General features: G+C 41.9%; 2 protein-coding genes across 4 annotated transcripts; one reads left to right on the top strand and one right to left on the bottom strand.

The window, feature by feature from the left end:
* The first annotated feature begins 10,263 nt into the window (after positions 1-10,263).
* On the top strand, positions 10,264-132,147 carry gosr1 (golgi SNAP receptor complex member 1). Of its 3 annotated transcripts, none has more exons than XM_078548016.1 (9): positions 10,264-10,397; positions 28,011-28,125; positions 38,273-38,360; positions 41,218-41,325; positions 51,037-51,128; positions 53,629-53,703; positions 106,603-106,632; positions 128,049-128,131; positions 129,811-132,147. In XM_078548016.1, the coding sequence occupies exons 1-9, from the start codon at positions 10,367-10,369 to the stop codon at positions 129,933-129,935; spliced, it is 747 nt and encodes a 248-aa protein (XP_078404142.1). In that variant the 5' UTR covers positions 10,264-10,366; the 3' UTR covers positions 129,936-132,147. The 3 variants fall into 3 exon arrangements, with proteins under 3 accessions (XP_078404142.1, XP_078404141.1, XP_078404143.1); XM_078548015.1 differs by having other exon boundaries at positions 28,011-28,131; XM_078548017.1 differs by lacking the exon at positions 10,264-10,397 and adding an exon at positions 10,815-10,934 and having other exon boundaries at positions 28,011-28,131.
* Positions 132,148-173,634: 41,487 nt separating this feature from the next.
* On the bottom strand, positions 173,635-200,348 carry LOC144684153 (trafficking regulator of GLUT4 1-like). Its single transcript, XM_078547814.1, has 3 exons — positions 199,917-200,348; positions 193,219-193,351; positions 173,635-175,012 (listed from the first exon to the last, which is right to left on the bottom strand). The coding sequence occupies exons 1-3, from the start codon at positions 200,346-200,348 to the stop codon at positions 175,002-175,004; spliced, it is 576 nt and encodes a 191-aa protein (XP_078403940.1). The 3' UTR covers positions 173,635-175,001.
* Positions 200,349-239,915: the final 39,567 nt, after the last annotated feature.

Below are 239,915 nucleotides of genomic sequence, written 5' to 3'. Positions count from 1 at the left end.
AAGCACCATAAATCACAGTATCTGGAGCAGATCTTTGAAGCCAAGATATAGAACTGTCCTTTGTCTCTAAGGTATGTTTGATCTACATGGCATTCCTTTTCATGTAGATATATTAATTTTTAAAACACCCTTACGTTTCACAACTGTAAGGTAAAGCAACATTTTGATCAAAAGCCAGGAAAAATCTAAATTAATCAATTGGCAAATTAAACACAATTCTTCAACGTAAGCATAAACATTCAGAAATAGAAATAATAGGTTTGTTTGTTTTATTAACATTGGGAGACTGATACAATGTATCCTCCAATACATTTATTTAAGTTAATTTTGCTTTTTATTGGTGAGCAGTTATTTTAAAAAAATATGCCAGAAACAATACTGAAATCTATCACATGCCGTCCTTATTAGGTGATTCATGATCAGCTGTATACTGAAGCGACCATGGAGAAACAAGTTGGCACTATTATAAAATTCTTGAAATTAACCTTTGGAGCGCAACATATATATATAGGTGAAAAAGGAAAATCAGGTGACGTGCCTAATGGGTGATCAATTTGTTATTACCCCCCCCATCAAATTTGAACTTTGACCCCTTTATCTAGTTTAAACAATGTCAAGCTGTCAATTCTGTATTGAGCTTTAAAAAATTTGTTGAAATATCTCACTGACGCTTCAGTACAATACTGAAGGTGTGCTGTCTTTTGGATGAGATGGTGAAACCAATTATCCCATTTCCTGTCTCAAGTGGATGTAAACAGACCTATGGCACTGCTTCAAAGAACGGCAGAATAAATCTCCCTGGTTTCCTGGCCTGTATCACAACTAATATCATTAAGCAGCTGATTTAATTTTACCCCTTCTACACTATTGCCCAAAGTCAAAATTATCCACCTGAAATGAAATCATGCTGCCAGAAATGAGATTGAATACTATTTCTCTGTGCAACGGGGGCAAACATTTATCTTAGTTAAAGATAATGGCTTAAATAAATGTGATAATATACACATTGAATTGTATCAACCTCGTGCTGTCTAATGCTTTAATTTTCAATTTATTACTAAGGTAATAAATGGCTTCACCACAGCTCTGAAAACCAATCATTTCTCCAATTGCATGTTAAAGAAATAGACTTCAGACAGCATATTGAGAGTTCAAGTGCTGTTTTTTTTGGTCCATTTTAAGCTTCTCCAGGTTGACAATATAAATGCTGACAATTTCCAGGGACCTAATGGCCTCATCAAGAATTCCCTGGTCAACACACTGCATCTTTAGATTCACAGTAAAGTTCCCTTTACTCATGTCTCAATAATAGATCCCATTTCTGATATTAGAATAGCACCCCCTTCTGTTTCCCATATGTGTCCTTGCTGAATAAGAGTGCAAATTCAAGAGCAGTATGCTGTGTGGACATGCATAGAGTCATAGAGGTCTACAGTACAGAAAAACGCCCTTCATATCTGTGCCAGTCAAACAAGTACCTAACTATTCTAATCCCATTTTCCAGCATGAGGCCTATAACCTTGTGTGCCATGGCATTGCAAGTGCACATCCAAATACTTCTTAAATGTTATGAGGGTTTCTGCCTCTACCACCCTTTCAGGCAGAAAGTTCCAGATTCCCACCACCCTCTGGGTGAAAAAATTCTTCCTCTCATCCCCTCTAAACCTCCTGCCCCTTACCTTAAATCTATGCCCCCTGGTTATTGATCCCTCCACCAAGGGGAAAAGTTCCTTTCTGTCTACCCTACCTATGCCCCTCATAATTTTATACACCTCAATCATGTCCCCCTCAAAATTCTCTGCTTTAGGGAAAATAACCCCAGTCTATCTCTCCTCATAACTAAAACTCCCCAGCCCAGGCAACATCCTGGTAAATCTCCTCTGCACACTCTAGTGCAATCACATCCTTCCAATAATACTGATTCCAGAACTGCATGCAATACTCTAGCTGTGGCCTAATCAGTTATACAGTTCCAGCATAATCTCCCTGCTCTTATATTCTATGCCTCGGCTAATAAAGGCAAGTATCCCATATGCCTTCTTAACCACCTTATCTACCTGTCCCACTACCTTAGGGGGCTGGTGGACATGCTCACCAAGGTCCCTCTGATCCCCAGTACTTCCCAGGGTCCTACCATTCATTGTGTATTTCCATGCCCTGTTTGTCCTGCCCAAGTGCATCACCTCATACTTATCTGGATTAAATTCCATTTGCCACTGATCAGCCCATCTGACCAGCCCGTCTATATCCTCCTGTAATCTAAGGCTATCCTCTTTTCTATTTTCCACCCCACCAATTTTTGTGTCATATATGTGTGTATATATATATATATATATATATATACCACAAACAGCAAGGGACCCAACACCGATCCCTGTGGAACCCTACTGGATACAGGCATCCAGTCACAAAAACACCCCTCGACCATCACCCTCTGCTTCCTGCCACTCATCCAATTCTGGATCCAAATTGCCTTGGATCCCATGGGCTCTTACCTTTGTTATCAGTCTCCCATGCGGGACCTTATCAAAAGCCTTGCTGAAGTCCAAGTAGAGTACGTCAAATGCAGCGCCCTCATCTATACTCCTGGTCACCTCTTCGAAGAATTCAATCAAATTGGTCAGACATGACCTCCCCTTAACAAAACCATGCTGACTGTCCTTGATTAATCCCTGCACCTCCAAGTGTAGATTAATTCTGTCCCTCAGAATTGCTTCCAATAGTTTCCCCACCACTGAGGTTAGACTGACTGACCTGTAGTTCCCTGGTTTACCCCTTCCTCCCTTCTTGAACAACGGTACCATATTGGCTGTCCTCCAGTCCTCTGGCACATCTCCTGTGGCCAGCGAGGTATTAAAAATTATTGCCAGCGCCCCTGCTATCTCCTCCTTTGCCTCACTCAACAGCCTGGGATACGTTTCATCCGGGCCTGGAGATTTTTCTACTTTTAAGCCTGCCAGACTACTTAGAACCAACTCCCCTTTCTATGCTAATTTCTTTAATTATATCACAGTCCTGCCTGATTTCCATACCCACGTCGTCCCTCTCACTTGTGAACACTGACACAAAGTATTCATTTAGAACCCTACCTACGTCTTCTGGCTCCACACACAAATTACCACTATGGTTCTTAATGGGCCCTACTCTTTCCCTAGTTATCCTCTTACTCTCAATGTACTTGTAAAATAACTTTGGATTTTCCTTTATTTTACCTGCCAATGTTATTTCATGCCTCCTTTTTGCTCTCCTAATTTCCTTTTTAAATTCCCCCCTACACATTCTATACTCCTCTAGGGCTTCCGCTGTTTTGAGCCCTCGGTATCTGCCATAAGCCTCCCTTTTTCTCTTTATCCAATCCTGTATATCCCTCGACATCCAGGGTTCCCTGGGTTTGTTGGTCCCACCCTTCGTCTTTACTGGAATATGTTGGCCCTGTACACTCCCTATTTCCTTCTTGAATGATTCCCACTGCTCTGATGCAGATTTACCGAAAAGTAGCTGCTCCCAGTCCACTATGGCCAAATCATATCTGATCCTATTAAAATCGTCCTTCCTCCATTCAGAACTCTCATTTTTGGCCCATCCTTGTCCTTTTCCATAACAACTTTGAATCTAACGGAGTTATGATCACTATCTGCAAAATGCTCCCCCACTGATACCTCTACCACTTGCCCGGCTTCCTCCCTTAAAATTAAGTCCAGGACCGCCCCATCTCTTGTAGGACCTTCTAGGTACTGGCTTAAAAAGCTCTCCTGGATGCATTTTAAGAATTCTGTTCCCTCTAAACCTGTCACATTATGACTAACCCTGTTAATATTGGGGAAGTTGAAATCCCCCACTATTACTACCCTATTATTTTTACACTTCTCTGAAATTTGCCTACATATCTGCTCTTCTATTTCTCTCTGACTGTTTGGGAGCCTGTAGTACAATAGTACTACAATGTGCAATGTGATTGTTCCCTTTTTGTTTTTAAGTTCTACTCAAATGGCTTCATTTGAGGAGCCTTCTAAGATGTCATCCCTCCTTACTGCTGTAATTGATTCCTTGATCAATATTGTGATACCCCCTCCTATTTTACCTCCTTTCCTGTCTCGCCTCAAGACCCTATATCCTGGAATATTGAGCTGCCAATCCTGCTCCTCTCTCAACCATGTCTCTGTGACAGCAATGACATCATACCTCCATGTGTCAATTTGTGCCCTCAACTCATCTGCCTTATTCATCAGACTCCTTGCATTAAAATAAATACCATCCAACCTTGCCAAACTCCCTTGTGCCTTAACAGGCCTATAATTTCTATGCCTTCCAGATTCACTTGCTCCTTCTTCTAATTTTGGCTGTGCGTCTCCCACTGCTGAACCTCCTCTCAGCATCCCATCCCCCTGCTAAGTTAGTTTATACCCTCCCCAACAGCACTAGGAAACCTCCCTGCAAGAATGTTGGTCCCATTCCGGTTCAGGTGCAACCTGTCTGCCTTGTACAGGTCCCACTGCCCCCAGAAATGGCCCCAATGTCCCAGAAATCTAAAGCCCTCCCTCCTGCACCATCTCTCCAGCCATGCATTCATCTGGACTAACCTATTTCGATATTCACCAGCGTGTGGAATCCAGAGATTACCACCTTTGAGGTCCTGTTATTTAATCTGCTTCCTAGCTCCCTAAATTCTGCTTGCAGGACCTCATCTCTGTTAGGAAATGAATTTCCACACAGACCCTAGAGGCAGCGGACAAAATAGGAGTCCTATAGGTTTAAGCCGGATATGCACCTAATTCCCAGTGGTTAAAAGTAAGTGAAACTCACTGGAGAACCCCGTCCGTACTCAGGCTGCCTTAGGTGAAATGTAAATGATGCAGGATATTCTTTGCGTTATTCATCCTGATTTTCACCATGTTTTCTTATCCATATCCCTGGTTCACTGTACAGCATCTTCTATGCCTTATTGCCTACTTCTGCCAGAATTTATAACAAAGTGATAATCCTGTTGTCATAATTATTTTTATGCTTCTTTGGTACAGTCACATCTTACTGGTTCTTTTCCAATCTGTCAGTTTGCATTTGAGCAAGAATATGTTTTTTCAAAACTGACAGTGTGGGCTGGATTTTGGCTACCGAGGCTGACAGCTCCAGCTGGGAAACTACCCAACTTGCCAGATCCGCCTCGATATAAAGGGCCCCATGGCATGCAATTTTAGCATAGGGGTGGGGACAGCATGAACGAGTTGGGCCTTCCGCCTCCGCAGGCAGTTCGGAGGTGGCCGTGCAGGTGAGCGAGTGCCAAGGAGGGCTGGTTAGATGGTCCACCATGGTTCTCTTGAGTCTTCAGCCCAGTTTCAGGGGTAAGGAATTTCTGCCATTTGGCAGGATTGCCAACATTTTGGATTTTGAAATTCTGCTATCCTAAATATGTCTGTAACCTCTGCCTCCTTTGTAGTCCAAACGGGCCTGAACAATTGAAAGGCACACATCAGAGAGTGTAGGAAAATCATGCAGAGCTGTGACTGGAGAAGTCATGAGCATGGGAGACAGAACCTGTGAGAAGCTGCTCCTCCAATCAGATTCTGTCTCTCTAACGCTTGCAGCTCCAGCTCCTCCAATCACAGGTTCCCTCCTTTCCACTCTTGCTGCTCCTCCAATCTATTCACGGCAAAGGTGGGAGGGAGGGAACCTGTGATTGGAGGAGCTGGAGCAGTTATTCTGGTAGGTACCGCTGCCACCATACAAAAGACTTTTGGCTGTACCATCACCAAACCCTTTGACCAGCTAAAAACAAAAAGCTAAAAGCTACTGCGGATGCTGGAAATCCAAAACAAAAACAGAATTACCTGGAAAAACTCAGCAGGTCTGGCAGCATCGGCGGAGAAGAAATCAGTTAACGTTTCGAGCCTTCATGGCCCTTCGGCAGGACTGAAGCATAGTTAGAAGGGAGAAATATAAATTGGTTTAAGGTGGGTGGGGGGGGGGGTGGGTGGGGGGAGAGAGAGACATTGAGGGTGTGGTGATTGTGGAGATGAGCAGATAATCAAAAGATGTCACAGACAAAAGGGTCAAAGAGGTGGTTTGTCTGAGAAAAGTGCTAATTAAGAATGGAAGACAGGATATTCAAAGTACAGCTCTAGTGGGGGTGGGGTGGAAAGGCTAACAAGGTTTTAGTTTTAGATTTAAAAATAATGGAAATAGGTGGGGAAAGAAGAATCAATATAAATTATTGAAAACCACCCCCACTAGAGCTGTACTTTGAATATCCTGTCTTCCATTCTTAATTAGCACTTTTCTCAGACAAAACACCTCTTTGACCCTTTTGTCTGTGACATCTTTTGATTATCTGCTCATCTCCACAATCACCACACCCTCAATGTCTCTCTCTCCCCCCCCCCCCACCCCCCACCCACCTTAAACCAATTTATATTTCTCCCTTCTTCTAACTATGCTTCAGTTCTGCCGAAGGGCCATGAAGGCTCGAAACGTTAACTGATTTCTTCTCCGCCGATGCTGCCAGACCTGCTGAGTTTTTCCAGGTAATTCTGTTTTTGTTTCCTTTGACCAGCTGCTTGATGACCAGTCCAACATCCTAAATAACGCTGAAGACAAGAGGAGGTAAGTGACTTCCTAGTGCGAAGGTCACGAATGGGGCCTCCAGCAGCTCCTTGGACATCAATGAGGCCAGAAGCAGGCCTGCGGGAGCCACCTGTACTGAGAATTTCTGGACAGGCAGCAGCAGCTGGGAGAAGATCCATCCCCCTGGCTTGCGATTCCACAGTATTGGGGCAGGGGAGGGATTTATAAAAATCCCAGTTAATGTTTAATATACCACCTGGGTTGTGGGGGTGATTGTATGCTCAGCTTCACCCTAAACCTGGGGTTGTGGAGTGGAGCAGGCAGATAGCGGACTGGTAAGTGAAACTTTATTCTGTTTTCAAAATTGGCTTACACTCGAATGTGTTGATTCTTGGTGAATTTGACGCTGAATCTGTCTAGATCAGTTAATTCCACACAGATAAACAATTGAACCTGGGAACTTCCTGACTTGAGAATAGTGGATAGGTTGCTAGATCTTCGGGATCTCAACTGCTACCTTCTAGTAAGTAAATCTGTGGTGGTTACAAATGAGTAGAGAAATGACCAACCATGCAGAAATTCATTCTTAGTTTAGAATCCAATCTTAGTTTATTTTCATATTTTGAATCCAAAGTTGTACGGAAATACCAAGGAACTAAGGAAGAATGGTATCCTAAACTCCGTATGTAAACCTCCTGTTTTGAATGACCAGGGACTGAATCATCTTGTCTTCATAGGTGGTGAAGAGACTTTCCAGATGGCAACCTTAGCTCGTGGGTGGTGACACTTTGCCCCCTTACTTAAGCTTCCCTTCCTATGATGTATATAATGCAGCAAGGTCATGTTCTGTTGTTAGTATGGACTTCACCCTGTATTACATGTACAAACTGCACAAAAAGTTGAAATGCTGGGATCACTTGGTTGATTTTATACAAAAGCATTGATGGAAATAGAAGGTAAACCAAAGGAAAAACTAATGTTTCTACCCACTTGAAGTCTAATAATTTGACATGGCTTGTAAGTATTTGCATTTCACTACAGATCAGCTAAAGTACTATAATTTTCCAGCCCCTCACACTGTAGTTGCTTTGTGCTTTAATATGCACATGATTCATTGTCACAAAAATTTTTCAGACCTTTTTGTCTTTGGCCACTAATGTTCAGGCTTTTATGTCTTCAGTCACTTTTATCCCTGTAGTTTTATAAAAGGCTATTAGGGCCTCAGACCCTCACTCCTCCTTCTTCCACCCACCTCCATTGCCACTCACCCTGTACCGACTATGGGCAGACTTCAGGAGCCACATGGAGATGAAAAAATTATACTTCTAACAACCCAACAGATGCCTCATACACACTTGAAAAAGGGGAAAAAAAACTCATTCATGAAACCCATTCAAAGATTTTAAATCCCCTAAAGTGGTCAATCTACTATAAAAACAAACAAGCTTCTAATCAGGAACCATATCAAAGACAACAAAAGTGTCAATCAAAATGTAAACTCAGACCTCACCCCCAATCAGATAAGTGCTTTTGAAACTCAACCAAGCGTTCATAATGGCCTCGACTGTAATAGCAGCCCTTTGGAAATGTCAACAATGATGTCTATTGAAGCTGCAGGAATGGATGGTAATGTCTTATTCTGAGCTACACCAGATGGCCTGTCAATCGATTCACTCCAGCAATTTGTTTCCTTTTACTCTAATTGACAGCTGCAGCCTAGTTTTGTTTTGAAAGGGTGATGCATTTAAATAACTTAAGATCATGACACTTAAAACACTTTTGAAGGACGGATAAGTTCTGTTTATGTCATCTCCATAAATTCATGACTCCAACACTGTGGCTTAAGGCCCTTGGACTTTGAAAATGAACTCAGTGCTAATTTCAAATTGCCCTTCTGTGTTCAGTTTCCTTCCTGTGTGATTCATGCCCTGCCCCCATTCCCCTGGCAACAAGAATGGGATCTAATAGAAATGGAGGCAGGGCTTCCACATCTAGGTCCCGCCTGCCATTTTTAAAAGGTCTTTGGAGTCAGCCTGACTCTGAAAATCCGGCACTACGTTTCCTTATTTTAAAGTATAAAACACACATGACAATAGCCAGGATTTTCCAGTACCACCACAGGTGATGTGGCGAGCCAACCAAGAGTCCCTGATCCCACTGGCAGGCAAGGCTGAAAAATCCCAGCCAATGTCTTCACACCTGCAGACATGTTTCGTCATCAGGATAATACTTTTAAAGTGTTTGTGGAAGTGGAATGAATAATTTGTGCCCAACCAACTTACGGGTAACAAAAAAAATCAGGGTTATAAACATACGAATTAGGTGCAGAAGTAGTCGGCCCCTCAAGCCTGCTCCACCATTCATTAAGATCATGGCTGGACTGATTGTAACCTCAATCCCACATTCCTGCCTACCCCCGATAATCTTTCACCCCCGTGTTAATCAAGAATCTATCTGGCTCTGCCTTAAAAATATTCAGACTCTGCTTCCACTGCCTTTTGAGGAAGAGAGTTCCAAAGGCTCTCAAACATCAGAGAAAAAAATTTCTCCTCACCTCTTGTCTTAAATGAGCGACCCCTTATTTTTAAACAGTGACGACCCCTAGTTCTAGATTCTCCCACAAGAGGAAACACCCTCTCCGCACACATCCTCAGGATCTTAAAGGTTTCAATTAAGTCGCCTCTTACTCTTCTAAATTCCAGCGGACACAAGCCGAACCTGTCCAGCCTTTCCTCATAGGTCAACCCACCCATTCCTGGACAAAAACAGAATTACCTGGAAAAACTCAGCAGGTCTGGCAGCATCGGCGGAGAAGAAAAGAGTTGACGTTTCGAGTCCTCATGACCCTTCAGCAGAACCGGTTCTGTTGAAGGGTCGTGAGGACTTGAAACGTCGACTCTTTTCTTCTCCGCCGATGCTGCCAGACCTGCTGAGTTTTTCCAGGTAATTCTGTTTTTGTTTTGGATTTCCAGCATCCGCAGTAGTTTTTTGTTTTTACCACCCATTCCTGGTGTTAAGTCTAGTAAGCCTTCTCTGAACTGCTTTTAACACATTTACACCTTTCTTTAAATAAGGAGACCAGTACTGTACACAACGCTCCAGGTGTGGTCTCACCTGTGCCCTGTTTCACTGAAGTATAACTATCCATCACATCGCTAACCTCTCTTCAGCTCTGAAATAATAAGTCCCACAGACTCGAAACGTTGACTCTGTTTCTCTCTCTCTCTCTCTCTCTCCACAGACGCTGCTGAGCTTTTCCCCAACCTCAGGTTTCCAACACATCCACATTATTTTGCTCTTATTTCAATTTTTTTTTGTTTTGTTTTGTTTTGCAATATTCTCTGTCGCGCTGCACACAAAGTGTCGACTCTCTTGCATCGTAGCTTTAGCCCAGGATCTGATCCCGGCCTTCCTGCCCTCCCCACCCCCGGATTGGCCCTGGGAAGGTGGCGGTGGCGTTGGCAGCAGCGAGCGACACATCACAAACCGGAAGCGCAAACCCTGACCCGGGCGCAGACGCCGGCGCAGTGGCCCCGCTCCTCAGCGGCCCCTTTAACAGCGCAGCATGCACCACAAACCTCAGAGGGGAGCGCAGTTAATGATAAAGTATCCCGTGTGAGACATAGACCAAGTTTCAAAGAACATCATCGACACAATCGTAATATTGTCCTTACACTCCCTCTGATGTTTTGTTAAAACTGTTTGTTTTAGTATTTGTTCTCCCCGCCTCCCCCCCAAGCTGGGAAGGATCTCCCTCGGAAATTGATGATAATGGGTTGTTCCGGGCGGGTGACGCTGGAAAACAAAGATGGCGGCGGGGAGCAGCAACTACTGGGAAGGTAAGGGAGCCGGAGCCCGAGCCCGAGCCCGGGCCGGGGGCCGTTGGGGGGTGTGGGCGGCTATCGGCGGGCGGCCGGCCGGCCCTTTCCGGACAACACTCCGTGAAGCCGGTCGGCTTGGCGTTCCTCCTCCCCTCGACAAGCGGCAGGGAAGGCCGGACACGTCGCCATTCCGGTTGCGCGTTGCCTGAAAGTTCAGCGCCGGCAGCAAGAGGGAGGGCGGGGGTAGTAACCCCGCCGCTGCCGCCAGAGGCTGCCCCGGGCTCCAGGAGCTCCTGTGCCCCCTTAACCCGGACTGTCCCGTCCCGTCCCCCCCCCCCCCCCACCCCCCCACCAGCAGTGACACTGCAGCTGTTTGAATGGGGAGAATCCTGTCCGGCCCCCTCAGCGCCGTTGGACACCCCAAAGGGTCCCAGCTTTTTGCAACAGCAAACTGGCTTTCACCCTCCCTCTCCTTCGCCTTGAGTAGAGATCGAGCCTGTGCTCCCGGTGCCTTTAGGATTTCGGGAACCCCAACAGCTTGTGCATCTTTACTTGGTATAGCTGCAACTTTAGCTTTTATTTTTTTGCATGAGTAAATTCAAGTCGATTTTACCTGATTTTAGCCTATTTTGATTAGCACTCCTGTATTCTCCAAGTTAGAATGTATTCTCTGCCCAACTGGCATTTGTTTTGAGTATGCAGGGAACATAAACATTTTGTAGCCCGTACATACATACATCGGCTGCTGTTGGTAAAAGATTTGCATTTCTACAGTATATTTCATTACTTTGGGGTGTTCCAACATGCTTCGCAGCCAATAAAGTACTTTTGAAGTGCGGTATTGTAGCAAATGTGGCGGCCGGTTTGCATACAGAAAAGTTCCACAAACAGCAATGTTATAATGTTCAGATAACTTGTCTTTATGATGTTGCTTGATGGATAAATATTGGCCAGGACGTTGGGAAGAGTTCCCCTTGCCCTTTTTTCAAAATAGTGTAATGGAATCTTTACATCCAGCAGCGAGGGCAAACGGGGCTTCGGTGTAACATCTCGTTAGATGGCTTATCTGCCTGTGTGGTGCTGCAGTGTCAGTCTAGATTATGTACTTTGGGTTGGGGCTTCGAGTAAGATTTATTTTCGAAGGGGAAGTTTTGGGAGTTTGCCCCCTGAAAAAGTTTACCATTTTTGACACTTCTTTGGTTCAGTTTTAAGCACATTGAAGTAGGATTTCGATTTGTACGTAAACATTGAGGTGCATTCTGTTTCGATGTTCTAAAACAAGTCAGTGTTAAAATACACAGAATGATTCCTAATGCCTCAGTGAGTTTATCTAGTAAGTTGTGAACCCATATAAATCAAGAAAGCCCAACAGCCTGTAGTTAGCTATCACCGGGAGTACCATCACAGCAGTCAGCCTTTCTTCAGAAGTGGGATAGGAGGTTGTTCTGCTATCCTGCTTATGGGAGCAGAGGAATCATGAAATGAGCTAGCAGGAGAGGAGTCGTCATCAAAGTGTTTTCTCAACAGGACATGCACTGTTGGGAAGAGGAGAGAAGTTCGCAGCAGGAATTGCTAAAAGAGGTAGCAGCTATATCTGCAGCTGAAGTGCTATAAAATTAGTTTTTACTGTAAAATTCTTAGTTTATATGAACATTTTGTGCTCCTGCAAGGTTTCGGTATAGGAAAACTGAAAACTTCACAATAAAAGCTGGCAGAAACTGGTGCATCTTTCTTACTCCCAATTGTTACTTCTTTCCTGCTCTTGACAGCCCAATAGGACTCAATTCAACTGCAGGTCTTTCCTGGTGGGGCTCAGACTGTAGCTTCTGTTGTTTTTGAGGTAGGGAATGAATTTTAGGTACCTGAGGTAAGCATAGGTTAGCATTCCTAGCAGCTGCTAAAATTTAAAGATGATATGCGCCATGTACCCATATATATCCTAGACTGTACCCTAAGTTTGATATCAGTTGACCCCCTTTTCATGTTATTGTCTATTGTAAACTCCTGCCAATATAAGTAATTTTTAAAAATGTATTCATTCACGGGATGTGGGCTTCACTGAGCCAATATTTCTTGTCCATCCCCAGTTGCCCTTGAGAAGGTGGTGGTGAGCTGCATTCTTGAACGGCTGGAGTCCATGTGGTGTAGGTACACCCACAGTGCTGTTAGGAGAAGGGAGTTCCAGGATTTTGACCCATTGAAGGAACAGTGATTATATTTCCAAGTCAGGATGGTGAATGACTTGGAGGGAACTTCCAGCTGGTGGTGTTCCCATCTATCTGTTGCCCTTGTCCTTCTGAATGGCAGTGGTTGTGTGTTTGGAAGGTGTTGTCGAAGGAGTCTTGGTGATTTCCTGCAGTGCATCTTGTAGGTAGTACACACTGCTGCTACTGTGCATCGTTGGTGGAGGGAGTGAATGTTTGTGGATTTGCTGCCAATCAGGTGGGCTGCTTTGTCCTGGACGGTGTCAAGCTTCTTGAGTGTTGTGGGAGCTGCTCTCATCCAGGCAAGTTGGGTGTATTCCATCACACTCCTGACTTGTGCCTTGTAGATTGTGGACAGGCTTTGGGGAGTCAGGAGGTGAGTTACTCGTAGCACGATTCCTAGTCTCTGACCCGCTTTTGTAGCCACAGTGTTTGTATGGCTAGTCCAGTTGAGTTCTGGTCAATGGTAACCCTCAGGATGTTGATAGTGGGGGATACAGTGACGATGATGCTATTGAACTTCTAGGGATGATAGTTGGATTTTCGCTTGTTGGAGATTATCATTGCCTGGCACTTGTGTGGCGCAAATGTTACTTGCCACTTGTGATCCCAAGCCTGGATATTGTCCAGGTCTTGCTGCATTTGGGCATGGACTGCTTCAGTATCTGAGGAGTCGTGAACGGTGCTGAACATTGTGCAGTCATCAGCGAACATCCCCACTTCTGACCTTATGTTGGAAGGAAGGTCATTGATGAAGGAGCTGAGGATGGTTGGGCTGAGGACACTACCCTGAGGAACGCCTGCTGTTCTGGAGCTGAGATGACTGAACTCCAACAACCACAACCATCATCCTTTGTGCTAGGCTTGACTCCAACCAACGGAGAGTTTTCCACCTGATTTCCATTGACTCCAGTTTTGCTAAGGCTCCTTGATGCCACACTAGGCAAAATGCTGATTTGATGTGAAGGGCAGTCACACTCACCTCTGGAGTTCAACTCTTTTGTCCATGTTTGAACCAAGGCTGTAATGAGGTCAGAAGCTGAGTGGCCCTGGCGGAACCCAAACTGAGTGTCAGTGAGCAGGTTATTGCTAAGCAAGCGCTGCTTGATAGCATTGTTGATAACCCCTTCCATCACTTTACTGATTGAGAGCAGAAAGATGGGATGGTAATTGGCCGGGTTGGATTTGTCCTGCTTTTTGTGAATATGACATGCCTGGGCAATTTTCCACATAGCCAGGTAGATGCCAGTGTTGTAACTGTACTGGAGAAGCTTGGCTAGGGACACAGCAAGTTCTGGAGCACAAGCCTTCAGTACTATTGCTAGGATATTGTCAGGGCCCAGAGGCTTTGCAGTATCCAGTGCCTTTAGCCGTTTCTTCATATCAAGTGGACTGATTTGAATTGGCTGAAGACTGGCATCTGTGATGCTGGGAACCTCCAGAGTAGGCCGAGATGGTTCATTCACTTGGCACTTATGGTTGAGGATTGTAGCGAATGCCTTACCTTTTGCACTGATGTGCTGGGCTCCTCCATCATTGAGGATGGAGATATTTGTGGAGCCGCCTCCTCCAGTGAGATGTTTTCTTGCCCACCACCATTCACGATTGGATGTGGCAGGACTGCCAAGCTTCGATCTGATCCGTAGTCTGTGGGATTACTTAGCCCTGCCTATCACTTGCTGCTTGGCACGCAAGTAGTCCTGTGTTATAGATTCGCCAGGTTGACACCTCATTTGTAGGTATGCTCCTGGCATGCCGCCTGCACCTCCTGCACTCTTGATCTCCTGGCTTGATGGTAGAATGGGGGATATGCTGGGACATGAGGCTACAGATTGTGTTCAAGTACAATTCTGCTGCAGCTGATGGTCCACAATGTTGAGTTGCTAAATCTGTTCAAAGCGTGGTTGCATGGTGGTAGTATCACACACAACAAGTATGTTTTTCCCTTACCACCTGCCACAGACCCAGTCTAGCTGCTAGACTTGGCTACCTTGGCCACCAAGGCCGGTCTTGGTGAAGGACATTTAAGTCTCCCACCCAGAGTACATTCTGCACCTAGTGCCTCCCATTCTGCACCTAGTGCCTCCAAGTGCTATTCAACATGGGAGGGCGGTACATGGTTTTTCAGCAGGAGGTTTCCTTGCCCATATTTTGGTGGTGTCAGGGGTAAGATATGATTCATGTGGGTTTTTACAACAATTGACAAATTAATTCCAGATTTTTATTGAATTCAAATTCCACCATCTGCCATGGTGGGATTTGAACCTGGGTCTCTGGATTACTAGTCCAGTGGCAATACCACTACGCCATTGCCTTCCCCTGTGGTAATGCTGGTAATATAAGATAGGTAAGGTAATATAATATCAGAAAAACAGTAGAGAAATAAAATTGGCGCATTGTTTTTCAAGTAACCAGTAGACCTCTGCTGCCATTGTTCATGGTGAATTGAGAGTGGTTGATGTCGTCACGATAGATAGCAGATTGAGTCAGGAGGAGAGTTTTCCTCTTTCATGGGATGTGTGTGTTGCTGGTCAGCATTTGTTACCCATCCCTAATTGCCCTTGAACTGTGTGGCTTGCTAGGCCATTTCAGAGGGCAGTTACATACGTATGAACATACATACGAACAAGGAGTAGGCCGTTTGACCCCTCGTGCCTGCTCCGCCATTCAATAAGATCATGACTGATCTGATAGTAACCTCAATCTGCATTCCGCCTACCCTAGATAACCTATCGCCCCCTTGCTTATCAAGAATCTATCCACCTCTGCCTTAAAAATATTCAAAGACTCTGCTTTCACCATCTTTTCAGGAAGAGAGTTCCATAGACTCATGACCCTCTGAGAGAAAAGATTTTGCCTCATCTCCACTTTAAATGGGTGACCCTTATTTTTAAACATTCAAGACTCAACCACATTGCTGAGGACCTGGAATCACATGTAGGCCAGACCAGGCAGCAGATTTCCTTCCCTAAAGGGAAGGGATGTGAGTGAATGAGATGAGTTTTCACAACAATTTTACGCTTAAGTTTATGTTCCAGATTCATTAATTGAATTAAAATTCCACCAGTTGCTGTGGTGGGACTTGAAACCATGTCCCCAGAACAGTATACTCGGCAAGTCTGATAGCATTTGTGGAGAGAGAAACAGAGTTAACATTTCAAGTCTGCAAGACTCTTCTTCAGCTCTGAAGAAGAGTCGTGTAGACTCAAAACATTAACTCTCTTTCTCCACAGATGCTGTCTGACCTGTTGAGTTTTTCCAGCATTTGCTGTTTTTATTTCATATTTCCAGCAACTGCAGTCTCTTGCTCTTATCTCCAGAACAGTAGCCTGGGCCTCTGGATTATTACTTCAGTGAGCATTACCGCTATGCAACCATCACCATGCTGACAAAGAAGAGCAAGGGTATGTAGTTGAGGGGATAGCAAGGAAAGGAGTACATGGAAAAGAGCGCTTGTGTGTAGGCAAGGAAGGAGTCACGAGTACTCAGTGGGAGGGGGAAGAGATCGTGATTTGGAGAGCTTCTGGGAATTGGGGGCCTTAGAAAATGGGTAGGGCTTTGGAGCTGGGTTCTGGGCCAAAAGACAACTGCAAGCTTCAGGCAGAATGTTCAGGAACTGAATGCCTGCATTGGTGGGGTGGCAGCTGCAAAAAGTCAGGAGTTGGAGTGTTGAATGGTGGGCGAAGAGGGAAGGGTCAGGAGCTGGATCCCTGGGGTAAAGAGTTCAGTACTTATACTTGATGAAGAAAAGACACAAAAAAATGAGCTGCTGCAACTACTGCATTATTGTTTACTGGCAGGAAAGAAGGTTGAGGAAATAGAAAGTGATTTCCAATTGTGAAAACAGCCTGATGTCTTAGCAGAAGTGACTTGTGGTTAAGAGGTGTACCAATTTCATTTCATGAAAATGTCAGAAGATTACTCTACTCGAGCTCGAAGACCAGCTGGCTGCCTCCTTTAACATACACAAGGGGGAACGGCTTCTAAAGAGATATTTCAATAGATGGTCATTGACAGATAAAGAACTGTAGTGAAGCAGATGAGAGGAAGCTGGTCACTGCTGACTAAAGACAGGCAGAGCCAGTACAGGAAAATCATGTGATTTTTGACTTGTATAGTTTGCATCACCATCACCTACAAGGAAGCCAATGATGCTGGCACAGAGAAGGCAAGATAAAATGTGTGAAGACCATACTCAAGTGGTTGTGGAGAGTCCAACCCAGAGGATTAGATAGCCTGTTTTTCAACCATGACTGCAAGTCCTGAATGGAAATACAAATAGGAAGAAAAACCTGAAAAATTGGGTCACTTCTGGAGAACAACATTGATTGTGGGGCAATGTAATAGAAGTGTTTAAAATTGTGAAAGGATGAGACAGGGTAGAGAAAAGTAGACTGTTTTAGGTAGTTGAGGGGTCAAGAGAAAGGAACCATAGCTATAGAGTTTTAAAGAAAGAAATTTAGAACAGAGGGCATAGTTGAGAGGGTTAGTGGTTATGGCGGATTAACCCATTCAAGCTTGGATAGGTGGCTGAAGGAGAAGGGCTTCATGGGATGTGGAAACAGGGTGGGTAAATTAAATTAGAATTGTTTGCTGATGTGGAGGAATGCTAACTTTGGCTGTTTCGGTGTTATAAGCTCTGTATAAAGGGACACCACCAGCTGAGGTTGGAAAGAACTGTTTCATGGCAAACCTACGGGAGCATTGAGCGAACAAACCAGTTGTCTTGCTGCTGCTCTAGAATTCAAAATCAACCAATTTGCAGTGAGCATACGGTGGTGTTTTCACCAAAAACAAGTGTGCACTTGCTTGTTAATAGAAGTCAAGTAAGCCTACAACATTAACTGCTGTGTGTTATATTGGTGGATTGGGCAGACAGCTGGCAGATGAAGTTCAGTGCAGAGAAGTTTGAGGTGATTTATTTTGGCAGGAAGAATGTGGAGAGACAGTATAAAATAAAGGGAGAAACTCTAAAGGAGGTGCAGGAATAAAGGAAGACAAAAACAGAAAATGCTGGAAAAACTCAGGTCTAGCAGCATCTGTGGAGAAAGAAACAGAATTAACATTTCAAGTCCGTATGACCTTTCTTCAGAGCTAAAGTAAAAATGTGATGAAGTTTATACTGTTTAAGGAGGATGGAGCAGGTGAAGCTGGATAGAAGGCCAGCAATAGTTGGGGACAAAGAGATTGACAAAGATGTCATGTACAAAAGGACAAAGGGAGTGTTAATGATAGTGGTATAGGGTAAAAAAGGTGCTGATAGTGGTATTAAGGTAAGAAGGCAGAATGTGATAATAGCAGAACAAGTATAAACAGTGTGTAAAGAACAAGATGGAACAATAGGAGGGAGCAGTGGTGGGGAAAATGGGATAAATAGGGGTGATTTTAAAAGAGATAAAACAATGAATAAATTAATGAAAATAAAAATAAGTGGATAAAAAATAAAAATGAATGTGGGGAAAAGGGATTTAAAAAGGGGTGAGGATAGTGGAGAGAATTCATGGTCTAAACACATCTTCACCTTACCACCCCCCTGTCAGCATTTCGTAGGGACCATTCCCTCCGGGGCACCCTGGTCCACTCCTCCATCATCCCCTATACCTCATCCCCCTCCCATGGAACTTTCCCATGCAACCGCAGAAAGTGCAACACCTGCCCCTTTACCTCCTCCCTCCTCACCGTCCAAAGACCCAAACACTCCTTTCAGGTGAAGCAGCACTTCACTTGCACTTCCATCCATTTGGTCTACTGCATTCGCTGCTCCCAATGCGGCCTCCTCTACATTGGGAAGACCAAACGCAGACTGGATGACCGCTTTGCAGACCACCTTCAGGCCGTCCGCAAGCATGACCCAGAGCTTCCTGTTGATTGCAATTTCAACATATCGTCCTGCTCTCATGCCCACATGTCCGTCCTTGGCCTGCTGCAGTGTTCCAGTGAAGCCCAACGCAAGCTGGAGGAACAGCACCTCATCTTCCGATTAGTCACTTTACAGCCTTCCGGACTTAACATTGTGTTCAACAACTTCAGACCATAAACTCTGTCCTCTCTCCTCACCCTTTTTTTAATCCCTTTTCTGTACGTTTGTTTTTATTTTTTATCCACTTATTTTTATATTCATTTTTTTTTTCTTTCATTCATTCATTCATTGTTTTATCCCCATTTTTAAATTACCCCCCCCTTTTTTATCCCATTTTCTATCCTTTTCCCCCCCCCCATCCCCAAAAGGGCCACCTGTTACTCGTTCCAAGTTGTTCTTTCACAGTACTTACCCTTGTTCTGCTATTATCACATTCTGCTTTCTTACCTTAATGCCACCATCAGCACCTTACTTTAGCCCTTACCAATACCATTAACACTTCTTTTGTCCTTTGGTTCATGACATCTTTGTCTTCTCTGTCCCCACCTATCGCTGGCCTTCTATCCAGCTTCACCTGCTCCACCCCTCTTAAACAGTATAAACCTCATCACATTTCTACATCTCTCCAGCTCTGAGGAAGGATCATACGGACTCGAGGCGTTGGCTCTGTTTCTGTCTCCACTGATGCTGCTAGACCTGCTGAGTTTTTCCAGCATTTTCTGCTTTTGTTTCAGATTTTCAGCATCTGCAGTATTTTACTTTTATCTTACGGGAACAAAGGGACCTTGGTGTATTTGTACATAAGTCATTGAAGGTGGTAGGGCATGTTGAGAGAGCAGTAAATAAAGCATGTGGTAGCCAAGGTTTTATTAATAGGGGCATTGAGTACAAGAGTAAGGAGGTCATGTTAAACTTGTATAAGACACTAGTTGGGCCTCACCTGGAGTATTGCCTCCAGTTCTAGGTGCCACACTTGAGGAAGGATGTGAAGGCATTGAAGAGAGTACAGAGGAGATTCACAGGGATGAAAAACTGTAGCTATGAGGATAGATTGGAGAGGTTGGGTCTGTTTTCCTTGGAGAAAAGAAGGCTGAGAGGAGACTTGATAGAGGTATTCAAGATCCTGAAGGGTATGGACAGGGTAAATAGTGAGAAACTCTTCCCACTCAAGGGACCATCAAGAACTAGAGGGCACAGATCAAAATAATGGGCAAAAGGAGTAGAAGTGATGTGAGGAAAATTTTTTTCACCCAGAAGGTGGTTGGAGTTTGGAATGAACTTCCTGGAAAGGTGATTCGATCGAGGCATTCAAAAGGGAATTGGATTGCTATCTGAAAAGAGAGAATGTGCAAGGCTACAGTGATAAAGCAGGAGAGTGGGATTAGGTAGATTGCTCTTTCAGCGAGCCAGTGCAGACTCAATGGGCTGAATGGCCTCCTTCTGCACTGTAAAAATACTGAGATTCTGTCTACCCTCGAATACACCCGTAGAAGTATTGGTACGCTAACATGCTGGCTTCTGTGATGCATTTTTTCTGTGTTGATTTCACAATGCTAAATAAGCCCAGTAACAGCACAGGAATGTGGGGAATCCGATACAAATTGCATTTTTATGGGGGCAATATTTCACGTGTCTGTGCTTTTTGCAGGAGGAACACTATCTGTACCCTTTCCACTGTGGAACGTATAATATTTTTTCACCTGGAGTATATTAATTTAATGCGAGCAAACCTTGTACTCTGTGATTATGTCATAAAATATTACAAAACAGTTGCAGCCAAAGTTAAGGTACTCCACTTTTGCTGTCTTTTTATTATATTCATATGTTCAACTGATTCATCAGGTAACTGTCAGTTTAATTTACTGGGTTTTATACTCAGTTTTACGTAGAAATTACAACAGAGAAACAGCCCATTTGGCTTGTGTCGATGTTTACCCTTCACAGCATAATATCATGGTCAAATATAATGCAACACTTTGTTTATCTGGCCCCGTGATTTTTTTGGAAATTGAATCATTTTGTGAATCATTTGTTTTTTAAAAACTTGGCTTGTACCATTTAACAGGAATCTCACCAAATTTCCACAAGGATTGCTGATAGGCACTGGTGTGTTTTTATATATAAATTAAGAATTTATCCACAAAGAGTGAATTGTCTCCTCAAAACGATATTAATCCTTTATCAATTCCCTGTGACCAGACAGTTTGTTTGCCTTTTATGAATTGCCACCTCGATAAGTGGTCTGTTGCATTATGAGCTTTCCATTTATCAGCCGCTTTCCATTTACCAGCCTGTGGATTGCTTTTGGAAATATGTCAGTAAACGTGTGCAGTGATATTTTGTAATAATAGTCAAACTCAGTTGTCAGTTCTTTCACGTTTTGAAATGCAATTTTCATCAGTCTCAATTCATTTTGAAAGTGAGCTGCCATCCCCAAGGAAAACTACAAATATTAATGTTATTTCTTTTTCAAGACTGTCAGATCTCAATTCCCCACCCACCGTTATATTTTAATATTAGCCACCTATGTGCTATTTTGCAAATAAGAGTAGATTGAACATGCTGTATCTACCCTTATATACGTTAGTCTGTACATAATAGCTCAGTAGGTCTTGCAGCATCTGTGGAGAGAGAAACAGAGTTAACATAGAGTCCGTATGACCCTTCTTCAGAGTCATCATATGGATTTGAAATGTTAACTCTGTTTCTGTCTCCACAGATGCTGCTAGACCTGCTGAGTTTTTTCAGCATTTTCTGTTTTTGTTTCATATTTCCAGCATACGGAACATTTTGCTTTTATATTTATGCACATAATAGCTGTTGGGTTGCTCAATGAAATACTGTACAAGTTAATGACTCAGTTGATTTCTGAAACTGGATGCACTTCAAGACTATGTATGACCACAATAACAGGGTGTTTATGAAGTCCTTGTGAAAATTTAAACTTTATTAACTTTAGGTGCATACATGATAGAAGCAAACTATAAATGACGTGAAAGCATAATTCATGAAACTTTGATACTTTAACATAGCACAGTTCAAGTTTCAGGGCTTCAACATAACTGCCATCTTGTGTGATACTTTGTTTAATCTACTTTTCGAAATGTTCACCTTCTAACGCAACTTTCAATCAATTTCAAGATCATTAATGCAATATTAATAACAAAAGCTGTCACGTTAAAAAACATTGAGCTATGCTTTCGTATGCTGTTAACAGTTTGCTTTATCATATGTGCATCCAAAGCTACTGAAGTTACACCAGGACTTCATAAACTCCCTGTATTTCAGTAGAAATACACAGCATGTCTTTACCACTGGCAAGACTGTCAATGGCCTTGTTGAGCTCTACTATAGTGAGCTCGTTGCCCAGCTCCTTCATGACAGGAAAGTCTGGACTGGTGCTGAGAGCTTCTTCACTGACAACGTTTTTTGTTGCATAGAGTTTGAGCTAGTGCCCCATCCACCTTTGCAGCTGCTTCCCAGTGGTAAAATCCCAGGAAATGATGGCAATCCACCTGAAATAATCAAAAGCGGAAAGCCAGCAACACTGCAATATCTCCATGAACATTTGTGTTTCTGCTGGAAGGAAAGATTTGTGCCCAAGATATGTATGCTGCAAAAACAGTCACCTTGCAGAAAAACAAAGGGGATCACAGTGACTATAATTTTACTGAGGCATCTACTTGTTAAGTATTGTAGGGAATGTCTTTGCTCGTGTTGCTCTGACCAGACTGCAGACCTGGTATCACGCATCCACCCTGAGTCCCAGTGAGGCTTCAGAGCCGGCAGACCAACAGTTGACATGATTTTCTCACTTCGGCAGTTATAGGAGAAGTGCCGAGAACAGCACACGCCACTCTGCATTGCCTTTGTAGACCTCACCAAGGCTTTCAACTTTGTCTGCAGAGATAGACTCTTTAAACTGCTGTAGAAAATAGGCTGCCCGCCTGGACGTCACCTTTTTTCTTTCCACGCAAATGTGAACAGTTTCGTCAGTTACAATGAAGCATCATCAGAGGTTTTCAAAATCAGCAGCAGCGTAAAGCAGGCCTGTGTCCTGGTGCCAACTCTCTTTGGTACATTTTTTTTCCATGCGACTATTTTACACTTTCAGCGACTCAAATGAGGATGTCTACCTGCTTGTCAGAGCTGACGGCAAGCTGTTCAACTTGGCAAGACTGTGCACCAAGACCAAAGCGCGTAATGTCCTAGTCTGAGAGTTGCTTATTGCTGATGACGATGTTCATTACAGAAGCGACGTATGCCCTCGGCATTGTCCATTATCTCCAAAAGATGGATAGATGCCATCAACACAGTATGTCTGTCAGCAACTGAAAGGACAGAGGATAGATTTCAACAGGTGATCCATCTAATGCATGCAAGTAGAATTTATGAAGATGTGTTTATGTTGATTTGTGCAAATTTCCTTGTTAAATGCCATGAATTGGTTGTCTTGGTCGATATTAGGAGGAGAGATTTCCGTGATTTCCAAAGAACTCTAACCTGAAACAATATCCTATCTCAAGTTACTGCGGCACCCGCTGTTTACATTCCTGCATTCTTTCTCTATAAAATAGTGCTGCAGTGTGTAGAAATCATTGTGGCTGTGAACTACATTGTCTGCCATAATAATTTTTTCAGGATTAGGATTCTGCTACATGCAAGAATGACTCTGATAAAAAAAGCTTTTGAATGCTTGAAGGGTGCACTGATAGAGGAATACTTTTCTATGTTATTGGGAAAACAAGCAGCCAGTAAAAAGGAGAAAACATAGGTTGGAATGGGTTTCAAGTTGTGAGTGAATTGACTATCACAGAATCTTAACGGCACAGAAGGAAGCCATTCAGCCCATCGTGTCTGCACCGGCTCTCCAAATGGGCATTATGACCTCGTGCTATTGCCCTGCCTTTTCCCCGTAACCCTCCACATTGTTTCTATTCAAATAATCATCTAATGCCCTCATGAATGCCTTAATTGAACCTGCCCTCCACTACACTTCCAGGCAGTGCATTCCAGACCCGAATCACTCACTGTGAAAAAGTTTTTTCTCATGTCACATTTGCTTCTTTTGCAAATCACTTTAAAACTGTGCCCTCTCGTTCTTGATCCTTTTACAAGCGGGAGCCGTTTCTCCCTATCTACTCTGTCCACCCCCCTCATGAATTTGAACATCTCTATCAAATCTCCTCTTAGCCGCTTTCTTTCCAGGGAGAACAGATCCAACCTCTCCAATCTATCTTCATAACTGAAGTTTCTCATCCCTGGAACCATTCCTTTAAACCACTTCTGCACTCTCTCCAGTGTGTCCACTTCCTTCCTATAATGTGGCACCCAGAACTGTACACAATACACCAGCTGAGGTCTAACGAGTGTCTTATATAAATTCGCATAATCTCTTTGCTCTTGTACTCTATGCCCCTATTAACAAAGCCCAGGATACTATATGTTTTGTTAACTGCTCTCTCCACCTGTCCTGCCATCTTCAATGACCTGTGCACATATACGCCCACGTCTTTCTGCTCCTGCACCCCCTTCAAAATTTCATTCCTTATTTTATATTGTCTGTCCATGTTCTTCCTACCAAAATGCTTCACCTCATGCTTCTCTACATTGAACTTCACCTGCCACCTATCTGTCCACTCCACAAACTTGTCTATGCCCTGCTGAAGCTCTACACTATCCTCCTCACAGTTAACAACATTCCCAAGCTTCGTATCACCCGCAAACTTTGAAATTGTTCCCTGCACACCAAGATCTAGATCATTAATATATATCAGGAAGAGCAAGGGTCCCAATACTGACCCCTGGGGAACTCCACTACAAGCCTTCCACCAGCCCGATAAATATCCATTGACCATTAGCCTCTGCTTCTTATTTTTCAGTCAATTTTGTATCCACGTTGCTACTGTCCCTTTTATTCCATGAGCAATAACTTTTCTCACAAGTCTGTATCATTGTATCAAATGCCTTTTGAAAGTCCACGTACATCACCTCCACAGCATTACCCTCACTGACCTTCTCTATTACCTCTTCAAAAAATTCCAAGTTAGTTAAACATGATTTCCCCTTTAGAAATCTATGCTGGCTCTTCCTTATCAACCCATATTTTTCCATGAGACTAATTCTATCCCGAATAATTGTTTCTAGAATCTTGCCCATCACTGAAGTTAAACTGACTGGCCTGTAATTGCTGGGCTTATCCTTATAACCTTTTTTGAATAAGGGCATAACGTTTGTAATTCTCCAGTCCTTTGGCACCTCCCCTGAATCTAGAGAAGACTGAAAAATTATGGCTAGTGCCCCTGTAATTTCTGCTCTCACTTCCTTCAGTATCCTTGGATATTTCTCATCCAGTCCCGGTCCCTTGTCAACTTTAAATACTGACAGTCTATTCAACAATTCCTCCTTTATCCTTCTCCTGACAGAGTATCCTCATCTGTCACCATGGCCTGGGTGGCATCTACCTCCTTGGTTAAAGACAGATGCAAAGTATTAATTTAATACCTCAGTCATGGCCCCTTCGTCCATGTGTAAATTCCCTTTTAGGTCCCTATTGGCCCACCATTTTTACTATTTATATGCCTATAGAAGACTTTGGGATTCTCATTTATGTTGGCTGCCAGTCTTTTTTCATAATCCCTCTTTGCTTCTCTAATATGCTTTTTCACCTCTCCTCTGAACCTTCTGTTTTCCTTTTGGTACGCAATTGTATTTTCTACCTGATACCTGTCATAACCACATTTTTTTCTTCATCTTAATTTCTATCTCCTTTTTCATCCAGGGAGCTCTGGATTTGTTTGCCCTACCTTCCCCTTTCAATGGGATATACCTTGACTGTACCCAAACCAGTTCTATTTTGAAGGCAGCCCATTTTTCAGCTACCGTTTATCCTGCCAATCTGCCATTCCAGCCTACCTTGCTCAGCTCTGTTCTTGCCCCATCGAAGCCAGCTCTCGCCCAGTTAATTATTCTTACTCTGGATTGCCTATCATCCTTTTCTATCATCATCCTAAAATGTACAATACAGTGATCACTGTCTCCTAAATGTTCCCCCACTGATACTTGAAAGAAAGTTCCCTGACAGTCAGAGAATGTGACTATGTCTAGAGAAGGAGCTTTGACATTAGTTTCTGGACCAAACTTTACTCTACCCCAGATGCGACATGAACCCACAATCCCTGGCTTAGGAAGCCAGTGCCTTATCTATTAGGCCACTAGGGTTGACTAGTTCAGGTGATGATTTGCGCTTTGAAAATATTGTCTTAAATCATGACTCACTTGGTTGAAACATGCTTCAACAGGTCAATGTAATGCATAGAGGTGGAGACCATGAATGAGTGTTTGTATTGATTTGTGCAGGTTTTCTTGTTTTAATGTCATGGAGTGGCTGCCTCTGGTACATATTAGTGGAGTCTAAATTTCACTGATTAGAACAGTGATAGAGTAGTTATTAGTTGTAGCTCACTATTAAGTCAGAAAGGGAAATTGAGAGCAGCCTGCTGTTTTGAATCTAAGAGTTAATTGTCAGAGGGGCTTTTTGTAATAATGTAATTTTAGAAATTTTTTAAAAAGCATTTCAAGTAGTGGTGCTCCAAGGTATCATTTAACTGTGAATGACAGGATTTGCATTTACAACCATGATCTCTCTCAGTAAATTACCAGTCTCATCCAAAGCATGAATGGAGAGGATATAAGGTATTTCTTTCGGCACAGGGAAAACTAACTCATGACCCACCTGTATTGCCCGCTCACCTAATATGTGTGGTATCAGCAGAGGTCAATCTGCATAGTTACCTTTCAGCTGCAATCTGGACACAAGAAAACAGAAATGAGCTGGAAAGTGGAAAGAAGGTAGCATGAGAAGCAAAGTCTTAATGCAGTATGAGGAGTTGTGCATAGAAGATATGAAAATGTAAGTTGGAAATTGTGAATCTATTGTAAGCTCCAACAAAAGTGTTTTATTCCACCTTCAGAATCATATTAACATGATCAGAAATCTGAATGAAGGTAGGATGAGAACCAGTAAGAGAAAGAAAATCTGTTGAGGATTTAGAGACAAGATGTGACTTTACCTCTCCTACTTATTGTCATCATCTTCATTCCTTTTCCTTAAAAGCTATGTAGCTATAACAATATGGCACTTAATCAGATGCAGTCAACCAATGTCCATAGTCATTAGAAGGGTGTTGATGCCAGATGAGCTTTTTAATTGTGTTTTTAATATGCAGCAATAAATATTCCATCATTTAGATCTTGATTGACAGTTTGGTGCTAAAATGGCTGTACCACCCTGATTGCATTCTGCCTTCCTAGGGCAGTGGCTTTCTGTGCTGGGGAGGAGTAGGGTGATGGATTCCCATTCAGTTCCCATCAATGTAAGAATTGAGGCAGGGGCAAAATATCAACAAACATGTACAAAATATATTTGCATGTTCATATTCTCTTAAAATGTCAGGTGTAATGGCATTTTCTGCACTACTTATTTCAGTGGCAAAAATGATCATACAGGTATATTGAAGTCATGACCAAATTGTATAGTTCTCTGGTCAGAACAGAACTTCAGTATTGTGTCCACTTCTGGTCGTCAAGATACAAAGGTGGGAGTACAATGAAGAGCCACAAGACTGACCTTGGGTCTTGGAGATTCAAGTTATGAGGAAAGACTATTTAGATTTGAAGGTCTCCAAATGGGGGTGACCTGAAAACTGGAAATAAGTGAAGGGGGCACAGGTTCAAACTAAAGTTAAATTTAGGGCTGCTATCAAGAAGTGTCAGCCTTGGCTTATTGGCAGCATTCTTGCCTCTGAGTCAGAAGTCTGTGGGTTTAAGCCTTAGTCCAGAGACTTGAGCACAAGTGTATGCTCACACTTCATTGTGATACTGAGGGAGTGCTACATGGTCAGAGATTTCATCTTTAGGATGAGATGTTAAACTGAGGCCCACTTATCCTCCCAAATGAGCGTAATATATACCGTAATGCTATTCAATGACCAGGTAAGCTTCCCAGTGTCCTGGAAACATTTAACCCTGAATGTCACGGGTTATCTGGTCATTTATCTCATTGCTATTTATGGGTCCTTACTGTGCACAAATTGGCTGCAGTCTTACCCTACATTGCAATAGAGACTGTATTTGAAAAGTATTTTCTTGATTATGTGCTGCTTTGGCAAAGGTGCTATATAAAATAAATTTCTTGATTCACACGAATGGAGTGCTGGATAGAGTAATGAAGGTAGATAAAACCCTGGAACCGGTTAGATGCTGCAGTGGGGTGGGGTACCTTCAGGGCATTCTGGAGGGATGAGTTGAGTTGGGTTGAATGTCTTTTCCCACCCACAGTTATTATGATTTTCAAGATTGATAGCCAACTGCAAATGAACGGGGATTGGAAAATTGGTTTCATTTAACACCATTCAGATTCCAGATATTGATTGGTTATACTACAATATTCTTGGAGAAAACGTACGCAGAATAATAAAATCTAAACCATTTTCTTTCTTGTCAATATGTATCTTTTTCCTCATTTAGATGAGAATCGCTGACCTTTTGCTTTGTTTGCTTGTACAGATCTGCGGAAGCAGGCTCGGCAACTGGAGAATGAACTTGATTTGAAACTGGTATCCTTCAGCAAACTCTGCACAAGTTATAGTGGTGCCACAACACGAGATGGGCGACGCGACAGGTATAGGTACTACACAGCAATTTTTTTCTTTGTTTTTACTACTCTGCCCTCAAAAAAAAACTTTGCTTCTCAAACTCTTAGAGATATTAATGAATTTTATGAGATCATGACTAACTTAATTTTAGAACTTTAGCAGTTATGCACTGATGTCTGGAACCTAATTTTAAGAATCTTCATTTCTGTTGATTGCCCCAAATCTTTGACTGAAAAGCAGCATTTGGGGAAAACATTCAGGAACATGGAAAAGTATTCTCCTTCCAGTCAGTATGTGTATTACCTCCTATTTTAACAAACTTGTTCCAGCTGCTGTTCAATTTCAAAATGTTCTCGGTTTATGATAGACTATTGTCATAATTTGGCCACAGATAGACCCCCAGAAAGGTTTGCAACTTTGAATTGGTTTGACCTTTTGGCTTAAGATTTACAGCATGAGGTGTCCAAGTTCAAATTCTATTGAAAATTTAACTTTGAATTATGTCTGGCAACTATTTGAGCATGCCTTCTATCACTGTGTAACTATCTTTTCCCAATGTTCATCTAAAGTGCTATGTTATGACAAATTATTTTTATACGTACTACATATTAGCACCTATTAAAATAATTAACAATTAATTTACCCTAAGAAAATAAAAGCACATTTTACTACTTCCCTTTTCAGCCAGTTGCTTTTCCTTCCCTCGGGAGTGGGAAATGTGCATTATTTTCCCCTCTTCTCTCTAACATTGAGAAATAAGCCAATTTTAGTGACCATACCACTGTCCTAGTTGACATTTGTTAGCTAACACAGACCTGGGAATGAATCTGGACCCTTCCTAGACATTGTTGTTCAGCTAGTCATTGCATTAACAAGCAAATCTACCCGGAAAGCATGCAAAGTGTTTCATTTTCAAATGGCACAGAGCCGGCTTCTTAGTTCTGCTTTCAGTGCTTAACTTGGCCTAATTATGTCTCAGCATTTAGGGAATACCATGAGTTTCTGGGTCAGAATGTTATTGGGAGAAAGATGGTCTTGGTATAATAACTTCATTCAGTGACCTTTTGATCCTGATTGTATGGGAGCACTGAACCTGTAGATTCACTGTGACCATTAGCTGGTCACATTGGCCCTTCTATCATTCAACTGCATCCAATTTTTACATCTTTATTTTCTGCAACAGGTATTGAACATATTTTCTATCACTTGAGACAGCCCTTTCTATTGTGTATATGAAACTAGTTAAAGGCTTTAAATTAGGAATGGGAATGTGAAGCTGCTGTCAGAAGTCATTAGTGATGCATTTGACAATGAAAGTGGTATTTGTGTAGTTTGTTACCATTGTATACTGCCAATTTTGGCCTGTTTCTTTAGTCAACTCACTTATGATTACAATGGCTGATAAGTCATTACAGTGCATTCTAGTTCATAGTACAGACCAGTGAACTTCAAAAGCAATCAGACGCAAGCAAGTTTGATGTGCAGACTGTCATTTCTGTGCAACAAATGTCCGATTTCTTTCCCCAGATGTAGTGATGCAAGGTAGCTTGGCAGCCTATGGATCTGATTCTTAACCATCATGGCATTATTCCCATTATTTAGTGATCATTTGGTCTTAATTGTATAGCTCAGATTGAATCAAATAACTTAAAGTTTAGCAAGAGAATTCCAGAGAGCAGCAGCATAATCATTAGAAGATTAGCCTCCAATGATAGAGTAGAAACAACATAAGCAGAATTCAGAGCCTGAAGAGATTAGGGGTAGAAATGGGATGGATGTTTGCAGAAGATTCCGAAGTTGAGTGGTAATTGTAATACATCCTGATTCCAGTAAAATGCTATATTGCAAAACCATAGCATTTTCTTACCCTGTGTCAGGAAGATATAACAACTTTCATAACGTTATTGGAATTTATTGGAGCGTAGTAGTGGAGTCTGTGTCTATAGGGGTGTGTGTGTGAGAGATTTAATTGAATTAGAGACAGCTGGTCTGAAGGCTTTGATGTATCAAGAAGAGAAGCTAGGCTTGAAATGGTAAATAGATAAACATGGCTAGAGTTGTAGAATGTGAGGTGTAAAGGGAACATTTGCATTTTAAGATAAATTAGAGTAGTGAATTTCAAAGAGGTGGTGAGGTGGTTACACCTAGTCAACAGAGGCTAAGCCAAACAGTGTTTATTTTTCCCAAAGCTTACTGATGAAATTAGCACTATGAAAGATTTTTATTATTAGAGAGGTAAAGTCTAAAGACAGTGAAACAATGTGAATTTGCATTCAAAGGGGAAAATATGTACAAAGGAGAGAAGGCTGTATATAAAGGCGGGAATTTTAAGATCTAACATAAGTGTGAAAAGCCTCCAATATCTAAGCTTCAAGCTGCTGTCTACAAGGAATGGAAGCTGAGAAAAACTTATTTTGAATTTGACTGTCCAAAGTCTGTGCTTTGCCTCGGTCCGTTTAAATTTGTGTGTTTTACTGTTGCCTTAACAGAGGTGTAATTGGGAGTTAGATTAATTAGGGGATTTAGAAGTTATCATTGTAGAGATTTGTAGACCTATGTGCTTAAAATCATTTCTTCTATTATTAAAGGTTTAATTTAGTTTTGTAAGAAACCTGTAAGACTCGGTGGTCTTATTACTACTGAATTCAAGGCCTGCATCTGGTAATATACAAATTGCAAAACAGTTGTGGCAGTTGTTTCAAGTTTCCCTTTGGGATTTGAGCAGTTTAGCATTTACCATCTGCTGTGCCATAACACCCTGCAAATGTTTTCTCCTATCCCCTACTCTTCTCTCAAAGGCAGTGACTCATTCATACTGAGGTACAGTTTCACAGGCACCACTAGTCCTATAAGACCATAAGACATAGGAGGTGAAATTAGGCCATTTGGCCCATCGAGTCTGCTCCGCCATTCAATCATGGCTCATAAGTTTTTCAACCCCATTCTCCCACCTTCTCCCTGTAACCTTTGATCCACTTATCAATCAAGAACCTATCTATCTCGGTCTTAAATACACTCAATGACCTGGCGTCCACAGCCTTCTGTGGCAATGAATTCCATAGATTCACCACTCTCTGGCTAAAGAAGTTTCTCCTCATCTCTGTTCTAAAAGGTCTTCCCTTTACTCTGAGGCTGTGCCCTCGGGTCCTAGTCTCTCCTATTAATGGAAACACCTTCCCTACGTCCACTCTATCCAGGCCTTTCAGTATTCTGTAAGTTTCAATCAGATCCCCCCCCACCTCATCCTTCTAAACTCCATCGAGTATAGACCCAGAGTCCTCAAACGTTCCTCATATGTTAAGCCTTTCATTCCTGGGATTGTTCTCGTGAACCTCCTCTGGACCCTCTCCAGGGTCAGCACATCCTTCCTGAGATATGGGGCCCAAAATTGCTCACAATATTCTAAATGTGGTCTGACCAGAGCCTTATAAAGCCTCAGCAGCACATCCCTGCTTTTATATTCTAGTCCTCTCGAAATAAATGCCAATATTGCATTTGCCTTCCTAACTACCAACTCAACCTGCAAGTTAACCTTAAGAGAATCCTGGACTAGGACTCCCAAGTCCCTTTGCACTCCAGATTTCTGAATTCTCTCCCCATTTAGAAAATAGTCTATGCCTCTATTCTTCCTACCAAAGTGCATGACCTCACACTTCCCCATGTTGTATTCCATCTGCCACTTCTTTGCCCATTCTCCTAACCTGTCCAAATCCTTCTGCAGCCGTCCCGCCTCCTCAATACTACCTGTCCCTCCACCTGTCTTTGTATCAGCTGCAAAATTAGCCAGGATGCCCTCAGTTCCTTCATCTAGATCATTAACGTATAAAGTGAAAAGTTGTGGTCCCAACACTGACCTCTGTGGAACTCCACTTGTCACCAGCCCGCCATCCTGAGAAGGACCCCCTTATCCCCACTCTCTGCCTCATGCCAGAGAGCCAATCTTCTATCCATGCTAGTACCTTACCTCTAACACCATGGGCTCTTATCTTACTGAGCAGCCTCCTGTGCGGCACCTTGTCAAAGGCCTTCTGGAAGTCCAAGTAGATAACATCCATTGGCTCTCCTTTGTCTAACCTACTCATTACCTCCTCAAAGAATTCTAACAGATTTGTCAGGCATGACCTCCCCTTGATGAAACCATGCTGACTTTGCCCTATTTTATCATGCACTTCCAAATATTCTGAAATCTCATCCTTAATAATGAACTCTAAAATCTTACCAACGACCGAGGTCAGGCTAATTGGCCTGTAATTTCCTGTCTTTTGCCTCAATCCCTTCTTAAACAGGGGAGTTACATTAGCGATTTTCCAGTCCTCTGGGACCCTCCCTGACTCGAGTGATTCCTGAAAGATCACCACTAACGCCTCCACTATCTCTTCAGCTATCTCCTTCAGAACTCTGGGGTGTAATCCATCTGGCCCACGTGATTAATCCACCTTCAGATCTTTCAGTTTTCCTAGCACCTTCTCCTTGGTAATGGCCACCATACTCACCTCTGCCCCCCCCCGACTCTCTTGAACTTTGGGGATGTTACTCGTGTCTTCCACCATGAAGACTGACGCTAAGTACCTATTCAGTTCCTCCACCATTTCTTTGTTCCCCACTACTACTTCTCCAGCGTCATTTTCCAGTGGCCCAATGTCCACTTTTGCCTCTCTCTTACCCTTTATATATCTAAAAAAAAACTCTTGCAATCTTCTTTTATATTACTGGCTAGTTTACCATCATATTTAATCTTCTCCCTTCTTATTTCTTTTTTTGGTTGTCCTCTGTTGGTCTTTGTAGGCTTCCCAATCCCCTGGTTTCCCACTGCTCTTCGCTGCATTGTATGCTTTCTCTTTAGCTTTTATGCTGTCCCTGACTTCCCTTATCAGCCATGGTTGCCTCGTCCTCCCTTTAGTATGCTTCTTCTTCCTAGGGATGAATTTTTGCTGTGTCTCCCAAATTACTCCCAGAAACTCCTGCCATTGCTGTTCCACTGTCTTTCCTGCTAGGCTCATCTCCCAGTCAATTCTGGCCAGCTCCTCCCTCATGCCTCTGTAGTTGCCTTTATTCAACTGTAATACCGTTACATCTGATTCCAGCTTTTTCCTCTCAAATTGCAGGGTAAATTCTATCATATTATGGTCACTTCCTCCTAAGGGTTCCTTCACCTTAAGCTCCCTTATCAAATCTGCCTCATTACACATCACTAAATCTAGAATTGCCTGTTCCCTAGTGGGCTCCACCACAAGCTGCTCCAAAAAGCCATCTCGTAGACATTCTACAAATTCCTTTTCTTGGGATCCACTACCAACCTGATTTTCCCAGTCTACCTGCATATTGAAATCCCCCATGATCACTGTAACCTTGCCTTTCTTACACGCCTTTTCTGTCTCCTGGTGTATCTTGTGCCCCACATCCTGACTACTGTTTGGAGGCCTGTACATAACTCCCATTATGGTTTTTTCAGCTTTGCGGTTCCTCAACTCTACCCACACAGATTCTACATCATTTGACCCTACGTCATTTCTTGCTATCGATTTAATTTCATTTCTTACTAACAAAACAACCCCACCCCCTCTGCCAACCTGCCTATCTTTTCGATAGGATGTATATCCTTGGATATTTAGCTCCCAGTCCTGATCCCCTTGCAGCCATGTCTCCGTGATGCCCACCACATCATACCTGCCAATTTCAATCTGCGCCACAAGCTCATTTACCTTATTTCGTATACTGTGTGCATTCAGATACAACACCTTCAGTCCTGTATTTCCCGTCCCCTTTCTCATTGTTGTCCCTTTATCTAATGTGTTTGAAGTTAGATTCCTAGCCCTTTCCAAACACTCTGTCCTATTTTGTGTTCTGGGGACTTTAAAAGCCTCTCCTGGGCTCTCTTTTCTTTTCAGTTTTTTCATAAGGGCCCTTCAGAGTAGCCAACAGTGGGTGTTAGGTATTTCAACCAGTTATGTCATCACACCCCCACCCACTCTTTCCCGGAAGGACTGTGACTTTGACTCCCAACTCCTAGCCAAGAACTCAGAGGCCAAATGTAGCACCATCTCAGTTTCCCTGGATATGCTAGTTCAACTCAAACCAAGGATCTTCCTGGTCTACATGGCATGGTACTGCTCTTGTTGCTGCATTTACTCACTCAGCTACTTCGTTTAAAAAAAAACTGTTGTATTTTAAAAGCGATAGATGGTTTGTAATATTCCATTCCAAAATTCATTTAAAACTGCTATTAATCATTTGGTAGTACAGAACTTGAGTATTGCATAATGGTAGTAATTGCGTATGGAGGATTATTTCGCAAATTTGCCCAATTGCTGAAACTGCAATGTCAATCTTTTGTGGAATACCCCCATTATACAGTTGGCTACTTTTACCTGTTACGCCTGTAGGTGACACAGTGATTGGGGTTTTCAGTTTTAAGTTTCGCTAAATTTAATAACATTATAACTCCTTATCTCAGACAAACCTGAGCAAAATGATGCCTGTTTAGAAATGAACAGTATAGGTAGATAGTTTACAAGTTTTTAAAATTACACCTTTTTCAGACTCTAAATAATGGAATCTCTTCATTGTTTGAAAGATATTGGCACCTATGTAGTTTTTAAATTCAATGTTTGAATAGTCAGGTCTCCTCATTAGTTGAAAAATCAGAGACTATATTTTTGGACAACCTCAGCACACTGAGGAACTTAGTCATTCCCTCCAACTGCCAAAGTAGCTTTGTATCTTAATCCAATTATCCCTCTGCCCTCCAACTTAAAACAGCAGTGCCGTGGGAGATCAGCTTTGTTGGTAAAGTTTAAAAATAAATTTTATCTTTTAATTTGAATTAATGAGTTTGGCTCAGCGACAATACATGTCTGAATAAGAAGATTTGCTACTCAGACTTAAGATGTTAAACCAGTGTCTTGTCTTCCTGTTCGGGAGGACATAAGAACAACCTGTGCCATCATTCAAACAAGAGTAGAGCATTTGCCTGGTGTCTTGGCCAACATTCTTTCCCGAACTTTCATCACCTAAACAGACTAAGTGATCATTTGTACCATTTGATGAATGTGGACCTTTGCCGTGTGCAAATCAACTCAGTTTTACAAACAATGGGACACACATAGGAAATAGGAGCAGAAGGAGACCATTCAGCCCCTTGAGCCTGCTCCTCCATTCAATAAGATTATGGCTGATCTGTTTGTGTTTTGAATTCCACATTCCTATCTACCTCATAGCCTATCAAGAATCTATCTGCCTCTGCCTTAAAAATATGCAATGACCCCGCCTCCACTGCCTTTGGAGCCAGAGAGTTCCAAAGTCTCATCAAAACAACAGTACCTACACTACAAAATTAATTTCTGGTTGCAAAACTGAGAATTTAATCAGTTTATTTATGTTTAATAGAATAGAAAAACAGAATATTTTGTCTTCTTTCTTCTTTCATGGGATTTGGGTGTTGATGGCAAGATCAGCATTTGTTGTCCATCCCTAATTGCCTTTGAATTAAATGGCTTGCTAATCAATTTCAGTGGACAGTTAAGAGGCAACCACATTACTGTGGATCTGGAGTCACATATAGGCTAGACCAGGTAAGGATGGCAAACTTCCCCCGAAAGGACATTACTGAAACAATTAGGTTTTTATAACATTCAATAATAGTTGTCATGGTCACCATTACTTTCAATCCCAGATTTATTAATTCAATTGAAATTCCACTAACTGTCATGGTGGGATTTGAGCCTATGCCCCCGGAGCATTAGCCTTGGCCTCTGGGTTACTAGTCCAGTAACATTACCATAGTGCCACCATCTCCCCCCCTCCCCCTCCCCATGAGCCTTTTTAAAAGGCAAGAGATTAGTAAATGTTGCTACGCAGAGGGATTTGATTGTCCTTATGCATGAATCACAAAGTTAGCATCGAGATACAACATGTTATTAGGAAGGCAAATGGTATGATAGCCTGTATTGTATGGGAGTATAAAAGTAAGGAAGTCTTGCTGCAAGAGTGCTGTGAAGAGTTTTGGTCACCTTATCTGAGGAAGGATATAATTGCCTTAGAGGGGATGCAGTGAAAGTTCAACAGCTTGATTCCTGATATGAGAAATCTGCCCTTTGAGGAGAGATTGAGTAGAATGAGCCTATGTTCTCTGGAGTTTAGAAGAACGAGGGGTGATCTCACAGAAATGAACACAATTCTTAGGGTTTGACAAGGTAGTCGCTGAAACTGTTGCCTCTGGCTGTGGAGAGTGTAAGACCTCCTCCTGCTCCTACTTCTTATGTTCATATATTTCGATCAAAATGAGAATTTTTTTTTGGGGGGAGTATTACAGTGCATTACCAGAACATTCAGTACTCAGAAAAGGTAGTCTGTCTTTAACTAAAATTTGGTCAATGCCATGTAAAACAGGTGTCGTTGGTTTTTTGATTGCCCTATTCAAAATATATGTTTGTACAGGTGACAATTGTGTTTTTCCCCTCCCTCCCAGAATTTCAGTGGAGTTAGGCATCCCCTGATACAGGTGTGAAAATATTTAATTATGCTTTTGCTTAATAGCATTATGGTTTTGATGTGAAAAATGTGCAGCAATATGTGGCATGTTGCCCACAACAGGAGATGATGCCTGTAATCTCCAGAAAATGCCAACATTTGCTACTGTACATCCGTCAGGTCCCATGGTTTCATTCCTGCTGGCCTGTGCAAATGTATGACTTTATAAAATCGGATTCTTGATCAACGTGTTTACATGTTCAAGATATTTTCCTTTGTGTAGCTTTTAACAAACATCAACATTCACGTACAAAATCTTAAAGCAAATAAGGGATCCTTTGTACGTATGCTGGCTCTCAGATAGCGATGTCCGTACAGTTCCATTCCTCTGCTCCTTCGCCCCCATTCTTTTTGTTTTTTATCTTTTGAAAAATGTTCATAACTTGATTTTTTTTTTGTAATTATTTTTCTTTTTGATGCAATTAAAATGACACACTATTCAAAGAAAATTGAGTGTAGCAAAAGAGTGAGAGATGAATGTTTTATGCTCCTTGGATAATTTGGCCCTTCCGCTAACTCTTTACTGCTGTCAGCAATGCATTGTCTGTGTGTGTTAAAGTTGCAGTAAGGTACTGTCATTCAATTTTTCTTTGCTCCAAGACTGTTTTGTTAAAGAAAAAATATTTGTTCTACCATTATTCCCCATTCTTAGCTGTCCTTGTGAAGATGATGGTGAACTATCTTTTAGAACCACTGCTGTGCTTGTTAGTTAAGGAGTTCTAAGATTTTGAACCTGTAAGAATAGATGTATGGGCCGTCAAGATCAGGGTAGTGTATGACTTGAGGGGACCTTTGAAGTGATGGTGTTCCCATGCCCCTAGTGCTTTTGTCCTCGGTGGTGGAGGCTGTAGGTTTGAGAGATGCTGCCAAAGATGCCTTTGTGAGCTGCTACATTGCAGTGTATGTATGTATACATCAATATGGCTTCATAAAATAGAACATGCAGTAGTTGCCTTTTCAGTGACACTTGAAGCTTAGTGCTTTAAAATTTCTGAGTGAAAGGATACCATTAAAATTAACCTATTCCAAGTTTATCTTGCAAAACATCAAACTATTTTACAAGCTGTTCAATTAGTGTGTATGGAAGTACCTGTATAAGTTGAAGCAATGATTGATTGTTCCTTGGGAAGCAGATGGTTCTTCACAGAATAAATTTGTACTGCTTCAGTATTTTGAAATTTAAGAGATTTTCCCCTAAAGGCGTATCCCTCCTTAACTGCTTTTGTTTCTTTTCACTGGTGGGAGAAAAGGCTAGGCTTATTTTTGCTTAACTTATTAAAAATGTACTTCTCATCATACATATAAAGTTAGGCAAAATTGTGCAGCTGGTTAATATTTTATAAAGCCAAGTTAGAGTGGGCTTAATCACCTTTTTGATCAAGTGAACACCATATTTTTTTTTCTGATAAATTGGTTTCATTAATATAAGTTAGATAAAATAATTATTTCATGTAAAAAGTCTTGATTCAAACTTCCACCTATATACATTTTCTGTGTCAGCAAAACAATTTTTCCTGTTCATATACTTAGATGAATTAACAAAGTTAGTACTTAAAAGGGCACTCACTGCAAAGCAAATTATATATGGTCCTACTATTTTCTTGTATTATTGTGCTAGTTTTATTTTTCTTACCATTTTTCCAGTTCTGACACAACACCTCTACTTAATGGATCGAGCCAAGACAGGATGTTTGAGACGATGGCTGTGGAAATAGAACAGCTGCTAGCCAAGGTGAACTTGAACCTCCAGTTAAATATTGCTATAATGAAATCTTGTTAAGAGTAGTTCTGGTCTCTAGATCATTGTAATGCTATTTTTTAATGGAATTATTTATTGGTACTGCTCCTCCCTTCACAAATTTCATCTCTGTTAAACTCTTATTTATCTCTCTTTCTCGTTTCCTCCTTCCCAACAAAATCTATGACTTCAAAGTTCTCATCCTCTTCAAGCATAGGAATTGTTAGATGAAGAAAGACCAAGGTCCATACTGGTAATCGCGGGATACAACATTAATGGAGCTGTCCACATCATCATCCTTGTATCCTAGGTCACACCCAAGTCTTTGAGTCTTGACTGCTGTGTGTGGGTCCATGTTACCCATCTCATTCTGACACCACCCAACACTGAAACAATTTTCCTAAACTGCTTTGCCTTATTTCATTTCTCTAAATTTTCAAAACTCTCTTCGAAACTTATGCTGTTCTTTGTCCACCACTCAACTTTTCTCCCAATTCCTGCTCACTGTTTTGATTTCTCTATCTCATTCCCTCCCCCTTATCAAACACTTTGGAATATTTTAGGGTGCTATACAGGTGGAAGTTTTTTTTTACAATTTTGGAAATGCTTGCAGCCCACATTGTCTCATTTACCTGTTACTGCATATGTCTTTAGCCCTCCCATCTCTGCCTGCTAACAGAAGTGCATAAATAATGAACTTTGGCAGAGATTTTCTGAAGTAACCTTATATTACTTAAGTTGCAGTATGTGACTTATTATACTGCTGCTGTACAGTCAAATTTCAGGTCTTAAAATGAAACTCAATAAAATGTTCCAGAAATACATCAATGGTTAAACTTCTGAGAATGTTATTTAGCAAAAGTAGCCCAAAAATGATGAAAAAAACATTATCTGAAAAATGTAATTCCTAGTGGTGCATGTATCGTTACAAAGCCTTTATGTGAAACGAGAATTAAACTAGCAACTAAATTACAGTGTAGGCTTTGCAGCTGTTTTTTTTTAACCAGGGCCTCTGCAGTGTTGAAGCACTCAAAAGATCTAAACCCAGTTGTGTCACTGTGCACAGTTGTGTTCCTCCTCTGATGCCCTCAAGGTTCACCTTGTTATCCTTTGTGTTAAACATAAGACCCACATACTATGCCATTTGTGTTAGGCACTTGAAGCCTTATTTGGGCTGCATGTATTGACACCACTATTCCCCACCTGATTGGAGATGATTGGATCATTTTTCCGTCAGCCACACCTGGAGACTGCACTGCTGTAAGTGACTGGGATTGATTTCACACGCACACGCACGGGTTTAGACTATGCAGCCATCCTCCACATTCTGCACTTTGGAGAAATAATCAATTTCTATTATGTAAAATAAGTACCATATGTTTAGGGTAGTGCGCTATCGGCTTTTCAAATTCCCTTTGAGTAACTGTACTTAACAAAATCTTTGAACCAGTTAACTTCTAAAATGAGAAGAAAGATCAAAGCTTGTCTGTGCTGTTGTAATGATTTGGGTGAATGATAGAAAGCAAACAGAAGCGTTTTTGATCATTTCTGAAGTTGCATAGCTGTGCATATTTTGGTCACATTCTTTTGCCTCACCAATCCCAATTCATCACCCAAAATGCTTTTATCCTTAATTGATTCCGTGTATCTTTATTCCAGCGTGAAGAGTTCCAAATCATCAATAGATCTGGCCTTTATTTCATCTGTTTCAGGTGCTGAGCTGAGACTAATATTTCACAGATGTAAAGAAAAATTAATACCCTCTTTAAAAATCAAACGTTAGAAAGAATTAGGGAAACAGAATTGGTATTTATATCGCACCTTATCACATCATTCAGGAAAAAAATGCACTTCTCAAAATGAAGTGCAAACATAACCATATTTGTGCTTAAATAATAACCTATAAAAAGTAAGATCAGTGACTGGTTAATCTGTTTTTGTTATACTGTCATGGGATATCATCCAATTTGCACATGAGCCTCAGTTTCACATCTTCGTCCTGCACTTCTGACAATAAAGAATTCTATGTATTGAAGTGTTAGCCTAGATTAGTGTGCTTAAGTTCTGGAATGGGACTTGAACCCATGATTCTGACACTTAAGAATGTTAACAAAGGAGACAACCTGACCTTTCATTGATTTGAAACATCAGCTCTTTTGTTTCTCTTTCCTCTGATGCTTCCAGGCCTGCTCAGTGTTTGTAACATTTTCTGTTCCTGTTTCAGATTTCCAGCATCCGTAGTATTTTGCATTTGTAATTCAAATATCTATCTGTTTGTGCCATCACCCTTATCATTGGGAGAGCCATTAGGAATTAGCTAGGAAAAGTTGTTCAATCTGTTTAGGAGTGAACTGGATTCATTTTCATACTGTGCTGTATGTTTTTGAGTTATTTGCTCCTGGTTTATGCAGTGATCATGGAAAGAAGGACTCACTACCGCTGACCTCAAGGAAGTATCAATGATATTTAGCCCAAGGTCATGATTACTCCATCATTAAGCTTCTTAAACCTCACTGAGTGGTGACGAGCTTTTCCTCTGCCCAACTCCACATTAGTGTGGCTGCAATAAGAATTCACCTTCACACACGTGTGTGTTGTTGAATATTCTATGTTAATGGGTATCTGTTTGCTGGCATTAACAGAGGACTAGGAAATTTTTTACTTGTCTGTATTCTTAGCAAGACGAATGCTGTACCAATTGCGGTGCTTAAAAAGGAGAGGGTAAAGGAGAGAGAAAATTGAAAATAAGGGTGTTCTGCTACCGAATTCTGAGTCAAAGCGTTAGTGCAACAAGCACTGGTGTTAATTTCGTTTATACATGTCTCAATATTTTATTTGTTTTTGTCTCCAGCTGACAGGAGTAAATGACAAAATGGCAGAGTACACTTCAACCCCTGGTGTTACATCATTGAATGCAGCACTTATGCACACATTACAACGGCACAGAGATATTTTGCAGGTACAAAGAATCTTCATTAAATTTCACTCTGGCCTTAATGTATAAGTACAAGTATTTCATTATTGGAGCAATCCAGGATTTGAGGAAATATAGTATGTCTGGTTTTTCCCTCCAATTTTCTCCTCTCCAAAGGCAGTGACTTGTTTTGGGGTCATTATGTGGGCATGGCTGCCCCCTAACCTTCGTATTTCTCTCAAGTAGCTGTTATCTATATGCTTCTTGACAGTCAGTATTGACAGCCGATTAATGTTGGAGTGAATTGCAGTTGAGTCTGCCAAATGTATATTTAAACCAGGCCCCTGCTAAACCTGGGGGCAGTTGTGCCAAGACATGTTCATGGCATGTTAACTAGATTGTTAAAATACATAGGTGAAGGACATTGTTTAATTGAGCACTTAGAACACTTATAATGGAAACTTGTTTTAGTGGTACTCAAAAAGAGTATAATGGGAGACTGTTGAGACACTGTGGATGATAGATAGGAAGCGTTCATATGTAATGCTGCATTCTGTGAATAAACCAATTATCAAGAAAAATATTAGTGTCTAGTTTGATACTTCAACTGATAATTTAACCCGGTAGCAGAGGATAGTTGCCTAAAATTTTTTTTCAGACATAAGATTGTAATCTGAGCTACTTTGTGGGAAAAAAATGGCTGAAGGCAATCATAAAGCTGTCAGGGTATGACCCACTGCTGTTTTTCAAATCCGAACCTTATAACTAATGGAAAAGTAGAATGCAATATAGATATGAGTCACAGCTTTAACAAAGAGAAATTAAGGTTTGGTTTGGCATTGTCACTTCCTGCCAAAAGTAAATCAGCAACAAAGTTTTATTGTGAACAAAGTGAACTGGATGCCCGTCCATTGGACACTGATGAAGGTTTGGAGATCTGGCAGGTGACAGGATTGGAGTAATAGTAATGGATGAATGAACCTCAGGAATGCCTGGGGAATTGTAACAGCTGTTTGTGATGTGATTTAATATATCATTATGTGGTAAATTGTCCAAAACGGAACAGTAGGGCTTTCAAGGTGAAGTGCCATACCAAAAGTTTGGAAGTGGAAGATGATGATGTTGATAAGTCTAAGGTAATTGTACTGGTCACAAGAAGCTTCAGTCGGGTAATAAGTGTTCTAGTCATGGATTCATTTAATTGTGCTGTGTTCGACAGTGGTAGCACATCGATAGTATGTGGAATGGATTTGTTGAAATGTTATTCAGATTTACTCAGTAGTAAGGATCGATGGGAGGTCAGGCAATATGAAAGTTCCACTTTCTTCAGGTTCGGGGATGACACCACGTTAAGGCCATTGAAAAGAGTGGTGATTCCATGCAGAATAGTTGAAAGAAGCAGCTTTTTTGTACAGATGTGGTATTTAGTGAGATACTCTTGCTGCTGAGCAAGTCTTCCATGAGAAAGGACACAAATGAAATTGGACATGGAGCATGATAAAGCGGTTGTCTTTGGAAAGTCAGTAGATTTAAGATTTACCCATTCAGGACCTTATTGCATCCCTTTAACAAAGCCTAACATCTCTAATCAGAATGTTAAAGTAGTGTTAAAGGTATCACATGAGAGGAGTTTGAGAGAAAAAAAGCAAATTGTCTTAAAGTTACACCAATAAGTTGCTCACCCCTCTTGCCACAGATTAAGAATCCTACTAAAGGATGCAGGGGTAGCTGATGATGAGTACACAAAGTTTATGGAAGAGATTTGTGAAGAATGTGATATATGCAAAAGATATCGAAGGACACTCTTGGCCTATTTTAAGTCTCCTATTAGCATGAGATTTTAATGAAGTAGTATCTATGGATTTAAAGGTGTGGGATAAGGACAGAAACATTTTCATCTTGCATTTCACAGACATGGCAACAAGGTTCAGTTTTTTTTTACAGTAATACATAGTAAAGACAAAAGGGTGATTGTAGATAAAATTATGGGAAATTGGATGGGTGCGCTGGCTCAATTTCTGACTGACAAATTCCCCCCCATTGTCAATGATGAGTTTAAAGATATGTGAAAGTATGAACATTGTAGACTTTCCAAAGACAATTGCTTTGTCATGTTCCTTGTCCTATTTCATTTGTGCCTTTTTACATGGAAGGCATGCTCAACAGCAAGGGAATCTCACTAAATATTGCATCTGTACTAATAAAGTGGCTTACTCCAACTATTCTGCATGGAATCGCCACTCTTTTCAGTGGCCTCAATGTGTTGTCACCCCCGAACCTGAAGCAAGTAGAACTTTCATATTCCTTGACTGTGGCTGAAAGTTCTTTCAGTAATGGACTCTGTGAAAGAAATCACATGATGAACAGTGAGATGCTCCATAAGATCTTAGTCAACCAACCAAATTTTAAGTTAACACCTGCCCTAGCGTGGGCAGTCCATGTGAAGATATTGCTTCAGATGGTCGGTGGCTATAGTCCAAGTCAGTTGGTCTATGGGAGAAATCCAGCCCTAGAATGGATTACAGTTAGTTCCACCTTTTCTGCACGCCTGAGTGCCCTACATGCAGGGAGAAGGGCATTCATCACTGCAGAAGTATCAGAAAAAATTCAGAGAGCTTTACAGCATCGCGTAAGACTGTTGAGATAAACTTTAATCCTGGGGATTTAACATACTATAAAAGAGAGGGTCAGCAAGAGTGGAAAGATCCAAGTAAAGTGATAGGGTGTGATGGAAAGACAGTGATTCTCCAGTATGGTAATTAAACTGTTAGGCTACATTCATCTAGGTTAACAGGAATTGATTATAAATTTTCAGGCTCTTGAGCAATTAGTAGAAGGTGATGAAGCACCCTGTATCTCTCTCACTCGTATGTTTGACAGTTATGAGGAACAAAATAATGTGGGTAAGGTGCCAGATGACGATAGACAAAGTGATACCGATGCACAAGATTAGGCTATTTTACCCAAAGGACAACTGCCTAAGGCCGATACTACGGTAACATACATAGCAGAAAGATCCAGCGAATGGAGGAATGTGACCATTGTACAGAGAGTAGGGAAAGGTGCCAGCAAATTCAAACATTGGCTAAGTGTCCAAGTTGATGGACAAAGCGATTTCATCTATGGACTTGCAAAATGAGGTGAAAAGGGGGAAAGCAAGAAAACGCAGTGCGAGTGCCCAAATTGGATCTGAAAGTGATTCTGGCACTAGGAAACAATCATGTACTGGCAACAGAACCTCTGATCAGGGGAGGGAGAGATCCTGTAGCAGCAGTCCAGAAAGAGATTGGAGGGCATGTAGAGGCCATAGTTTGAATAGGCTATGTGATAGAACAAGGACTGCAGAACAATCTAGGAACACTACCAGAAGTAGAAGCCCTTTTTAATTATAAAGTTTTGGTGGCTGCAAACAAATTAGAAGATAAATCAATGAGGGAGGCTAAACCAAAAAAGTTGGATAGCTGGAAGGAATTTGGTGTCTACTCTGAATTGCCAGATTGGAGACAGCCAGCCTTGTCCCACAGATGGATATGTGCAGAAAATACACTCCCAGATGGGACATTTAAGGCTAAAGCGAGACTAGTGGCTTGGGGTTTCAAAGAGACTTGGTGATCAAGATGTTAGAGTGGACTCCCCCATGACAGGAAAAGTGACCGTGAAAATTTTCTTAGCTCTTTTAGCCATATACTCATGGAACTGTGGTTTGATTGATATAAAAGCCACATTTTTGCAGGGTGAAACATTTCTAAGAGAAGTGTTTTTTTAAACCACCTAAAAAAGCGAGCAATGTAGAAGGGGAGCTGTGAAAACTAAACATGGGTTTGTGGATTAATGATGCATCATGCGTGTGGTATTTTTCAGTTGGGCCTGTCTTGCTGAAAGTAGGATGTATTCAGCTGAAAACAGATCCAGCATTTTTCCACTGGCATCACAAAAAGAAACTCTCAGGCATCTTTATGATGCGCATCAATGATTTTCCATGGGGAGGTTCTGTGGAATTTGTTATAAATGAGACCAAAGGGGATTTTAAGATTGGCAGTCAAATTTTGGGGGCCTTTAAATAGATAGGCTTAGACATTAATCAGAATGGACAGATGCATCTGTGGCAGGCAGGTTGGTGAGGATGAGGTCAAGTATGTTTTTCCCTCTGGTATGTTCCCTCATCATCTGCCGCAGACCCCGTCTAGCAGCTATGCCCTTTAGGACTCGGCCAGCTCGGTTTGTGGTGGTGCTACCAAGCCACTGTGAAGTCCCCCACCCATAGTTCATTCTGCACCCTTGGCACCCTCAGTGCTTTGTCCAAGTGGTGTTCAACATGGAGGGGTACTGATTCATCAGCTAGTGGGGTGGGGGGGAGAATGGTACATGGTAATCAACAGGTGATTTCCTCGCCCACATTTGACTTTATGCCATGAGACTTCATGGGGGCCGAAATCGATGTTGAACACTCCCAAGGTAACTCACTCCCGACTGTATACCACTGTGCCGCCACTTCTACTGGGCCTGTCCTGCTGGTGGGCTGACTTCATACTTCAACTGGGCTGGCTTGGAATCGATTTAACAAATCACTCTATCACACAAACTCAGCACATGCAGTTGGAGATACTCCTGGTGTGTATGCCTCAGCTACACGTTGGATAAATTAAATAAGACTTTAGGACAAAGGTTTGAGGAGGAAAAAGAACTGTTTTAAATTATGTAAATTTGAGCCGTGAAATAGAATAAATTTGGGGAAAATTGAATCTTTTGGACCTAAAATGAAATCTGGAGGCAGTAAATGAACAGAAAAGTGAATGCCAAAATTCAATTATGAGCAAAGTGGGGAGTTTAAAGAATGATGGTGCAACACAGGTAAATGGTAAGAGAGATTTTAAATCTGGGAAAACTGGTTAGAGCTTGAAAATGCATGCCTGGGTTGGGGGGTGTAGGCGGTGGGTGGCAAGAGGAGACGGATTTACAATTTATTAATAGAGGAATTAACTGATGTACATTAATCCTGTAGTGATTTTTTAAAAATTTTGTCTCGAAGCTGACATTTCTGTTACTGAGCATTATGTTCCAGTATGGTGACAAAAGAAGGGCAATCAAATGGCCACTTACTATACATTCATCAGCATTATGCTGCTGGAAATGATCCACTACTGAACAATATCCGCTTGCAAATGTCCACTACAGCCAGAAGAACTATTAATTTATAGGATAGGAAGAAGAGATACAGCTTTAAGGCATTCTTTGATTTAAAAGTATGAAAAGCATAGAGTCTTGTTGGATTCAGAGTAATTTCAGTATCTGAATGTTTTTACTCTTTTTCATTTTACCTACTTTGACAAAATATTGAATTATTTTATTATGGATCTGGGTTTCATCATAGTTTATTTTATGATACAGTTTTTGCATTTTGAGGGAAATTACAAACACAATATGCATATGCTGGCAGTGCAGCTTCTGAATATACTACCTCTGCAAATTAAAATCAAAATAATGGAAGAAACCATTAATTTTCATCTAAATATATTTGCTAAGTGACAGCTGAACTTGCATTTATAATGTGGAAAGATTAGATCATTGCTACATATAAATGAGGATACGTTTCTTAACATGAAGATTTAATGGAGCAGTCTATACTGTTAATTGAGTGATAAATATCCTCAGTTAAATGTTGGATGTACAGATGTCAACCTCAGCAAAAAGTGAAAGGTGACTGGAAGCTGTTGAATAATAGCTGTCCAAGAAAGAGACTTTTTGCATTTTAATTAGGCACTGTTGTGAGAATACACTGGTAGCCCATTAAAGGCTAGTTGAAAGTAATGTGTCATCCTTTATTAAAACTTTGCATCATCCATTCATGAAAATTAAATTTCACGAAATGGCAGTTTCACAATAAAACATCATAACTTTAGATAAATCTTTTCCCTTGGGCACCACATTAAAATTAACGAAGGTATCCCACATTTCTGTTAACTTAATAGTGGAAGGCATTTTTTTTTTGCATTTTCTATATGATAAAATTGAAGCAAACAAGTTAAAATATATTTTAATAAGCATGATTTATGAGGTGCCAAACAGATCAATATTTTTGCAAAAGTATTAAAGTTTCCTCATTTCAAAATATTTTGAAATATTAAAGAGAAATATTACTTTGAGCTGGGGGAACCACAGTACAAAAAAATCAATTGTTTGTTCTCATGTCTGTTAACTCCCTTTGGGAGTTCACTGGAGACCAGCTACATCTGCTCTTGCTGCCAGAAGGGAAGCAGTTTGCTGATGTGTGGTGTTTCATTTGCTAGCAAATATATCTGTGGCTGAATTTGTTAATTTTGGAGTTCTGGGACTTTGCATCCAGGATCCAGATGGGTAATCCTGTGAAAACAGTTACTGGACCCATCACACATATTTCACTGTCTTCAGACATGAGACCGGATGATATATAGCAAGCTGCCAGTGAGTTGCAATCTACTGATAAATCAGAGTTTTTTCTTCAGAAAATTGCTCAGTAATTACAATTTAGCACAGGAAAATGGCAATAATAGTACATTTAAAAAGAGTTGCCAGATAATTTGAATTTCTAAAATATTAAAATTTGAGACATTTTCTCACAGAATTAGGGATGGACACTCAAATGAGTTATATTTGGGCACATTGAATATGTTCACACCATCCATAACATTTACCACTTCAATATATCATAAACTTGTCATAAACTAATGTGATTATTTCAAGATTTTCCTTTCCAGCATGTAGTAATATTTGAACTGCTACATGCAACATATCATTAGTTCATACAAAAAGGAAATAATCATGTCAGGCAGTATCTGTGGAGAGAGAAAGGTTGCTCACCTTATTCTCAGCATATAAAATAATTTGTTGATTGATACTTAAGTTTTCATTTTCAAATTTATCTTAGATCTTTCTAAGTACCTGTTATGAATGTTTTATCTTGACCCTGCCCAAGTATTATTCTTATCAGTAATATGGTGGTTCAAGGCTTAACTATAGGCACTTCAGAAGGGAACAATTAATTTGTTGGCTCTTGGTTTGTAGAGCATGTTTTGCTGTAAAAAGAGAACAAGCAGCAGTGCTTTGTGCTGGAAGCCAACTAAGGACTGAACCAGTGGGTTTTCTCATTAATTGGACTGGAAAATGGAGAAGAAATGTGTAATTCATTGTGAATTTAACAACTTGCAAATCTTGATGGGTTGCATACAAACATTTGAGGCTTTATTCCAGTCATTGCTTTGTCCTTTCCAAGGCACCTGTTTGGTGGCTAGGATCATATTCCCAATGTGGCCTAGGTATTTTTAATTGGGAGAGTGAATAATAATTTTGGCCTATTTCATAAGACATTATTCTATTACATTTAATTATCCAATTTAAGCACGAAAGTGCAATAACACTTTTCTGTGAACACTTTCCCCCCCGCCCCCCCCAACAAACCAAAAAGTTGGTATCGTAGGGAGCCCCACAAAGAAACGGCTGCCCCACAGCCATTTTATGCTGCAAGCAGCGTTAATTGCCTAAGGTTGAGACTTCTGCCACCATCCAGGGAGTAGCCCCATCGTAGAGAGCTGCTGACCAAGCTTTGTTGTTGTAGCAGCGACGCGTAAAGCTGACAGGCTACCCACCTGGCATGGGCCTCCTCCCGCCATGGGTAAAATAGCAATGGAGGTGGAATGAGGCACTTAAAGTGGCCATTCATTGGTTGTTTAAGGGCCTCAATAGGCCCAAGGGCGGGCAGGTTGCCTGACACCCCCTACCCCACCGTAAAATGGGAGACCGGTCGGGAGCAGGCGAGAGCATGGGGTGGGAAGGCCATGGGCTGCATTTCATGAGTTCCCCGCCTACAAACATGCTAGTTGGGGGGGCGGTGGGGTGGGGGGGGGGGCTGTAAAATCCAGTCCATTGTTTCTGTTAACTTGAAGTTTGTGGTTCAAGTAATGTGCAGCTTCAGAAGTTGGACTATGTCAAGCAGAACTGAATCAGTTTGATTTAGGAATGTGTACCTGGTCTGCCTACTGTGTAGATGCCTCAGGAACAAAGAATCGTTTTGAGATGTTTTTATTTTTATTGCTAAATCACCAGAGCCAGTTGGTCTACACCCAAAGCTACTAAAGAATTGAGAGGAGATTTTTGAAAAAGGAATTGTACCAAAGCACTGGGCGATGGCAAACTAGATATAGGATAGCTCTTGCAGAATGTCAGCACAGGTGAAAGTGTTTGAGAGTAAATGGAAAAAGATTATTTCTACTGGTAGTTGAATTTCTAAAAAGGACATTAAACTAGTAAACATTGACTACAATTTTTGCATCTAATACAAATGCCTTTAAAAGGAGTATATCCTTTTCAATAAAGACTCAAATCAGAATTTTTTTCTTGAAAAGAGTTCCTCTGAGAATGGGCATGATTTGGATTTTTGATACAATTATATCCACTAGATGTGCCCAGGGCAAAAAATACTTCATTTTGGCTAAGGTTCTGCTCCTTGCATCAGGGTAATTTTTCAGTGCAGTTTGAGATTCTAATTTAAAGCCCACTTTCCATATTTATTACAGATTTCCTTTCAGATAGTCTTACTGTCGTAATTGATCATAATTGGCATTGTTTCGCCATACTGTCAAGGATCCATTTTGTCCTACCTCAGCTCCTGTTTCCAATATTGTGAAAAATGATTAATCAATTTTGTGCAGAGGCAGAATACTGCAAATTGAGCATATCCATTTTCCAAATGTTCTCCTCTCTGTGAAAATGACTTGTGGATGATCCATTTAGTGGGTTGGTTCTGAATTTATAAAATTCACTAGGCTATGACATCAATTGTTGCAAAAGAGGGCAGCTGCTCTGCTTTGTACGGCAAAGGAATAATAGCTGTTCTCTTTCTTATTACATGAAGCCAATATTAGCTGCAAATTAATTTTTGTGCCACTGCTGTCCCCTTGCAATTTTTTTTGTCAGTTTGGGAAACAAGGTCAGATGTTACAAGGAATAAGTTTAAGTAGGACTTATTTTTATACTCTCATTATATTAGTACAGTACAATTGCCAGTGCCATCTGTGATCTTGGCAGCAAGAGTTGTAATCAAAGGCATATGCTTCATCTGTATGAGCTAAGCAACCTTAAGGAATATCCTTCTGATACCCCTTCCCTTCTGGAGACTTCAGTATTGGCTGCCTTTTTTTTTCCAGCTGTGATATTGGCAGCCTGGCGAATGATCCACACCCTAAATTGATAGGTCCAATGTGCATTTGATACAGGGCTTTGGGTTTCATTAACATCAAGCTTATGAATGAGCCATGGACACCAAATGAGTATCCCCAGGCATTCATAATGAAGAGGAAAATAGCAGGCTAGCTGTTTTCAGGCCAACTAAATATGGCAAAATGAGCTTCAAACAGCTGTTAAGCCCTTAGTTTTAATATGAAAAGAGCCTGATAGCATTTTCAGATGTGGGCCATGGATGCCGATTTTCTTCTTTTTTTTGTTTTCTCGTTACCTAAACCAATACCTTGGGAGTGCACTTCCAGCTTTAATGAGTGTGCTCTTCCTGCCTGCCGTACTTGGGGCTTTAAAGGCTGTGTAGCAACTGAAAAACAGGAGGCGTGCAGCTGAATTTATAAGCCATGGAATGCGAGGCCCAGCAAGTCAAATTAACGATGGAGATTTTCCAATTCCTAATATATGCAAAGTGTCTTGCAGGAGGAAATGTAGTGACATGGATAGATGGTTCTCACTGTTTAATAGTTTTAATTTGCTTTTTGACAGGATTATACACATGAGTTTAATAAAACTAAAGCAAACTTTATTGCAATTCGAGAACGCGAAGACTTGTTGGGATCAGTTCGGAAAGATATTGAGTAAGTGATTATATATGACTGTGCTAAATAAAACATTTTCATGCTTTTTCCACTTAGAATTGAATGGAATAATTTACGGCAAAGAAAGAGACCATTCGGCCCTTCGGGTCCATACCAGCTCCCCGTGGAGCAATCCAGTCAGTCCCGTTTCCCCCACTCTACCTCCGCAGCCCTGCAAGTTTATTTCCTTCAAGTGCACGTCCAATTTCCTTTTGAAACCATTGATTGTTACTGCTTCCACCACTCTCGTGAGTAGTGTGTTCCAGGTCATTACCACTCACTGTGTAAAAAGGTTCTTCCTCACATTCCCTCTGCATCCCTTGCCCAAAATCTTAAATCTGTATCCTCTAGTCCTTATACCATCATCTAATGGGAAGCGATTTTCCTTGTCTACCTTATCTAAGCTTGTCATAGCCTTGTATGCCTCTATTAAATCTCCCCTTAATCTCCTTTGCTCCATGGAGAACAACATCAGCCTTTCCAGCTAAACTTCGTAACTAACCTTGCCCCCCGCAACCCAAAATCCCTGGAACCATTCGGCATCTTCTCGAGGACTTTCACATCTTTCCTAAAGTGTGGTGACCAGAACTGGATGCAGTATCCTAATTGGGGCCTAACCAGAATTTATTGAAGGTAGAGCATAACTCCCCTGCTCTTATACTCAATGTCTTTATTTATGAAGCCCAAGATCCCATAAGCTTTGCTAACCGCTCTCTCAATATGTCCAGCAACCTTCAAAAACTGCTGCACGTGCACCTTAAGGTTCCTCTGTTCCTACACACCTTTTAGAACTGAGCTATTACATCTGTATTGCCTCTCTCTATCCCTTCTTCCAAAATGCCTCACCTCAAACTTCTCATTTTTATGTCCAAATTCCTCCATGACCTCACCTCTCCCTATCTCTGTAATTTCCTCCAGAATTACAATCCTCCATGATCTCTGGATGCCTCCGATTCGTGCCTCTTGCGTGTCCCTGATTTTCTTTACTCAATAAACCTTTCCACTCTTTAAAACCTACCTCGTTCACCTGCCCTAATGTCCCCTTGTTGAGCTTCATAGATAGGTACCAAATTTTGTTTGAGAATATCCCTTGTGTCACGCCTCGGGTGCTTTACTATGCTAAAGGCACTATAAAAATGCATGGATTGCTGCTCTGTATACAGCATTTCATTTGTTTTTATATTTTTGATTTTAATTAAATTCAAGACTGGGTGCATCTGGTTTTCATGGAGCAAAACCCTTCAGATGTGCAGCAATTTTTTTTTTTAAGTGGTTTTGGACATTTGTAGCCGCAACACTTTTCAGCCATTCTTGGCCTAAGGTGCCTTTAAACTATCTTGATTCTCGCTTCCTGTTACATTTATTTTGTTTGTCCTTTTTAAAGTTTATAGTGAGCAATACATTGTTCCAATAAACTGAACATCTGGTAATGCACAGTTAACATCACCAGTTGCCAGCAAGTACAGTAAATCCTCACTTAAAGTTATCGTTTCTTTCATGAAAATCGCAACTTCAAGTGAAACAACCTTAAGCGAATCACATTTTCCCATTAAAACTACTGTAAAAGCTGTTAAGTTCTGTAAGACCTTCCTCATCAGGGAAAACAAAAATTAAAACATTATATCCTGAAAGTTGAGATACTTTACATCGTTAAATTCCTACATTGGTAAATGAAATAACTTTTAAAATAGAATAAATTTAAAAACATGAAAGAAATGTGGTAACTTCACAGTACCACCTGCTCGCCACACATCCCGCTCTCTGATCCTGCTGGTCGCTGCAGACCTTTCTTCTCGCTGACCCGCCGGCTTGCAGCCTCTCCTGCTCCCTGAACCCCCTGACTTGATGCCCATCCCACTTCCTGTTCTGCGACCCCACCCCACCCCAGCGCCCCTCACTTCATACAAACGTCATCAAATCATATCATGAGCAGAGACTTATTGGATCCAAAGTAAGAAATTGCTACAGTGAGTAATTTGAAATATATACTGACCAAAAAGATTCATCTTGAGTATATCTTATAATTGTCCTATAACTCCTTTCAGTAAGCATTAAACTCAAGCAACATTAAGTGACTTTGAAAATGAAACAGATGTGAATTATCAATGCTCAATTTATTTTCTATTTTGATTTAGTGAGTTAAAAATTAACATGTAATTTAGTAAAACAGCACTAATTACCCATCCTACAGAGACCTATCCACTCTAAATATATTAATTATAAAATTACTGACATAGAGCAGTAAGCCTAGATAAAAATATTAACCATGTTGAAATAGTTTTTGTAGCTTAGTTAAAGTACATTTAAATGCCATAAAACTAAATTTGCCTAATGATGTAAAAGGGATAATACTGAAGTCTGTTGGCCAAGTTGAAAATTAGAATTGAACTTGGTACATGAAAATTCAAGAACTGTGACAAATGTTTGTGTCTGTGAATGCAAAGTAATACTTTATCATTTGCCTTGACCTTTTAATAAAGTCTTCATGTTTTAACCTCAGATCTTACAAAAGTGGGTCAGGAGTGAACAACAGAAGAACAGAATTGTTCTTGAAGGAACATGAGCATCTTCGAAAGTAAGTTTATTTTATTGTGTTTTTCACTGCTTGCTGCACTCAGGCATTTTGATATGTAAGATGAAGCTGAAGATTAAAGGAGGGCACTATGAGAAGCAAAACATTGCAGAGAATTGCAATTACAATGCAGTAATCTAATCATGGGGTTCAGATGTTATCATAAACTACAAAAAGCTTGAATGCTTTGTGATCCCCAAAGTTAAAGGACAGCCTTTACGTATGTCACTCATCACTTAAACCTAGAGCCAATTCTGTTCACTTAAGGTGCTGTTAGTGACCATATGTATTGGGTCCTTTTGCAAGTAGGATGTGCATGCAATTGGATTAATGGTTGTCCTGTGAATGCAATGCATTGGTAAGCAAATTCTATATCCATATGTTAGACCCATTTGAAAGCAATGGATAGACTATTTGGGGTTTTCTTTAAATTATTTCAGTGTGTACAAGTCATCCCCTAACTGTAAGAAGTTTAGAGAACTACATGGAGAGTCTTTGATTCAGACATTCAATAACTACAGCGGTACTTGGATATATACCACTGTCACCTTTTTAAGAACTTTCAATGTTTTTAAGGGCTCTGTTATATTTAATACCGTTGGTGTTTCTTTATTTGATGCCTTTAATGTATTTTATCATGAGGTTCGGCAGTATTTTTTGTCATTATTTCCTTAAGTGGGCAGGTTGGATTTCTACTTGATTACATTTAAATGCTGTCATTTGGTGGAAAATTTTCAGCTGTCATTTTGAAATTGTACAGAAATGGGCAGTGACCTCTTCATTAATGAGCACTTGGCAATGAAGAAAAATAAAGTTACAGCACATTAGTCAATAGAATTACCCTTAAGAGAGTAAACCTTTAAAAAATTTTCAGATTGGAACAAAATTATAGTGATTTCCGGAACTTTGATAATTTTAGACCAACACTTTTATTTTACAGACAAAAGCTCGATAAGTAAGTTGTTTTAAATGTGAAGTGGAATATTATGCTCGATAGAAATGCTTTTCTACAGCTTTTTTGCTTATTCCTGAATTTGGGGAAAATATGTTGCAGTGCAACGGTTTGGAAGCATCTGGTGTAATATATTTGCAGTAAAAGCAGGCTGGTTGATTGCCAAGCTCCATTCAAGCTTATAACCTCCAGATTTGAGGCTGTGTGGGTGGCTTCTGTGTCGCGGCAAGATACTGTGCAGAATCTGAGTGGATGAAGGTGAAAATGCAGGGGAGACAGTTGTAGGGGTGATGAGAAAAGTTGTCTTATGTTGTCATGCATGGAGAAGGCTAACACTAAAAAGTGAGGCAGTGTAGTTTTTTTTCTGGGTATGGAACATGATAGTGGGATATTTAGGGCAGGAGAAAATGAGCCCCATCAGTGATAGAGACCACGAAGTTTTCATGAGCACACGATGAAATTGAGAGATGGCTTTGTATTGACATGTGAATACTTCAGGGGAGAAACATACAATTTTATTGTCTTTTAAGTCATAAAATGGAAATATACTTCCTAAGTTAGAAACAAACATACAACAGGCAATAATTGTTTTCAGAAACATGTAGAATCCTAGAAACTTACAGCACAAAAGGAAGCCATTTGACTCAGTGTGCCTGTGCCAGCTCTTTGAAACAACTATTCAATTTAGTCCCGTACCACAGCTTTTTCTTCATAACCCTACAAATTAGTTCTCAAGTGTTCGTTCCCCTTTGAAATGTTTTCTTTACTCGGGTGTATGATGATTGAGCTGTTGCTGATTTTTTTTCTATTTCTGGTAGTTTCAGTTCAGCTAAGCTTTGTGTTGACATGTGAATACTTGAGAGATATGAAACACACTCTCCTGCCAATGCAAGTTGGCTGCAAAGATGGCCAACTGATGCACGTCTGCGCATACACACTAGTCCATGCATGCGCAGAAAACCAGTGGGCCCCAGTGTGTGGCTTTGATTTATAGCCATAGTGCGGGAAATAGGAGCAGGAGGCACAGTGTTGATTTATTACATATTCTGAGTATTTGCACGTTCTGTACCAGGGTGATTAAAGCTGTGCTTTGCCACATATGCATGGAAACCAATCCAGCTCTCAAACCACCACATGTATTATGTCTTATTTTTCTTTCAAGCACTGAAGAAAAAGAAACTCTCAATGCATCTGCATATGTAGCACAAAGAGAGTAGTGCAGTGCCACACAAACCCCAGAGCACTGCTTCACAATCTAATTATGCCAGAGCTTCAACATTTTCTGGAATAATCCATTTTTCCCCATTACCACCAGCTTCGGACAGCTATGCAACCCTATATTATCAATTTTACCTTACTATCGCATTTAACAAGAAATAAAATGAGGTATTTTGGAGTTTGCAAGGGAAAATAACCCTGCCTTCTTTCTTTGCTTGCTTTTTATTTATCAGCCTCTTGTGATGCATAAGAGGGCAGCTTGCCACTGCATTGCTGTATGGAATCAGATAAAAATTAGAATCCCATAAGGAAATTATATGAACGTTTGAACCAAGATTAGACAACTTAAAGTTGAATGGCTCCAAGTACAGTAGGACCCGTCACTGAAAAACAGTGAAATCAGGAGTGTGGTGTACACAGACATCACCAGCAAATGGAACCTGTCACTGGCAATGACACCACGTCAGTACAACTGCGCATGCACCGCATTGGCAGCAAAGGCAGCCTTTATGAAACTTAAATGCTTTCCCTTCAGGCAGCCTGCTTATTACATGCAAATAGTCGTCATGTGCTTGCTGGTGTCATAGCCATTGCACTTCTACAAGCATGCACATTTTGTTCTACAGATTATCATTGATATCGGAACAAGACGGTACTATTTTACTTAAAGCTGTTATGCCAGCCGGCTCAGTTAATATGTTAGGTACTGCCTGAAAAACAGAAACCAAACAAATTAGGCTAGGTTGCGCATGTTACAATCCCCATTGAGGCTAACAACTTTTTAGAAGAGATTTGGCTTCCCAGTGACCAAAATTTCAAGTTTTAATACTTTTACAGTAACCCTCTGTAATCCTCGCTCTCCCTCTCCCCAGGGTTTTTGGCAAAACCAACTGCTCTGTCCTTTGCTTTCAGGTCTTAAACCTGGCACGTACGTTTCAATAGACTTGAACTAGGCCCCCTGACCAGGCCCCACAAGCTTATCGTCAGGCAGAACGAGTAGCAGGTCATGTTTGTTTTCGTTACACCGTTTTACCTTGAATTAAAGAGTTGAAAACATAACCATTTTATAAAATCTAGCAGTCATAACACACACACACACACACACACACACACACACACACAAGTGATTATAATTAGTATTTTACCCTTTTTATTAACAGAATCATCATTTGCTCCATGTAAATGTTCATTCTCCCACCTGTGAGGTTTGAGATGTAATTTACTTGGAGGAAAATAATGATTGTTTCATAGAAATAGTGTGCGTGCTCCTCACTTGGTTAACTAGGAAGTATAGTTGATTCCTGTTAGAATATACCACAATCTGTACACAAACTTGCTTCTCTACATGTTAATGAAAAGTTAAGCTGAACTACTGTAAAAGGGAGATATTCAGGTTTTCTGTCCTTCACTCATAATCTCATAACGGAACCTGGTATTTGCCTTGACCAGAATTTGCCCCTCAACAAATGTCACTAAAGACATGTTATCTGTATTTGTGAATTTATTATTTGCAGGGCCTTGCTGTGTGCAATTTGGCTGCAGCGTTTGACCACATTGAATTTCAAGAAATCTAATTCATAAGGTGCTTTGGAATATGCTGGGAACTTGAAAGGACATCATATAAATTTGATTTTTTTCACTTCTATAAGCATTTCAACTTAATTTCCTCCCAGGCCAGAAATTTGGCTCAAGTGGAATGTGACGTGGAATCCATTGCTATTGGAGCAACAACTTTTTGTCCTAATATTAGTTTTCCATATCTGATTTCCACCCTTTCAATTTGTTAGGGAATGCAGCTTTAAACAAAGTAGGTTAGCAACCGATAATATGCAGCGTTTGGGATCTGAAAGCTGTTGGAGTCCTCCAGAGTTTGGCGTATGTTAGTGATGTAGGTAATGTTGCATGTCATGATCACAAATTGAGAGTTAATTTGAATGTGGGCAGTACCAAGACAGATAGCTAAATATAAAGACAGAGAAAGGCAGTAAAACAAAATGCATATAAAAACAGAAAGTGCTGGAAAAACTCAGTAGGGTCTGGCCGCATCTGTGGAGAAAGAAACAGAGTTAGTGTTTCAAATCCAATGTGACTCCTCATCGGAGCTCAGAACAAAATGCATAAATTGCTGTTTTTGCAGTTTCTTTAAATCATGCATGTGGATGTAGTTTGCTTTTGCTTTTTGATGCTGAAGTAGCATAGTGAGCAGCTATTTTAGATGCAGTTGCTATAAACTTTGATGGATTTTAAACAATAACATAAACTGCATAGTACCTGTGCCAACCATCCGGAGTATTTTCTTGTTTTGTACATAAAGTTAAAAAGAGATGGTTTATTGTACTGCAATTATAAACCTCCCCAATTTGTCAAAGATTTGTTCATTTTTACCTTTGATATAGACCAAAATATCTCTCGAGATATAAGCTGAACAACAGCACTGTTAGGAGACATTTGTCTGGTTTCTATGAGCACTGCTGGAAGTAATGATTTCCGTGCAATGAAAGGAGTTTGCACCATGATATGAGGGACCAAGTTCCCTACAGTTAACTTGCCATTGAAAACCAAGTAAGCACTGATCTAACTACATGGGATGCTTCTGAAGATTATGCTTCACTGTGTTATTGGAACCACATAGTGTATTCCAGTAACTCCCACTCTTGACCCTAATTTTATGAGCTCAATTTCAAACCTTAGTAAATGAAATAAATTATAATTTATTAGCAAGTTTTGGAAGATACCATTGACCCTAATCTTGCAATAGCAATGACAGCGAAACTACCAACGTTCTCTGTCATTGCTTCACTGAAACTAACGGCAACTCCTGGAGTCTGCACAGAGTCATGTGGAAATCGAGATGTCGTCGGTGATTCCAAGCTTCACCAGAGGGTGCACTGTTGAGGCCCCCCCAGAATGGGCAAACCTGTGAATTAATGAAACTTCCCATTCTTGTACTGTTAGCCTCATTGTATAAAATCTCGGACAACTTCTACTTTGTTGAATGAGGTGTAACTGGGTTTTTAAGCAGCGTACTAACTTCATAATTACTGCTAAATACCCTCACTCGCCATGGAAATCTAACTTTATATTTGCAGAATGTCAGATTCTTTCAAAAAAATTCCACACTTTTAAAATCAATATTTTGAATCTTGTTTATATTGCCATTTTAGCTTCTATCTGAACTCAATCATAATTTATTTCACTACCTGAAAATTTAAATTAAAAGTGGGGGATATCAGGTGCTTTTAAGTTCCTGGCTTGCTGTCTGTGAGAGTATTCCAGTACGATTGGCTGCTTACATGCTTGCTGACATCATTGTTGCTGCATGCCAAGAAGTCCCCTTGACTTGGTGCCAGATTTAAACTACTTTCGGGAAAGGGGGAATCCACACCTTGGAAATCTTTAGATCTCCCTGGACACCTCTCTTTAAAGTCAGCGGCGAGTGCCATTGCTTTCCCTTTGACTGCAACACCCAACCCATTATATCCTTATTAGTAAAGTGAGGGTAATTTTAACTTCGTATTTCCTGTGTAATATTGGCAAGAGAGTGTGTAGCCCTTTTGCACAAAAATGTATTATTGCTATTTGACAGCTGTATTATTTTCAAATAGTGCGTGACCAGGTTTTATAATTCAATTTTAAATTTGAATTAAAACAGTGTTTGAATTTTTAATCTAATTGGGGGTTTTCTGTTGCTTCTGTGTAACCATGGAGACGGTTATTTAGATTTTGTTTCTGTATAAAGGCAAGTTAGCTTGATCTGGGTGCAATGACTGGATATGGTCTCAAGGTGGCAGAAGAGAAGTGTTATGTTGAAACAGCAAAAAGCCTAAACTGCCCTTATGTATGTCAGAAAGGAACTTGAGCTTTTCAGAGGCCTAAGCAGTCTCTAGAATTTCACTAAATAAGAGAATAACCCTCAACTTCTACAGTGGTGGGCGCTCTAGCTTTCCTGGGGAAAAAAAATGAGTTTATTTTGAAGCCTCTGCTTGCTCCTGGGTCACTTGCATGCCATACACCTTGACAGTAAATCTTAAAGCAAACAGGTTCAGCATTTTAAAAAAACTTTTTAATAAACAGCTCTTTAAAAAAAAACTTGCATCTCTAATCCAAGACACTGATAATGGTAAGTATGGAAAAAATGGTCTTTCACTTGTGTCCTACACTAAAGTTTTTCTCTCTCCTCGATCCTATTTGTGTCTCTCATCTTTTTTTTTGTGTCTCCTGCCTTCCCAGTCTCTCATTTAATTCTTCCCCTTTTTCTTTAAATCGCTTTTTCTGGAGGAGTGAGAGAGGAAGTAGTTGCTCAGTAGTTCAGAAAGCCTATGGAGAATGGAGAAAATTAACTTTCAGACTTCCCTTACTGAAAATGAAGTCTTGAAATTTGTAATGCTGAATCATGGACAATTGGCATTAAGTTGATGCAGATCAGTGACGCTAGCGATCTTCTCTTCATGAACGATCTAGATTTTTTTTGTTTTGTTATCAACACGGATATTTAACTTTAAACAAATTGTTCCCCAAAGAGTGCTTGGTTAGCAATGACCGAGCAATAATCAGCTTGTAAGAAATGCTAATGCCTTTATTTAAAATAGTGAAAGATAATCATATGACAGTTCTTTTTGCTCACATTTGTGGAATAAAGAATTATTTCTTTCACCAATTTGCAAGCATGAGTATGCAGAGACCCGTCCTTTACTCAGTGAATGTTAAATGGATGCTGGCAGTATAACTGAGCAGCCAGCTTTACGTCACTCTATAAAGATACAAGTCGAAGACAAGAAGGTACCTAAATTATAACTGAGCCAAAATTGTAGCTCGGGGGGGTTTCTGGCTAGTTCCATCTGATAAACACAGCTATGTAATGTTTCAATTGTATTGGAGTTCTAACGAAAAATAAAAAACGTGTACTTGCTCTGAAATTCTATCAATCGATAGAATTCAGCTTATTGCTCTTTTTTAATTCTCCTTGGAAAATCAAAGTATCTAAGAAATTCTACCACATGAAGAAAGACCTCACTGAAGAAAAATACATTTTCTGTAATCATTTTTTTTGAATTTCAAGTGTTCTGCAAACAATTAAGTGTTTTTGAATTTGTTTAACCGTATGCAAAGTACAGGTATTAATCATGCCTTTTATTTATCTCTCTGTTAAAGCCAAAAGAAACAAACTCTCTTTAATGCGGAAGTTTTACCTCAAAACTTTTGAATTTCTTTGCTCAGGTGATTTTGAAATTACTTGGAAAAACAGTGGTAAGTACTGTTCTAGGTTGAAGTTTGGATAGAACGCATCACAACACTTCATCATAAGACGTCGGAGCAGAAGTAGGCCATTTGGCCCATCGAGTCTGCTCAGCCATTCAATGAGATCATGGCTGATCTGATAATCCTCAACTCCACTTTCCTGCCTGTTCCCCATACCCCTTGATTCCATCACTGATTAAAAATCTGTGGAAGCCCAACCTGCATATTGTCACTTAGATTGTGACTTTCTGAAAATAGCAGACACATAATTAATAATTCTCTTTGGTAATAGCTCTCCCAAAAATGTTGTTCTGACCCCAAGCTTTAGAAAGAAGCTGTAGCTTCTAGTTTCAAAAACAAAAAAAAACTTGTTCGTCGTCATGTAAATTTTTTTATTTTGAGTCGAGTTGAAAGGGAAACGGTATCAGGCAGAATGTTTGAGTTTCAGGTTTACGAGATTTTCCAAATGAGTTAGAATATTTAGAGTAACGATTCAACTTTTTAATTTCATCTAATTAAAAAGTATGATACAAGAGTTGTGATCTTTTAATAATCAAAAATATATTAATTTTCCATTTCTTCAAATATAGGTAATTAGGTGGGCTTCTCATCCATACAATGGTGTATTGCTTGTCATTTTGTTTCATAAAAATTAGAATGTAGATGTAGAATGATCTAGGTTTAGTGCAGTGTTCCTTGTTGGCATTTGAATGCCTACATGTTACTTTAGACTCTTGAAAATCTGTTATCCTATAATTTAAAAGGGGAGGAAAAAGCACTTTCTGATTCTGGACTAAATCTAAAATTTTAAGGTGATTTAACCATAAATGTTATTATTTAAAAGGCGCACACAGCAGTATTGCAGAAATTACTTTTAAGGTTCATTGCACTCCTTATGATACAGTTTATTTAGATTTTCAAAATGGTTTTAATAATGTTCCACATGAAATATTTCTAATTATACTAAAAGCCATTTAAACCCTTGAAGGTTGGACTGAAGTAGAAACATGTTTTCAAAAATAATGATAGAGTACTTCTGAGTGTGGTGTGGTGGGGTGGGGTGGGGTATGGGAGAGGGTGCTGAGGATGTTTGGTTGGAGACCAATAAAGATGAATCCTCAAACCCCCATTATTTCTAATTAAAACAACTGGTCAGATTCACCAAATATTCTTAACATAAAGACTGCAACAATAAAAAATGCAGCAAAAGGAAGTGTTTTTTTTTAAAGTGGGCACTGACCCAGGTATTTGTGCGTTTTTTTTAAAAAAAGAAATGGAAGTTGGGAGTAATAATAAGCACATCAGTTTTAATGGCCAAGCAACGTGACAAAGTAATTTAAATAGGCTGATGGAATGCTTGGTTGAACAGCCAAGCAGTAGAACACGTACAGAGAAGCAACATTAAGAATAGAATGCTCAGTTTTGTCACTACTCCACAAAAACCGTTTACCTCCATTTGGAGGATGTAGAGAAGAGCAACAAGATTGACATAAATATAAAGATGATGAGCTATGAGAAAAGATGAGGAAGTGGGCCTATTTCTCCGACTGGAATATTTAAATAAACTTAATTTAAGATTTCCTGAGAGCGCTAATATTAGAAACAGTTATTTAAATATTCCAGTCTGAGAAATAGGCGGAGTATCCAATATATTAAAGGCTCTTAAGTTAAACTGAAAGTAATCTCAGGGAAAATAAATAGAAAATTTGCTCAAAAATAAATTTAGATGCAATATCAAGAGTCTCACTTTTCTAATGAGGGGAGTTAATCACCCAAAAGCATTGAAGTTTTTCAAGATACAACTACTTCCTCATTACACGTATTGAATTGGAGTGATTAACTTCAATGGAGCTAGCTGCATGGCTTTTTCTCCCTGTTGACTTTCTTTAAGCTTATTCCTTTGAAGAGAAATGGTCTGATGCTAAAGGTTATGCTGAATGGATAATCTTATGAAATTCTCAAAGAACCAACAGAACAACTTTGACAATCTGAAGAATTATGTCTGGAGATGCAATGCAGTCAGAAGATCAGAAGATTTAGAGAAAAGTTGAACTAAAATTGATTCTGCATCTTCTTACCAAAGTCCTGAAGTCATCAAAATATCGAGAATGAATAGACACAGACTATTGCCTCACATTAAAGCTAGGGGGACTGTTTCTAATACTAGCGCTCTCAGGAAATCTTAAATTAAGTTTTTAGCTTTTGTTTTCTTTTAAAAAGAATCAAAGCACTCTGTTAAGACAGTATGAGTTTTATATTCCCTGACTGTAAGTTCCAAAATTCTGCAAATTTGTAATATTTCAGTTAGAAACAGAAGTATGCCCTTATTTATAAAACTAAAACTATTGGCAAGGCTGGAGTTTTACTATGACATGAAATAAATTTGTCTATTTCTAAATAAACTTTGGACTGCAGTTAAGAATATTTGGAAACTATAATTATCAGTTTCAATGACCCTTCTCATTGAACAACCCCAATTAAAAACCCTAAGCAAAATTGGGCTTAAAATAATTAATTTTTTTTTATAAAAGAGCTTCAACAAAGCCCCTGTGGACTTGCTGTCACTGATGCAGGAAGCAGTCAACTGCATGTCGTTTTTTCCAGTTGAATAAATAGACGTATCCACAAAATCCCTCTGTTGTTGTGATACTTCAGGGAGTGTTACATCATGAAAACAGTCAGCTCTACAACTGTAGAATAACACTGCAAAGGATCTCTAAAGTACTTATTTTCTTTTGGATAAACAGAGCCTCTCCTGCTGAGATTAATGGTAAAGATGTAACTTTAGTCTTCCTGCTTAATAATGAGAGCCAGTAGCATCCTTGCCCACTCAACATTCAAACAATGTTTCTTGCAGACCCTTAAAAGCAAAGCACAACTTGTCATAAGCCTTAACTTTATAGTGCTGTCACCTGGATGGATGATTTTGCAATGTTCATGATTTTAGTTGGGTGGTCTTGACAGGAATTTTGGTGAATTCCTATGCACTTACTTTCAGGCTGCAATCTGCTGCAAAAGGGGAATAACTTGGATTGTGTTAGCACCTTTATCACGTTAAACTGTCCCAAAGCATTTCTCAGGGCTATTATCAAACAAAATTTGGCACCAAACCACATGGTGAGATATTAGGGCAGATGACCAAAATTTTGCTCAGAGTGGTAGGTTTAAAGGAGATTCTTAAAGGAGGAAAGAGAGGCGGAGAGGTTCAAGAAGGTGATTCCAGAGCTTAGGGACCTTGGCATGGTGACCAATGATGGAGTGATTAAAATTGAGGTTGCTCAAGAGTTAGAGGTGCGCAGACACCTTGGAGAGTTGTAGGGCTGGAGGTGTTAACAGAAATGAGGTCGAGGCCATGGAAGGAATTGGAAACGAGGATGATGTAAGGATTTTGCTGCCACTAATGGTACTTTTGTGCAATAACAAACAGTTTTTGATGAATTATGCTTGTTAAATTAGTAAGAGAATTATAAGTGGATCCCTGAACACACTCACCAATGCCATCATTTCCAGCAAAGCTCCTGCAATGGCTTCTCTTTCTTCCACCAGTATCTGTGTAATCCGTAAAGGGGATGCCCCTCTCCTCCGCCCCACCCCCCAACCACCACCCCCCACTATCTCTCATCCACATTCTGCTTCTCAATGACATCATCTGCAGGCAGATCAGGTTCCACATGTATGCTGATGACACTCAGCACTCATGCACCACCCCTCTCAAACCTTCCACTGCATCTGTATTGTCACCTTGTTTGTTTGACATCAGTCCTGGATGAGCTGAAGTTTCCTTCAACTAAACATTGCTATTGTCCTCAGCCCCCACCACAAATTCCCTTTTCTAGCCACTGAGTCCATCCCCCACCCCTGCCACTGTCTCGGGCTGAACTTCCAATTTGTATTTTCTCTGTCACAAGACCACATACTAATGTAATATTGCCTGCCTCAGCTATCTGCTGTTGAAACTCCCACCCATGCTTTTGGTACCTCCAGACAGAACTATTCCAATACTCACCTAGCTGGTCGGGTCTCCCATCTTCCATCCTTCACAAACTTGTCCAAAACTCTGATGTTCGTATTGTTGTGGAGAATCTAAAGTCAGTCGACATGGAGTCAACTGTAAGTGAATCAAGCGACCGTTTAGTATTTTATTCAATACAAGTATGCATATAGGGGAATGCGCTCTCAGCTGCTCTAAGAGGCAATTTGAAGCTACATAGCTTCTGTCGATTATTTATACCATCTTTAGGATAACTTATCACTAACTCACATTGTCGTTGTACCGTCTATATCGTTACATCCTTAATTACAAATGAATTTACAACCTAAACATGGAGTGCGGTTCATCACCTCCATAGTTACGGAGGAATTTTTAGAACAATCACGGAATGACCTGACCACTAGCACAAACGATGTTCCAAAACTGATCTACCTTGACATTTCACTGCAGTGCCTAGTCATCTGCATATCTTGACCCTGAGGTCAAGCTATCAGTTTATTACAGTATAACTCATAGCCCATTCATCAACTTATTTTATGCTGACCCAAAGGTCACATTCCTTAGCTTACCATGGACTGACTCATAGGCTCATCATCAACTTCAAAACCTGGCCAAAAGGTCATATGCATTCTAGTGTTTTTTAATCTCAAACACTTTTAAAACCTATGTCCACAACTTGGCCAAACCTGGGTAATCCCATGATGCATCCTGATATGTCTCTTCAGTATCCTAACTTGCACCAAGTCCATTCACCCATCACCCCCTCTACTGCACTGGCTTCTGGTCCACCAATGCTTCAATTTGAAAGTAAGCTCATGTTCAAATCTCTGCCTCTGAACCCTCCGAGAACTGCATTACTCCCAACTCTGGTCATTTGTTCAACTCCCACTTCTTTCGGTCCACCATTGGCAACCATGTCTTAATTAATCTACACAGCTAAAAGCTTCAAACCTAAGCATGCTGTTTTGTTCAGTTATGTTTATGAATGTTGAATTTTAGATGATAATAGTTCATATCCAGAACTGCTTGTGAAGTGCTTATGTGCCTGAGTTTTTCAAATCTTTGAGCGTGGATTGGAACTTTGAGGGGGAGAGAGGTTTGGCCAATTAGCTCCTTTCCTGTAGGAAAGGAATGTTGCAAAACAACTGTTTAACTACAAAATAATAGCTTAGCATAAAATCTACAAGCGTTTACTTTCATTTGAGAGGTTAGTTGGTAGATAGATAAATCACTGTTACTGATATCACTGTTACAGATTCATTTGTCCATTTATTCAACAAATTTGCTTTTTTTCTTTCAAAAAGATCCTTAAATGCAATTGCTATTGTTGCACTGCCACTTTCCAAGAACTTAAGAAAGTTCTGGTGGAGGCACAGGAGTGGCCAAAGAACATTTTAAAGAAACATTTTCTGTTCACCTCTGGGTATGTTACCAAAACATGCATAGATGTTAGGGCCAGTAAAGATACTCCTAGTAATTTAATCGTTATTTGATGGAATACAATCACTATCCATTACTTATAGTCTGCCCCATAAAGATTGTGTTCAGGCACAGATGACCCAAACTGAACAGGATATATGATGACAGCTGGTATGAGCCAATTAATGTGCTGATGTACATGCTGTCATTATAAATATTCAAGAATTGCATATGAGTTGTTTATTCGCTTGATTTAAATCTCCTGTGTTGGTTGTGCAGGGTGGCTATTTTGCACTGGAGGTTTATGCATAAGACCTACAGTAGCAAATTCATGTGTAAAGTAGTTGAGAAACATTGTTGAGATTATTTTGAGATAATTGAACAGTTGGTTTCAAGCTAGTCTGAAACCACAAAAACATCTAAGATATGCATTATATGAACTTAAAACATTCTTTTGGTTACATTTGTGGACGTTTTCCTGATTTTTCCATGTATGTGATGTGTATTAGACCAGTTTTCATTATCTGCAAGTTTTTTGAAGTTCCAATGAGAACAACGATTAATGTGGCGGAGTTTTGAGGAAACCAACTTATAAATGAGTAAATATCTTCAACATTTTACTTGTCAGTAAATAATTTCAGATGATATAAGTCCTCTTTAGATCTTCAAAATGTGCCAGCAAGTGAAAATGAACCGAGACAAACTAATCCTTTATCAGTCTTACAGTCTGAAACTGTGATAGCAATATAGGAAAGTGCTGTGAATGATTTTTCCAGTTTGTCTGTTAAGCAGAGTTGGCGTGTGGAAGTAAATTATTCATTTCTATTTTGTGTTAACATTCATCATAAAATGTTTTTAGCATTCTGATAAATCAAATAGGAATAATGGCGTATCGACTGACTAAAGATATTGCTGCGGGGAAAGTCTTGTTGGCTCAGCAGCTGAGTTCTGACAGCAAAGCCAGTGGGCCTTAACTGCTTAGATTGTAAACCTATTTAAGATGTGTCAATGTTTATGCTGCACCTAGAATGACCCAGTTGTTTCATTTCTGTCATTCTGCCTCTCTCGTCTTGAAATATGGCTGCCTTTTTATACTGTTACTTACTCAGTATGAATCCACGGTCAGCCACCTTTCTCTGGTCCCTTGCCCAAGCAGTTATTTTTATGTGCAGAAAAGTATTGAGCGTTGGGCATTGTAGTGGAACCTGATCCATGCTAATGTGGTGGTAAGTAAATATCTTCAACATTTTATTTGTCAATAAATAATTTCAGATGATGTAAATCTTCCTTAGATCTGCAAAAGATGCCAGCAAGTGAAAATGAACCTAGACAAACTAATCCTTTATCAGTCTTACAGTCTGAAACTGTGGTAGCAATAAAGTAAAGTGCTGCGAATGATTTTTTCCACTTGTCTGTTAAGCAGAGTTGGAGAGAGAGTACAGAATGTTGCTGAAGGATCTGGGTACCCTCATACATGAATCACAAAAAGTTAACATGCAGCAAGTAATTAGGAAGGCAAATTGAATGTTGGGCGTTATTACAAGGGAGATGGAGCATATAATTAAGGAAATCTTGCTGCAGCTATGCAGGATGTTGGCAAGGCCACATCTAGAGTACTGCATACAGTTTTGGTCGCCTTGTTTAAGGAGGGTTATACATACTTAGGAGGCAGTGCAGAGAAGGTTCACAGGCTGATTCCTGGGGTGAAGGGGTTGTCAAATGAGGAAAGGTTGAGCAGGCCGGGCCTGTACTTTTTGGAGTTTAGAACAATCAAAGATGATCTTACTGAAATGTGTAAGATTTTGAGGGGGCTTAACAGAGTAGATGCTGAGAGAATGTTTCCTCTCTTGGGGGAATCTAGAACTATGGGGCACAGTATCAGACTAAGGGGTCTCCCATTTAAGACAAAGATGAGATGGAATTTCTTCTTTGAGTGTCTTTAATCTTTGGAATTATCTACCCCAGAGAGCAATGGAGGCTGGGTCATTGAAGATAATCAAGACTGAGTTAGACAGATTTTTGATCCACACGGGAGTCAAACGTTATTACGAAATGTTATGGCAGGCAAGAAAATGGAGTTGAGGCCAGGATCAGATCAGCCATGAGGTTATTGAATGGTGAAGCAGGCTCAAGGGACCAATGTTGCGACTCCTATTTCTTTTGCTCTTATGCTCATCTGCAACACGTTCTAAGTGACGTCATTGTGTAGCAGTCAGGAGTGGCTGACTTCATCGTTATACCTTGGCTGATGTCAGTCAACAGACCAACAATCAAACTTTTGTCCTTCATTTAACATGGCTTCTTGCAACAGGGCAATGCCTAAAATTAGTAATTTTGATCAACCTTCTTGCACCATCCTACCAAATCACCAACTTCCACAGTTAGCTTTGTGTGTTTAAATTATCTTGAACATTTTTGATAGTACAAGCTTGATCTGCTGCAAATGCATTCAGACCAGTATTAGACTTGTTGGTATGGCTGCTTTAAACATTTATGTTATGAAATTTGAATCATTGAACAGTTTGTATTGTGGCCTGTTCTTTTCCAAAATACAAGTCTTTAACATGACTTACCTGGTGGGATCAGATCTGCCTCAATATATTTACCATTGAAGTCCATGGCAAGTAAGAATGGACAATTGATCTTGATTTTTTTTCTGTCCAATTTGTTTCAGCTGAATATTAATTGTATCCTACGGGGAATGGTTCTGGACAATTTTCTGACCTTGACAGTGCAATTTACTGAGGTCACGTGTCTAGGCTCTGAAGTTGAGTGATGAAGACTTAAAACCAGAACTCAGTATGGCAACCGTACTTACTGTTTAAACAGTAAAATGCAAGCTCTCTGAATGACTTAGCAGGTTTATCTAATGAGCAGTTAAACCCTACCAGCCAGGAAAATTCCAGCTTCAATCCACATCTGTGCTGATTTAGCTGATCTCAGCTAGAGTGGTGGTAGTAGCACTACGTGGGTTAATAAGAGGAAAATCACCCCTAATGTTCTGGTCCTTGATGATTCCTAGTAACGTGTAAGTAAAGATATTTTGCTTCTCTTACGTGCTACACTATCTAGACTTAATACTTCAATATTGGCCATATGAATAATGTATCAAAGGACTCAACTCATAAGGGACACCATATCAACTAGTCTTTAGGAAGAAGCAAATGTATGTAAAAACAAGTCTTAATGCTTTAACTTTTCTACATTATAGGTAATAAATAGTAGCACTAAATATTGTGTGTTACTGTTAAAGTGGGCCTGTTGAAAGCAGTTACTTGCATCTTTAGGCCCGAGGCATTGACTATCACACCTGGGAGTCACTAGCTGATGCCAGAGGAAAATGACGCTACCACTTGTGGGCTGGCATGATCAGTGGCAACAGATGCCAATGCCGAAAACCCATAACGAAACTCAGTAGCTTCATATGCGGCACTTGTGGCAGAACCTGCCTGTCAACGAATGGCCTCTTCAGCCATCAGCAGAAGTGTGCCATATGAAGACACTCTCTGAAATGGATTGTTTGCTGCGTGTCCATCATCTTTTATAGATGGAAGGACGCCGACGATGATGCATCTTTAGGGCATTTTAGATAGCTGGAATAAACATGAAGTTTATAAATCCTTTGTCAGTTGTGACTTTGGGTTGCCAGTGAAAGTTTCATGTGTGCTATTCTCATTGGGTTTAGTAGAATGCAAATACCATAAGCTCTGGGCATGTGTTTCTTGTACAAGTGACATCCCTAAATTAACTAAAACTTTTCCCTGGCGTTGGCTTAAGAGACTGCAGCATGTTTATTTTGGGGCTTCTTATGGCTGCATCATTTGGTGGCACTAGCACAGCACTAATCCAATACAAAAGCTAGTCTATAGGTGGTTAATATAAATAGAAAAGAAAAAAGATTTTGTAGTCATGTTGGCGACCCAAAATAAAGAGCAAGCAAGTTTGCATTATGCTGACGTTTGAGCGATAATTGTTGGCCAGGACACACAACTCCCCTGTAACCTTTTGGATCTTTTATATGCACTCGAGAGAGAGAGAGAGAGAGAGAGAGAGCAAAGAAGCTTCAGTTTAACATTGCATCCAAAGGGTAGTACCGTCAATAATGCAGTGTTTCCTCAGTACAGCACTGAAGAACAGGCCTGCATTATCTGCACAAGGGCCTTTGGAATAGGAAAAATAATGTGGTAGCTGCATTTTCTGAGCAGTTTTTAATGTTTCTGGCTGGTTTAGATGTTTTATCATGCAAGCAGGATGTGATAGAATGTTTTTCTGCTGAGATCATACCAGGTTGCGGGCTCTGTTTGAATTTGGACAGCCAACATTTAAAGCCTCAAAAGACCGCCTTTCTGTACATTGTGGTCCGTTTTTAAATTAAAAGCTGAAAATATCCACCTTATTGCTGGTCAATATCTGAAAAGATGAATTAATGTTTTAGGTAGACATAATGGTACAGATTTATTGTAGATTTTCAATTTTCTGATGTTCCATCTTATTTTATTTTAATTTCCAATCCCTCTGGACATAGGAATATGTCTTGTAAATTTCTGACTGCAAACTGCTGTGGGGATGTTACATCCGATTTGCATAAAACACTAGGGTGCCATCCCTGATTAGCATTTTTATTTACCCAACAAAAATATCTAAAATTATTTGCTTAATGCGTATTAAAGCAGAACTGCCAAAAGTATCCTGTTTAAAATCAATTACAGCGACACTTCGATTGACTATATCTTTGCATTGTCAAATTTGCATTGGATTTCGCTCTAAAGAATTTTATACAGAGCCTGCTGAGGGAAGTCAGTTTTTAAAAACTGCTTTTATGTAGCGCCCTTTCATTTCCGCAGGATTCCCTAAGTATTTTGCAACTGAACGATTGTTGAAGTACGATAGTTGTTATGTAGCTAAACATGGCAACCAGCATGTACTCCTCAAGATCCCATACACAGCAAATGAGATGAAAGGGCAGGTTGCTGCTTTTCATCATTTTGATTGCAGAATATGTTGCCTAGGACAGCAAGAGAATTCCCTCTAACTTTTCAGGAATTGTTTGTCCAGTTGACCCAGGAGATGGGGATATCTTTGAATTGTGCAGTGGAATCTTTGTCAAGAGGGCAGACAGAACCTCATTTTTATGTTTCATCCAAAATCATACCTCCAACAAAACAAAAGAAAGACTTGCATTTATAGAGCGCTTTTCCCACATCCATTGGATTTCTCAAACCCCTTTACGTCCAATTAAGTACTTTTGAATAGTTGTCACTGTTGTAATATATTAAAAACAGCAGCCAATTTGCACAAAGGAAACTCCCACAAACAGCAATGTGTTAATGACCAGATAATCTGTTTTTGTGATGTTGATTGAGGATTGGTCAGGACACACTCTGCTGCTCTTTGAAACTAATCTCCCTCACCACTGAAGTCCAGCCTAGATTAAGCTCACTTTATTGGTGTTAATTCCCAAACCTCAATTTTTAGCTTTTCAATATTTAGACAATTTGGATTGTGCTTCATTTTCAACAAAATACCTAGAATTCTGGAAATTAATAGGTTAAACTATACATTATCAGATGCCTTTGCCAGGTGTGATTATAGAATTGATTTAATTTTAATATTTGAACACTTGTTGAATTCAGTGGAGCTGAGGGAAATGCAAGAGAATTAAACATAAATTTGCTTTGTTAATGCATTGGCTCCCTTGATATTCTTCAACTTAAAATTGTGCTTAATACATAGTGTGTAAACAACATGGAATACTTAAAATTGGGTTCCTTTACTGGCATGTTTTCACTTTTTTGGAAACTTATAACACTATTGTAATGCCCAAAATGTATTTAAGACTATTAGCTATTAAGGATTGCTATATAAAGTGATGACAATCTAGACCCTGTTTTCACAAACCTCCTTTGGTGGTGTTCCCATCTATCTGCTGCCCTTGCCCTTCTAGATGTTAGTGGTTGTGGGTTTGGAAAGTGCTGCTGAAGGAGCCTTGCTGAATTCCTGCAGTGCAACTTGTACACACTACTGCTACTGTGCGTAGGTGGTGGAGGGAGTGAATGTTTGTGGATGTGGTGTCAATCAAGTGGGCTGCTTTGTCCTGGACGGTGTCAAGCTGCTTGTGTTGTGGGAGCTGTTCTCATCTAGGCAAGTGGGAAGTATTCCATCACATTCCTGACTTGTGCCTTGTAGATGGTGGACAGGCTTTCGGGAGTCAGGAGGTGAGTTACTCGTCGCACGATTTCTAGCCTCTGACCTGCTCTTGTAGCCGCAGTATTTATATGGCTAGTCCAGTTCGGTTTCTGGTCAATGGTAACCCTCAGGATGTTGATGGTGGGAGATTCAGTGATGGTAATGCTATTGAACATCAAGGGGCAATGTTTAGATTCTCTCTTGTTGGAGATGGTGATCGCCTGACACTTGTGTGGAGCGAATGTTAGTTGCCACTTGTCAGCCCAAGCCTGGATATTGTCCAGGTCTTGCTGCATTTGGACGTGGACTGCTTCAGTATCTGAGGAGTCATGAATGGTGCTGAACATTGTGCAATGATCAGCGAACATCCCCACTTCTGACCTGATGATGGAAGGGATGTCATTGATGAAGCAGCTGAAGGTGGTTCGGCCGAGGACACTACCCTGAGGAACTCCTGCAGTGATGTCCTGGAGTTGAGGTGACTGACCTCCAACAGCCACAACCATCTTCCTTTGTGCTAGGTATGACTCCAACCAGTGGAGAGTTTTCCCCCGATTCACATTGACTCCAATTTTGCTAGGACTCTTTGATGCAACAATTCGGTCAAATGTCAATGACAATCACTCTCACCTCACCTCACCTCACCTCACCTCGGGAGTTCAGCTGTTTTGTCCACGTTTGAACCAAGGCGCTAATGAGGTCAGGAGCTGAGTGATCCTGTCGGAACCAAACCGAGCATCAGTGAGCTAATTGTTAAGCAAGTGCCACTTGATAGCACTGTTGATGGCCCCTTCTATTACTTTACTGATGGTGGAGAGTAGACAGATTGGGTGGTAATTGGCTGGATTGGATTTGTCCTGCTTTTTGTGTACAGGACATACCTGAGCAATTTTCCACATAGCCCGGTAGATGCCAGTGTTGTAGTTGTACTGGAACAGCTTGGCTAGAGGCGCGGCAAGTTCTGGAGCACAAGTCTTCAGTGCTATTGCCGGAATATTGTCAGAGCCCATAACCTTTGCAATATCCAATGCCTTCAGCCGTTTCTTGATATCACATGGAGTGAATCAAATTGGCCGAGGACTGGCATCAGTGATGCTGGGGACCTCTGGAGGAGGCTGAGATTGATCATCCACTTGACACTTCTGGCTGGAGATTGTAGCAAATGCTTCAGCCTTACCTAGAGAAAGTGATGTAACACAAAGTAAACTGAGGGTGGTGGTGGTGGAGAATAAAAACACATTTTTCAATGCAGAAAAATATTACAGGATTTGTTTTTAAGTGAACATTCTTATGAAATATCACCACTGTGTCTCCTCCAAAGAACTATGCTTGGTTGATGATGGCAGTCTGTAAAAGGTCAGTGACTGGAAAGCAGACCCTGGGGATAAATGCAAATATTGTTTGCTATTGCTTAAATCCCCTGTGTTATAATTCACCCTGAATTATTTTGCGGAAAAACAGATGTCAGATTCTCTTTTTTGTAGCATGCTGTGATGCACAATAGTAGTTATTAGCTCCCCTGATGCCTTAATGAACTCAGCTAGTGAAATACTGAACCATAGCAACCAGAAGAGTCCAAAGTTCAGTCTCCATTCTGTGCTAAGTTAACTGATATCACTGCAAGTGTCAGGAGAGGTGCTGGCCTTGACTTCAGCACCCCTAGGTTAGGGAGGGTTCAGCTTCTCAGTGTTTCTGCTTTTAATTGCTAGCCATTAGCTCATTCTGAGAGTGCATGTCTTTGAACATTGGGTGAGGAGTTTATTGCACTCCCAGCCAAATGAGCAATGGCCCCCAGTGAAGAAGTCTACTGCAGTGTCTCAGCTATCAAATGGACAATGGTCACTTAGGTGAGGCATTGGAAGGCTACCCATGGAATCATACCCCTTGAGAAAGGAGTCAATGCATTCAGGAGGGGAAGGGAAAATAGGCTGTTTGAAAGGTGTAAACAGTAGCTGCAAATTGCTGTTGGAAAATAAATCTGTACTTCACATTTACAACATTGTTTGTGAATGCTACATTATTTACACCCAACACCGCCCCCCCCCCCACCATCACAAAGAAAATCACAACCCTTTTATCGAACTAACAGCTGCAGTATGAAGGCTCAGAGGCACTGCTTATAAGTAATGGTGTATTATTTATGATGCAGCAATGATATGCCTGATAGGGTTAACAAAGATGTTACATTTTAATATCCTTCAAATTATGTTCCTGTCTTAGTTTGCAGTAATTTCCCCAATCTGTTCAAATGTTTTATGCAGATGTTAACAGAGCCCTTAGGTAGCATAAATACTAGTGTTCATGGCCTTATAGGGCTAACTCAGGTTATTTTACTGCCAACTGTATGGTTCCTGCCATCTGTTCTGAGAAGCTTTAAGGCTTCCAGTGGGAGTTTTCATATCTGTTTTGATGCACATTTGATGAGGCAGTCCTATATTCAATTCGATGATGGAAGTTGTCAAACGTATTCCTAGATCCCATGGGAAGGAGCTGTCTCCTTGTTCTAGACGAGCATTAACTCGCTATGATGAGCATTTCTCCTCCCCACCGTTAAGCAAATATTCCAAATTAGTACTGCATAAGTGCATTTTTTGTTTGTGTTTTTTTTAAACTCATTTGAGTATCAAAATAGCACTTTTTAAACCTACCTTGCAGCATGCTACTTGGGGAATTAGAACTTTAATTTTTGGGCCACCCTACAGGTAACTGTTTGGGAACAAGAGGCAAAGCCATTGCAGGAGATTCCCTTGCTATAACTAGGTAGGTAAGAGTTCAACCAGGTGAGGGAAGTCACACACTGCTGGACAACGGAGGAGTGGGGAACCAACTTCAACTACTTGAGTGTGACTACGACAGGGATCTGGGAAGTCCAGATTTGGCCTACTGCTTTAGCATTCTCTAAAGGTCAATTATAGGGTGCAAGAAGAGAATGAAGCAGCATTGTATCCCATTGTAGTGAACAACATAGGGATAACCTGCGCCCTCTTTGTGAAACTCCTTCCTCATCAGCCAGTCGAGTGAGGAAGTGCCTAGCCTTAAACTGCCATGCCACCTCTGGTGCCAACTCAACTATTTTAGATGTAGTGGTAGATTTGTGCCAAATGACTACTCAATAGGACTCGGGGAAAGGTCCTTTGTGGAGCCGCATGTTTTTAGCTAGCACATCTATTTAATGGCTGCTCATTTCCTGCTGGTCAAGAGGGCCTTCTGCAATGTGGTTACCGAATGTCTAAACAGTGTGTGATGTCTCCCTAAGCTCCTTGACATTGACATGTTTTTGACATTTTTCACTTATTATTTATTTCCCTACATTTTACTTTTTTTTGAATTTGCCGATGGTACTTATGCTATTTGTGCATTCGCAAATAATAATGGCTATTTGTCCAACACTGACATGACAAGCCAATTGGTCGTCTCCTATGCTTTAACCATTCTATGATTCTATAGTTGAACTATCAGGAATATATAAACCTCACATTTACAAAGAAAAAACTAGCATTTAAATAATGCCTTTTGCAATCTCAGGATATCCCAAGCTACATCGCAGGCAATGAGTTACTTTTCAAGTGCATACATTGTTGTATGTTAGTTTAGACCAGGCTTGCCCAAACTTTTCATGTGGGGGGCCACATTTCAAATGTTTTCTCACTCAAGGGCCAGTGAGCAAATTTCAGAAAGTTAAGGATTGGCACAACATTAAACAGGAATTTTTTTAAAAACTGAGGTACGAGACAAAACTTGCTGAGCAAGAAAAAATGTCGAAGCAATGAATTGATCATTTAAAAAAATAAGTAATAAATAAAGATGACCATTAGAGTGTGAGAGGGGGTGTGTTTGTGTCCGGTGCACACTCGGTCTCGGGGTGCTCACTCACTCACCCTCAGCCAATGTGAGAGTGCATGTTGGTGTGTGGGGTTGAGGGTAAATGAGAATCCTGAGACTGGGAGTGAGCCAGACTTACGCACACACTCTCCCCTCTCTCACTCTCCCTCCCACCCACACACACTTGCTCCCCCCTCGCTCTCGCCCTGCCTCCCTGTGCCCTTCACACACTCCACTCATTCACACTCAGGTGGGCCCTGTTTCACCTGCCCCACCCCTCCTTGCACTCCACTCTCAGGACCCTGAAACTTACCTTAAAAACTTACCTACCCACTGTTTGCTGCTCATTCAGTCACAGGCTGCTTTCCCTCTGCATTTGCTGCTGATTGGCTGAAGCAAATGCAGGGAGGGTCCAGCATGTGATTGGATGAATATAACGAGAAACATAAAAGCATAAAAGTTTCTTTAGGGATGTGAAAAGGAAAAGATCAGCTAGGACAAATGTGGGCCCATTATAGGTAGGGACAGGAGAATTTATAATAGAGAAAAGAAAAATGGCAGAGAAACTAAACAGTTACTTTGCGTCTGTCTTCACAGAAGAAGTTACAGAAAATCCCCCAGATATACTAGGCAACCAAGCAATTTGTGAAACTGAGGACCTAAAATAAATTAGTATTAGTAAAGAGGTAGTACTCGAAAAGTTAAGTGGATTAAAGCTTGATAAATCCCCTGGACCAAATGAGCTGCATTCCAGCCTGTTGAAGGAGATGGCTAAAGAGACAGTGGATGCATTGGTGGTTATCTTTCAAAATTCTTTAGATTCCAGAGAGGTTCCTGCAGACTGGAAAGTAGCAAATGTAACCCCACTATTTAAGAAGGGAGGAAGGGGGAGAATCGAGAACTACAAACCTGTTAGTTTGATGTCATTAGTAGGGAAAATTTTAAAATTTGTTATAAAGTTTGTGGTAACTAAACATTTAGAATATGGTAAAATTGAGCAGAGTCAACATGGGTTCATGAAAGAGAAATCATGTTTGACCAGCTTGTTGGAATTTTTCTGAGGATATTACTTGTAGCATAGCTAAAGGAGAAGCTGTGGATGTGGTGTATTTGGATTTTCAGAAGGCTTTTGCCCAGGTCTGACACAGGAGGTTGGTGAATAAAATGAGAGCACATGGGATTGGGGAACATATACTAGTATGGATTGAGAATTGGTTAACAGACAGAGGGCAGGAATAAATGGATCATTCTCAGGATGGCAGGACGTTGCTAGTGGGGCACAGCAAGGATCAGCGCGATGTCCATAGCTGTTCACAATCTCTACAAATGATTTGGATGTGGAGATCACTTGTAATATTTCCAGATTTGCAGATTACACCAAACTGGGTGGGAGCGTTAGTTGTGAGGCAGATGCAAGGAGGCTTCAGGAGGACTTGGACAGACTAAGTGAATGGACCAGAACATAGCAGATGGAATATAATGTGAATAAGCATGAAGTTATTCACTTTGGTAGAAAAAGCAGAAAAACACAATATTTCGTTCATGGTGAGGGGTTGGAAAGTGCAGGTGTCCAAAGGGACTCAGGTGTCCTTGTTCACGAATCACTAAAAGTTAGCATGCGGGTGCAGCAAACAATTAGGAAGGCAAATGGTATGTTGTCCTTTTATCACAAAGTGATCGCACAGGAGTAAAGATGTCTTGCTGCAGTTGTATAGAGCCTTGGTGAGATCGCACCTGGGGTATTGTGTACAGTTTTGGTCCCCTTATCTAAGGAAGGACATACTTACCACAGAGGGAATGCAATGAAGTTCACCAGATTAATCCCTGGGATGGCGGGATTGTCATATGAGGAGAGATTGGGGAGGCTGTGTCAGTATTCCGTTGAGTTTCGAAGAATGAGGGTGACCTCATTGAAACTTAGAAAACTCTTACAGGGCGTGACAGGATGGATGTAGGTAGATAAGACTGGCTGGTGAATCTAAAACCAGGGGACATAATCTCAGGTTAAGGGGTAGGCCATTTAAGACCGAGATGAGAAGGAATTTCTTCACTCGGAGAGTGGTGAACCTTTAGAATTCTCTACCCCAGAGGGCTACGGAAGCTCAATCATTGAGCATGTTCAAAACAGAAATCGATAGATTTCTGGAGACTAATGACATCAAGGAATATGGAGATAGTGTGGTAAAGTAGTGTTGAGGTAGATGATCAGCCGTGATCTAATTGAATGACGGAGCAGTCTCGATGGGCTGAATGCCCTACCCCTGTCCCTTTGTTCCTATGAACAGCTTTACAGCGTTTTTCAAACGTCAGTCAGTTGAATGTCCAACAAGTTTGGCGGGCCAAGTCCAGAGAGCTTGGGGGCCACAATGTGACTCTCAGGCCATAAGTTGGACAAGCCTGGTTTAGACTAACTACTGAAAAATTGTTTGTGTCCATGTGAAAGTCACGGGCAAGTAGCTACCAGTCTAGACCATCTTTTGTTAAGTAGGTATGTATTATAAAATAAATTTCTTTCTGTTTACTGCTCATACTGAGGAATGGGAAACGTTTCCCTCTTTGATACTCTGTCAAGGTGCAGTCCTTGCATTCCACGATGTTGTACCCCAATTACAGTCTGCTCCTGATAATTCAAAGGCATCTCTGCAGAAAAAATGGAATGATCCAGTAATTTAACTTGAGTAATACGAATGCAAAGTGGGCATGTAGTGCTTAAAAAAAGGAAACTATCAAATACTTTGAGCTAAGCAACTCAGAATGAAAAGATGGATTCTACTTTTGATTGTAATTCCATTGACTGGTGTACTACACAAGATATTAAGAATTGATTTGAATTAGTGCAACACGAGTGCATGCACATCCGTTAGAAGCTTGGGAGATCTGAAGTAGAGGGCACAAAATCAAATTTTCTCGCAGATTAGAGTAAACCCAGTTGTATATAAAGTTGAATTTAAGGAAGTTTGTAGCTTTAATAGGTGACCTAATGTTCAGGACTTTCAAATATATTTGCATTGATGATCCTTTTGTACATAGGTTTAACTTTTTTAAAAAATGATTAATCACTTGTTTTTTCAGCAGTCGTTTTAATTTGCTTTCACAGTAATCCTACAAATCCCTTGTAATATGATTTTGCTTACAGCCTGAGCAGTTGAGGTAATGAGATTAAACTAATTTCTTTGAGCCCTTGACTCAGTATAAATTCAGCTTATGTCCTTGATTTACTCTCCAGTCTTAGTTTATAGTTTTCAAAATGTAATTCTTTGTAATACTAACACTGTCAAGTTCATTTATGTATAGGAATTCTAGCAATTACTATAGCAGTACAGTGCTATAAACGATTACAATTTGACGCACAATCCTAATATGGCTCCCACCATTTGATGCAAGCTTGCCCAAATATGTTAACATCTATGGACATTTTTATAAGCTTTTAAATATAGCTGTTCATTTATGTCATATATTTAAAACATTGTTTTGTCAAATACTTAATTTGTGAAGTAATTGGAACTCTAGCATTTTCGTTTCCCACACCTCTTCTTAAAAAAAAAAGATTTTGTGAGGCAGGGAAAAGTTCTGAAGAGTTTCCAACCCACATCACTCTCAGAAATTTCCTAGTGGTTCACTTTAGAACAAGGGCTGACCATATCTTCGATCCTCAAAATAAATGAATCAGAGGAAAAGGTTAATAAACGACAAGTTAGGGTACAAGAAGGATGAGCTTTGGATGAAATATTTTCTTGTGCTGAACTTTATCAAATTTGGTGCTGCAGAATGTTATGAGATCTATCTTAGCTTCATGTGGAGCAGGGCAGGAACTCCCAAGTCCCGACAGGTCTCAGGAGTTTCATGCATGCATAGATCGGGATTGGACCAAGGACAGGGATCCAGTGTGCCTGCAGAAAAGAAAATGATGCGAAACCCCGGAGGTGGGAGGTGGGGCACCATATTCAAAACCCCAGGCAGGGGACAGGGAGAGGTCCCAAAGGGAGAGGGGACAAAGAGAGGCCCCAGTTAAGAAGAAAGAGGAAGAGACAAGCTCCAATCAGATAAAGGACTCCAGTTGGCAGACCTTGTGGTGACGGCTTAGAAGAAGCCCTGATGATCGAAGAGGGCTCAGGGGAAGCCCTAGCTATTGAAGGAGGCAGCAAAAGGTTGGTGATTCCATGCTGCAGGCCACTGGGGCAAAGGTAACCCTTTGAAGCAGTAGTATTCTGTTCGGCATAGCCAAAGAACTGAAGTTGTGCTTGTGAATTAGTGCTGGAATGCAGACTCTGGAATCCAAGATAGCGAAGTCTCGGGAGATGAGATTGAAACCCAGGGAGGTGTGCAACCTTTGAGGCAATCCCAGTTGAAGCGACTTATGGAGAGCATTCCAAGACTGGATCTTCAAAGGTGAAGACTGGAATCCCTCATGAGAGGGACAGAGTTTCAGTGAGATAGTAACACTGGGTCAACCTAACATCTGGTTGGGTTGTTGAGAAATCTGTGGGATCTGCCTTGATCCCATCCGCCATTTATTGCGCAGTGTGGTGTGTTTGACCACAGTTTGTCTGTTAATTTACATATACTGTTAACATCAAGGGTTAATATGAGGTATAAGATAGATATTGTAAATCGTTTTATCTTACCGACCTTGTATAATAAATTTTATTTTTGTTTGTTCAAAACCAGTGGAATCTTGTGGCTTTATCCTCTTAGCAAGTGTCTTGAAATTTGTCTCCTTTAAACAAAAAATTTACTGGTCCCTAACTGGATCGTACTAAGAACTGTGGGGGATGCGGGGGCTGGAGTCTAGTCCAGGATTGTAACGAGAGCTACTGGTTACTGTGGCTTCCTTTTTTCAATATTAAAACGATCAATTGACTCCCTTTCTTTTGGACAGGCAATTCCAAACATTATCTACTATAATTAATTGTTGGTGGCATTCACCTTCCAAAAGAAAAATAGTCATATTGTCATCTAATGCAGGATTTATATGTGTATAGAAATGTTAGTTGTCCTATGGTGGATTTACAATTAACAGTGGGGATTTGCCTATGTCAGCATATTCTGGAAAAATCGCAGAGCATGCAATTTAGTTTGGCGTATTCCATTTGCTTGAGAGGGGATCAACACATTTAATGTCAGTAGAATTGAAAATCTTGCAATAGCTTCTGGACAATCTGTTTTAACTTTAATTTTAAAAATGGCAAAGGCACAGAAATTCATGTTACCTTTTTAATTTGCGATCTGCCATACACTGGGAGCATTTATAAGACCGTGAAAGGAGGTTTCGGAGCTGTTTGTTGGCATCTCTTTTTGGATTTTGGAAATTGAAATTTTAATTAGCTGGTTGGCAACACATTCCTGGAAGGGCATCAAGTTGAACTGAAGTATGATTTATTCAAGAGATACACTATGTTTACACCAAGTTACCCTTGAAAGCCTTGGCACAATTGAGGATATTCCTTCTAACCGCTGACACAAATCTCATCTGTCCTACTGGATTCAGTTGTTGGGATTTGCTTAAGTTAACACATTGCTACAATAAAGCATACAAGGCAAGGACACCAGGAACGTGTTGATTTACTGTCTTAATGTAGCAACCCATAGGCTGATAATTTTCCTAACTGCAATTGGGGATTTCCACTATAAAATCATCTTTGGGAATTGTATATAGCTCTCCCAGTACTTTAGTTTTAATTTACAAATTACATTAAGTTTTTTTAATGGGATGATCTGCCCATTAAATGGGACCTATTCAGCAAAACCTGTTCTTAGAATAAGAGACCTTTCTACATGTTTGTGATTCAAGTAATCAAAATGCTAGTACAACTATATTTTGGGGAAAGGAATCTAACAGCCTATATTTCTGTGCATATTTAATACAAATAAACTAGTCACCGTACAACACCAGGTCTATTTTAAGATCATAAACAGGGAGGTCAAAGGTTGCCACAATGCTAAGTTATGTGACAAGTGTTCATTGTCAAATTGCATGGGAATAACAGAAAACTCGTAAAATTGTAAATGTATATAGAAATTGACCTGTTTGTAACCCAGTCAGGAAGGGCATGCTGCTTTTATAGTGCTAACTTAGAAATTGTTCTCCTTTGAATTCCTACCCTATTCAACTCCAATTCCGTTAACTTGCGTTGAACCTCCTAGGGGCCTGTGACTTAGAAAAGTTTGCGTTGGAATCCTAATGATTTCTGACATTCCTAAGTGCCTGTGAAATGCATTTTTTGCATTCACTTCTCAATCTAATTGCATTTATTTTAAATTCTGAGAATAATTTAAAGTGCATCTCCTCACTTGCTTTCTCCTACACCGTCCTATGCTCAAAGTAGATTACATGAAATAATCAGACAGGGCATATGTTACAAGGCTGTATCTACTCCTTGAAGTAAGATGCTATTCATAATTAGTCCAGCATTCCTCCTTTTATTTTATAGGATCTACCAATGATTAGAATAGAACAATTGTTCTCATGAATTCATTTTAGACCAGACATTCAAATAGAAATTTCTATTTTTTTTGCAATTGGGTAGGTTTTTAGCAGAATTGAATAAATTTAAGACCACTCTTTTTAAAAAAGACTAGTCGTTTGGTAGCACAGACCTTGAGTATTGTTGAAAAAGACAAGTTGTTGAAGCTTTTCGTCTTGCAGTCAGCAGAACAATTCTCAAGAATACCAAATTGTAAAGGGAACAACAATTTATACCGCATGATAAGAGAGTGCTGATTGGTTGGCAACTGGACTCTGGTAGAGACGTTGTCACGGAGAATGCACCAGTTAACAGATAACTGACAGTTAACTGCCAAACTTTGTTTAAATTCAAACCAGGCATGTTGACCTGATTTGGTTGAGACATTTCCCTAGGGAATGAACCAGGGAATGGCTGTCGCCTATTTTTTTTAATTGAAAAAGGCGCAGTATATATACATGCCCTTTCTGTCTGCAAAGGAGAGGGCCCTTTGCCTTAATATATGTGGCTTCTAGCATGCATAAGTCAGCCACACTGCCAGCCTAACTGATTATCTTAAATTGGTTGTCTGTGTAATTCTTTTATATACTTATAAAGCTATTTGATACCCAGTAATGTTGCACATGGGGAGTTGAGACCAAATGGTTCAAATACACTTCAGCTAAATCATTGTTGGAGGGCAAGGGATAACCAAGCCAGGGCTTGCAGATGTAATTCAGCCTGCATTTTGGAGTCTATTGTTTATTATGTATGTTTATAAATTCCTGCTTGCACATTTACAAAGAAAACTGCCAACCTTTCACAGTCTAATTACACCTTTCTACTAGAGATGGCACTTTCAAAATTTCCTGACCCAAAGAAGAGAGAAAGCTTTTCTACACCACCAGAGAAGTTGCATGGATTTTCCAATCTCCCTGCACAACCCAGTTAGTCTGTCAGGAAATTAGACACAGACCCACCACTAGACCGGAAGGATCAGTGATTCATTACCTAATGTAGCTGGGGAGTGTTGCTTACGTTTCCCCCGACTCCACACAAAAAAAGGAACACACATATAATCACAGCTAAGATGTAAGGTTCCAACTCCGCTCTTCAATCAAAACTCCAACCCTGTACGAACTTTAAAATAAATAGAAAATTCGGAAATACTCAATGGATCATGCAGCTTCTACAGGGGAAACAGAAATTGACATTTAAGAACTTAGACCCTTCTTCAATAAGGATATAGCTGTGAGGTGCTGTTGGTGCACTCAAATTAATTTGTTAGCAGGGAAAACCCTATCGGTTTAATTTGAAAAGACCTGTTAGATTGCCATAATAAAATTCACACACTCAAAGAACATCTTGGAAAAAAAACACTTCATTGTCTTTATTGTGTTGATGCAAAGCTGAAGAAGTGCAAAATAAGTGTAGTTTGCTTTCAGAAGTCATCTCGAGTATTATTAGCAACTTACCTATTAATATTAGCATCTGTGTTATACACTTGGATGCCCAGAACTTCTATCACTATTTTAAAACAAGTCTTGCTTCCCTCAAAATCTTAATTTCTCCCATCTCTTTGTAACCTTCTAGACACTATTTTCCTCTTCTGTTTCCTGGCTGACACCCTGAATTTATCTAATCTTAAACTTAAATTCTTCTTTACCTTTCCATCTCCCATCAACTTGTGACTCTGCTTGCAGAATCCTTTTCTGCCCGGCTGTAATATTTACCATGGCCTTCACTTAAATATCTACTCCACAAAGCTCCTATCTGTTGGCTCCTATTTTCAGTTACTCCTGTTCACACCTTTTCCTCTTCAACAGCTCTTAATACTTTTCTGGTTAAGGTTTTCTTCCCTCATTGCAGCCATAACAAAAGATAGAGACAAAGAAGATACAGAAAGTCACGCAGAAAATCTATTTGTTTCTTTTATAGTAACACTAAAAGCACAAGTGCAGAAGCTTGGAAAAATTCTTTGTCAACTATCTAAATGCTTCTGAAATTGACATTTCTGCGACACTGCAAATCCTTTTTTGGGTGTAAATGGCAAGTTAATCATGCCAGGTTTTTGCAATTTCTTATGTGCAAGTTTCTTTGATTTACTCTGTCCCATAGTTAATTCCTACTGTATAATGCAAGAATTCAATTTCGCAGGATGTGAAAAATCTAATGCATACTAATAATTTTATAAAATGAAGCCTAACAGCAAATTCTTAAGTGCCATGGAAATGGAGTGAAACATGATCTTGTAAATTAGTGTGGCTTGTCAGCTTCACTTTCCAGCTCAATATTACATCCTACAAGTCATCTGAATTTTCCAGCAGAAATATCGCCTGGGTTAGGGAAAGAAAGTCGGTCAGGAGTCTCACTCCGAATATGGCAACACTTGCTGAAAATATCTATTTTATAGATGCTGAGTGAGAGCAGAACTGGGTTCATCCTTGATGGCCTACTAATACTTAATGCCAAACTCACCAATGAGTAATGGCCACTGAAGCAACGTATTGAAGGATGGCTGCTGCCTGTAGATCCATAAGGCATTTGGATGAGGAGAGGAAGCAATTAAAAGATGAAAAAAAATGTGCAAATTCTGTGTAAATTTTACATTTGAAGATTTTTCAATGACGTGAACCTTCTTAAAATGTTTGCGACACACCGTGGCATTTCCACAAAGAACTGAGGGAGAAACCAGAAATGACATAAGCCAGAATCTTTTGTTCGGCGTGTGGGGGTGGGCCCCGCAAACCAACCCATAAAAGGACGTGCGGTGGCGTCGGGCATGCGTCCCGACGTCACCGTGCATCATTCTGACCTTCCATTCGGTGGGCGCGCACTGGAGTCGGCTGCACGCCCGCAGAACTGTCGAAGGCACTTAACCCTATTGAGAAAGCTGCCTGTCCAACCTTAAGGTTGGCGGACAGGCGAAGAGCCCAGGCGGCCTTCGCATTTCTCATGAAACCTCACCCATGGGTGGGATGAGGTTTCATGAAGGGTTTATTAATTTAAAAAAAAAAATTTATTAAAATTCATAAATGTCTCAGCTCATGTGACACTGTCACATGAGGGGACATGTCTGAATGATTTTATTTTTTGTATTTTTAACCACTTTTTGCACTGAACTAAATCTCCCTGAGGCACGGAGCTGCCTCTGTTCCAACTGAGGCTTTCTGCCACATTCAACTCAATAATAATGTGTTGTTTTCCTAGTCTCCAGTTCCAATGGCATGTATTATACCAGTCAGTATCCTTGGTGTTAATTCCCAGTAGACAACCCTAGCTTGGTTGAATTTCTTTCCTCACCCTATTTTCTTGTTTATTTTTACTGTGAGTATGAGCTCTGGCATCACATTAACTTTTATTGCAGGTCCTTCCTGATTTGATACAAAAATAAAAATACCTGGAAAAACTCAGCAGGTCTGACAGCATCTGCGGAGAGGAACACAACTAATGTTTCGAGTCCGTATGACTCTTCAACAGAACTAAGGAAAAATAGAAAAGAGGTGAAATATAAGCTGGTTTAAAGGGGGTTGGGACAGGTAGAGCTGGATAGAGGGCCATAGGTGGAGATTGCCAAAAGATGTCATAGAGAAAAGGACAAAGAGGTGTTGAAGGTGGTGATATTATCTAAGGAATGTGCTAATAGGTGACATTAAGGGTAGAAAGCAGGACGAGCAAGGTACAGATAGCCCTAGTGGGGGTGGGGGGAAGGGATCGAAATAGGCTAAATAGTAGAGATAAAACAACGGATGGAAATACATTTAAAAATAATGGAAATAGGTGGGAAAAGAAAAATCTATATAAATTATTGGAAAAGGGGGGGGATTGGAAAGGGGGTGGGGATGGAGGAGAGAATTCATGATCTAAAATTGTTGAACTCAATATTCAGTCCGGAAGGCTGTAAAGTGCCTAGTCGGAAGATGAGGTGCTGTTCCTCCAGTTTGCGTTGAGCTTCACTGGAACAATGCAGCAGGCCAAGGACCGACGTGTGGGCATGAGAGCAGGGTGGAGTGTTGAAATGGCAAGTGACAGGGAGGTCTGGGTCATGCTTGCGGACCGACCGAAGGTCTGATTTGATATTCAATATACTTGATTATAGGGAAGAACATGAAAAGAGTAATACCTAAGAGCAGATTTATCTCAAAATCACCAGTGACGAGACCTTATGTTAGAAACAATGCCTTGTGTTTTTATGTAATTACTTTAATTGAGAGACCAAAAGAAATGGAGGAAGAAGGATTTGGGATGGTAGCTGAAAGCAAGACCTAAGGATTTTTTGATAAAGTAGGGGGTGGGTTTAGAGAGTCTTGTGCTTGGCTAAAACTGCTAGAGCCCCACCTCAGTAATGCTCTCAGAATCCAGAGTCAGAAGAGAAGAGGCAACGCAAGAACAGAGGGCAAGAGGAAATTACAGAAGTAGGCAATAGGCCATGTAACTGCACACAAGGATTTCAATATTCTGTTGGCGATAGGCAACCAGTGAAGGGTTATGGGGAGCAGAACTAACAATGAGAATTTTAGATGAATTACAAATTATAAAGGGGGTCTCAAGAGGTCAGCAAGGGGATGACTGGATGAATTTTAATTGCCTTGGTAAAACCTATACTTTTATGTTTGAGTTTACCTATTATTGTATTGATATTAGAACAGAACAGTAGATTATGCAATTGAAAGGAAGAGGCAACATTGAATTTGGGTTAGATTTTCATTTAGGTCATTCCATGCAATTAGATGGTCTTTGATTAACTAGACGCATATTAAACACCAGTGTTCTCACTGACAAATTAGTTCAGATGCAGGAGCATTTCATTAAACCAGCGCTATGTGAAAGAAAGAGCAGTTTGCAATTTTGGATCTGAAAAAGTTGTAGAATTGACAAGTTGCATTGAGAATTGTTTGGCAGCATTTTATTCTAGCCAGAATTAAACTTCTCATATGGTAAACAATCAGAAATTCTGTGGTTTCCTTAAATGTTATAGTGCTCAAAGTTCCCCAAATTAAGAAAGTTTTCTCTGCATCTGCATTGAGGAAAATAGGTGTCCTTTACTCGCAAATCCATTTTTAGTATTAATTGTGTGCCCGTCCTGAATTGAGGAATTCAGCAGTAGAGGAAGATTAACTTGTTTTAATGAGTGGTTGCAACTTACTTTCCTTCACACCTCTCCTGAAGGCATTGGGTCTTTGCTGGGACATGGCTACAGAGCCAGCTCCAATACTTGACCCAACAGTTCTGAGGAAAGGTCACAGACCTGCTGAGTATTTCTAGTATTTTCTGTTTTATTTCAAATTTCCAGAAAAGGATTGTTCTTTTGTATTTGTTCATTATTCATGCCTGATTCTTGATGGTGTCCCTATTCAGTAATCAAACCAATGCACCTGAACCTTATCTTGTCGTTTCCTGATACCCACCCAAGTGCACTTCCAGCCAAAGCCATTAAACAGTATTTGGGAACTCTAGCCAATTTGTGCCTACCAAAGTCAGCAACTCTGGGATCCCTTGCTGTGCCCCAGCTGCTGCCTTGGATGAAATCAGCCAAGATGAATTTTTAAAAAGGTGTTTTTCACACATTTGTATCTGTACTATGACAATGCTTCCCTTTAATCCCTTCTAACTGGCTGCTTGACTTATCAAAAGGTCTTCACGCTTAAAGTGTTAAATTTATTTGTGGTTTGAAAACAAATCTATAACCTGTAAACATAGGAGAACAAAAGTGACTCTCTCCTCCATGTGATATTTTGTTCATTTCTGTGAGACCGGTTTACTGAATAGAAACTGGATGGAAGCTAAAGTTAGCAGTCAATCACTTGGCACAGGTTTATGAAATTTTATCCATTTTGATTTGTTTGTTTGTTAAACAAGTTTTTCCTTCCTACAATTAGTATGATTGTAAGTGCTAACAGCAATTTAATTGTGTTTTTTCTCATGTTGGAAATGGTTCTGAAATGACTTATAAAATCCAAACCCATAATAAATTCAACCCATCATAAACAAATGCACATAAGTCACCTGTTGTGGATGAAATTTTGAAATTCCTCACAACAGAGCAAACCTGATGTATGAAAATATCTTAGTTGAGTTAACAGATAAACATTACTGGTGAAAATCAGCTTATTTAAGCCACTTAAAGTAACCAAGTGAGTACTGCAAATTGTTTTGCTTTTTTGAAGACCTGTGTGCTTTGTTTAAAAAATATGCCCCTTAGTTAACTCAAATGTTGTCTGCCAACTCTTCTGGGTCTTGTGCTCTGGAGGTGTGAAGAAATGCAATGTACACACACACACCCTCGCTTTCCCCAGCCATTGTTTCAGGCTCAACTAAACTTTGCACAACACTGAATTCTGTTCAACCCCAAGCTTCCAACACTTGTTACTGTCCATCACACAGACTGCCTGCTACCATCTCCATAACGTTGTTCACCCCACCTTTACCAGTCCATATGCCACTGAAATTCTTCAGACTCAACTATTCCAAAGCTCTGCTAAATGGTGTCCTATTGTCCACCCTCTGTAACCTTTATATCAGCCTTGCGGCTCATCTATTCAGTACCAAGTCATGCTCACCCTTCACCTTTGTCCAAACTGATGTACATTGGTTCCTAGTCTCTCAGTTTCTCATGTTTGAGGTTCTGCTTCTCATGTTAAAGTTCCTTTATGGCATTTCTATTTCCTACATCTGTTACTGTGTCCTCTTCCAGCCCTACAACTCTTCTATAGATTTGTTCCTCTGGCTCTGCCCTATTTTGTATCCCACCCTGTTTGCCCCATCATTCATGGATTTGCCTTCAGCCATTTTGGTACATACTTTGGCGTCCTGTTCCTAGACCTCTAAACCTGAACCACCACTGCCTTTTTTTTTTAAGGTCCACCTCTTTGACCAAACCACTCTTCTTATCCGTTCTTGTCTCAGAATCCATTTTTTTCTGGTAACGCCTCTGTGAAATGGTGACGTTTCTGTACATTAAAGGCGCTATATTAATGCAAATTCATTCACTCCCTTTCTTGATTAGTATCATTGTACCATTACGCCCATTGTGCCCATGTAAGCTTTTTGAAAGAGCTATCTGTTTAGTCCCACTGCCCTTTCAATACAGCATTGCAATTTTTTTGTCTTTCCAGGTATAGAACCAATTCTAATGTGGTAATGAAATTTAGCCAAATTTAAATAAAATATGTGGAATTACATATTAGAGCAATGGACGGTTTTTTAAAAATGTAATGAATCTTAGGTGCACAATATTCTCTTGAACACCTGCATCCTTCAATGTGTATTTTTTTTTAATGTTAATGTTAAAGCTAAGTTAAATCAGGCAACAAATGAATGGCAAAGGATGAATGGTACTTCAGTTGAGAGGTTAAAATATAAAACCCTCAACTTCATAAAATTGTTACAGGAAGATTTCCATGGTGATTTTACACAAAGTACATGATCTCTTTGAAAATAATGTTTTTGCGTTCTTCGGCCTGTACGTTGCATTTGTTCTTGCGATTTTTGACATTACAGTTTCGGCTTTATTGTTTATTCATATTTAAACCAAAGTAGGCACACATCTCATGAGTAGAATTGACTGTGTTCAACGTTTTGTCCTTTGATCCTTCTTGATTTTAAAAAAAACCTTGTCCTTTGAAACCATCATTTTTGTTTAATTCACTTCTTGCAGGTCATGGGTGAGTCAGATTTTAATTGTTCTGTTTTTTGACTTTTAGCTTGCCTCAAACAGGTTGGAAACAAAGAATTTGCATTTACATTGTTAATAAAATACATTTTCTGACATTCTTAATACTAAATTATGGCAATGAAGGTGTAGAACTTAAAGAAAAGGTCTGGCTGATCATTGTTCACTTTTTTTGACTGCTTCTGCATTTGAAGCAGATGTACAAACAATAAATTTAATTTTCTAAAATCATTTTAATCTTGTGCATGTCTTAATGGATTAAGATAGATTAAGATCAGACTTGTCCATAAACATCCAAAGGAATCTAACCAATGTTTTTTTTCAACCTGCTCCTCATTGATATTTGCTTCAGATTGTTGGTGTTAAAGTGTCAAAAGGCTTTTATGCCCTTTTGACTCAGAATAGCTCTCTCTATTCCTGGTGTAGACTGCTAAGCCCCTTTAACGCTCTATCCAAATGGCATCGGTCTTCAAGAGTCAATCAGATTAAAACAAACTATTTCTCAATTTAAAGCTTAAATTACTTCAACCCAATGCAGGTAGAGTGGGGCAATAAAGTGGGGGAGGGGTAGGTGGTAGGGGAGGTAAAGGACACAGATCTCAACATGCTACTTGTGTCTCCCAGTAAAATAGTTAACGCACCTGCACGCAGCAGTAGGACTAGGAGTTTTACAGAATAATATCATTCAGTGCGAGACAAAAGGAAAAAAGACTAGCAGTATTTTAAAATTCCATAAGGCTGTAGAAAAAAATCAACAGAAAAAGAAATCGTATGGAACAGATGGACAACAAAAATGATCAGTTTTATGCTGCATTGAAGGATGTATTTCTGATAATTGGCCCTTTTATATAGCAACGCAGCGGAAGCAATATCTTCCTTTCCCACTTGTATCATAGTGAAAGTGGAAAGGCAGAGCTTCACACAGTCAGACACATTTGGACCACTACTCACTACTATGTCCCTACACCACCCTCTTATATATTTTTGTAAAAAATTGTCAAGAGTTTTCTGCTCAGCTATTTTCAATCATCACAATGCGCACAGTACACCACTGACTTGTTTTTAACTTTGAGCTATGTTCTTTGCCAGGGCACACTTTTGCAGGCACTGCTATACTGCGGCCAGTCCTTACAGACAATGCGCTGATCTGTAATTTTATTCACTTTATGCGACACTTCCGATGTTGCATCCATGCCCAAGACGGCTCCTCACCAATACCAAAAGTACAGTATAAGATCAAAGTTACGCATTTGTAAAATGACACAGAAATTGTTTGTAAGCAGTTTAGGTTTGTGATTATTGTCTTGTATAGTGATATACAAATTAGGACCCAAGGTGGTGCATGCAGTCAAGTGTCTTTAGCCCTGCTTTTGATCATTTGTTCCTGATTTTTAGGGGCTGGGCCACACCTCTGGCTGATTACCAGTTCTGACAATCTAGGTATCACAAATGCATTGGGAATCTTTTCATGGTTTTATTCTCTGCATTGCAGCAGCTGAATGAGCATGTTTATCCAGTGCTGTTCATTAATAAGTCACTGTACAGGTTAAGCTACACTAACTCGAAGCATCTTCTCAGATGCTGTTTGCAATGCAGAACCATCCAATTAGATTTCCTTTGTTCTGCACTGTGGCCTGAACTGAAACATCTTATGTTCTGCCATTGAGCAGTAGTCCAACATCATATTAATATAAAAGCAAGGAACTGCGGATGCTGGAAATCCAAAACAAAAACAAAAATACCTGGAAAAACTCAGCAGGTCTGACAGCATCTGCGGAGAGGAACACAGTTCAGAGTCATACGGAGTTGAAACGTTAACTGTGTTCCTCTCCGCAAATACTGTCAGACCTGCTGAGTTTTTCCAGGTATTTTTGTTGTATCATATTAATATAGCCTGCCTTGATGGTGGACTGAGCCTATAGCATATGTAGTTTATCAAAACAAAGTAAATATTTTTGAAACTCCAGGCTTTTCCTCAAATTAGGATGGATGGTGTTGATTTCTGCTTCTACTGCCTTTAGAGAAGCTAATGTTTTTCTTGAAGTAGCATAACAAAACAATTAAGCAGGATTCTTCAGGTGTAACAGTGGCAGTTAATCTACTACAGAACCAAAATTGCAGAGGATGCCACAGAGAAAACTGGTGAAAGCTAACAACTAAGGAAAATGGTAAGCTTGCATGAGAAGCAAGACCTACCCTTCTTAAACTTCTTACAGCCAGTTGGTGAAGGAGGAGACCAGAAGTCAATCTTTACTCAGTTTTAGATTTATTCACAAAGTGGGACATTACAAATGCATAGCTTTTAACTCCACAACCCACCACCAGTGTCAGTGCACAGGCCATTATCCAATGAATGTCCCCCAACTGTAGACGCTTGACCTTAATTTATACAATCAACATTGACTCTGCCATTTGATGTAAAATCCTTGAGAATTGGCATCAATAAAATAGCATCTCGGGAACAAATATTTTGAATGGAAACTACAAGTTGCATAATGCAGGAATATCAGTTCAAAGTATGTACGTGATACGAATTTATACGGTGACAGTAGTAAAGGGCTACAAATGGCTTTAGAGTTTGTTGGTTAGAGCAGGGATAGAATCGGGTAGAGTTCCCTTTCCTGATCACTATTCAGCGACTACCGTGAAAAGTGTGTGTATAGATGTCAAGGAAAGGACAGTTTGCAGCTTAGCTATGATAACTCCAGTGTAGAATAGCATGTTGAGACCTGCTATGTAGGCTGTTACAAAGAATGACCAAATGAATGAGGACCCAGAGACTAGTTGATATCCATGGCACTATATCCCAGCATAACCCTGTGTCTTTAGAAGAGATGGGGGAAAAGCGGAGTTAAATGTACAGAAGACTAATTCAGACATCAGAAGTCAATGAGCAAGTTGAGAATCTAAATGGATTAAGAGTCTCAAGAATTATTCATTACAATTAAAGCTGGAGTGCAATACTTGTAATAGTTTGCAATTCAGTTTGGACTATGGAAATGGCCATTGTCAGCGAAACCTATTTATTTTCCCATTCCAGTAAATGAAGATAAAATAATAGCTATCAGAAGTCATCTTTTACAATGTTATTTTCTCTATAATGCCAAGGAATTAGCCAGACAGTTAATTTTATTCATCTAATTTGTGCTGTGAATGAAGCTGCAAGCTCCCCTCAGTTATTGAAGTGATGCTCACTGCTGTTGTCAACCTTTAGGTGAGAAATTAGGAAGACATGACTATCAGGAAATTGAATGGAATTTCTGTTTGAAAGAGACTTTTCTATTGATATTGGCAAATAATGGCTCCTGGTATTAATCTTGACAGAAGTCAATGAAAACAAAGCTAACTTTTATTTTACTTTGTGTTAACTGGCCCACTTTAGCCACCGTTTTCCACCTGATTCCATAATTTCCTCATTTTGTTCTGAAGACAGTGCCTAATGCTGGGATGTGGTCACACAAGTGCCAGTAGAATTCTGCGTCTTAACCCAAGTAATCATTCTTCATGTGAACCTGGGCATTGAGTGTTGGCAAGTGATTCTCTACATGTGAGTATTAGCAAAGCCCTATCTTTGACCTGATGCACACATGTTTACACTTGTCCGCAGAAATCATTAGAAAGCAATTGGCTGTAGGCACCCTGGCTGATTCTCATGTTTCTTCCTTATCCAGAGATTTTGAGGCCAAATTACAATTGTCCTCCACTCCTTCTTTGGGTGACATTGTCTAACATCTAAGGAGCAAGAGAGAAAAGCCATGCCATAGACCAGTTTAGACTTCAATTGTAGACAAATGTAGGAAAGCATTATTATTTATTGCAGATAAACAATCATGCCCTCAAATGCAGACATGAGAAGTATTTCCATAGATCCTGGAGCAATGTCACTTTGCTGTGCCAAGTCCTAAAGGGAATGGCTGCTGGTCTGGATCGTTGGCAGGTGGTGAGGAAACCAACAAGGAGGAAAAACCTACTTGACTGTATCCTCACCAATCTATCTGTCGCAGATGCATCTGCCTGTGACAGTATCAGTAAGAGTAACCGCTGCACAGTCCTTGTGGGGACGAAATCCAGGCTTGACATTGAGGATACCCGCCGCCATCATGTTCTGTGGCACCCCCACTGTTCTAATTGGGATATATTTTGAACAGATCCAGCAACTCAAAACTGGGCATCCATGAGGCGTTGTGGGCCATCAGCAGCAGCAGAATTGTATACAACCACAATCTGTCACCTCATGGTTGGCATATCTCCCACATACCATTACCATCAAACCCGGGATTGAACCTGGTTCAATGGAGAGTGAAGGAGTACGTGCCAAGAGCAGCACAAGGCATGCCTAAAAATGAGATGTCAACTCGGTGAAGCTACAACACAGGACTACCTGCGTGCCAAACAGCATAAGCATTGACAGAGCCAAGCAGTCGCACAACCAATGGATGAGATCTAAGCTCTGCAGTCCTGACACATCCAATCGTGAATGGTGGTGGACAATTGAACAACTCACTGGAGGAGGAGGCTCCACAAATATCCCCACCCTCAATGATGAGGGAGCCCAGCACATCAGTACAGAAGACGAGGCTGAAACATTTGCAGCTATCTTCAGCCAGGACAAATCTAGCGCAACCAATTACCATTCCATCAGTCTACTCTCAATCATCAGCAAAGTGATGGAAAGTGTCAGCAACAATGCTATCAAGTGGTACTTAGTCAGCAATAACCTGCTCATTGATGCTCAGTTTGGGTTTCGCCAGGGCCACTCTGCTCCTTACTTCATTACAGCCTTGGCCCAACCATGTACAAAATGACCCATGACACCAATATCGATTGTCATAAAAATCATCTGCTTCACTAATGTCCTTTAGGGAAGGAAACCTGCTGTCCTTACCCGGTCTGGCCTACATGTGACTCTTAAACGCCCTTTAAAATGGCCTAGCAAGCCACTAAGTTGTATAAAACCACTGGAAAGTCAATAAGGACTGAAACTGGATGACCACCTGGCATTGACCTAGCCATCGGAAATGACAACTGCAAACTCAGCCTTTTCGACCTTGCAAAGGCCTCCTTACTAGCACCTGGGGACTTGTGCCAAAATTGAGTGCTGCCTCTGAGTGGTCAACTAACGGCCTGACATAATCATACTCACGGAATAATGCCTTGCAGATAATGTCCCAGACATCACTATCACACCATCCCTGGGTATGTTCTGTGCCTCTGACAAGACAGATCCAGCAAAGGTGGTGGCACAGTAGTATACAGTCAGGAGGGAGTTGCCCAGGGAGCCCTCAGCATCAACTCTGGACCCCATGAAGTCTCATGACATCAGGCCAAACAGGGGCAAGGAAACCTCCTGCTGATTACCATGCCCCATCCCTGCTCCCACAGCCCCCACTACCCCCCCCCCAGCTGGTGAATTAGTGCTCCTCCATATTGAACACCACTTGGAGGAAGCACTGAGGGTGGCAAGGATGCAGAATGTTCTCTGGATGGGGGACTTCAATGGCCATCACCAAGAGTGCCTTGGTAGCACCACTAGAGACTGAGCTGGTTGTGTCCTCAAAGACATACCTGCTAGACTGGATCCGCGACTGGTAGTGAAGGAACCAACAAGCGGGAAAAACATACTTGACCACATCCTCACCAACCTACCTGCCGCAGATGCATCTGTCCATGACATTATTGGCAGGAGCGACCATCGCACAGTCCTTGTGGAGATGAAGTCACGTCTTGACATTGAGGATACCCTTCGTGTTCTGTGGCACTACCACTGTAGTAACTCACCAAGGCTCCTTAGGCAGCACCTTCCAAAGCCACAACCGCTACCATCTAGAAGGACAAGGGCAGCAGCCGCATGGGAACATCACCACCTGGAAGTTCCCCTCCAATCCAACATCCTAACTTGGAAATATATCACCCTTCCTTCACTGTTGCTGGCTCAAAATCCTGGAGCTCCCTCCCTAACACCACAGTGGGTGTAACAATGCAATGGTTCAAGAAGGCAGCTCACCACCACCTTCTCAAGAGCAATTAGGGATGGGCAATAAATGCTGGCCTGGCCAGCAATGCCCACATCCAATGAATGAACATAAAAAAAAAATATTTTGCTTCTTGCTGTTGTTCCAGTAGATTGTTTGGGAGGAAGGCAATCAGATAATGGGTTTTACTGCACAACTAAATTCCTGCACATCGATGGTCCAAACCATGATCTTGCCAGTTGTTTTGTATTAGTACAGATTTGGGAAATGTTTAACTATCGTCATTGTTGGAAATTGTTCATGTTAACCTCCACACACCCCACACAAACCACCCCCACCCCCCCAACCATGACTCTTTAATACTATATGCAGTAACCCTATATGATGCCTTTTATAATTAAAATGTTTAATTTTTCCCACCACTGAATATATTGATCTCATAATTCAGGAAAACTATTTAATGTCTTTATTGACCGTGCGTTATTCTAGTCAATAATAAGCCATTAAGATTTTCATGAGTGTTACTTGTTGCATTCATTTGATTTAGATATTGTTTAATGTTGTCATCTTGTAATGGTTTTTTTTATAGCATTGCTGTTAATTATAGATGACCAAGTGTTAAAAAAATACATTTCAGTTTTGTCCTCAGATGATTCTTAAAACCATGCACGTTGAAATTATTTTCCTTTGGAGAATCTGGTGTGTAGATTATAAATTTTGAGTGAGTTTACTATGTAAAACCTTCCCACCAATATTAAAGGATTTGTTTGTGCTACATTTAATTATACAAGATGAATTTATTTTTTGATATGTAAGATGTTCTTTGCAATTCTGAGTCTCCCATTGTGCTTTTAATCCCAGTTGAAAAGCTGGGCAGTCTGCTCTCAGGCCAGTGCCTGTTGCATTCACCACAAGGAGTTGTAGAATAACAAGCCAAAGTATGCATACATTCTAATTGTCTCTTCCTTCTCATGCATAAGATGTTCAACATCCTAAGGACAAGTAAAAACAAAAAACTACTGCAGATGCTGGAAATCCAAGACAAAAACAGAATTACCTGGAAAAACTCAGCAGGTCTGGCAGCATCGGTGGAGAAGAAAAGAGTCGACGTTTCGAGTCCTCACGACCCTTCAACAGTTCTGTTGAAGGGTCGTGAGGATTCGAAACGTCGACTCTTTTCTTCTCCACCGATGCTGCCAGACCTGCTGAGTTTTTCCAAGTAATTCTGTTTTTGCTAAGGACAAGTAACCCTGCTGGAGAGATCACTCTGAACTCTGTTGTAGGTTCTTGTAGAAAAACATTGTTATTTATGATCATTAATAGTGTCTTGACCTGTGCAGATGTTTAATAATTAAACACTTTTTGATCATTCCTCTGTAATGTTGATTTCAATTGAAATGGTAATTTTAGTTGGTAACACTTTTTTTAAAAAGCTGTGTTTTGCATAATAAAGTCGCCTTCCTTTTATAAACAAGTATATTGCCATTGTTAAGTCTGCCTCCTTGTCTACCACTTCTATTTCCTTTGTTACAAGTGTCTATTGAGTGTCTACTGCATCAGCCAGGGAGTTGAGGGAGGGCCGGACTCTCTCACTGTCTATTTTACAGCAAGTCAGTTTTATTTACTGTCATATTCTCGTATATTATGGACTTCTCAATTAATGCTTTATATTTTTTAAAACTGTCGAATGGACACCTGACTACTTTTGTGGATTGAAACCTCCCCCCTGTTACAAGGTAACAAAAGGAATCTCCAGACTGATTGTTGAATCAATGCCTTGTCATGAAACAAATTCAAAAGAGTATTATCAATTGCTTGCAGATAGTGAGTGAGTTCCATCAAAGCCACCAAATTAGCTGCAAACCATAAGGCGGTCAAGGTAATTAACAGTAAATACCTTGAAAGTGGGAGATTCCAACAGAAAGAAAAGGACTCCCCTCAACCTGTCCCCGTTAAAGTTCACCTGAAAACCAGCCTCTTAGAAATTCAAATCCAAGAGAGTTCACAGCCTGCTGATAATCCTTCACTTTGCAAGACCTTCGACTTAACTACCAAGTATCAGCTGCATCTAAGAAACTGCAGGCCTGCCATGAAAGAGACTGAGATAATTATAAGCCCTAACAGTATATTACCTTCATCTGTATCTAATCTTTGTGGATGTGAGTGTGCATGTGGGGCAAGTGAGTGAAATGTTGCGTCATTTTGGGGTGAGTGTGCGCTAATAAACAACCTCCTTTATTTTTAAACTTAAAATCTTGCTGCTGAATTATTTAATTGGGGCACACTCCAAGGGTAAGAAAACACAGACCGGTTACATACTAACTTACTGATGACCAGCAATAAAAAGGTACACACAAGTTCTGCCTGCGACATTACTAATCAAAACAGCAAAACAAAGAAAAGTATTAAGAGTGTGCAGCAAAGAAAATTTGTGGTTGACACTGAAATGTCTTCAGATAAAAGCAAGTTTATTTCTCCAGCAAAACTGTGTGCATATAACCAGTTCCAGTCACTCCCAGCAGTGCAGTCTCCAGGCATGATTGACGAGGCAATTACCAATTATCCCCATTCTGGCCAGGAATAGTGGTGTCACTATATTTAACCTGCAAGTTGTCCTATAAAACCAAATATGCCCAGCAAAGGTTTTTGCATCCACCCTTGACTCACCTGTATTTTAATGACTGCTTATTTGTGAAGTAAGAACTGAGGTAATGACTGAGAAGTATTAATTCTAATTCAGTGACCTGTAACAGACATTTATCAGATAAAGTGTTGAAGCTTTGCATTGTGACTTCCTTTAAGTCAATGGCTACAATAACATTTGAATGTACTTGGGAGCAGATGGTTTACATCATTATATTGTTAACAGTGAAAACTGAGCAGTGCAAAGTGGCATAATTTGTATTGTGATATTTAGCTTAATGAGAATTAGATTGGGCATGACTGATAGTGTGGCCTGTCAGCAGAAAATACATTTAGGGTGTCTAGGCTGTGCATGGAAACTCTTAATTGTCATGATCTAAGGAATTCATGATGCTTGCACTTCTAATATCCTAATTTGTCCATTTCTGCTTCCTACTGAAGTTAAGTCTCACAATAAAATTGAATATAAAATCCTTAAGGAAAAGTACAACAATGTTAACTACACCAAATGTTCACCAAATTGAAACATATGTTCACCTCTTCACCTTTTGTTTCCATGCTCAGTGAGCTGAGACATCAGGTTTGGCCATGCAGTATTATTGTAGTACTGCAATCAATGATTTGGAATATAGAATTTTTAACTAAACATAGCTTGAGTGATCTGATTCGTGTGTTAATTTCTACTCAAACTCAGCACATTTCAATGATATTGGGCCACAACAATAGCTTGCATTTATAAAAGGGAACAATAAAAGGGGGAAGCCATTGTAGGGATTTGCACTTCATTTATAAAGTTAGTAACCCCTTTGTCTTTTTTTTTACTGTTTGCCACAAAAGGAGATAGTCATTGGCTGAATGTGGCACTAGAACAATACATAAATGTGCAAAGCAATGCTGAAATGTCATAAGGTGGATGGAATGTGTCAATGCCAGTACAGCACTGAAAATTTTACTGTTCTTAATTTTGCATTGTAACACTGTTAGCCGTCCAGTAGTATTTTGCACATCAGCCAAGATAAAAGACATTCAAAAAAAAAGCCATGTACCTGAAACATGGGTTTAAAATAGACTGTTTGATGACATGGCCGCACATAGCTGATATCTGGGAGCTGTTAATCTCAAGCTGCTGGTTAGAATAGTGAAATATGGCAGAGCTCCCATTGTAGTCATCTTCCATGCCACCAGCCTTTGCATTTGGCAGGCCGTTTCTCCTCTTGATCTCAAGAAAAATCTTGTTTACCCTTCTTTCCCCCCCCCCCCACTCTATTTTACAGAGTGACCATTCCCTCTGGGACAACCCCCTTCATTCTTTCCCCATCCTAACTTCCAGCTGACCACCTCCAGCTCTTTCTGGGTAAATTGCAACAGATATAACACCAATCCAGTCACCTCTTCACACGCCAATTCAGAGGCACTAAACGCTCTTGTATGAGTCAGCAATTTACATGTGCATCCTCCATTCTAGTTAGTATATAGTATTCTTTGCTCACAGATTAATCTACCCTATATTGGGTTACAATATATATTAATGACTTGGATGAGGGAATTGAATGCACTATTGCCAAGTTTGTGGATGACACAAAAGTAGGTGGGAAGGAAAGTGGTGAGGATGACGCAAAGAGCCTACAGAGGCATATAGACAGGTTAAATGAGTGGGCAAAAACTTGGCAGATGGAATTTAATGTGGGAAAATGTGAGGTTATGCACTTTGGCAGGAAGAATAGAGGAGCTGAATATTATTTAAATGGAGAAAGACTGCAGAAAACTACAGCTCATAGGGATTCGGGAGTCCTTGTGCATGAATCTCAAAAAGCTAATGTACAAGTTCAACATAATAGGGAAGGCAAACGGAATGTTGGCCTTTATTTCAAAGGGAATGGAGTATAAAAATAGAGAAGTCTTGCTAAAACTACACAAGACACTAGTTAGACCACACCTAGAATACTGTGACCAGCTAAGGAAAGATATACTGGCATTTGGGGCAGCCCAGAGAAGGTCCATTAGGTTGATCCTGGGCAGGAAGGGATTTTCTTATGAGGAGAGGTTGAGCAGGTTGGGCCTATACTCATTGAAGGTTAGAAGAATGAGAGACGACCTCAATGAAACTTATAAGATTCTTAAGGGGCTTGACAGGGTAGATGCTAAGAGGTTGTTTCCTCTTGTGGGAGAGTCTAGGACCAGAGGGCATTATCTCAGAGTAAGGAGTCGGCTATTTAAGACCGAGATGAGGAGGAATTTCTTCTCTCAGAGGGTAGCAAATCTGCGGAATTCTTTACCGTAGAGGGCTCTAGAGGCTGGGTCGTTAAATATATTCAAGGCTGAGGGACAGAATTTTAATCAGTAAGGGAATCAAGGGTTATGGGGAAAAGGCAGGAAAGTGGAGTTGAGAATTATCAGATCAGCCATGATCTCATTGAATGGCGGAGCAGACTCGATGGGCCGAACGGCCTACTTCTCCTGCGTCTTATGGTCTAAAAGAAAACATAGCTCCTTGTTAAACATTTCCACTCAACCCTCATATGACCCTGAGCTACTTAATGCTGTTCCCATTCCCTCTCTTAAGCTATCGCATCTTTGGCCTCCTGCACAGCTCCAACCAATCTCAAAAGAACCTTTCGGAATAGCGTCTCGTTTTTTTCCTTGGCAATCCAAAGTTCTCTGATCTAGCCTTTAGTAACTTGAGACGTTTATTGTATTCCCCTAGTTAGTTTTCAGCAGTGGTGCTGGAGTAGTTGGGGGAGTCTGTCGTCACCTGGGTCCCGAGGCAATTTGAAGTGTTCCTTCAGAATGTAGCTACTGTGCAGGTGTTGTTGGCTTGTTTTTTTTTCTCAGTTCTGGAATCATGTCTTTTCCTGTGCTTTTCGTTCTCTTAGCTAGTTGCATGTTCTTTGAGTTTGCCATATGAGGTCTTTTGTATCATATGAAAGACTCTTACTCAATGAAACAGCTTTCAGGTTATTTGATTCACTCATTTTCTCTTGATTATTACAGTCTCTTTGGCTTTTCCTCAACTGCTTTTTTCCCCTCTCTTTCCCCCACACAACCTGGTTTCCTCTCCCATCCTGTCATGTAGGTGTTTTCTGGGTTTTTTTATTTATGGGATGTGGGTGTCACTGGCTAGGCCAGCTTTTATTGCCCATCCCAAGTCAGGATGGTGAGTGGCTTGGAGGGGAACTTCCAGGTGGTAGCGTTCCCATGTGTTTGCTGCCCATGTCCTTCTATATGGTAGCGTACGTGGGTTTGGAAGGTGCTGCCTAAGGAGTCTTGGTGAGTTTCTGCAGTGTATCTTGTAGATGGCACACACTTCTGCCACTGTTCATCGGTGGTGGAGGGAATGAATGGTACCCCATCCACAAACATCAAGCAGGCTGCTTTGTCCTAGATGGTGTCAAGGCTCTTGAGTGTTGTTGGAGCTGCACTCATCCAGGCAAGCAGAGAGAGTATTACATCACAGTCCTGACTTGTGCCTTGTAGATGGTGGACAGGCTTTGGGGAGTCGAGGTGAATTACCCGCCACAGGATTCCCAGCCTCTGACCTGCTCTTGTATCTGCAGTATTTATATGGCTGGCCCAGTTCAGTTTCTGGTCAATGGTAATCCCCAGGATGTTGATAGTGGAGGATTCAGCTATGCTAATACCATTGAATGTCAAGGGGCAATAGTTAGATTCTCTCTTGTTGGAGATGGTCATTGCCTGGCACTTGTGTGGCCCGAATGTAACTTGCCACTTGTCAGCCCAAGCCTGGATATTGACCAGGTCTTGCTTCATTTGGACATGGACTGCTTCAGTATCTGAGGAGCGGTGAATGGTGCTGAACATTGTGCAATCATCAGTGAACATCCCCGCTTCTGACTTTATGGTGGAAGGGAGGTCATTGACGAAGGAGCTGAAGATGGTTGGGCTGAGGACTCTACCCTGAGGAATTCCTGCTGTGATGTCCTGGGACTGAGATGATTGTCCTCCAACAACCACAACCTTCCTTTGTGCTAGGTATGTCCAACCAGTGGAGAGTTTCCCCCCTGATTCCCTTTGACTCCAGTTTTGCGAGGGGTCCTTGATGTTACTCTTTGTCAAATGCTGACTTGATGTCAAGGGCAGTCACTCTAACCCCGGGAGTTCAGCTGTTTTGTCCATGTTTCAACTAAGACTGTAATGAGGTCAGGAGCTGAGTCACCCTGTCGGAACCCAAACTGAGTGTCAGTGAGCAGGTTATTGCTAAGCAAGTGCTACTTGATAGCACTGTTGATGATCCCTTTTATGAATTTATTGATGATGGAGAGTAGACTGATGGGGCAGTAATTGGCCGGGTTGATTTTGTCCTGCTTTTTGTGTGCAGGATATACCTGGGCAATTTTCCACATTGCCAGGTAGATGCCAGTGTTCTAGCTGTACTAGAACAGCTTAGCTAGGGGCGCGGCGTACTATTGCTGGAATATTGTCAGAGCCCATAGCCTTTGCAGTATCCGGTGCCTTCAGTAGTTTCTTGATATCCCATGGAGTGAATTGAATTGGCTGAAGACTGGCATCTGAGATGCTGGGGATGCTCCTCAGGTTGACACCTCATTTTTAGGTATGCCTGGTGCTGCTGCTGGCAGTGGGACCCATTGCTGTGGGTGTGGAGGCCAGACCATGTGAAGACGGCAGATTTCCTTCCCTAAAGGGCATTAATGAACCAGATGGGGTTTTACGACAATTGACAATGGTTCCATGATCATTTAACTTTTTGAATTCCAGATTTTTATTGGATTCAACTTCCACCATTTGCCATGTTTGGGATTTGAACCTGGGTCCCCAGAGGATTACCCTGGGCCTCTGGATTGCTAGTCCAGTGACAATACCACTACACCACCGCCTCAATGTTACCTGTGTTATCTTTTTCAGATACTGATGGACCTCCTGTACACTTGCTGCATTTGCTGTTTTCATTTGTAGTTTATAAGTTTTTTTGCATTGTTGCTGTTCTGTCTCTACTGCATTGCTAACCCAACACACACAGTCTGTGAATGATTGTCTGTGAATGATTGCTGACATCCTCCATCCATTTTACCTCTCACTTTTTCTTATGTTCTAGGGTTCATCGAAAGATGCATAATTTATCTTACATGCACATTAACCTGGTACATCAATAGTGGCAACATCAAGTTAGGGGAAATTCTAGAGTACATTATAAAAGATTTAACAGCTGAGCACTTGGAAAACAGTGGCAGAATCGGACAGAGCATGGATTTATGAAAGGGAAATCATGCTTGACGAATCTACTGGAATTTTTTGAGGATGTAACTAGTAGAGTTGATGAGGGAAAGCCAGTGGATGAGGTTTATTTGGACTTTCAGAAGGCTTTCGACAAAGTCCCACATAAGAGATTGGCGTGTAAAATTAAAGTGCATGAGATTGGGGGTAGTGTGTTGTGACGGATAGAAAACTGGTTGGCAGACAGGAAACAAAAAGCAGGAATAAACAGGTATTTTTCCGAATGGCAGGCAGTGACTAGTGGGGTACCGCAGGGATCGGTGCTGGGACCCCAGCTATTCACAATATATATTAATGATTTAGATGAGGGAACTAAATGTAATATCTCCAAATTTGCAGATGACACAAAGCAGGGTGGGAGGGTGAGCTGTGAGGAGGATGCAGAGATGCTTCAGTGTGATTTGGACAAGTTGAGTGAGTGGGCAAATGCATGGCAGATGCAGTATAATGTGGATAAATGTGAGGTTATCCACTTTGGTAGCAAAAACAGGAAGGTAGATTATTATCTGAATGGCTATAAATTGAGAGAGGGGGAATGTGCAACGAGACCTGGGTGTCCTTGTACACCAGTCGCTGAAGGTAAGCATGCAGGTGCAGCAGGCGGTAAAGAAGGCAAATGGTATGTTGGCCTTCATAGCAAGAGGATTCGAGTACAGGAGCAGGGATGTCTTGCTGCAATTATACAGGGCCTTGGTGAGACCACACCTGGAATATTGTGTGCAGTTTTGGTCTCCTTATCTGAGGAAGGATGTTCTTGCTATAGAGGGAGTGCAGCAAAGGTTTACCAGACTAATTCCTGGGATGGCGGGACTGACATATGAGAGATTGAGTTGTTTAGGATTATATTCACTGGAGTTCAGAAGAATGAGGGGGATCTCATAGAAACCTTTAAAATTCTAACAGGACTAGACAGGGTAGATGCAGGAAGGATGTCCCCAATGGTGGGGGAGTCCAGAACCAGGGGTCACAGTCTGAGGAAACGGGGTAGACCATTTAGGACTGAGGTGAGAAATTTCTTCACCCAGAGAGTGGTGAACCTGTGGAATTTGCTACCACAGAAAGTAGTTGAGGCCAAAACATTGTATGTTTTCAAGAAGGATATAGCTCTTGGGGCAAAAGGGATCAAAGGATATGGGGAGAAAGTGGGAGCGGGCTATTGAGTTGGATGATCAGCCATGATCATGATGAATGGCGGAGCAGGCTCCAAGGGCCGAATGGCCTATTCCTCCTATTTTCTATGTTCCTATAGTTATAGTATGATTGAGAATCTCTATTAGCTATGCTGTTTAATTTTACATGCACTTTGTGGTGTAGTTAACAGCTATTCCTCAAACAATGGTTTGCAGATTTGCTCAACCCCCATGTGGGCTTAATAAGAAACTAAGCAAAATTGTTCCCATTTAACAAGTATTCCAATGCGGTTAGAAGCATAGAATTTTAAATAAGAGATTATAGATGTTCCCTGCAACTATTCTGGAAGCGTGGCTTGTACATTTCAGAAGAGTTGGAGCACCAGTTTTAATCTGCTTGGGAAAAGGAGAGATGCATTTGGCTGGATTAGTAAAGAATGGAGACTGTTGCTCAATGAGAGTGTTGAACAAGGAGTTGTCACTGAGTACTGTTGTCCTTGAGATGCTTTGGTCACTTTCAGCAAAGTTTGACACACTGCTACTAGATAACATTCTGCTTCTATCCCTCTCATACACCTCGTTCATGGATTTTATTTTTGCAGAGGAGGGTAGGCAGAAGAGGGAAAGTAAAGCCATGTTTTGGCACGGTATTTCATCTTTGGTTTCCTGAGAATAGATCCCAGGCTACCCTCACTGTTACTCCAAAACCAGATAATAGGAGGTATGCAAAAATAGCCTGGGGTGCTTCTGTGCAGTTGGTTTCTTGTCACACTCTCTCTTGCATTCTGCTGGAGCAAAGATGAAATTGTGAACTACTTATGCTGGCAATGCCATGGGTCAACCTATTTCTCATTAGTTTATAATGCAACATGTGGCATTTGAGATGGCAAAACCAAAGGAGAAATGTAACTTTATATAACGAGATATTATTCTCATTGTATTGATTTTTCTCCCTTTCTTTTGCAGCTCAGATCGGCTGATAGAGGATACAATCAGGTAATGTCGCATGAACAATATTTGTTATTCCCATTTCTAAGTAAGTACAAGGTATTCGTTAAATGTAAGCTTAAAATTTGTTCCAAGTTCATCCCTGGAATAAAGCTGGTAGAGTGATTTCTACTATTTTGTCCCAAGTTCTGTTTTTTCTTTCTCTTTTTTTTGTTTCTTCAATCTTTTACAAATGTTCCATGATGCTAATATGATGAACTATAAGTCATTGCATTATTCTGAACAAATTGGAGTCGCCTTTAGCTTATTAAAAAGTAATTTTTAATAAATATTACTAAACTATACTATCCAATCCAAAAATTGTGAAACTATTCTTTTCTACATGTCTCTATTCAAAAAAACTGATTCCAGGATCATTTGGTAAACACTAGGTTTTGGCTACATAATTCCTATATGTGAAATATTTATGAATAACCTTCATTCAGTTCCTATGGGGCATGGGCCAATGGCACAGACTTTCACTAAATTAGCTATCCCATTGAAAGGGACTAGGAGAAAGTTGGTATGGACCAAGAGGGAAATGTTACACTGGTAAAATACAGTGTGTTCCTCTGAGGTTGATACGCTGAAGTAGAATGAGGTTTGTAGGTGCTAATATTGCTGGGCATATGAAAGTGAAAAGTCCCTTTAACCCAGCAGTAATATTTCTCACCTCAATGAGCACAAGTAAGATATATTTTTATTTGTTTAGGTAACTGTTTTGTTGCAAGACAAAATTCTTTTTTCCTCTCTGCTAAGGTGACGTTCTGATAATTTTACTTGGGTGCATTGAAAGGATAGTTTAATTTTTTTTTCAAAGCAAAAGCAATGTTGCAAATAAGTTTATCTCTGTGGTCTCAAATTTGAATTATTTAAACCTATTTGAGGAAAAATGCTATGTGTTAAGTGCTAAGGGCTTTGGCCCTTCCAATGCAATTATCAGCACCAAGTTGCTGATCTTAATAGTATCGGTCAGAAGGAGGTCCTTGGTGAAACTAGGATTTTAAATGTTTTCAGTAATTTTGGGCACTGTACCTTCAAAAAGGCATTCTTACATTTTCAACTCGTTCAGGACAATGGAATGGCGAATGAGAGACCAGGTCTTTTCCCCACTCCTTTAATTAGATTTAGCACAAATAACCCTCCTTTGTTCCATTGACAATGAGAAAAACACTAACTTAAAAATCAACACCTAAAAATGGGGTTAAGGTGGAACAACTGAGAATTTATAAAGAGTGTAAATACAGATTATTTTTTCAAAAGAACTTTGTACAATTTTAATGTGTTCAAGAAATAGTTTAGCTACAGAAGTAAGATTATTCAGTCAATTGAAATAATCTATATATGTATTTTGAACAGGATATTTATATCAATTTTAATAGTATAACACACACTGCCATTGTGCAAAGTGAAAAGAAAAATCTGTTGCTGTTCCTTCCCCCTGAACAGTATTTGGGTGTTCCAACAGCTTTGTTAAATGTCAGCATGCCTGATCTGCACCGTGGTCTTGTTTGGAAACGATTAAGCACATATGCTTGAGATTTGGGCAGTGTGTGATTTTAGTTAGGTTGTCAGTTGTGTTTAGAAGCTTTCTCCTTCTGTTAGAAGCAGACAAAATGCCACTGAAAGATACACCTCAGCTGCCTTTCTAGAACCTTGGAATGCACCTGCCATAATTATTTTAGTATTGTTTGAGATTCAGTAGCTTTTTTTTGTGGTGGTATAATTCAAAATCTAGAAGTGCTTCAGGCTTTAGATTGCATAATACTTGAGGATATATATCTGCAGATTAGTATGAAGTACGACTAAATTGACCAAGTAGAATGCAAATATTTTTAACTCGTCAGCAATTAACAGACATTACTGGTATTATCTGTTAAATATACTCCTGTTTAGTTTACAATCCACATCTGATTTCATATGCTTCATGAATTGTCTGCAGTAATGAATATCATTTGAATTTTAAAGTCAGAATTATTTTGCCTCAATAAAAGCCATTGAAATAAACTGCTGTGTTCTTTCACATTTGAAATATTTGTTCGCTGTAGTTCATTAAAATGTACATACATCTTGATATAAATTTCTTGACCCAAGAAAATTGCGCTCAAGCTGCCCTATAGCCTCTGCTGTAACCATATGTTAATTGTAGTTTCCTAAGGAAATGTCAATTACATATAATGAAATAGTGGTATTGGGGTTTTTTTAGACCATAGATGTCAAATTGTCTTTAAACAATCGTTTTTAAACAATTCTTCTAAATTTTGAGACTGCTCAGATATATTGTATTTTGTTTACAGGAACTCTGACATTGTAACACATCGCAGTACACTGGGAAAAGTCTGCTGTAAACCTTATTTAAACTGCTCGAGTCTCTTCACAGTGGCAAAGACTATTTTTATTTACAGCGCATTTTGTTTGCTGAGCCTCTTGGCTATCTCACTGAGAGCCAAATATAGGAGACGTTCAGAAAGAACACTCCCTTATGTAGTCTTCCTTTTGTGCAGTCATTCCTATTAAGTAAATGCAGTTAGAAGCAGAGTCAACCTTTGTTGTAATGAAATGTTCAATAACACTGTTTTTCTATCTGAAGAGAGCTTGCCAGGACCACCACCAGGGCATTCTGCCAGTGCTGCTATGTAACTAAATTAGGCACACAGGCTGACTTCATTCACTTTCTGACTTAAATTATCTTTTCTGTCCTGTTGAAAAAGCACTTAACATCTACTTAAATTTGAGAACAGGTATCCATGCCCTATGATAACATACTACAGCACACAGTGCACCAGCTTGAACCATTCTTGAGATAAATAATAATTGGTGTGTGATAAGCCTTACTTCGACCTAGTGGTGCTAAAACTGACTGGAGCCTGACTCTCAGGCAGAGGATGCTAGGCTATTCATCGCAGTTCTCCCTTTAATGACTTTTTAGAGGTTCTTTTCTACATCTGCTCTATATGATAGCTTTTATTCTTCACTACAATTTGACTTTTTACTGCGAGGTCTCCATGTTGGCTCACAGCTCTTTGCATATTTGGGTTAGGATGGGAGGAGGCTCGTGTGGAGCATAAACACCAGAATAGACTAATTGGGCCTTGTTTCTACAATGTAAATACTGTATATATTTTTTTCATTTATGTTATTCTTGATGATCTCCTTGTGCCTCTACCTACTCGCAGATTAAACCTTCTTATTCTCTCTCCTTCCTCCCAGCTGCTTGCAGCTGAATACTGTCACAGTCTCTGTTTTATCAGTTATATTGTGATAATTGTTCTGACTGCAGACAAACCTTTCAAGGCTTTTGAAAGAGGATTGTTCCCTGTTTTGAGGCAAAACAGTGCACTATAGGAAATGTATTGGGATATTTGCAATTCAGAAAACTTACCTTTATTCAGACTCGAGCAAGTACAGTGGTTTTATCAGGTTCTTTTGATGCTCTCATTCCAGATATCTGCATCACAAATCTAAGAGAATGATTGCTAGTAAACAATTAGCAAATTGATACTGATCTAATAGTTTTGTAAATTGGGGGACTGAGAGATTGTGCAGTTATTAATCACAATGAGCATGATGTTGCCAAAAATTAGAAGTCTGTCAACCCACTTTTGACAATGCTATATTTATATCGCAGCTTTGTTGCTGGCCTGACCATTGAATGGTCACAGCTATTAACTAAAGGATTATGACCCCTTTTGGGGAATACTTTGTTTCCTGAAAGCTTTAGGTAAATAAAGCTTATAACTTTAAATGGAAGAGATTGTCATCGGGTTAATCAGGAAACTGGATCCATTATCTTGAGAATTCTTGAAATTTGGAGTATTAACTCCAAACTTATTGAACTTTAATTCAAATATTAGGAATCACACTGCACCATTGGAACTTCCACATTTCTTAGAAATATATTCTCTGAACCTTCATATCACTGCTATCCCATTTCATGAAAGAGGCTTGGCTGTTTGTACTGCTCAAACTCTTGTCATGAGTTTATATCTGATGATGCGTAAACGTTTATATAATCTCCTTTTGAATGTTTTATATTTTTGTGAATTTGAGTTTCTTGCTTGAAAATGGAATTGTGGGTGCTGGTGGCTTTGGCTAGAATAAGGGGAACTACAAATTTGATTGTCATCCAGTGTACCCGATGTGCCATGATTAGATCTCATTCTAAAACAGTTTCAGAATTGAGCACAGCGTTTTATTTATAATAAGATATTGTTGTTCCAAATCTCGTAGCTTCTGACAGGTAGGATGAACATTAACCATGTGAGGAGGGGATTTTCATTACATTTTAGCAAAGAACTTAAAGAATAACACCCACGTCCAGGTATCTTACTTTGAAACAAAGATTGTTGAACAAGATAACATTGAACAATCTCTGCATGACAATTATCACACTTTTGCTAAGGGTAGGATGACCTTATTTTTGAAAAGATTATAGATCGCCTAGATAAAGATGCCTCAATTAACTCCAAGATACTATAGGGATGGATCCCTCCATTATGTCAAAGACTTGCTAAAAGAAGTAGTTAGCTTACATACTTGTCTTCAAATTGATGATCCTGAAACCAGCCCCTATTTCTAGAGTTTTTCTGCAGGGTGAATTTAAATGATTTGATTTAGGAAAATCACGGGAATGTCAAAGGATCAAATGTATCCTAACTTAGAACATCCTTGTACATAAATGGTGCTATGTAAATACTAGTTGTTTACATAAAACTGTTTCTTTGGACTTGCCACTGCATATATAAAATATAGATAAGTTGTCCATGAGCTGCATCAATCCCTCTAGTATTGGGTGATCTAATTAGAAACATCTTAAAAAGAGATGTTTAAGATGTTTTTACAAATTCACTAGTTGCCTAAGTACAACTGAAATGTTGCCTAGTTCGGTAATTACGCATTTTCAGTGTTGGCTAAGAACATGTCTGATCTTTCAAATGCTAATTGCACTCTCGAATAGGCAAAAACTTGGCAGATGGAGCTCAATGTAGGAGAGTGAGAGGTCATGCACTTTGGTAGGAAGAATCAAAAGGCAGACTATTATTTAAATGGAGAGAGACTCTAAAAGAGTGCATCCCAGAGGAATCTGGGTGTTCTTCTGCATGAAACACAAAAAGTTAGCATGCAGGTGCAGCAACTAATTAAGAAGGCAAATGGAATTTTGGCCTGTCTTGCTAGGGGGTTGGAGTTTAAAAATAGGGAATTCTTGTTACAACTGTACAAGGTGTTGGTGAGCCTACAACTGGAGAACTGTGTACAGTTTTGGTCCCAGTATTTAAGAAAGGATATACTATCATTGGAGGCAGTTCAAAAGAGATTCACTAGACTGATTCCTGGGATGAAGGGGTTGACTTATCAAGAACGGCTAAACAGTTTAGGCCTTTATTCATTAGAGTTTAGAAGAATGAGGTGATCTTATTGAAACGTACAAGATTCTGAGGGGGCTTGACAGGGTAGACGTTGAGAAGATGCTTCCACTAGTGGGGGAATCTCGAACTCGGGAACATAGTTACAGAATAAGGGCACACTCATTTAAAACTGAGATGCGAAGGAATTTCTTCTCTGAGGGTGGTGAACGTCTGGAATTTTCTACCCTAGGGAGTTGTGGAGGCTAGATCACTGAAAGTATTTAAAGAGGAGGTAGATAAATTTTTGAAATTTTGGGGAGTTGAGGGCTATGAGGAGCTGGCACAAAAGAGAAGTTGAGGCCTGGGGCAGATCAGCAATGATCTTATTGAATGGCGGGGCAGGCTTGAGGAGCTGAATGGCCTACCACTCCTATTTCTTACGTCATGAATCACAGTCATCCCCAGTTATCCCCAACATAATGCTGAGAGGATAAAATTGCATTTCAACAAATGTTTCTATTGTAGGATTTTAGTTCTGACAGCTCTGAGTTACATCCGTAAGTTCCATGCCAAAAAGTGACATTCTTCAATTGAATGTGTTGCTTTGAAATGTTTATTAATGGTAAAGACATGGAGGAAATGATAATACAAGCAGTGAAGCCTGGTTTAGCTACTACAGCAAAAGTTTCTATCACATCTCTAAGTCCATTTGTTTCAGTTGCTAGCAGTTGATTTGAGTCAGGAGATTGTAGATTAAAGCCCGCTTCAGAACTTGAGTGCATAATTTAGGCTGACATATTAATGCAGTACTGAGGGAGTGGTGCACTTTTGGAAGTGCTGACTTTAAGATGAGATGTTAAGCTGAGTCTTTGTCCACCTGTTGCAGTAAAAAGATTCTGTAATTTGAGATCCCAGCCATAAATTTAGAATATCACCTTGTCTTTTCTCTTTAGCCTTCATTCTTGACTCTCTGACCTTGCAAATTACTAACCCATCTTCAACCTCTCTCTCCTTGTCTTCCAAATTTGTGGTCATCTTTCCGGCAACATTTTTTTTGCATTGAGCTTCTGAAGCACAGAAACTGCCTTAACAGTTATTGTTTATAAGAAGCATATATGATTCTGAAGGGTCTTGATGGGATAGACACAGATTGTTTCCCCTGGCTGGGGAATCCAGAACACAGCAGCACAGCCTCAGGATGAGGGGCCTATCATTTGGAACTAAGAGGAAGAGAAATTTCTTCACTCAAAGGATTGGGAATCTTTGGAACTCTCTACCCCAGAGGGTTGTGGATGCTCCTTTGTTTAATATATTTGAAGCTGAGATAGGCAGAGTTTTGGTCTCAGGAAATTGAGGGATATGGGGAGCAGGCGGGAAAGTGGAATTGAGGCAGATGGTCAACCATAATCATGTGTGGCAGAACAGGAACAACGAGCCACATGATCTACTCCTGTTATTTCTTATGTAACAGTTGTGAAGGCTTACAGTGGGTGTTGAAAACATTTATGAAAATGGTTCCAGGGAGAAAGGACTTCAATTACATGGAGAAATTGAAGAAGCTGGAGTCGCTCTCCTTAGGGAAGAGAAGCTTAAGAGGAGATTGGATAGAAGTGGTCAAAATCATGAGGGGGCCTAGACAGAATAGATTGAAGTAGTAGATTCTCATTGACAGAAGGGTCAAGTGCCAGAGGACGCAAATGTAAAGTGGTTGACAAAAGTACCAAAGATGACATGAGGATCTAGAATGCACTGCCTGAGAGGGTCGTGGAGGCAGATTTAATCATGGCTTTCAAAAGGAAAATGGATAAGCATGTGAAGATAAATGATTTTCAGGGCTGCGGCGAAAATGTTGGGGCGCGGAACCAACTAAATTGTTGTTGCAGAGAGCTGGCACAGACTTGATGGGCTGAATGGCCTCCTACGCTGTAACCATTCTATGATTCTATGCAAGTGAGAGTAGTTTCTCTTCACCACATTTACATATTTTCAAGCAAATTGATTTGACCCAAATTTTGTAGTGCAGCACTGATTTCTAATGAGCAGATCATCATTTTTGAGTTTGAATGTCAGAAATCAATTCAGCAGATCTTTTTCCATTGTCATCCTTTGAGTAGTTTTCTCTTGATAAGGCTTCAATATCAGAACATATACATGACAGTTGCACTTGACAGTCAAGATTTTGTTTTGATGATAGGTAAGGTGGCATTGGGTGAATAGCTGATAACTGAAGAGATTGATGTCTGAATGAATATGTATGTATAAAGTGAGGAATATATGCTTTCAGAGCTATGCAATATCAAAGAATACCCTTTAGCTAAAAAATGAATGGCATCAGTGAATCTTTGAACAAGATTTAAAACTGTTAGGTGGCTATTTGTCAATCCTCCAATAATTGCTTGCCTTGTGACTGGATGATTTACTGCTCAACACAATGTGCTTTTTGTTTTAAAACATGGATATAAATCATTTAAAAAATGTTATTTTGAAAGGTAGTCAACAATTTGAAACATACACTTAGTGCACTGAACCAGGGGAAAAATGCGCAATTCAACTTAACAACCTTCTCTTTCCCTTTCAGCCCTTCTCTTTACTCTTCACTCTTGACCCTCTGATCTTGCAAACTTCTGACCCATCTAGACCTCTCTTTCTTCTTAGGTGTTATTGACTCCCAAAGCTATGCCCATCTTTCCCTGCAAATCTATTTTTTTTTTTTTGCACAGAACTACCTGGGTTATAGCACAGAAAAAGGCCACACTGCTGAACTGGTCTGTGGCAGTGTTTGTACTCCACACCTCCCACCCTGATTAATTCTTCGTACCCTGCAGGACTTTTTTTTCTTTGCTTCAGAAACAGCTCTACAGTGTGCTTAGGCAGTTTCCACAGGACCAGCATGCTGAGACAATACTTCATAACTATTTGTTGAAGTGCAATTTGCTGTCTGCCTGAGATTCTGAGCAGCAAATATGTGGAGAAATTCTGAAAATTCCTTCCCATTTAAGCACATTGAGTTATTTTCAATAAAGTAACGACTATCGAGGGCTATGGCCTGTGTTGTATTTTATGATAAACTTGAAACCTGACACTTAACAGAAATGTGTATAAGGAAGCTCAGGACAGGTCCTCAAGGGTTATAATCTCCGGATTACTACCCGAGTCACGTGCAAATTGGCATAGGGACGCGAGAATAAGGGAAGTAAACACGTGGCTAAAGGAGTGGTGTGGGAAAGAGGGTTTCCATTTCGTGGGGCACTGGCATCAGTATTGGAACAGGAGGGATCTGTACCGTTGGGATGGTCCACACCTGAACCGATCTGGGACCAATGTTCTAGCGAAAAGGGTAAATAGGGTGGTCAACAGGGTTTTAAACTAGAAAGCTTGGGGGGGAGGGGGGTGGGGAGGGAGAGCCCAGGAGAGGCTATTAATGTCCCCAGAACACAAAATAGGACAGAGTGTTTGGAAAGGGCTAGGAATCTAACTTCAAGCACGTCAGATAAAGGGACGACAATGAGAAAGGGGATGGGAAATACAGGACTGAAGGTGCTGTATCTGAATGCACGCAGTATACGAAATAAGGCAAATGAGCTTGTGGCGCAGATTGGAATTGGCAGGTATGATGTGGTGGGCATCACGGAGACATGGCTGCAAGGGGATCAGGACTGGGAGCTAAATATCCAAGGATATACATCCTATCGAAAAGATAGGCAGGTTGGCAGAGGAGGTGGGGTTGCTTTGTTGGTAAGAAATGAAATTAAATCGATAGCAAGAAATGACGTAGGGACAGATGATGTAGAATCTGTGTGGGTAGAGTTGAGGAACCCAAAGGTTAAAAAAACCATAATGGGAGTTATGTACAGGCCTCCGAACAGTAGTCAGGATGTGGGGCACAAGATACACCAGGAGTTAGAAAAGACGGGTAAGAAAGGCAAGGTTACAGTGATCATGGGGGATTTCAATATGCAGGTAGACTGGGAAAATCAGGTTGGTAGTGGATCCCAAGAAAAGGAATTTGTAGAATGTCTACGAGATGGCTTTTTGGAGCAGCTTGTGGTGGAGCCCACTAGGGAACAGGCAATTCTAGATTTAGTGATGTGTAATGAGGCAGATTTGATAAGGGAGCTTAAGGTGAAGGAACCCTTAGGAGGAAGTGAGCATAATATGATAGAATTTACCCTGTAATTTGAGAGGAAAAAGCTGGATTCAATTACAGTTGAATAAAGGCAACTACAGAAGCATGAGGGAGGAGCTGGCCAGAATTGACTGGGTGATGAGCCTAGCAGGAAAGACAGTGGAACAGCAATGGCAGGAGTTTCTGGGAGTAATTTGGGAGACACAGCAAAAATTCATCCCTAGGAAGAAGAAGCATACTAAAGGGAGGACGAGGCAACCATGCCTGACAAGGGAAGTCGGGGAGAGCATAAAAGCTAAAGAGAGCATACAATACGGCGAAGAGCAGTGGGAAACCAGGGGATTGGGAAGCCTACAAAGACCAACAGAGGACAACTAAAAAAGAAATAAGGAGGGAGAAGATTAAATATGAGGGTAAACTAGCCAGTAATATAAAAGAAGATTGCAAGAGCTTTTTTAGATATATAAAGGGTAAGAGAGAGGCAAAAGTGGACATTGGGCCACTGGAAAATGACGCTGGAGAAGTAGTAGTGGGGAACAAAGAAATGGCGGAGGAACTGAATAGGTACTTTGCGTCACGTGGAAGACACGTGTAACATCCCCAAAGTTCAAGAGAGTCGGGGGGGGGGCAGAGGTGAGTATGGTGGCCATTACCAAGGAGAAGATGCTAGGAAAACTGAAAGGTCTGAAGGTGGATAAATCACCTGGGCCAGATGGATTACACCCCAGAGTTCTGAAGGAGATAGCTGAAGAGATAGTGGAGGCGTTAGTGGTGATCTTTCAGGAATCACTGGAGTCAGGGAGGGTCCCAGTGGACTGGAAAATCGCTAATGTAACCCCGCTGTTTAAGAAGGGAGTGAGGCAAAAGACAGGAAATTACAGGCCGATTAGCCTGACCTCGGTCGTTGGTAAGATTTTAGAGTCCGTTATTAAGGATGAGATTTCAGAACACTTGGAAGTGCATGATAAAATAGGGCAAAGTCAGCATGGTTTCATCAAGAAAAGGCCATGTCCGACAAATCTGTTAGAATTCTTTGAGGAGGTAACGAGTGGGTTAGACAAAGGAGAGCCAATGGATGTTATCTACTTGGACTTCCAGAAGGCCTTTGACAAGGTGCCGCACAGGAGGCTGCTCAGTAAGATAAGAGCCCATGGTGTTAGAGGCAAGGTACTAGCTTGGACAGAAGATTGGCTGTCTAGCAGGAGGCAGAGAGTGGGGATAAGGGCGTCCTTCTCAGGATGGCGGCCGGTGACAAGTGGAGTTCCGCAGGGGTCAGTGTTGGGACCACAACTTTTCACTTTATACATTAATGATCTAGATGAAGGAACTGAGGGCATCCTGGCTAAGTTTGTAGATGATACAAAGATAGGTGGAGGGACAGGTAGTATTGAGGAGGCGGGGAGGCTGCAGAAGGATTTGGACAGGTTAGGAGAATGGGCAAAGAAGTGGCAGATGGAATACAACGTGGGGAAGTGTGAGGTCATGCACTTTGGTAGGAAGAATAGAGGCATAGACTATTTTCTAAATGGGGAGAGAATTCAGAAATCTGGAGTGCAAAGGGACTTGGGAGTCCTAGTCTAGGATTCTCTTAAGGTTAACTTGTAGGTTGAGTCGGTAGTTAGGAAGGCAAATGCAATGTTGGCATTTATTTCAAGAGGACTAGAATATAAAAGCAGGGATGTGCTGCTGAGGCTTTATAAGGCTCTGGTCAGACCACATTTAGAATATTGTGAGCAATTTTGGGCCCCGTATCTCAGGAAAGATATGCTGGCCCCGGAGAGGGTCCAGAGGAAGTTCATGAGAATGATCCCAGGAATGAAAGGCTTAACATATGAGGAACGTTTGAGGACTCTGGGTCTATACTCGATGGAGTTTAGAAGGATGAGGGGGGATTTGATTGAAACTTACAGAATACTGAAAGGCCTGGATAGAGTGGACGTGGGGAAGATGTTTCCATTAGTAGGAGAGACTAGGACCCGAGGGCACAGCCTCAGAGTAAAGGGAAGACCTTTTAGAACAGAGATGAGGAGAAACCTCTTTAGCCAGAGAGTGGTGAATCTATGGAATTCATTGCCACAGAAGGCTGTGGAGGCCAGGTCATTGAGTGTATTTAAGACCAAGATAGATAGGTTCTTGATTGGTAAGGGGATCAAAGGTTATGGGGAGAAGGCGGGAGAATGGGTTTGAGAAACTTATCAGCCATGATTGAATGGCGGAGCAGACTCGATGGGCTGAATGGCCTAATTTCTGCTCCTATGTCTTATGGACAGGCTGACTTTTAATTTCTGGTTGCAAACACTTGGGAAAACTATGGTGGGGATTCCCGGCATCATTTATAGCATGAATCACTTGAAAAGGAAACAATAGTGTGAGTTATCTTGAAGGACAGCGGTTAGTTAAGGAGCCTGGACATAGTTAACGTTTAATTGGAGAAATAATAAAGGGTCGTTGATATTAACACAGTATGGTAGAACATTTCTGAGAAAATTGCATATTTTAGTTTAAGAATTTTATAGGCAGAGCTCTCTCTAAGTTTTAAGTTAACAAAAAGGAGGCCATGTTTGGTGTTACTGGGAGTGCTTATGATGAATTAGTTACATCAGGAAGATGGATTTTGTTCTTGAATAACTTTGTGCATGCCATCAAACAAGTAGTTCAAAAATTAAGTGCATATGGACATTCACAGTTCATTACCAAAGTCGTTGGGCTATTTTAGTGTTTCTTTTTCTAAATTAATTTCAGTCTAAATTGAAATGGATTTGGTCTATTAAAGGTTGATTACAATCAGCAGCACATATTCTCATTTGAAAATTACCACTTAAAACAATTGATTGTTTCCTGAGATATTGTAAAAATGAACTAATGGGTAGGTAGAAGCAAATTGTTTCGAATAGCTGAGGGGCCAGGAAGGATATTTAGAGCAAAATTGAGAGAATGTGGACTCACTTCCGTGTTTAGTGATCGTGGTGTAATGTGTCAGCATTCATGATTACATTGGACAGGTAGATGAAGAAATTGAAGGCATATGGGAACTGAGTGGTTAACTATTTATTGATTGTAACTATTTGTTCATGCGGAAGGTAAACACCGATATAGACTGATTGGGCTAAATATCCTGTTTCTATGTGTATTTCTGTGTAAGTGTTGCCAGATCTAAAGGAATTCCTCAGCCAGGTCCCTTTTAAGTTTTCCACTCATGTGAAGCTGAAACTGACAATGTCATGGTGATACATACACATCAGTATCTTTCTGTAGTGTTAACCTCATCTTAGAAAAATAAATATAAAATATTGCATTTTAAACACATGCTCACCATCCTCACCCTTTCTCCATTCTCTCTAATGTATTTTCTTTTTAATTTTACTTTTGATTACCTCTAATCTAAATCATTTCTATTGTTTTTAGAAAAAGCTTAAGCACTTAACTTATTTGTTCTGGATTTCGGGATCATACTTTTTATGTGTGAGAATCAAGAAATTTCTCTTTCGATTGCCTAAAAAGCAGTTCAGCTACTCTTGATTTAGAAGTGTAAAGAGTGATTGGTCATGTCTATGATTATCATACATTATAATCAATTTCAATATTTTATAATTTACACCCAGGACAAAGCAGCCTGCTTGATTGGCACCCCTTCCACAAACATTCACTCCCTCTACCACCAATGAACAGTGACAGCAGTGTGTGTCATCTACAAGATGCACTGCAGAAACTTACCAAACCTCCTTAGACAGCACCTTCCAAACCCACGACCACTACTACCTAGAAAGACAAGGGCAGCAGATAGATGGGAACACCACCACCTGGAAGTTCCCCTTCAAGCCACTCACCATCCTGACTTGGAAATATATCGCCGTTCCTCCACTGTCACTGGATCAAAATCCTGGAACTCCCTCGCTAACAGCACTGTGGGCGTACTACACCACAGGGACTGCAGCAGTTTAAGAAGGCAGCTCACCACCACCACCTTCTCAAGGGCAATTAGGGATGGGCAATAAAATGCTGGCCCAGCCAGTGACGCCCACATCCCAGCAATGAATGAAAAAAATTGCAATTAAATATGGCAGAGCATATTTTATAAATAAAAATGCTCAATGTGTGGTATGTGCACTGTAACAGTATGAAACATAATTGTTGAGGGATGATTTCATGATCCTTGCACTTAAAGCACAATATCAGTTTTGAAGAGATGCTGTGTTTGCAATCTAAGAAGTCAGTCTGCAGCATTGTGTGCTTGGGTAATAAATGATTTGTGAAAGTAATACAAAATGCTCTTGGTGCTTTTATTTTTATTAATGCAGCAAATCGTATATATTGGTGAAAAACGAACAGATAAGGGACACAGTTTGCCCTGAAATCTGGGAGAGGAAGACTGACCCACCCATGCTATAGTGACAAGCAGACAAAATCCTCCTAGGCGTCTACTATGCAGCTGTATGATCAGTCATCAGGAACATCTGTGACTGTCCTTTCAATTGTTGCTCTCCCTACATGGAGAGGAAGAGATTACCTGATCTTTGTCTAGCATCTGTCCACAATTGAATGACTAATGGTGGTAACTTCATGGGAGAAGAAAGTACACCCCACAAAAACTCATTCCCACACCCCCCCAACCCAACCCAACCCAACCCATCAAAATTTACAGATCTTACTTTAAATCCTCTGACAACAGTGTCGGAACAGGAGTAGGCAATTTACCCCCTCAAGCCTCTTCTGACGTTCAGTTAGATCATGGCTGATCTGCAACCCAACTTTGTGGCCGGAATCTTCCGGGCCCGCCTGCAGCGGGACTTTGGGCGTGAGGCCAGAGATCCGTTTCCCAAGGTTGAAGATGAACTTTAGGAATTAAGCTCTCGGGACTTTAAAGGCGGGCTTAAGGCAGGCCGAGCTTCCCAACGAATGTCGGGAAGCCCTTTTGCATGCATCAGCATGTCATGCATACAAATTAAGAGGCTACCTCGCCAGAATTAGGTTTCCCCTCCAAATTAAGTTCCCTGTCAATGAGAAATTAGAATTTATGACTATGCACCTGGCATGCTTGATTTCTTCCAGGACCTTGAAGTGAGTGGACGCTGCTTTGGCCTTCTTGGGGATCACTCCGAGGTCTCGGCCCCTTGACTCTGATTGGGTGCCGGTAGGCCAAGCTGCGCGAAGGCTAGACATGGGAAGGCAGGCTCAGGGGGGAAAGGGGTAGGGTGGAAGGGTGGAGCAGAGGCTGGACATGGGAGGCAGGCTCAGGGGGGAAAGGGGTAGGGTGGAAGGGTGGAGCAGAGGCTGGACACGGGAGGCAGGCGAAGAGGGTGGAAGGGTAGAGTAGAGGCTGGACACAGAAGACAGGCTAAGGCTGGAAGAGGTGGAAAGGTGGAGCGGAGGCTGGACACAGGAGGCAGGCTAAGGGTGAAAGTGAAGGGGGCTGTCCTAGGAAGGAAGAGAGACTCTGTCTGGGGCAGCGAGGGACCTAAAAGAGAATTTGCACACAGACTAAGGGGCTATGGCTGAGGTATTAAATACTTTGCACCCATCTTTACCAAGGAGGTAGTTGCTACCCGGGCCATGGTGACAGACGAGGAAACTCTGTCACTAGAAGGGTTCAGAGTTGATAAGGAGGAAGTGTTGAACAGACTTTCTGTACTTATAGTTGACAAGCACCAGGAGCGGACGAAATGCATCCAAGGATATTGAAGGAAGTGAGAGTAGAAATTACAGGGGCACTGGCCATAATTTTTCAGACTTCCCTAGATTCAGGGGAGGTGCCAGAGGACTGGAGAATTACAAACATTATGCCCTTATTCAAAAAAAGTTGTAAAGATAAGCCCAGCAATTACAACTTAGTCAGTTTAACTTCAGTGGTGGGCAAGATTCTAGAAACAATTATTTGGGATAGAATTAGTAGTCACATGGAAAAATATGGGTTGATAAGGAAGAGACAGCATGGATTTCTAAAGGGGAAATCGTGTTTAACTAACTTGCTGGAGTTTTTTGAAGAGGTAACAGAAAAAGTCAATGAGGGTAATGCTGTTGATGTGGTGTACATGGACTTTCAAAAGGCATTTGATACAGTGCCACACAACAGATTTGTGAGTAAAGTTATTGCTCATGGAATAAAAGGGACAGTAGCAACATGGATACAAAATTGGCTGAAAAATAGGAAGCAGAGGCTAATGGTCAATGGATATTTATCGGGTTGGAGGAAGGTTTGTCGTGGAGTTCCCCAGGGGTTGTATTGGGACCTTTGCTCTTCCTGATATATGGTAATGATCTGTATCTTGGTGTGCAGGGATCAATTTCAAAATTTGCAGATGATACAAAGCTTGGGAGTGTTGTAAACTGCAAGGAGGACAGTGTAGAACTTCAAAAGGACATAGACAAGCTGGTGGAGTGGGCAGATAGGTGGCAGATGAAGTTCAATGCTGAGAAGTATGAGGTGAAGCATTTTGGCAGGAAGAACATGGACAGAAAATATAAAATAAGGGGTGAAACTTGAAATGGGGTGCAGGAGCAGAAAACCTCGGATGTATGTGTGCATAGATCATTGAAGGTGGCCGGACAGGTGGAGAGAGCAGTTGATAAAGCATATAGTATCCTATGAGTGTAAGATCAAAGAGATTATGTTGAATTTATATAAGACACTCATTAGACCTCAGCTGGAGCATTGTGTATAGTTCTGGGTGCCACATTATAGGAAGGATGTGAACACACTAGAGAGAGTGCAGAAGAGGTTTACAAGAATGGTTCTAGGGATGAGAAACTTCAGTTACGAAGATAAATCGGAGAGGTTGGGACTGTCCTTGGAGAAAAGAAGGCTAAGAGGAGATTTGATAAAGATGTTCAAAATCATGAGAGGGCTGGACAGAGTAGATAGGGAGAAGTTGTACCCGCTCATAAAAGGGTCAAGAATGAGATGGCACAGATTTAAAGTGATTTGCAAAAGAAGCAAATGTGACATGAGAAAAAAAATTTCTCACAACGAGTTGTTTGGGTCTGGAATGCACTGCCTGGAATTGTGGTGGAGGCAGGTTCAAACAAGGCATTCGAGAGGGTGTTAGATTTGAATAGAAACAATGTGCAGAGGTACAGGGAAATGGCATGAGGTCATAATGCTCATTTGGGGAGCCAGTTAGACAGGATGGGCTGAATGGCCTCCCTCTGTGCCATTAAAATTCTGAGATTCTGTGCTTCACATGGGATGAAGAGAAGGACCTTGCTTGTTGGGTCTGGGGGTCCTGTGGTTGGGTGAGGGAAGGGATTTCTGGGCAGGGATGGTGGTAGAGAGGTGGTCATGGAGGGTGGGGTCAGTGCTGTCGACGTTGGGGTCTTGGGCATTGAAGTAAGAGTACAGGTCAGCAGAGGGAACAGTCATAGTTGGAGGGGTGTGGGATGTAGTAGGGTGACAGGTCCAGGGTGATAGTCAGGTATCTGAAGGTTTGATGGGTGGGATTCACGGAAATGGATGAAATGGGTAGCTCGGATAATGGGAGGGGTCAGGGTGGGCATGGGATTGGTTACTGGTGTGGGCTCAGAGGGGAAAGAAGGCATGTGGAGGATGATGGGTATAGGTGCAAGGGTAATGGGGGAGTTTCAAGGGTGATAGAGGAATGGTTACATTGGGTGGCTAAAGTGTGATGGGAAGTTGGTGGATGAGAGGGGAGGCTAGAAGGTGGTGGAGTGAGTCTCGAACGTCACACGCACCATTTTGGGATTCTCAGCTATGCAACGCTGTCGCTCTGAAACTGTGATCCCTCGAAGTGGATGGAGTTTAAAGTGAGCAAAATAGGCCAACTAAAGGGACACCCTAATAACCATGAGGCAACTGGATGACAACCAAGCTCAGTTCTGTTCTCCTCTCCATGGTGAAGCCCACACAGCAGCAGGTTTGCTCCCTGACTCATGGGTCTCATAACATCGAGATCTCAACAAGGTCTGGAGCTACCACTCATTCTGTGCGATTTTCCACCTACTGCTGTCAGAGGGAGGGAGGGAAGTAGATGCTTCGAGGGGCACAGCTGGTGGATGGCAGCAAACTCCCAACTCCAAACCTCCAGCCTCTCGGGTGAATGGTCATGGCTGACAAGTGGTAAGTCTTTCTATACTGCCAAGCCAATAGTCTCTCTGTGGAGCCTTGAGAGTAATGGAGGCAAGCTGAATAGTGTCTGAGGGAGGGTTCTTGCACCCCGGTCATCACCCCGGTCAAAGAGCAATTTCTCTGCGCAATCATGTATGAATGGGAGGAACACTGATCTCTTCCTCCAGGATGTCCTTCACCTGGAAGGGGTGGGGTGGGGATGCCATGTCTAGACAGAAGCCAGGTACAGGGCTTAGCACTGGCTTGGTGACTCTGAGTTGGAGGTAAACCTGAATGGAATATGCTCAGTAGATTGATTCTCAAGTCATTCACAGATCCACTGAGGCCTAGATGATGCAAGTGTCAGGCAACCATGGCTCTCATCCAGATGAAGAGATGGAGGGCCTGTCGAAGGTTGGCAGGGGGCCAGGAGAAGCAGCGGTCTGAGCAGCAACAGGCAGTGGAGCCTCAAGAAGATCAGGATGCTGGCAACCAAAGGCCAGTGAAACAACGAGCATTGGTCTGACCACTGGTATATCGCAAGCATTGCAACTATCAACAGGTGAGTCAACGCAATGCCGGAGGCGCCTTAGAATGTCCCAGAACGTGACTGAACACATCTGTCAGCTTCTCCACGATGACCTGCGTCCACAAGGACTTGGAGGCAATGGTATTCTTTGCTAGTGGCTCCTTCCAGGGCTTCACTGGGACCTGTGCGACATCTCCCAATCAGCGACACAAGTGCAAACGGAAGGTGACAGATGCCCTGTTCAGGATGGCGCACGAATGTGTGCAATTCCACCTGGATACCAAAAGCCAGGCTGCAAGATCGTTGAGTTTTGCAGCAATCTCAGATTTCCTGCAAGTGCAAAGGGATATTGACTGTAGACATAAGGCCTTGAGAGCACCCTGGCAACATTCATCAATTGGAAAAGTTCCAACTCCGCACGTGCAGCTGTTATGAGATCACAAAAGGTAAATCCTGTATGTTTGTGCTTGGTTTTTTCACTTTATACATTAATGATCTAGATGAAGGAACTGAGGGCATTCTGGCTAAGTTTGCAGATGATACAAAGATAGGTGGAGGGACAGGTAGTATTGAGGAGGCGGGGAGGCTGCAGAAGGATTTGGACAGGTTAGGAGAATGGGCAAAGAAGTGGCAGATGGAATACAACATGGGGAAATGTGAGGTCATGCACTTTGGTAGGAAGAATAGAGGCATAGACTATTTTCTAAATGGGGAGAGAATTCAGAAATCTGGAGTGCAAAGGGACTTGGGAGTCCTAGTCCAGGATTCTCTTAAGGTTAACTTGTAGGTTGGTAGTTAGGAAGGCAAATGCAATGTTGGCATTTATTTCGAGAGGACTAGAATATAAAAGCAGGGATGTGCTGCTGAGGCTTTATAAGGCTCTGGTCAGACCACATTTAGAATATTGTGAGCAATTTTGGGCCCCGTTCCTCAGGAAGGATGTTCTGGCCATGGAGAGGGTCCAGAGGAGGTTCACAAGAACGATCCCAGGAATGAAAGGCTTAACATATGAGGAACGTTTGAGGACTCTGGGTCTATACTCGATGGAGTTTAGAAGGATGAGGGGGGATTTGATTGAAACTTACAGAATACTGAAAGGCCTGGATAGAGTGGACGTGGGGAAGATGCTTCCATAAGTAGGAGAGATTAAGACCCGAGGGCACAGCCTCAGAGTAAAGGGAAGACCTTTTAGAACAGAGATGAGGAGAAACTTCTTTAGCCAGAGAGTGGTGAATCTATGGAATTCATTGCCACAGAAGGCTGTGGAGGCCAGGTTATTGAGTGTATTTAAGACCGAGATAGATAGGTTCTTGATTAGTAAGTGGATCAAAGGGTACGGGGCGAAGGCGGGAAAATGGGATTGAGAAACTTATCAGCCATGATGAATGGCGGAGCAGACTCGATGGGCCGAATGGCCTAATTTCTACTCCTATGTCTTATAGGGAGCTCTCTCAACACCCACATTTGGACACACTCCCAGGTGTCTCAGATTTTTGAAGAACTTTGGCGATTGCAGGGCTGGCTCCATGGGGACAAGGGACACCCCCAGAAGACCTGGCTGATGATGCCAGTTTGCCACCTACAGAGTGTTGCTGAGGAGAGGTACAATGCCACACATACCTCCATAAGGTCCACAATTGAGCAGACGATAGCCCTCCTAAAGGTGAGGTTCAGACGTTTGGACCACTCAGGCGGGGTTCTCCCAGTACTCACCACTGTGTGTGTCTCAGATCGTCATTGTCTGCTGTACCCTGCACAACCTCGCTACAAAGGGGGGAATGTCTTGATTGAGGAAGACATGGAGGATCAAGATGTTTCCTCCAACGATGAGGACGGTGAACAGGATGGTGCTGACGAGGGACAGGATGTCGTGGAGCTACATGCAGAGGCCATTGCAAGGGTATGATGTGGCAGACAGGCCTGTGACAATCTGATAGATAACAGATTCCAGGCAGAGTATGCTGCCAAGACATTTCCTTTGCTATTTGGTTTTCTATCCTCTGCTGGCTGGAAGGTCCGGCTCCTTTATGGTTTCAGACATTATACTTTGCTCTAATGTACTTTGATTTGTGATAGCTGAATTAAGTTGCACTACTTAACGTAGAAGTGTTTCTTAATTTCACTCCTGAAAGGAATGGCTCTAATTTTTAGACCAATCCCCCCCTTGTCCTCAACTCCCTCCTCAACCACAAAAAGTTTTATCTACCCTAACCGTTCCTCTTAATAATTTAAACTTCAATCAAATCACCCCTTAACCTTCTAAATTCCAGGAACTAGAAGCCTAGTTTATGTAATCTCTCGTCATAATTTAAAACTTGAAGACCAGGTGTCATTCTGATAAACTTACAGGCTCTCATCCATCTTAAGGTGTGGTACATAGAACAGCTCACAGTACTCCAGGTGCAATCTAACCAAGACTTTGTGCAGTTGAAAGATGACTTCTACTCCTGGTGTACTCCTCCTATTTCTTGTGATCAATTCCATTGTATTCTAGCCCTCTAGATGTAAAGGCCAGTATCCCATTAGCCTTTGTGATTATTTTCTGTACCTGTTCATGACAGTTTCATGATCTATGTACGAGGGCCCCTAAATCTCTTTGGATCGCCACTTTTTCTAGTTTTTCAACATTTCAGAAGTACCACATGTAATCTTTCTTAGGTCCAAAGTGGGTGACCTCACATTTGCTTACATTGCAATCCATTTGCTCCAGCTTTGCCCATTCACTTCATCTATCAATATCTTTGTAATCTGTACTTCCATCTGTACTGCTTATCTTTGCATCATCGGTAAATTTAAATACATGGCTTTCCATCTCATCACCTAAGTTGTAAATAAATAGTGAATAGTTGAGGCCCCAACAAGGGGTATAACAGGCCGCAAAGGAACAGATGAGGCAAGAAGACACAGAGAAGTCGCAAACCTTTAGGCATAGAGTAGGAAATACATCACTGTTACAAGTTGAAAAATTGCTTTAATCCAGCTCTGATTGCTTAGAAAGTAACTTAGCCAAGGCTAACTGGTGTATAGAATTTTCCAGCCTTATCCTAGCTGGATTACTGGTCTCATTGGACTTTAAACATGGTTAAATTTAGATTGTGAATGTAGAAAAAGAAGTGCCAAGTCTGCACATTTGTTATGCTGGTGCAGAGGCTGAGAGGTAAGTAAAGAGGAAAAAGGATGAAGATTAATTGGAAGAAATTGGAAAAGCGGACAGCGGTGGGAATACCCCGTGCACTAGTGTGTGTCACATTCATCAAAGAAGCAGACTGCAGTGTACGTTTTGATTTTCTGTCAGTTCAGCTTGGAAATTGCAGCAAGCTAAGCAAACTATTCTTAGCAATGATATGATGTGTTTTCTTTCTTTAGCATCGCCATGGCAACAAAAGAAAATGTGACATCACAACGAGGAATACTGAAGTCATTACAAAGCAAAGTGAACTCCTTGGCCAGTATCCTTTTTTAAAAAGTCTCCCATGTTATATCTGGGTAAAGAATAAATTGGAAGATAGAATGTAGTGAAACAGCCTGGTGGACTGGCTTGCTTAGTGCAGTCTGCCTGGAGTTTCGATATCCTTGGATGAAGCATTCTGTCTAACCTTTGTTAAACTCTTCCACAGGACAACAGTGATACATCAAATTACTGCATTTTAGTTTTGTAAGAACTGTTCATTTTTGTCGAACATCGTGAATTACATACATTCAGTGCAAAATATTAAACTTTCTGGGCACGTTGTAGTCGATGTTTCACAAAGTATCAATTTTCAGAAGTTTGAATCTTTATGCAGAAAAATATGTAAAACTTTGCATGAAAGCTGTAAGTGAGGATCATGGCAAGTCACAATTTTATGTTCAGTGTTCCAATGTTGTAGACTTTTGAGTGTAGATGTTAAATACCATAACTATTCTATCAATGAGACAAACACACATGATTTTTTTTGAATTTTCTGTGGTAAGTACTTAAGTATTACTTGTTATCAATCCACGGCACATTTCTCTGAGAGTACGGTCACACCATGGTTTGTTATTGGACTACTTAGTAATGCAGAGTTTTGGACTAATACTCTGAAGACTTGAGTTCAAATCCCACCATGGCCGTTGGGGAATTTAAATTCAGTTAATTAAATCTGGATGTAAAAGCTGCTAGCAGTAATGGTAACTGTGAAACGACTGGATGGTTAAAAACCCATCTAGTTCGTGACTGTCCTTTTAGGGGAAGGAAATCTACAGCCCTTACCAGGTCTGGCCTGTATATAATTCCAGCCCCACGGCAATGTGATTAGCTCTCAACTGTCCCCTAAATGGCACAGAATTATGCTCTTTACAAGCCCAGACAGCCATGAGGGGTTTCCTATGGCCTGGAGCAGAGCATTAATGCAAGGTCCTTGAGCAATTGCTACTGAGTGTACAAGTTCGCCACATAGTTTGCCCGTCGGGTAGAGAAAAGCTGGGGTTGGAGCCATGGGAACATGTCCACCTTCTGAAAGCACTGGCTGGCCTTCAAAACCGCGTTAAATGTTAGTGTGTTTAATCGTGGCAGGTGTATTTAGGAGAGAGCAGTGAAATTAGCCCCAGCTTCAAATAAATTGCAGTGGATGTCTGGATTATTATTTTTAAAGTGAATCTGCAATCAGTTCAAAGGTGATCCATCCAAATTATTCTCTGAAATAAATAGTTATGCCTTACAAACCAGTAAGGCTCGCAGTCCAATCTCCGGTCTCATCAATTAGTTAATCTCAGGTCGGGTGCCCATAGGAGAACGTCAGTTGGCCTCAGTGATCTCTATTAGAAAGATAAAAACAAGCCAGGGTTCTTGCTTCTGATCTGAAGGGTCAACATAGAGTATCAGCGAGGATGTAATTGGACTTGATTGTGATGCTCATGCAGTTGAATAGCTGTCAGCGCTTAAACATCCAATCTCATACATGAAGCACAATCACATCATAGAATGCTTTGCATTCATGGAGCTTATACCCCATCAAGGAATCTATGCTTTTAGAAAAGGAGATAAGTTGAGTTGGGGAAGGGAAGCTAAAAACTTTGTGTAATACCTCATTATTGTTCAATGTTATAACATTATTTTGTATTCAATTTATTAAAATGATTTTAGATTCTTTAACAACAACTCCAGATCGATTTCCAGCTATTAACAACCTGGTTCAGAGGATAAATTTGAGGAAACGCAGGGACACATTAATTTTGGGAGGTGTTATTGGCATTTGTACTATCTTATTGCTACTGTATGCTTTTCACTGATGAAACATCTGCATAAAATGTTTCCATAGCTGCAAAGCACTGGGGAGAGAGAGGGGAACTTGTGGACTCAACCTGCATATATTGGCTGGATTGTTCGTGTGATGGATTTAGGTTACACTGGAATGCTATAAAAGTGTATTCCTTCGGGCCACATTGTGTGATTGGTTTATGCTCAAATGTTAAACCTCAGATTTTTTTTATTTAACTATGCTCTTGGAATATATAATTTTGAAGTACAGCACATTACCATTTTGTGAAAGGATGCATTAGAATGTAGTCTGTTTCCGCCTCTTTCCTTCCTCATTCCTCCATTATCCAGATAGTAAGTTACTGTCTCATGTATAAGCAATTATAAAGTCAGATTTAAAAAAAACTGTTCTTTGAATCATATATCTTGGATAAATGCATTTATGCATTTTCAAGAGCATATATAATATGTATATAAAAATACTTTCATACACAATGATCCTGCAGTTCATTTATATATCAGTGTGCTGTGTCACACTGTGATAAGACGTGGGGTTTGCTCCTTTCGATTTCATCACCTGTCCAGTTTCTGGTCTCTTCAGAGAGAAATACCCAAATGAATGCAAAAGCAAAATACCGTGGATACTGGAAATCTGAAATAAAAACAGAAAATGCTGGAAATACTCAGCAGCTCAGACAGCATCTGTGGAGAGAGAGGCAGAGTTAAGGTTTCAGGTCGATGACCTTTCATCAGAGCCAGATCCGATGAATGGTCATCAACCTGAAACGTCGGCTCTGTTTTGCTCTCCAAGATGCTGTATGAGCTGCTGAATATTTCCAGCATTTTCTGTTTTACCCAAATGAATGGTTCTAAGTTCATCTCCACGTGATTTGGTTACAGAGCAGCCTTGGCTGAGACCTGGGAGCAGATATCAAACTTACCCATTCTCCTGGAAATGTGAAGAAGACTTAAAGAGAAAAGAAAAGCAAGAAATTAGTTTTTCGTTAAATAATGTATCTAGACATCCATGCAATCATAAGTTTTGAATTGTTCAGCAAGTCTCCCAAAGCTTTAGTCATCTGGCAAATTTCCAAACAGTTGTCATGTGGCCATGCACACTATTTGTGCATGCATGTGCAGCCTTGTGCTTAACAATTTGGGCTAATTTCTTAAATGTGTGCACATGAATGTACAGTGCTCATTTATATTAACTTGTACTGTGCTATTGGTAAACTGTGTTAATGCGTTGGAATAAGCTGCTGAAACCACCTCCCACCTAAACCAAGTAATTTCACTTCTCTTGTTAATAAATATGGGTGAAATATATTGAAAGTTTTGGATTTCTCTACAAAAATACAATTGCCAAAGCCTACTTTTTAAAAGAAAGAAACCATAAAATTTTGAAATATCTGTGCTTAAAAACCAGCACCACTGTGAATGAAGAATACTTATCTTGCAATTTTTTTTCAGATATTTTGCAGTAAGGCTGCAGTTTTGCCCTTTACCCCATTATTCGTTTAAATCACTATACATTTATTCACAAACCACTAACTGTGGCCTCCTTAATGATTTCAAGAGAATACAACACACTGTCACTCCTACTTAAGAGGAAGAGTCTGTTTCTATTCCTCAGATTGAGGTAACCGATTTGAATGTTGTGGTTTAGAACTCATGCAGGTACAAAACTCGATGCTTGGAAATATGAATCATTCCAACAGAGTGTTCAGAAAAAAAAAACACTTTTTTTGTACGTTACACTGTTTTTTGGATATAGGCAATGATCTATTTACCATGGCATCTTTTACGAATTAACTTGACACACTGGCAAGCAAAAATTGACTGGCTAATTGGATTATTTGAGTACAGATTGTTCAGTTGAATAGCTATAATTTTGTTTACCACACAGTCGAGTTGATCCACATAAAAGGTGCAGTTGTGCCCTAAGATGGAGCTCTCACAGCTGCTGTGTTTTTTGTTTATCTATTCAAAGCTTTTGATGTCAAAAACCTATTCATTTCTCAGATCTTTCCCTCTTCTCTTACTGTCCTTCTTTTCTCTCTCCTCTCCCCCTCCCCCCCAACTCCTCCGCCTTGCTTCTTCAAATGCTTCTGGAAATTTTGTTAATGTAGATTTTAATAATCTTGTAAAATAATCTTCAGTTCTCTGCTAATGTGCATTTTCTGCATTGTACAGAGGAGCTCTGACTGTGTATGTAATTTGTTAATAAATTAGAATCCTAAGTGATCCTGCTTGCTGGTGTTTTGCCTTTTATATTGTTATGGACGGGGAGAGTTGTGGGATAATTTTCCCCCTTTTCTCACCTCTCGACTGACCTTGACAGCAATGTATTTTAGAGAAGGTGTGTTTTCCCCCTTTCTAGTGCTCTGACTTTTAGTGCTGTAGATTGCTAACAGTAAAAAGAAGCAGGTCACTTTTTTACACAGTCCTTAAGATGACGGTTGAAACATTGCAGACCTGAAGTATTCTCTCTTGGTCCACTGGAAACAATGGAGGTTGGAAGTTTTTGGTTGTCGTAGATGAAATTGTGGCCAGGCTCCTAAAGTGAATAAATATAGTCTTGCAGGTAAAACAAATAAGCCCTTCTTCTCTGTCTAAGGTAACTTTTGAGGCAGGATATTCCCTTGTGCTGGCTGAGAGATGGCTTCCCTCTAGGCGTCATATCCCAGACTGACCTGCTGGGCTGCCCTTGTGGATGAATAAGGTATTGGCTGTCCCTCCAACCAGTTTCAGTCATTGGATGACAGTACAGATGTATTCTGTTGACCATACAATGGATTGAAGCTGATGTAATTGACACAATAGGGGAATCTTTGACATCCCATCAGCATACCAGCTATGATTACCTTCCTGAATGACTTTATTTGAAATCCCATCTTCATGGGGCTGGCAAGTCTAGCAGCCATTGTCATTTTAAATCTCTCCCATTGAAATGGTGGTGGGTAGTCAATCATTTGTATTTTAAGTATCTTCCCAGAGACGTGTTAAGACATGCCTGCCCCTGTCTATACAGAAACTACAAAGAAGTCACCTGACTCTCGAGTCCATTTTGTGAAGGTGCAGTGTCCATCTCCCAATAAACTTCATAGGCATATGACGTGCCTGTAACAATGTATAAGATCCTGAAATTCCTATCAGATTTAAATGGAGTTTTATAGCCAGGATTGATGTCTCCAGTAACTCATTCTTTTCATTTTATACAGCTTTGTCAGATTTTACCACTGTCCACAGCTCCAGCCACTGCTTTACCTCGCTCTTTAGATTTACAGGAAATATTGCATTCCACATAGTCTATATTTCATTAGTAATATGGTTGACCAATAATCTTAAATCCAGAATATGTTTCGTGGATGCCAGATTGACCGTTGTCGGTGCCTTTATGATGACTTGCTTAAAATCGAGCTCAGTAATGTACTTGTTAACCTTAATTGGTATTAGAATAGCTCTCACTCTGACTGCAAACTTAGTTTGTTCAATTTAGCTTTGATCATTCCTCCTAAAAAAAAATTCAAACTTGTTCTACTCCCTCTCTCTGAGCACTTTGTACACTTATTCATTTTATTGCATGCCATATACACTTTATAATTGACCCTTGGAGGTGGTGAACGTTTTCTGCTGTTTTACTTGTGCTAAGAAAGTTGAAGAAAGTATTTGGATAAGCATAAAACCTGATAAAGGAAGGGTGGTGTTCAAACCTCCTGTTCCTCTATCTGGCCTTTTGTTTATCTATGGACTTTCCCAACCTCCTCAACACAATGAATTTTAACAGTATCTTTGCCTGGATTCCCATCTTTTTCCCAACTATAAATGAAGGAGTGTAGCCAATTCCAAATGATGCAGACCAATGACACAGAAGCAGCTCACACTCTGGTAATGTCATTCAGACTAAAGCATGGGAAGATTGGAAACATTTTCTGTTATATCATTTTCTTAAGATTTTATACAAATAGTTGTAAGAAACAAAGTGTAGCTAAACTACCAGAACATCATTATTCTCAGTTTAAAAGAACCCAGTTTGCTCATTAGATGTACTACCAGATGTACTTTCCCAGAAATTATTCTTGCCCAATGTCCCTCTTCCATTGTGCCATTGCAGCAGCTGCTACATCAAGTGTAGCATCTTGGATACAGGGACACACTGAGAGGAAGTGTAGTGGCGGCAGAAGAGAAATTGTGGTGAACAATTGTGGCAATTTGAAATTGTTTAAATATTTAGAAATAAAATTGCAAATGGAAACCATAACCAGAAAATAAATTCTCAAGGAAATAGTCATGAAGGATGCAGATAGTTAACAGTTGTGTCTAGTTGGTGGCATGAGCCAACAGCTTTAAGCCAATTTGTTAAGACAAAAGCAAACATACAAGCTCGACTAGTAGTAAACTCGAGGTGCTATAGGGGAAAATGACCAAGATTGAGATCAAGTAAGTTTAACATTTGTGGATATTTGTTTAAAAAACATTCCCAGCTGCCATATCAATTCTATCTAGATCATAGGTCATTTAGATAGGTGTAATTTAAGTTTTCTTTGGTTAAAAAAGAAAAGAATCAGATGGCTGTAGCGATAACAAGGTGAGAAAATATATGTAAGCCATACAGAGGGATTTCAAGGAAATCTATTAACCAACAATTAAAATACAAATAGTCGCGTTTGGTAGTACAGAGCTTGAGTATTGCTGAAAAAAAGAGACATGTTGAAGCTTTTTGTCTTGCACTCATCAGGACACTTCACAAGAATATCAATATAAGGGGAAAACAACAATTTATACTATATGAGAAGAGAGTGCTGATTGGTTGGCATGTGGACTCTGATCGATAGAGGTGTTGCCATGGAGAATGCACCAGTGATGGTGACTGACAGCTAACTGCCAAGCATTGTCTGAAATTTAAACCAGGCAGCTTGACCCTGATTGGTCAAGGCATTGCCTTGAGGAATGAGTCAGCGAATGGCTGTCAGGTTTATTTTGTTTAGCTGAAACAGCCGCAATGTGTGTACATATTCTTTCTGTCTGCAAACAACAGGGCCCTTTGTATTAGTATATGTAGCTTCCAGTACACGCAATGCGCTACAATGCGAGCCCAACTGATAATCTTAAATTGGTTCTCAGCATAATTCTTAGGGAACTGAGGGTTATTTAGCAAATGCTGTCCAATCGCCGAATCACATCTAATGTTGGACACTGAGTTATGGGTTTTGCAAGCACAGGATGGTTGGGTACGGCCTGTACCTTGCCATGCGAACAGCAGCTGGGACATGCTGTTTGACACAATCTGCCAGCCTTTGAGACGTATGGCCTAGCATCACACCGGCACTGAAATTCATATACCACATTACACATTTGTGATAGGCAGAACGTCTTTTTGGCTTGACGGCAGTGTCCTGTTAGTGGTGAATACGACTCGTGTTGCTACTGCATAGTAGCAGCGTGAAACATAAGATAAAAGCAAAATACTGCGGATACTGGAAATCTGAAACAAAAGCAAAAATATCTGGGGAAACTCAACAGGTCTGACAGCATCTGCGGAGAGGAATACAGTTAACGTTTCGAGTCCGTATGACTCTTCATCATACGGAGTCTTCTGATGAAGACTCATCCGGACTCGAAACGTTAACTGTATTCCTCTCCGCAGATGCTGTCAGACCTGCTGAGTTTTTCCAGCAGCATGAAACAGCTAGCTTCGCCTGTTGCACAAATTTTTGAGATTGTCCTTCCAGGGTAATCTGAGGTAGACTGGGCACTTTTCAGGGTCAAAAGTGATGGCCTTATGCCCATTCATGAGTTTGCGTGATATACAGCATGAAATGATCTAATCAGGGTAGCCACAGGGAAGGAGTCCATGTCCAAATGCAGCAAGACCTGGACAAAATCCAGACTTGGACTGAAAAGTGACAAGTAACATTTGTGCCACACAAGTGCCAGGCAATGACTATCTCCAACAAGAAAGAATCTAGCCATTCCCCCCTGGACAATCAATGGCATTCCCATCACTGAATCCCCCCACCATCAACACCCTGGGGGGTTAAAATTGACCAGAAACTGATCTAGACTAGACCCTGCGGCAAGTAACTCGCCCCCGACTCCCCAAAACCTGTCCACCATCTACAAGGCACAAATCAGGAGTGTAATGGAGTACTTGCCTGGATGAGTACAGCTCCAACAACACTCAAGAAGCTTGACACCACCCAGCAGCCCACTTGATTGGCACCCCACCTACAAACATTCACTCCCTCCACCACTGACACACAGTGGCAGCAGCGTGTACCATCTACAAGATGCACTGCAGGAACTCACCAAGCCTCCTTAGACAGCACCTTCCAAACCCACAACCACTACCATCTAGAAGGACAAGGGCAGCAGACACATGGGAAAACACCACCACCTGGAAGTTCCCCTCCGAGCCACTCACCATCCTGACTTGGAAATATATCGCCGTTCCTTCACTGTCACTAGGTCAAAATCCCGAAACCCCCTCCCGAACAGCACTGTGGGTGTACCTACCCCACATGGACTGCAGAGGTACAAGAAGGCAGTTCACCACCACCTTCTCAAGGGCAATTAGGATTGGGCAATAAATGCTGGCCTAGCCAGCGATGCCTACATCCATGAATGAATAATAAAAATTATCCCGGAGGATGCCTTTGATGTGCCCTGTTCAGCATGAAGCTTGCATGGTGAGCAAATGGCTCGAGCCCTATTTACAAAGTTGCCAATAAGACCAATCTTATAGTGTGTGGAACTGTAAGAATACTAATCAGAGTCCACTTGTCAACCAATCAGCCCCCTCTTCTCTTACAGTATAAATTGTTGATTTCTCCTTATATTGGTATTCTTGCAGTGTCCTGATGAGTGCAAGACAAAAAGCTTCGACATGTCTCTTTTTTCAGCAATACTAAAATATAATTTTTTTTTAAACAGTTGGATTTTTAATTTTCAAAGATATAATGGCAATTATTAAGGGGCACAACTTAGAGAATACTATACTTTTGTCTACAAAAGTAGCTCAGATCCAACTAATGAAGATGGAAATCCATCCACCTCCCTGGTACCTGTTAAGAGTCCAAAGTGCAGTACTCTTTGGTGCCACACCAGCCAGAGGAGATGAAGACACACTATCTTGACAGAGCATAGGGGAAATCTACATCACATTTGAGTACATCGTGTCAGTAATTGGAAAATTGAAATAATGTGCCATTCTTCATTAGTACCATCTCTCACCCTGAAAATTTGCTTCTTGCTTCATTACCTGCCATGTTCAGTCTGAATTTGAATCCATTTCAAAAGAGGACATCATTGATGCAGGACGCTCTTTCTTAATTGCTCCTGAAAAATTTACATTTCTGACGCCTTTACTTAACTAGAAACGCACAGCAGGAAAATCGATGTCTAAATGAGAGAGCTTAATGTTTCAACTGGCTTGGCACCGAAATCCCCTCAATCTGGAGGTTAATTACTTTTCCAAACCAGTGACACTTAAATGAAGTTTGGATTTTAAAAAATAGTATCAAATCTTACTAATCATATTGTCTTGAACATGCTCTATTTTAGTTTTGTTTTCCCATGGAAGTAATTTCACTTAACAAAACAACATCAAAACCAAGCTTGAATCTTAATTCCTAACTTAACTATTGTTTTGAGAAGGTGCAGCAGCCTCTTGCTGCAATGTGTGTCAAACTGGATGTGGGAGTTTCTTCTCATTTGAAGAAAGGGGCCAGAAGCATTTGTCAAATGTGTTGTGTGGTCATCCTGAATATTTAAATCTGCAGCTTGCTTTCAGTGTTATCTGTTTCCTGTAATAATGCTCAACCTGCAGAACTGTCTCTAACAGATGCTGTTTGTTGAGATGTGCTGCACTGATTTAATATTTTGTAATTCATTCTAATTTTCTGTTCACCAAAGGATTATGTTTAATAAACTGGCCTTGTATAATGGGGAGATTACTCATGAATGAATTTATGTAACTAATATATTTAACGGTATTGAAATTTGTTTTTAGCATTGTCTTCCCAGAGAATTAAAACTTAATCACGATAGAATTTAGATAATGTTCGATTTCTCAACAATATTGTTTAATAAAACATGGATATGATCTCAGCAATTGGTTTGTTTTTAACATTTATGTAAAACTTGCTAGTGTGGTGATGTTGCAATATTCATGTTACAAAAGCTCTTTCTTCACTTGCCTATTGACGCTTCTGTCATCACACCATACTTGGGCAGAAGGGAAGGTACCTGATCTCTCTCGACTCCACTTTCTCCATTTTGAGACAATTCACCGTGGTCACAGAATGTTGTTTGTGACTTCAGTCAGGGCTGTTTCGGTGTGGCAGGAGTGGAGAGATTTGAACAGATTTGAGTAGCAACAACATGTTTGTGGTCTCGAGAGATGGGCAGTAGTTTGCAAAGGCGGGGTGGCCGGAGAGATGTTTGAGCAGATTGGTTGATGGTGATTTGAAAGGAAGGGAGTGAAGATGGGAGTCATACTGTGGGGAACAATTGAGCTGCAAAAGAGTAAATGTTTTACAGGGATGTTGGTATCAAAGGTCACAGTGAAGAAACAGCTGATCAAATCGACAATTGCAGAAATATTGTGGTGAGCGGAGGGCCAAAGTGCGAGCATGAAAATATAGTTGATGATAGGGGATAAAATTAAATGAGTGTCAACTAGTCAGAAACATAAGAACAGATTGTCAGAGCTTTTACAAGTATATAAAAAGGGGGAGTGGCTTAAGTAAATGTTGGTCCTTTAGGGACAGAGACACGAGAAATGATCATGGGAAGTGAGGAAATGGAAGAGACGAGGAACAAATATTTTGTCTGTCTTCACAATAGAAGACAAATCAAATACCAGAAACAGAGGGTAACCAAGGGGCTACGAAGAGTGAGGAACTTAAGGTAATTCTTATCAATAGAGAACAAGTATTGGAGTAACTTCAGGGCCTAAAATCTGACAAATACCTGATGGCCTACTTACCAGGGTTCTAAAAGAGGTTGATACAGCGATTGTGGATGCACTGGTCATAATCTTCCAAAACTCTCTTGATTCTCGAACAGTTGAATGGATTGGAAGTTAGCAAATGTAGCACCCCCACTCAAGAAAGGAAGGAGAGAAAACAGGGAACTACTGGCCAGTTAGCCTGACTTCAGTCCATGAGAAAATGCTGGAATGTATTATAAAGAAAGCCTTAATGTACTTAGCAAATCATAGTATGAACAGAATCAACGTGGTTTTACGAAAGGGAAATCATGTTTGACAAATTTATTGACGTTTTGAGAATGTTACCAGTTGGATAGATTTGTAATAACAAAGTGCTGGAAAAGCTCAGCAGGTCTAGCAGTCTTTGCGGAGAGGAGCGAGAAACAGAGTTCATGTTTTGAGCCCAACATGACTCTTCTTTGGTGCCAGACCTGCTGAGTTTTTCCAACATTGTCTGTATTTACTTCAGGTCCCCAAACCTTTCTGGATGCAGACCTCCAAAATTAACTCCGTATACTTTATTTCCAGTGGATGACAGGCTTCAGTTTGCTCCCTCTCCCTAATGGCACAGCCGAAACACCTTGTAACCTGTTAGAATAAGCTATCACTTATGACTGTGTAGCATTGTGTATTGAAGAAAATTGCCAGTCATTAGACTATAAGGAGCTACCTTTAAAATGAAACCTGAGCATTGTATTCAGCTCTCTCATTGTTGTTATATTTGCTTGTGAAGTTAAATAATTTTTACTTTTCAGCAAATGGTTAATAACTTTCATAAAATCAGTTTTAATTCTAATCTTTGGTTTGAAACATGTAGCAGCTAAAGTGCATTATGAAAACTGCCATCTAGAAAAAAACTAATAATTTACTTGTATAAGATTACAGTTCAGTGCATGGTTTTCCCTTAGTCTCCAATTCCATTATCTTTTAACATTTCGGATAGTGTTTTTTGAAGAGCTATCTATTGTAATGAGACCTAATTTGCAGCAGTTAATGAGCACTTCTGAAAGATGCACTCGAGTCCATCTGTTAAGAGATGTCCTCTTTTCCTTCCTATATTTTTTCTCTACATACCGAACAACATGTAAAAACATGGAACTTGAAAGCTTATCAAGGTCGTAAATGTTGGCCTTGCTAGTAACACCCACACCCCATAAACAAAAAAGAAAAAAAAAGCAGAAATTTACAATGGGAAAAATTGACACTGATTAAAAAACATGACAATGGAAAGTAATGCAATAAATGCTTGCAGACTTAAGGTTTCAAATTTTCAAATACATATATAGTTAACATATACATATCCCAACAATGTTGAAATAGCTTTCAATAACATCTTTGTATCCTGAGAAAACATTTGAAAGCTTTCAATCACTTTATGAGCATATGAAGAGTTTGCCAGCATATAACTGATGTAACAGGATAGGAAAAGTAGAAAAATGGACCTCTTCGTCTTGAGAGGATTTTTCAAGTTTGCTTTTCTCCCAAAGACTTTGAAAGAAATGGCAGGTGACGTTACCAAAGATTTTATTTCAGGCGGGTCTATTATTTATTTATTTATTTAAATTAATTCACAGTCAGCATTGGACAACCGTGAGCATAAGTGAGCCTGTGGCTTCACTGATTATTAAAGATTAAAGGAGAGTTTATTTATAAAGAATGAACTGTTTAATTTTAATCGAACTTAAATTCTCTCAAACACATGAGAAATTAAGAACTTTTACATTTAAAAAATTGGAAACTGCTTAAGAATTAACTTTTGAGCATCTTATGAAGTAACTTGTGTGTGGAAATTCGTTAAAGATCTTAGCGCACTAAATTGCAACCTTGCACCGCCTGTCCAATGAAACACATGATTTTCTGCCTATTTATTTTAAGAAGCCTGGACATTTAAAACAGAAGCATAAAGATAGGAAGTGATTGACAATCGGGAAAGTGGCATTGGGAGAGGGCACCTGAGAGTGCAAGAGAGGCTTAGCATGAATCAGGAGGCAGCTGGTGGATGAGAATATAGTGGAGGGAGAAGGTTGGAGCTTGATGGTTTGCAAAGAACCAACAAAATTTTGGATCCCATTCTCTTTGCTTCCCCCCTCTTCCACAAGGCTATTGCACCCTGCTCTTTAGTATAATCCCAGACCAACTCTGTCGAACGCTCTAAAATCCTCTCAGTCTTGTGGAACTCGGGAGTTCCCTCCTCAGACTCTTTCCCCCTCTTGTTGCTCACAAACCAATTGCACATTACCACCATGCCTTAATCCCAAAGCTGGCCCATTCTCTTAGATCCTGAGACCTCCTTCCTCAATGTTTCCAAAACCCAAACTGCCCTAGAGCTCTGTAGCCTTGGGGGATGTCTTCCAAGGCCCTCAGATTCTAGAAAACACCCATGAAATACTGCCAAATCTTGAGACTCCATTCCAGTACTGCTGTATCTCAAACAAAAACAGAATTACCTGGAAAAACTCAGCAGGTCTGGCAGCATCGGTGGAGAAGAAATCAGTTAACGTTTCGAGTCTTCACGACCCTTCGGCAGAACTGAGTATAGTTAGGAGAAAGGTGAAATATAAGCTGGTCTAAGGTGGGGGGGTGGGGGGAGAGAGAAGTTGAGGGTGTGGTGATTGTGGAGATAAGCAAGCAGTGATAGGAGCAGATAATCAAAAGATGTCACAGACAAAAGGATCAAAGAGGTGTTGAAGGTGGTGATATTGTCTAAGAAAAGTGCTAATTAAGAATGGAAGACAGGATACTCAAGGTACAGCTCTAGTGGGGGTGGGGTGGAAAGACTAACAAAGTTTTAGTTTTAGATTTAAAAATAATGGAAATAGGTGGGAAAAGAAGAATCTATATAAATTATTGAAAAAAAAGGGAGGGGGGAGAAACAGGGTGGGGATGGGGGGAGGAGGGAGTTTAAGATCTAAAGTTGTTGAATTCAATATTCAGCCCAGAAGGCTGTAAAGTGCCTAGTCGGAAGATGAGGTGCTGTTCCTCCAGTTTGCGTTGGGCTTCACTGGAACAATGCAGCAAGCCAAGGACAGACACGTGGGCAAGAGAACAGGGTGGACTGTTAAAATGGCAAGCGACAGGGAGGTTTGGGTCTTTCTTGCGGACAGACCGCAGGTGTTCTGCAAAGCGGTCGCCCAGTTTGCGTTTGGTCTCTCCAATGTAGAGGAGACCGCATTGGGAGCAATGAATGCAGTAGACTAAGTTAGGGGAAATGCAAGTGAAATGCTGCTTCACTTGAAAGGAGTGTTTGGGCCCTTGGACGGTGAGGAGAGAGGAAGTGAAGGGGCAGGTGTTGCATCTTCTGCGTAGGCATGGGGAGGTGCCATAGGTGGGGGTTGAGGAGTAGGGGGTGATGGAGGAGTGGACCAGGGTGTCCCGGAGGGAACGATCCCTACGGAATGCCGTCAGGGGGGTTGAAGGAAAGATGTGTTTGGTGGTGGCATCATGCTGGAGTTGGCGGAAATGGCGGAGGACGATCCTTTGAATGCGGAGGCTGGTGGGGTGATAAGTGAGGGCAAGGGGGACCCTATCATGTTTCTGGGAAGGAGGAGAAGGCATGAGGGACGATGCGTGGGATATGGGCCGGACACAGTTGAGGGCCCTGTCAACGACCGTGGGTGGAAAACCTCGGTTAAGGAAGAAGGAGGACATGTCAGAGGAGCTGTTTTTGAAGGTAGCGTCATCAGAACAGATGCGACGGAGGCGAAGGAACTGAGAGAATGGGATGGAGTCTTTACAGGAAGCGGGGTGTGAGGAGCTGTAGTCGAGGTAGCTGTGGGAGTCGGTAGGCTTGTAGTGGATATTGGTGGACAGTCTATCATCAGAAATTGAGACAGAGAGGTCAAGGAAGGGAAGAGAAGTGTCAGAGATGGACCATGTGAAAATGATGGAGGGGTGGAGATTGGAAGCAAAATGAATAAATTTTTCCAGGTCCCGACAAGAGCATGAAGCAGCACCGAAGTAATCATCGATGTACCGGAGAAAGAGTTGTGGGAGGGGGCCGGAGTAGGACTGGAACAAGGAATGTTCCACATACCCCATAAAGAGACAGGCATAACTGGGGCCCATGCGGGTACCCATAGCCACACCTTTTATTTGGAGGAAGTGAGAGGAGTTAAAGGAGAAATTGTTCAGTGTGAGAACAAGTTCAGCCAGACGGAGGAGAGTAGTGGTGGATGGGGATTGTTGGAGCCTCTGTTCAAGGAAGAAGCTAAGGGCCCTCAGACCATCCTGGTGGGGGATGGAGGTGTAGAGGGATTGGACATCCATGGTGAAGAGGAAGCGGTTGGGGCCAGGGAACTGGAAATTGTTGATGTGACGTAAGGTGTCAGAGGAATCACGGATGTAGGTGGGAAGGGACTGGACAAGGGGAGAGAGAAGGGAGTCAAGATAACGAGAAATGAGTTCCGTGGGGCAGGAACAGGCTGACACGATCGGTCTGCCAGGACAGTTCTGTTTGTGGATTTTGGGTAGGAGGTAGAAGCGGGCCGTCCGAGGTTGGGCGACTATCAAGTTGGAAGCTGTGGGAGGAAGATCTCCAGAGGAGATGAGGTCAGTGACAGTCCTGGAAACAATGGCTTGATGTTCAGTGGTGGGGTCATGGTCCAGGGAGAGGTAGGAGGAAGTGTCTGCGAGTTGACGCTCAGCCTCCGCGAGGTAGATGTCAATGCGCCAGACAACAACAGTACCACCCTTGTCAGCGGGTTTGATGACAATGTTGGGGTTGGACCTGAGAGAACGGAGTGCAGTGAGTTCAGAGAGAGACAGATTAGAATGGGTGAGAGGAGCAGAGAAATTGAGACGGCTAATGTCACGCCGACAGTTCTCAATAAAAAGATCAAGAGAAGGTAAGAATCCAGAGGGAGGGGTCCAGGTGGAGGGAGAATATTGGAGGTGGGTAAAAGGATCCGTTGAACGGGGAGAGGACTCCTGCCCAAAGAAGTGAGCATGGAGACGAAGACGGCGGAAGAAGAGTTCAGCATCATGCCGAGCCCGAAATTCATTGAGATGAGGGCGTAAGGGTATGAAGCTAAGTCCTTTGCTGAGCACTGAACGTTCAGCATCGGAGAGGGGAAGGTCAGGGGGTATAGTGAATACGCGGCTGGGGCTTGGATTGGAAGATGGGGTGGGGACAGAGGGACAAGCAGGGGTGGAGGGTCCCAGATGGGTGTTGGTGTCGATGAGTTGTTGGAGCTTGCGTTCCTTAGCACTTGAGAGAAAGAGAAAAAGTTTCTTGTTGAGGCGACGGATGAGGCGAAGAATAAAATGAAACTGGGGGGCACGCGCAGCTTTGAAAAAGGGTGCGGCGGTGCTGCTGGAGGGAGAGGTCAAGTGTGTTCATATGGCGGCGCATGGCACTGAGTGTGGATCTCAGAATGCGATGGGAACAGCAGTCCGAGAAACGTTTCTCAAGCTTGTCCTCCTAGGCCTCAGAACTGTCCCTAGTAATACAGCTTGGCATAACACTCCTATTCTGATAAAATCCTTAAAAATGTAATTAAAATGGGTAATTAATTAAATCAGCGTTATCTTTCTTCATGAAGCGTAAATCACATTATGGTTCTGCCTATTCATCATTGGGTAATTAGCTTGTCATATGAGCTGCAGAAATGTATAATCCAACTTGACTGAACTTTGTAGGTTCTTTTTTTACTCTTGAACTGTCATAGCATCATGTGATGTTGAAGAATTCCGAATGGATGACACAACCATATATTTAAATGTCAACGCTCATTACCTTCTGTATACATGAGGAAGATTAAATTGTGCCGAAGGGAGAATTTCATGTGAGCTTGATGAAGATTGCGTCACCAGGCAAAAAATGCAGAGTTTCACATTTGGTGCATTCTTTGAATTCATCACCTTCCAGGCAAGTGGCGATTCAGATGGAATCTGGCCTGACTTGAGCCCACCAAATATCTCCGGTTATTGCACACATTGTAAAATAAATATATATGGGATGACCATGTTCCTGCAAAGTTAGGTGCCAAAAAAGCCTTGCAGCCCAGGCGCCTCAATAAAACCCCTCCATTGTAATCAACACTAACATAGCCACAAAAAACAATCGGATTAGTGAAAGTGTGAAATTATAACTATTGCTTTACAGCAGAAGCTGGTGACCTTTGGCCCTTCATTGATATATAATTAAAAATGAATCACTCGTCTTAACTGTGCTCCTCCAACAGCTACTGGACAGAGGCTCAGCACCATTTAATGATTTTGTGGGATTAGTTAGTTGTCTGTGACACAAACACGCTTAGAGTTATTTCCTTTTTTTTTAAATACAAGCTAAGCTAAGAGAGTGAATAGTGAATCTTCCGTCTCAGCAGCAAGAGAGCTACTGAGTGAGCGAAGGAATTAATTAATGGCAAGGAGGAGATGCATTATCGAGTAATTTTATATGGACTAGGTTGTAGAGCCCAATGACTGTTTCTCACTCTAGTCTTTGCTGTTGAGAACAGGGAAGGCACCATTTTACCTTTCTGTTGAAAAAGCTGCTGCAAAAAAGATGAAAAGAATCACCTAGAAAACTTTTGATTGTGTCCTGCCGCACTGCCTCCTGGGCCTGTTCACATTCCGCCTTCAAGTCCCGAGCAGGACCAAACTCCTGGAATTCTGCCTAATTGCCAGGTAATGATTCATCTCACTGCAGTGACTGCAGATGGGTTATTATCAATGCTACGTTGTTATCACTGTGGAAATAAAAAAGCCCAGGCAGATAAAACGAGCACTCGCTAAGAATAAGCCCAGATCAAGGGCGGAATTGTCCCAGGTTTGCACGAAGCATGGTTACCCGTCGGCCGCATTGTGGATTTTCACACCCTATCGTCCCAAACACATTATTCGCGGGAAACACGCCATTGCCGTGGCGGGCAGGCTGTCATTCGCCCGCCGCGCCATCACCTCGCCGCTTCGTCACGCCGGGCGCCATATTTAAAGTGCAGCTGCACACACCACATCTCAGTGCTTCCAGCCCACGACTGCTGCAGGGAAGGTGACCACGAGAGGCAAAAAGACTGCAGCCCCCGGGTTTGATGACGCATCACTGGAACGCCATGGAGGCCCGCCGTGATGTACTCTACTCCCGCTCTGGCTGCAGGACTGGCAGTGGCATCACCAATCCAGTATGGGCAGGTGGTGGCAACAATGGTCAGTGCCAAGGCTGCACAGGAGAGGTTGGCCATCCAATGCAGATAGAGGATGAATGATCTCATCTGTGCAGTCAGGGTATGGCAACCATTTCATCACTCTAAACTCACACACTCAAGCCCATCACACATTCACTGGCATCTCACTCACTGCCAGCTCAAGGGACATCACCACCCACCCCCCCACCCCCCCATTCTCACACACAGACCCTCACATCTCCATGGCCTCATCTCCTCTGGAGACTGCCTTCTCAGCCCTCACCATCTTGAGGTCACTTGCACAGATCAACAGGTGCCCCCACACACACACTGGGATACTGTCCTTCCCCAGTAAAGCTCTTGTCTGCAGCCTCTTCCCTTGCCTGAGGCCAATTGTGCCCCTTCCCCAAGCAAGACCTTGCCCTGCAGCCACTGAAAAGCCACCCACACATGGCTGATCTGGTAGGTAGAGTCCTGCCTGTGAGCCCCTCTAAAAGTGATGTGGTCCTGCCTGTGAAGCCTGGCGCTGATGACTGTGAGTGACGACCAAAGCAAGGGAGGCAAACAAACCTTGAAGTCCCGAGTGAAGTGCAGCCCGCCAGATGCACAGCGCTTATGTGCTGCTGTGAAACACACTTGCGTGTTTTCCTGCTGATGTGGGCAGACGATCCAGAGGGAGGGATGAGTCTGGTGGGCTGGCATTACAATGACATGCTGATGTATAACAATGAGATTCCCAACGTCCAATGGCGGGGAACGCGGCCCACCATTGGCAGGCTGAACAGACGATCGTAAACTGGTTTCACAACGTCATGAAACCTATTCTTGGCCTTCTCGCCATATTGTCCGCTCACACCACCAAACAAACCCGACGTTGGCAGGCACAGGAAATCCCAGCCTGAGTCTCCGTAATCAGGTCTCCATTTCTGCAGAAACAGCCAGGACACAAAACACCTCAACATGGTGTGACAGTAGCCACTCTCTTAATAGAAAGGACAAACAACACAATAATCTTTTCATTGAATTTATTTATCTGCAAAGAAGGAACCCAAAAGTAGACAAGGTGGTAATACCTACATAGCTTCACCATTCAAGTTAACAAAGGACAGTCGTTATGTAAGCCACACTTTCGTGATCTACTGCTCATACTCTTCCCAGCTATAACGATGCATCAACAATTTAATATTCTAGCCCTTGGCATTGCCCATAGTCAGTTGGTGAATAATATATGCTATTTTTAAGATGCATAAAATGGCACCTGAGGTGGGAGACTTCAGAAACTCACTGCACAGCACCACTTAATGGCTAGAGCCTGCAACTGCAATGGAGACACGTTTCTCCATGCAGAATTTTCATTCTAAATGTTTACATAGGCAGTTTCAAAGTTAGATGTTGACATAGGGCAGAATTTTCCATTTGTCGGGCGGGCGTGGAGCCGATCACCACCAGCGATCGGGGCTGCACCGCCATTTTACATGGGCGGGCCAATTAAGGCCCGCCCAGCGTGATGTCCGCTGGGAAGTGCTATGCGCTCCCTGTGCGGGCGTGGGGGGGAAATCCCTAAAATCGAGAGTGCGCTCTTTCGCGCATGCGCACCAAAGAGCGCACTCATCTCCCTGAGGCTAAGTGCAGCCTCAGGGACATCACCTCGACTTTTAAAAATATTAAAAATAGAGAAAAGATAAATCCCTTACATGTCCCCTCATGTGACAATGTCACATGAGTTGGGATATGTTCATAATTTACAGAGCATCTTTATTACAATTTTAAAAACCCTACATGAAACCTCATCCCGCCGATAGATGAGGTTTCATGTTTTTTCTAGTTCCCGCGGGGCTCCGGGCCTGCCCGATGACCTTAAGGTTGGACGGGCAGGTCCTTTAATTGGTTAATTGATCCTGTTAATGGCCTCAATTGACCATTGACAGGTCGGCGGGCGCACAGCTGATTTTGCTGTGCCCCCGCCTTCCTGAAAATTTAAATGGGGCGGGATGACATTAGGGGTTCTGCCTGACGTCACCCCGTGTCATTTTACACCCCCGCCCCGCTCGCCGATGGTAAAATTCTGCCCATAAAAGAATGACTGAAAGTTGTGACAACAGGAATTGTGACATTTGATAACAATAGATATAGAATATGTAATATATTACGACAGAGTATGACTAAATAATTATCAGTTAACATGTAAGTTCTGATCAGTTTTAAATCCTGCCCTCATTTTATTTGTACAGACGCAGACTTGTACTGGGCTGTAGCCCAACAAATGAAAGTTCCCCTCATGCAATTGATCATTGTTCCCGTAGGAACTGGAATAGTAAATGTTGGAAGCCTTTGGTTCAGAGGTGGGAGGAAGGGGCAACTGAGTCCGGTCATAGTGTCCACACACATGTATTTACTTCCAAAAAGAGACTGAATAATGACCAGGAGTGGGAGGCCTTCTGCCTATTCCCTTCTTCCAAGGTTGGAGCCACTGGGGCCAATTGTAGCATTTTTGCCAGCTTGGCTGAGATCAGCTAAGTCAGTACAGATTGAAAATCAGACTGTAGGAATCAGTAACACATCAGGTAGTGTGTCTACACCAGACTTGCCATGATCTTATTGAATGGCAGAGCAGGCTTGAAGGGCCGAATGGCCTACTCCTGCTTCTAAGTTCTATGTTCACAGCACCTTTTTAGGACCACAGGACATCCCAAAGTGCCTTACAGTCAATGAAATATTTTTGAACTGTTGTAATGATGGAAATACAGCAGCCATCTTTTCTTTCATGGGATGTGAGCATCACTGGCCAGCATTTGTTGCCTGTCCCAAAGCACACAGCAAATATAATAATGATCAGATAGTGTTTTTTTTTAATGTTTGTTGAAGGTTAAGTATTGGCCAGGACACAGGGAGAACTCCCCTGGTGGTCTTCAAAATAGTGGCATGGGATTTTTTTATGTCTACCTGAAACATCTCAATCCAAAGATGACACCACTGATGGTGCAGCACTCCCTCAGCACTGGAGTATCAGCCTGGATTTTGTGCTCACGTTTCTGGAATGGAGCTTTGAGGTGAACCACTGAACCACGGCTGACACTAACGCAGGTCAATAGAGAGGCAGAAAATGGTTTAAAATAAGACATGGCAGTAGACTTTAATGTCATGTAAACAAGAATTGTTTTCTTAAGTTAAATTTGGTGTGAATAATATCTGAGGATTATCAAAATAAGTACTCCCTGAGTTCCTCAGTTTATAAACGGTGGTTCTTTGGCAGAATTACATGTCATTTATCAATGTCAAGAAAGTAGGTTGAATAGAATGCCTGTTTACCTGCCTTAGCGAGAGAGGAACTACACTGGACTGTGATGCACACTGGCAGAAGGCCAACTCTTTAGAGGATCTTGTGTGATGCAAAGTTGTGACAATGGGTCCCAATGGACTACATCCTAGAGCCCTACAAGAGGTGGCTAATGAGGTATTCAATGCATTGGTGTTACTTTTCCAAAATTTGCTAGATTCTGGAAATGTTCCATCAGATTGGAAAGGAGCAAATATAACCCCTCTATTCAAGAAAGGAGGGGGCAGAAAACAGGAAACTATAGGCCAGTTAGCATGATGTCTGTCATGGGGGTAGTTATTAGAATCGATCATTAAGGAGGTTATAGCTGGGCACTTAGGAGAGCTCAAGGCAATCGGGAAGAGTCAGCATGGTTTTGTAAAAGGAAAATCATGTTTAACCAATTTAGTGGAGTTTTTTGAATGAGAAACATGTGCAGTGGATAAAGGGGAGCCTGTAGACAAACTGCATTTGGATTTCCAAGAGGCATTTGAAAAGGTGCCACTTCAAAGATTATTATGGAAAAGAAAAGTGCATGGTGTAGGGGTAACATATTAACATGGATTGGCTGGCTGGCAGAAAGCAGAGAGTATGCATAAATGGGTCTTTTTCTGATTGTCAGGATGTGATGAGTGGAGTCCCACAGGGGTCTGTACTGGGCCCTCAGCTTTTTATGATTTATATCAATGGCTTAGATGAGGGGAGCGAAGACATGGTAGCTAAATTTGCAGATGACACAAAGATAGGTAGGAAAGTATGTTGTGTAGAGGACATGAGGAGGTTGCAGATGGACATAAATAGGTTGGGTGAGTGGACAAAGATCTGGCAGATGGAGTTTAATGTGGGAAAATGTGAAGTTGTTCACTTTGGCAGGAAGAACAAAAAAGCAGAGTATTACTTAAATGGAGAATGACTGCATAATTCTGAAGTGCAGCGAGATCTAGGTGTTCCAGTGTGAGTCACAAAACGTTAGTATGCAGGTACAGCAAATAATTGAGAAGGCTAATGGAATGTTATCCTTTATTACAAAAAGGATTGAACATAAAAGTAAGGATGTTATGCTTCAGCTGTATAGGGCAACGGTGAGACTGCACCTCGAATACCATGTGCAGTTTTGGTCTCCTTATTTAAGGAAGGATGTAAATGCATTGGAGGTGGTTCAAAGGAGTTTTACTAGATTGATACCTGGAATGAGTGGATTGTCTTATGAGGAAAGGTTGGACAGACTGGGCTTGTTTCCACTGGAATTTAAAAGAGTGAGGGGTGATTTGATTGAAGTATACAAGATCCTGAATGGCCTTGACAAGCTGGACGTTGAAAGGATGTTTCCTCTTGTGGGTGAGCCCAGAACTAGGGGGCACTGTTTTAAAATTAGGGGTCGCCTTTTAGGACAAAGATGAGGGGAATTTTCTCTTAGAGGGTTGTGCAACTTGGGAACTCTCTGCCTCAGAAGGTGGTGAAGGCGGAGTCATTGAATATTTTTAAGGCAGAGGTAGATAGAGTCTTGTTAGGCAAGGGAATCAAAGGTTATCGGGGGTAGATGGGAATGTGGAAATCGAAACACAAGAAGAGCAGCCATGATCTAATTGAATGGCGGAGCAGGCTCGAGGGGCTGAATGGTCTACTCCTGTTCCTATTTCTCATGTTCTTATGATTGATGCTTCCAGGAGGCAAAAAACCCTGATTGTTTTAATAATGATAATGCAAGTTGTTGTGAAACACTAACTACACCATAACGTGGCACACAATTCTTTTGTTTGGAGCAAAATAAAGTTTGATTATCTTGTGCATAATACTGAAAAATGAAAAGACACTTACCCTAATTTTAACCTGTGTATAATAGTCTCCTTGTTTCGTTATCTAATGGTTAAATTGTTGGTGATGCAGCACTATGTAGCAACAGCGACACAGGGTGTATGTAGGGGAAAGCAGGTTCAATGCTATATTTTAACCTGGTACCTGATGTCAGCCGAGGGGAGTCACAAGGAGGTGGTACAATCAGAGACATCACCAGGCCAGTATCAAAGGTTGGCTGAAAAGTACTGGCTCCACAAAAAGTGCAGAGCCTGTCATCAACTGGACAGATAGAGAGAAAAAGTATGGGGTCTCAAACCTCCGAAAAATTCAAAGTGGGTCTCAGGTTTACCCAGTTCTTCACAAGTACGAAAGATAAGTTTGGATGAAGACGACCCTTCAACTATTCAGCCCCGCCCTCCCTCATTGAAACTCTTAGAGGGCTTCACAGACTCACTCCATTGACTGGAGAGTTTGGAACTTGGGTTTGTAGTCTCAGGGTAAGGGGTCACCTATTTAGGACTGAGGTGAGGCAAATTTCCTCACTGAGAGGGTAGTAAACTTTTGGGATTTTCACCCCTGGAAAGTTGTGGATGTTCATTTATTGAGTATATTCAAGGCTGGGATCGATAGGTTCTTAGACACTGAGGGAATTGAGGTTGTGTGTATAGGTTGGGAAGGTAGAATCATGTAGAAATTCGTCAATGGTCATTGAATGATGGGGCAGGCTCAAGGGACCTTGTGACTTCCTCCTGCTCCTATTTTATGTCCCTGAATACCAATACTGCCACTTTTGCATACAGTTTTAATGTCCTTCTGAACAGGCAGAAGGTCATCAATTTAACATCTCACCTGGTGCTTATTAAATTGAAGGGATTCGGATTTATACCAAGCATTTGTGACCTGTCTGTTGAGGGTATACATGCAGCAGATACGGCTTGTTAAAAAGGTGTTTTTCTTAGAATTAAGTTCTGAAACATTAAATAACCGATGAAGGAATGCAATAATTAACATTATTTTTGCTGAGGTTCTGCCAAGTTCCTGGATGCTGTCAGATAGCAGCTGGGCTCTTTATCATTTCATGGGGGAGATTAATTTCTGCAGATGAGTCCATCCTAGGCCTGCCAAATCATAAAGCTGTTAACCACGACACTGCACTGGCGAGGTTACCAGCAGTGTAGTCTCATTCAATTCACAGGACATAGATGTGAGTAAAATTATATGAAAACGTCGGGGGTATACTGCATAGGGCTGTGTTCACACTGAAAACTCCAGATCTCTAGAGAAGTGGGAAGTTTTTGCACTCAATTTTTTTTCCACCATCCTTCTCACCTGAAGGCTCTGCCCCATTATTAGGGTAAAATTCTACAAGGGCCAGCAAGCCTCTGATATACTCCAATGGTCATTCTTCATGTGTGGGCCTCAATCGTGAGTGTTAGCCATCACAGCCAAACTACTTCCTGTTCTCAGCTGACACTAAGATGTGCACATTTGAGCAGAGATAAGTGGAGAGCACTCGGTGCAGATACTGGCTAACGTTTCCTCTCCCTAACTTGCAGGTTAAATTGCCTAAGCCAATTGTCGTACTAAGCTCTGGCTGAGGTCAGCTGCATGGACCATATTGTGCTATAGTGGGCAGCGCTTGCGGACTGAATGGAGTAGATCTTGAACTTCCTGCCTCCAAATTTCTATCGCTGACCTTTCTGTCCTTGGCCTGCTACACTGTTCCAATGAAACTCAATGCAAGCTCGAGGAAGAGCACCTCATCTTTCGATTGTGCGCTTTACAGCCTTCTCGAATCAAAATTGATTTCAACAATCTTAAACCTTTGCCCCATATTCTTTCATGTTTCTTTGCTGGTTTGGCTTTTTTTCTCATGTTCCTCTCTCATTTCCTTTTCTTTGCATTCAGACAGCAGCTATCCTCCCATTCACACCTCCTCTAGACACATCTTCTGGCCTTGCACTAGGAAACCTTTGTCATCTAATCTCTTGTGCTCCCTACCCATCACCGATATTCCTTTTCTTCTTCTTTTGCTTCCCCGTTTCACTTGCTATTACGTTTCCAACTTTTCCCAGTTCTGATGAATGCTCACAGACCTCAAACATTAACTCTTGTTTCTCTCTCCATGGATGTTGCCAGACCTGATAAGTACTTTTACCATTTTTTTTATGGTTTTATTTCAGATTTCCAGTATCTACAATGTTTTGCATTTAAGGATTGAAAGGTTATGGCAAGTGACTCCACAATTTCCACCTTTACTTCCCTCAGCATCTTCAGATACATCCCATCCAGTCCTGATGATTTATCAACTTTAAGTCCAGCCAGCCATTCTAGTAACTCCAGTTATCAGCCCCATCCAGTATCTCAATTATCTACTTATTCCTCAGCCATGCCCTTTGCCTCCATGTGTAGACCCGCCTTTTTGGTCCCTAATCAGCCCCACCCCTGTCTTTATTAGCCCTTTACTATTTACATGCCTGTGGAAGACTTTTGGGTTCCCTTTTTCATTAGCTATCAGTCTCTTCTCACACTCTCCTTTGCCTCTCTTATTTCCTTCTGCATTTCCCTCTGAACTTTCTATATTCAGCCTGGTTCTCACTTGTATTCTCAATCTGGCACCTGTCATATATATGCTCCCCTTTTCTGCTTCAAGTTGCTGTCTATCTCCCTTGTCATTCAAGGAGCTCTGACTTTGGTTGCTCCACCTTCTCCCCTCATGAGAATGTACCTCGATTGTACCCAAACCATCTCTTTAAAGGCAGCACATTGCTCCATTACAATTATGACTGCCAATCTTGCATTCTAATTTACTTGAAACAAATCCATTCTCACCCCGCTAAAATTGGCCATCCTTCAATTAATTATCTCACTCTAGATTACTTCTTGCCCTTTTCCATAGCTAACCTAAACCTTAGAATGATCACCATTCCCTAAACGTTCCCCTCCTTTCACTTGATCCACTTAACCCACCTCATTCACCAGCACCAGATCCAGCAAGGCCTCCTTTCTGTTGGAGAGAGAAAATACTGATCAAGGAAATTCTTCTGAACACGCTTCAGAAACTCTTCCCCCTCTCTTCCCTTTACACTATTACCATCCAAGTCTATATTTAAGATAATTAAAGTTCATATCTGCATTACCTTAATCTATAGGCAGTATATTCTAATTGGACGACTGCTCATAAAATTCAAAAACAACATGAGTCCTGCCTTAGACAAAGGTCAGCCTTATTTCTACTTGCCAAGGGTTTAAGCTTCATGCCCAGGAATGTATTTTCATTATAAAAACAAAAAGCTAAAAGCTACTGCGGATGCTGGAAATCCAAAACAAAAACAGAATTACCTGGAAAAACTCAGCAGGTCTGGCAGCATCGGTGGAGAAGAAAAGAGCTGACGTTTCGAGTCCACATGACCCTTCAACAGAACTGAAGTATAGTTAGGAGAGAGGTGAAATATAAGCTGGTTTAAGGTGGGGGGCGGGGGGAGAGAGAAGTTGAGGGTGGGGTGGTTGTGGGGACAAGCAAGCAGTGATAGGAGCAGATAATCAAAAGATGTCACAGACAAAAGGATCAAAGAGGTGTTGATGGTGGTGATATTATCTAAGAAAAGTGCTAATTAAGAATGGATGGCAGGATACTCAGGGTACAGCTCTAGTGGGGGTGGGGTGGAAAGACTAACAAGGTATTAGTTGTAGATTTAAAATAATGGAAATAGGTGGGAAAAGAAGAATCTATATAAATTTTTAAAAAAAAATGTATTTTCATTGTTGTTTGCTCTAAGTTCCGGAATATTCAAATAACAGTTCTTCCCCCTGACATCAACATTAGCGGCTTCAAAGCTTCTCTCAAGCTGCAAAACTATCAAAGATTAAATCAGCTGCAGGAACATAGGATATGTAAGGAACTGAGTGGAAAAGTTATATTTGAATCTGGCAGTGCCAGAGTAGAGAGGAGCAACAGCTGGTGGGAATGCACTGCGATGGTATCACTCCTTGGACCAGAAGCATTGGAAATATTGCTCCATTAGGAGCTTTTTCTGAGGGAGCATGTGATCTGCACGTAAAATAATGCCTCCTATTACATCTTGAGCATACAATTTAAACTCAGTGCAATGCTGAGGGAGTGCTGCATCATAGGAGGTGCCACAATTCAGATTAAACGCCAAACTTAGGTGCCATTTACCTGATCATATGAATCACAGGATCACAGAATCATAGTGCAGAAGAGGCCCTTCGGCCCATCGAGTCTGCACCGACATGTGAGAAACACCTGACCTACCTACCTAATCCCATTTACCAGCACTTGGCCCATAGCCTTGAATTTTATGACATGCCAAGTGCTCATCCGGGTACTTTTTAAAGGATGTGAGGCAACCCACCTCCACCACCCTCCCAGGCAGTGCATTCCAGACCCTCTCCACCCTCTGGGTAAAAAGGTTTTTCCTCACATACCCCCAAACCTCCTGCCCCTCACCTTGAACTTATGCCCGCTGGTGACTGATCCTTCAACGAAGGGGAACAGCTGCTCCCTACCCACCCTGTCCATGCCCCTCATAATCTTGTACACCTCGATCAGGTCACCCCTCAGTCTTCTCTGCTCCAACGAAAACAACCCGAGTCTATCCAACCTCTCTTCATAACTGAAATGTTTCATCCCAAGCAACATCCTGGTGAATCTCCTCCGCATCCCCTCCAGTGCAATCACATCCTTCCTATAATGTGGTGACCAGAACTGCACACAGTACTCCAGCTGTGGCCTCACCAAGGTTCTATACAACTCCAACATGACCTACCTACTTTTGTAATCTATGCCTTGATTGATAAAGGACACCTGGTCCCATATGCCTTTTTCACCACCCCACTAACATGCCCCTCCGCCTTCAGAGATCTATGGACATACACGCCAAGGTCCCTTTGTTCCTCAGAACTTCCTAGTGCCATGCCATTCATTGAATACTTCCTTGTCAAATTACTCTTTCCAAAGTGTATCACCTCACACTTTTCAGGGTTAAATTCCATCTGCCACTTATCTGCCCATTTGACCATCCCGTCTATATCTTCCTGTAACCCAAGACACTCAACCTCACTGTTAACCACCCAGCCAATCTTTGTGTCATCCGCAAACTTACTAATCCTCCTCCCACATAGTCATCTATGTCGTTTATATAAATGACAAATAATAGGGGACCCAGCACAGATCCCTGTGGTACGCCACTGGACACTGGCTTCCAGTCACTAAAGCATCCTTCTGTCATCACCCTTTGCCTCCTACAACTAAGCCAATTTTGAAACCACCTTATCAAATTACCCTGTATCCCATGTGTATTTGCCTTCTTTATAAGTATCTCATGTGGGACCTTGTCAAAGGCTTTGCTGAAATCCATATAAACTACCTCAACTGCATTACCCTCATCTACACACCTGGTCACCTCCTCAAAAAATTCAATCAAATTTGTTAGGCATGACCTCCCTCTGACAAAGCCATGCTGACTATCCCTGATCAAACCTTGCCTCTCCAAGTGGAGATAGATACTCTCCTTCAGGATTTTCTCCAATAGTTTCCTTACCACTGACGTGAGACTCACTGGCCTGTAGTTCCCTGGCTTATCTCTACAACCCTTCTTAAATAGCGGAACCACATTAGCTGTTCTCCAGTCCTCTGGCACCTCCCCCGTGGCCAGAGAGGAATTAAAAATTTGGGTCAGAGCCCCTGTGATCTCCTCCCTTGCGTCCCTCAGCAGTCTGGGACACAAATCATCTGGACCTGGAGATTTGTCCACTCTTAAGCCTGCCAACACCTCCAATACCCTGTCACTCCCTATATCAATTTGCTTAAGAACCTCGCAGTCTCTCTCCCCGAATTCGATACCCTCATCCTCATTCTCTTGGGCGAAGACGGACGTGAAGTACTCATTCAACACCCTAGTGATGTCCTCTGGCACCACCCATAGATTGCCCTCTTGGTCCCTTATGGGACCTACTCTTTCCCTGGTTATCCTCTTCCCATTGATGTACTTATAGAATATCTTGGGATTTTCCCTACTTTTACCAGCCAGAGCTTTCTCATATCCCCTCTTTGCTCTCCTAATTGCTTTCTTAAGCTCCACTAATGCCTCTGCTGATTTGCTTCCCTTGTACCTGCTAAAAGCCTCTCTTTTCCTTCTCATCGTAACCTGAATATCTCTGGTCATCCATGGTTCTCTGGGCTTGTTACTCCTTCCTATCACCCTAGAGGGAACATGTTGAGCCTGTACCCTCCCCATTCCTTTTTGAACACCCCCCACTGTTCCTCTGTAGATTTTCCCACAAGTAGCTGTTCCCAGTCTACCTTGGCCAGATCCTGCTTTACTTTACTAAAATCCACTCTCCCCCAATCCAAAACATTTTTTTGCAACTTGTAGATTTCTTTGTCCATAACAAACTTAAGCTGTACCATGTTGTAGTCACTATCGCTAAAATGCTCCCCCACCACCACCTCAGCCACTGTCCGGCTTCATTCCCCAGAATTAGGTCCAGCACTGCACCGTCCCTTGTTGGACCCTCTACAAATTGACCTAAAAAGTTCTCCTGTGCACATTTCAAGAAATCCACTCCATCCAAGCCCTTAACACTATGTCTATCCCAATTAATGTTGGGAAAGTTGAAATCACCTAATATAATTACCCTACTGTTATTGTTTTTACACACCTCCACAAATTGTGCACATATTTGCTCCTCAATTTCCTGCTGACTATCTGGGGGTCTATAATAAATACATAATAATGTGGTTTCCCCATTTTTATTCCTAAGCTCTACCCACAAAGCTTCATTTGATGCCCCCTCCAATATATCATCTCTCCTTACTGCAGTAACTGACTCCTTAACTAATAATGCAATACCTCCTCCTCTTTTACCCCCTCCCCTGTCTCGCCTGAAGATGCTATATCCCGGAATGTTGAGCTGCGAATCCTGCCCATCCCTCAACCACGTCTCAGTGATTGCTACAATATTACAATTCCACGTGTCAATCCTCACCCTTAACTCATCCGTTTTACCTGTAATACTCCTGGCATTAAAGTAGAGGCCATCCAGCCTTGCCTTACTCCCTTGAAGCTTATTGCAGCTGTGCTCCCTCTGACTTGATTGTTTTACTGTTGAAAATCAAATAGAACTACTTTAACGTGAGCACCACATGGACTGCAGCAGTTCAAGAAGGCAGCTCAGATCACCTTCTCAAGGGCAACCTAGGAGGGGCAATAAATGCTGGCCCAGCCAGTGAAACCCACGTCCCGTGAATGAATTTTTTAAAAAATTCTCCCACATTGGGCAACATTCTTTCCTTGGCCAACAATGGCCAACTACTTTATTTTTTGCTTGTAGAACTCTGCTTTGTGCAAATTAGCTGCAGTGTTTGCCGACATAATAACAGTAGCTACCCTTCCTTCCAAAGTAATCCGTCAGCTATGTAGTGCTCTGGGGCACCCTAAGAATGTGAAAGGTATTGTATTGATATAGCCAGGCTGCACCAATTGAAACAAAAGTAATTTTTAAATAATATCAGTGTTGCTATGCTTCCTCCAGTAATCACTCATTGCTTTATCTCTTTCACTTTCTTGTTGCTTTGTGACCTGCAACTCTTCTGTATGCAACTGGTCATTCCTTCACTTTCAACAGAGGTGCATTTTCATCCTTTTTTTTAAAAGATTGAATTCCTTGGATGAAGATTTTGGAGTAAAAGGTCGATTGATATACTTGCATTAAAAGAACAGTCAGACATAAGATAATGATGGGTGCGGAAGATCATTCAGGTATCTTAATACATCCATCCAGAAAGATCCTGAACACCAGCCTCTTTCCCCCATTCAGCATCCAATTGTTTGTAAACAATCTGTGGGTTTTTTGCCTCCATTACTGATCCCAAAAGTCAGTTCCATGCTTTGTTACTCCATGTGAAGGATATATTCCATAGTGCTGCCCTGAATTTTACCTGGGTTCCCTTGGCCTACAAGTTATTAACAGGTGACAGCTTTTCCAACAGTTCTGTGGCAACATTAACAACAGAGAGGGTCTAGGTATGGATTGACTGTAAGAGCACTGCAGACATGCAACTAAAGGTGTTGAATCAAAGTTATTTTAAAACAGACTTTGATACTCCTGGGGCCATATCAGGCTAAACAAGAAAAAGTAACCATTACTGTGTCCCCGGTGTGGAGATATTTTAATTAAAAATTGAGTATGTGAACTCAAGTGGCTAATACGAAATGCAATCCCATTGCACGTCCAAATGGAGAGTTGGGTGATGCTGTGTGCTCACATGTCACTGGTCAGCCCTTTCACCTGCTATGTTGCAGTTCAGTCCAAATTGATGGGATGAAAATCTTCCTTCTCTGCTAGGAGTGAATTTAGTTTAAACACTTTCAACCCAGTTTCCAGTGATTATGAGTCTAGAGAATAAACTTAACTATAATTTGGCACCTATTCAGATAAACCATGGCTGGTATGCACAATGAAAATACTGCAGTGGTCTATACATAGTGTTCCTCTGAATTGGGGTGAGCACGTACTGTTGGAGTGGTGGGATCTTTACTTTATTTGGCCATTCTGCACATGGTCTTCAAGACCTGGAATAAGTGCTGGATATAAAAGCCTTCCATCGCCCAGCACTGATACCCTTCAACTTGATGTACCCCAAAGACATCAAAAATATCTTTAAAATCACAAAATAAACATAAAACCAGCATGAAGCCAAAGAGGATCAGGGAGCGCAACCCTTTGTCATGCACGCAAAGATGAACTATGCACCCCTCTCTCCCTGGTCCCCACCGCCTATCTCCCCCTCACCGACCCTGGTCCACCAGGCCCCCTCAACCCCGCCATCGTGAGTCTCCTGGCCATAACTTATTCGTCAAGACCTGGTTCGGCAGGAAATATTTTCTCCCAGCCATTCTTTGCTGCTTATGATCCACCCTTAGTTAAAATGCTGCTGAGATCTGTTCCTATGTGTTTGTGTAGTCCTGTGTGTTTGTGTAGTCCTGTGTGCAGCTCTGAGGTATGGTACTGACGTCTTCACATCCCTAGTAAACCATTAGTGCATCAATAGTTCTAAGTGAAAATTGGATTGTAAATCTCAAGCCAGTTCTTCCTAGATCAATTATTAATGGCCACGTCAGGCTTCCACTTCAATAATGGAGAAGGTCAAAGCACTTCTTTCACAATTTGCCTGGAGAAACGTTGTCAAAATGATTCCCACCCAATGAGAATTGGTGAATTACTGTTCAGCATGACTGGGGATTTCTCTGGCCTTTAAACATTACAAATGTCAGTCTTTAAGCTTTGTAGTGACCCTGTAGCATTAAAGGAAAAGCAGTGGATTTGTATTCCTGCACAAACAGCAGATGCTTGACTGTAATTGGTAGATAAATGGACTGAGTCCATCAGTGTACTGCGTAGAGTTTCTATAAAGCTTAAATAAATTAAATAGTAGATTTTCATCACCCCAGTGAAATGTCCTATCAGCTCTCGCCGTCAGCCATGGCTTGAGGGTAGTACTTTGATTACACTGCAGAGACTTTAGTCCATATTCTAGGCAATACTGAGGGAGTGCTGCATGGTCCATGATATGCCATCTTTCAGACGGGAATGAGCAGAAGCATTCTCCTTGGTGTCCTGGTCAATATATATCCCTCAACCATTGTCACTAACAGAAATTATCTGACCATTTAGCACATAGCTATTTTCAGGATCTTGCTATGAACAGATTGGCTGCTGTGTTTCTTATATTACAACAGTGGAACACACTTCAAAAAAGGCACTTAATTGGCGGCAAAATGCTTTGGGGTGTTCTTAGGTCCTGAAAGGCACTATATAAATGCATGCTCTTTCTTTACCTGCTTTGAAGTTGAGCAGTCCGAAAAGAAGTTTTAGTTCATTATTTATCATTCTGATTTTTCTTCCTGTTTTCCTGTAGTGCACACTCATCCTGGGTAGAGCTCAATGGGTCCTGAAGCATCTGAGCCAAGTAGCTGCACAGGACAGCCCAGACAACCAGGATATGGGGAAGGAAGAATAAACTTTGTTTTTCAATATATATTCACAATGGCCCAGATTTTGTGTCTGCGATGTAGACGGTGAACGGAGCAGCTGTTTTTAAACCTACACCTGTGCAGAGACTTCATATAGGCTTTTACACTGCAACTTGCAGCAATTGGAAATCCTAAACAGCACGGCACCCTCTAAAGGGGACCTGGGACCTATATGAACCAGGCAAGCAATGGCGTGCTTCCTTAACCAATCAGGTTGAAAATCCTCACTGTGACACACAAAATCTAAACCAGGAATTGAAAATTGGAATATTTAATTCAATGCCAAGTCATGTGCAGAAAGTAAAAGAAGAGAAGGAAACGAACATGGGATTAAGGGAGAGAGATAAAAGAGTCAAAGTAAAGGTTTGTAAAAAAAATATCTCCAACAATAATTAAAATCTAAAGGAATAAGACTACTTGTTCTTACAAGTAAATTTTTACTGCCAGGGATGATGTTGGGCATTAATACCACGCTGTTAAAAATGTAGTTACGCTTGGGGTTGCTTTCCTTGAGAGAAGAGGATTAAGTCGAGAATTGATAGAGGTTTCTAAAATCATGAGATGTCTGGACAGGGTAGATAGAAATTCTTCCTATTGATGGAAGGGTTGAAAACCAAAAGGTACTGATTTAAGGTGATTGGCAAAAGAAGCAATGGTGACATGAAAAAGAAACATTTTTATTAAGTGCATGGTTAGAATCTGGAATGCTCTCCCTTAGAGTGTGTTGGAGGTAACTTCAACTGAGGCCTTCTAAAGAGAATTGGATAATTATCTGAAGTGAAAATAATTGCAACACTCTGGGGAAAAGACTGGGGAGTGGGAATAGGTGAGTTGCTCTTCCAGAGAATCAGCATGGACATGACGGGCCAAATGGCCTCCTTCTCTGCTGTAACCATTCTATGATGCTAAGTTAAGACCTGAATGGACAAGCCCGAACTTTTCTGGTGTGTTTGGTGGGTGAGTACCACAACTTCACACCCTTCCATGAGTTTCAATGGCAAGTCCTTTGGCAAGATAATGCTTAAAGCAAAGCTTGTGGGGGAGCTGGGCAACTGGAACAGCAACTTCCTGATTTCCATGTCTAATGGCACATGTGTAGATGTCTGATTAATTCTGTAATGATGACGAGTGTTGGTATTCTTACGCCAAAATTTCGACCAATTTTTTTTGAAAGACTTCAAATGGTATGCCAAAGGGACCAATATGTTGATAGGGTTCCTGCTCCTTAACTCAATCCTGTGGCCCTTACTGGAAAGCCCTGTGTGGTCATGAGATGATGACAGAGATTGAGCTCAGTTGCTGTAGCCCCATGGCTCATACTTGACTCCTGAGTTTACACATGTACTAGAGAATTGTTGGCACCATGGGATACAACACTAACTTAATACTAACATCGTAACCCTCAAAAGAAGAGGAAAATTAATGGGAGAATAAAAATCTGAATAGATCCTTTACACATGAGATAACCCATCGCTATTTTTGAAAAGTTCTTAGTAAACTTAAGTTCTGGTTGATGCAAAAGTTAAACTAAAGATTATTTTGCTAATACTTTAATTGACCATTCAAAAGTCTCTTTTAGTCCAGTCTTTCTAGAACTACAGCTATTCAGTGCATTACTTCCATGCAATTCAGCAAGGCATTCCTGGGATGAGAAGCTTGTCTTGAAAAGAAAGGTTGAACAGGTTGGGCCTATACCCATTGGAGTTTAGAAGAATGAGAGGTGATCTTATTGAAACATATAATATCCTGAGGGGATTTGATAGGGTAGATACCAGGAGGATGTATCCATTCGTGGGGGAGACTAGAAATAGAATAGTTCTAGAACAGTTTAAGAATAAGAGATCCCCCTTTAAGACAGAGATGAGGAGAAATTTTTTCCCTGAGCATCGTTAGTGTGCGGAATTCTCTTCCCCAGAAAGCTGTGGAGGCTGGGCCATTGAATTTATTCAGGGTTGAGTTAGACAGATTTTTGATGGACAAGGGAGTCAAGGGTTATGGAGGGCCAGACAGGAAAGTGGAGTTGAGATCACAACCGGATCAGCCGTGGTCTTATTGAATGGCGAAGCAGGCTTGCCGAGCTGAAAGGCCTACTACTGCCCCTAAGTCCCAAGTTCCTATGGCAGCACATTTAGCAGCAACTCGGATACATTTCCCCAGGGATGCAGGGAGTGTTTGGAGATGAGATGGCTTAGATCAGTTTGACACCACTAATATCTAGATACACCAGTTACAGAACAGTATTGATAGAAAGAAACATGATGCACGGTGTTATGTGTGGAGGGGATGAAACCAGAGGTAAAATCTAGTTGTACAGCATAACTACACAGATTTATTATTTTATTTTGGGACCATTTTTGCATAATTGCACCTGTATAATTAAACCCAGTGCTTCCACAAGACATCCTTTTAACCAATTGAAGGGTATATTAAACATTTAGTCAATATTAATTAAATTATAAAGGCTTGGGAACAAAAAAGTAATCCAATCTCTTTAGTATTGAATACATTTATCCAATAGCACATCAGGAAAATTAGATTTGATGTGCTTGTTTGACAAATTGTACTTTAAATCAGCAATCTATATTTTCAGCTATGAAAAGCCAAAGAACAAATCTTTTACCCTCCTTCAAAGTCCCCTTTTTATGTCTCTCTTGGCCCACTTCATAGAATTTTAATTCCAAGATAGTTAATATTCCTGATTAGTATCTGCTAAGAGATGTTAACTTAAAGGGGACAGTCATTCCAATATATTTTTAAAATACAACTAATTTTATGTTCCAGCCCAGTTAATGTCCCCCTCATTCCTCGCAAAAAGAACACAGACCTGAACCCAAGTTTCTGCTATAGCTGTTTCACTGGGCTGCTGAGGTGTTTATGTTTTGGCCTGTGAGTGATTTGCCTGGTAATCTTCCTATGTTCGTACATTTGCAAAGCAAACAGGGCTCACTGGTTATCAATCAGGAGCAAAACCCCTGGTGAATTCTTTCCACTCCCTGTCCTAATGATACTAATGCCTCACTGGCGTGACTAAGATGGTCAAACGCAACACATGTGGTGATCAAACCTGAGAGCTTCCTGACCTACAGGACTGAGCTACTTTTCTTAGCAGTTGAGCCATCAGGTAGCCCATAAATCTGTAATCTAAGCACATCAGCCACTGTTACCTCAACGCAATGTTAACATAGCAGCTATATGTCCCAGAATTTGCATTCAGTGACAGAAGAATGGTGCTTGCCATTCAATTTGTTTATATCTGCCCACAGACTTTTCACGGGCTCTTGAGTGACAACTTAGTGTTCCAAGAGATCATTTTTAGTGTGGCACCCTTAATGGGGGATCTGTGATGTAAGTGAGCAATACAAGCAGCAATATCTTCCTTCAACCAATTGGATTGAAGAATCCTGACTGAGACACATAGTGTGTAAACCAGGAAGTATAAACTAGAATACTTATTTGATTGTAAAATCATGTACAGAAAGAAAAATAGAAGAGAGAGAAAGAAAGATAGAGATAGAGAGAGATAGAAGAGGCAGAAAGAAAAAAGAAAATATTTTATTTTTTAAAAATTTCAACAATTAAATTCTGAAGGAATGAGACTCCACACTTATAAAATTAGTTTTTCAGTGCTAGAGAGGTTGTTGGATAATAATTAAGACTTCACACAGCGTAAAAAATTTAGCTCCACTTAAATACACCAACCCTAACTTTTTTCTGCAAGGTTGGTGGGTAAGCACAACTTTATATCCTCATGTATTCAATTCCAAATCTATCAGCAAAGTACCAGAGCAGCAAATCTTGCGGAGGAGCAAGGCAAATTGGATGGCAACTTCCGACTTTCTGTATTTAACAGCACAGGTATGGATTTCGAAGGTTGCTGTCCAATTCACTCCATAGTGACACCGAGTGCTGATGGCTTCATTATTATAATTAATAGAAGGCCATCAGTTTTTCGCAGCTGGGTACAAATATACATTAATATACAGCAGCCACATGCTCTGTGTGATGAGTTTACTGAAATCTAAATTCTATAGTGCGGATCAGCCATAATCTAATTGAATGATAGAGCACGTTTGAGGGGCTGAATGGACTACTCCTATTCCTAATTCTATTAATTCAAAAACTCATAGCACCTCAATTTTTTAAATACTAAATTCCCATTTTGTGGTATTATTTGTGTTGCTTAATTCAATCTATTAGATCATTCAAATTTTAAGCACAAAAATTTGACTGAATTTTCGGCAACAGACTATAGATGTTGTTTCCTGTAATGCGCAGATCATTTTTAATTAAGTAATGGGCTTATGGTAACCAAGTAAAATCAATCCACTATTTAAGACCAGGCTGCAATTCTCTTAATTTTGCAAAAAGCATTTTTGCGTACATTATATTTATAAAGGTGAAAAAATGGCTTGAGTTTATATGCCACTTTAACACGTCACTCAAACACCTCGACGCATTTTGTGTATAATGAAGACCAGTGTCAATGCGAGGGAAAAATTTTTATTCCCAGGTTTTACACATAGTATCACATACTCATGATCAGGCTGTAAAATCAGAATCGTATCATTTGACATAACCTGAGCAACTCATTGTAATCTGACCTTGGGGAAAATGCCCAGATTGCACCAGTGTAACCTTGTTTTGCTCATTTCTCACACCAACCACGCTGTGGCTCCTTAACTGGACTTACCCATTTGAAACTGTATTGAGAGCTGTTATGCTCTGTGGATTTGTGTCCGCTGGGGGCTGAATTGAAAGTGCCAAGCTCAATTTGCCTTGGCCCCTCCAGCCAGCACAAAATAAACGTTCATTCCGTTACTTGGATTGGATTCAAACCCCGTCTTTGGAAGTGACAATAAAGTGTTCCAACTCATTCTGCTGGTCTTTTGCTACATTTACAAAATATATAGGGCTGGGTTTTGCGGTCAGTGGTCAAGGAATGGTGCTGGCCGTTCACCAGCTTGTAACAGTGCAGGCTTTAGGGTGAAGACACTCTAATCTGGGGTCGAATTTTACGGTCCCGCCAAAGTCTATGGACTTTCGGACGACTCGCTGCATTTTACGGCCTTCCCTCTGCTGCGATAGGGCCGTAAAATCCCGCCCCGGGCAGGATTTTACGTTCGTCGGGCAGGCGCATGCCCAACCCGATCAGGCGTAAAGTCATGCGCGATGACGTCGGGCGAGCGTCCCGACTTCATCGCGCACTCTCGCGATCTTTCGGTCGGCGGGCATGAGGCTTTGTTCAAAATGCAAAGGCCACCTAGGCCTATTTGCCCACCTGCATACCAAAAATTTGGACGGGATAATTGCTGGTTTCCCCAGGATGCAGGGAGCCATTGATTGCACCCATGTGACCATCAAGGCTCCTGTGGGGAGCAGCCCTGTGCATTCATCGGTAGAAAGGGCTTCCACTCAATCAATGTTCAGCTTGTGTGTGACCACAAACAGCCATGCAGGCATGTGCATGGTTTCCAGACAGCAGCCATGATGCGTACATCCTTAGGAATTCGCAAATACTGGCTCTTTTCACTGGGCCCGATGCATTGGCGGGTTGGCTTCTGGGAGATAAGGATTATACTTTGCAGAGATGGCTCATGAGGCCTGTGAAGGCCCCAAGCACTAAGAGAGAGAGATGGTTTAATGACAGTCATTTCAGCACCAGGGCCATTGTGGAGCAGATCATTGGCTTCCTGAAAATGCGTTTCAGATGCTTTGACAGGTCAGGAGGTGTTTTGCAGTACTCCCCCTCACAGGTCTCCCTGATGCTTGTGGTCTGCTCTGTCCCCCACAACATAGCTATTCAAAGAGGAGACACTTTAGAGGATGATGAGAGGCCAGAACTGGAGCAGTCATCTGAGGATGAAGGAGTGGGTGAGGCAGGGGAACAGAGCAATGCCGCAGTGCATGTACCTGGCCTCAAGTGGACAGTTGACCACAAGACTAAGGAAGCCTTAATACAGCAACGGTTTGTGTAGAGCCCTGCATAACACCAACATAACATAAGTGAGAAGAAAGATAACCCCCATCTCACATTTACAATGAGAAACTCCTGTGGCCCTCACAAGCCGCACTTCTCCAATACCCCACAGGAATATACATTTTCTTTAGCCCTCCCTCAAATTTGGAAATCCTACCTTCACCCACAGAAACCAGTCACACATCTCCCAGCTATGAAAAAGAACACACGGATGAGGAAATATGACTTTACAGTTTACTGCGAACGATTAACAAACAAGAAACCTTGACGATGAGAGATCTCACCCCTGTGCCCCTTGTTGTGAGTGATGTGAATAATGAAAGAAATGTTTACAGCTGCTCGGTGCAGTATGCCCCCCTCGCTTGCGGCTGCACTGGAGAGAGATGTTCGATCTGCCACATCCCTTGCCCTGGATGACTTTGCCAGGCGTCCTCTGTGTGGCTTAGGCCTCAAGGTGCCGGCCACTTCCGGAGACTCTTTGCACAGATGCATCGAGTCTTCAGTCACCACTGCACTGGTCGAGGTCTGTGTGTCAATGGCTGCTGGACAGAGGAGATGCTGCCCCCCTCCTCACAGGTGCCAGGAGAGGAGGTTGCAGCTGCTCATCCCCTGCCATTAGATCCAGTTGGTCCTCCCTGCCAGCTGGTGAGGTTCCAGGAGCTGGATGGGTGACCAGGCTCCCAGTTCCCCTGTCGCCGTGTGCCTGAGCCCCTGAGCTCGGAGCCAAGGCAATGGTGTGCAGGTCAGAGCGCATCCTGACAATCGCATCTACAATGGGCTTGGTTTGCTTCTCCAGGATAGTCGCCACTCTGGCCATGGTGGAGGCTTAGCACTCTGAAGAGTGGGTGATCACAGTGCACATGGCCTGGATGGGCACCTCCACGGTCTGGGCCAGAGCACACAATGACTCTGGTAAACCAGCCATATCTTCATGGACCTCGTGCTGAACATCTAGCATCTGCCACCTTATGGGCGACTCCAGAGGTTCACCATCTGACTTGGATTCAGACTCTAGCTCACCACAGGCACTCCGAGGACTGCTCCTCCACACTCTCTGGGAGCCGCACTTGCAGCTGTGAAGTGCCCTCGCCAGTGTATATATTACCCCTGTCTGATGTGCTGATCCCTGCCAAAGTGCCAGTATCTGCGATGGTGCACCCTCCGAGAGTTGCTCCTCAGAGGAGTGTGGAGGTTCTTCAGTATTATCTGATGGAGGCAGTGCAGAAGAGGCTTCTCCTGTAAGGAACAGAATTAATTCAGGGGGGTCATCGGTTATCACATCACTAAAAGTGTCACATCTAAATCTTAACTCCGATACGCTTTCACCCGGACAAACACGCGTTAATTAACTCCACGGAAACTATGATCCCATGAACGAAGACTTGTACCCTCTAATGACAATTGCCAATGGTCAGGGATGTGCAATCCCAGCACCAAACACTGTGCATTTCACTAATACACCTTCAAGTCACAGTGATCATTTCATCCTATCATCCAGTATGATGCCCCAGTCATCTCACCAGAACCAGGTTGCCCCCACCATCTTGCCAATGCCTATAAGCCTTGACCCCTGCGTGTCTACGAGGGACATCACTTGTACCTAAAATGTGCTGAGGATCTCAAGCCTCACAACTCCGCTGACGGTGCAGGAGTGCTCGCTGGCGTCCTTAGCTTGCTTCTCCCGAAATCATTAGACATAGAATTGGCGTTAACACTCTCAAGTACTCAAATGTCTCAGCAACATTATCAGGTGAGCGCATGGCCAGCTGGAGATTGTTCTTAGCCGGGTAAATGTCATTGTGCCAACCAACCACCTTCCAAAATAGAAGAAAAGATTTACGCACAGGGAATGCTGGTAGGTGTCATCAGGCCTGGCATCATCTGTGGAGAGAGGGAGGCTGAGTGCAACTTGCCAGTAAGCATGTGTACTCTTCAGAGCTCGGGAGGAATTGATCATCACTGCAAGGGGCCCCCTATGTTTCCCTGATCCATGGCAGGGTTAAAGAGAGCTGTCGCCTGTGCAAATATGGAACTGCGGATGAGCTGGTTTTCCCGGTACACCTGCTGGATTTGCTTTTTACGCGTGGCCCACACTGGAAATATCCTGTCCCATACTCTGATGCCATGCTTACCCTTGCCGACCTCACAAGGTCACTGAATCTCTTCTGGCACTGACTCCAGCTCCACCTGACCGCCTCTACACTCGGGACATGCTCGGCCACCTCCTCCCACGCAGCTTGTGTCTGCCTGAGTTCCCTCCTCTTGCCCCCTCTCGGGATGGGGTGATCAGCTCGAGCCTCTACTGCAAGGAGGAGTGCACCAAGCGCTCTCTCTGCGAACTTGGGGGCAGCTTTGCTCCTTCTGGAGCTGTTCTCCCCTTGCTCCGATGGGGCAGACATCTATGAATGGAAGGGTAACATAAATGCCCAAATCCTCAATGCCTGCAGCTGATTGACTTGCCGAAATATTCAAATATAGCTCATTGTGAGGCTGCAGGCGGACATAAGCAATCATTAACATGAACTTGCCTTCATACATTGCAAAGGAGTATGATGCTTTCTGGTCCAAGCTCTCTTTCCCTTCAGGACCCCTTTAGGGCTCACCTGACACTGGCCTCTGACCAGGGTCCCTTATAAGATCTGATCTGATTTGGTTCCGGGTCATGGCAGAGAATTTCAGGGCTTAACTCTGGCCATCTGGACCGCATTGGGCAGGATGACTGCCTGTCACCCGCCTTTGTCGCTAATTGGTGGCAATTAGCACATTGTAGTGCCCGGGCGCTTGCACAGCAAACCCGAACTTCCGGATGCGGGACCCACTGTTAGCACAAGGCCGTAAAATCCAGCCCTAGATCTCCACTCTGGAGGTACGTTCCAATGGTGGGGGCTGGAGGGGGAGCAGCCCGACAGCAGGGAAGATGGCAGTGCGCTGGCTGGAAGCACTGCTACTCCTCCTGGTCCACATGCAGTGCTGTAAAGGCACCTTTTCACTGAAGCTGTCTTCGCTTTCCTTGGGCTATTGTGTTCCCCAAAGTCCAGGAAACCCAGCCGGCCTGGGTTAAATCTATAAAACAGGTTTCAGCCTGAGGCTCCCAGTCTCGTAATTATATTTAAATGAACAGCCTGCTTCAGGAGAGTGGGTTGGCTGCCTGTCCCAGTCCTGCCTCTCTTAAACCCGACAGTAAGCAGATTGTGGTCAGGCTTGAGATAATTCAAACTTTTTACATCTCAGCTGACTCCAACCCACCTGTTTTGCAGATTAAAATTATCCCTACAGTGTCTAAACCAAAAAGTATAAAACAGGAAACGTGAATTAGATTTAATCCTTATACAGAATGTCAAACAAAGACTGGGAAAGGTAGATGGATTAAGAGAGAGAGATTAAAAAAGACAGAGAAAAAGTAAAAGGAAAATCTGCAACACAAATTAATTTCTGAAGCAATTCTAATGAATTTCTGAATCAATGATACCCCACACTTGTAAAATTAAATTTCAGAGCCAGAGAGGTTCTTTGACCATAAATTCACTTAGCACACCATTAAATATTCACTTATACCTAAATGTAGTAGCCCTAACCTTTTCTGATATCTTTGGTGGGGAACTAGTGGGTGAATACCTTAGCTTCACTCCATTCCATTGATTTCAGTGTCCTGTCCATCTGCAAGCACTGTTGCAGCGCAAACAGGATTTCTCTGACAGCAACATCAGGATTTCTGCATTTAACTGCAATGTGTGGACACCGGAGGTTGCTGTCAGATTTGCCCCATTATAACAGTGAGCTTTGATAGCTTCATTGCAGTTCCTATTGCAAAATCTGGGCCCTAATTAGTGATGTAAATGGTTCTGGAATGGTGTCATTATCAGTCAGCTAAGAATGCTTGTAATAATGTTTTGATAAAGGGCTGGCACCCAACAAAGTTAAATTCCTCTGTTTTTGTTGTAGATTTCCAGCATTTGCAGTGTGTTTTTTTTTGGTTTTTGTTAATCATTTTTTAAGCACGGATGTTGTGTTTGAAATTTTATTAGTGTATAGGTGGGACACATTAGCAAAGTTTTTACACTTTTTGTCAATGTAAGTCAATTGTAATTCACAAATAGTGACCATGCATGTTACATTTTAATTCACCCATGCAAAGTTATACAAAATAAGCGTATTTACATCGTTTCCCTTTTCAACTTGCGAGAAAATGGTCAACAGACATATCAAAGTATCAGGTCAAAGATACCAGCGGATTCATGCTTAAGCAGAGCTGTTGTGTGAATTCAGTCATTCACCGAAGATTTGGTCATACAACCTTATACAATAGAAAATTTTCATGCTTATACATTGATTGCGATAAAGCGTCATCGCAATGGTATAATGTAATAAAACCAACACTGAAGTTAAACTATTCCTACAGCATATGTGAAGTCTAAAGATATTCGTATAAATGAAAGAAAACATTTCAATACAATGTGGATTAACATTTTTATGAATTATGGATGGTGTTTCATAGTGGCAGTTAACAAGCCAGCATTAGTGCATAGTTATGGGCAAATAACCTATCGGATCATAATTCACGAAATGGGGACCTTTAACTTAGAAGACTCAATGCACTTGATTATTTTTGTGCCTTTTGGTTTACTGTGATTCATGTTAAACGTTCACTGTATAAACGATTTGTTGGAAGGGTTGAGGAACTATCATTATCATGTACCTTTTATCAACTAGTCCCAATCCCTAAGATTTTGGATGAGGAATGCAGTATATGCTTTCAATAAAGGGAGCAGAAAGAACCTCACAATCGTCAAAGTCACTCCAGTTTTATCTAACACTGATTTAGGATGACACATCAAGGCTGAACACTGGAAAATTACAATCGGCTCATAAAGCTCTCATGATTTGGAGTGAATCCTTCATTGAAGAACCAAAATCTATATTGCAGTGCATCATCGAGGTTAAAAATAAGAGAGATGAGGAAGATCAAAAGATAGTACTTGGTTGCTACCCACCTAGAGTTTTAAGATCCTTTAGATCATTGGAGAGAAGGGAAGTCTGAGGATAGTTTCTCAGCCCTGGAAAAGAATGAATCAGAAGAGAGGACAGGGCAACAGGACTTGATTTTAACGTGAGGGTAGGGAGGAGGAAGAAATTTAGGCCAATAGCATTGATACAAGGAAGGTTTCAGTGAACAGTGAGGTTGGAGCTTAGGAGTAGGGGAGAGGCCTCCCATCAAACAAGTCTTTTCTCTTCCTCATCAGTGAGTGATTAAGAGTCTCCCTAGATATGGTTCAAGTCAATATGAAATTCACTCTAATGTGATATTGCTACTTATTGGTTTGTTCAAATGTGTTTAGTGAATCTTTGAGAAACAGGATATTAAAAATAAAGTGACTGATTTGCCAGGAAATAATGTTTGTGAGTCATGTTTATGTAATACTTTAGTAGTGCTGCCTGCAATACATCCTGTATGCAGTTTAATATATGCAGAGAGTCGACTCAAGGGAAGCAGCCATTAAGGCTTAAAGTGTATCTTATATCTGGATTCTCAAGGAAATATGTGGAGGTTAATGGATCTCTGAATTACATCAAAAACAATAGATGGATGAAGTAGATGTTAAACATATGAAATGAGTGTCAAATACAATAAATGGCTGGTTTGGCTCTCTATAAGATACTGAATAAATTCAAAACATATACCTAGGAAACCTGCATTATATACAAACCTCGTGAGGCATTGATGAACTCAAAGCAGTCTGATTAATCTGTTTTAAAGGGAGAAGGATGGTTGCGACCTCTGTACAGTGACTAAAATTTTGTGAATACCAAAATACTAATGGCTTCTATAATCCTTTTTGGGATTTTGGGTCAAAATCCTGGAACTCCCTCCCTAATTGCACTGTGGGTGCACATGGACTGCAGCGGTTCAAGAAGGCAGCTCACCGCCACCTTCTCAAATGCAACTAGGGATGGGCAATAAATGCAGGCCCAGCCAGCAATGCCCACGTCCCATGAATGAATTTTAAAAATCCTGCTGAAGTATTACAAATTACTATCTTTGTTACAGCATCCTGTGCAGTGGTGGATATCAGTTGCACTGATAATATCAATGAATTTCTTATAGTTTCAGTGCCGCCTGAGTCTTGTGTGTTACCCACGGACCCCACAGGGACAAATTTAAAAATAACTTCTTTAGCATTTGTTTTCATGTATGTATTACAAAAGAAGAGTAATGTCACTTTGGTGGCTTAAACTGCCATCTAAGAGCCTAGAGTAAATGAAACCTTCAGCCACCCATAACTCTGTACTGAATGCCCAATGGTAATGATGGAGGTGGACGTTTATATACAGTGCATTATATGGTACCGATGAGTGCATTGCTAGTCCTACAGAAGAAGCATTCCCACCCTAGCTGTTGAGCCATGATGCATGCTGAGATTTTGAGATGTACACAGTTGCAACAGAAGAGCAAATACCCACTTAAATTCTTTGGGTGGGGAGGGGCATAACAATTCATGGGGGTGGAGGAATTAATCCTCCCAACTTTGGGAGTGGCTTTAACAAATTGTTAAAATTAAGTCACTTCCAAAGGTCGCTTAATTAAGTAAGTAGGTGATTCAGTAAAGAAATAAACTCAGATTTAACTCCATGTGAAATCTTTTGTGTACACAATTTACTTAACTTGACATATTTGTGTTACTAATGGTGTGTTTGTGTGGATTTTATAGAAACTTTTCAGTCAATCAGAATGCATTTAATTCTAATCACACCAAAAAATCTATTCTTTGACCCTATTCCAAATATTATATTTTCAGATCTGTCATTTTGGCCAGTCCCTAACTCAAAATAAATTGGGTGGAAAGACTGTAGGCCAATTTTCAGCTTCCAAAAAAAACCTTCCTTTTAAAATGACATACAGTTAGTTTTAATCAATAAGTCCCTTGAATTGCACTTTCAAGTTTAATCATCCCCCAATAACTTGCCAAGGCAGGTTCTGTGGCCAAGAGATTACTTCTCAAGGTACAATCAATCATTTTGTGAAAATGATAAAAACGAATCAGAAAAAAACTAAATTATTTGGATAACACTAATTTTTTTGGCAAATACGGCTACAAAACCAAGCATAATACAACAGCAAATTATAAGACCACTAAATCTGCACCCACAGATACTTCAATCACATAATTCAATCAAATACATCCATATTCTGCATGCAAGTGATAGCTTTTTCATAAAAAGTACAAAACCTTGCTATTTACCAAAACGAGCGACACAATACCCAGTAACCAATGATATAAATATTGGTTCCATTCTCCACTCCAATATCTTCAATTCTTGGCTTCTTTTCTCCATTTCACTCACCGTAGGATTTATACTTTGCCACTGGCAGGTTTTAGCTCTGTAGACAACACTGTCCTTTACTTCTGTACAAAAGAGGACAAAAATCACAGTGCGCACTTGCAAGTTTTTGTGCAATAACACGGAAAGGGATTTGTAATCACATTATCTAAAACGGTTAGAAGTTTCTCTGCTTTCAGGCGCATGCACTTGTGCCATTCCTAACAAGGAGGATTCTGCAGAGATGTCCTATTTTCAGGTGTCTCATTGGAGTTGGCTTTGAATAGCTTTGAAATCTGTTGTAAGACGTCAACCAAGAGGAATGTTGTTTCCAGCACTCATTATGCTGAGTTGCGAGTGGTGCACATTAAGCTAAATTGGAATGGCTATGTAGCCCTTCATGAAGACCCTCTTGATCTGGAGTAGATAAACTGCATTTTCCATAAAGAGACAGACTTCATCTAGTTATGTCCCAGGAAGATCTAATCCAAAACCCTCTTGTTGTGTGGCATGTTTTCTACGCAGAAACTGAAAGAAACATAGAGAAGACATTAGAAATTACTCAACGAAACATGTTCTAACTCATTGATTCATATTTGTTTTGAAGCGCTTTCTGTTGGCTACAATACGATGAATGGAGAAATGTTAAGATGGCCAGAGGGGCTCAGATGAGATTAAATTTCTAAAAGGCTGCAATTTGTTTTCTTGTGAGGGACCGGGGGGAGATAGGGTAAAAGTCTCACTCGGGCTGTTAAAATCATGACGCGAGGTTTCGTCACACGAGACCCTCGCTAGTGCCACTCGGATCTTCAGACACAGATCTTGTGGTCGGCAGCTGAACGTACAACTGTCTGGAGCAGCTGGACTTTTAGCGAGCATTCAGGCACCCATTTTGATGTGTCTCAGCAGCTTTTAATTCAGATTTCAGGGTGCACAAGACCCAGCGCAAGGGAAGTCCCTTTCAAGGAATGGACATGGAAAAGAACCACAGTGTACTGAGTGACGTGCTCACGTGATGAAATGGCCTCAAGCAGACCATGCTTTTAAGCAGCAATTGCTTCACGTTTCTTGGTGTTAAAATTGGAACACAGTCTGCATGCGAATATGGAATGTCATGACACCGAGCCATCCTGTCACGGCCAACAACGTGTTAGCGTAGGCACATTAGCGGCTGCATGAAGACCCAGTTAGAAATGGGCCCCAAGGAAACTCAGGGCAGAATTTTACGCTGGTGGGATTTTATAGTCCTGCCGAAGTCAATGGGCTTTTGAACAGCTCACCGCATTTTACAGCCCAACCCTGCACCACAACAGGCCCGTGAAATTAGCTTTCTGACACAGCTCCATTGACAAAAGGTCATCGTACAAACAGATGTTTCTCTTAGCCATTTAAACCCTGCAGGAAGATCAGTCCTTTTAATCACATGCTATATAACTTTTTTTTTGAGAAACTTGGTTCGTGACATACAAAAAATGGTTTCCTCTGTTTGTAGTGAAATCACGGACAAGAATATTAAAAAACATGTCTATGTCAAATAGCAAACACCAAGAATCCTTTGTATATATTGTTAAGTTAGGTAGGAGGTGTTGTTCAGTTTTAGATCTATTTTTGTAGTATCAGCTCCATGGTTTTGATGTACACGCTGCAGCATGAGCTATTGAGATGCTGTTGCTTCAAATTTAATTAAGAAATTTTCCTGAGTGCAAAATGGACTCTGTTATATTAGAGTTAATGGGCGAAAGTGCTTTAATAATGCACAGTAGTTCCCTCTTAACTGCGATGATAAAAATCACGATGTCTCTTTCATGAGATATAGCATTCTTCATCTGCTGTACAAGCAATGTCATGGAGGCTTGCCATGTTGCCTCTCTGGGACAAAACGAGCTGAGGTTATTTATTTCACACGTCTGTTTCTGGCTAGATCCCACTGATCTGAGCCAAAAGTCAGCATCCATCCCACTCCTGCCTGCTGATCTTAGTGCTCCAATGTAAATGTAACATTTAGTGTCAATTGGATGTGCCAGCAGTGCAGTTTGAACTTTACCTGACAACGCATGCCAGCTTTTAAATTTAAAAAAATTCAGTCAGCCTCATTCAATTGCCATAAACAGCACATCATGTCTTCCTTTCTGCCCACTCCCACAACTCTGTGACTAATGAAACTGCCTGAAGATGACCTCCTACGGTACCTGCCTGCAATCTCCCCAACATAGTGCATGTCCAACATTTTCCTGTTGATTGATCAAATCTCAACCCTAGAATTGTTCACAGTTCAAAATCTTGGTCCACAAAATGTTTGCAACTGCATGGCAAGTAAAAAACAAAATTAGATAAAACAATTCCCTTCTGCACTAAAATGATAAGTAGACCGAATGCAAATCTTTGGAAAGGTATTATAATGCAGTGGAGTCTTGCTCTGTTTTCTCTCTGTTGCTAGAGGCCAGTGAACCAACATCGTGTGCCATTCATTAGAATTCCCTTGCCCATTTCTTTTGCTGCAGGTTGCTACAAGTGTGAGGAAAAGGCTTGAAGCCCTCTACAGGGCACCAGGACCTGTGCAAACAGAGCAGAGAACTGTATATCTCCTTAACCAATCAGTTGAAGATTGAAGAATGAACAATGTAGAGTCTGAACCAGGAAGCCTAAATTAGAATAGATTCAACTGTCAAACTGGGAACAGAGAGCAAAACATAAAGACGGAAGGAAAGTTTGGATTAAGAGATAATAAACCGTATGGGTTCTTGGGCTTTATAGTGCACCGTGTACTAGCCGGGAAGTTATAGTTCTGTCCCAGCAGTAGTATTCTGTTCAATTTTGGGTACCACACTTTAGGAAGGACTTAAAGGCTCTGGAGAGGAGAGAGGAGATATTTACTAGAATGATTTCAAGGATGAGTGATTGCAGATTGCTCGCTGTAGTGCAGAGAAGGCTAAGAGGAGATTTAATAGAGGGGTTTAAAATCATGAAGTGTTTAGGTACAGTGAATAAAGAGATACTGGGCTGAATAATATGGTCAGGCGTGGTTGGCGGGACCCGCACCAGAAGTGAGCAGCCTCCTGACTCCCACTGTCTAAGACCGCCGGATAAAACGACAATTATGCCAATTCGAAGCACGGGTTTCCCAGTCTCGAGGCCCTGATACTACATCCAGTTCAATAGTGCTGCAGATCCGTGTAAAATGCACACAACCGCTGGGAATGTTTTTTAATGGTTCTCTGAAATGTCCAAAGTCCAAGTCGTTTCTTGCCACCGATCACAGGTGGCATTCAATTTGAACACGAATATGTTTTCAAGATCTTAACATGGAGGAGCTGCCTAGTGATAGCATGTTTTCCACCAGAGACGGCCAAGGCCAGGGCGTGAAGGCAGAGGCAGCAAAGAAGGAACAAAGCAGCCCCGAGATTCAGTGACGAATCTCCATGCCCTCCTCTGGGGTGTGTCCACCAGATGTGAGCAACTAATGCCAGCCGAGGGGAAGAGGATGGCTCCCTCAGCCAGACCTGTGGCCTGGAAGGAGGAGGCGGCGGAGGTCAGCAGCGTAGGGCTAGTGCATCGCACTTGGACACAATGCCAGAAGAAGCTCAATGACCTCTTGAGGTCAGCCAGGGTGAGTAAGTCCTCAGTAATTATGTGTATTCTTGTGCCAGGAAGATACAGGGTAGCATCATGAATCCTGGAGGCTTGTGAGGTGTTTGCAAGATGTAACAAAGGCATTGGTCTCAGCGCTGATGTCTGTGTGCACTTTTCATTTTGGGCCAGTGGGATGGGAGCATGGGGAGCCTGTACAGATGAGGGAGGTGGACAGTGTCTTGGCTGTCAAGTTTTGTGCGATCATGTGTAGGCCAGATAACATCAATTAACCCAACCATGTTAGTCATTGCAATTTTACACCTGCTTTCTAGAGAAGCGTGCACACAATGTCTGGGAGAGAGGCAGAAGTGGAGGCGGTGTCCCTGGGCTTGTGAGGAGGAGGGTCTCCTGCTCTTCTCAGCTTAATCCTCTAGGTCGATTGGCAGAGGCGAGATTAGAGGAAGGGGATAGGGCAAGTGGGAGGTGTCCTGATGCTTGGCATATTCAACAAATGTTAAAATTCTCGTCCTGGTGCTAAAAGCCAGGAAAGTTTCCTAGTGGAGTGTTCTGATGTTGTTGCAAGTGTGTATAGTATTTGCATCGTGTCATATCTCATATTGCCCATGACTCTAATGGTGCTGAGCATTGTGACCTTGCACAGCTGTTGAAAGGTTTGGAAAGCTAACTAACGCTCTTTTTTCCGTCTCTCTTGAGCAGGTGAAGCCTCTTTCGTGGACCAAGATATCAATGCCGGCCCATCATTTCCCTCCGAGGATGAGGATGAACCCTCGGAGGAAGCACCTCCACATCCTCTCTCTGCCCCAAGCGCCGGCGCAGATACTAGCCCCTCGGAAGGGATAAGCGTGTTAGGACAAGGGCAGGCCCAGCTGATGAGGGCATTTCACATCTGCAGATACAGCTGCCAGAGGGTGTGGAGGAGCAGGCCTCAGGCAGCCGGAGGAGAATTTAAGGTGATCCAGAGACTGAGCCCGAGTTGGATGATGAGTCTCTGGAGTCGTCTGTGAGGCAGCAGATGTTGGATGTCCAGCATGGGGTGCGTGGAAATTTGGTGGATATACCAGAGGGGTTGCACGCTCTGCCCTGGACCGTGGAGGTGTCCATCCAGGCCATGTACACTGCCATCACCCACTCTTCAGGGTGCCAGGCTTCTTCCATGGACAGACTGGCGACTGTACTGGAGGGCCAAACCAAACACCATTGTGGATATTCGCTCCGACCTGCACATCTGGCTGGGCGCTCAGGAGCCCAGAGCCAGGGTGGCAGGGGGAGTGGGAGCCTGGACACTGAGCCAGCTCCTGGAACTTCAGGGGAAAGGCGGAGAGGACCAATCAGTCCTAGTGGCTGAGGATGAGCAGCTGCCTCTGCCACCTGGAAGAACCTCTCAGAGCACTTCTGATGGGGGGCAGCCCCTCCTCTGTCCATCCGCTGGTGACACAGTCCTTGTCCAGTGCCGCGGCAACAGAAGCTCCTCCTGCCACTCAGCAGGAGCCTTCTAATGTGGTGGGGCCCTCAAGGCCTCAGCTGCACAGAGGACGGCTGCCAAATTCATCCAGGGCAAGGGGAGTAGCAGATCAGGTGCCTCTCTCCAGTGTAGCAGCAAGCGAGGCGGGAGCACTGCACCGGAGCATTAAGAAACTCCTTAAGAAAACTCCAGAATAGTCACCTAGTGGATCACATGGGTGCATTTAGTCTGGTTGTTAATGAATTGTATCATCATGCTTATGTGAATAAACCCTGACTTCACTGTCCCTCACGCAGAGGTTATTTCAATATACAAATGCCATTGAACTTCTTTTGGGAGATAACCATGAGCTTTAATAATTGGAGGTGGGGCAGGATGTATCGAGTATCGAATATCAAGGACTGAACAGGGTGAGTGTGCTGACAGGACGGTTACATGAATCTCACATTCCACATGCAATGACGTTGAGACATGCAGTGCTCGCATCTCTGAGGCTGGGGCTTCATAACCTATTGGAACCTCGACCTTATCAAGACATCCTCTGTGTCACAGCCATCCATGTGATCACATCCAGGGTCTTGTACCCTCACCTCGTCTTTGACCTCATCTTCAGATGAATGGCTGTTATCTGGCATCCCCTCTTCCTCAAGGGCAGCCCCTCTCCGAATGGTGAGTTTATGGAGGACGCAGCATACTATGACCATGAGTGACATGTGTGATGGAGCGCACTGCAATGTCCATCCTGATCTGTCAAGGCATCTGAACCTCATTTTCAGTAGACAAATTGTCTGCTCTATGACGGCCCTGGTGCTTCTGTGGCTGTCATTGTAGCTCCTCTCTGCGTCTGTTCTGAGGGCCCTCATCTTTTGTCGTGAGTCATCTCTGCAATGGGTAACCCTTATCACCCAGAAGCCAACCATCCAGGGCATCAGAGCTGCTGAATAGGTCTGGCACCTGTGAATTACGCAGAATCTACAAGTTGTGGCTGCTGCCTGGGTACCTCGTACATACTGCATTACCCTGGTCACAGACTCTGGACATTCAACGAGTCAAATCCCTTCTCATTAATAAAGGTGCAGGGCCAGACTGCGGAAGCCTTTATTGTGATGCGTGCGCAGTGAATGTCTCCCTAGACCCTGGGGAAACCTGTGATTGCCACAAAGCCTCTTTCGAGTTGACTCTGCAGTCCATTATGAAAGAACTGTAATTACCTGCCCTTCTGAGGATAGCATCAGTGAAGACCTTGATGCAGTGGTGTGCAGCAAGTTGCATATTGCCACTGAGGACTCCACATGCAGCCTCAAAGGATCCTGTTGCAAAGAAATTAAGTGCAACAATGAACTTGACAGCTACAGGCATTGGGTGATCCCCAAAGCAGTTGGAAGAGATCTCCCCTGCCAGCATGTCACAAAGAGATGTGACCTTGGCCTGAGCCTCCTTTGGCATTGCGTCTCAGACATGTGAAGATAGTTCAGTCTCTGCCAATATACTCAAGGGGCTGTATAAGTCCTTCTGCGCCTCCGCTGAGGATTCATGATGGCTTCATCATGTTCTTGGTCTGGCACAGCTCTGGGACCCTCCTGCACCACCAGACCATCCTGGACCTCTCAATGTGCCCTTCTTCCTCTCACTCTTCTCCTCCTCATCAAAATGGACCTCCATAGGAGGATTGAGACCTCTAAATCGGAGAAGTTTGAAATGGAAACTTTGCTTCTTGCATAAAGCACTGCCAGCAGCCTGAACTGCTACGTTGAAATTCAGGGCTCAGCTGGAGACTTTAAACCTGCCCCTAACAAGCTGCCTGATCAGAAAACGAGGAACCCGCCTGGCATGAAACATGCTCTGCAAGCGTTTTATTGCCCACACCACATAATATTGCAGCCAATTGGGAGACTAATGAGCTTAATTACACAATTTAATAAAATTTGAATAATGTGGGCGGGCTCCTGATTTCTAACCTGCCCACCTAACATATTATCCGGATTGGGTGTGATGACATTGGGAATGCAACCCAATGTCATGGCAGGAATATATAACAATTTCCATAATGTTATTGGAATTTATTGTAAAATAGAATAATAGTGGGATGTGTGTGTGTGAGAGACTTAATTGAATTAGGGGCAGCTAGTTTGGGTGCTTTGAAGTAAGAAAAGAAGTTAGGTTTGAAATGTTAATTAGGTAAACATGGGGAAGTTTTAGAATATGAAGTGTAAAGGGAATGTTTGCATTTTTAAACAAACTGTAGTGGCTTGAATTCAAAGGAGGGGGTGTAATGTAAACCTAGCCAGCAGAAGTAGCAAGAAATATTGTTTATTTATTTTTTCCAAAGATTGCTGGTGGAATTGCTATTATGATAGAATTTTTATTAGTAGGGAGGTAAAGTTCAAAAGATATAGTGAAACAATGGGAATTTGCATTCAAAGAAGAAAATATGTATAAAGGAGGGAAGGCTGTTTATGAGAGAGGCAGTTTAAAATCCAACAAGTGTGAAAAGCCTGCAGCCTGTATGCACCAATGAGTGCCTTCAGGGACTGAAGTTAAGAGAACTCACTTTGAATTCGACTTGTTCAGAGTATCATGTTCCTTTGCCTGGGTCTTTTAAAATCTGTGTGTCTTACTGTTGCCTTAATGAAAGTGTAACTGGGAGTTAGATTGATTAGCGGATTTAGAAGTTATCATGGTAGTAATTTGTAGGTCTATGTATGTATTTAAAATCATTTCTCTTAATAAATGTTTAATTTAGTTTTATAAAAATGTTTTAAGATTTGGTGGTGTTGTTACTGAATTCAAAGCCTGCATCTCGAAACATACACATTGAAAATTAGTTGTGACAGTTGTTTCAAGTTTCCCTCTGGGATTTGAACAGCTCAGCATTTACCATCTGCTGTGTCATAACAGCCATTGCGTCTGACAATACGTTGGCGTGGACACGTAACGCTCCTGTTTTCACATTTTATTCAGCCCACTGTTTCCAGTGGTTAAAAAATGGATTTAAGATGATTGGCAAAAGAACCAAAGGTGAAATGAGGGTAAGTTTTGTTACACAAGGAGCAGTTAGGTTTTGGAATGTACTGCCTATAGGGTGATGGATGCAGATTCAATAATAAACTTCAAAATGGAATTGGATAAGTTCTTGAAGGAGAAAAAAATTCCAAGGGTACAAGGAAAAAGTGGGGGGACTGCTGTTTGGATTGCTCTTTAAAATATATAGCACAGAGTCAATGGGCTGAATGGCCTCCTCCTGTGGTGTAATATTTAATTATTCTAAGAGAAATATATATACACATATATATATATATATATATACAATATATACATATTTAAAAATCTCCAACAATTAAAAGTGGAAGAAATAAAACTTAACACATAAAAGTTGACCTTCAGTGCCAGAGAGGCTGTCTGGCAGTAATGAAGACTTATCATGTGGTTTAAAAAGGCACTTGGACTGAAATGGACAAGCCCCACCTTTCTGTGGCGCGTTTATTCCATATCTACGGTGCAAATACAGGAACTTCACATTGCTGAATACATTTGAATAGGGAGTCGTCAGTGAGGTGCAGTCCTTGGGAAGCTTTACCAGTAACTTCTAAGATCTTTGACTTTCGCCATGCATCCACCTTCGCCCAAAGTTACTGTGTGATTTGTGCATGAATAATGGTGAACACCATTATTTTGACAATAAATTCTGATCTATTGTCTTTTGATTTACTGTCAAACTTGGGAAAACTGACAACTGGGAGGCAGAGCCATCTTAAATCTGTATTGTGATGTCACCCATGACAATGCAATCGTTATTCCAACTTAATTGTCCCCACAGATCAAACAGTGCTCAGAAAAAAGCCTCTGTTCAAAAGAACACACAAACGAGTGAGTAGCAGTTACTACAGACCAAAGACAGATGCAATTAAGTCACAAACCAATCTCAGCGCTCAGAAAAAGAGCCATTGTTCAAAAGCTAACAGGCAATTTAAAAACATTTTCTGTGGTGTTACTCATGATAAGGTGTCAGTTAAGTGTTTTTGTCATCCATACAAGCATATAGATGTTCTTAGTGTTGCTTCTTTTGTTTATCTTTCTTCTTTATCATGAACTAACACAGGTTTAAGAAATAATTTGCGCTGTGAAGTCCCGCATAATATGGTATCAATAATGTCGAGGACTACTTCCAGTTATATGGTTGCCACGTTATTTAAAGAGATTGCCAGGATCCCTGAAATCCTTATTCCTTCTTGTTTTATGTTCGTAAGTATATCTACTTTAAGAAAAGAGGGAAAACCTCTCTCTTCTAGTCGTTTCCAATGTAACTATCCTTCTTGAAGTACTGGAGTTGAAACTTCTATTTCTTCTAAATATTCCGCTGGAAACACGGCATTAAAATAACCCTGCAAAGCCCCTTGCTTTGCAGTGAACATCAAGGATATCAATGAATGGAAAGATAAAAACAAAAAGCTAAAAGCTACTGCGGATGCTGGAAATCCAAAACAAAAACATCCACGGTCCGGCCCATATCCCACGCATCCTCCCTCACGCCTTCTCCTCCTTCCCAGAAGCATGATAGGGTCCCCCTTGTCCTCACTTATCACCCCACCAGCCTCCGCATTCAAAGGATCATCCTCCGCCATTTCCGCCAACTCCAGCATGATGCCACCACCAAACACATCTTCCCTTCACCCCCCCTGACGGCATTCCGTAGGGATCGTTCCCTCCGGGACACCCTGGTCCACTCCTCCATCACCCCCTACTCCTCAACCCCCACTTATGGCACCTCCCCATGCCCACGCAGAAGATGCAACACCTGCCCCTTCACTTCCTCTCTCCTCACCGTCCAAGGGCCCAAACACTCCTTTCAAGTGAAGCAGCATTTCACTTGCATTTCCCCTAACTTAGTCTACTGCATTCGTTGCTCCCAATGCGGTCTCCTCTACATTGGAGAGACCAAACGCAAACTGGGCGACCGTTTTGCGGAACACCTGCGGTCTGTCCGCAAGAAAGACCCAAACCTCCCTGTCGCTTGCCATTTTAACACGCCACCCTGTTCTCTTGCCCACATGTCTGTCCTTGGCTTGCTGCATTGTTCCAGTGAAGCCCAACGCAAACTGGAGGAACAGCACCTCATCTTCCGACTAGGCACTTTACAGCCTTCTGGGCTGAATATTGAATTCAACAACTTTAGATCTTAAACTCCCCCTCCCCCCATCCCCACCCCGTTTCTTCCCCCCCCCCCCACCCCTTTTTTTTCAATAATTTATATAGATTCTTCTTTCCCCACCTATTTCCATTATTTTTAAATCTAAACTAAAACCTTGTTAGTCTTTCCACCCCACCCCCACTAGAGCTGTACTTTGAATATCCTGTCTTCCATTCTTAATTAGCACTTTTCTCAGACAAATGTCACCACCTTCGACACCTCTTTGACCCTTTTGTCTGTGACATCTTTTGATTATCTGCTCATCTCCACAATCACCACACCCTCAATGTGTCTCTCCCCCCCACCCCGCCCCCCCCCAACTTAAACCAATTTATATTTCTCCCTTCTTCTAACTATGCTTCAGTTCTGCCGAAGGGCCATGAAGGCTCGAAACGTTAACTGATTTCTTCTCCGCCGATACTGCCAGACCTGCTGAGTTTTTCCAGGTAATTCTGTTTTTGTTATCAATGAATGGTCCGGGTGCCGCAAGAGGCAGCAAAGAGAAGTAGATTGTCAGCAGGGAGGAGGAGGGGGAGATCATAATGCAGCAAATTGAAGAGTGGGTTAAGAAGGACATTGCTAATACAGAGTAACGGTGAGGCAGAGATGAGGAGTGGGGTAACAATCAGATGTGGGGAAGACCAAATGAACAATCAAATGTGGGAGGTCAACAAAGAGCCAGCCAGCAAACTGACTCGTGCTACAGCACCGCCACTGGTGGGAGGTCTGAAAGGGAAATATAGTGGTACTTTTAACAAGCATTGCAACATTACTCAGTAAAAGCAGACGTTACCTAATGTTGCAAGGCATAAAGAAATCATGATACAGGGAGCTGCACAGGAGGCAGGGGAAGGCGAGTGGAAAAGTAATACTGGTAGGAGATTTGATATTAAGGGGAACAGGCAGGCACTTCTGTGGCTGCAGATATTACTCGAGGATGTTGCCTCCCCAGTGCCAGGGCCAAGAATATCCCAGAGCAGCTACAGAATATTCTGAGGTAGAAGGATGAACAGCCCGAGGGCATGGTTCATATTGGCACCAATGACATAGGCAGAAAGAGGGATGAGGACCTATAGGCAGAGCCTGGGGAGGTAGGAGAGAGATTGAAGGTAGAAATTTCTGGATTACACCTGGTGCCACATGCAAGTGAATACAGAAATAGGAAGATAGAGCCGATGAATACATGGCTGGAGGTGTGGTGCAGGAGGCAGGGTTTTAGATCCTTGAGGCATTGGGACCACTTCTGGGGGAGGTGGGACCTGTACAAGCCAGAGAACTTGCACCTCACCAGGGCTGGGACCAACATCTTTGCAAGGGTTCTATCTACTGCTGTTAGGGAGGGTTTAAACTAGCTTGGCAGAGAGATGGGAACCCAAGAGTAGGCTCAATAGGGAGAGAAGGAAAGTTGGAAATGTAAGGCAGAAAATTAGTAAGCATGTTTGGAAGACAGAGGAAATTAATGCTAGAAAATAAACAACTAGGGCGTTTGGCAATGCTAAACGGTTTATACTTCAATGCAAGAAGTGTCGGGACTAAGGCAGATGAGCTGAGAGCACAGATTGACGTGTGGGAGTATGGTATAGTTGTTACTGAGACATGACTGAAAGGGCAGGAACGCAGCTCAACATTCCTGGTTACTGGGTTTTCAGATGAGACAGAAAGAGGGTAAAAAAGGAAGGGGGGGTCACAATTTTGACAGAAGAAACAATTACAGCTGTGAGGGTGAATGATGTGGTAGAAGGATCGTTAAATGAGATCATATGGGTTGAACTGAAGAACAATAAAGGGACAATCACACTACTGGAAATGTACTATAGGTCCACAAACAGTTAAAGGGAGATAAAGTGCAAAAGCAAAAAAGCAGTAATAATTGGGGATTTCATCTACCCTAATAATAACTAGAATAGAATTAGTGTGAAAGGCACAGAGCAGGCATAATTTTTAAAATGCATTTGGGAGAACATTTTAGCCTATATGTAGCAATCCCAACAAAAGAGGGGGTGGTCTGGACTTAATTTTAAGGAATGGAGCTGGACAGGTGGAAGGGTTATGAGCTGGACAGGTGGAAGGGGTATCAGCTGGGGAGCACTTTGGTAGAAGTGATCAAAATTCAGTTAAATTTACGCTAGTTATGGAAGAGGACAAAGACACGCCGGGGATAAAAGTTTTCAACTGGCAGAAAAGCGAATTTTACTCTGCTGAAATGTGAGTTTGCTAAAGTGGACTGGAAACAGCTACTTTGAAAGAGCCAGATCAACGGGAGACAGTCAAGGAAGAGGTGGTTAGAGTTCAGAGCAAGTCCCTTAAAGAAAAAGGGTGGTACTAACAAATCCAGAACCCCTTGGATGTCAAGGGGCTTGAAGGAGGGACTAAAGGATAAAAGGGAAATTTATGACAGATACCAAGGGATCAACGCTGCAGAGAACGCAGAGGAGTCTAAAAAAGTGTAGGGGTGAAAGTAAAAAGAAAATTAAGAAAGTGAGGAGAGGGAATGAAAAAATATTGGCAAGTAAAATCAAGGGAAGTCCAAACAATTTATTTATAAACACATGAAGAGCAAGAGGATAACTAAAGAAAGATAAAAGCAAAATACTGCAGATGCTGGAAATCTGAAATTAAAACAGAAAATTCTGGGAAAACTCAGCAGGTCTGGCAGCATCTGTGGAGAGAGGAACGGGGTTAACGTTTTGGTCTGATATGAATGACTCTTCTTCAGAAATGGAGGGAGGTAGAAATATGATGGGTTTTATGCTGCTGAAAAAGTGGGGGAGGGGCAGGTGGTGCGATTTTTCAGGGTTTTCTGTTTTTTATAACTAAAGGAAGAGCCAGGCCAATTAGGAACCATAAGGGTAACCTGTGAGTGGAGGCGCAGGATATTGGTATGGTTCTTAATGAATACTTTACGTCTGTTTTCACAAAAAAGAGGAACGATACCGATATTACAATCAGGGAGTAGGGGTGTGCAATATTCGATGAACTTAATATCCTGGGAGAAGAAGGATTAAGGAGTTTAACATCTTTGAAAGTGGATAAATTGCCAGGCCCAAATGAAATGTATCCTGGACTATTAACGGAAGCCAGAGAAGAAATGGTGGAGCCTCTGACCATCATCTTTCAATCCTCTTTGGCTACAGGTATGATGCCAGAAGGCTGGAGGATACCATTCTTTAAAAAAGGGATAGTCCAAGTAATTACAGGCCAATCAGCCTAACCAAGGCGTTGGGAAAAATATTGGGAAAAAGTTCTGAGGGACAACCCAAATCTACATTTAGAAAGCCATGGATTAGTCAAAGACAGTCAGCAGGATTTGTTAAGGGAAAGTTGTGTGTGACTAGCATAACTGGATTTTTTTGAGGTGGGTCAGTGTCTGTAGTGCAGTTGATGTAGTCTATATGGACTTTAGCAAGTATTTTGATAAAGTTCCACATGGCAGACCAGTCACGAAAATAAAATCCCATTGGATTCAAGGCAAAGTGGCAAGTCAATCCCAAATCAGCTCAGGGGCAGGAATTGAAGGGGTATGGTCAATGGCTGGTAGTCACCAGTTTTCTATGACTGGTAGGCTGTTTCCAGCAGGGTTCCACAGGGCTCTGTACCAGGTTGTTCGCTTTTTGTGGGATATATAAATAATTTGGACTTGAATGTAGGGGCTATGATTAAGAAACTTGCAGACAATACAAAAATTGGCCATGCATTTGATAATGATGAGGAAAGCTGTGGACTGCAGGAATATATCAATGGACTAGTCCAGTGTATGGAAGAGTGGCAAATGAAGTTCAATCCAGAGATGTGTGAGGTAATGCAATTGGGGAAGGCTCACAAGGCAAGGAATACATAATGGTAGAATATTGAGAAATGTAGAGAAACAGAGGGGCCTTGGAGTGCATGCCCACAGATCCCTGAAGGTGGCTGGACAGGTAGATAAGGTAGTAAAGGAGGCATATGGGATACTTATCTTTATTAGCCAAGGGATCTGTTTTGTGGATTATGGATAAGATTTTGATTGGGTGAACTAGCAAAAGCTGTTGCAAGTGCTGGAGGTGATCAGAGTTGACTGGAGAGATAAAAGAACGATTGTACCTCCGTACATGTGACAATCTGGATATTAATTGGTGAAATTGAACCTGTAATCGGCCGCGAGGTAAGTCAGGGCTGTCTATTATCACCATTTACCATTGTGAAAGCCGTGATAAAAGAAGCACGAGGTGAAGTACGAGGTGAAGGTGTCAAAGTGGGAGGTCAATTGGTGAATGTAGTGAGATTTGCAGATAACTAGGGCCAAGTGGCTAGCACAGCAGATCTATAGATACTAATGGATAAAATGAATGAAGTGGTGAAAACTTACAGAATGAAAAGGAATGTAAAAAAAGTTCTGAAAGTTATGAAGATTGGAAGAAATAATGGCAGGAAAGCAGAAAGCAAGATAAATGATCAACAGTTGGAACAGGTATCACAATACAAGTACCTGGGAAGCATCTTGTCAGAAGATGGTTACTGCCATCAAGAAATCAAAGTTAGAGTAGTAATGGCAAAGAGTGCATTCTCCAAACATAAAATATTGCTCAGCACAGGAATGAGTAAAAATCTTAAGAAAAGAATTGTCAAGACTGATTTGGAGCATCTTGTTGTACGGGGCTGAAACATGGACCTTGAGAAAAACAGACATTGAAAGATTAGAAAGTTGTGAAATGTGACTCTGGAGAAGGATGGAGTTGGTCAGTGGAGAGAACACAAGAGCAATGAAGAAACTCTCAGGCTGGTGGAGCAGGAAAGATCATTAGTGAACATCATCAAGGAAAGGCAAAAAGGTTGGACTGGCCAAATTCTAAGGCATGAGAACTGACTGAAGGAGGTGATTGAAGGAAGATTAGAGGAATGTAAACCAAGAGGGAAAAAGAGAGTGATGATGTTGGACAACCAGAAATTGAAATGGGAGGCTCCTGAAGAGGAAAGCGGAAAACCGTGAGGCATGGAGAAGTGAGCAATGGACTTGCCATTAGGCAGACCGCTACTACTATAGAATATAAGAGCTGGAGGGGTTATGCTTCAAAGGCATCAAATGCTAGTTAGGCCACAGTTGGAGTACTGTGTGCAGTTCTGGTCACTGCACCATTGGAAAGATGGGATTGCATTCAAGGGGATTCAGAGGACATTTACGAGGATGTTGCCTGCACTGGAGAATTTTAGTTATGAGGAAAGATTGGAAAGGCTGGGGTTGTTTTCTTCAGAACAGAAGAGGCTGAGGACAGACCTAATTGAAGTATATTAAATTACAAGGTGTCTGGATTGAGTGGATAGAAAGGCCCTTTTACCCTTGCTTCAGGGGTTCATAACCAGGGGACATAGATTTAGTTTAAGAGGTGGGAGGTATAGAAAGGATTCTAGAGGAAATGTTTTCATCCAGAATGTAATGGGAATCTTGAACTCACTGCTTAAAAAGATAGAGGCAGAAACCTTCAGAACATTTAAAAAGTACTTGGATATGCACTTGAAGTGCCGTAACCTATAAGGTTACAGACCAGAACCGGAAAGTGGGATTAAGCTGAATGGCCCCTTGTTGGCCGGAGCAGGCATGATGGGCCGAATGACCTCCTTCTGTGCTGTAAATTTCTATGATTCTATCACTGTAAGAAAGTGTGACAACATGAAATTTGTGCAGTTGAAAGAATTTTAATATATTACTGCTGATGACGTAAGAGAAACATATAATTTCATTATTGAAACATACCATTTCTGTTGGATCTGACCCCACTTAAGAGTCAAATATATTCTACTGGATTTCCGCATTATTCTAAAGGTTACAAGAAGAGACACCTACTATCTTGGATCAGTTGTAACAGTATTACATTCTTTAGGCAGGCAATTTGTACAAAAGGAAGATTAGAGGCATGTAAACGAAAAGAGAAAAAGAGTATGATGTTAGATCATTTAAAACTGAAAATGGGAGGCTCCTACGGGCAACTGAAGAGGAAAGCGTAAAACCGTGAGGCATGGAGAAATGAGCAGAGACCTGCCCTTAGGCAGATCATTCCTACTGCAGAGTCTGGCAGTGATCTTGTGCGATATCAGAAGGGAAACACTGGACCGACAGCATACTCCCAATTAGACTAGAGGGGAACTTCATGACATTAGATCTGGGTCATTCAATACAACACATTGGCTCCCTGACTGCCTTTAATCAGCAGTTCAATACAGTAAGATGATGCCAATACTTGCACAGGTACCTAACTCCCTTACAACACTGACTATAGAACAATCTTGTAAGAGCAGGAATGCCCAATCTCTTGCCTTAAGGTCACATGTAGCTTCCAGCAAGCTGGTCCCCAAAGCCGAGAGACCTCAGTCCTATTGCACTGTATTCCTTACTCACTAGCTTGTCTAATTTGAATTATGTTAGCCAGGTGGCTTGGCAATGGTGATTTTTCATGCTCTTGTCATATTGGTGGGTTAAACTTAATCAGAATATCAAGTTCTGGCAATATCAGCAACTTAAGACATAATGAAAATTAACAGAAATGTTACCTCTAAATGTTACCTCTAAGGCCATGTCTTATACACCTATTTGATCTACAAAGATAAAAGTTTGGACATGTTTATTGTAGAATATAATTCTACTTAAATAACATTGCTATTCAGAACTCAATAGGTTGGTTCACCAACAGGAGCGATTTGGATTTGCTAATTCATTCGCAGGATATGGATGATGCTGACAAGGACCAGCACTGATCGCCTATTCCTAGTTGCCCTTAACTGAGTGGCTTGGTAGGTCATTTCAGAAGACAATTAAGAGTCAGTGACATTGCTGTGAGTCTGGAGTCACATGTAGGCCAGACCAGGTGAGGACAGCAAATATCCTTCCCTAAAGGACATTAGTGAACCTGATGGGATTTTGCAACAATCTGGCAGTTGCATGGTCACCTTTTTATTTTAATTCAAGATTTAAGTTCCCCAACTGCTCTGGTGCAATTTGAACTCATTTCTCTGTATCATTAGTCCAGGCCTCTGGATTACTAGTCTAGTAAAATAACCACTACACTACCTCTTCCACAACCCTTTGTTAATTTAATCTCAGGTTGTGAGCAACACTAGCAAGACCACATTTATTGTTATCACTAGTTGCCTTTATGTGCAATGGGCCTTCTCTTAGAACCACCGAGTACTTGTTGTAATGGTGCTTCCACATTGGCGATATATAGGATATTCCAGCATTTTGACCAGTAGTGTGTAACTAAGAGAGCGCTTTGCAGATGATGGTGTTGTTGCCTTCAGCCTTTGTGATGGCGGAGGTCACAGTGCTGCATTGCATCCTGTAGACCGTACATGTTACAACCACACTGATGGTGAAAAGGATGGATATTAAGTTCAGTAGCAAGATGCTGATCAAGGAGACTTCTTCACTCTAGATGGTAGCAGGGTTCTTGAGTGTTGCTGTACCCATCCAATAAGCATTCCCTCACATTCCTAATTTGAGCCTTGTGGATGGTGGAGTGGCATCAAGAGATCAGAAAGGGAGTTAATCATCTTAGAATATCCAGCCTCTGCCCTGCTTTTTCTAGCCACATTGTTGATATGGCTTGCCCAGTCAATAATCACCCCTGGGACATTGCTGCTGCAGGATTCAGCAATGCTGGTATTATTGAATCTCAGGGGGTGGGTGTTTAGACCTTTTGTTGAACATGATCATTATCTGACACTTATGTGGCACTAAGGTTACCTGCCACTTGCAACCCAGGTCTGGATATTGTCCAGGTCCAGCTGTAAGCAGGCAGGGGGGTCCCTTATTAGAGAAATTGTGAATCAAGTTGAATCTTAGACTGCTTTATCTTATTTAATTCAAAACCCTGTTTTTATTTTTTAATTTGCATCATTTCACCCTTTGACAGTGTTTTAAGCTAGACACGGTATTATAATCACATGTGGTAACTGGCAACCCTGGAAATACTTTCTATACTATAATATCTTTATATGGTCTATTGGTTTTCAGTGTTGTTCCTCTGCTTTTGATATGAAAGAAATAAGAAAAAAAATTTAAATACAGGTAAAGCTCAGCGAGTGGGAACAATAAAATACCCAGTGGCTCCCTGTGAAGCAAGTTCCCCATTTCCATTTGCAAGTCAGCCTCAGTGAAGCAAATCAAAACCCTATTCTATTCATGGTGGGTATCTTCTATAGATACATTTCCAGTTGCAAATGGTGAACAATTAATCAATGACTTGTTTAAATACAGTGCAATTATAATGATAAACATTCTGGAAATAAAAGCCTTTGCATGTGAAATATATATTACTGAAATTGCTATAGAGTTACCAAGTACCATGCCTGATTTATCGTTTAATTATTTTTAACTCATGGCCCTAGCTTTACAAACAATGCATATTGATTCTACAAAATTATTTGAAATTAACCCGATAGATGTTTTATTCCTTTTATTAAATATAAGGCTGTTCAAATACACAGTGCCTCAGACGTGCCCTATTTCCTAACCTCTGTTACCTGCAAAGTTGACAACACAGGAGGTGATTATGATGAGTGCCCCCAGGACTATTGCTACAATACTCAGTAATCTGGCGAGCCGTCCCAGTCTCCTGGCTCCATCCGTGTCACCTTGTTGTAAACTGTTTCTGGACTATGGGGTGAATAAATAAAAACAAATGTTAGATTTTTTTAAAATACATTCAAAATTATGAGCAACTCTTTTGTTAGGTAGCTAAATGTGGATTAAAGTTATCTCAATATTTTTGAACATTTGCAAGTAAAACCATTTAGATACAGTCAGAGTAGACAGACCCAATATTTGAGTATCTTATTGTTACAGCACAAATCCGCTATCTATAAAGAAAAACAAAATGAGGAAGGAATGAGTTGTAAAGCTGTCTGGTTGGTCTTGAATTATTTTTGCAGCCACTTAAATATTTTTTAAAAGGCTAATTCATTTATTTTACACTTGAGTCCATAAATATTAATATTGCAGAGGCTCCTTAATAATTGCAGGCTTCGGAATGTACTTTAAAGCATTTTAAATGGACCAATGATCATCCTACGCTGGACTTGATTTTACTAAATGGATGGGCGTAATGTAATTGAAAAATGAAACCTTCAAAGTAAATTGAAATTATATGATTACAGAACCTCAAAGAAGGATCCTTACAGTTGTATTTTCTCCCAAACGTCATTATTGTACAACTTATAAGGAAATAACAGGCTAAAAAAAAATCAACATTTATTACGTTACAATTTTCCAAGCAAACTGCAAGGCAGCTAGTTAAATGAATTCTGAGAATTTTTGCAATTCAACATAAAGAATGGATTTGCCTCGAGGAAACTACAAAGCCCAATTGGAGGTGCAAAAAGCTCTCCAACCTTTTCCTGGATTCGTAATGGTATTGACACAGTATCTCATTCATTAAAAAGAAGATTCTAATATAAACATTTTAAAATGCCCCTATAACAAGGTTGGCCCCCGTGATCCGAGCTGTCATTCTCCTGGTGATTCCCTGTTTCTAGGGATAGCAGAGGCACTGAGCTATAACACTTTTATGCCTGGCTGAATCTTCCTGCTGTTCAGCCTGCTGTCTGTACTGTTTATGCGGCATTCCATAGACAGAACAAAGACATGCGTTCAAATCATCAAGCCACTTTTATTTTATGATTAGGCTTGAAGAATTTTTATGGGATCACTGGATGGATTCAATCTTTACAGAAGGGGTTTCTACATGCTGCAGAATCTACTCATGTTCAACTCTGTAGACTGAAGTCTCAAAAATCTTAAAATTACTAGTAGTATGGTATCAAAGTATACGAAAATGATTCCTGAGCTGGTTGGTCTGCGGGTCCGCTCTCTCGCTTAGAAATGCTCTAAATGTTACTGAAGAAGACTGGGCAGCCTGGACAGGCACTGACGCTATGACTCAGTGCTTCAGTCTCCCTAATAGAAGAGAAATAATGGCTCCGCCCATCAGGGCAGCCACAGGATATGGAAATTTTAATATGTTCACTTTAATCTCATTGATCAGAATTTAAAGGTATCTGAGCTTCATTAATATTAAAATAGCTCTCAGATAAAGCCATTAAAGAGGCTTACTATCGAGTATTTCTTTAAAAGAACATACCTATCATCTTGAGATAGAGGTTCTTAAGAATGAGGTGGCTCAGTGGGTTGTAACATGCACTGTTCCTTCACCTCCGGGTCCTGAATTTCACTCTAGCTCAGACCAATTGGATGAAAGTCTCGAATAGCAAAAGGTCTTAAGTAAAATGAGTTTATCCATTCTGAAACCATTGCCTAATGGGTACAAATTTATGAAATGTGCTCAGCACTAATGTGACCTCAAACAAGCCAATGGGATATTTGATGTGGGTAACCCAAGTACCATTCTTTAGTGGAATATTTTTGCAACATAAGAAAGCATTATCCTAGCTCTAACCCATATTGCACTGAACTTGGCAATGTTTGATATTGCTAAAAGTTGGAAATGTTCATTTTCATTCCCAACCCTGACATCTTTCACCTTGATTTAATCAAAGTTTCACCACCTCCCAGTTTTTTGTTGTCAAAAAAAAATTCTTAAAAGCAGGATGCCCAAATCAGATGGTTTCATACGGACATATTGCCAATGCAATATCATTGGCATATCAAATGTGGGGTGCCAAACAGTAGGAGGATAAAACTACGACTCAGCAGATGGTGGGTGCCCATTTTCAACCAAATGGCCACATTCCTGTAGGTCAAACTTAGAATTGGTCAGAAAGAACCCTATACTGCTTGTAGCCTAGGTGTAGGTTAAGTCCCCGAACTCTCAATCAGGAATGGTGTTTGTTGTAAAGTGGGTTTCTAAAAGAACAAGGAGGCAAAAGAAACAAAATGCAGTTCTTTTAAACAGTCTGATTTGATAAGGAAAACTGTTAACCGGGGATTTGTGTGATTTTCTTGTACATGAAGTGAAATATTGATCTATTAATGTCAAGTTCAAAATGTATGATTGCAGCTGGTGATGAGAAAGGGTGTGGTACGTTTGGCAGAGACACAAAACACTGCATTAGAGATTAAGTCAGGACTGCTTGATGCAGTTGGTCATTACAGTAAGTCAATACACTCATTACTTTAACATCACTTCAACCAAGTAGTCTGGATTCACAGTTTTACACTCCCTTGCAAATTCTTAGAGATCAGACAAGTGCTGCAGCTCTTCATTAACTATTCTGTTTCTGACAGCATGCTACAGGTTGGCAAGAGCTTAAATAATGACCACTGTATTAAATTGCAGGTGGTCTTAAAGGAGTTTGCCTGACTAGCTGAAAAGTATTAAAGAAGCTCCTGTGAGTAGAACTTCGTCCAGTCTGAACATTAGTAAAGTATAAGAACTGTGCAGTCAGAATTATCAACAAAGCACTTCTTTTAAAAAAAGCAGTGAACATAAATAGTTAATTCTAAAGGTAACACTGGGCTTGAAGCTGTGTTGTTTATTGAGGATTTGGCACATTGGGGCTAACTGCAGCTCTTAACTTCACAACAGAATCCCTGGTGTGCTAAAATCCCCAATGAACCCGGGGCTATCTTCCTTCTTATTACCGCTGCACAGATTAGAATAAAATTAAATATTAATCAAGATGTAATTAAACAGAAGTGTACATTTGTTTTTAATTATGTACAAGAATATGTTTCACTCTGCAAACAAATTTTACATTGTAGAACTCAACAGAAGTTTCCCACCCAACTTTTCCTCCTCTTCCAGAGATACTTGACTCCTTAATAGATCACAGTTCCACAAACATTTGCCAGCCAGCATCTGGTATCCTACATCTTACTAAATGAAGAGACTTGGCAGGTGTCAAGCTATTTAACCATGAGGACATCACAGCAAAGCTTCAAGTGCACATTTCAGCGGGGGCCACGGGATATCAATTAGGAGCAGGAGCCTTGGCCAAGTTCCCTCCTCCCTAACCAAGGACACTCAGGGTAATTGTAGTGCTTGTAACTTTCCAAGCCTGAAAATGGGCCATCCCATCTGTCAGAAACACTCCACACTTTTACTGATAGCTGAGGAATATTTAGCATTGTTGCTTTGTCACTGGAGTGATACATATTTAATTAACTTTTAATTTAACTTGTATGTTCAAATTAACCACCCATAAAAAGCTAAGGAAAGTGTAAACATCTGAGCAATTGGCTCATCTATGGAACAATCCTTAAAAAGGTTCATAACTGTGGTCAGATGTCAGTTTACAAACATGAGATTACATTACTTATTAAATGATACATCTTTACTTCAATAGGGAGCTGTCAGCCTTTATTGGGCACCTGCCTGTAGGCAAAGTAAACAGAAGCTATAACATGCTTCACTTGTCATGTACATTGTAACTGTAAACCAGTAATATTATGCCATCTCTTATCCTGTTATCCCTTTAAAATGGGTAATACACTGTTTTAGAACCAGAAAATTACATATACTGTCTTTGTATGCAACCATCGCCGAGTTACAGGCAAATCAATGAAGGGCATATCAATTAATAATTATTCCAAGCACATCTTTTCCAAATTTCCAAATTGATCCTCATTCAATCCTGCGAAACAGAACTGCTAAGTTAAATAGTTTCTTCGTTGAACTGTTTCATAAAGAGCTGCACATTTTAGATGCCTGCTCATATTTGTATCAAGTATCTAAGTTCTTTGTTAAAGGAAGGTCCAGTAAGCACTTTCTATCCTGCAATCTAGTCTCTTTAAACTAATAGACAGTATCTACTAGCCTTTAGTTAATATCTCAATGTTTAATCACATAATTTTACTGCTGTGAAGAACTGCTAGTTTGAGTCTCTGTTGTGTTCATTAGTCACTCTCGGAATGTAGCAACTAAAAGTCTGCAGAGAAAGGTGATGGGTAGGGAGGGGGGTGCGGTTATTCCAAAACCACCTGTACTGGGAAAATAATTAACTGGATACACAGCCAGTATTAATTTTTTTGTCAGATTGGGTGGCTTCTGATCATAATTTGAGCTGAACACTGATTGCCGCTAAAATAGTTGATGTGCCCTGGAACCCAGAAAACTTGTACGATCCAGAGAATTAGAGGAATTTTGGCAGGGGTGTGGTGGAAACTTGCAACAAAGGGTCTCTACAAAGCTAACAATAAACAAGGCAGTAACGTTTAGGAAACAAACTGATGAACATTTTGTACAGATCTTTGCATCTCCTTTTAAGTGGTGTTTTCATAGTTTCAATTGTAGAATGGGTAATTAAATGGAAAAGGGAGGAGCAAAACAACAAAGGATTTTTTTAAAAATCACCTCGACCTAGTAAGTTTAAAAACATCAGACGTGTGCCCTTTCCCTAGTTTTCGTAAGGTGCTGATGCATGTTAGCTTAAGGTTCCATAGGCTACACTTCATGGAGAGGTGATGGTGTAGTGGTATTGTCGCTGGACTAGAAATCCAGGGACCCAGGGGGTCCTAGGTTCAAGATCCCACCACAGCAGATGATGGAATTTGAATTAAATAAAAATTTGGAATTAATAGTGTAATGATAACTATGAAAGCATTGTTGTAAAAACTCATCTGGTTGACTAATGGGTGAAATCTGCTCTCCTGGCCTAGCCTACATGTAACTCTGGACCCCTGGTTGGATCTTTTTAAAAAAATGTCCCCTGAACAAGGGGCAAATAGGGATGGGCAGCGAGGCTCACATCCCCCCCATAAATGAATTTTTAAAAAACTCCCCAATACGACTGAAGAGCTCAACCCTTCCTTTCCCTACACACATCGTTCACACCGGCCAATCTCCCAGGGAGGGTGGGGCACCCTCAATGGGTAGGAATGACGACTTTTAGCCCCCTTCGTTGCTGACACTACCTATTCACAAACAGTCGGTTCACAGGTCCAACCTGGGCAGGTCAGATTCTTCCTGTTTCTGCCGCCAAACCTCTCCCGGCAGCAGAATTGGAGACCCAATTTAGACAAATGAATGAAAGACAGAAAGGCAAAGGTTTGCGAGCGGGGGTGGGGGGGGGACTCCCCGAAACGCGGGGTAAGGGGTGCAGGAGCCAGCATGGGGAGAGCTGGCGAATTGAGGGATGGAGGGAGATTCCAAGGCGAACAGCCCCACCCTCCCCGCTAGACTCATCCCTCATTTGGGAAAACGGCAATATCTGAAAGGAGGGGGATTTACATTTACACTCTGGCACTGTAGCACTCAAAACACCACAACCCCCGCCGTCTGATTTCATTTCCAATGCTGCAGCCGCAGTGATGGGGGAAACCAGCAGCAGATTTAATCCGCATCGCCTCTGGCTCGCACACCACAACCTGGGACTGACCCGAGCTCGGGATAATGGGAGACTCACTCGGGGCAGCTCCAACGTTGCTGCACCTCCTACACTCTCAAACTGAGGACTGGCTTTTATTTTGCTACTAAGGTAAAAACATAAAGACCGCTACAACTCAAAGCCTGGCCACATTCTCCTCTAACCTACACACCAGGCAGCCAACGTTAAAATTTTGCTGACAACGTTAAAATCACTTGGGCACAATTTCTCTTCCAGCTTTCGTTGACAAAGATATTATTATTCCAGGGAATACGTATCTTGAGATTCAGTTTGGTCGAACAAGGTCGGATTTTATTATTTTAAGGGAAAGTGATTGCCGTCTTTGGAGAAGTGCATTTCCAATCTGGGGCTTATTCTTCTCAATGTCCAATGGAAAGTTTACCCCACCCCCGGGTACGAAAGGTTCTAGTGTACCAGCCACACTGCCGAGCTCTGTCAACAGCAGTTTACAAGCAGAGTGCACAAATATTTCATTCCCTTGCCCATATTGCTAAAACGGTCCTGCCTCACGCATTTTTAAGACTCCGGTTGCTTTCTCCCTCTGGACTTTCCCAGGCCAGTGCAGACCCCACCTGCTGGACTAAACTTAAGGGGACCGCACAGGAGGAGAGGCTGGAGTGAGAGTGAGCGGTGAGAATGTGGAGGTCGCTCTGATAGGGAGTGGCTGGGGCGGATTTGGGGTGGTGGTGAAAGGAATAGGAGAGTTTACACTGAAAGAGATGGAGCAGGAGCTAGCAGGGATTGGTTGGGCCGAATGGCCTTGTTTTGCTGCCGTATATTTTATCCTTTACAGAGAGAGAGAAAAAAAACAACATTGATTATTTAAGATGCAACTTTTATTCCGCTGGCAAATGCGGAAAGTTGCAGGTCTCGCTTACCATGATAGAATAGACGAGCGCCACGATGTTGATGGGCCATATCGGGCAGAAGCAGGAGACGATGGCCAGGACCAGGTAATCTCTGGGCGGGGGCCGGTCCTGGGCGCTGGTGGTGACCGTGGACGATGCCCTTCCCACGCTGAGGCGGGAGGGGGACGTGGGAGCCACGCCGATGTTGGACACGGACTCCGAGGAGAAGCTCTGCAGGTTGTGGCCGTTGGGTTCCCCCCCGTCCCCATCCCCATCCTTCCCGGCCGGCAGGCTGACGGGGAACGACTTGGAATTTTTGATCCCATTCTCCAGGTTCCCATCAGAGGCGTGGAGGAGCTTCTCGGTCTCCGGCTGCCCCTTGGCCGATGCCGTGTCCCCAGGGCCGTCCGAAGTCTTCTCAAAGGCGGTGTCCGTGTTCAGAGCCATCTCCACTTCTCCCATTCTCCGGGAGTGCCCAGGGTGTAGAAAAGTGTTACAATTTCATCCTTAGGGGGGGGGTTGCAGGGGGGGAGGAGGGAGGAGGAGAGAGGGGGGAGAAAAAAGTTAAAAAATATATATATATATCTAAATATATATAAATAAGATTTTTTTTTTAAAAAACTTGCCTGAAAAGTTAAGGATGGTCAAAATAAAATTGTCAGAATAAAGGTTGGGGATTCCCACTGCCCAAGAAAGAAATGCCGCAGGTTTGAGGCAGTACCACACCGTGTTATGTGTGGTGTGTGTGCGTGTGGAGACACTGGGGTCCCTTCGCACTAGGACCAACCCAAGTGCAGGTGCTGTGGACCAGTCCATTCACATTCGCCAGTATAAATAACAGAGCTTGCTCCGGAACGTCATCTCCCTAAAAGACTGCTTTGTCCCCTCCCCTGGTCACCCAGCTCCGAACCACTTTCTAACCGGATCCGGCGGGGAAAAGCATCATTATTGAGTCTACATGGCCCTCCGCCTCCTTCACCTACCTGCGAATGCCTCTGCCCAGGAGCTCGGGAGAAGCAGCAGCCGCCAGTGATGCGGTTTGTCTGCTCTCTGGGAATACATGCATCTCACCCACACCCACCCCCACACCCTCCCCCCCATCCCAACACTCTCTCCCACCCCCTCCCCCCATCCCAACACTCTCTCCCACCCCCTCCCCCCCATCCCAACACTCTCTCCCACACCCTCCCCCCCATCCCAACACTCTCTCCCACACCCTCCCCTCCCATCCCAACACTCTTTCCCACCCCCTCCCCTCCCATCCCAACACTCTCTCCCACCCCCTCCCCCCCATCCCAACACTCTCTCCCACCCCCTCCCCCCATCCCAACACTCTCTCCCACCCCCTCCCCCCCATCCCAACACTCTCTCCCACCCCCTCCCCCCATCCCAACACCCACCCCCACACCCTCCCCCCATCCCAACACCCACCCCCACACCCTCCCCCCCATCCCAACACTCTCTCCCACACCCTCCCCCCCATCCCAACACTCTCTCCCACACCCTCCCTCCCATCCCAACACTCTCTCCCACACCCTCCCCCCATCCCAACACTCTTTCCCACCCCCTCCCCTCCCATCCCAACACTCTCTCCCACACCCTCCCTCCCATCCCAACACTCTCTCCCACCCCCTCCCCTCCCATCCCAACACTCTCTCCCACCCCCTCCCCTCCCATCCCAACACTCTCTCCCACCCCCTCCCCCCCCATCCCAACACTCTCTCCCACCCCCTCCCCTCCCATCCCAACACTCTCTCCCACCCCCTCCCCCCCCATCCCAACACTCTCTCCCACCCCCTCCCCTCCCATCCCAACACTCTCTCCCACCCCCTCCCCTCCCATCCCAACACTCTCTCCCACACCCTCCCCCCCATCCCAACACTCTCTCCCACCCCCTCCCCCCCATCCCAACACTCTCTCCCACACCCTCCCCTCCATCCCAACACTCTCTCCCACACCCTCCCTCCCATCCCAACACTCTCTCCCACCCCCTCCCCCCATCCCAACACACTCTCCCACACCCTCCCCTCCCATCCCAACACTCTCTCCCACCCCCTCCCCCCCATCCCAACACTCTCTCCCACCCCCTCCCCTCCCATCCCAACACTCTCTCCCACCCCCTCCCCCCCATCCCAACACACTCTCCACACTTTTATTGCTCTGTGCATAATTCATACAATTGTATTTGCAGGGACGCGGAACATCCATTAAAATTAAAATCGATACCACCAATAACTTCCGCGAATGCATCTGGAATCCGCTTTTAAACCCCGATGGCTTGAAGCGAACAAGAAGAAGCAAAATTGCCCTGAACTTCCCTTCTTAAAGTCAGTTTTAATTCGAGGTCAGTAAAATCGTTTGCCGGATAGAGTGCTGAGCGCCCTGTCTTGGAGAGGCGCTTCTCAAATGCACGAGTATTTGATCTGGCCAGGCTGACCACTGTTCTGGATTAAAGTCATGTCATAGATTGAAAATAGAATAAGATTGCGACACCTATCGGAATGATTCGAATTCCAAACAAACCCCTCGTCCGCTTTAAGTTTTCCTTCGTCTCGCTAGGGACTCGAATAAATGATTGTCCCTTGGGTTTAATTGTTAGCACTGAAAATACATTCAATTCCATTGATAGTTTAATCCGGGAAGTGTTATGCCTTCGCCACCCTGCAGATGGTCAATCGCACCAGCCTCTCTCACTGTCTTTCCACTTTGGCTCTCCCCCCATGGTGGGGAAGCTCCCCAACATGGTCCTTTTTCCCATCCTCTCCAACACAGCCGCCAAGGGATTCTCCCACTCTGCTGGCACAACCACCTCCACTGTGCCCCATCCTTTGACCCCCCTCCCCTGCCTGATTTTCACTTATTCGATGCTTTTTGTCCCCTGTACGCGCAGGTTTGGCATACGTTGAATGTGCCAAATGCACTCAGGCCTCTTGACAGCAATCTTGATTCCGAAACTGTTGCTAAGCTGCCCAACCTAAAGTCATCGGTGAATAAGAGCTTTCTGTAGCTGAACGCAGACGAGAATGAAGCCCCCAGCTCCAGGTCTTAGCCCCTGACCTCACACCTTGCTACTTGATGCTCGCTTAAGCTGAACCCAGTGGTGCACAAATCTTGAACTGGCTTTCGAACACAACAAAATCCTTCACCATGACTGCTAACGTTCACCTCTGTTTTGATGTCTGTCTTTAGATATATCTGATTCCACTGTTCCTGAAACCCTCATTCATACTTTTGTATACAGGCGATCCTTTCTTGCTTTGAAACAATCTTACTTTCATTTAATTGCAGGCTACCAATGTCATGTGTAGCAATTCTGAGCAACTCAGGTAGAGTCAGAGGTCTACAGCACAGAAAAAGGCCTTTCGGCCCATCAAGTCTGTGCCAGTCAAACAAGAACCTAACTATTCTAACCCTATTTTCCAGCACTAGGCCCATTGCCTTGTGTGTCATGGCATCGCAAGTGCACATCCAAATATTCCTTAAATGTTATGAGGGTTTCTGCCTCTACCACCCTTTCAGGCAGTGAGTTCCAGATTCCCACCACTCTCTGGGTGAAAAAATTCCTCCTCACATCCCCACTAAACCTCCTGCCCCTCACCTTAAACCTATGGCCCCTGGTTATTGATCCCTCCACCAAGGGGAAAAGTTCCTTCCTGTCTACCCTATCTATGCTCCTCATAATGACCCTTGCATGGTCATGATAAATACCTTTCTCTGGCCGACTCCAGACTCCGAATGGTGTTTGTCCCACAACACCCCTCATCAGGATAATACACCAGCTGCTGGTATAAAAGTGGCTAGGTGGGAGGTAACAATCTGCCATGATCCAATTGAAAGATGGAACAGGCTCAAGGGGCTGAATGGCCTACTCCTGTTGTTCCTATGTTCCCGGGTTTCTCTGAATATGCTCCTACTATACTAGGTATTGCCCAAATAGAAGACAAGTGGATGTAGCTACTGTTAAATGGAGCTAAGCTAAGGAAATGTGAGTCACATACTCTGCGGCTAGAATTGAGCTGTTTACTTATATTACTGTACCTTCGAGATGATGGACATGCCCCAACACCCAATTCCCCCTTTCCACCACACAACCCCCCACCCCCCTCCACCCATCGCTAACTCTTCTATGTTTTGGTTCTTGCTGATAGGTTGGGCTAAAACTTCAACCATCATATGAACCTTGTGTACATCTTCCAGGATCACACAATTGTGGAAAATGCCACAGTTACTGGTCATTTTTTACATCAGCCACGCACATTGATTCCATTATCTCGAGACGGTGAAGCTGTTGAGAGGCAGGATCCTATCGGGATGGGGTGGAGTGTCCTTGTTAAGATGCTGGGGAGAGCAAGAGAGACAACTTGGTGAGCAGTAGATAGGGAAGGGTTGTCAGGGGTGGGGTGGGAGAGGGCGGGAGGTGGGGGGGGGGAGTTAAATGGAGATTCTCAGGCTCTGATGGAGAAAGGAGAAGAATTGGTGCTTACCAGATCCACATTACAAAATAACACATCCTCTGTTTTACAGTGATCAATGTCATAAGTGAATCATCAAAAATGATGTAACTGAAATCTTCAACTATAACTAAGAAGCTGGTAGAAGTGTCCTGTATAAACAGACCATTATCGGCTTTGTGTGGTGAGCAGATACAAAGGAACTAGGAGGCACAATTGTTCATTGTCTCATCTGTGAAAACCCCCTCCCTCCATCAGGTAACAACACCTCTTTAATATCTTCTGCATTTTGATCATGATCCATTACTTTTGCATTAGTTCAGCATTGTTATCCTCTTATTTAAATCAAAATAACTTAGGCCCTCAGGGCTCAGCACATTGTAAAGTTGAGCCATTAAAACCAGGTGGGCCCCACGTCTGGCCTATGATTTGTGTTGTTAGCCAACCTTAACCAGAGCACTGGTCGCTATGTTGTTCAACATTGGAGGACTCAGGAAGGGAAGAGTTAGCCAAGCACCCTGCTGCCTGTTTGGAAGTATGGATGCAGGACAAGGACAGAATTCGATCTACCATGATAGACTCCATGATTAACAACCTGTTGATATTTAACCTCACTCCCTGTCCAAAGAGAACAGTAGAGTATATATGGCACACAGTTGGTTTAGCAAGCCTTCTCCAGATCTAATTGTGTCAAGTGGTGTCAAATTTCATACTATTTTACCAAAACCATCCATTTCTTCAGGATCATCATGACAAACTCACATAGCCCTCTGGGCTTCTTTTCTCTACTCCAAATCCTTTTCCACACCCCCTTCGCCCTCACTTCCAACAGCAAGTGTGAGGAGCTCTTGGATATTTTTGTTCTTTGGATTGAAACTACCTGCTCAGCACCCCCTCTACTGTTTCCTCCCTTTCTCTTGCCAGCAAAGCCAAGCCAAGCCAAGCCAAGCCATTCCCCAGTGCACCGCCCAAGCATTGAATTCACATCTTTCTCTAAATTCTCTCCTATCTTCGTTACTGCCATCTCTCCCATGAAATCCTTCTTGTGTTCCCTTGACCCCCATTCCTGTTAAATTACTAACCATCCAACTTCCCTTCCTGACGATCAAATGATTTAATATTGTTAATGGTTCCCTCTCCTTAGGTACTGTTCCCTTCCTTTTCAAAACCACTAGCATCATCCCCCTCCCTTCAAAAAACAAAATCACCCTCGACTCCTCTGTCCTAGCAAACTACCGCCCCATGAACCATCCTCCCATCTTCTCCAAATCACCTCCCAAATCGATGCACATCTTCTGTAACTCCATGTTTAAATCTCTCCAATCAGGTTACCTTCCCAGTTACAGAACCAAAACAACCACAATCAGTCATCAGTGATATCCTCTATGGCTGTCATCATGATTTATTATCTCTCCTTGGCTTCCTCTACCTCCCTATAGGCTTTGGCATGGCCAGTCACACTATCCTTCTCCAACTACTCTTCTTCTTAGCTTTGCTCAGTGGATGTTCTCTTGCTTAGTTTCACTCTTACTTATCCGACCTTAGCTACGGTAATGGCTTTTCTTCCTGACCCTGCATTATTATCTCTGGAGATCCTAGGAATCTATCCTCATCTTTACTTTATCAACTGAGTTATGCTAAATCTTGACAATGTCACCCTCAGACATGGAGTTAGTTTCCTCATTCACATTGATGCCACCCAGCTAACTCTCCATCATCTCTCTTGAACCCTCCACTGCCTCTGTGTTATCAACTGCAAGCCCAACATCTGACTCTGGATAAACTGCAATTTTATCCAGTTAAACATAGGAAGACAAAACTATTATCTTCAGCTCCCAACATACCTCTGGCACCAATTCCATACCTCTCCCTGGAGTTTATCTTAGCTTTAATTAGACAGTTCACAATCTTGGCATCCCACTTAACCTTGAAAGGAATTTCAAAACACATGTCCTCTGAATTCCATTTCCACCTGCTTCTGCCCCTACCTCTGCCCATCTGCTGATGAAACCCTCATCCATGCCTTTGTCACCTGCAGACTAGACTGTTCCAATGCTTTTCTGGCCTTCTAATTTTCACCTTGCATAAACTTCATTTCATCCAAACCTCTGCTGCCCATATCCTATCCTACAACAAGTCTCACACACCCATCACCATTTTCCTTGCATCCAGGTACCGTAATGTAACAAGTTTAAAATTCTCATTTTCCTGTTTAAATCCATTCATGGTCATGCCCCTCCCTACCTGTGTAACCTCTTAAATCCCAACAACACACCTGAAATCTCTGTTCCTCCAGCTTTTGCCTCTTGCACATCCCCTTCCCTTCACACCACCAATGGCAGTCTTGCTCTTAGAGACTTGGGTCTCCTGCTTTGGAATTTCCTCCCTAAATTCTTCTACCTTCCCACCTTTTTTATGACCCTCCACCCCTTTAACCAATCTTTTGGTCATCCCTTCTAATAGATTTTCCTTTTTCAACATCCATTGTTTTATGATTATGCCTCTGTGAAGCCCCCTAGGACATTTTTCTATGTTAACATGACTATATAACTGTAATTTGTTGTTGTGGTTTTGTGTATACTGGTTAAGGGCTGGATACTTCTAAAGAATGCATTATGTGGATTTATTGTTCTTCGTAAGGTCTGTGTCCTCTGCATCAGCTATTAAAATCCTGTGCCTGTGGTAATGCAAGCAAAAGAATTGGCACCTTTTCACATTTTCCAAAAAAGGAAATTACTTAGTGCTATTAGAAAATTGATAGAATCTTGCTCAAGTCTGCCTTATGCCATCTACACCCTTCCCTTTTCAATTCCAATTGATTTCTAAAGGGCTTCGCTGTTTAATTATAAGAAAAAGAATTTCTCTTTTAAAAATTGATGAATGTGGTGAATTTATAAATGTTCAATGCTTCATTATCCACCTGTCATATTGCTTTATTCTATTTAGAATAAAAACAATCTGAGAAATTAATTCCCTTGGGTATTAAATGACAAAGAAAAGACCATAATTTTGAATGTTGTGGAGACCTTGCATCATCCAGACACTCCCATCCTGGACTATAATAACTCCCACTTCGATGGTGTAAGGTTTTTGCTACTGTCCAGCTAACAATAAGAGGTGGGGCTGAACATTGTTTACACAATGTGAGATATTTATTAATGTCACAGAACAGATGGTCTTTTTAAACCCACATGCTTTGCATCAACCAAACAATTTCCGTTCAACAAAATTGCATATCATGGTATCACGCAGTTTAATGCACCTTTCAACTAGAGAACCAAATTTATATGATTTTTGAGCTCTTCTATCGCTGTTTATCAAGGCAAGTCCTTTAGTTCTTTGGTGATTCCCTCTGTGTGCGTTTCCTGAAACATTACAGTCATTATGTTATGAGCTGCTGCGGATAGACAGATTGCATTTCTAAGTCAATTGATTTTGTGTAGGATACCCTACTTTGGAACTCAGCCAGCTCTCTGCAGATCTTCCTTCACTTTAAACCAGGAACTAAAAATCTGATGAATTAGCTAATCAATCTTCACTATTGTCATGCTGAATTTTAGATAAACTGAACAAAGAAGCAAAGCTTTGTGATACAGTTCTAGCAAACGTTGTTACCTTATGGAAACCCAGTAATCCTCTGGGTACCTGGGTTTCAAATCCCACCACGGCAGATGGCGGAATTTGAATCCAACAAAAATCTGGAATTAAAAAAGTTTAATGATAACTGTGAAACCATTGCTGATTGTCATAAAACCCCACTTGGTTCACTAATGCCCATTAGGGAAATCTGCTGTCCTTACCTGGTCTGGCCTACATGCGACTCCAGACCCACAGCAATGTGGGTGACTCTTCAAATGCCCTCTGAACAAGGGCAATTGGGGATGGGCAATCAACACCCACATCCCATGAACAAATAAAACAAAATAAATTTAATGGTTTTAAACATAGGTGTGATTTGCTACATAAATTCAAAAGTATTGGTGGGGACAGGTATTAGAGGCTCTGTTTTACAGGTTAAGGGTCACAGTAGCACATGACATGAGTCAAAACTGTGGATTTGGAAGGTTTGAAAAGTACAGTTATGAAAAAAGAGTAAATGCGGACGTAAAGGATGCTCTTACTGCAATACAGTTCCACAGATGGTGACTGTTCTCCTGTACGTTCAAGTTTAATATTCTAGTTAATTCAGAAAGTGATAGAAACGTTCAGCTGGTTGGGGCTGGAGAAAGGAAGGTGTGATTAGGGCTTCAGGTTTATAACCTATGGTCAGGGGTTCAGAACAAGTGCTAGAAGACCTGAAACTCTAACCCATTCTTCCTTCTTCCAGAGATGTGCATGACGTGATCAGTGTTTCCAGCATTTTCTATTTTCATTTCAGGTTTCCAGCATCTGTACTGCTAAATTTCCCTGGTGTATTACTGCAATACACAACTTATGTCACTAGATGCCGCCATCTTGCTATGAAAGCACTGTTGCCATCTAATGGCATAAATCAAGTATTGTACTGCCATCATCCAGTCTTCTCCACGACATCTCTTCAATGCGAAGACAAACTGCAATAATTTAATTTACTACATCGTTATATTTTATACCTTGTCTTGCAATGCTCATTAGTCTGCCATTTAATTTCTAAGCAATAAGATGGATTGTTGAGAACAACTTAACGAGTTTTTTTTTGAAGGTCAATTTCTCCCCCTATTGATTTCTGTTTCTATTGAGTTTTTTTAAAATTTTACTTGTTCCTAAAACGTTAGGGGTCACTGATAAGGCAATATTTATTGCCCAGGGTTAGCAAGTTCCCTTCACAAAAGGCATTAGAAAACCAGAGATAAAAGCAAAAAACTGCGGATGCTGGAAATCCAAAACAAAAACAGGAACAGAAATACCTGGAAAAACTCAGCAGGTCTGGCAGCATCGAACAGTCTTGAATCTGACCGTATTACACACTTAGTTAAACGGCGCTTCATCAAACTAGGCAGATTCTCCTGCTATCCCCATCTCAAAATAGAGTTCCATAGGATTCCCATTCCTGTGCTATTCAGCCTCACCCAGTAAAAACATTTCACACAACTATCAAATATTAAGCTGCCGATATAGACTGTTAAATAGAAGATTTTTACATTAGGTATATTGTCTTATCCATTCTTCCCCAAACTATTCTCAGTACTGCAGAGTTTTTCTTTTATTGTACTAATGGACATTGTACTGTAAAGTGCCTCCAAACTCCCGACTTCTACCACCTAGGACAAGGGCAGCAGATGCATGGGAACACCACCATCTACAAGTTCCCCTCTAAATCACTCACTGACTTGGAAATATATCACTGTCCCTTCACTGTCGCTTGGTCAAAATCCTGGAACTCCCTTCCTAACAACACTGCAGGTGTACCTACACCCCATGGGCTGCAGTGGTTCAAGAAGGCGGCACACCACCACCTTCTCAAGGGCAATCAGGAATGGGCAATAAAAAGGCTTGCCTAGCCAGCGATGCCCACGACCCATGAAAGAATAAGAAAAAAGCCAACTTGAAACTTAAATTCCAGCTTTAAAAATCTTGGGATATGGGTGTCTAGCCAGCATTTATTGCACACCTTTAGTTGCTGTTGAGAATGTGGGGGTGGAGGTCCTGGATGGCTTTCTTTACCAAGCATTGCAGTCCTTGTGCTGAAGGCACCCCCAAAGTGTTGTTAGTGTAATGAATTTTGTGTTTCAACAGCACTACAATTTTTAAGTAATTTGTAATTTGGTTTAAATATACAAGTGTGAAGAGTGATCTCTTTTTTTGTTCATACAAAGACTTAACCAACTGGAAAAGCAGGAGTCTTTGGAGAGTAAATTTTAGAAAGTCTATTTAAAGCAAAGGTATACTTAAGTTAGGACAATGAATCTTGGTTGTGCAATCCGTTGAAGTTTACATCATGTTCACTCTCTCAGGTCTCGGGTCCCAGTTACAAACACACTTGTGGAGATTGACACATGGTTCATAGTCTCTACAGTCTTTAGAATTGGCTAGCAATAACACGTTTATGGAATCCCTTTTTTATGCTTTGGATGACCATCACGCTATGACAGAGTCAAGCTATTGTTGACCTATGATTGGCTCTAACTGTTGTTAGGTAAGTTTAATTGGTTCTTAATTACATCTTCTGGTTGATAACACCTGATTCAAAAGGACAGCAATTTATCATCCATGAGGATCAATGGCTTCTTTGCTATACCAGTTTTAATCTGATTGTAAACAACTTCTCTATTCATTAAGGCCAACCCAACAAGGCGTGGTGTACTGTCTAATCGAGGTTCCAGAAAGATACCTTTGTCTATGCAATTCCTGCTGAAACTACATTTTACAGAGACTTTCAACTTATACAGTAATTATACATTTTACTTAGAACCCAGTCTTTCTAAAAAAACCTCATTAATTACATTGATTCATTAATTATAACCTAATCAATGTTCATTACTTTTACAATCATCTGTTTCATGATTGGCCAGTACTTAATACAGTAATCTAATGAATGCTTATAGTTACTGCAAAATACAAAACTACTTCTTCAGCCACATGTTAGTGTTAAATGGCTTCCTTGATCTTGTTAGTTAGTACAGTGAATACAGTATAAAAAATGGTCAAGTTGAACTAAAATATAACTTTCCCATGCCTATCTACATGAGGTGGAAAGTCCCAGGATTTTGACTCAGTGACAAATTGTCATGATGACACAGAGATAAGCAGGGGTCAGTGTACCCAAAATGGACCTGTTGGCATGTATATATGTCTCAAGGAACTTAAGTACATGGGGAGATTGGTTTGGGCTGAAAAAATGTCAGATTGTGAATAAAAGAACAGTTTTAGTTGAAGGCTTTGGGAACACCTTGCTGAATGATTAGCATTCATCATACCCACTGAAAGTAACTGTAAGTAGCACACAGGCTGCATGTATTACATTCCATTACCCAGGCTGACCTGAAAAGGCCATTATATTCCTTCCAGCACTGCTTTCATGCATGGTGTTTGGCGGAGAAACCATCATAGTACCGCTACCTCCTCCTCCCAGTCAGGCTTGGCCTAAGACCTGATGATCCTCACTGCTGTAAAGAACCCCCTTCTTTGCATCACCCCCACCAGTTAGCAATACATTCCCCAAGAAGATATAAGAAAAGCAACCATTCCCATTATCATTATACAACATAGCTTATTGACTTAATTATACCAAATGTCACAGTTATGACTAACTCAACATATAAACTCAATGGTTTTAATGTCTTGATTGTGGTCAAAATGAAGGTTTGAACTGCCTCACTTCTCCAATACACCAAGATACCCTGTATGCAACTTTTTAGGTGATTGTTTAATTTATGAAGCAATAAGTGCATATACAATGCTGATCACAAAATCTCAATCTTCTTGCATATTGAATGCACAATCTGGCTTTGCCTGCTAATTATCAAGGCAGTCCTAATTGATATGTTACGGAGATTAGGCCACATTCCTCGGGCTGGAAGTAACTGATGGATTTCCATTTTAACCACATGAAGGACAGTCCCTGAACATTTAAATCAATCAAGATGTATGGAACAGGCTCCATACTCCAGTATCATGGCAACTAAGTGCTTCAGTGGAGAATTTGTTTTTCACCAGCTATGTCTGCTGGTTTCTCACATGCTGACATCTGCTTTATAATTAGGTGAGGCACCCATCATTTTCACGCCAGCACACTCTTCCATAATTGTTTACTTTCTGTTCCCCTAATTCAATGTGTTGACAAGCAGGCTTTTTTTTTGTCACAAAACCCCAACAGAAAGGGAGCTCCTTGAAAACGCTGTGGCTAAATTAGTGCCCTATGTACAATGTTGTCATGTAGGAAGGACCAAGGCTCCATCCCTTGTGTATTGTAGGTTAGCTGATTCTGCAGCTGGGGTGTTATAATTAGTCTTTGTTTCACTGGGTTAAAAATGTGTCAGGTCAGCCAAGTAAGGATCACTATCCAGTGACCACTGTTCAAAAGTGTGTTGTGTGGATATTGTAAGAGTTGCTCAAAAGTTGTTACCTATCAGTACTTATTCTCTGGTTTTACATTGGCGAGATAGCAGAGGACAATTGGCATGGTGACATAACATGAGGCAACTCGTCTGGGAGAGGGGAAGAGAGCGTTGGAAACAAAACCTTTCAGAAAGCTTGTAGTTGAAAGAAACTGGAATGTTGTATTAAATTCTCCATAAACAAATGAAGCAAGTTACGTGCATTCAACTTTCTATCTGACCAATTTGTTTCTTTAGGAATTTTCCGTAATTTTTGCCCAAAATGTAAAAGCAAACTTCTTGTTGTTGGTTTATTGAGTGATTTTTTGATGGTTTCTTATGTTAACACATCACAAGACATCTAAGGCTGGCAGGAAGACTGTGCTTGATGGATCCCTGCCCACAGTGCAAGCAGCAACTCCTAATCGGGCAGGCCTTCGGACGGGAGAACCTGTCTAAGACAGGAGGGAACTTCATGCCTTAGCCCAAGTCCAACTTCAGAGACCTGAGCACATAATCTAGGCTGACAGTTCAGTGCAATACTAAGGGAATACTGAACTGTCAGGGGGGGGATGTCTGAAACATTAAACCAAGGCCCTATCTGCCTTCTCAGGTGGATGTAAAAGATTCCGCTGTACTATTCAAACAAGAGCAGAAGCAATCAACTGGCATTCCGTCCTAAATTAATCTCTCAACCAATGCCTGAAACAGATAATCTGGTCATTTACTTCATTGTTGCTTGTGGGAGCTTGCTATGTGCAAATTGACTGTCATGTCTACTACATTACAACAGTGTCTATAGTTCAGAATTACTTAATTGGCTGTAAAGGGCTTTTGACATCCTGAGGTCAAGGCAGCTTCTTCCTTCCTCCCTCCCTCCCTCCCTTGCTTCCTATGAGGACACACAATATTTCCCACGTTTCAGTCCATTGAAAGGATGGTCCTTTATCATGCATGTATAAAGATGAGCATTGCGAGTTTCTCTCCTGAAAGCAGTGAAGATTTAAAACTGCACTGACTCTTTTGGACCTCACCTGACTGTGGAGCAAAACAGTGATTTGGGTCTTGTTTCCCATATTTTTCTGTGAACTCAATTTGATCACATTTTATGCTATGGGGGCTACCACATTGTGGGGACTATGTGAAAGCAATTTACAATCTGCCTGACAGTGACTATTCACCCCATCAAAGATCAATTGCCCTTTGATATGTGTATTAAATACCACCCAGAAGGAAATTTCTTTAAGCTCGTATGACTCTTCTTCAGAACTTCTTCAGTTCTGAAGAAGAGTCATACGGACTCGAAACGTTAACCCTGTCTTTCTCTCCACAGATGCTGTCAGACCTGCTGAGCTTTCCGGCAATTTTTGTTTTTGTTTCAGATTTCCATCATCCACAGTATTTTGCTTTTATCTCTTTAAGCTCAGTTGCTTCCGTGCCAAAACTAAACTGACCACCATCGACATACATGACCTATTGGTTGCAGGTGACTGAAGTGTTCTTGCCCACTCTGCATCAGATTTGCAAGCCAATCTCGATCTCTTCAATCCTGCGTACAAGAGACTCAACCTGTCCTTGAATGTTGCCAAAACAAAAGTCATATACCAACCCACGCCTGGTCAGTCAAATATTCCACCTCCCATATATGTTGAAGGAGAGGCTCTGAAATATGTTGAGCACTTCAGATACCTTGGCAGACAGCTCTCTCAAAAGGCCACCACTGACCAGGAGATTCAAGACCAGATCAACTGCGATGGCTCATCCTTCTACAAACTACAACAGTGAGTGCTCAACAACAAAGGCCTCTGCAAGTAAACAAAAGTCCCTGTTTACAGGGCAGCTGTCGTAAACAGTCCTATACTGCAATGAGACCTGGACTGTATATCAGTGACACATAAGAGTACTAGTGCAATTCCACCAGTAATGCCTCCGCTACATCCTCCATATTCAATGGGAAGACCATCAAACAAACGCTAGTGTCCTTCTTGAAGCCAGCTTCAGAAGAATTCAGGCAAAGTTCCAGCAAAGTCAACTTCGATGGACTGGACACTGTGTCTGGATGGCTGAAAAGCATCTCCCTGGGCAAGGACAAATGGCCAGTGTTCTGGGGAAGGACAAAAAAAACACTTCAAAGACACTCGGAAGCTCTCCTTGAAGTGGAGCAGCATTGACATTAATGACTGGGAGGAGCTTGCTACCAATCGTTCAGATTGGCGAGAACTTGTCCATCAAGATGCATCAGGCTTTGAGTCCAAAGGTCTTAATGAAGAGGCAGAGCGGCAACGGAAAAGGAACGAAAGGAAGCAAACCCTGCACTCCGGATCCCACTACCTCGTGGGATGTCCTGCCCCATGTACCCAAAGATCTGTGAGTCAAGAATTGATCTGTTCAGTCACATGGAGATCCATGGCAGAAACTCACATCCTAAGTAGATGTCATTCTCAAATGGAGGGGCAGCCGAGTGTGACATTTTATGCTACCTATTTAAGCAGCTGCATTTTCTTCACTAGAACGCATTTAAACGTAATTGGAGTGGAAGTAGATCCTCAGCGATATTGCACAAGGGGAGTCAAAACCAAGTGTAGTCTTCAGATGAAGTGGAGTTAGAGGGTGGGAGATAATTGGACCAGGGTGCACGAATGCGATTCAGTCCATTCCTTAATGTCAAGCCTTGCGCCGTAATATTTATATTTCCATTAAAAAACCCTATATCAAGTTTATAATGTAAACTGTTCGTATAAACTTGTCACGCTATAATTACGCTCCCCTTCCAAATGATACAAGTTTAAAAAGCCCAAAATATTGTTGGCACTTTTATGACTTTATCTTATTGCACTTTCTAAGTATGCTGTATTTAAGCCGCCAGGTACCTTTATTGATCCACGTCATTCAGTATATTTACATTACGCGTATACTTTAATAATTTTTCTCCCCAAAATATATTACCTCACACTCCTCCGCATTAAATTTCACTGTGCCGCCTGTCTGCCCATTCATCATCTCTTTATATCTTTCCAAAGTTACTTCCAATTCTTTGTTATTTTCTAAATCCCCTACTTTTGTAACATCTTTACATTTCATGATTGTGTTGCTTCTACCTAAATCCAACATATTGCACCCAGCACTGACCACAGGAACAGCACTTCTCGTGCTTGTTTTATTCAAGCATCACCCATTCACCCTACCACTTATGCTTCCTGTCCACAGCCAACTTTTTACCCATGCGGTTACATTTCTGATAACAATGTACTGTTGCTTTTTTTCTTGAACGAACCTCCTGTCAGACAATTTATTGAACATCTCCTGAAGATGCCATGCTAACTACATCCAGTCCATTCTCTTTAGTTATCTAATCAGTCACTTCTTCGAGAGAGAAAAAAACAAGGAAGCTGGTCAAACACCAATTGCCTTTAACCAACCTGTGTCGGTAGTCTTGATATTCCTATAAATCTCCAAATTCTAACACAGTGGAATGAAAATTATGGATGAATAAAGTCTGATTGTCATCCAAGCCAGGTTTATTATTTCTTAAGATTTCTTGAAGAGTTCTGTGAGAATTTAAACCACGATTGTGAGAGTTTTTAAAGCATTTTAACATTTTGAAAATAATCCCTGGCACAACAGGACAGGGAGGAAAAAAATGAAGAGCAAAAATGACTAAAGTCTTTGACCAGAATTTTATTCCAAATTATTACCAAAATTAAAATATGCCTAAAACGTGTTTATAAAAGAAATAGATTTGGGATTTTGCAGCCCCACCAGGCGGCCAATCAAAAGTCCACTGACTTTTGGCGGGATCAAACGATCCCGGCTGGGGGGGGCGGTTGGGGTTGGGGGAAGAGGTGGGGGGTGCGCCGGAAAATCCCGCCCCTGTACTATGTTCGGTTCAAAAACATACATTGGATCAAATGAATTCAAATAAGATTGAAAACTAGACTCTGAACTATTTCTAAATTTGTAAACTTGTGTTGAGTGGTTGTTTTCACTTTCTGTGTTGGTAAAACTAAATATATTCTTCGGTGGCTTTCAAAAATAATAGTATTCTTGTCTGGATTTGCGAGAACCTCATCATTTTAGTGCTTTATTTCTTCGAAGTCCATTCACTGCCATTTGCTTTCAACACACGTTGTAGATTTTTTAAACAAATTACAACCGAGCGCGCATTTGCAATTTTAAGAAAATAGAAGAAAGTAGGATAGAAAAATCAAATCAAAGGAAGTGGTGTTGAGTTAATTTGAAACAGAATTGACACAATAAATTATAAATCAGCTGAAAGTGCATCCAATTAGAGTGTGAGCGTAATGGAATATTAATTCCTCCCCTTGTCTATGGAGTCCAACTTGCTTTTTTCTGCATTATTTATTGGAACCACCTCTGCAGAGCTAACTTTAGGAATTTTAGTTTTATGGGAAATGTACCAATTCGATATTTGTACTTCTGCATCAAAAAATTGTATAAAGAGGATAATTCTTCAGCAATAAGTTATAGAAATTCCGACCTTGAACTAAGATACAAACCCATCGTTCTATTTCACAAGATCACAAGAGAATAGGCGAGGAAAGCCTTTTGACCATCTTTTAACTCACTCGTTCATAAAGACTCCCATTGCTGCAGCTAATTATTTCTTAAATGCTGTCAGGGTTTCTGTTTCCATCATTCTTTCTGGGAGTCCTTCCCAAGTGTTATCACTCCGTGTGAACTAGACCTTTCCGGTATCAGTGCTAAAGTTATATTTTACTTGGTTTGAGCCTTATTCCCCTTGATCTACTCTAATTTAAGATAGTATTCTGCATTTATCTTTTCTGTTCCCCCTTTTTTTTTGAATCTTCGTAAGGTCATTTCGCTGATGCCTGTTTTGCAGGTTGAAGAGTCTCGCCAGATGTCCATCGTAACTCAGAGCCCTGACCCTGGAGATCAGTCTTACAGCTTTTTTCTGCACTGCCGCCAGTGCTGCTATAAAAGCAAAGTATTGCGGATGCTAGAAAAATGAAATAAAAACAGAGAAAGCTGGAAAAGGGTAGTGCAGGTGTCAGCTCGCCAGAGGGTGAGGTTGCACATGGTTTCTGCGGCAGAGGACTTAAATGGGGCAGCCTACAGAAGAACACTGATGGGTGCACACGATGAAATGCTTGGTGCATTGGGAAGCCTGCCGGGTTCAATGTCACAGAGCATGGAGGAGTCCAGCACCAACATGGCCCAGGTCTTTGCACAGAGCTTGGAGCCCATCCTTTCTAGCCTGGGAGTGGTCATCAACCCCATTCGCACGCTTGTTGGACTCACCTGATAGCCGCTCTCGCAGCTTCCATTGTAGCATAAGCAGCAGCCGACTGACACCTGAGTGGAAAGCCCAGACCTGGGTCCCGCAATGTCAGCTTGTTGCCATGCAAGTTCAGAACTGCTACGATCATGACTGTGGGTGACGCTGTGCAAAGGGGCTTTGCAGGATTGCACAGCAGTCCAGCAATCAGTCCCCCAACACCTTGCCTGGAGTGCTGAGACATCGTCCTGGGGTAGTGACAGTGGCTTCACGGTGCATGACCCTGCTGTCCTCTCTCAGGGAAACAACATTCATGCTCCCATTCCTGCCACTCTGCCAGTGCCCCAGCAGCCTCCCACCAGTTAAGCTGCAGCCACTATATAGTAGTAGCTGTATATATGTAGTAGCTATATATATGCAGTAGCAGTAGGGCAGGCAAAGGCACACAGAAGACAAACACTAAGGGGACAATCAAGGGTGATTAGCTGACTATTGTATTCAGTGTGGCTTGATTTCATTTATAATTGTGGTTTGAAATGTTGTCTTTTACTTTTTGCATTGTGGCCTAACAGTCACTGACAGAGACAAGCTAAGGTACATGGAGGAAGCTAAGGTACAGGTCTGCAACTAAATGGGGAATTGGGGTTACATTTACTGGTATCACATTTGGATGAGTTCTCCATGACAGTCTCTTCCTTGTTCTCCTGCCCATCAGCTGCTCGCCACATAGCTGGTGGCATGTGCTATATCCTCATGAGGGCAAGGTTGTGCAGCATGTAGCAGATCACACGAGTCTTGACACCTGCGCTGCCAAGTTCTGCTGAGCCCCTCCAGATTGGTCCAGGTCATGGAAGTGTGGTCTGCCCTGTCACATTTTGTGTGGCAGCATGGTTTCCATTGTATGTATGCCCATGCACCTGGGCTACAAAACTGCAGTCATCAGCCACATCGTCAGTGGATTGCCTTTGTTGCCCAGTGGCCACCCTTTGATTTGGCATGTTGCTCAAATGCAGCTGGCACAGTTGACTGTGGCAGAATGAAAGGCAATCATGACTGCTGCCAGGGTACTGGGCATTGACCTGCATGATTTGTTGCCTATAGTCACACACTTGTTGGGAGTTGAGGGCCAAAGCTTCTCAGTGAGAACAGAGTTGACATGCAGAACTTACAAAGTGATGTGCGCATGCAGTCAATTTCACGCTGTATCACGGGGAATCATACAATTCGAGCAAAGTTTGCCCCAGTCGCTTGCCTCTGATAAGAGAGAATGAAATACAATTTGTTCTCTTTGAACAGAGTGCCTTAGTGACCTCCCTTACTCAACAGTGGACAGAAAACTGCAAGATGTTGCAAAAGTCTCCAGGTGCAGCCTGGAAGATGCCAGGTGCTTAAATGTCCCTTGCCATTGCCACCTTCACAACGACTGATAATGCCATTCTGCCCCTGCTCTGAGGTTGCAGTTGCAGCTGCAGCATTGCAGATTTCAGATTCAGTAACAATGCTCTTACTGAAGGATAGATGCCTCACACATTGTTCTTCCCTGAGGTTCAGGTGTGAGAATAGCTCCTTGAACACCCTGGGCAGATATAGCCTCCAGCTGGGAACCCTTGTCCCCACACCGTAACACCCCTCTTCCCCTCTTCCAGCTGTCTGCATGTGTCACCTCTGTTCATTCTCTAAGTTGTGCTGCATTCCAAGGGGGAATGACTACTAGTGTACTCGTGTCTTGGAGCAACTAGTTTGTGCAGAAGTCAGCAATAAGTCCCTCAGTACCCACCACACCAATCCCTGTAGATTTTTGCAACTTGATACAACTATAGAAAGCAGCAACCGCTTGCGGAATGGAAGCAACAGCCAGAAGCAATCAACCTGCAACTAAACTGCGAGTAATTAATCATCCTTCTAAGCAGGTCCTTCCTGTTGCTTGGCGTGTACAGCTGTGCAAGGTTAAGAGAGGTTTTAACTGAAGTGTTGAGTTTTAAAATGGCGTCGCTGGTGTCAAATCAGCATTACAGGCAGCTCTGTGAAACTTCACTGCCTTGGCTGCTACACCTGCACCAAGATGACATCCGGCACAACTCACCCCACAAGAGTAGGCATGGACCTTGGATGCCAGTTTGGAGCTCTAAGGGCACTGGTCGTGTCCAAAAATTGGGCAGAATGAGCCCAATTTCTCTCCATGCTGACTTTTGCATGAGACTCAGTTTCAGAAGTGCTTTTGGTATTTTAACATATTTCATTTTGAAACAAGAGAAACTACAAGGCTGTTCAGCGAGTCTCGTTTTCCAAAAAATGGTTTTTATTCTTCATATTCAAGATTGTGGAGCAGGGCGGGGGGAACATCAACACGTTAAATACTATGTTAAAGATACTTCAAATATTGTAGCTATAATATGGCACAGCGTTTAGAGCCTAGGTACTTAAACAGATTTCAGCTCGCATTGATACCACTACAACTGAAGAAAGTTTGCAGCTGCACCAATAGCACACGACCAACAACCAGGGCAGCCTCGCCAACTGCCTTTAAAGGCGCTATACAAATGCAAGTCGCTGTTTGCGGTCTGTCCGGGCCTGGTTTACGTAGAAACGCTGCCGGCTCATGTCACTGAGCGGCTCTGATAGTGTCTGTAGTTGGGGAGCATTTCATTCAAACAAGTTTCGAAGCGCCGCAGGTAAGTTATTCACTTTTCGTAGTGTACCGACTGAAAATGATGCGGGTCACCCTCGTGTGCTGCCCCAATTTTTTTTTTTTGGGGGGTGTGGGTGGGGAACGATCTGTTTAGCATGGGTGTGTGCCTTTCGCTATTTCCCACAGACAAGAGAGACGAACCGCCGGGAATCGCTTGCGAATTTAGGTAATTTATAGAGCAGGACCCGCCAACCCCTCGCTTTTTACAGTTACAACAGTGGAACAGGTAAATACAGGTGCAGTCAGGACTCGAGGAGCCTTGTTGAGATTTGAAACTAATCCCTGGTAAGGTTTCATCACTTCCAAACACCACCTCTGATCATTTGCCGCTGGGAATCAGAGGGAGGTGGGTTTTTTTTTAAATTTGAGAAGGATCCCTGAACATAAACATCTCAACACCGACATTACAGTTGAATAAAAGAATACCTATTAGAAAAAAACAACACATTAGCTCAATGCATTGGGAGGGTCTGCTGGTAATTCGTTCCTGGGAAGTAATTGAACTGCCAAGTTAATGGAACCGGAGAGGAGTCTACAAAGGTCTCCACATGATGTTGGTGACAAGATGTCCTGACTCCAAACTGGTAGCTCCCGTTGGAATAGTACTGTGGGCTGGGCATTAAACCCTCATCCTTTGGGCTGGCACTCGGAGGCTGGTGGAAGTAGAAGGGGCTTTCAGGTGCGCCCTTGGGGTAGTGGGGCGACGAGCAGGTGGGCAGGTGGCTCAGGTCGCCATAAGATGTCTCTGGGGGTAAGGGGCAGCTCTCCACCGGGATCTGGTAGTCTTGGAGGCAGGAGTCCCTCAGGCCGGGCTCCTGGGCGAGGCTCTGGCACTCGGCGTGGCCGCAGGGCCAGCGTTGGGCAGGAGCGGAGCGCAGGAACATGGAGAGGGTGGCGATCTTGTTGATGGCCCTTCTGAGGGTGGCGATCTTGGACAGCCGCTTGCCGTTCAGGTCGTGCTTCAGGCTGAGCCGCAGCGCGTTGAACGCCTGGTTGTAGTCCAGGATCCGCTTCCTCTCCCGGACGTTGGCCGCGATCCTCCTGGCTTTGGACCGCACGGGCCGGGAGCGCTTCTTCGCCTTGACCTCTTCGGCCTCCCGCGGGCAGGCGGGGTCCGCCGCCTTGCCCCTGGGAGGCTTCGGTCGGCTCCTCGGACCCTTGGCTGATTCGCTGCCCTCTGGGTGATCCACCCCATCAGAGGGGCGGTAGGCGGCTGCCAGGGTGACCCTGCTCTTGCTTCCTGACCTGGGCATTGTCCTCTGGAGGCAAGGCTGACCAGGACCGGTGAGGCCACGGGTATTCCGACCATCTGACGATCCAGCAGGCCAACTTGGCAGATGGAGGCGTTCAGAGCAACCCAGGTCCCTTTAAAAAAAAGAGAGTCAGGGGTGTACCACGTGGTGAGGCACACCTTTCAACACCAGAGGGTGAAATTCATCCCCCTGCTCATTTCAGTCTCTCACTTCCCATTAGCTCAGCCTTTAACTCGTTCAAACCACTGTGGCTGGATCCTTCATTGAACAAGAAGATACTGTCAGGCCACTTGCTCATTCCCCACCCCCCCCCCACCCACACCCCACCCACCCCCCAAGGAAGTTTAAAACTGTCCTAACACAGCCCGCCAAGCGAAATGCCCCCAAAATCGCCGCTCCTGCAGGAATTTACAGCGGCTTCGTTAACCCAAATTGAGTGAATATGTGCACATGTACAGATATTTTACATTTTACATTTACATGTACACATCTGTACATTTGTTACAATGGGGAAAATCGGAAATGCCACTTAACTGGATAGGCAATATTGCTTCATCTGAGCATTGGGGATGGTTCTGCGGAGCCGCGGCTGTCCATTGAAACGACCTGCGGGCTCAAGGGGAAGGAGCAAGGTGGGTGGGTGGTTGGGGTGTGATTTGAAAAGACTGCACTTCGAGATGTCGACAGCATTCCATTAATAAGTAATATTAATTTCGACACATAATTGGGAATTATTTTAATTAGCCGCACGCTGAGGACAGGCCAGTGGAATTCCTTGTAATCTGGCACTTGTAACGCTGCGGAGCACGAATGGAGTTTTATAGCATAAAACTGCGGATGCCGGAAATCCAAAACAAAAATAAAAAAAATACCTGGAAAAACTCAGCGGGTCTGACAGCATTTGCCAGGATAGAGGATCAGCCATGATCATATTGCATGGCGGAGCAGGCTCGAAGGGCCGAATGAACGACTCCTGCTCCTATTCTCTGTGTTTCTAATATATTGCAGCTTGAAATTAATTGCACTACACTGTGTAAGATTTTTCCAGGTGCTTCTAATAGTATCTGGTGGAACCTGGGATGAGGCAATTAGAAATCAAACCTCCGCAAGTAGTGACCTGGCACAGGATTTTCTAATATCAAGGATCTAATTGTCTTTGAATCCAATGCACTGGTCTTTATATTGCACTAAATTTGTATAACGTCCATGTGAATTTACTCCATGTATATGGTACTCAGTCGCACTGCGTTTGGTATTATGAGAGCATATTTCGCGGTTTATCTTGCAATGGTAGCTCGACATTTAAAGTTGGCTTGAGAGCGGGCAGATATTCAAGAGGGTGCATTCATACTACAGGAGTAACATCGACGTGTAGTTTTAGCGCCATTCCAACCGGCGCAGTGCAAACTGTGTTCATGCCCTGGACTGATTCCGGAGTGAAGTGAGACAAAAGCTGTGAGACTCCTTCCTACGGGAGCCTTGATCCACTTCGTTCCAGTGTCAGGTGAGCTCCTGCCTCTGGGTTTGGGCTCCATTTATGCTATCGCAGCAGCATCAGTCGGAACACAGAGAATGCAGTTTACTCTATGCTTTGGCAGTCTTTGAGATTATCCAGGAAGGGCCTCTATATCTGGCCCTTCCAGTTGTACCATACTATTAAATCCAACTGTGGCTCTCTCTTTCCAGGGATCTTGCAACACTCCCAACATAAGTAACATCAACACTGCTCCTGGGTGAGTTTGACTTTATTCACTATAACATTCTGTATTAATGACTCAGACTTGGACGTACAGGGCACAATGTCAAAATTTGTGAATCACAAAATAATTGGAAGTATTGTCAACTGTAAGGACGATAGTAATAAACTTCAAGAGGCCTTAGATAGGTTGCTGGAAATGGCAACAACAGATGGCGGATGAAATTGTATGCAGATAAATGTGAGGTGATTCATTTTGGTAGGATGAGTGAGGAGAGACAATATAAAATAAAGGGTACAATTCTGAAGGAGCTGAAGGAACAGAGGGACCTGGGTGTATATGTGAATTAATCACTGAAAGTGGCAGGACAGATTGAGAGCATGGTAAATAAAGCATAGAGGATCCTGGGCTTTATCAATACAGTAGGGGCAGAGAGTACAAAAGCAAGCAAATTATGATGAAACCATATAAAGCTGTGGTTTAGCCTCAAATGGAGTAATGTGTCCAATTCTAGACACCACTATCTAGGAAGGTTGTGAAGGCATTACAGAGGGTGCAGAAAGGGCTCATGCAAATGGTCCCAGGAATGAGCAACTTCAGTTAGGTAGATAGATTGGAGAAGCTGAGGTTGTCCTCCACAGAGAAGAGGAGATTTGAAAGAAGTTTTCAGAATCATGGGCCTGGACAGAGTACACTGAGAAACCGTTCCTGGTTTTTGGGAGGACCGAGGGCCAGAGGACACTGATTTAAGGTGATTGGCCATAGAAGCTACGATAACATGAGGAAAAACACCTTTACGCAGAGAGTGGTTAAGATCTGCAATGCTCCGCCTGACAGGGTGGTGGAGCAGATTCAGTCAAGGCCTTCAAAAGGGCACTGGATAATTACTGAAGCCAACAAATTTGCAGGGTTACAGGAAAAGGCAGGGAAGTGGGACTAGGTGGGTTGCTGTTCCAGGGAACCAGCAAGGAAGCAATGGACTGAATGGCCTCCTTTTGTGCTGTAACCATTTTATGATTCATCAATGCGGTTTTGTTTATCTTCCTGACTCCCATACTAGCCAAGTGATGGCTGCAGTGAAGCCTGTAAGAGAAACTAAGGAGCTTAGTGCTCCAAAAAGGTGGAGTATTTGAGATTGTGCTATACTTTCTAAAGTCGAAGACATTCCTGTTTCTATTTTGTTTGGAAGGGTGCAGAAAATGTAGCACATGTTTGTTTTCTAATAAATTGGAAATCTAATTTTATATTTTTAAAAGAGAAGCTTAGAATTTCTGCTCTCCATATCAATCGCTACACTTGAAAGAAATTACTTGGCAAAATACTTTGGAGAATATTTCGAAGTGCTATAGGAAACCATATAAATGGAAGTATTTTGTTCCTTGCAGATGCCCATGGATGCTCCATCAAGTCTGAAGCCACACTGGAAATATCCCCACACTGCAATTATAATGTATGCGCAGCTTGAATCTGGAGTCAACGCCTAAGGTGACACTCCAGCCAAGAGGAGTGGACCTCCCTGGAGGGGATGAGCCACTGCGTTTATTTTTTGAGGTCAGGCCTGGTCTTGACAGCCCTCGATTTGCTGTCAGTGTCAGTTGAAACCGTTTCTCGTCTACTCCACGTTTTTAGTTTGACCACACTGCAACACTTCTCATTATAGAGGCTTCACCGACTTCAGCGGAATTCCATGCTTTTGCCAGTCAATGCTAACATGCCCCTTGTAACTACACTAAAGCTGTAAATGGAAAACAGCAACAACTAAAAGCATTTCCTTCTTATTTCTCCCCATTATCCACATATGGTTTCTATTGTCTTATCACCAAATTCGAGTTCATTGGAACGCCTAAACTATGCCAAACTGATGAGCAAATCTAAGTAATGACAATTCTTCAGTCCCGTTATGGCACAACTATTTCTGTATCCTGTACCCTCATCTGGTCGTCTGTCTGAGAGTAAAATGAGTAGATTACAGCTAGAAGCCAAAGTGGAGATCACTAGTGTAATGAACGTGTTACCAAATACCCAATTTTTGATTAAGATCATCACTGGAATAAAGTATTCAGGATTCAGAATAAGAATGGAGAGACAGACCGAAGTGTATCTAACAACTAGTACTGTACAAGATTTGCCCTCAGTAAACTCTCCACGTTTCAATGTCATTTGAAAGGACCTTCTTCAGTTGATCATTAAACAAGTGAAGGGACACCCACTGGAGGAGAGCCACTCTAAAATGGTGCAACTGTCTTGGTGAAGACCTATTACTTACTTCCCTTTTCAACTGTTTTGCCACCAAAAGGAATACAGTCATGTCCAGTAGCCCTTTGCTAAACCTGGCAGCAAGAGAGGATCTCAAGTAAAACTCTTAAGCCAACCATAGTGAATCATGCAACCCAGATACAGGGCCCTTGGGAAGCTATAACCCTGTCCAAGACTAATAGAGGCATGAGAACTAAATCATCCCCTATTATTCTAGGCCGCTTTATCAATCTGTAATGGGGAAAAATGAGTAACGGAATACTGGGCTGGAATTAATTTTATTTGACTTATGGTTTCGGGATGTTTGAGGTTAATGGGAATATGGAGTCTGTAGGGAAACTTGAGAACTTATGTAAATTTAATGGCTTTGGAATGTAATACATTGCTGAATAAACCTTCCCATTAAACCTTGGAATAAAACCAGTAGATGACAATAATTTTGATTGAATTGGGTAACATTTAAGGGCATTGTTCTTTTAATTGTGGAACATTTTGGAAAATAATATCTTTGTTGTAAATAAGGAAGCAGCAGTGTTGCCATGTTTAAGGTGTAGTTTCCCATCAGAGACCAATAGCTGTGATAAAGGTTCCAGCAAGGAAATAGCCAGTTTGAATTGCCAGCCTGCCTGCAAGTCTGTTTCTCATGATCGGTACAGCTATTGTCCCTGGGCCCTGAGACCGGATGTATAATGCAACTCCAGCACATACACGACACCAAATTTGTAGTTGTAAATGCACCCTTAAGGAGTTTTGGCTTGAAAAGAAATTTTAAAAACTAAGAAATTTCATAATTTCTCTACAATTAATATGCAGGTTATTGTAGGAAAAGTAAAAGGAGGTTAAACTGTTTTAAGGGAATGCATCAGTGAAGGAATTTGTTGGCGTCCTTCCATCTAGGAAAGATGATGGATACGCAGCAAATAATCCATTTCAGATGGGATGTCTTCATAGGACACATCTTTGCTGATGGCTGAAGAGGCCAATCCTTGAGAGGCAGGTTCTGCCAAAAGTGCCCCACATGAAGCTGCCAGGTGTTGTTGTGGGTTGTTGTTTTCGGCATTGGCATCTGTTGACAAGGTGCTACAGCCAATGCTTCAATGCTCGGTTTGGCGGTGCACGCAAACCCACAGGACATGTCACCATTTTCCACTGTTATCAGCTAGTGACCCCAAGTGTTCAGGGCCTTCATTTAATGCTTGCAAGCATCCTTGAAGTGGAGCTTTGGGTGTCCTACTGGAAGGAGTGTTGCTCCACATAAGGACTTGGTGCAAGTGTGGCAGCCTGTGTCCCTGAAGAGGGACTAGCTGGTTGTGCTCTATTAATAGCCCTGGCCATAGGGCAGGGTGGCAGTGCAATATTGTTTTAACTTCACTGCTACTGATACTCTCCAGGAATAGGATTAATTTTCCCCGTTGCCCTTTTAAGTGTATCCCAGGTTAATTTAAATGTTGAGAGAGCGTAATTGCTACAGAAATATTTACATTTAAACCCTGGAAGAGGGGCATTTCATATGCATCTTAATATTTATACACAGGGCACTTTCTTGGTTGGGAGGGTGGCAGTTGGGTTCAGGAAATATACATCGGCTACTGTCTGACTGGGGAAAGTGCAATAGTTACCAACCTTAGATCAATGCCAACTGTCACGCATGGATCTTGGTGATTGCTTAAGCTTTGAGTAACTGGGAGGAATCAGACTAGAATGGCATCAAACAACCAATATATTTCCCATAGTTTAGCCCTCACTCCCACAACCGCAGTTCAGCAACTAATGGTTAGATAGGCATTTGAAATATTTGCAGAGAATGGCTTGGGACCTAAGAGACAACAATGGGAAACTGCTCTGCAGACAGGAGAAATGGTGTATTAAGATGCATGCCAATATTCTATGAATTGTTTAGACAGAACATTGAAGTGTTGCTGTTGTACTCTTGGCATAAATACAGAGCTGTGCTCTCAACACTGGCAATTCTTCCACTACAGGAACATCTTGCCAACAGAAGTGATATCACTTACTGGTTTTTGTGTGGGATGCATTGTTTAGGTTATCATAGAATCCTAGGAGGAGGCTACTCAACCCATCGTACCTATGGTAGAGCAATCCAATAAATCCCCTTCTCTTTTCTTAGAGCCCTGCCATTTTTCTCCTTCAATTATTTATCCAATTCTCTTTTGAATGTTACTGCTGAATCTGCTTCCATCACCCTTTCAGGCAGTTATGAGGTTGTATTTTCATTTTAACCTATTAATAGGTGCATAAATCAGTGTTCACTTGCTATCCACATATGCTACTTAAGGTTCTCATACGTTTTTGTTCCCTTTTTTATAAACTCCTGCGTTTTCAAAACCTGATCATATTTCTATTTCAATGATATTGAACTTATTGTTTTGAGTGAAATATCAGAGCCATTTACTTTATTGGTATATTATATAGAATATGCTAATTAAAGCAGAAAGACCGCAGTTTCTCCTTAAACATACTGGCTCCTTATTATTAAAGACATCAACACTTTGAATAATTTGCATTTAAATTATTGAAATATTTCATTGAACCAAGATCTTTTGCCGATGTAAACTTGTCACATTGTAATTACACTGTTGGGTGATGAGATGTCCTGGTTTTGGCAAGACAGTGCTGGTTTTTCACTAAACGTGCCTTTTGTCCCGACAGCTTTCTCCAAATTTCTCAAATGTCCCGGTTTTCCATTCCCCTGAGTCCCTTCCCCTTTAACCCGCCTCTCGCATTCCATTTACTGTTGGCAAACCCAAAAAAACCTCTTGCTCTGCACTACACCCTGGGAATCGGAATGCCACCCACTTGCCGGCCATTAAATGGTTGCGGCAGGATGGTCCAGCATACACAGAAATCCTTCTCACTGGCACCCGGAGCTGAAAGAAGATTGACAGTGATGTCCACCGACCGCAAGCCACACTTGACCAGGTGAGTGGCTTGGAGGGGGTCTTGCAGGTGGTGGTGTTCCCATGTACCTGCTGCCCTTGTCCTTCTAGATGGTAGAGGTTGCAGGTCTGGAAGGTGCTGTCGAAGGAGCCTTGGTGAATTGCTGCAGTGCATTTTGTATACAGTACACACTGCCACCACTGAGCATTGGTGGTGGAGGGACTGAATGTTTAAGGTGGTGGATGGCAGCCAATCAAGCAGGCTGCTTTGACCTGGATGATGTTGAGCTTCTTGAGTGTTGTGGGAGCTGCACTCATCCAGGCAGGTGAAGAGTGTTCCATCACACTCCTGACTTGTACCTTGTAGATGGCGGACAGGCTTTGGGGAATCAGAAAGTGAGTTACTCACCGCAGAATTCCCAGCCTCTGCTCTTGTAGACACAGTATTTATATGGCTGTTCCAGTTCCATTTCTGGTGAATGGTAACCCCAAGGATATTGATAGTTGGGGATTCAGCGATGGTAATGTCATTGAACATCAAGGGGTGATGGTTAGATTCTCTCTTGTTGGAGATGGTCATTTCCTGGTATTTGTGTGGCATGAATGTTACTTGCCACTTATCAGCCCAATGTGCCTTATATAAAATGGGTTGTAAACTGTACACAAAGCAACAGTAAATATGTGGGGAACAGGAAACATTGGTGTTCAGAAATAATTGTCTTCTGTTCCGGCCACATATTTCCTAAAAAGTAAAGCAGAGATCGCCTATTAACCAGAACTGAGCTCGGTTTATTGGATATATACTGTGTATGATAAATATGTGCTGCACTAACGACGTTGTGTTGCTAGATCGCTCGAACCGTTAACATAGGACACGCCTCGCCCGCACCCCAAGCCCCGCCCGTTCACATTTCAATGGGAAAATGGTCTCAGGAAAAGAAAGAATGAAAAATTCTCCTTTCGGTATCATTCTTAGAAAATTGGTGATGAATCAGCCTCCTTGTTTTATAACATTTCTGGCATTACTGGGGGTCATTCCTCGCATCCCCTCCTCCCCAAAACCTCTTTGAACCACCAAATCTTACTTGGAATATCCCCCCCACCCGCCAATTCTGTGTATTAATCCCCCCCGCTATTGTCCAGTTTAACATTCGTGACAACACACGGAAGAGACTTGTTAGCATAGGGAAACGCACGCAATTATATGAAAAGGATATTCAGTGTGTAGCGATTATATTAGTTTATCAGTCGTTAGGAACTGGATTCTGTTTTTAAAATGATCAGGGTTTGAGTTACTCTCGATGAACTAAGTAACGGGAATAAAGTTGTTTCATGGAAAGTTACGTGGCGAAAAATGATTCTTCGAGACAACCCAGCAGCAACGCTGCACTTAGACCCTTTAACACTTCGGACCAGTCACTGCATTTCCAACTAAGAATATTGTGCAAGCGGCTTCTGGAGGGGGGTGGTGTGAAAGGGCACAGTGCCGGTGCTTTCGAACCAAAATCTGATCCCGTTTCTATTTTCATGGCGCTGAAGCTATTGATTTTAGTGAAATATGGGAGCCGTTCGCTTCATTGTGTATCCTGTATAGAAATATGCTCATCCAAACGGAGATTCTCGTTAAACCTTCCGGCTCTTCACGGCTGCACACGGCAGCTTGTACACTTTGCATTGGAATTATTGAAGGATTTCATTGAACTCAGGTCTTTCAGGTTCCACGCATAATGGCTGGAGCGTCTATATTTGACAAATTGCCCTCTTATCTAATCAGCTCTAATCTAATGGCGGTTTAAGTCTATATATAAAAAAACCCTTTATCTGTTTAGCTGAAATGTAGATTTCTCCGTAAGTACAATTAGCATCAGCCTATTTGTCTATTACCCCAGCCTTTCGTAACTCCTTTGAACTTTGTCCATTGACGTGCCTGTGGTATTTACATGCCAATAACTCACAGGAAGGCGCCCGGGGCTAGGGAAGACAGTGGACAGCACTTCAAAGCTTAGAAAAATTCTCCAGCCAAAAAATATTTTACAATTAGCACCTGCGATGACTGTTGACTTTAGCCGTCACCCTTGAATTACATTGCTGGCTTGCCACTTGTCTTTAAAACGGAACCGTTTGCCTAAATTAATAGATTAGTAACGCGGGCAAATAAAAGGCAAAGCTTGGTGTGATTTACTGTAAGGTGGATTCCTGGAAAAAGGTGCCACTTATCTCTTTATGAGCTATCATTTTGTTTTTGAGTCGGCAATTTTTCTCTCTTTCAGATTTTGTTTCCCCCCCCCTCCCTCTCCTTCCCTGTACTGTACATGTAATTTGCACGGTGATTATCTACAACTGGGAAACTAAATTGGAGGTTGAGTTTAACCCTGTGTAAGAATCCTGGCAACAGTCAGCCTTCATAAAGCAAGTGAAGCGTGTGCAGTGACTATTAGCCGGGCAGTATGTGGGAATGACCCATGTTTCTGACGTTTAACCTTGAATATTGAAAATTCGTATTTTACTGTTCACTTTTTTATAGAAACTTTTTTTTTGTTTGTTTTTGGCGTTTGCAGTAGAATTTCTGCCTAGGAATCCAGTGCAATTTTACACGTGTCTTTCCTACTTAAGGCAGTTGATGAACAAAACGTGGGGACTCGTCTGTTGCAGGTAACACTGTGAAATTGGGCGAGGCCCACAGGTCAGCCCCTGTCCCTAGTCAAGGTTTGCCCTGCGCTTCTGAGCTACAGCCTGAAATACAGAACAAATGTGGCAGTTTGTTGTTCTGAGGCAGCTTTGAATGTGCTAAAATACACCCCTGCAGAGTACATTCAATGTGGGAACACCACCACCTGCAAGTTCCCCTCCAAGCCACTCACCATCCTGACTTGGAAATATATCGGTCGTTCCTTCACTGTCGCTGGGTCAAAATCCTGGAGCTCCCTCCCTAACAGCACTGTGGGTGTACCTACACCACATGGACTGCAGCGGTTCAAGAAGGCAGCTCAGCACCACCTTCTCAAGGGCAATTAGGGATGGGCAATAAATGCTGGCCTAGCCAGCAACACCCATGTCGCATCCCATGAATGAATTTTTAAGAAATTATTTTATCTATTTACCGCAGAGATGTTTCCACTTGTAGGGGAACCCCAAACTTGGGGATACAAATTCCAGATTGCCTCTAATAAATGCTGCAGGGAATAAAAGCACGAATGTTTTGCTACAGTTGTACAGGGGTTTGATGAGACCACATCTAGAGTACTGTGTACAGTTTTGGTCTCCTTATATAAGAAAGGATATAAATGTGTTAGAAGCAGTTCAGAGAAGGTTCACTTGACTGATGCCTGCAATGGCGGGGATGGGGGGTTATCTTATGAGGAAAGGTTAGACAGGCTGGGCCTGCATCCACTGGAGTTTAGAAGAATGAGAGGTGATCTTATTGAAATATGTAAGATCCTGAGGGGACTTGACGGGGTGGATGCTGAATGGGTGTTTCCCCTTGCGGGAGAGACTAGTACTAGGGGACAGAGTTTAGAAATAAGGGGTCTCCCATTTAAGATGGAGATAAGAAGAAGTTTTTTTCTCTCTGAGGTTTGTAAGTCTTTGGAACTCCCTTCTCCAGAGAGCAATGGAGGCAGGGTCAATGAATATTTTTAAGACAGAGTTGGATAGAATCTTGACCAACGGGGGAGTCAAAGGTTATCGAGGGTAGGCGGAATGTGGAGTTGAGGCTGCAAGTAGATCAGCCATGATCTTATTGAATTGCAGAGCAGGCTTGAGGGGCCAAATGGCCTACTGCTGCTCCTAATTCATACATTCATATGCTCAGGAGAACAACCATTAACCAAAGGCTGTTGAGAAGGTGGAACTTGCTACCACAAGGTTAGTTGAGGCAAATAGCACAGATCCATTTACGCGAATGCTGGATAAACAAGAGGAAGAAAGGAATAGAAGGATATGCTAATATAGATTTTTAAAATTTATTCTTCCATAGGATCTGGGTGTCACTGGCAAGCCCAGCACTTGTTAGATAAATAGTGACAGGAGGAAGGTCTTAAGCAGCATAAACACCACATGGACCAGTTGGGCTGAATGGCCTGTTTTTGTACTGTGCATTTCATGTAATTCAATGTTATATGTGACGTTGTTCAGAGAGGAATGTTGTCAAGACAATAGGAGAACTCAATGCTCTTCTTTCAACAGAGACATTGGAGCTATAATGATTACCAATGAAAAAGGCAGACAGTACAGTAGTTTAACATTGTACCTCAGCCAAATGATGCCATCTCTGACAATACAGCTCCTCCTCAGTACTGCACTCAAGTGAAATTAAGATTATGTAATCCTGACTGGGCCTTGAATTCACAACCTTCTGCCTCAGAGATAAGATTGCCTCTAGTTGAGCCAAGCTGACGCTTTATATGAAGAAGATCTACCAGTGTTTTTGGGCGATAAGGAGATTTCCTTACCTAGCTTTTCCTATTAATGTTACTCTTATAGATATATTAACACATTTGCTTTCAGTGCAAACAAAACGAGTGACTACCTGAACAACAATATTACAGATTGAAAAGTTACAGGTCCTACAGTTGCTAAAGTTTAAAAAATACAGAAAAGAAAGTACTAATAACAGTTGACAATGGGAATTGTCCAGAATGTTACATGTCAGGCAAATATATTCCAATATAAATAGTCAAGAAATAGATTCTGCTAATCTCCACTTCCCTATTGTTAGCAAGAGAATGAGGGACAATCAATTGGGTATATGCATGCTGGTAGTTCTTTTAAGTAAAAACAACTTTTCTATACTCATTCGGGATGCATTGTTTTGTACATGAAAGTATCTATATTTGAGTCACCTTATGCAGTGTTTAGTACTTGTCCTACCCTCCAACATCAAAGAGTTTGTAGAGATATGAAAATTTGATATGCAAAGGGAGTTAAAAGCTAAAGAGCCTAAATTCTATTTTTCTTAATTCTGTATGATACCAATATCTCTACTGTTTAACATATAATTCTCTAAAATCAAGAACAAACCATGCACACGGCAGTATCTCCACCTCTTTACTGCACTTCTGCTGAAGAGGAGAATTGCCATTACCAATAACTTACATAACAGTGGGAAGGAAGCCACATCTGACAGCTCCATGTAGTCACATCCCATCTGTCATTTTGTGGGTTATATCATTGATCCTAGTCTATGACTAATTACACATGCAAGGGAAATAGAAAATATGTTTGTAAAAAAGAAAACATGCCAACATATGTCAAACATAACATATCCTGTGCTGAGTTAGCTAACCTCGTTTGAGGTTGCTGTTGAGGCATGAAAATTAGCACTTAGAATTCCTTGATGAGGGAAGGAAATGTTACCCAGTGATTCTGATCCAGAACTCTATCTAGTGACTCCTGCTGAAAGGTGTGAGCATCGCTGGCTAGACCAACATTTATTGCCCATCCCTAATTACCCTTTAGAAGGTGGTGGTGAGCTGCCTTCTTGAACTGCTGCAGTCCATGTGGTGTAGGTGCAACCACAGTGCTGTTAGAAAGGAAGTTCCAGGATCTTGACCCAGCAACTGTGAAGGGACGGCGATGTATTTCCAAATCACGGTAGTGTGTCGCTTGGGGGAGGGAGGGCGGTGGGGGTGGCGTGGGGTGGGGGGGGTGGCAGGGAGCATGCAGGTGGTGATGTTCCCATGCATCTATTACCCTTGTCCTTCTGAGTGGTAGCGGTCATGGATTTGGAATGTGCTGTTGAAGGAGCCTTGGTGAGTTGCTGCAGTGCATCTTGTAGATAGTAGACACAGCTGCCATTGTGTATTGGTGATGGAGGGAGCAGATGCTGAAGGTGGTGGATGGGGTACCAATCAATTGGCTGCTTTGTCCTGGATGGTGTCAAGCTTCTTGAGTGTTGGTGGAGTTCCACTTATCCTGGTAATTGGAGAGTATTCCATCACACTCCTTACTTGTGCCTTGTAGATGATGGACAGGCTTTGGCAAGTCACAAAATGAGTTACTCACCATAGAATCCCCAGCCTTTGACTGGCTTTTGTAGCCAAAGTATTTATATGGCTGGTCCAGTTCAGTTTCTGGTCAATGGTAACCCCCAGGATGTTGATTTGAGGACAGAAGCATGCTTGTCTTTGATGTCTCCTGCAGTCAACCTATGAACTTGTACTAAGCTCACACACAAAGTACTGCCAGTTGAGTGAGATACTAGTGGCTATTTGGAACTGTACTCCAGTGAAGATTCAGTGCCTTGAGAAGAGAAAGTGGTGAGGGGTGGAAATTGGTGGAAAATATAGCGGAAAAAGAAGAGATAACGTTTCTTTTGATGGAGAACCTCAAGGTTACATGGTGCCCACATCCACATACTGCTGAAGAGTTGACATAGAAATGGTATCAAGGAGAGTTTTATGCCTATCTGATACTTGTTATGTACTGGGGGCATTTTGTCACTGAACTTTTGAAAGCAGACCTCTATTAGGGCAAAGAAACACTGTAAAATACGCTTCAGTGTAACATGTTTACTAATTTATTGTGCTTACGGTTTTGCTGCTGAGTAGCATCCAGAGTAAACCTTAGCCCAATGGTGAAAAATCAGTAGATTGTTAATGAAACCATGAGTGCTATCAAAACAGAATATTGAACAGTGGTGTTTTTTGGAACAATCTGAGAAGATGTAAACAGAACAAGATTCCTTCAGTAACAGGGAGGTTGGGCATTCAGGTAACTCCGTTCCACTGGATGTTCATTATATTAAAAAAAGCTCCTCTTTACATTTATTACAAACGTGACAGAACACTGTCACTTCATATCGATGCTATCGATGAAAGGGAACCTTTAACCACATTTCAGGGCATGTTAGTGCACAGTCCACACTGTTATCATCAGTCTTTGTTCGATATCACATTTACACAGGCTCCCTGAAAGTAATTACCGCAAGACTCTCAGCAAATCAGGTCACAACCTAAGTGCAATAGTTTGTGCCTGCTATCCTAAACCGTGTACACTTGCACAAGAGGAACAGGAGCATCAACAACAACATTATAGATTGAATGTATTTGCCTCCCGCATGGACTCATTTAATTAGCTAAGGGTTCAAACAATTTAGTCTCTCTCCCACTCAAAAATGCAATGTTCCTCCCCTAATACAACTGCCTCATATAATGCCTGAAAAAAAAAATTCAATGACTTAAATGATTTGGTTCTGTAGAGGAATGAGTTAGTAGCAACTTGCATTTATATAGCACCTTTCACATAGTAGAACATCCCAAGGTGCTTCACAGGAAAAATATTGAACAAAAATTGCACAGTGTTACTACTGAATTAGAATGGCACATTTAGATCCCATCAAAATATCTGTTTCCTGTGTCACAACTTATTTTGCTGCTATCTGCCCTGGCTTGGTCTTGAGGCCTCAATCTGGTGACCTGAAGCTCACCGGACAAATTTAAACAAATCAAAATCACAAGGACTTTGACGCACTCCACTGGTTGGTTCCCCAAAAGTTTAAATCGACTTCAAAGTCACAGCATTATTATAGATGTGTAAAGTCATTTAGTCCACCACAGCTCAACTGTTCAAAAATATAAATAAAATGAAAGTCCTCCCTTATTTTAATAGATTTTTCCATTTGGATTTCTACCCTGTTTATTGCTGGGGATGGTCTTGGCAAATAAAGGGGTAATATGGGAACTGTGACAGGACAAGGCAGCCTTTGACCAAGTGTGACATCAAGGTGCCCTAATAAAATTCAAGTTAGTGAGAATCAGGGGGAAAACTCTCCATTAGTTGGAGTCATGCCTAGCACCAAGGAAGATGGTTGTAGTGATTGGACAATAATCATCTCATCCCCAGGATATCATTGCAGGAGTTCCTCAGGACAGTGCTTTGGGCCCAACCTTCTTCAGCTGCTTCATCAATGACTTTGCCTGCATTATAAGGTCAGAAGTTGGGATGTTCGCTGATTCGCACAGTGTTCAATTCCAATTGCAACTCCTCAGGTAATGAAGCAATCTGTTATGCATGCAACAAGATCTGGACAAAATTCAGTCTCGGGCTGATAAGTGGCAAGTAATTATTTGCTCCACGTAAATAACAGGCATTGAGCATCTTCAGCAAGGGAGAGCTTAACTACCTTCCCTTGACATTCAAAGGCATTGCCATCATCAAATGCCCCACCATCAACATGCTGGCAGTCACCATTGACCAAAAACTTAACTGCACCAGTCACTTGAACATAATGGGCAGAATATTGCCATCAGCATGCGGGGGTGGGCCCATCACACTAACACGCAAAGTGACGCGAGATGACGTCGGGCGTGTGTCCCAATGGCATTGCATGTCATTTCGATATTGTGTTCGGCAGGCGTGCGCCGGAGGTAGCTGCGCGCCCGCCGAACTGTCAACAGCCTATTAAGGCCATTCAAAAAGCAATGAAAGTTGTTAGCAACCTTAAGGTTGACGGGCAGGCAAAGAGCCCAAGTGGCCGTCACGTTTTTCAGGAACCCTCATCCACGGGCGGGATGAGGTTTCCTGAAGGTTTTCAAAAATAATTAATTAAAATTTGCAAAAATCACAAACATGTCCCAGCTCATGTGACACTGTCACATGATGGGCCATGTTTAAAGAATTTTTCACTTCCTTTATTAAAAAGCTTTATTATCAACCTAATCTCCCTGAGACAGCTCCGTGCCTCAGGGAGACTGCTGCACTGTTTCACGCGTATGCGCGAAAGAGCGCAGGCCCCGACTCTCCCTTCTCCACCCGCCTGCACAGATAGCGCTAAGTACTGCAGAATGTGTATTACACTGGGCGGGCCTTAATTGGCCCACCCACGTAAAATGATGGCATGCAGCTGATCGCAGGTGGCAACTGGCTCCACGTTTGTCCCTGCCCGTTCCCGCCCAGTCCACCCAACATCGGGAAGATTCAGCCCAATGAGTATAAAAACAGGGTGGGTATTCTGTGGCGAATGACTCACATCCTGACTCCCCAAAATCTTTCTACCATCTATAAGGCACAAGTCAGGAGTGTGATGGAATACCCTCCACTTGCCTGGATGAGTGCAGCTCCAACAACACTCAAGAAGCTTGACACCATCCTGGATAAAGCAGCCCACTTGATTGGCACCTTCCACCACCTTAAATATTCACTCCCTCCAACACCAGCACACAGTGGCAGCAGTGTACCATGTACAAGATGTATTGCAGCAGCCTATCAAGCCTTCGTCAACAACACCTTCCAATCCCATGACCTCTACTGCTGAGACGTGCAAGGGCAGCAAGTGCATGGAAACACCACCAAGTTCCACTCCAAGTTACACATCACGCTGACGTGGAAATATATCGCCATATTCCTTCATCCTAATTGGGTCAAAGTCATGAAACTCCCTCCCCAACAGTACTGTGGGAGTACCTTCAACCCATGGGCTGCAATGGTTCAAGAAGATGGCTCACTGCCACTTTCTCATGCACGATTGGTGATGGGCTATAAATACTGGCCAAGTCAGCAGCTCCCACATCCAATGAATAAATGAATAAATAGTGATAGACTATATTGGAAGAAACTGTAGATGTTATTTTTGAATGAATTGCTTTGCTGGTATGTTAAAATTTGGCATTTACAATGGAGAACATCAATTCAATTTCTAATCGCAAGAGCAGGATGTGCAGCTCTGCAAAGACAAAACATTTTTATGGTTATCTGCACATAAAGATATAATCTGAATGTTTACAGAATACATGACAGAAAGAATCACAAATATCAAGTCAGTGAGGAGGCACAGGAACTTAAAATTAGAAGAGACACCAAAACTAAAGTGAAAACAAAGTCTTGTTCTCTGGAAATCTGGAGATCGTTCTCCCAAAAAGCTATTGTCGCTGGAGGTCAGTTGAAAATTTCAAAACTAAGATTGCTAGAATTTGTTAAACAGAAGTATTAATGGTTATGAAATCAAGAACAAAAGCAAAAATAATTATTCTAAAAAAGAACTAAAATATAAGGGTCTGATGAAGGGTCATACGGACTTGAAACGTCAACTGTATCCCTCTCCGCAGATGCTGTCAGACCTGCTGAGTTTTTCCAGCTATTTTTGTTTTTGTTCTAGATTTCCAGCATCCGCAGTATTTTGCGCTTATGGTTATGAAATCAAGGCAGGCAGATGAATTTAACGTGCTGATCAGCATGAACTAATTAAATGATGCAAGTGGCTCAAGGTGCTGAGTGACATACCCCCCATTCCTATGTTCTTCCTAATGTGGGCTAGTTTGGGTTCATTTGCAAATATCTAAATTTTACTTTGCATGGATTACCCTGTGTTTGAGCTGTCCTGCCCCATTCTAGAAGATAAAAAAGGGGAAAATGCACATCATATAGAATCCACAATTGTCTTTCACAAATTTCAGTCACTATATTATCGTTTACTGCTTGCCATGTTTTCCTTCTGTAATGATTGGTGATGTAGAGAGTGTCATTTATGAAGCTGCAGCAGGAGGGGTATTATGCGCATTCCTACCCAGGTAATTTTTGGGTGCTTTCTTGTAACTGGGTTACCTGAAGGCCAGGATTCGAGCGGGAGAGAAAGGCCATTTGTGATGAAGCTGGCATATAGCACTCCTCTTTTATTAGTGCCTCTCTTTGGAAGGACATTGGATTCTTTCAGATGTTTCTATATTACTAAATTCCTTTGTAAGAAAGATCTGCAGACAACTTATTGTTCCATTTCAATGATAGAACGTGACATCCTTTCACTTGTGAGTTGCATCAGCACTTGGAGACTAATAGTTATATGATGAGAGTTACTAAACTAATCATAAAAGGTGAGAAAGATAATGAAGCTTTTCCTGCAGCCTGTGTTATAGGGGATACAAGGTTTTTTTTATGTGATGTTTAACTACCAGCTGTCCAATAAACATAGTTTAAACATAAAATGACCCTTAGTGTTTTCCAGCTACCACTCTTAACAACCTGTGCCTAAGGACAAAATCTACCCCAGCAGAACAACATTTATTGTTGGTCTCCACATCGGAAGATGAATTCCACACCAGAAAAGAGAATCTTAGTTCCTTCTTTCTTTTAAATGGAAGACATCACATCTGTATCTAAACCAGGAGCTTGACTCCTGATGGAAATACTACGTTGGCCGTACACAAGTGGAGCCCAGTGCAAGGTTTGTCCTTCTTACCCATTGACATCTTTAGAAAAAAAGACTTTCATTTATATAGCGCCATTCACAACCTCAGGATGCCTCAAGTTGCTTTAATTCAATGAAATACTTTTGAAATGTACCCACCGTTGTAATGTCGGAATCGTTGCAGCCAACTTGTGCACAGCAAGATCCCACAAACAGCAATGTGATAATGACCAGATAACCTGATTTTTTTGATGTTAGTCGAGAGAAACCAAGTGAACTCCCCTGCTCTTCTTCAAAATAGCCCAGGGATCTATGACATCTACCTGACAGGGTAGATAGATCCTAAGTTTAACGTCTCATCTGAAAGTTGGCTCTCCTTCAGTACTGTACTGGAG

This window comes from Cetorhinus maximus, chromosome 9 (genome assembly GCF_964194155.1).
Source record: "Cetorhinus maximus chromosome 9, sCetMax3.hap1.1, whole genome shotgun sequence".
Classification (NCBI taxonomy): domain Eukaryota; kingdom Metazoa; phylum Chordata; class Chondrichthyes; order Lamniformes; family Cetorhinidae; genus Cetorhinus; species Cetorhinus maximus.
The sequence above is the reverse complement of the archived record's forward strand: the minus strand, read 5'-3'. Positions and strand labels throughout refer to the sequence as shown.

Coding starts and splice junctions, on each gene's coding strand:
- gosr1 (XM_078548015.1), top strand. CDS start 10,367: ATGGCGGCGGGGAGCAGCAACTACTGGGAAG. Junction 28,132..38,272: donor GGGCGACGCGACAGGTATAG/GTACTACACAGC, acceptor CCATTTTTCCAG/TTCTGACACAACACCTCTAC. Junction 38,361..41,217: donor TAGAACAGCTGCTAGCCAAG/GTGAACTTGAAC, acceptor TTTTGTCTCCAG/CTGACAGGAGTAAATGACAA.
- LOC144684153 (XM_078547814.1), bottom strand. CDS start 200,348: ATGGGAGAAGTGGAGATGGCTCTGAACACGGACACCGCCTTTGAGAAG. Junction 193,352..199,916: donor CGCTCGTCTATTCTATCATG/GTAAGCGAGACC, acceptor TTCACCCCATAG/TCCAGAAACAGTTTACAACA.